The sequence below is a fragment of the Lepisma saccharinum genome, chromosome 10 (genome assembly GCF_977018435.1).
Source record: "Lepisma saccharinum chromosome 10, izLepSacc3.1, whole genome shotgun sequence".
Classification (NCBI taxonomy): Eukaryota; Metazoa; Arthropoda; class Insecta; order Zygentoma; family Lepismatidae; genus Lepisma; species Lepisma saccharinum.
In genome coordinates this window covers 11,582,374-11,817,062 of record NC_139238.1, presented here as the reverse complement: position 1 = coordinate 11,817,062, position 234,689 = coordinate 11,582,374, and the positions used below count along the sequence as shown (strand labels likewise).

Sequence of the window (234,689 nt, the reverse complement as noted above, 5' to 3'; positions counted from 1 at the left end):
AGTACTCTCTATTTGCCCCTACTTTGGCACAGTGGTCCCACCCAACCCGTTACATGTCGAAATCTTGAGTCAGTTTTTACTTTTCAAGACCCCTTTTATGACCAAGCAGATACTCCAAACTTAATTATCCCACTTGAAATTCCTCCCGTCCGTCTAGATACATTTAATGTTGCATGTCAAACTCTTAATCCATTAAAGTTAGATGATGTTAACACCTCATCTCGCTTTGTTCAAACTAATCCTGTTAAAGTAAAAAGAGTTAAAGGAGTTACGGTGAAAACACAAAACGTAGATGTGTCTCGAACCGACGACCCCCAGCCCCACTCTGAACCAATTGTCCCTTTCATTCAAAACATGTTTTACGACGACATATAATCAAGCTGCCTTTCCACGCACTCCCCTAGCCGTTATGCAACCGAGTTCGTACTAGCCTGGGGCGCCGAGCAAACATCTCCTTTTTTATTTTCCTCCGGCTCTGTCTCGATGAAATCCAGGTACATCAAGAACCAAAAGTTCATGAAAGGTACTCTCTTCCTCTTCCTATTTGCTCCTTGGCACCGCCTCCCTCGTTACCAGTCCTAAGTCTCTATCGTCGTGTTCCCCGCAGAGAAAGAACACGTTCCTGTTATTGGTCATCACTCACGGAGGGCTCCGCCCATCCAGAACGGCCGCCATATATCTTCCCTTCCCTTCCTTTCCCCCCCCCCTCCCCCTCAGATCACACATCCAGCAGAGATGAACGATGTCTTTAGCTAGACTCTTCGAGTTCCTGCTTTATGCTGAATTGCATTTCCCTCGCAGTTACCACTTCGGTGCGCAGTTTCTACTCCACATTCGAGTTAGCGGAAGACACATATCTTATTTCAGTCTCGGAGAGAGATAATTTGATGACACCTTTCTTTGTTGTGGATGAACTTTACACTCAGCTGGCTTCGGCAATGAAATTCCTAGTCTCCAAACGAGGTGTGAATAATAGCCTCTTCAAGGGCGCTTATTTATGCGATTTTTTTTTCTCGTCCCTTCAGAATTTTCAAAAGTTTCCCAAATGAACTTTAATTACCTCTTACAGATTAATTTCATGTTAATCTTCGTAAAGTAGGTAATAGCGAGTAATTGTGCTTATATTTTAATCTCCCACACGTCATAGACTTTAGTTGAAGTAATATCATACGAAATCCTATAATTTTCTCCCGGCCCGGCGTCATGATGTTCATTTACGGTTCCGTTTCAATTTTTTTTCCTAAGGCGACCATAAAAAGTAGTTTTGTTTACCTTATTAGGCTAAAACCTCAAAAGAGTGGATTAAGACGCTTACAGTTGTCATGGGTCAAGTGTAATCTCTTACGCGGCGAGCATTTATGCTAAGTGACAAAGAAAATACACGGCAGGCTATAGCATGACGTAGAGAAGTTTTTCCTCTTTTCTGTTTAACGCAATGCCTTATATTTTTTTTCCTTTATTCTCAGAACCGTAAATTTACTTCACAGATAGCCAATAAATGTTTTCTAAATCAATAACCCAGATTAGTTTCAGTTTTAAATTTACATTTTTTTACCTCAGAGAGACAAATGCGCCCCCCCCCCCTATTTTGCCAACGGTTTTAATACCAACCCAGGCAACCTCCTAGGGTCACACCCGGGATGTTTATGGTTTGCTTTGAGCAATTTTAATTTGATTTTTTTGTTAGTATTCTATACCGTTTTTTTTTTCATTTTTTTAGTTTATTTAGATCACTTTGTTCACGTCACAAACATTTTTTTTTCTCTCCCTTCCAGATACCAAGCATGGCTGACATCGCGCAATTTTATTGGAGGTGTCTTTTTCTATTCCTGACAACCCTTCCCACCTTTCAATATATAGTTGCAAATGAAAATGAGGATATTTTTGTAAGTGGGTTGGGTTTATTTTACGAACAACAAGGTCTTATGGTTCACAGTTCCGATTACATATATACAACTGCCAATATTCACATTGATATTAACATTCGGACTGATAACCACTCAGGCTGTGTTAAGTGGTCAGCTATCCAAAATGATACCCATGATCGTATTCAACAATACTTACGCGAAATTTCACTTTACCTCCCTTGTCGTTTTAAAACCAGCGATAGCCGGCCGAATTGCCATGGGGTGTGGAAAAATGTATCTGGGAGCACTCGAGGGAAAAGATCGATTTTTTTTTAATTTAATGAATTTATTTTCGGCAGGCCTCTCCATTTATAACTCCTTTTCAATTCATCACCTTAGCTCTTCTGTTCAAGCTCTAAAACATAATCAAGATCAGATTCAGGCAGAATTACAGGAAATGAAAAAAGACGAAATCCAGACTTTCCGAGTTGTTAATAACATTTTGGTAATCTTCAAACGTTCTCTTATTGCTCTTAAAGCGTATTTAGTTTCGAAATTTTGTGACATCTATACGGAAGAAAGGCACCTAATGGCACTTTTGCACGCTTCAGAATTATTTACCCGTATTGATTTTATGGTAACCGATCTATCGATGAATAAACTGTCCTATCATATGATTTCTCCCGATTGGCTCCGTGTTCTTCTCAGTCTTCATTCTGACTTTAAGGACACCCTGTATATGACGGATCTTGGTCTCTTTTACGCTTTAACCAATGTCTACCTTGTCAATTATGACTTATCCACTCATTCTTTTCATATTTTGTTAGAAACTCCGAATTTACCCCGTAATGCTATTTCTCCCGTTTATCGGACTATAAATGTTGGCACTTTTGTTGATAATAAATGGTTCCGGGTTAAGGTTCCCCAATTATCATATAAAATGGAACATAATGGTCAAACCCAAATCGTGGAAATTCTTGATAGTCATTGTAAATTTAATTCCTTCATTTACGTTTGTATTCATACTGAACTTTCAATTCACGATAATATAAAATGTTTAACAAATATTCTATTTCATAATTCCACTATTTCCTGCTCCACAGAAATAAAATCCAACGTCGGGGGCCACCTCACGAAAGTTCGCACTCGAACAGGAGTGATAGTTTCCGGCACAGGCAAATTCCTCCAATCACAAACTTTAAACGGCAATTTAAATACACACAAAACAATAACAGTGTCTGAAGGAACATCCTTTTTCTGTAATTATAAGAATTTTGATCAATTGATTTTTGATGATGAAATCATCCACACTCGTAGAGTTTTAGATACAGAAATAGCTATTCGAGCAATTTCTCCACCTTTTAATACCTCTGTAAATTTTTCAAATGTAATTCTTCCTGATTGGACTGACTTTCGACTGGCCATGGAGAAATTAAATCAGTCAATCGCGAACGAACCCAAATTTCATGAAATATTTTTGTCCCATTTTCCCGTTACTATTATCCTATTACTAATTTGGAACTTCATTTTAACTGTCTATTTATGCTATACGTCAGGCGTATGCAAGCGCAAACCAACCTTGACTAGTGAGCGTTAACAATGCGTCACTATGTCGCCTTGATTTATTCATCCATTTTATGTATCTTTCGTAATTAATGATCTTAACGTCATTAGAGCCATGTCATTTACTCTTTTATTATATCTTCGTGATCCCGAATTTACTTGTGGCTAGGTCCGTTTTAACAGCTGTGACGTTACCAAATTTTGGGTTAATTATTTTTTTTCGTCAGTTCCTCATTTTTACAATGCTTTGACACTTCTGACATGATATTAATGGATTTCGTCGGGTTAACTTTCTGATACCAGGGGATATATTTTACACCATCTACATATTACTTTTATATATTTATCAATATTTAAACCTAGATATTTTCGTTCATTTTATTGTATAATGATGATGTCCCAACAAAGGGCATTTAGTGCCATGTCATAACTTTAGTTTTATATTGCACATTATTTTATATTTTGGGAGAAGCCAGGGGCTATATATATATAATTTAGTCAATATATACATATATTACTTTTGATGAAGTCAGATTTTTCATTTTAATGGTGTTCCTGTGTTAAGGCGTCAAATGACATTTTCCGCCTTTTATTTATTTAGCCTTCATTCAAACTTTGTTTTATAATCTATATCACTTATTGGACAGTTTATTTTATTTTAGTTTCCTTATCTTTACTCATGATTTTCACTTGCCTATAGAAGACGATTCCTTTACACATTTTTATATATTTTTCAATATTGAATGACTGTGAGCAATGTAGTTTATTCCTATGTCCAACCTGTTTCCTCCCCTGTTCGGGAATTCCAAGAGTTCAAGGAATTTCGAAAAGTCCAGTGATTTTTTGAGGCCGGAAGAAGAACGCATTCCTGAAGGCTTTGGAGCTCACCAGCCTCCTTTGGGTTTCAGCGGTGTATGTCACGTAGCAGCACCGAAAACCCTATTCCAAGTGACATCCCAGGATCAGAAGAGCGTCAGAAACATAAGAAGAAATGTCATCTTACAGAGCAAACCCCCCCCCCCACGACTCTAACCCCCTTAAGAAGAAGCATGAACATCTTTCATGTACATCGTCCCCTTTTGCTCTGTAAGGCCAGGCAATCAATGTCCTTCACCCCATATTGGAACTTTCCGGGTACAGTCAACGACCCAAATGTGTTGAGACCCAGCCCTGTGGATCAGCAACCTGCCAGGCCACCTGTGACGTTTCATCCTACCAGTGGCCATAATTACTGTATGCAATGGCGTCTGCTGTGAACTTTCGGGGGCCTATCCTAACATCCCCCCAGTGTTCGCCATTGGACAAGGCATATTTTTGGGGCTTGGAACCGCTACTTGGAGTGGTTTCCCATGGACTACCCTGTGTCCGCCCGCCCCACGGCCCACGTCTTTTCATCTGACCTTTGCTGACCAGTATTCCGAAACTTTCCACACCGGGATTCGAATCCGGTCCCCCAGTGAAAATGATCGGTCAAGGACCATGTAAGTCACAGAACAGTGCTTCGTACCCCAGGACTCCGGGGTTGGAATGTATTTGGATTGCCCTGCCGTCTCATTTCTCAGGTCATGGTGTGCACACATAGTGTGCTAAGAACGTCAGTGGCAAGTGCAAACATAACCTTCATCTATTTTTTAATCTTCGTGTGGTTGTGCGCAGTCCAGTGGAGTTTGGTGTTTCCCACGGTCCTTTGCTCTCGCCTCGAACTGTCATCCTGATGAGGCGGAAGATTGCGAGCATGCGGCATTAAAGTTTCTCACGGATTACGTTCTGTGCTTATTTAGCACTTGTTCAGAAGCAAGTCGCATGTACCGCGTTACGATGCAGTGTGTTGAACTTTCCGCTGACTCCACGGACCTGCGAACAACACTTTATATCGCATGTTGACCAACCGTCAGCATTGTTGATTACGAAAGACTCTTCCAGCGTGTGGCTAATGTAAACATAGGACTTTATTTCAGCATTCAAGCTTGAGCTTAATTCTGTTTCATTTAATTTTCGGTGAAGGGTCTCCGACATTTTTTTTATTATTTTATTTTATGTAACCTTTTTTTCATGTAATAAACAAAAACCTTTTAAATTTTGGTGAATGGCAGAAGGTTCAATTTAAACTTTTCATGACTACAATTTCAATTTTAGAAATTGTCTTGCAAGAGGGGGTGTCGTACCATACCCCGTTCGATTAAGAAATATTGACCCTGGCAGACCTTGTCAGCTCCTGCTCAGAATGTGTAGAATAAGCATTCTACAGGAAATGGTAAGAACACTGGCCTTTGGTAAGAGGTGACGAGAGGCCAAGCGAGTGTTTAAATACGTGCGCATGAGAGCGACACGAGGTCTTTTAATCTGGAATCATCGGAGAAGCAGGAGCTACTGGTCTTATTTCTAAACCGAACAGGGTAAGCTAGTCTACACCCATTCTGCCATTTGCATTGCTCACTTCAGTCTAGAAACGAATCATGAGTCTATTTTAATGTATAGTTAGATATTTGTACCTGCCCGTTCAGGGCTGTCTCTACCATCAACTAGTTCTAATAGTACATCCCTATTTAAGATCCCAGAGTTAGAGGAACGTTACGATATGAACACGCGTTCTCTTGCCCAAATAAATACATCCGTATTTATGACTGTCACAGGCCAATATATTAGTATATTTAAATAAAACACTACTAAAACGAGAGTCAGAGAGAGCCTGAGCACATATTTGTAATTTAATCATTATATATTCCATATTTGAAAAAGAAAAGAAAAAGAAAGAATGCATAACATTATTGTCTGCACATAACACGTTCCCATTTCATAAATAATAAAACTACATCCCATATTATACATACACACATATTGTACAACGTGTAAAAGGTTGTGTAAATACAGAGAACATAAGTACTGCAGAAAATTTTACCCTGTGTTCTTTAGAGGATTTACAAAAAAATATATGAGAAACCAATCCCCTATCTGTCCTATAGGAGATAGACTGGGGGACCTGAAAGCCTGGGCTTTCAACCATTGCAGCGGGGGGCGTGGGAGCAAGGGAAGTAGAGGTCGAAATCTTCCTTTTCCTTGGGCCGGCCGTTTCTACCTGGAAACTGGCCTGGCTGAAGAAGAGCGAGCTAGGGTATCCAGCCTGCTTTGCCCGCGGAGAACACCGATGGACGAGAAGTGCGTGGAAAAGAAGGTGTTGCATATGAGCTGTGGTGGCTTTAACAAGACAATAAATATTGTGATTTGAATATAATTCGAGATGTGAGATTTATTGATCTATCTCTGCTAGACTAGCTACTCCTCAGTGCACGTCACTGGTACAAATCACCCTGTTTGTGCTATTTCCACGTGCAATAATAATAGAAGATAATAGCCTTGAATAAAGTGATCATCGCTTCCCAAAAAACAAGTTGCGGCAGCACAAGCGCGGATCTACGGTGAGGGCGAAAGGAGCGATCGCCCCTTCCAACTGCTATGTTTTTGGATGTACTATTATGCCTAATAGTATTCAAGACTCATTCGTTCTGTATTTTTATTACCACGTTTAACAGGCTCGAGAAGTCCATTATGTTCATGATAGGCTAATTGGCAACTGGGCCTACAATTCAAATTTGGATCAGAACGAGTCTACAAGGTGCCTTAAAAGGGAATCAGACTTGAGACCACTGCAGAGAATACGTTTTCATTTCTTTCGTTATTCTCTTTACTCCTCATATCTGACCTTCAATTTACCGTGGCAATGGGAGGAATTATGATAACAACAGAGGCGTAACAAAGGAGGGGCAAAGGGGCCTCGCGTCCCATGGGCTTATTATTTTCTTTTAAAAATGTAATAAATAAAGGTGAGAAAAATACATGTTAAGGACTAATTTTTGTGGGTGGTAAAACTACAACATTATGTATTTAACCGGTTATAATTTTCTAGTGGAACGTTACAATTTGAATGAATGTGTCAACTATTTAGTATTTTTAATAAACAGGGTGGTAGCCGTCTGATTTTAGAATATTCAGGAAGCCAAACAACAACAGTAAAACGTTCTCTTACAAAGGTAGATAAGCATAAACACAATTTTTGACTTCTTAAAAATGAGCGGTTTGAGAACATCAAAAAACATTATAGCTACACAGCAGAAACAACAGAAAAACTTCACGTATTTGGTGAAATGTCTTTCGAAATATGACCAATTACGACAATAACATTTCAGACGTACACAAATAAATGAGATTCACTAAAGTTATCCACGTTCTGAAATTCAAAATGAGCTGATACTGGCAAAGAGCAACGATGTCAAAATGGGTATATTAAAAAAGAAAAAGTAAAGTTGGCCAAGTACAAAGATTTAGGGGAAGGGTCCCAAGCCCCGGACACTAATGAAAAAAACAGCTGGTCTGGAAAACCATTACATTTTAATAGATGATGAACAACATAGTGAAGGACAATAGTATACCACACAGTTATACTACCTTGTGCACCCAGAAACTATGAACAGAGAGGTACAGCACACATGAAATTGGATGTTCGGTAATGTCTCGAATACGAAACTGGGGAGGTAGCCCCGGACAGTTTATTTGTTTGTTTGTTGCTATCCTCATGTCTGAATACATACGTCAAAATAGTAGTAGGGGTTGCTGGGATGAATTTCTGCACATGCCTCATGAGCCCAGCCCTTGCAGGTGGCACACTGAATCCAATCTTCTTCGAATTTCTCTCCACAGATTAAACACGTTGTCCTACAGCCTGAAGTTGCCTGTTCCATACTTGTGCGCTCCTCGTAATCTAAACGTCGTCCCTTATAATTTAGCGCAGTATTTTGTTTCCTAAATTCCTGCGCGTGTTTTGTTTGTCCAAAAGTTGATTTTTATATGGAGTGGAAGTAAGTACTTCACTTCTCTGGGATTTACGTTTTCTCGAAACAAGTCTTCGCATCGATGCAACTGGAAGTGGTGAAAGTTTCTGAAGAATAGACGAAACATTTTAGTTGATTCGCCTTGGCTCACATCCCGTCCTGCTGCAGGCTGAACACCAGAGTTGGAAGCTTGGGAGGTAGTCTGAACACCAGAGGTGGAAGCTTGGGAGGTAGTCTGAACACCAGAGGTGGAAGCTTGGGAGGTAGTCTGACCACGAGAGGTGGAAGCTTTGGGGTTAGCGCTTTCTTCATAGCGTTCTCGCCCAAGGCACCTCTGTTTGTAGTTCGTGACATCGTACCAGCAAATAATTTAAAACTATTTTACGATTTGTTCGTATGCTCATTTGGTTTTATATAAACAATAACAATTAGGCCTACATAGGACACTATAATGCCATTCTAAGAACATTCAGTGCTGTCCGGGGCTAGGTGCCAAACGTGTGTCCGGGGCTAGGGGCGACGTATGTACCCACAAACAATGCTACTAACTGTTTCCATAGGAATAAATTTCACCTTTGCAGCATACATCAACACACAACACATCCCTACCTTACTATTTACCATAATGATAACGTAAATTACTTACCAGTAAGTTCACTACGAACAATGACAATTCGTTTCCCGCCACAACAAATTTTCCACTTTCGGCAAAAAAGCACACTCCTACTTATTGCAACGCTCCACTCGGAGTGAAAGCCACATGCTTCTTACTATGGCGTGTACGCTGTTAGTCGCTACTACCGATAACAGACAGCTTCTGCCAACTGTCGCGAATAGGTAGAAATAGGTGGTGTCCGCGGCTGAGTGCCGTCCGGGGCTAGGGATCCTTCCCCTACTAACTTCACGTTCAGTTTCAATATTTACTTTCTTTAGGCTCGAAACTTATTCTTTTACATTCTGTAGTTTGTAAATGAAAGTGACCTAACACAAAACAGCACAACAATGTTTAACATTCAACAGTTATTGATCATTGTTGAAGCTCGTTACAGTAGCTATGAAACTACACCCAAAACTTGAAGGCCCAACACGTAGGGCTATAAGAATTCTATTGAACTTTTACTTAAGGTAAAAGGTACCGGATATCCATTCAAGTGGAGAGATGCTGGCAGCTGCAGGTTAGTACGTAAGTTTTTGAATTTTATTTTCAGTCGCTTTTCTGTAATTTCTGGCTAATAGCGGCGATGCGAATTTAATGATGATGTGATTAAATTAAAGGACACTTCCAAGGACACCCATGCCCAGATCGAGATTCGAACCCGGGAACTTCGGTGGCAAGATCGAAAGTCGGCCACTTAACACACTGTCACCGAACCGGCGTGTTTATGTTATTAATGCTACATTGATTTGGCTTATTTTACTTCGCTTTTCTGCCACTTTAGGCCACTCGCGAATATGAAGATGACGGGACAGTCACAAAGAACATTCGAACCAGGGACCCGTATTAATGCTATATATGTTCAAAGGTGTTTGTCTGTAAAATAGATAAACCCTGTGGCCAGCAGGTCTGAGTGTCAAAGCCTACCAACCAGATTTCAGTTAGATGGGGCTTAGTGAACTCATAGAATCCCATCACCGCTGCTGTAGGCTATACAACTTGATAGATTAGATTGCAGAATGAATGCTAGTTATTCTCTTTATCTGCTATTTTATCTACTAGTTATATCCTGTGTGTTATATTATGTGCTAACAAAATATAACACACAGGATTTTCCTGAAGTAACTTGGATTCTTGCTGTATCACGATTATGCCTTGTTTCCATATTAAACACGCTATAGTTTCTGACCAAGGCAGTTTTTTTTAAACATACTTTTTAAAATAATCATAAGTACTTTACATGTTACATTTTCACCCTATATCTCATGAATTCCTGTTATTCGGATGGCAAGAAAAACTGTAGGATCTCTCCCGATAAGGTTTTTCCCTACCGTTTGGTAGGAGACCTCGTGGAAGTTCCACCTAGGACAATGGGTCTGCCTCTGCGTTGGTGGCCCTATACTAGGTGTGATAGTACATGAGGTTTTCCGAGCTGTTCGAGTTTGTCAGCTCTGGAATATTTCTTGGTCGGGAAGGTTCTACTTTTACTCAGCATCCACTGTTGTTATGCTGGGGTGAACTTGACCAGCTTTCCACAGTACAATTACAGTAATGACAGTAATTCCTGAGATTTTTCCATGTCTCTTCAGGAAATGTAGGTATGTAATGAAGTAAGTCTTCATAGCCAGTATGTAGGTGTTGAAATAGTATGTTATACCACTAATGGTTCTTCCTTTTGGGTCTGCGAAGTAATTCCTTAAGCTTGTAGGTTAGGTTGAGTGATAGGTATTTCAAGTGCTTTATGCAATTTTCATTACCTTAGATTTGTGCATGACAGAATTTGCACACTCAAAAGGAAGAATGGTGTATTACAAGAGATCGCTGTGAACATGAAAGCGAGATCTTGTTATACACAGATGCAATCGACATTTATATCGACTGTATTTGCAAGCGATATATCAAGTCGATTGCAGTTGGTTCTCCGGCGCAAGGTTGTAAGGTACAAATGGCCTTGCATCCCTCTTCCAACTGAAAGAAAGAGGCCCTCACAGTTGGTAGAGACGTTGATGGCGTTGTGAGGCTTCAAACTGACATCTACCTGTACCGACGTTGGTTGGCCCCATCTTTTCAGGACCATGAGAGACATAGATTGTCCACGAACCATATCAGATGGAAAGCACAAAAGATGTATAACTTCACGGCCTCAAAATCAACAACGCAAGGATCCATTCTAGGTCCCGAATTGTGGAATCTAAACTTGGAGCCATCTCTCAAAAAATTAGGAAATATTTCGGAGATCAAAAGCACAATAGACTTTGCAGATCACGTAAAAATTGTTAATTCAAGAACAGAGTTGGAAAGGAAGTCCAGTTTTACGATAAACTATTTCGAGGAGTTGTGTGATACGGTGAAATTGACGATTGCCACCCAGGAGACCCATTTTATAATCCTAAAGGGTAAGTTGAATGGTAACAAACACCCACAGATAAAACTCACAGAAAAATCTTAGAAGTAAAGGAAGCTAAATATCTAGATGTGAAATTACGAGAAATGCAACGATGACATGGATTACGTAACTTCAAAAGCTGCGCCTGTAATAAATAAATTGGTAGCAATGGGTTCGAACACATTCAGACTCCCTATGTCGCTTACAAACCCACACACATTCATAATCTACAACGCGATAGTTTCTTTCGACGGACCAATCTGAGAAGACTACCTAAAATATACAACATATGTAACAAAAATAACATCATCACAAATGAAGACCAAATAATCAAACACAGAACCGCCATATACTGGTGCAAGGAAGGCCAAGAAGAGAATTGACAAATTATTTGGTAGGTAGATATGCCCCTACCATTGCAGAACTAGTTCCCAGATCATCCAGGACTGGAAGGAAGAATGGACTAACAGTGCAATTGTAGGTTCAGTGAGGTACCCGACTCTGAAATCTGCCCCTCCCAAGGGTAATTTCTGGATTCGCCACTTCCGCAGCAGGATTGATTCCATTTATTCATCCATACTTAACACCACCTTCATAAATGGCCGAGATTGTGAATCATAATCTCTATATTCCTTCATGGCATGTTGCAACGTGCAGAAGGTGCTCTTGCTTTTAATACTAAAGTACATATTTAGTCCCACACCGTGGCCGTTCGGTCTAAGACGTCGGGCTTTGGCTCCAGCTACGGGACGTGTAGGTTCGTGAAGCGTAACAACTTTCCTTCTGAGGTTCCGGACTGTGTATGGGACTAATGGCCACCCAGCATTGTGAGAAAATTGGGGAGATACGAATGAGTAGCGTAATCCGGTCATGGAATCTTACAAAAATGACTGGGGGTTCGTCGTGCTGACCACATGTCACCTCGTAACAGATTCGATGATCTCCCGCCTCGGGAGGTAGAAGTGAGGTCGGCAGTCGGTAGGTAGGCCTTAGCTCTCTCTCTCTCTCTCTCTTTGAGAAGGAGAGAGAGTGTGTTAGTACATATTTGGATACATGACGCGAGAATACAGACACATTATGAAATTTGTTTGACTGAAATCAACCATGCTACAGAAATTCTTTTCACGTAGATTTAATAGCCAGCCTCCGTGGCAGAGTGGTTAGCACATCGCGCTACGACGCCAGGGGTCCCAGGTTCGAATCCCGGCCTGGGTATGTAACGTAGATTTAATATTTCATATTTGTGTTGCTTGATTGAATTGGTGAACTTAAAGATTGATTGATTTAGTTTATTTTACTTCGCGTTTTGTGCCTCTTGGCTAATTTGCGAAGATGGGGATGAGTGATGAAATGATGAAATTGATGAATGGACATTCACAAACAACCAAGCCCGACCGGGATTCGAACCTAGGACCCTTGGCATAGCAGCGCGATGTGCTAACCACTCGGCCACAGGGTCGGGCTGGTGGACTTAAAGTCCATTTTATGCACAGTAAGGCTAATTGGGACTGGACCTACAGTTTAAAGTGGGATCCGAACCACTGTGCCATGTGCCTCCACCGGGTATCGAACCCGGGACCCCTTCACTACAAGCAACGGCGCTACTACTACGCCATCGGAAGGCCATATTTGTGTTGCTTCATAAACATTATTTTCTAATTGCGCACTGCTATTATTATTAATAAAACATTTTATGTGTCTGTTGGATATTGTATGGCATTTAATTAGGAAAAGCAACGGATAATTTAATATTTATATAAAGTTAATTAATGTATTAAGTACGTATGTTCTTACAACAAATGTAACTATTACAGAATATGAAAGGAAGCCAGTGCCAAAATGAAATGTAAGTTTTTTTTAATTCATCGCATTAGTATTTACCTTAAAATATTGTTACGAATAAAATCTAAAAATAAAAATCCTCAAACTCAGGTGGATAAAAGACCAAATTATAATTTTCAGCTTGCATTTACCATCCATTCAATTAGAAGTATCATTCGATCGAAAAGCAATCTCTGACTGTTGGCTGATAAGTGCGACGTGCCTAAAATACAGGAAGGCGTAACAGCATGTTCGTTCCATAACTTTTGTTTTGAATTTGTATTGCTCTTGCTTTGTTTTACGTATAATTTTCCACTTGGCTAATCGCAACGATGAAAATGCATGGTGAGTAGATGAAATGGATGAAGATATGATCACAAATACCTGTGGATAGAACAAAGAGCACAAACCCTACAGAGTAATACACTCATCATTGGCCCACATGCCAGAGCCTAGTTATCCCGCAAGAATGAAGTTCCTAGGATATATTACCTGGAAGAAAAATTGTTATTTGAATGTTTCCCGACAAGCCATCGTTTTCTTCTCCATCATCTAATTCATTCACCGGCTCGGTAGCCGAGGATGTTAAGTTGTCGACTTTCGATTTCGCGTCCGATGTTCCCCGGTTCAGTCCCAGCATGGGGGATAATGTTCTCTGCGAGTGTCCATCCATCAATTTGAACTAATCATCACTCATCCTGTTCGTCGCGATTAGCCAAAAGTGGAAGAAAAGCGACGCTAAATAACAAAAACACAAATACAAATTTATCCTCATCGTTACGATCAGCTTGGAGAATCTGAAAAGTAACGTAAAAATATTAAAGGGAAATTCTAGGATATTCAGGAATAAGTCATATCAGAATTAGGGATGGCCAAACGGATCCGGGTCCGAAAGTTTCGGATCTAAGCCCTGCGTCAGGTCAACCTTGCAGCAGGTTTTAGCATATGTAGATCCAAACGTGCGCGCAAGAATATAGTTCCACTGAGACGGGTTCTATTCCGACACAACTGCATACTTGCAAGAAAACAGTTATTTAATTTGTAATATACAGACAAAATAATACATTGATTAGCAGGTATGGACTTAATTGGTTGCAATCACTGTGCAGACGAACTTAGAACCGCAGATTCGCCAACTCGAATCTGTAATGCGTTGAAGAGACATTGAAACTTTAGAGCGAGTCGAGCGAGACTGAATGCGTTGCAGAGCGCGTGAAATCGCTGATACCAGTGTTGCACCTCCCACTATTTTAACCCTATGTTTATTGTAGAGCGGCGAGAATGGCTGAATCTCCTGTTCAGCGCGCGGTTTTACCCGAATGTTATTTTGGGCTTCATCCGAAAGGAAATGTTCTTCAAAGTCAAGCAAGTTGTTTTAAATGCATAATCCTCCTTGCGGCAACAAGATCAAAGTAAAACAGGGCGTGAGGTGATTTGCCGTCAATGTGCACACGAATTGTATCACGGGTGTTGAATGATTTGCGGTTTGAGTTTAGCAAGAGGAAACGATTGTTTGTTGTTTGACGACAAAAGAATCTCCGCGGTATTAAAATATATCGCAGTGAGAAGAAACATGTTTATTATTTGGACGAGACGTCCTTCAACTCGGTGGGTGGGGGAAGGGGTAATAAAACATGGAAGGATACCACCATGCAAAACCACCGCCAGGGCTGAAGAAACCGACGATGAGGGGAAGGGGGAGGCTTATTGTTTCACCCACTGGCGGCAATGAAAGCTTTGTTGAAGGCGCATATTTACTGTTCCGCGCAAAGAAAGGGAAGGGTGATTATCAGCAAGAAATGGACAGACCAAGATTTGAATCCTGGTTTAGTGAAGTGATTCATAAATTGAAACCAGAGTAATAGCGACAGACAATGCACCTGATTGTATATATCACCAATAACAAATCATGCTTTTTTGGTGGTACAACTTGAAGTGCGTGTGTCTTACAGTAACGGATGTATTGCGAACGAAGCAACCAAGTTTTTCATAAATCTATTTCTTTCTAAACCAAAAACAATAATTTGTCATTAAATTCAAGAGGAGCCTATCGTTGTTTACTTTTATCTTTGTTTATTTTTATTTTTGCGTGCTCGAAATATACACACATGATCTCATGTTTAGAAGTTGTTTCGCTCTTATATTAATGACACATTTATTAAATAATATATGCGCAGAAAGTACTTTTAAAATGTTATGTTTCAGGAGACAAAGAGAAGCAAAAATACAATCCACTTGACATGCATGCGGGTTTTGATGTGTTGTGCGGTTGGCAATACTGTAGATTTTCTCAGTGTCTCCGATGTAAGCAGCTCGGCGGTTGAGGAAAGACTGGTACGGAAGATTCTGAGCTCAGTTCTCGCGCGGATTGATACATAAAACCTGCTGCAAGGTTAACCTGACGCTTGGCTTAGATCCGGATCCAAAAGTTTCGGATCTAGATCCGGGATCCGAAAGTTTTGGATCTACATCCGGATCCGAAAGTTCCGGATCCGAAAATCCGGATCCGAGAGTTTCGTATCTGAATCCCATCCCAATATAATATTACCACACCTTAAAAGGTATTATGATCTTCGATTACAAAGAATTTTTTCATTAGTTAATCCTACAATATTTTTTTTCAAGTGTTGTTCCTAAAATACTTTGCTACGCATCGGCGAACACACTCGTGCACAAAAATAATCTTACTTGTTTAACATAAAATGTCAGAGGTGATTTTGTAAATGCCATTGAAACGAATATGTATTCATTCGAATGTATTGGAAATGGAAACACACATAAATGTGAGACATTTCATTCCAGGATGAAACATTTAACACATATTACAAGATATAAATGTTATACAAAAATTATACAATTTTTCTACAGTTACAGTTTTACAAATTAAAATAAAACATTATAATATATGTAGTGTTATATAATTTCAAAGTGTAATACTAACAAGGAACGATATCTAAGTGTCCCCCTCAGATTTCCATGAAACTTGGCAGGTGTGTGTATAAACGGACCCAAAGGAAGAAATACGTGTTTTTTTTTCTGTTTTGGCTAAAAAACTGTTTTAGGGGGCAACCCCCCCCCCTCAAATGTCAAGATGAGGACAAATTGAAGTGGGTATCTGACCCCTGTGCTCCCCTCCGATTTCCATGAAACGTGGTAGGTGTATAGAGGGGCCCAAAGGAAGAAATACGTATGTGTTTTTTTTGTTTCAGCTTAAAACTGTTTTACGGGGCAAAATTCCCCCCAAAAATCAAGATGAGGACAAATTGAAGTAAGGATCTGACCCCTGTGTCCCCCTCCGATTTTCATGAAACTTCGCAGGTGTATAGAGGGGCCCAAAGGAAGAAATACGTGCTTTTTTGTTTCGGTTAAAAAACTGTTTTAGGGGGCAAAACCCGCATCAAATGTCAAGATGAGGACAAATTGACGTGGGAATCATCTGACCCCTGTGTCCCCCTCCGATTTCCATGAAATTTGGCAGGTGTATAGAGAGGCCCTATGCCCCATGTTTCTTCCTTTGCCATATTTACGTGGTTTCGGGGTCAGATCCCCACTTCAATTTCTCCTCATCTTGACATTTGAGGGGGGGGGGGGTTGTCCTCTAAAACCGTTTTTTAGCTGAAACACAAAAACATGTACTTCTTCCTTTGGGCCCCTCCATACACCTGCCAAATTTCATGGAAATCGGAGTGGCACACAGGGGTCAGATCCCCGCGTCAATTTGTATTCATCTTGACCTTTGAGGGGGATTTTGCCCCCTAAAACAGTTTTTTTTTTTTAGCTGAAACACAAAAACACGTATTTCTTCCTTTGGGCCCCTCTATACACCTGCCAAGTTTCATGGAAATCAGAGGGGGAGACTTAGACCTAGCTTGTAAGTGTATTAATTAATTACAAATCGCACACGCGCGCACATGTGTGAGTGTGTTTATATATATATATATATATATATATATATATATATATATATATATATATATATACACACACACACACACATACTTAGGTATATGTATATTAGCAGGTAACAATATGTTATAAACACATTCTTACTTTCCAAAGAAGCGCATGTGGGATGGCAAAATGGATCCGGATCCGAAAGTTCTGGATCCGAATCCGAAAGTTCTGGATCCGGGTCCGAAAGTACCGGATCTGAAAATTCCGGATCCGGATATGGCCATCCCTAATCAGAATATGCCCGAACAAGATCTTTCCTCAGAATTAGAACGCCACAATATTTAAAATAAATGCCATAGGTTAGCTGGAGAGAAAAGCCGGCAGTGGACTACGGGGACAAGATATTACGCAAATAATGTCTGAAAAATAAACTATGCCTTGTTTTGGAATAAATGTATTCTCCTATCATGTATTTCATCTCTTGTTGACAAATGAAATTAACAGTTTTGGTGTATAATATCAAAAGATTTATGGAAAAACAGCATTTCATGGGCCATCTACTACATTCTTCACAATGCTTTCTTCCGCACGTGTCCTCTTGGTGACGTCACAAGCACTAGCCAATACCGTGCAAGTCGCGGAGTGGCCTCCTCTGAGTCAAAGGCACCAAAATGATGAAAATAGGCACTTAAAAAAAGCACCATAAACTAATTAAAGGCACATAAAAGGCACCCTAAAATTAAAAAAAGACATTAAAATAGGCAATGGATGTGAAATTATTTAAATTTTCTTCTTACAATGCACAATTATACTGTATTAGCACTTCAGTTAATACATAAAAGTGCGCTAGCGATTAACATACTATAATAATCTTTTGATCGAAATTCACATTTGCGGGGAATCGTCTGTTAAAGTAATTCTTACAAAAAGAGCTTGTGCTAATGACTGCGAATTTGAACAAATGATGAATAAACAATTTGCACCATTGTAACAAAAAATATTTAAAACAATGTTCCAATTCAGAGCATCAAATCTGGCGAATTTCAGATTTCAGTCAGTACATCAACAAAGCCTTACATCTTTCAATATAGGGAAAGCCAAATGCACGTAAGATAAAGCTGAAGTATGCAAGAATTGCGATTAAGCAAAATAGGCATTTTGCTATGCCAAAATAAATTTTATTTTTAGTATTTTTATTACGATCTATCGGAGGGTCTGTAGTAAAAGCGGCTCTGGAGGCCGAAACATGCCTGCTAACTAAAACCTACATTTATCCGTCTTATTCTTCAGCTTGATGGAAATGGGGACAATGTTAACCTTCATCCGCTCGCGCACGCGGCAGATTGCTGTATTTAAAAAAATAAAAAAAAATAAAAATAAAAACGCGACTTGTCCCCCACGATCGCGGGGGGGGGGGGGGATGTATTCTCTAATTAGGCATTGTTCTGCAAGGTGTCAAGCGAATCGCATTTTTCCGATGCACGGTACGGGTTAACTACAGTGGTAAAATGTGATCTGTCTATTTCGAACGGCAGATTGCAGTCCGCGAGCAAAAGTGTGAACTTTTCTTCGATCGCTTGATAAAAAATGTAAATAAATATTTCCGTTTTAAACATGTATTTTTCACACATTTCTTTTTATTTCTCCCCCCGCATCTCCCATCTCCCCCTCCCCATCACTCATTCTTTTTTAATTATTTTTGTGATATTAGTATGATGTTGTCATTTCATTATAGGTTTCGTATTCTGATACCTATACCTATTTCGTACCATTTTTTATTTTTATGACAAATTGCTTTTTATCACAATCACAATGGGTGATGATGGTTGTTCACAATATTGTCAGGGATACAAATATATTTATAGATAAAAAAAAAAAAGTAGAACGAGAAGCCCTATTCTATTTATTGCAACACATGCATGGAGTGTTCCAATCCTGATGAAGAATGTACAGATACGGAATAGATCTCAATTAAGAGTACTTTTCCTTCCAAAATGCATTTTTTCCTTAGTGCCAAGTGAAGCGATTTTTCCTAGTCATCTTTCGAAGTTTTTTCTAGTTTTTTTTTGTGCCAAAGTGAATTTGTATACTTCTACTTTAAACTGTTTTGGAGTTTATACCAGGTGCGTAAAAAAAATGTACACACACTTTGAATTGGCATAGAAAATTTATTTTCCAACCTACAAGGTTAAATTTCTGGGAAAAGAAAGGCTACAGTCCAATTTGAAAAATAAGTGTACTTTCTGGTCAAACTGAATGTTCCAAATGGTGGTTAAAATAAATGTTCAAAATTCAGATTCAGATGTTATACGGTACTGGGTTAGCAAGGAAGGGGATAACACGTAGTTGTGCGTTTCTGATGGAAGTGAACATGGCACTGCTTCGGTCGTTATATGTTTGGGCACTTGGGGGTCAAATGTATAAAGTCAGTCATATGCTTGGGGGACATCACTGAGAAAGTGCACAAGAACAATGTAGCTGATCCTTGAGGTAAGACAAAGAAAGAGCATTCAGCATGCATGCAGAGTATAATTTGCAGTGCATTTCATACCTTAAAGATAGTTGAAGGGTTTGGTGACAGGTATCCCTCACATGCTTAAGTATGTTACAGAAAATTACACACCTGGCCCAGGGTTAACTACTGCAGATGCTGCTGTGCAGAGGAATGGAAAAAAGGTTCAACAACAAGGAACAACAACAACTCCACCTTAAATCCCTTGTTTAACACACTATCCCAGGGTGGGTGATCTAAGGTCGGAATTTTTCCGGCCTTGTCCTCACATAAACTGGCTCTGGGGCTCACCCAGCCTCAAATGAATGGGTACCTGGGAGGTAAAGGCAATTGCAGCATGGTGCTGATCACACACCCTACATCCCCTAAATGTTCCTTCATGGCACAGTGCTATATGCACAGGGAAGTTTACCTCACATTTGCTTCGGTAATAATTCATACATAAAACAAAATAATGAATATTCATTTTATTGAATCATAACTGCTTGATAGCTCACAACAATACAATAATTTACAGCTTCTACAATTGTTCAATTACCTCATATTCTGCAGTCATATTTCGGGTCTGGTGCGGAGCACATCCAGCTGCTAACAATCACTAAAACTAATTCTTAAGAGCTCTAAGCCTAGTGCTCTAACCTACAATTCTGCTTAGTTCTAATAATGCATATGTGGTTAGGTTAGGAATGGCAGGTATAGAGCTCTTAGCAATTAGTTTTACTGACTTAGCATCTGGATGTGCCCCGCACCAGACCAATCGTATTTCTATCGCATTAAAGCTTCTCAACAAAATATTGCATGCTATGTGATGTACAATTGGCATTTCTGATTAAGCATAAGTCACACTGAAAGACATTGAGATCACAATAAGAGTATATATATAAAAATAACTATGTACATGTTTCGGTATAGTAAAAAATATACAAAGTATGTATGTATTTTGTACAAAAAAAGAACATCACTTCAACATACACTAAGTATTGGCCCACAATATACATAAAATTAGATCTATTTTTATCAGTCCTTGCATTTCATTTTATGAATATCAGACCTTTTCTACTCTGAAAGAATTCTATAGATGCACCTATTAATTCATGATTGTAATAATACTGGGGTACTAGGTTATGGACCTCAAATAATGAAAAATTTATCGTTTATAATTTGAGGACCATTTTTCCAAAAAACGAATCAAGTGATGCTGCTTGTTTTGATATCCTGGGAAAATTTTGTTAATTCCTGAAACAAATACTACCAATGAATAAAATATTGATGTATCCTTTAAACTGGCCTTCAGTGAATTAGATTTTAAGTACAATTCATGTTCAGGGCACAACAATATATTTTTTTTCTCGAACGTTGAGATAAGAGGAACATATTTGTAGAGTATTGAACAATATAAATAAATTAAATTAAGAGACTGTTCAAGACCAAGTTCAATTTGCGTAACTCTGTCTATGTGAAATAATTCAAGTATTAAAAAAATTGTCAACAACCAATAATGTACAATCTATACAGCTATCTACAAGTTGCAAACAATAAGTTCGATCACTGGCCTTAATTCCATAATAAAATTCTGTTATAATTTTGAAGTTATGCACTAATGATTTTTGAAAATTCAGTAACTGACTTGAAATATAATCAATTTGAATATTTGTAATATAATTCAAGAACTGGCAGATATTGTTTTTTTTCCTTTTATTGATAAATCTGAACATGATTGAGATTGAACTTGGCCTTAAATACTGAATTGAATTCCCTTACATTGTTCAAAGCTACATACATACACAAATTTTACCCTTACTGGCCAGACTAGCAATGCACGTTTCACATTCATCCTTTAATATAAAAGACTGTTGCATTGAACAGTCTTGAAAGAAAAAGATCTTTTACTCCATTAGAAGAAACTTACAGAGGCTGCAAGTTCTCTTGTCTAGTACCAACTCTCATCTCTACATTTCCATTCCTGGGGTTTTCAAAGGCATAATTCCTGAGATTTTAAAAAGCCAACCTAACTGGCATTTCTTCTGTAATAGTTTTGTGCTCGACTTTAGAAGTTACTACAGCAGTGTCACCTATATGTCAAATGAGGACTGCTACGAATAATGCACTTCTAATCGATTTTCATCTTCCTAACGATTGCTGTGAAGAAAAAATCTAATACTGTCCCTAGATACTACACAGCATACAGCCAGCTAACGTTAAACTACAGTTTCATCCTTCGCTTACTACACAATCAACACATACTAGATCTTCTTTCCTCCAGGTTTGCAACGCTACATTTGAGACTCGGACGACAATTTCTCATATGCTGAAATATGATTCACACCAACATTTGCGTATATCGGTTCCAAAGAGCTGTTTGAAGATTTTCCTGCAAAAGAAAGGTATGATGGAATCAAGGAAGTTTGCTTGTTTCATTAATTTACAGCTATGATTAAAGAAAAGGAAAAAGCTAGGTAAATGTATACTGTTTTTCTTGTATGTACATATTGCTTGCATTCTAGAATTATTTCTCTTGTAGTTTACGGTTATTACAAGCATAAAAACACAGTTTTTGTTGTGACATTTCAGGAGAACACACGCTCCCTTCATCAGACATTTATTTTTAGTTTGACTAAAGACACAGTTATAACAATGGTTAAGAATTTTTTTTAAATAAAAAAGAGAATCCGTTACACAATGGATATTGTCAATGTTACATTGTTGTAATATAGCAACATAACTGAAAAAAAAAACAGTCTGTTTTATTTTTATTTCAGATAAAAATTTTGATCACATTATTTTTATTAAAAAAATATGATCCCAAATATCATCAGGCAATTCAAAATCATCATTGCTTTCACAGAGTTTCTTGGTGTTTTCTGTTACATTAAATTTTAAAGATGATGGCTTACTCAACTTATGAAAAAGAAAACTCCATAGTGGGTCTATGTATAACAAAAACACCATTCAGTGTTAAAAATGCATATGAAGTGAAACAAACTAAAAAAATATAGTTTGGAATAATGAGTATCATATTGCAAGTTTTGATGTTGAAAATTTATATCCTAGTGTCCCAATAGAAGGTGCCACAGATGCATTACACAGCTGGCTTATTGAGATGAAGGTTAACCCAGTAGAAGCATGGGAAATGGTTCGATGGTTTACTGTATGTGCAAATAACAATTACTTCATATTTCATGCCAAAATTTATCAGCAAAGTAATGGTCTATCAATGGGAAACCCAGTATCCGGAATCATCTCCATCATTTTCCTTCATTACATAGAATCTCCAATTGTTAATCAGATAGGTGCAGATATCTACTCTACATCAGATATGTAGATGATGTGCTAATTATTGCTAAAAATGAGAACAACATCATGGATGTATTTAAATTGTTAAATGAATCACACCCTCGAACAAAATTCACTTGTGAACCCATGAATAACAATGTAATTTATTTTCTTGATCTGAAAATTAAGACAACTGACACAACAATTGAAACATCAGTCCATAGGAAAAAAAACTAGCAGGGGAAAAATGCATCCATACCAATTCAGAACATTCTCATATAGCAATGGATAATAATATTTTTAATTTTTTTCCTGAGAGCACAAAGATTATGTTCTAATAATAAGGATATCAAAAATGAAGAAGAAAGGCTTTTTAATATAGCAAAAGAAAATGGCTTTCACCAGTGGCGTGCGGTGACATTTAAACTAGGGTACGCAACAAGTGGCCAACCGAAATGAATTATGGGGGCCAGAACCCCCCCCCCCCTGGCCATCATGTTATTCAGAAAATAACTTTTTTCTAGAATTTTATAATGGGAAATTTCTCATCCTTGTATCAATATCCAAATGTAACGAGGTAAAATATATGTATGATATTTTATATTCGCAAATATATTCTGATAGTAGCTACGTAGAGTCCAACAATTCAACTTTGATTATTTCCTTCATGCAGTGCGATGAACATTGAACGGGAAGGAAATGGCTCAATAAGGCCAACAATAAAGTTTCACGGTTTTTCTACTCAGTCAATCACTCTGTAGAGATATTTTTTCTTCTTCTCAAAAATCAAAATGACTAATATACTGCTTACCATCCTTCACAACTCCTGCCTGAAACAATTTTTCCAAATCAGGAACAGACCTTCCATTTCGGATTGTTTACACTTTTTTCGTAAATTCCGAAAATCCCTTCTCCAGTATGTCATCAATAACTCCCGGTCCCCCTATTTTATCACTTCACAGCACCGACAAACAATAGAGATCCTGTAATGTAAATAATATGAACGAAACACTCGCTGCAAATTTCACACGACAGAAGAAAGCAAAAGTCAACCTCCCACAGTATGTTGTGTCCGGTCCGCTATGCCCGAAAACCACGCGTTCTTGTGGACGAATGAATCGGAGTTGCCAGTCGACAAAGTATTTTGTAGAAGGGAGATAATTAAGGACAAGTAGAAAATATGTCAGCATACATCCCAGAACACTTCAAAAGCTAAACTACCGTACATCACTTTGCAATGTCTGGCGGAAGAAGGGGGGGCTCATTCTAATCCCATTGTAAGCATTGTGTTTTATTATGTTTTTCTTTTATCATTCATTCATATCGTTGGGTCAACAATCAACACCCATGCTATGGAACTCAAAGGAAATGTTGATCCCGAAAGGAGATAAACAGATACTCTCATACTCTGAGAATTGTGCGAAACTTGCAAATTGTTCACATATTTTCCCCTCGACACAGTGACAGTCCATTCTGGTCCTCACCTCCCTATACGAAAAAAAAACTTGCTACCTCACATAAATATTTTACATGTGATAGTTTACGTGTATATTAAATATGATCTTCCACCACTACATATTCTTGCCCCCCTGTCTGATTCCTGTATCACTTTTTATAATGTATTTTTATTGCAACCCAACAGTGATCTATCTACGCGTGGCTGCTAAATGCTAGTAAGCTAAGCATTCCAGAAAAAAATATGTTGACTACTGTCAACACTGCATACGCTGTCAAAATCTTGGGTACCCTCGATGCTTAGAACCTGGAAAGAAGTGGGAGAGAGGGTAAGCGTGGGCAGACCCAAACACGTGGTCGGGCTGATATAAGCCAATGGGGTTACCTTCTGAATTTCTAGGGTACCAAGCAGAAGAAACAGCGTCTTTCTGCGGAAATCAGCAGGAACGTGGATCGGGTGGGTGTCGGTCACAATCGGGATCATTCGGGACTGCCTTCAGGAAGGCAGCAGCGTGTTCGTGCGGAAATCGGAATTTCTTGCAGTTGAACTGCTTTCGGAGCGATAATTGTTGAATTTTCATGTTCGGGGAAGACGAAAAAATGTTTATTTTTTCTTACTGTGTTGTGGGTACGCAGTGAGTACCTTGCGTATCCTGAATGCACGCCGCTGGCTTTCACACTAACAGAATAAATAAAAACACAAGTCGCAAGAAAACTAAAGGAAAAGAAATACAGACATAGATGAGAAATCTGTTAAAAAGAAACTTGTTACATTCCATTCCACAAGGGATTCTCACATAAAATTGCAACAATTTTTAGAAGATTTAATTTCAAAATTCTTTTTAGATCACCAAGAAGTTTGGGATGTACATTTAATGAATAGAAAATGAGAAAATCTCTACCAGATGTGGAAACCACAAGAATATATAATATAAGTTGTTCATGCACAAAGGATTATCTAGGACAAACCGTAAGGAAAATGGCAATAAGATGGCACAAACACGATTTAGACTTTATAAATCTAAACCCAAGAACAGGTTTGTCAGCTCACATCATTGAAGAGAAACATTTGATTAAAAAGAGAAGGGTTATAAAAAGAGTAATGGGAAACTAACTAACTCTCTAGCCTTCTTAAACCCGAAGGTTCATGGCTGCACAAACATAGGCCTTCCATCTGTCCCTATCTTGAGCAAGATCTATATACTCTTTTCCATCCCTACCAATTTCCTTTAATGCGAAACATAGATATAAATATTTGGGAAGCTTCGTTCATTGCAGAACAACACTGGAATAAATTAAATAATGAAAATGGTAACATAGACCCACTATGGAGTTTTCTTTTTCATAAGTGGAGTAAGCCACCATCTTTAAAATTTAATGTAACAGAAAACATCAAGAAACTCTGTGAAAGCAATGATCATTTTGAATTGCCTGATGATATTTGGGATTCATAATATATTTTTTTAATAAAAATAATGTAAATACGGAGAAATGAAAGGTCACTGAAATTAATCAAAAAAGAAAAACAGCTTCGTGGATAAAAGTGAGTACTAGTTTCTCCATATTTATACAGGGTGTTTCATAAGTTCGTTTACAACTGTTGGGAGGTGATTGTACGAGTGAAAATAAGGTGGAAAGTTCATGTAACGAAATTCCGGAAACTGCTTTGTTGCCGAGTTATTGACGTTTGAAAACGTGGGAAAATGATTTTCCGAAGTGAATAATGGCAAAACTGGTGGAGAGAAGTCGTTGGTGTTGGGCGGTCCACTAAGAAATTGGGTACGCTCTTGTCAAAAAATCACGCGGCAATGTTGTGCAATGGCGGCGCAAGGGATTCCCCAAAGGACGCAAATGAAGATGTTGACGGGAGTGGGGTGGGTGTGCATTCTGCGTGAGCTGGTATCGACGAAAATTGGCATGTGTTGAATGGCACCAAAAAACAAAGAAAATTTCCTGAGCGAAGGGCACCATGACGTAAAAACGAAAAAAATGAACTGTCATAGGTTCCATACCCTGAAGGGCAGATGGGTGTCCGTGTGATCTGACGTTAAGTACCACATTTCCCGCTAGGGGTGCCAACAGTGTAGGTTTCCTCATGAAGGAGTGCACGTGTCTGTGCCATTCGTGCTTCAGGTGCTGTGCCAGCAGCAGGTTGTTAAACATTCACGGTTGAATGGAAAGGCGTGAGGTTCTTGGACAGTAGTGTTGGGCAAACATTTGACCTAGCAGTGTTACGTGTTAATTCTTAGCCACAGCCCATCGTGTTCTGTGAAGTGTACTAGTGTTAACGGCCATAAACACTTGTAGCCCGGTGTAAGGGATGGCTGCATACACGACCCAAGAACTGGTGGACATGCATCTGATTTATGGGGAGGCTGGAGGTAATAGCCGTGCTGCAAGGCATCTGTATGGGGCACGTTTTCCAAATAGGGTGTTACCATCGCACACCTTATTTCAAACTGTAGACATTCGACTTCGGGAAACAGGATCAGTGTTGCCACCTCGTCGAGAAGTTGGACGACCGTGAAGTGTGCGAACACGACGGTTTGTGGAAGATGTGCTAACTGCAGTGATGGATCATCCAGGCACCAGTACGCGCGTACTAGCCCACAAACGAAACACCTCCCATGTGAATGTGTGGCGAGTCCTGGCAGAAGAGGGGATGCACCCGTACAAATTGAAGAAAGTGCAAGACCTTTTACCTCGGGACTTTGGCCCACGGGAGGACTTTTGCCAATGGTTTGTTCATCAAATTGAAACTATCCCCAATTTTCAGAATACGGTACTATGGACTGATGAGGCTATCTTCACGAAAACTGGTGTGTTCAATAGTAAAAACAGTCATTTGTGGGAACATGAAAATCCACATGCACTGCTAGTGGCACATCATCAGCAGAGATTTGCAATGAATGTGTGGTGTGGGATACTGCATGACCATTTGATTGGACCGTACATTCTCCCTGTTCACCTATGTGGACCTACTTATCAAGCATTTCTCAGTGAGGTTTTGCCTGAACTACTCGAGGACGTGCGTTGGCACCGAGACAAAGACTGTGGTTTCAGCATAACTGTGCACCCCCACATTTCGATCGGAATGTGTGCCATTTCCTTAATACCGTATTCCACAACCAGTGCATTGCTTGCCTGTGCCATAGCCACCTCGATCGCCTGATATTACGCCCCTGGATTTCTTCCTCTGGGGAGAGATGAAAGGCCTCGTTTACGAAACACCTGTCGTGTCAGCCGAGGACCTCGTTGCTCGTATCAATGTAGCTGCAGCATCGATAGCAGAAACGCCAGGGTTGTTGGGTCACACTAGACAATTCTTTATTAAAAAGAAAAAAACCTTTTCTAAAAACACTAAAAATTGCTTGCTTACGATTAGAGAGTAGTCCAAATGTTGATTATAGCAATGTTTCGGAGAAACTACTTTCCCCTTCTTCAGACTTTTCTTGGCATTGGTATCACTTATTATTAAAAAAAAACAAGGATTGGTTAAAAGGTGCATGTGGATTAAAAAGTGATTGTTGAATGTAGTCTAAGCCTTAATGAAAACTTCCATATTATGTATCCCTTCCATTAAGCAGCCCCGAAGGTGCAATATAAAAAGTCTACTCCCAAACTGTTAAAATGTCTCACCAACCGATGTCCATAGTGGTAACTGGTTATCGGCAGAATGCAGGAAGCTGTCGACGTATTCAGTTTCCATTTTCCTCCCCCCCCCCCCCCCATTACTATCGAAGCCTAAGTCATATCAACACGAAGTCTCGTGTTTGCTGTGTAGCCCAGAAAACCTCTGGTGTAACATGGAATCCAATTCTGTTTTTCTTTTTGCCTTCTTCCCATCTTTTAAACATTCTAATCCAGATATCGTCAACATTGCAGTCTTCCCTGTTTAATTTTTGATGTCTATCCTTACAAATGTAAGCAGCCTCGTAAACATTTCTACTTATTGGTTTATAATCTCTTCTAATAACCTTCCTCTTTTTTATTTCATGTGAATTTTCTAAAACATGTTCCGAGAGGCCCATTCTGGGTACACCTTCAATATCTTTGTCATGTTCTTTCCACCTTATACCCATATTCCTACCAGTTGTACCGATGTATTCTTTGTTACAACTACAACTTATACTATAAACACCCTTCTCTTCCTCTACTTTTTTTTCTTTTCCGACCCTTCCCTCTTATACTCAGTAAAATGTTTCTTGATGCTACGGGGAGCTCATTCCACATTTTATGCCATACTCTTTAGTTGTTTTCTCGATTTTTTCGGAAATTCCTTTATGATACGGAATACCCGCATACCTATATTCCTTATCTTCATCCCTTTTCCCCTCCTTTCCTTTTTCACTACATCCTTCATTTTTCCCTTCCCTTTCCTCCTTATCACAAATTTTATATGTCATTTTCACCATACCCATTCCTTTCTCCTATCCTCATTACCCATTTTTCATCTTTTATTAGCTCTTTTTTGTGGTTACAGAATCTTTTTGCCCTAATGTAAAAGTTAAGGAAGACTTTACTTTTTTGTTCTTTCTGCATGTTCAGAGTCTTTATTTATGTACAATTCTCCTGCTAGGGCCTTATGAAAAACACCCATCCTGAGTCCCTCTTTTGTCTTTGTATTATTAAGATCCAAAAAATGAATTTTGTTTTCGTCCATATCCTCCCTAGTAAACCTAATTCGTTCTTCTTGCTCTTCCAGTATCTGAAACATGGAGTTTAACCCTTTTTCGTCCCCAATTACTAGCGTATCATCGACATACCTCCTGAAATATTTAATTTCCCTTTCACTTGTTCGATGGCTGTTTTCTCAACATAGTGTAAAAATATGCTCGATGCTATCCCAGAGACCGGGTCCCCATAGCCAATCCCTCTTTCTGTACATAGATCTTCCCATTGAAACAAAAGCAGTTATAATTGGTAACAATATGTAAGATGGTTCCACCAGTTACCACTATGGACATCGGTCGGTCAAACATTATAACAGTTTGGGAGTAGACTTTTTATGTTGCACCTTCGGGGCTGCTTAATGGGAGGGATACATAATATGAAGTTTTCATTAAGGCTTAGACTACATTCAACAATCACTTTTAATCCACATGCACCTTTTAACCAATCTTTTTTTTATATATATATAATAAGTGACGCGGCATGATACCAATGCCAAGAAAAGCCCGAAGAAGGGGAAAGTAGTTACTGCGAAACATTGCTATAATCAACATTGGACTACTCGCTAATCGTACGTAAGCAATTTTTAGTGTTTTTAGAAAAAGTTTTTTTCTTTTTAATAAAAACATTATTTCGTTAATACATGAACCAGGTTATGTTTTCATATTCTAACATTTAAAACAAAGAATGGTTATACAGTTTTAAAAAATTCCAAAACTAGAGTATTATGCTAGAGATCATACAAACTTTATGAATAAAATTTCCCTCTATGGAAACTAAGTGTAGGTAACTTTGAAAACTTTTTCTTGAACGAATGGCTAATAAAATGCTAATGCGTTAACTATAATTTCTTCATTTTTAGGTTAATTAAAACGAAAGTAATGGATGATGAATTAATAGCTATGATATGAATCCAAGATTCCCCACTGAGGGTTTATATACTAACCACACTAGTTCTTAATCTGATATAGCTTTTTTTTAAAATTCAACATCACATTAAAAAGGGTTTTACTTCATTGGAAGAGCTACGCTTATCTTAAGTTCTTACAAAACCTTATCTTCTTAGTGTTACCAGACATCCTCTTTTTCCTGGACATGTCCTACATGTTACCCTTATGTCCAGCATCTGGGAGGAATTTGAAAAATATCATAAATGTCCTACATTTTGAACGTCACATAACATGAATTAGGAAAATATGAATTTCAGCTGAAGAGAGAAATCATGCAACTTACAAGTCTATGGACTGCACTCCCAAATTCAATAGTAATATTTATGTAGATTCAGTCATTGTCCAAATATAAAAAAAATATATGTATATTTTGATTGTAAAGCAGCGAGGTATACAGAACTAAGTTATTAAACTAAAAGCCACTCCACCCCAAATGAAATTTCAGGAACCATTTCAAGTTATGTTAATTGCTCAATAGTTGTTTGCCATGTTGCAAATGCAAATGCAAATGTTGAAAAAGTACTTTCATTAATATCAGCACAACAGACTGTTGAGAAAGAAATTTTCATAGTCTCTCTAAAAGGTTTGGTACTGATTCAGTATAATTTCAAAGAGTTTCATAAGTTTATTTCGACTACATCTGAAATTGTCTCCTCTGGGAATTACGAGTGAAAACATGTGTAGTAAGCAGTGTATTGTTTAGTATTGATAGCATATTGGTTACGTGCGTGTTACTAACTATCTATAAACAAAAATACGTTAGAGTATTCAAAATGGTCTACTTACGCAAGTGAGTATGTATTCTTACGTGGACGACGTTTCGGAAGCTTTACTGCTTCCTTCCTCAGGTTGTCGTTTTCAGCTCGGAATATCAAGCCATGTCAGAGAAGTGTCATGTAAGGATACTGGGTGAAAGGTTCGGGTTAAAAACACTTCATAGTGCTTGACCTATACAGAATTAAAACCACTTTGCTAAAAACCCCTTAAAACTCATAATAAAACATGTAAAAACCACCGCTACGGTAAACTGGAGTGGCCGTTGAGAGACTAAACTCCCTGTCAAAGAGAAGCGAGCGGGCAGATGGCGCCGCGCAGCAGAGTGGTACTTCCCCTCCCACGAGAGATCCTTCCCCTCTCTTTTTCTTCCCCTCGTCACCATTCCAAGGAGAATTCCCGTTCCACCTCGGCTGCTTTCCTTACTTCCGATGTGACATGGAAGCCCATCGGGGCCCTTTTATTATTCAAATTTTCCCACTTTTTAAAAAAGCTAATCCATACGTCATCTAAATTGCCCTCGTCCCGGTTCAGTTTATTTCTGTGTCCCGCGCATATCAATGCCGTTTCGTACACGTTCCTATCCAATTTACTATTACTTTTTTTGATAACCTCTCTTTTTATTATTCTATGCCCACTGTTTATTATATGCTCTGCAAGCCCCGTTTTCGGATCCCTTTCTTTGATGTTCTTATCATGTTCGCCCCATCTAATACGCATGCTCCGGCCGGTTTGTCCAATATATTCCATCCCACAATTGCATTCAATCCTATACACCCCTTTTTGTTCATCAGGGTTATCTCGAATTTTTACCCCCCTCTTATAATCCGTGAAATGCTTTTCAATATTTCTAGGTGCTCTCGTCCCGCATTTCACACCATACTTTTTCACTGTTTTTTCAATTTTCTCAGTGAGCCCTTTACAGTACGGTATCCCAACATAGTTAACTTTACTATCCAACCCTCCCTCCTCTTTTTCCTCCTTTTCTAATCTGCTATCAAAATCGGGGTTCCCCTTTGAAATATTCTTCCTTGCTCTCCTAGCTAACACGTTCATTTCATATTCGGAAAATCCATTCTTCATTCCTACCTCTATTATCCACGATATTTCCTTTTCTTTTTGTACGGCATTATTGCATAACCTCTCAGCCCTTATGAAAAAGTTTAAATAAACATTCGATTTGACCCTACTTGAATGTTCCGATGCCTTATTAATATAAAGACTGCCTGCCAGGGGTTTGTGAAACACCCCTGTCTTTATCCCCTTTTCAGTTTTGGTAATACTTAGGTCCAGGTAGTTGATTTTACCTTCCACCGAATTCTCCCTAGTGAAGCTTATTCTGTCCTCTTGTTTTCCTAACTCCACAAAAACAGTGTTAAGATCTTTTTCTTTTCCAACTACAAGGATATCGTCCACATACCTACAGTAATATTTTATGTCTACTCCCACCCTTTCCATAACCGCTTTTTCTAAGTAATGCAAGAAAATGTTTGCCGCAAAACCCGATATCGGGTTGCCCATCGCTAACCCTTCTTTCTGTCGAAAAATCTTATCGTTTACGCGGAAATAATTGTACCCGGTTACAAGAAAAAACCACCTGACATATTCCCATGCTACCAATATATCCACGCCATGGTCTAGTAGCCATCTTTGAAGGCAGTCACCGGCTTTCTCTCTCGGTACACTAGGGTACAAATTTGTTACATCAAAGCTGCTAATTTGGTCATCCCTCCCGATTTCTAAATTTTCAATTGACTTTTTTACCTCAAAGGAGTTTTTAACGCTATACTGGGTGTTAACATTAATCTTCTTCATTCTTTTAATTAATTCCTTTGCCAACCCATACCCTGGGTGTTCATAGGTGGGGATTATTGGTCTAAGTGGGATCAGTGCCTTGTGCGTTTTTGGAATGCCGAATGCTGTGGGGATATTCCCCTCCTTCACTTCTTTAATGAGCTTCTTCTTTTCCCCGCTGCCTAAGGTTATGCTGGTTTCTATCCCACGTCTAATCTCATTTCTAATTTTACTAATTGGGTTCCCATTAACCATTTCGAAATCATTATTTAGAAAGCATTCTTCTAACCTACTTTGATATAAAAAAAAAAAAAAAAAAAGTAGAATTGCAACATAAAATGTTAGGGAAATGCATAAGGGAGGCTTACGGGCAGTTGGATAGACTGAACTATGAATGTTATAATTTACATTTGGAGTTAGGGAAAAAACTCGACGATTTGACATGGAGGCGCATCGAAGAGCGGCATTTTAGAACCATCGAAAATGCAAAAATTAAAGATTTAGAAACCATAAGGAGAAAAACTGTAAAATTAGGCATCGGTAAGCAGACTAATAAAACTAAAATATGTGAGGGTAATATCGATAGTATGGGCGAAAACTTTTTAAATCTGACAAAATTAAACCCCCCAAAAGCTTTGGGTGATATGTTGAGCAGGGGGCATAAATTCGCTGTAAAGAACGAACGGTTTGTGAAAGAGGAGGTTGTTATCGCCACGGAGAAAATTATCGGGAAGTTAGACGAGAAAGAGGATAAGTCCAAAGTCAGGCAGGGTGTACGTGAGATTATTGATGAACACATGTTGAGTCAAATTAGAAGAGGGTGTGTTTCCAGGGGTGGGAATAGAACGCAAAAAGAGAAAAATGAACGGAGAATTAGGGATGATTTAAACACTGTGAAAAAATGGGCCAAAGATAATAATGTGTATCTCATTCGATCTGACAAAGAAAATAAGATGGTAGTAATAGAAAAAGGCGTATATCAAAGTAGGTTAGAAGAATGCTTTCTAAATAATGATTTCGAAATGGTTAATGGGAACCCAATTAGTAAAATTAGAAATGAGATTAGACGTGGGATAGAAACCAGCATAACCTTAGGCAGCGGGGAAAAGAAGAAGCTCATTAAAGAAGTGAAGGAGGGAAATATCCCCACAGCATTCGGCATTCCAAAAACGCACAAGGCACTGATCCCACTTAGACCAATAATCCCCACCTATGAACACCCAGGGTATGGGTTGGCAAAGGAATTAATTAAAAGAATGAAGAAGATTAATGTTAACACCCAGTATAGCGTTAAAAACTCCTTTGAGGTAAAAAAGTCAATTGAAAATTTAGAAATCGGGAGGGATGACCAAATTAGCAGCTTTGATGTAACAAATTTGTACCCTAGTGTACCGAGAGAGAAAGCCGGTGACTGCCTTCAAAGATGGCTACTAGACCATGGCATGAATATATTGGTAGCATGGGAATATGTCAGGTGGTTTTTTCTTGTAACCGGGTACAATTATTTCCGCGTAAACGATAAGATTTTTCGACAGAAAGAAGGGTTAGCGATGGGCAACCCGATATCGGGTTTTGCGGCAAACATTTTCTTGCATTACTTAGAAAAAGCGGTTATGGAAAGGGTGGGAGTAGACATAAAATATTACTGTAGGTATGTGGACGATATCCTTGTAGTTGGAAAAGAAAAAGATCTTAACACTGTTTTTGTGGAGTTAGGAAAACAAGAGGACAGAATAAGCTTCACTAGGGAGAATTCGGTGGAAGGTAAAATCAACTACCTGGACCTAAGTATTACCAAAACTGAAAAGGGGATAAAGACAGGGGTGTTTCACAAACCCCTGGCAGGCAGTCTTTATATTAATAAGGCATCGGAACATTCAAGTAGGGTCAAATCGAATGTTTATTTAAACTTTTTCATAAGGGCTGAGAGGTTATGCAATAATGCCGTAGAAAAAGAAAAGGAAATATCGTGGATAATAGAGGTAGGAATGAAGAATGGATTTTCCGAATATGAAATGAACGTGTTAGCTAGGAGAGCAAGGAAGAATATTTCAAAGGGGAACCCCGATTTTGATAGCAGATTAGAAAAGGAGGAAAAAGAGGAGGGAGGGTTGGATAGTAAAGTTAACTATGTTGGGATACCGTACTGTAAAGGGCTCACTGAGAAAATTGAAAAAACAGTGAAAAAGTATGGTGTGAAATGCGGGACGAGAGCACCTAGAAATATTGAAAAGCATTTCACGGATTATAAGAGGGGGGTAAAAATTCGAGATAACCCTGATGAACAAAAAGGGGTGTATAGGATTGAATGCAATTGTGGGATGGAATATATTGGACAAACCGGCCGGAGCATGCGTATTAGATGGGGCGAACATGATAAGAACATCAAAGAAAGGGATCCGAAAACGGGGCTTGCAGAGCATATAATAAACAGTGGGCATAGAATAATAAAAAGAGAGGTTATCAAAAAAGTAATAGTAAATTGGATAGGAACGTGTACGAAACGGCATTGATATGCGCGGGACACAGAAATAAACTGAACCGGGACGAGGGCAATTTAGATGACGTATGGATTAGCTTTTTTAAAAAGTGGGAAAATTTGAATAATAAAAGGGCCCCGATGGGCTTCCATGTCACATCGGAAGTAAGGAAAGCAGCCGAGGTGGAACGGGAATTCTCCTTGGAATGGTGACGAGGGGAAGAAAAAGAGAGGGGAAGGATCTCTCGTGGGAGGGGAAGTACCACTCCGCTGCGCGGCGCCATCTGCCCGCTCGCTTCTCCTTGACAGGGAGTTTAGTCTCTCAACGGCCACTCCAGTTTACCGTAGCGGTGGTTTTTACATGTTTTATTATGAGTTTTAAGGGGTTTTTAGCAAAGTGGTTTTAATTCTGTATAGGTCAAGCACTATGAAGTGTTTTTAACCCGAACCTTTCACCCAGTATCCTTACATGACACTTCTCTGACATGGCTTGATATTCCGAGCTGAAAACGACAACCTGAGGAAGGAAGCAGTAAAGCTTCCGAAACGTCGTCCACGTAAGAATACATACTCACTTGCGTAAGTAGACCATTTTGAATACTCTAACGTATTTTTGTTTATATTGATAGCAAGTTCGGAAATTTTGCATTTAAAAAAACTAAAAATGTGCAAATTTTACGCAACTTTCTAATGGGTTCTAGTAATGACGATTGTTTACTGATAATTTTTCATGTCCTACATTTTGACATAAAGTCCTACATTTCAAGACTGCATGTCCTAATTTTCCCTTGTAGTGATCTGTTAACCCTATACCTTCTGCGCCTCTTATTAATTAAATTGTCAAAGATGAAACATTTATACTCTAACAAAAACATTCCATAATATCCAAGAAATAGTTACACTGGATACTTTTGTTGAAATACGACAATTTTTTCATGTTTCATGTTTCTGTGAATGTGAAATTACTGAGAAAGAATTACCAGGTCTCAAAAATGAAGGATCCTCCAAAGCATCTTTGACACACTTGTATATGTACTGATATTGACTCTGCAAGAGAAAATAAAATTGTTACTAACAATGCAGTGCAGCATGTATAATGCTTATCTACAAAAAAATACCACAACAAGCAACTTCTATTTTTCCATTATTGTGTATGGAGCTTGCAACAAAATATGTTTAGAAACAAAGAATTTAAAAAACTCGAACCTGAGACCTCGGGCTGTGTAGCACGTTGCACAGACTATTCTGCCAAAGAGGTCGGCAGATTTTAAATATCAAATAATATAACTCCATGTTCTGGTGATTAGGAAAACTGAACGTGTGTACATGAATTCAAAAGCCTCTATGAGGTTTTAAGCTTGAATTACTTATGATGCATTAGCACATACAAATATTCTTACCTCAGTTTGTACCATGTTCATCCTCTGTGCTCGTAAATTAAGTACCGTTCCAAAAATATCTACTTTTTTGTTCTCCTTTATGTGCTGGAGGAGAATATCTATAGCGATGAAGGTGCCAGTTCGACCAACCCCAGCACTGCAAAAATGAAAAGAATAAGAAAAATTGATATGCAAACTCAATAATCAGCAAGTTCCAAGTTAGATGATGGCAGTGGCTGCTGAAAGTAATAGAACAATAACACGTCAGATTCAAGGATAAAATAATTATATACTGTCTTATTATGATCTCTCAGACAAGCCAACAGCAAGGGGTAGTCAGGCTACGGGGTTGAGGCCTAGGGCACCACTAAAACATTTTTTTAAAGGACAACAAAAGTCAGTATATATGATGGAGAAATTTATACTTGGCACAGATAAAGGGAGAAGGAAAGCATACAGGGTGTTACATGATCCTTCCCAATGAAGATTTTTGAGTGATGAAGTGGCCCTTAGACACTTTCTTTTGGGATCAGCATCTGAAAATCTGCCACAATTTAAAAATAAGATAGTTATGTATTACACATTATTCTAAGTAAACTTTATATTTACAAAAACTCTACATGATGTTCCCTGTTCAATCAAGTCATGAAAATCCAACTGATATCTTAATATTTTTTTCTCTCCTTTTACTTGTAGCTAACATGCTGCTGTTTCCCATAGCAGAAATAATTCATTTTTAAAGATGATCTTCCGGCACTAAGACATAATATTCTTAAATATGCTAAACTTTTCTTTAATAAGAAATGCACACTATGAATCTTTAAATGTAACCAATATTATTTTATTGAATTTTGCTTTTGTTTCCTCATTTCAAAATTTGTAGGATGTAAATATCACAAGCCGTGGCATAAGAAGAATATATCAAAGGATGCACATAAGAAAGATGTCTGTGGTTGGTAGTGTGGTGTGATGGGGGGAGGGTGGGGAGGGGTGCCTAGGGTGCAAAAATATCTAGCTACAGGGATGCTCTCAGAATGGAATCCGATATGCTGTAGAACAATTGTATTTACTGCAATTATAAACTTAGGTGATTGTTTCTGAAATCCTCTTACAAACACTTTGTGTTTGAATGTACAGACAGTTAGAGATGGAATGTTGTGTGCAAGTATTGTACCTGTTCAAACATGGATGGGCCTAAATTTAAGCAGAAGGTAGCTCTTGCCAAATTTCATTTGACACTGGATAAGGAAAAATAAGCTAAACAAGTACAATGGTCCTACATAAATTTTAGACTGTAGCATAAACTTTCAGCCACATTTAAGACCAGATGTGAAAACCACAGGAATATATAATATAAGTTGTTCATATTCAAAGGATTATGTAGGACAAACATCAAGGAAAATGGCAATAAGATCGCATGGACATGATTTGGACATTATAAATTTAAATGCACAGAGGTAAAGCGACAAGGTTTGTCAGCTCACGTCATCGAGAAGCATATGATTAAAAAGAGAAGGGTTTTGAAAAGAGTGACGGGAAACATAGATTTGAATGTCTGGGAAGCTTCGTTCATTGTGGAAGAACACTGGAATAAAGTAAATAATGAAAATTGTAACATAGACCCACTATGGAGTTTTCTTTTTCACAAGTGGAGTAGGCCACCATCTTTAAAATTCAGTAACTGAAAGCATCAAGTGATCTGTAAAAGTGATTATTTTGAAATGCATGATGATATTTGGAATTTATATTTTTTTTAAAAAAAATGTAATAAAACAGTTTCATCTTAAATAATAATACAACAGACTGCTTGTTTCACAGTTAAGTTGCTACATTCCAACAATGTAACAATGACAAGATCCATTGTATAACTGATTCTTTTTAAAGAGTTATAACCATTGTTATAACTTGAATCAAACTAAAAATAAATGTCTGATGAAGAAAGCATGTGTTCTCCTGAAAAGTCACAACAAAAAACTGTTTTTATGCTTGTAACAACAGTAGATTACAAGAGAAATAATACATTTAATAATGTAGAATAAACTTTCAGCCACATTTAATGCTGTACAATAAACTTTCAGCCACATTTAATACAATTTAATATTGGAGGAAGAACATAAAATTGAGGGGCGGGAAGTCCTTAGGGAGGGGAATAAATTATTTAGAAGAAATGTATACGAAGCATCATTTATATGTAGGAATAGAGAAAATAAACTTAATAGAGAAGATGGTAACATTGATGAACTCTGGATAGGAATGCTGAAAAAATGGGAAAAGCGGGAATATGAGAAAATGGGATTCAAGGTTACCCCAGACGTAGAGCGTGAAGCTCGAATCGTATGCTATTTCACTTTAGATATGACGTAATGCGGAAGGGCAAAAGGAGGTGGGGGGGGGGAGATCTAACTTGCTAACGACCACATTCATTCGCAAGGATAGGCAAATGGCCGGAGGGATTCATTTTTAATAAGTTGTAACAGAGGGGTTCTAATTGATTTTAATAGTAGGGAAATTTTACAGAGTGATTTTTTAAAAAGAAAACAGGTCAGTTGTGATGGAATCCCAATATTTTACCCTATCCATGTAAACCTAATCCTTGCCATTGACGAAGCTTCGTGGGTAATCGTGAAGCCGATACACCGACCTGAAGAAGGGACAGTGGTCCCTGAAACGTTGTCAATTACTCAACACATACTCACTGAATGTAAGTAAAAATAAGTTACATTTTATTTTATTTATAGTACATCAAGTGAGTAAGTCGCACATAGCCTGAAAAATGAACATTTAATACATTATGTTGAATAAACTTTCAGCCACATTTAATATTGTAAGAATGAACTTTCAGCCACATTTAATACTGTAAGAATGAATTTTCAGTCACATTTAATACTGGAGAATAAACTTTCAGTGACATTACTGGAGAATAAACTTTCAGTCACATTTAATTGTAGTAAATTTGTTCACTCACCTGCAATGAACAAGAATATGATTTCCTGTCATTGACACCTGATACCTCATTAGCTGACAGAATTGGATCATTAAATCTGTGGTTACGGGACATCCAAAATCTGACCACTCACGGAAATGGAAATGAGTTACTGTTTTCTGCTTATCCTCCTAGACAGAGAGAGAGAAAATAATATCTGTGATGATCAAATAAATTGCAAGCAAAATGCATTCATATACGAATTTACAATTTGAGAAAGTAAACTCAAGATTAAGCAGCTTCAAATAGTTTAACACACATTTATGAAACAGTTGGGCTGAAAAGTTCGTAGGCTAACATAGTAAAAAATATTTTTTTGACAAAATTCGATTTTATTATTCAATATAGTTGCCTTTGAGGGCGATACAACGATTATAGCGATCATACAATTTTTCGATGCCATTTTTATAGTACGATTTCTCTTTAGCCTCAAAATAGGCCTCAGTTTCGGCGATTACCTCTTCATCAGTGCTAAATTTCTTTCCAGCGAGCATTCTTTTAAGGTCTGCACACAGGAAAAAGTAACTGGGGGCCAGATCTGGAGAATATGGTGGATGGGGAAGCAATTCGTAGTCTAATTCATATAATTTTAGTCTAATTCATATAATTTTGCCATCGTTTTCATTGATTTGTGACACTGTGCATTGTCTTGATGAAACAGCACTCTTTCCTTCTTCAAATGGGGCCGTTTTTTCGTGATTTCATCCTTTAAACGCTCCAACAACGCTATGTAATAATCGCTGTTGATGGTCTGGCCCTTTTTGAGGTAATCGATGAATATAATACCATGCGCATCCCAGAATACTGATGCCATAACCTTGCCAGCCGACTGTTGCGTCTTTCCACGCTTTGGATTCGGTTCATCACGTGCAGTCCACTCGGCTGACTGTCGATTGGACTCTGGAGTGTAGTTATGGAGCCATGTTTCATCCATTGTAATATATCGACGGAAAAATTCGTGTTTATTACGGTTGAATATCGCTAAACATTGCTCCGAATCATCAAAACGTTGTTGCTTTTGATTGATTGTGAGCACGCGCGGCACCCATTTTGCACACAGCTTTCACATGTTCAAATATTCATGCACAATATGTCCAACACATTCCTTTGATATTTTTAAAGTCTCAGCTATCTCGATCAACTTCACTTTACGATCATTTAAAATTATTTTGTGGACTTTTTTGATGTTTTCATCGGTAACAGCCTCTTTGGGGCGTCCACTGCGTGCATCGTCTTCGATGCTCATTTCGCCTCGTTTAAATTTAGCAAACCACTTCTCAACGGTTGATTTTCCTGGTGCAGAGTCCGAATAATGTTTATCAAGCCAAGCCTTGGCTTCAACAGTATTTTTTTTCGCCAAAAAACAATGCTTTATTAACACACGAAATTCTTTTTTATCCATTTTTTCACAATAAGAAAAGCTGCTTCACTCACAATGCTATATCTCACGAACTAATTATCCGGCAGCTGTGAAATTTATACACGTATCTTTTGAAGGTTAGTACTAAGTAAAAATTACATGGATTTAATTCTAGTAACGCCATCTATGAGTCAGCCTATGAACTTTTCAGCCCAACTGTTATATAACTGTTATATATTCACACACACTTCTGGCACATATTTGATGTTTTTTGTATAATATTTCAATTATAAATAGAGAGGGATGATATGAAATTTTTGACAGTACCAATAACCAATGATCTACTAATCCTGTATAAAAATGGAAAGTGTTCCATGAAGAATCTGAATTGTTCATGCATCTTCATCATCTTCATTAATCATGTAACTAAGCAACACATTATATATAATAATGGCAAACTACTTAAGATTTCCACTTCATTGGCATGATTAAAACACTATTTTTATCAAGGAAACTATTTCTATTTGTTACATGGTGAAGGTAGGTAAAGTTCCCACTGCATGCAACACCATGTCATACAGGCACATTTAGTGGATGTAAGGGTAGAGCCCCATATATTCTCGATCTTGGCCATTTTGGAGTTGATGTGATCCTCATCATGCTCCGGCTATCTTTAACCCCCAGGGTTGCTCCCAGGTACCCATTGATTTGAGGCTTTGTGAGTGCCAGAGCCGCTTCTATGTGGGGATAAGGCAGGAAAAATTCCGACCTTAGATCACTCGCACTGTAAATCGAACCTGTGTCTCCTGCATGGCAGTCAGATGGTTGCAATATGCAGGTACTATTTTGAAGTTTGATCCCTCACATCCTGGTCTTGCCTACATGGCGGCCCCATGAAGATCATATTTAGTTCAAAAAAAGTTGTTTTCTTCTTCTACTTGATAGATGAAAATATGTATTTTTATTTCAACAATAGGCTTAGCCTAATATATGCTGAACAAAACGAGCTAATATTTTTAACTCTAGCATTCGTAGTTAGAGATAAGAATCTTCATTTAAAACCTTGCATAATTTTAAGCTTCCCACTGAAAACATGCTCGGCACTGGGGCTATTCAACTGAAAGGCTGGAGTTTGATGATTACAATACAAATACAGGAGCATTGGAGATTGATTTTTAAATAGATCAAGCATCTCACTGCCTCTGAGATAGACAGATGCAGCGAATATGGTTGTGAGATGAATACACTCATGCACACACGCACACACACACACACATTACAGGATACTCTTGGTTACATTTTTACCTTTTTCACATAAAGAGTTCTGTGAGTATATACTGGATAATTAAGCTCTGTTGCACATTTTATTGTGAACTCTCCAATATCGAGTGTGTTTCTGTGAGCAGGGAAATATGGATGACATTTTCTCTGAAAAACAAAGAGAAAAAAATTAGTAATTTTCATACTGAAATGTGGTACAATAATTATTATATATGTTGGTGTAATAAAAGAACACGTACAGTTTATACAGTTTATTCCGAGAAGTTTTATTGTGCTTCTCACTCGGACGAACACAAGTGCTACAAAAAAAAAAAAATATTCGAGAACCAAAACAGTAGAACATCGATAGTGCAGCTTTGCACAGACTACAACCTATGTAGTATATTAACTCTTGATCTCTCGTTTATACACTTTATATGTTTATTGACAAAAACACCCTACATATAACCCCCCTTTTTTTCAATGAATAATAAAGTGTGTATCATCATAATTACTCACTCATCATATTCATTAAGTTACAATTCCTTCTTAACTTTATACCTGTTTGTGGTTTTGTTAATGTATCTGCAATCATGTCGTCTGAAGCACAGTACTTAAATGTTACTTCACCTTTATAATACAGATCACGAACAAAATGATATTTTACATCAATATGTTTAGTTCTCAAACTAACCCTTTCATTTTTAATTAGTTTGATACAACTTTGATTATCTTCATTTATGATAATTGGATAATCACATTTTTTATCCATATCATTTAACACATATTTTATCCATTTTGCTTCCTTACATGCTTCTGCAATTGCCACATACTCAGATTCAGTGGAAGATAATGAAACATAAGATTGTTTTCTACAAGCCCAGCTTATCATACCTCCCTTATACATAAATACATAACCACTGTTTGATTTTCTAGTTGACACATCCCCAGCCCAATCAGCATCTGCGTAACCTAACAAATAATCATTTTCAAATTCAAATTTGTTTCCTAATTTTAACTTATATGATTGAGTTCCCTTTAAATAACGAAAAATTCTTTTAACTTCAATCCAATCAGCTTTAGTAGGACAACTGACCTTCTGACTCAAAATTGACACACTTGCCGATATGTCTGGTCTAGTATTTATACTTATGTACAATAATGCTCCAATAGCTTGCCTGTATTGCTCATTACTTGGTAATGGTTCAGAAGTTTCTGCATATTTAATGTATCCAGGATCCATTGGAATTTTTGATGACTTTGCATCTTCCAATCCAAATTGTTTGATTAACTTTCCTATGTAATTACTTTGATGAAGAGCAAAAATTCCATCCTTACTTCTCTCAACTTGAATTCCCAGATAATAATTAATATCACCAAGACAATTAATCTGAAATTTCTTTGACATTAACACTGCTACATCATTAATTAAATCAACATTTGTACATGCAATAACAAGATCATCTACATACATTAGAATATAGATCATATTCCCATCAACTGATTTTGTATAAAGACACGGATCTGCCTCACCTCTTTTGAAACCATTGTTAACCAAAAATTCATCAATTTTATTATACCATGATCTTGCGGCTTGTTTTAACCCATATATGCTTTTCTTCAATCTGCATACATATTCTTCTTTTCCAGGTTGATGATATCCCTCAGGTTGTTTCATGTATATTTCTTCATCTAAATCACCATACAAAAATGCTGTCTTTACATCAAAATGCTTGACTGCCATGTTCATTTGTCCTGCAACTGTTAAAAGAACTCTGAATGTTGCTTGTTTTCCAACTGGTGCAAACACTTGATCGTAATCATCACCATAGATTTGTGAATATCCTTGAGCAACTAGTCTGGCTTTGTAACGAGTAACTTTTCCTTGTGCATCTTCTTTAATGGTATACACCCATTTACTACTAATTACATTTCTTCCATTTACTGGTTGAACTAGTTCCCAAGTTTTATTTTCTTTTAATGAGTTCATTTCTTCATTCATTGCCATCTCCCATTTATTATTATCAGGTCCTGTAACTGCCTCTTCAAAAGATGTTGGTAACTTTCTTTCCACAATGACCTTTTGTAGATATCTAGCTGGTAATTGTCCTTTTGTTGTACGAGTAGATTTTCTGATAACATCTGGTGTCCTTTTCTTTACTTTGATATCTGTATGTTCATCAGTTTTTGAATCACAAATTAGTTCTGAATCACTCTTCACTTCCTTTTTACCAAAATGTGAATGCATTTCTGGTTCCTCTCCAAGAATGTCCACGGATAATTCACAATCAGTATTATGATTAGATTCAGATTTTTGGATAGGTTTCAAAGTTGAAATTACATGACTTGAGTTTTCAATAAATTTACAGTCTCTGCTTATGTAAATCTTATCAGATGTCATATCTAGTAACCTATATCCTTTATATCCTTCATATCCAACTAAGACAAGTTTCTTTCCTTTAACGTCCATCTTGTGTCGATGACTTAGAATCATAGCATATCCAACACTGCCAAACACTTTCACATGACCCATGTATGGTTGCTTTCCGTACCATTTTTCATATGGAGTAGTCTCTAATATCTTTGTGGGTAACCTGTTCTGTAAGTAATTTGCTGTATTTATAGCTTCACCCCAGTACTTCTTGTGCATGCCAGCATCAATTATCATGCAACGAGCCATTTCAACTAAGCTTCTGTTTTTCCTTTCCGCAACGCCGTTCTGTTGTGGGGTATATGGTACTGTAGTTTGATGTTCTATTCCTTCCCTTTTGAAGAAATCTTTCAATTGTAATGACATATACTCTCCTCCATTATCAGTCCTGATTACTTTAGGTTTTCTTTTAAATTTGTTTTTTACATACTGTACAAATTCCTGTAACTTATCTTCAACTTCACTCTTTTTCTTCATTAGATATACCATAGTAAACCTACTAAAATCATCTATAAATGTAAGTATATATTTGTTCCCACTAGGAGTTTCAACGTCCATCGGACCACATACATCTGAATGCACTATATCTAATAATTCCTTTGATTTTTCAGTTTTCAATTTTGGAAATGATTTACGAGAAATTTTACCTTGAATACATTCCTCACAAACTTTAGTTACATTACATGCATCAATATCAACACCTTTAACTAAATTTCCTTTACCAAGATTTTTAACAATTGTTGCATCTCTGTGTCCTAACCTACGATGCCAAAGATGAATACATTTCCTGTCATTTTCATGACTTACTTTGTGCAATTGATTTACAGATTCTACATTTGAAATAGTATTCAACTTATATAAATTATTTGTCAGATCTGCTGATGCAACAGTTTTTCCATCTTTACTAATGATACATGTGTTATTGTGAAATTCAACATTTAAACCTTTTTCAGTAAGACATTTCACTGATAGTAAACTACCATGCAACTCAGGTACATACAACACAGATTTTACTAATACATTCTGTATACCTTTATCATGTATACATTGTATTACACCTTCACCCATTCCTTGTGATTTCAAACAACTTCCATCTGCAAGGTATATTTCATTTGCTATACTTGGATTAAATGTGGCAAAAAATTCCTTGTCACTGGTCATATGACATGTGGCTGCTGAATCAATGTACCATTTGTCTCTACCTGTACCTTTTTCACTTGCTTCAAAACACAGAAAATGAACATTATCACAATCAGAACCACTTTCATCATATCTTTTTTCACTTTCTTCAACATTACTCACCTGGTTTGCTTTATACACAATTTTCCTTTTATGTGCCTTGTACTTAAAACAATCACGTTTAAAGTGACCTGGCTTTTTACAAAAAAAACAGACACTTTTCACATTATCGGATTTCACTTTAAGAGCACTTTCTGAATAAACACCACTGTCAGTTTTGGCTTCCTTTCTTCTCTTATATTCATGTATGAGCTTCCCTTTCACCATTTCTAAAGTTAGGTCTTCTTCCGGTCTCGTCTCCAGTGCAGTAATTAGCGTCTCGTAACTGTCCGGCAGGCTACACAACAACATTGCTACTTGCAAATGTTCCGCTAAATTTTCACCAAAAGCTGCAAGTTGATCCACAATATCCAACATTGCATTAATGTGCTGCTCCATGTCGCCATTTTCACTAAGCTGTAAGCGGCACAATTTCTTCAATAAATACACTTTAGTTGTGAGACTTGATTTTTCATGATACCGTTTCAAAGAATCCCAATATCCTTTCGCTGTTTCCTGCTTTCTTACATGAACGAGTTGATCATCTTCCAGCAAAAGTCCAATGGTGGCCCTAGCTTTTCCGTCTTTTTTCTTCCATTCCTCGTCCGGTTCTTTTGGCTGCACACCCGTCACTACATCCAACAATTCTTCCTTTAGAAGTAGTAACTCCAATTTGTACTTCCACGTTTGATAGTTCCTGTTATTTAACTTCTGTATAGTCGATTTCACCGACTCCATTTTCACAGTCCGTATTCAAACATGAACAGCCGCACTTCCTCGTTTTCCTTATTACAACTGCATTAGACGTGTTCTGGGTGTTCTGGGCCCATAACCTATGTTGGTGTAATAAAAGAACACGTACAGTTTATACAGTTTATTCCGAGAAGTTTTATTGTGCTTCTCACTCGGACGAACACAAGTGCTACAAAAAAAAAAAAATATTCGAGAACCAAAACAGTAGAACATCGATAGTGCAGCTTTGCACAGACTACAACCTATGTAGTATATTAACTCTTGATCTCTCGTTTATACACTTTATATGTTTATTGACAAAAACACCCTACAATATACTGTATTTTCCAGCGTACCAGACACACCTCATTTATGTACACATTTTTGAGGAAAACGTTTTATCACTGAATGTTATAACTAATTTACAGTATTTCAAAAATAAAGTAATTTGTAAGTCTACTTTAAACAAATAACTTACCTAATCTAACTACGAAAGAATACATTTTAATCTTCTTCGTCACACACTGCAATAAGCAAGAAAGAAATCGTCTAACTCAATGGAGAAAATTTCCAGAAATGGAGTTAATCACAAACTGAGTATAGGCATAAAAGATACATCCTGTTTTTCAGACCTACTTTTAAAGGACAAAAAATGCATCTTATATGTCGGCAAATATGGTAATTCATCATTTTACTGTGGTAAGAAAATATCCCCTTCCCCCCTCCCCAATACCTTTATCATCTATTAATTACGAAGGTAATTTTTCTATATTTTCTATATCAAAGTAAACTGATGTCTTTGCAAAGTAACTTAGTTAAAGTGATTTTTTTAAAAAAAATATGACTCGCTTCCAGTTACATTCTCAAAAAGTAACTTAGTTACAGTATTTTTTTTTTTTTTTAAATATAACTCACTTCCAGTTACTTTATTCTGGTTTATCTACAACTCTTAGAGAACATCTTTCATGTATGAACTGCAAATGGGACGTTTCCTTTTCTGTACTACTGATCTTTTAACAGGCAAGAAAATTCATAGCAAATCCTAAGGAAGCTTTCAGACTGAAACGACATGTATCACTTTGAAATGAGCCCTCAGAAATAAGTGCAATGTTTCGTACTAGAACTGAACCTGTCACTTAATGACAATTGTCATTTACATATTGCTTGGACAATAGTGTACATCGTGTCAGCTCTGTCTGTTGGCCTTGCATGAACAGTGAATGCTTGTAATGGGAGCCCTTATCACTTCTTTGTGAAACCCCATGTGTCACTTCAGTCTGAAAGCTCCCTCAGACTTCACACAAAATCTGCTCCTTGTAACAAATTTATATATGACTACAAAAATTTTAGTTATATTCTTAGCAAACTATAATTTGGTTCACTGCTGTTGATACATGGCACAAAGTAGTAACCATTTAGTCACTCGTTACTTGAAAAAGAAACACAGCTATAGGGCGACCACAAGGAAAAAAAAAAAACAGCTTTCCCTTCTTCCGCTCAGCTCGGCCCATAAGGAAGTATGGTCCACCCTCCCCCTCACCTTGTCGTGGGAGTACGGTGCACAGGAGTCGCAAGTCTGTGCAGGTTGTTTTGCTTGTGGTTCCAGTATACTCATTTCAAAAGTAACTGTGTTATAAGTACCTTGTTACTTTCAAACACTGTAAACTAATACAGTAAAACCTCATTAATCTGGACTAATGGGGGATAAGTTGACCGGTTTAACGAAAGTCCGGACTAACTGAAATAACCTAAAAGAACAGTAGAAAGTGCATTAGAACTCCGTTTATAGCAACAAAACACATTTATTATGGTGTATTTAAAGGGCATAGGCCTAAATACACTATACAGTACAGTACAAAGTTTGCGGGAAACAGAATTTCATCAGTGGTTGACTGCCTTTTCTTTGGGAAGTTCTCTTGTTGACTTCTAGCCACCTTTAAAACCTTGCATTCTGCTTTTTTTGGGGGGTGGGGGTGGGGGGGTTTTGCCTGTCCGGATTAAGCAAAGTCCAGCTTATTGGGGTCTGGATTAACGAGTTTTTACTGTACCTAGGAAGTAAGTTGCAGGTGTGTCACTTGCAAAGAGTCAACACACTACAATTGCATGTTATAAAAGTTTATGCGCTGTTACGGTTTTCATTTAGTTCATCCATTCTTTGATACATAAAAAATAGTAGTTTTGAAGTTTAAGATAGTAAAATTATGTGGGTAGATTATGATTTCAAAACACATGCTCTTTACATGAAAAATTGATTTTTTCTAAAAAATTGTATGCAAGTTTGTTCTACGAACTTGGTCTTCCCTGTATTAAATTCAAGACTCAAGATACTTAACATCAACAGTCCTTTGCAACATTTTATTGCTGTGTTGCTTTGTATTCTGATTTTAACAGAGGTAAAATTATGCACTTTTCTGCACTCTTGCAAATTAGGTTAACTTGTTCTTCTATACAACCTAACTGCCAAAACTCTACCATTGCTTCTATTATAAAGATGATGTTTTACATTAACGTACCTTTTCCTTCTCTACAAATTGCGTTACCATGACAACCAACAGTATATCATGTTCCCAGATCATTCTCCAAAAGTCTTCTATTGTTTCCTCCTTAGGACCTTGACTAGCAACATACTCTACTTCTCCACTGTAACCCTGTAATAGAGAATTATATATAATGCATTTGTTAAAAACACACATATACACAGTGTGTCCCATAATTTTCTGGACTGATGTGTTGGTGGATTTACATATTGCATGATTTGTAAAAACACCCCTTCTCCAATTACCTCTTGCTGTTAAATTTGAACGTTGGGGAAGGATCCTGTTAAAAGTTACAGTAACACAAGCGACACTAGCCTAGGTTACCATGTCGGAAATGATCAGAAAAACCAAAGGGTTCAACATTGCCCAGACGTCATTAGGACTGCGGACAGGGATTCCAATTTCCTGAAAAGTATCGTGACCGATGACAAAACGTGGTGTTTCCAATATGAGCCATTAACAAAGCACCAGAGTTCAGTGTGGAAGAGCCAAGGGTCCCCAAAACCCAAGAATGTTCGCCTGTAGAAGTCCCATGGGTATCACGACGATGCTCATCATGTTCTTTGACTCCATGGGTATCATTCATAGAAAATTTGTTGCCAATGGACAGGCAGTTACGGGGGTTTTGAAGCATCTTTGGGTACGAATTCGATGGGTATGCACACCATACTGACAACAGGGCACATGATCCCTTTTGATTGACAATGCACCAAGACACCGGTCTGTGGTTTTCCACCAGTTTTGGCCTCCAAGGGGATTGGTCTGCCTGATCATCCTTCCTATTCTCCTGATCTGTCTCCTCCTGACTACTTCCTCTTTCCAAAATTGAAATTGCGGCTGAAAGGGAGCCGGTTTGATGCTGTTTCAGAAGATCGAAGACATTCGACACTATTCCCGTCAAAGACTTTCACAAGTGTTCTGACAAGCTGTATGAATGTTGCATGCAGTGTATTAAAGCACAAGGAATGTATTTCGAATAATATACACCCAAGAGTGTCATTGCGTGTGTGGTTCCTGTCTTCTCATCTTAGTTCGGAAAATTATGGAACACACTATGTGTGTATACAGTGAGGAAAAAGTCAGGTCACATAGAATTGTTGTTGTTTTAAGTCCATTTTATGAACAGATAGACTAATCGAGACTGAACGTACAGTTTAAAGTGGGATCTGAAGCACTGTGTGTCTCCAATGCAAACCCTCAAGTTATAGGAAAATAAATATGTGAATACAAACATACACATGATTGATATAAAGGGTGATCCAAATGTGTGGAGACACCCGAATAAAAGTTGAATGACATACTAAACTACAAAACTAAACTCTGTGGCAGAACAGCCCTCAAAGGGCCAAGACCTGCCAGAGCAGCTTTTTCATTGGGTGACACGTGGAAAGTGCATCGGACCCCATTGCCGCTGTTTTTCTAGCTTTCGTAACCGGAGGCGACTACTTCTTGAAGTAGCTTCCCAATTGTCCTCACGACGCTGGGTCAAAGCCGAAATTTTGGGGGCACCCACAAGGAATTGATCCCGGGACCACTTTCAACAAAGGCAAGAGCACTAACCACTTGGCTACACAGGAGCCCTGAATGACATACTATTCCGCAAAACTAACATTGTAGGTTTGTAATTGGGGTGGGGGAAAATGTTATAGGACATATGGCGATGACGGCTGCCATATTGAATTCAACTTCAGAATTTTAAATGGGAAGGGGGTGATATGATATATCAAATCAGGCTAGAATTTCATGAGAAATGCAATGGTGAAGGTTTTTTCGGCATATCTTTAACCAGTAAAAAGTTAAGACTGAATTCTTGTACCAAATTGCTCCTTTTCGAGGTGTCAGAAATAAGCATTAAAATGAGTTTAGCACATCAGTAACATATAGAGATCAAAGTGACATCTAGGGTGAGGAGTTCGCATGCCATTGCACACGATTTTAATCGGATACATCCACAAAGAGCTGTGCATTATGAATGGTTGTCGCAAACAATTACAGTGTGACACTTCCATTGAATGAAAAGTCCTTCACAGTGACTAGGCTAATGTTTATGTTCATAAGGAAGTTAATAAACAGAATATGCGACTCTTGTGATCCAATAACTAACTTTGAACAGAAACTGTCTCACAACATTCTCATGGTGTTCTGGTGTTCTGCCCTACTGAAAAAATTCTGTAAAAAGTATCTTCTTCTGTAAGCAAGGATGAAAAATCTGTTCACTTAACAAATCCAAGTAGCCCTAAGCATTTAAGGTTCCGTCAATGAAAATACACTAACCAATAGTGTTCCACACAGCACGCCACACCATTAACTACCAGCACTAACCATTTGGCTGTGATCTGTCCAAAATGAGTTAACAGATAAAAAGCATTGAATATTCTGTTTATGAACTTCCTTATGAACATGAAAATTGGCCTAGTCACTGAAGGACTTCTCATTCAATGGAAGTGTCACACTCTAATTGTTTGAGAAAACCATTCATAATGCGCAACTCTTCGTGGATGTATCTAACTAAAATCATATGCAATGGCATGCGAATTTCTCTCCCTTGACGTCACTTTGATCTCAATGTGTTACTGACGTGCTAAACTCATTTTAATGATTTTCTCTGACACCTCGAAGAGGAGCAAATTGGTACAGTCACGGACACTGCTGGGTTGTAACGATTCCATATAAAGTCCATGTATTCATTACAAGCCAGCAGTGTCCATGACTGTACAAGAATTCAGTTATAACTTTTTACTGGTTAAAGATACGTCAAAAAAACTTCAAACATTGCATTTCTCCTGAAATTCTAGCCTGATTTGATATATCATATCACACCCTTCCCATTTAAACTTTTGAAGTTGAATTCAAGATGGCAGCAGTCATCATCATATGCGCTATAACATTTTCCCCCACCCCTATTACAAACCTACAATGTTAGTTTTCCAGAATAGTATATCATTCAACTTTTATTAGGGCGTTTCCACATTTTTGGACCATCCTGTATAAATGTTATAGTAAATGTTCAATATGTGCACTATCTGCTTCAATGCATGCTTTAATTTGATGCTGCCAGTTGCCTAAGATATCTGCTTGTGTGGTGGGTGCAATTTGGGTAATGGCACATTCCTTCGAGTTAGTCCAGGTTCTTAATTTTCTTAGCATACACGATGGCTTTTGCATGTCCCCACAAGTAAAAATCTAGGGGTATTAGGTCTGGCGACCATGGTGGTCATTCAAAAATGAACATGAACAATATCACCTATGTAGCCAGCCAGTCTGCCTGCATTATCCTTTCAACAGTTTCATGTCATCACTTATCCTCATCTTTGCAATTAGCCAAAACTGGCAAAAAAAAAAGCAAAGTAAAATAAAAAAAATCAATCAATCGTCACAGGAATGATTCAATTTCAAATTGAAGCAAGGTTTTTTTCTTTAAGGCAACACAGTTTAGGAGGGAAATGCCTTGCTTCAGCATTCCAGGAAAAAATCCTTCAGATATCTATGTCTGCAAATAATATATATGTCACATATTTCTGCAAGAGTACCTCATATTGTAAATGTCAAGTTTTGCCTGCTTGAACACTTTCTTTGTTAGTACATACTAAAGTTATTCTTAGAAAACAAAATAGCGTGATGAAAGCTTTGTAATTCTCATACTAACCCTGATGAAGGAAGCATTTATATAATCAGACGTTGGATCATCATCAAATATTTTCAATTTGACACGTGTTGAATCATCTGAAAGAACGGAACAAAAGAATGTATTAAGTATGCATTAGGTATCTGAAAATTGAAAAAGCTAACAATGAAATTTAATTCCTGATCACTTCCATTTATATTTGAAAACGGAAGCAACACAATGAAAAACTTAATCACTTAATTAGTTTTCTAAGTTAGATTCATTTGCATACAGGAATGACTCAAGATAATATATAAGGGCTTTCCTTAAGTCCTTCCCACATTTAAATTCACTATAACTTTGTATAACGAACAGATATATAAAGTTTGTACTGCACAGCAGTCTTTTAAGTTTTACCTAGCAAAACTGTACAATGATAGGATCACGTGACTGTGAACAATCAGGTGATTCTAAGATGGCGTCAGTGTGTTTTGTGGTATACAGAGCTGAAATCATGTGTTCTGTTACGTGAATTCCAAACTTACGACTGGGATAGCCCAAAATTGAATGTGTGGTGCACTGTGTTGACGGATCATCTAATCGGGCCTTTCTTCTCAGAGAAAGATATTGTGATGGATGCTACTGACCTCAACATGCTGCAGACGTTCTTCCTTCCCCAGCTGATTGCACTTGGTATCAAGGATAACGTGCACTTCCAGCAAGACAGGACACCTCCTCATTTTGCTCTTGTAGTCAGAAACTTCCTGGATCAAGAATTCGGAGGCAGGTGCAGATTAACCACATCATGGCCTGCAAGGTTGCCAGATCTGACTCCGTGTGACTTCTGGCTGTGGGGATATGTCAAGATGGAAGTGTACGTGGAAAAACCAAGAGATCTGGATGACCTCAAATAAAAAATATCTGCAGTCATCATGGGGCATTTCGGATGAGCAGCGCCAGAAAGCCATTCTGGGTTTCAGTACGAGATTGCAGGGATGCATTGACGTGAATCATGCCCTGTTGGAGGTGGGGGCAATGAGGATGACAGATATGCAATGTCGCCAGGTAAAATTTTAAAGACTTCTGTGAAGTACAAACTTTATTTCAGGGAAGGACTTTAGGAAAACCCTACATATTTTGGAGTGTGGATGCACTGTCATGAGAGATCTTGATAAAGATATACATAGTATCCTAGAATTTCCCATACCCCTAGATTATATTACATAGTACATATTACTGCTGTGCGTTCTTGTTCGTGCACACACACACATGTCCCTAACCCTTCCCTAGCACGGTAACTATGTATACTCACATTGTCTATGGCAGAATTTCATATTCAAATTCGAGCAAGCCATCCATATGACCTTCAGAGCAGGGATGCCAACCGCGAAAATGAAATCATTCCCAAGCAACCGAATTCCAGCAAGTTTTCAATATGGTCACAACAGGATACATGCAAGCAGGGGTACAGGGACTTCTCTGACACACTGTACAAATAGCAACTTTTATGTAAGGAAAACTCTCCTTGAAACACAAAGATGGTGAACATTTCTTAGTTTTTCACACTCATGCAAAATAAATATTCAAGTTTGCTTGAATTACTTACAAGGAAGAACGTTGACGTAACGATTCTTGACTTTATTTTGTGGAAGACTAGCAATTTCTGTTGAGCCTGCAGCATCTGCACTGAAGCTCCCGATAAGATGGAATTCACTGCAGAGGCGATTGGGATTCTGCAGCAGCACGTCACAGTGAGAAGAGAAACGGCTTAGTGGAATAGGAGCAGGGCGGCGAGGCTGGGACATGATGGGCAGCTTCGGAGGCCTACAACAATAATATTTATGTCAGCATGCAGTGTGAAAATTACCATCTGAATATTTTTGATGATTTACTGCATGTAATAACAGTAAATGTTCTTTAAAAATATGCTGAACCACTGCTTATGGTTTAACAAAACAATACAATTTTAACAACAGGCGTTAGCAATATGGATCACAACTAGGGCTGAGCCAATACCACTTTGAACCAATACCTATACTTGAAAATTGTAATACAGTAAAACCTCGTTAATCTGGACCCCGATAAGCTGGACTTCGCTTAATCCGGACAGGCAAAAGGTGCAAAGAAAAAAAAAGCAGAATGCAAGGTTTTAAATGTGGCTAGAAGTCAACAAGAGAACTTCCCAAAGAAAAGGCAGTCAACCACTTATGAAATTCTGTTTCCCGCAGACTTTGTACTGTACTGTATAGTGTTTAGGCCTATGCTCTTTAAATACACCATAATAAACATGTTTTGTTGCTATAAGCGGAGTATTAATGCACTTTCTACTGTTCTTTTAGGTTATTTCAGTTAATCCAGACTTTTGTGAAACCGGTCAACTTATCCCCCCCATTAGTCTGGATTAACGAGGTTTTACTGTAATTTTAAAGCTGTTGAAAATATTATTCAATATTAGTGTTTAAGTATTCTTCTCCAATTGCATGCAACACTTTACCAAGAACTTTCCTTTGAAATATTCAAGAATTACATCAGAATATTAGAAGACATGTTACGTAATCACAATATCCATTTTATTAGCATAAAATTAGTGCAAATTATAAAGTAAGTTTAGCAAAATTTCTAGGATAATTAGACTGCAAAAGTGTTGTGCCACAAAGACCAAAATGCCAGAAAGTATCGCATAAATTCCAACCGATACTTTCTGATACAGATACATCAGTATCGGCTCAGCCCTAATCACAACCTTACAATGTGCACTGACTAGCCATTCATTTGCCTTGAGAAGGTTCTAGGAGACTTGGAGGAAATGTCGCCTCTAAGAGGAAGAAGAAAAAACCCACTTAAATATACATTAATGTATTATTTTCTTTGTAATAAGAGTAGCAATATGAAAGTAGCTCCATACACCTTTTACTTTCTCTCTCTTCTGCTTATATAACACACACAAACAAATTTTATGTGTGCGGCAGATTAATCAGTACTCTTTCAGTATCTGTCCATATAGACATACCAGCGGTAATTTCACCCATCAGATATACCTATCAATAGCCTGTAATTTAGAGCAAAATTATGCCAATTTGTAACTATTTTTTATGGATGTAAACATGTAATTCATGTGTCATAGTTTTGTAAAGTAAATGTCTAAATACACAGTTCTTTTCCAAAGGCAAAACACTTTGCAATCAAACAATCTTTAATCTAATTCAACAAACTATGTAATATAATTTGCAAGGGCTTTTCTTCCTCTATTAGGTCTGGTGATGCAAACATGAGTTTGATTATAACCAGCGACATTAAACAATGTACTGCATACAAATAATGAATTATGTTACATGCTTGGATGAGCTGCAAGGGTGGCCTGCAGTAAATGTTACTGGAATAGATAATCCAGTATTATTACAAAATATTAATTTACAGTGCCTGGGCACGAGAGTTCTTTGCGAGTGTCCATTCATCAATTTTCTCATATCATCACTCATCTTTGCAAATTTGCCAAAAGTGGCACAAAAAGCGAAGCAAAATAAAGCAAATAAATCTTCATCAATTTCACCACTCACCCTCATCTTCACGATTAACCAAAAGTGGCAGAAAAGCCAAGTAAAATAAACCAAATCAATCATTCACTGTACCAATTGATTGAAGATTTGAAAGCATGATGTCAATTTGAGTTCCTCCCCGGAGTAAAGGATCAGAACAATTGTTCATCAGTGGTTGGATACATCGTGTCGTAACTAGACGTCGGATTTTAGGTTTTTAATCTATTTTTTTCCTTTGCAGGTAAATAAGAAATAACAAGTTATATCGGCGTTTCATAAAAAAACAAAACCTGACTAAGTTTTATAGTGCCTGAAATAATCTATTTTGCTTATTAGAACCTATTTTAGGTTTAAGTGCCTAAATTAAACCTTTCGTTAGGTTTTTATATTTTTTTTTTGGTTTTACAGCATTTTTATATCTCACAGAGGTATTTACTAGGTTTGGTGGCAAAATAATTCAATGACTGGTGTGTTTGAAACATGTTTTCTGTCTATTTCCCTCTCTCCAAGCATATGATGTTTATCAAAGCTTTAAACAAAACAAAAATGTCTGACGTCACTGTTACCTGCAGACAGTGGCAGAGAAAGGGTAAAGTTCCCCCCCCCCTTTACCTTTTACCCCTGCACTATAGACTTTTAATACTAAGCCTTGCCTACTAAGATAAAGTAAACTGTCCTTGTCACTCCTCCTTCCCATTCTCAGTTTGGCACCCAATCGTCTCTACTGCCTGCACAGTCCCAAGTGCAAACTTCTGATTTGTGTGGCCTTGCTCACTTTCGTGCCAATTTTGTCTTGTTTCACGCCTTGAGAAGTAATATTTCAGCATTCAAATTAGCACTACTGACTATGTTTCTGTTGAAAGATAATTTTCAGCACATGAAATGGTCCTCACAGACAAAAGGTGGAGTTTGAGTGTGGATAACGCAAAAAGATTCATGGTGGTCACTAGGACCATGATAAAATTCAAGTTTAATTCCTGGTTTTCAAGGTGAACTTCCCAAAAATTCAAGGATACAAGCAGATGTTTTCTCTATTCCAACCTTACGTATTACAGACTCTCACCCTCCCTTCCATACAAAAAAAATATTGACAATATAAAGGGTTTGTATGATACCAATGTAAAAAAAAATTGCCTAATCAACTTCAAGATATATTATTTTGTAATAATCTTCAGTTTGTCAGACAGATTGTTCTGTAAAAGACACTAACAAAGTAAACGGATTGAGAAAATTCTGTTTTATTTTCTGTGTAGCTTTCTTTTTCATCCTGAAAAAAATGTATGAAACAAAAGCTAAACTGACAGAAACTTGCCTCAGGGAATCTATAAACTTGTATAAATTTAATGGCATATGGAATAAAAAAGTTGCAATTCTTCACGTCTACGGAGAAAAAATGGAATAGAGAAAACATCCGCTTGTACCTTATTTCATGTCTTGCCAAATTCATGAATAATTTCCAGAGCCAATAATTCACGGCATAATTTCCGGTGCCAATAATTCACGTGTAATTCCCGTAATTCAAGGAATTCCAAGTGAGTAGCCACCCTAAAAATGTGCAGCAAATTATACATACGTAACTAATTTTTCACTCATATCAACAACTAACTTTTTCTAACAGCACAAGTGCAGTATTATAATAATTTGTAGATAATTTTAAAAATGATATAATGAAATGAAAATATGTTTAGAAAATTAACATTTGGTTATTACGGTTCTTGTGAATTTTTGTTTTTAACGATTGTATCTAATCAGCATTTTTCAGGAATTTTGTACCAAATTAAGTCTTTTTGCAACCTATTTCAGGATTTTTCGAGCCTAATTTAAGGTTTTTAGAGCCTAATTTAAGGTTTTTAGAACCTAATTTAAGGTTTTTAGAACCTATTTTCAGAATTTTAGAGCCTATTTAGGAACCTAAAAGCACATTTTTTAGAATCCAAAAATCCGAGGTCTAGTCATAACACAACCCTTTATGAGCTTGGTTTCCTTAGTTGCCACATTGATTTTAGCACTGAAAAGTCCTTACACAAATACTTTTCCATATAATAACTAGTAAATATCTTGCTCCCAGGAATGTTACCCCAAATCATTGAACACTGGTGACAAAGTGAGCTTCAACTAAATTAATGTGTTTCTAATTAAACTAAATTTTCACACAATTTAGCCTCATTTATGTCTTACCATGTGACTCTTCCTCTTCTAACAAGGAGTAACATTATTGACAGCATTCCTACGAGTATAACAGCTACAATAATACCAATTACCACTCCAACAGCAATTGCACTTTCTGTAATAAAAAAAAAAGATAAAGGAAATCATTAATCTATACTCTTCTTTTCTATATCTAATGACTCCAAAATTCCTTTTCAATTCCAATTCAAAATTGTATTTAAAAAATAATTATATTTATGATGAACAATCAACATTTTATTAACATAACCCATGGCTCTACAGAACTAGAAGGGCCTTGACCTATCCCCCGACTGCCAGTCTCCCTCCCACAATCCTAACTAGAGGTGTGGATATCTTCAAACGGTAATGAGGTGACGTAGGATTAGCACATCAAACCCTCAGCCGTTATACAAGCAGAGCTGCCCATAGGAGGGATTATGGTGCAGGTTGCACCATCAAAATTTGGGGGGGGGGATTTTTTCCCTTCAAATAATATAAAATTCAACATTTATATAATTTTCCAAAATATATATAAAAAGTTTACACCTTAAATACACCATATTTAATCCATAGATGAAGAAAAGAAAGTGTTTAAGGGTGTTATCGAAGGAAGAAGGGTGGAAGAAATATTCACCTCCAAAATATTAGGCCTTATTTCACACGTGGGTTCTTGTGTGAAGACTGAGAATTAATTTTTTTGGGGAGGCAGTATCCACTCTTCAATATCAACAGTAAGTCTAAAATTGGCTTGGAAATTAAGGTGGTAGGATTCAGTATTAAATTTAAAGGGGGGAGATAGGAAGCTTTTGATAATGTGTTAAATCTTAGGTTCTCAAGGAATTTCTGTACTGGAGAGAGAGTTCGAACATTAAATTTTGAAGACTGTATTTAGCGACATTTAGACTCCGAACGTGCCAAAAGTGAAGCTCGAAAATGCTAATTAATAATCTTGGGATCCTAAGAAAGTATTGGCACCCCATTAAATTAATATTCTTGAAAGCCTGCAAAGAGGTGGATATAAAAATGTTCTTGCTCGGAATAATGTATTGCAAGAATGTGTGTTTCTTTGGCGCTTTGCCGAGGTGAATGTGAAGTTTTATACTATAGGCACGTTACAAGACATAAGCAATATTCTCGATATTCATTAATAACATCACTTAATGCTTAGTGTTGGTATACTGCTTAATTTAAAGCGGGTGCATCATTTGGAACAAAAATACACTATATAGCCAAAAGTCACCAGACAACCCAGTGCTGTTCATTCCAAAGATTCCAGCCAGGTAACTAATAAGATGCCACTTCGCTATTATTACAACATTTACTCTTCGGGGACGCTTTCCACTAAGTTCTGGTATATTGCTGGTGGATTTCTTCCCCATTCGTCCTGTAGCCATTGTGAATAGTTCATGGGTGGTTTTCGGTCGAGTGGATCTGGCACGCAACCGACACTCCAGTTCATCCCAAATATGTTCTATGGGGTTCCAGTCGGGGCCTTGAACGGACCAGCTAAGCACATCCACCTCATTGTCCTCAAACCACGATCCAATGGACCCTGCTTTATGGGCAGGGGCATTATCGTGCTAATAGAGAAAAGGACCCATTCCAAACTGTTGCCACAGTATGAGCAGCATGCTATTGGCTAAAATGCCCTCATGAACACCACTGTTCATGTTGCCATTGACCAAAACAAATGACCCGAGCCCAAACTAGGAAAACCAGCCCCAGACTATGACATTACCACCATGTTCACCTGGGTGTCCGGTGACTTTTGGCTACATAGTGTACATAGAATCCGCATTCCTAACTTCACGTCACAGAAAAATTTTACTTTAACAAGTTAAATTTGCACTGAAGATAAAATCCACGTAATTATTGTTATGGGTTACTAAAATAATTATATCTACCCCAAGAAAACAGGGGGGGGGGGTTCTTTGGAAGAGGCACCATGTTATATTATCATCCTGAGCTTTACTTTGTAGGGATTACTATATGGTTTGAGTGCGCGAATAATATAATTAGGGGGGGATGCATGACATGATTTTGGGGGGGGGGGGATTGTACCATTGACCTTGGGGGGATGGGCACCCCTGTATACAAGATTTCCCATAACTGGTTACACAAATCTCACTCCTAGCTCTCAATTTTCCACCAGTCCTATACACATGCTGAAAACTCCGAGATTGAACCCAGGCATACTCAAACTCATGCCTTCCTGCAGTCTGAGTCCAAAGCACAGCACCTTAGACCGCATGTCCACAGAGGAGGACAACAACATTTTATTGTCCATTAAATAAAACTGAAATCTTCATCTACGAGTATAATTATTTTAATCCCATTAATTTCAACAAATGACTAAACTATTCACAAATAAATTATTTGTAGAAATTACAAGAATTTGTTAAAACTAACTACATTAAAAATAATTATATTCACAGATCAAGTTTTCAGTCCTATTTAATACAAATAATAATAATTGTATTGCTATAATCTGTCCCGCACTGTGTCCGTGTGGTCTAAGACGTCATGCTTTGAGCTCCGGCAACATTTCTATGAGATTTCGGCCTGTGTATGGGACCAGCAGCCATTTCCGCACCAAACACTGAGAGGAAATTGGGGAGCTACATATTACATGACCCGGTCACGGAAACCTACAACAACGACTGGGGGTTCATCATGCTGACTACACATCAACCCGCCCACCTTGAGGCCAGCAGTCTGAAGGTAGGACCTGGCCCTCAAGGTCTGTTGCACTATGGGTTAATTTTAAATTGCTATAATCTGCTCTCAAATAATTTATTCATTGTTCCATGCAATTCTTTCATGAGCTAGTAGAGGGCATAAAAAGCAACTGCTATGGAAAGAAATGCATGAATCAGTGAATAAGTTAGTGTCAGTACATTATCTTCCTCCACAGAACTTGCCAATCTATCTTTAGAGCAGGCGCGGTTCTACCCTTAGGTCACACGGTCACGTGCCCGTCCACCAATTATGTATTTAAAAATAACAATTTAGACTTGTTTGCAACGCTTGTATTTTATTCTCTTTGCCACACGGAGTTTTCCTCTGAGCGGAGATGGCTACAATGGGTTGGACGAAACTTGGCAACATAGCAAGGGTCACGTTCTGGCTGTGGACTTCCTGCTTTAACATTGTCCCTACATTCTAATCTGCGAGAGAGGTAGAGGGGGTAACAGGCATTTACATTGTGAATGGTCACAATATCGCTGAGACCCAACACTTGGGGTGCTGTTTTTAGATTTCCTGTTAGATGGTGGCTGGATCCACTTACCGTATCTTAACGAACAAAAGGGATGGGAGGGAACGTTGGAAGAAGGAGGTAGAACCGCGGGACGTCTGTTGTCGAGGTTCGATGTGCTTTGAAAAGCTTGTGTAAATTGTTGTGATTTAGTGAGTTCTTTACTGAAGTGTTACCGTGAGCGTGAAAATAAAGCGAAATGAATCAGGTGAGATACTTATAAAGTAACATTTTAAATCACCCAGACCAATTGTTGGACAAAAAATTAGGCCCCGCAAGACCAAAGCTTTGCCTAAATCAAGTGTTCAAAGATAAAAACAGAACACAACAGAAAATTTAATAAAAGTGGGTATGGATATGATGGTGTCCTCCAGCTAATTCCCTTCTCTGTTTTCCGTGCATTTTATTCAAAGGAGAAGACATGAAAAAACAAGTAATGTCAATTTTTTTCGATTTTGAGGTTTACAGCTCATTCTGTTTGTTGGAACTTGTACTAAACAACTGTACAAAAACCACTGGAATGAAATTAGAAATGTGCGTGTAAGAGATGATAGAATATTTGAGGTACTGTGAAAGAACATAGGAAAGATTAGTATTAAAATGTCGTTTTCTCCAAAAACTGGTCTTGTGACATTCCTTGTTCTTTCCCTTGCCCTTCATATGGACTAAAAGTTGGGCAATAATTGAATTGTTGTTTTAAGTCCACTTTATGCACAGTAAGACTAATTGCGACTGGACCTACAGTTTAAAGTGGGATCCGAAGCACTATGTTCATCCACCGGGTGTCGAACCCAGGACCCCTTGATTACAAGGCGATGACTACTTTCGTATTGATATGAGTCTCACTGTCTTCGGGAAAACAGATATCAAAGTGCAACTTTATGATCGTTGTCGAGTTTTAAGACATAATGAGCTTGTGTACAATTTATATATATTCATGGATTATCGATGCGATTAAATTTTGTGAGGAATTTGAATCAGCTTTGGGTAGTCAGGACAAAACAGAGGACTCATTAATTGCTCCGCGACCCTCGATTACCTATGTTTTGAAAGCCCATTTAGAAAGTGGTTCAAGTGTGTCTTCAAAGGTACATGAAAGATAATTCAAAATGAACTTTTAGCTACGATTTTGTCTGTTTGCAGGAAGCAAATTTTATCATATTCAACCCATACTTTGATAGTGCCCTACCTCTTGCAAACCTCACAAACCGCAACTGTTTTAGAGATAATGTTTATTGATATAATGGTATGCCCTAGATGACCCACTGGAATTTAACAAAATCATACTAATACTGTATAATACAACTCTCGAAAACTCTTGTTGAAAAAATACAACTTTCAACCCAACACTGCAGACTCAAATTACTATCAGTCAGCCCCCGTGGCGAAGTGGTTAGCACATCGTGCTACGATGCCAGGGATCCCGGGTTCGAATCCTGGCTTGGGCATGGATGTTTGCGAGTGTCCATTCATCAATTTCATTATAATTCATAATAAAGCAAATCAATCAATCAAATTACTATCTGATGTTACATACCTGTTTCAAATATGACAGGGTCAGAATCTTGGTACCCATTGGCTGTGAATGCCCTGATTTTCACGCTGTAAGAAGTGCCTGGTCTGAGAGCTCCATTGCAATATATTTCTTTTGAATGGAGACATTTTCCATCATGGCCAAGCACGTAGGAGACAGATCCCTCTGCAGCTCTTTTTACTCTATTTTGGACAGACACTCCCTTCTCTTGTTTATCTGGAAGAAAAAGCAGTGAAAGTAAGTAAATAAAGACTATGTATACCTATAATCAGACAATTAGCATTAGGATACTTACGGTATTGCTTATTGGTTGGTTTGAACTTAAGTTTTTGTCAGTAGATTAGTGAAAATTCTGAAGTGAAATAATGATTAATTTCACTTTTTGCTACTTTTGCCCCCCCCGCAAGGAAGAAGAAGAAGGAGAAAGAAGAACTAAGCGAGAGAGAGAAACAAAGAAAGGAGACTTATTCCTAGTTGTCTTAACACGTTGACTGCCACAATATAAAAAAAGAAAAAAATCCTGGGAATATGATGTTTTATTACGAGAATATAATAAAAACGTTGAAATCAATATGTTTCTTGATGATTAGATGAGAAATTGTTATTTTGAATTATTTCATGTGCGCATGTCACATGCAACTTACACAGTGCAAGAATCAATTATTATGTTGCATGCCATGTGAGTTACACTTGGCTCAATGGCATATTCATTGTTGTTTTTTTCAAGCATTGTTATTGTTTATTCTGAGCATTGAGTCTTGTTATTTGTAGCATGACTTTGCCGTATACTATTGTATCAATATCGTTCAAAAAGCTGGTCAGCAATAATTCAAGGGCAAATGCACAATCTGATTAACTTGAAAAGAGTTCACGAGTGAAAATGTTTTTTGCAACTTACACAGCGCAAGAATCAATTATTATGTGTCATGCCATGTGAGTTATACTTGGCTCAATGGCATATTCATTGTTTTTTTTTTTTTGTTTTTGCAAGCATTGTTATTGTTAATTCTGAGCATTAAGTCTTTTGTTATTTGTAGCATGACTTTGCCGTATACTATTGTATCAATATCGTTCAAAAAGCTGGTCAGCAATAATTCAAGGGCAAATGCACAATCTGAATAACTTGAAAAGAGTTCACGAGTGAAAATGCTCTTTGGTTTACTTGTCAGAATACTATTACACTCTTCACACTCTCTGTCACACACACTCTCACTTACTCCACTTCCTCCCTCATAGAGAAGGGGAGAAATTGTGAGAGGGGGAAGGTGAAGACCTTTTGGTGGGAAGAAAGATTAGCAGGAAAAAAGGGATTGGCATGCAACCTTTATTGGATACTACATTATCTAATTCTTCTTGTTCTAACATGAAGTTTTTTGAGAGACCACCTTGTTTCTAGACCTCACAGAAACAACTTACTTTTATTGCCCATCAAGGGGTGAAACAGACTATGAAGTTGTGTACTGTTTTTATAAATAGTTCATCTATGACAAGTAAAGAGGTGCTACATCAAAACATACTTCTACAGTAGAGTACTGCATGAAACCACTTTCGCTCGCTCGAACTCGTTGAGTCTTCCACGCTCGAGCGTTTACCCTGGAATATAATTATAATTCCACAATAATTGTAGTAAAATATCTATCCTGCCAGTTTCAGCCCACAATCATCTATTTCATGTTCAAATTTCACTGTATTAGTTAGACTAAACTACATTTTAACATAACTATGTTCACTTAAGTTTAAATTTCACTGAAACTTTCACTTCACGACCCATATTTGAGAACCCACTGCCACAGACAAATTACGGTTATACGTGTACTACTGGGCTTTGAGCGTATACAGTTAGTTTTGTCCGTTCGAGCATTATTCGCTTGAGCAAAGAAGCTCTAAATTTGTTAGTGGAATATCGATAACAGAACAGGTTCCTCTGAATTGAATAAAGAACCGCCAATTTTTTTTTTTGAGTTTCAAGATCATAACTAATACTACTCAAGCTAAATTAACAGTGATAATAATAATAGGGTGAAGTATTTGATGCTCGAACAAAATTCTCTCACAGCAGAACTCTATTCTAGAACAAGAAATACGAGGCAAATGCTAATTACAAATTAAGCTAATGCAAATTTATTTTTGTTACAAATTAAGTTAATGCAAATTTATTTTTGTTACAAATTAAGTTAATGCAAATTTATTTTTGTTACCACATCAAACTTCCATTCAAGAATAATAACAAACCTGCAAATGGCTCCCAACGCACAGGTGTCGCCTGGTAAGGCATGATTTTCTCTCCATTTGACACGTTGAACCAAGAAAGGGCATCTGGCCACTCATTCATGCTGTCGAGGTATCCGTTCTGAACCGGTTCCTGGTAATCTGCCTCTGCCACTATCAAGGCAAAATACAGAACGTCACCCATGTCAGCCGAAAACCAGTCCTTGCTGATGTGTACTTCCGCCATCTCAGTTGGCTCCTCTGTGGCAGACGGGTCAGGATCAAATATCTTCACTACAGACTCCTTGCTTGGTTTAGGTGGTACTGAGAAACAAATGAAAACACACATGCGAGAGACTTACAAATAATATTAATTAATTTAATTGGCAATTAGAGAGATTTTACCACTAAAGAAACAATTGTTATATTAACTGTATGCCTACATGGACCATTGGCAAAGATTTAAATGCAAAAGACTTGCACAAGATTTGCAAGAGACTTACAAATAATATTAATTAAATTAATTAGCAATTTAAAAGATTTACCACTAAAGAAACAATTGTTGTATTAACTGTAACATAACGTATAGGGGGTGTGGAGTTAGGGTACCACACTTTCTTGATCATGACTGAAGGTGGGGGTAAAGTGTGGCAAAGATTAAAATGCAAGAGGGTTGCATGAGACAAGTCCATGAGAAAGATCTAACCAATTATATTTTTAAACTTTAAGAAAATTAATGTTAAGTTCCTTGAAATAAGTACATGCGCATATTTTCTGCTACTCTCTATTGAATACTAGGGATCAGACCATGGGCGTATATATAGCTCACGTACAGGGGGGGGGGTGTTCAACTTTTGGTTCAATTAGGGTTCCTATATTTCATAAGTGAAAATCCGGGACACTACTGACCGGTAGCTTGTTAGGGAGCGGGAGGGAGGGGGGACAGGACCCGATAAAGTTGCATGTATGTACAACATAATAGTCATTTACATCACATCGAACCTGGGACCCCTTGATTACAAAGGCAACGACGCTACCACTGTGCCATCGGGGAGACCCTTAATTTCCAAAGATCGGGATGAGTGATGACATGATGAAATTGATGAATGGACACCCACAAATGCCCATGCCCATTCCAGGTTTCGAACTCGGGACCCACGATGTGCTAACCACGGGGGCTGCTCCTTTGAGAAGACTCAAGGGGAAAAAATTATAACTGATTTGACAGTCTCAATATCGCAGAAATTCCACAGAAATGGGCAATAGCCAGGGTTAAAATGTACAAAAATTGCTTTAGGACACTTCTCTGAAATCATCAATCTATCTCACCCCCTTAATTCTACCACCCATTACATCAGCACCATCCTATTCTTCACCATTCTTTTTTCTATATCCACACCCACTCAACCGAGAGAGAGTAGAAGTACCAATAGTTGAAGCTAACCCAGATGCAGTTACAATCTCCAATAGGGACAAGTTTCCCATTCTGATCTAAAGTTTCGAAAATGGTTTATCGACTTTCGACAGTTGGGAAATTTGAATTTATCAAAAAATTAGAACCTGAGGAATACTTAAATCTTGAATGGTAACAAACCATATCGGGAACTTCTAATGAAATTATAATGTTCACGCTATAAGTTCACAAGCAGCTGCTTCGGGCAGAAATTACATGTGGCATTATAGAATTTGTGAAATGTCAGGAGTTTTCTGAGTATTTTCCAGAGAAATTCCGAAACTATCAGGAAATTGCAGACATTTGCTTTGCAGTCCCATCTGGTGTGTGGAATTAATTTATTTCCCATCCGCATCCCGTTCTATACGCTTGTAATTTATGGGAACAAAATAAGTCTGAAGAAAGTTTTACGAACAATTCTCCGTGCACAGTGGATAGAACAGGTAATCTGGTAATTTTTCCGAACCTAAGGGGAGGGGGGGGGGTTTGGACCTGTTGAACCCCCCTTAAATATGCCCATGGATCAGACCAATTAATCACTACTCTATTGGTATTGACAATTAATGGAATACGTATATTGCTTTATTGGGAAACTGCTTATGATTTCACCTATATATTTTATATTTCCATATGGGTTCCATGTTTGTTTGCGTTTTGAGTCCACTTTATGCACAGATAGGCTAATTGGGACTGGACCTACAGTTTAGCGTGAGTGCCTCCACTGGGTATCGAACCTTGGATCCCTTGACTTATATGGATTCCTATAATTGAATGGTTAGTGTTCTTTCCTTTTGTGAAAGTGCCAGTGGCAGCACCAGAGGAGGGGGGGGGACACACCCTCCTGGTCAACAAACCAGCAAGCATGAGAGAAATACACAACCCAGATATGCATTTCTTGTACGGTATTTAATGCTACATTATACGTGACTGCCTCCTCTCAGAAAAAATCCTACCTCCATCTCCCAATCATTTTTTCCCTCTGGTGCCATCACTAATGAGAACATCTAGGTTCGAACCTCTGTTGCTAGCCTAAAATCTTGGCATAATTTCTGATGTGTGCGACTTTCTCACTTTTATATAGATTAATTCGTATTCTCAATAAATTAATCAAAAATACAAAACTTTGGTACTTACGTGTAGTGAGTATCTATTATTTCATACGATGTTTCGAGAACAATTGTTCCCTTCTTCAGATTTTTTTTTTCTCGGCTACCAGCAATGTGTCTTAGCCACGTCAAATCATCTCAAACATCAGGAAAGAAGGAAACTACAATTTAGGTGAGGGTGGAATTCGGAAAACATTTCTACAACATTCACTACCCCCATATTCCCTCGTTTGTTTAAAACCATCACTGTAAAAACTTTTCTTGTATAAACCCTATATACAATTAAAATGTTAAAAAGACTCCTGCCTGTTACACTTCCCCGTGCTGACTGTTGGTCTCTTCCTCGCTGTTTAAACAAACGAGGGAATATGGGGGTAGTGAATGTTGTACAAATGTTTTCCGAACTCCGCCCTCACCTAAATTGTACCGTTTCCTTCTTTCCTGACATTTGAGATGATTTGACGTAGCTATGACATATTTCCGGTAGCCGAGAAGAAGAACCTGAAGAAGGGAAGTGGTTGTTCCCGAAACGTCCTATGAAATAATAGATACTCACTACACGTAAGTACAAAAGTTTCGTATTTTTGATTAATTTATTGAGAATATGAATTAATCTAAAAATCTTGGTATTGGTCAGTGGCGTTATAGAAATTGCCCGAAAATTTTAAGTTCTCAGACTACTGTTTTCGTTTTACTTGCATGTCAGCTTGATGTTTCCATTTATATTACATGTAATTAATATATAATAAATATATGCAATAAATAAGAATTATTGCAGTAAACCAGGTCAACTTTTCGGAATATGCCACTGGTATTGGTCAAATATCGAACGAAAAGTTAAAGGGTACTTGAAAAGAATAGAAGTAATAAATTACAGTGCAAACGAAGGCCTGCTACATACCATGGCATGATTTTTTTAATATTTCTGTACATATTTTGCATTCTGAGTGCACAATTACAACCATTTTGTTGTTGTTATTGTGAATTAAGTGAAATTCATATATTCTGTTTCAAAACATATCCTCCATACATGCTTATAGTAATTCATTAAGGAGTTGAATAAACTGTTCAAGCAATTCAGAAAATATTCGAAATTTTATGTATCAGATTTGTACAGCCAGCCTCTGTAGGATAACATGCTGCAATGCTAGAGATCCCAGGTTCAAACCCTGATCAAGGCATGGAGGGTTTCATTGCCTTTATCCCATTATAGATTTTATCTGTTCATCCCCATAGTTGCGATTAATCTAAGAAGTAGTAAAGTGACACAAAATACCCAAAATAGAAAATTAATACATTTGTGCACTATTGGGTAACAATAGTTAAAATTTTATATCAGTTCATCCTTATTGGAATGTGCTGAATATGTTGCTTTTCTACTTCTCCATACTTTTATCCAGGCAGTGGTACCCTGGGAGGAGCCAAGGCCTGGTAAACTCATGCCTGCCTATGCTAAAATAGTTATGATTCAAACCTAAGACCTTAGATTCTAAGCAACAGCTCAGTCATGCAGGCTGGCCAGCACACACAAGATAATTCATATGCATTACTTACTGCCAGAGGGGGTGGTGCCTGACGTAGACTTGAAGTCTCCAACTTGATCAACACCTTTAACAACTGCAGCTACAGACATATTATATGTATAAACTGCGGAAAGGTTTGTGAATGTGTATTTGTACTCATCGCCTTCTGGATTTGATGGAGTTTCCCAGTGAAATGATTCTGGTAGATACGGATCTCGTGTTCCATTGTAGTAACCAACAAAGTGATCAAGTTCTCCTGTCAGACGGCAGGGGACTTTCCATACGAGTGTGGCTGATGTGTAATTAATGATGTCAAGTTTCATCCCATAAACTGGTCCCGGAGCTGCAAATATAGAACTTGAATAAGTAAATTAATAGAATAAAAGATGCGTACACCAGTCGCATCAGGGTTAAGTATATTAAAGGTCTTTTAAAAACTTCTTCCGTCATGTGCCGGCAACATTCTTGTTCAAAATGCACAAAACAATTAAACAGCATGATACGAGACACTTTAAAAGTTTGCCCAAGCTTTAGACTCCATCTTGGAGTCATCAGCAGGGCTGGTCGAGAGACAGTGCAGATGATGTGGTCGAGGTTCTGATGCATCGTCTGCATCTTCTGCACTGTCTCTTGACCGACCCTGATAATGACTCAGATTGAGTCAAAAGCTTGGACAAACTTTTAAAGTGTCTCGTATCATACTGTTTCATTGTTTTGTGTGTGTGTTTTTTTTTAACAAGTATATTAAAGTAATCAGGAAGATTTCACACAATGAAGCAACAAGCAACACATGTTACCTGAGAATTTCGCCAATCGAACAAAGGATCGTGTACCCTAGCTTGTTGTTATAGTGTGAAACACTGCTGTTGATTGGTTAATTCCCAAGTGATATGTCATGTGTCACTTACCACTTTGGTTTGAAATCTCCGGAAGAGTTTATTCAAGTTTGATCTGTTACATGCAAAATAAAAATATAAAAGGTATTTACTGCATTCTGTTTCCGAACTTTTGACATGTTGGTCCCGTTTCCACAGGAACTTTGGAAAACTTAAAAGAATGAGGCTGAGCTGATGTTGATTCCAACGTATTGGAATTATTAAATGATACCAGCAGACATTTTCCAGCATTTTGTTCTTTCACAGGGTCTGCAGAAATGCCACACTATACTTTCCAAATCATGGAAATTATGCAAAATTTGAAGTTTCCATTTATTTTGCACCAGTATTGTGTGGGAAAACTGTATTCTGATATTATGTAAGAGGAATTTCAATATTCAGATGTAATTCTTGAATATTTTGAAGCAAAAGTCTGATAAATTGATGCTTAAAATTGGAATGCAATACTTACACACTAATAGTAATCAATATTTTTATTATTACAATTTACAACCGTTAAATTGGTAAGAATCGGAATGAGTATCGGCATTGGCCGGTATCGGCTTAGCCCTATTTTTATTGAATTTTTATAATTATTTTAGATTTACTAAATGCATTTGGCTACTTCGTGATCATGCAGTTTTTTCTACTTACCACTTGGACCAGTTTCCACCACTTTCACTTCACTCTGTGTTCCAAAGCCAGCTTCTGTTTCAGCCTCTAGAACAACAGTGTAACTGGTGTATGGACTGGCCAGTGTGAAATTCCAAACAGAAAAACTACCTTCAACTGGTATACTGAAAGAATTCACTTCACACCTTCCAGTCTCTGCACATTCAGTTATTTCAGGTGGCTCGCAGCTTAGATTCAGCACATAACTTTTGAGGATGCCCGGAATGCATTTTGGTCTTTCCCAATGAATGGTCATGTATGTACTTCCAATGTCTGAAACATTCACATTATGTGGGGGAGATGGCACTGAAAAGAAGAAGATAATGAGGTGTTAGCTAAATTTAGTTACTATATTAATATGGTTTATTCTTGGATGAATATGAACTTCCAATTAATACCAAAAATGTATGAGGAAAGTAACTAAATGTAAGTAGATACATTTACAGATGCTAATATTTTTAATCAATAAAATTACAGTGTTTCAGGAAGGACTTGAATGGTTTGTGCATATTTCTCAAAACAAATTAAAAAAAAATCCACAAACTGCACTCATGAACACAATAAAATACTGACTTTTACATGGAATTACATGAAGAATTGGCATACACAGGAGATCTACTATGTAGAATTTTCAGCGAAAAATGCAGGCTCGACCAGGACTCAAATCTGGGTCTGGCATATTGTGCCTTACTGAGCTACCGGGCCAGCTGGCTTCGCCTGATTTTTCGCTGTCGCTGTTTTACCTGTGTGGAATCGACTCTGCTAGTGCTACCGGGATCTGCTGCCTTTGAAACACTGTAGACGTTGACGTTGCCTGGTTCCTCCCAGGTAGCATTAGCAGAGAAGATTCTACACAGGTAATATAGTGACAGTTAAAAATCAGGCGAAGTCAGGCTGACTTGGTAGCTCAGTGGTAGAGCAATGGTACGGTATGCCAAAGACACAGGTTTGAGTCCTAGTTGAGCCTGCATTTCTCACTCAAAATTCTATGTAGTGGTGACCTTTACTGACAATTTTTCACTCCTGCTAATGTTGCCCTATGCCACAAGGAGCAAGAGAGAGTGATTTATAATATATATGCTATGTAAAGTTAATAAAGTAAATATAAACTAACCACTTTGCATTGTTGTTACATTTACTCTCCCACTCATATTGCTGTATCCGGCACCAGTATATGCTCTCACATAAACAGAATAGCTGCTATAAGGAGAAGCTAAATCAAAGTTGTATGTCGTCTCAGTTGTGTTGTAGTTAAGTAGAAGTTGACCACTTTCACAATTGGAGCATGGATCGTAAATGCATTCCACAAACACCTCGTAGTCTCCAAACTTCCCAGGTATGTATGCTGGTTTGGCCCAATTTATTGCAAAGCTGGTCTTTGTGACATCATTAGTTTGCAAATTTTCAGGTGGTGTAGGAACTGCAAGTACAAAAAAAAATGCATATGTATTATGTTTTACAGTGATTGATGAAATGCACAAAGTTTACATCTATGTTGCTACTTTAAATAAATAAATGAGGACCCAACTCATTGTATCTAACCAAATTCCCCTGACTCTTCCATGTAAATGTAAATTAATTAGTATTTCACTGGGGGTAAAAATTCTAGGAAAACAAAAAGCAGTTAATGCTTTCATATTTCACCACTTAATCAGCACTTACCTGGATTAGTTTGAAAACTCAGGGAAATTAACCAATGACTGAAAAAGTCATGGAAAAGGTCAGGAAATTTCATATTATTTTAAAAACCTTTAAATGTTGAAAAATTTTAAGTGTGGTTCTTTTACCCACACCAAATGTGGATCTTTCATAATAATTTAAAATCTTATTTAGATACAAGTGTTGGATCTAAATAAGATTGTAAATTATTATGCTTGTAAGGAAATAAGAAATACAGAAAGAAAATGATGTTCGTTCAACTGAAGCCATTGATTTCATATTTTTCAGTTAAAAAGTACACTGTAGATGGAGTTAAAGCAAAGAATATTAACAGAATTGTTTGGAAATTTATTTGGAATTACAGATAAAGAGTCAGAGAATTTGGTTCGACATAAAGAATCCAAAAATTAAATCCCAAGTAACCACAACCGTTGGGTCAACTGCACTTTTTACATGGGATTGGGTTTACTTTGGTTGGCAAATTGAAGTTGATCTTATGTTGGGCCAACGGTTGTTGCCAACACTTTTGCAACTAAATTTCTCCTGTTAAGACAACTTGAAGAGTATGCTGTAAATTCTAGTGTAAAATAAGTGACACGCAGTGATCAGAACGCTACATTTTAAAAGTAGCTTCGCTACAGCTACAGCTACTCTTCCAAAATGTAGCTTCGCTACAGCTACATTTACTAAAAAGTAGCTCGCTACGCTACTCCTGTTCGCTACTCACTACTTCACTACTTTTTTCGCTACTTCTGCTAAGAAAATTAAAAACAACCACATGGATATTCAAAAGAAGCCCCTAGTATGATAGTTGTACTTACTGGAAAATAGATTCTGTTATTTATCATCATGATTCCAGTCATTCGATAATTTTGATAGCAGTGTTTCTTCAGTTACTTATTTTACTATAATGTTTGAGAATAATATATATATTCAAGAGGCACATCAGTTCAAATTTGATATATGAATATTGCAATTAGGGTGTTACCCAAATTAATGAATACAACTATACACAAATAAAATTTGGTAGGATTACGTATCTATATTCACATATCAACATATTTCTTCTTGAGAACAAATATTTCATTATTTAATAGACTGATATGAAGGCAGCATTCTGAACATGCATACATATTGGGGGGTAAACTATGCTTTATAACATATTGAAGGGTAATCTATGCTTTATAATGATAATTTTTCTTATTAAATATCCATGCTGCTCTCATGGAATGTTAATGAAAATGGGGTCTTACACGTGTGCGTGTTGTTCTCATTGTCATATCACAAATATTTATGTGGCTGACTACTTTTTAAATATGTATTGAAATTTATCATATGTATTGAAATTAACTATAACGTGTTGTGCAAAATGGGAATAAGATAAAAATGTGATATTTATCAATTCTATCTTCTTAGCACTTAAATGGAATGCTAGTTGGGGGGGGGGGGGATTTACCTTGGGGATAGCTGGTGTATGCTTCTTAGATGAGAAACAGGTGGAGCGATGCTTTACGTAAGTTTTCATGTTTGGATTGCTTCCCTGAAGACACAGTGGAAATTCTGTCGCCTTGTAATCCAATGGCCCCAGGTTCGATCCAGTCTCGATCAGCTTATCTATGCATACAATTGGACTCAAAATAAATACTAGGAAAGACTCCTAGTTGGGAGGATGGAATCCTCCTGCTCCTCCACTCCCATCACTGCTCATCATCATTCTTCATTGTTCCTCATTCTCACAATTAGCCGAAAGTGGCAGAAAGTTACTATAGATAAGATAATAACTAAAACCATTCATCCTCATTGCCATGATTAGCAAAAGTTACAGAAAAGCGACGCAAAAGTAGGAAAAATACATAAATTTGAAAACTATGTATATTAACTAAAGAAAATTGTCATTTCTGCAAAGAAGTCAATAACCCGTATGTACTCTTTACAATATGATAAAATGTATTGAGGAAACTGACACTGACATGTAAACCCGAGTGTTCTAAACATATTGTAATTTTAAAATTTGTTAACAAATATAGTCACAAAATTAAATGTAATTCCAGAAAGTGAATGTCTATCATTCTTGTAACAATAATTTCTTGCTGCTGACATCATCATATACTGACAATGATCGATGCTATTAACGTATTGAGCTATTGATTGCTGGCACTAATGCTTTGTCAGTGTACTGGAAAATGGATCGCTTGTTTTTGCACTGCAAGTTGTGTTTTACACAGTAATTATTGATATTTTGCTGTCTCTTACACCATGGATATCCACAGGATTTGTTCCGGGGGTGACACAAACGAGGCATTTTTTCCAGCGGTGCAGCAAGCGAGACATGTCTCTACCCAAAATAGCAATGCAACTAAAAAAACGTAGCTGTTAGCCTGAGTAAATTTATATATGTCTGTTAGTTATCTGGATATAAGAAATATTCAGATATTAATGAAATAAATTACGCAAATATTTATAATGCATGATATTAAGATATTTATAATCTAGATTATACGTATTTCCATGTAATAGACTGTCTTATTAATCTCCTGCAAAAATAAGCGTTATTGTCGATTTTTTTTACGCTATTGCCACATTCAAAATTTACCTCAAAATGCAGAAAAATAATGTAGCTGTAGCGAATTTTTCGCTACAACTACAGCAATTTTGTAGCTTCGGTACCGCTACAACTACAATTTTCAAAATGTAGCATCGCTACAGCTACAAATTTTGTAGCTAGCTACAGTAACGACGCTACAAGTAGCGTGCTACTTCCGACCACTGGTGACACGTAACAGTGTTTCCTTTCGAATATTACAGTCACAACACATAGTGGAAATATAATATTTTGTTAAGTAGAAGCTATTCTTAACTTGTAGTCACTCACCATGGATGAAAGATGTGTTGGGAGGAATTGCTTATTGTTTGTTTAGCTGTAGTAGAACAAGAACATTCTTACAGGCATTCTTTTGAAGGTGGTTAAAGATCCATGTATGTAAAATAAACAATGTTATGTGCAGACGAAATTACATGAAAGGTGAAAAACTAAGTAACTACTAGAAAGTTTTTTGTTTTACCACTTGAAGGTCCCTTGAAACTATACCATATGAATAAGAAAGTGCTGTGTATTTTCTTTTTATTATTTTACACAAATAATTTGTACTAGAGTTTGTATTTGGCCTTACAATAAATTATATATATCAGAACACAAACCTATCTACAATTTAGTTTTCAGGATGTTGGCCCAATATAAAAACTACATGTTGGGCCAACATTGGAACCACATCCAAAATTACCATTGCCCAACGGTATGTTCTTACCTTTGGCCAACCATTTTCAGTATGGTTGACCCAATACTGGGCCAACCACTTTTGGTTACTTGGGATTAGACTTCCAAAATCGAAAACTACTACTTTTTTCTTTTTGGTTAAGTCATCAGCTCAATTCACCAAAAAAGCACACACTACCTTAGATTACCTACCAGCTTCAGCAGTTTCGAACTTGACTGGATCGCTTTCATCAGAATATCCACCTTCATTGTGAATCATGGCCACACACGTGTAATTTCTGTAAGGGAAAAGCCTTTCCATTTGAAATTCCACAGTGTTATCTTCATCATGAACACCAGACACAACAAGATGTAGGCCTTCCTCCTTCTCCGATCTACAAGTGATGTTATAGTGTCTAATTGTGCAGTCATTGTTGCTTAGATCTGGTAGTTCCCATTGCACAAGAGCAGATGTCGCAGTTATATTTCTAGCATTGCCATTCATCAGTGGTGGCGTTACTGTACATGAAAATATTGCAACAAAATTAGTATGAGAATTTCACATGATAAAATAATGTAAACTGGATATAATGGGTGTGGCATAATTTCTTTTTTCGTTGTGAGAGTTTTTGTAATGGCATTGGCAACGTTAATTGATTGTCATTTGCATCACCAGTGTATGCCATTTACAGACATGGATCGCTGGTGCAGAGCTCAGTGTGCTGTAGCTGTGAAGGCATTATATAAAAATGGTGACTCAATTGCCACTATTTTAACCCTTGAACAGAAATACAGGTATTTACTTCATAATTAGAAACATCCGGTCTGAGACACCTTATTTTTTAATATTTGTTATTACGTTTTTTTAAAGATTTTTTGGACAATAAAAAGGGCAAAATTATGGTTAATAACTCAAATTTATTTGAAACTAAAATTAAATGGCAACAAAACTAAGAAAATGTATTATGTAAATCACTTCCAATCTTGGCATTGAATACGTAATGCAAAACACCCAGTCTGCATGTTTTCAAACAACAATAAGTCTCTCGTAACAAACAGTCACAAACTGAGCAGTAACATGTGCAGAGTGTAGGAAAGTGGTTGATAAGGTACTGTAAAGGGGGGAGAGACAGCTCAATCAGTGTTGCCACACTGTAGAACTACAAAACACTTAAGTGCTCACAGACCGATGTTTGTGTTTAAGGGTTAATCTTAAGAGACATGAATTTGAATTTTATTTTCTTCCGTTGACCCTTGATTAAAAGGGCATGGAAAACGTCAAGATACATAATGAAATAATATAGTTTAGTACATCATAACAAAAAAGAAGAAACATTGTGTAGTACATTACATCACTACACCAAAGTAAAAATTGAAAAATACACTTCATTACACTACAATAAAAATAAAAACACATTATCATTGTTGCATGATTGAAATAAGAATACAATTAAAATACATATTGTTTAGTACATTGGCCTTGTATTGTCTTGTTCCATGAATTCTTTGATACTGTAGAGAGCTCTCTCTGTCAGATATTTTTTTATTTTTTGTATTTGTTTATCTTTTGGAGATATCAGTTTTATGTCATGAGGCAGCTGGTTGTAGAATATTTTCCCAGCATTCATTGGTGATTGTTTTGAGATATTGAGTCTGTGTTGGTTCTGGTAATAATTATCTTTCCCCCTTGTATTGTGGTTGCGTAATTGGTTATTTTTAGTCATGCTTCCAGTATTTAGAACAAACATTATAGCCTTATAGATGTATAGGGAGTATATTGTCATTATTTGTTTCTCCCTGAATAATTCTTTGCAAGATTCCCTACAGCCTAGTTTGTACATTATTCTAAGTGCTCTCTTTTGAAGTCTCAGTATACTGACAGTATTATTATAAAATGATCCACCCCAAGCTATTATGCCATATTCAACATAGGGGTAAATTAGACCATAATATATGCATTTGTTAATTTCTGTTAAATTATATTCAGCCATTTGTTTTAGCAGGTATAGATTAGATGATAGTTTACTGCACATGTTGTTAATTTGTTCTTCCCACGTTAATTTTTGATCTAGTGTTATTCCCAAAATCTTTACTGAAGATACAGTTTCTATGAGCACATTGTCTATGCATAGTGTTTGTGACTCAAAATCCATGTTTTGGATTGTATTGAATATCATAAATTTTGTTTTATTGTTGTTTATTATTAATCCGTGTGAAGTTAAGTATTGTGCCAGTTGGTTTATGGTGATAAAAGTGTTTATTTCAAGCTTCCTAAGGTCGATACCTCTGGCAAGAACGGTTGTGTCATCTGCATAGGTGACAATTTTTGTGTTTGGGTATTCTGGTACATTGTTTATGTACAAAATAGAGAGCAGAGGCCCCATGATTGATCCTTGGGGTACCCCCATTAACACTTTCCTACTTTGTGATTTAAAGTTAGTGACTATACCATGCATGTTGTAGCTTATTTGAGTAATTTGCATTCTGTCATGTAGATAAGATTGGATAAGTTCATAAGCTATCCCTCTTATTCCTATATTGCTTAGTTTGACCATAAGCAAGTCATGTTTTATCCTATCGAATGCCTTGGAAAGATCTAGATATATAGTGGTTGCAGCTTCGTGTTTCTCTAATGTTTCGGTTACATAATCGATTAACTGTGCTAGAGCTGTGTTTATTGATTTCCCTTTCTGGAATCCATGTTGGTTTCTGTTTATTATGTTATATTTGTTACAAAAATTTTTAATATAATTTGATAACATTTTTTCCAGTATCTTTGAAAAAGCAGATGTTAGGGAGATAGGTCTGTAGTTCTCAATGTCTGTTGCAGCTCCTTTTTTGAATATGGGTATCACTGTGCTGTTTTTTAGAACTTTGGGGAATGTACCATCTCTTATTGAATTGTTGACTGCATACAGCAGGTGTTCTAAAATATATTCTGAGCAGGATTTAATAAGTTCAGCTGACCATTCATCAGGTCCTTGAGATTTTATGTTTTTTAAAACCTTGTATGACTTCTTTTTAGCTCATTAGCACTTACTTCTGGGATATATATATACTGTTTGGCCGATCTTTGTCCATTGGGATCTCTAGTGTTTTGTCATTATTTTCATTCTCTCTGTTTGTGTTGGTTAAGTTTATAAAATATTCGTTGAATAAGTTATTGGATTGATTTGTTGTTTTAAGTCCACTTTATGCACAGTAAGGCTAATCGGGACTGGACCTACAGTTTAAAGTGGGATCCGAACCACTATGTGCCTCCACCGGGAATCGAACCCGGGACCCCTTGATTACAAGGTGACGACGCTACCACTGCGCCATCGGGGAGGCCCTGTTGAATAAGTTACATATGATATTCGGGTCAATTACTTCAGTGTCATCCTTAATGACTTTTATGTTTGCTTTATCATTGATTGTGTTTGATACATGGTGATTGTTTATAATTTTCCAAATGGCTTTTTGTTTATTAACAGACTTTTTTATTTGTTTACTGAAAATATTTGATTTTTGTTTCTTTATGGCTTTCTTGAATAGTTTTTTTTACATTTTTGTACTTTTCCTGGTGCTTAGTGTCTTTTGTAATTTTAAATTTTTCATATTCTATTTTCATATTACTTTTCAAAAGTATGATTTCTTCTGTTAGTGGCACTTTCATCTTATTAGGGTATATTCTTTTTGTTGTTTTGGGACAAGCTACATTTAAATAATATGTTCAAGCTACATTTAAATAATATGTAAAGTGGCTTATTAGCAATTCCCAGATATCATTTCTGTCAGCTAGTTGGTAAAGGTCTATCCAATTTTCCTGATGTAAGAGGTATTTAAGATAATCTATATTTTGCTCACATATATCCCTACATTCTATTGTGTAACTTTTTGAGTATTCTAACCTTTTCCCTTGTATTGTAATTTTTTGAGACATGTGGTCAGAGATAAGCAAGCGTATGTAGAACTTCAGCTTTAATGTGATTTGATTGTGTCAAATACATGGTCAATTAGGGTTTCTGTACTTTCTGTTATTCGAGTTGGTTCTTGAATTATTTGAGTTAGGTTGTTTGACTTCAAGGTATCCAAGTATTGAGCACTGTTTGTGTCTTGTTTTAGAAGATCTACAATTATATCTCCAACTATTAATAGTTTGTCATGTTTTTTTGTCAGATGGTTTAGCATGTTGTCCAAAGCATTTACAAAGAGATTTATGTCACTGTTTGGTGATCTGTATACTGCTATAATCTTAAACGTATCTAATCCTATATTAAGCTCTACACCACTAACTTCTAGTATATTTTCCATGCAGTATTTGTCAAGGTTTAACACTTTTTTGATATTTTGTACACTATTTTTTTATGAAGATCGCAGTGCCACCACTTTTTTTAATTGACCTGTGGTAAACTGCATGTAGATTGTAACCTGTAATTGCGCATAATTTATAATTTTCAGACCTGAGACCATGTTCAGTAACTACGAATATATCTGGTGTGCACTCACTTAGCATTATTTCCAGTTGGTCAATTTTGTTGGAAATGCTCTGTACATTGTTATGGAGAACTGTAATCGTTCCTTCTTGGTTTCGCAGGCTGTTTTTAATGGGGATTTGGTTATCATATGTATGCTTATCACTTACCATAAAAAATCGTTCTTCAGTTTACTGGGTGTACACTTCTTCCGTTGAGATGACTGTACACTTGGAGCACTCACTTTTTCACTACACTTTTCACTGCTATCTTCGGTGTCATAACTGATTATAACACAATCTCTGTTTTCAGATTGTACTTCTAACTGTTACATGTTGATACTGTATTCGCAATTTCCTCACGGGAGGGGTGGGGGGTTGAACTTAGATTGGTATGACACTGATACTCAACACTATTTACGCATTTAGCACTGTGATCACTACAGTCATCTTCATTTCTTGTAATTTCAGCATGTAAGGTATGAGTACTCTGTTTCCAGGGTACTGGGATATTGCAGCTGTTTGTTTGGCCTTGATTTGTGAGATCCATGATTTTCTGGCTGATGTAGTTTTTTTTCCTATTTTGTTGAGATGTAGTCCGTGATGTGTGTAGAGTTTTCGATCTATGGAGTGTGGATCCAAAATGTTGACATTTTTGTAGGATTTACAGACTTTTCTTACCTTTCTGTTTACATTTTTAATTTCTAAGTTTACACAGAAGTTTTCGATCAAGTCATATCGGTGGGGAATGTCGGCAACAATAATGTTTGTGTGCGTTACTTTTGGTAAGGTATTTAATAGATTTTGAATGATAGCTTCACCATTATTTCTTGAAACGTCATTTGTGCCGCCAATTATGACAACATGATCTTTCGTACCTAATTCTTTTACTTCCTTGACTATTGTTCCTATTAAGTCTTCCATCTTTGCATTAGGTTTAACTGTGCCATTGCAAATGGTGTTAGGCATGTTTTGGTTTATTCTTGGGGCTAGCTCATGTCCATGACCATCGGCAAAAATGAGTATTTTGCTCCTTCCCGAAAGTTTGTTCTTTAGGTCTGTTTCTTTAAGGTTCGACTTTTCTGCATTGCTGGTTTTTGTGTTTAAAATTGTGGTTTTCCAAGCAAAGTGTTTCTTTGTTTTCTCCCGAATTATCTTACTTCTGTGTTTGGTTTGCAATGTTTTTACGTTTGGAATTGAATCTGATGAAAGGACCAATGCATATGTTTGGGGGCTTACTTCTGCATCCATTAGCACTTCATACGGGTTTTAATGGGAGAAAGTAGTTAATGCATTTCTTCTCTCTTTCCTTTTAACAGTTCTAATTTCTAATTTACCTTCTTCGAGAATTCTTATAATCTCACTTTTTGTTTGCAGTTCAAATTGTAGTTTTTCTAATTCCCACTTAACTTTTTCGGTTTTTGCGGTTTGACCAAGTGTCAACGATGAAATGGTGCTCACCTGCAGGACTTAATATTCAACACGTGACTGTGACTGTGCATATTTAGCAAATGGATATGTATAATGGTGTAGTTGATGTGTTTGTATTTTTGTCTAATAACGTAGTACTAGTTTCGAAGTAAAAAAAAAAAAAAAAAAAAACCTTTTATGCCATGCCCTTTACTTTTCAAATCAAATCAAATAATTCTATCTACGTTTTCAAATTGCATTTTAAATCATATTACAATCAATGCAAATTACTATGACTGAGCAGGTATCACTTTTAACTCGTAGACATATCAAACTCTCAGATTCCTACCGCGTTACCACAACACCCCCTATACGCCTTCATGGCATGGTGCTAAGCACAGGGGAACACTTTACCTTTTTTACCAGATTCCTACCAATACAGATACCTGCAAATTGTAACAGTTCGAGATAGTTTAATTGCTTTTAATTTTAAAATGTAAGCATTTCAATCTTATATTGTTTTAAAATATAAAATTCCATAATGCTGGAAAAGTATCTGCTAGTATCAGTAAATAAAATCCAACAATATTTTTCAAATTCCAATAACAATACATCGGCATTAGCCCAGCCTCAATTTATGATATGATATGATATGATTATATGTTTAAATCATACAAAAATGTATTTTTTCTTACCTGCTGCAAGTGTTTCCAACTGTACTTCCTTATTCTCTCCTTCTTGACCCAAAGGGGTTTTTGCAACCACAGAAATGTTGTAGATACTGCAAGCAGAAAGGTGTTCGATTTCATACGCAGTTTCAGACACTTCACGAGAGGTTTCATTATCCCCATCAACCATCCAGGAAACTTTGTATTTGGAAACACATGACTGTCCTAATTTTGGAGCTGTCCATTTTAGTTCTAAAGAATATGGATGTGATGTGTGATCTAATCTGTCAGGTGGTCCAGGTTCTGTAAAATAGATTTTTAGTAGCTGTTTTATAGGAATTTTTTTCTCAACACACATCTAAATCATCAGAAAGGATGTATGAATTTAACTATCTATGGACAGATTCAATAAATGCACAACATTTAGATAAAAAAACGACCGCCATAGAAAAGGTACAAAAAATATAAGACAAAAAAATAAACTTCCAATGGAATCCAATTAAACTGAAAATAAGGTAAACAAATTATCAATTAATTCTACAATTGAGAACATTTAGTTCCAATAAATACAAACTTACAACTTGAATATTAATATTAAGTTAATAAAATTTCTTGATTCACTTGTCGAGGAAAGAGTAATGAAGCAACATACAGGCTTCAAATATGGAAAAATATATGATTTGTAAATTCACATATTTGAGGATTGTGTTCATTAAATTATGAATTATTACTTTAATTTGCGTCACTACTGATGCATAAACATCAAAATTCTCCATTTCTTTCATCTAGGATACAGGATGATTATTATGAAACACACAATTATTTATAATCTCAACCCTTACCTTCTTCACTAGTTTTCTCCTGGATCCACGAAAGTTTCCCCTCCAGTCCACTTCTACCTTTTGTGAGAACTGATACATTGTATTCAGTGCAAGCTTGCAAATTTTCAAGCTGATAACCAGTTTGTTCTGTATCCAAACTGTGTGAATTGATGAAAGAGCCATCACTGTTATAAAGAGAAATCACATATCCCTCCAAACAGGGGCTGTTTTCCTCCGGAGGTTCCCACGTAGGCATCAGGGAATGTGGCTGTATATCTTGAACTGTCAGATTTTCTACTTGGCCAGGTGCTGTAAAAAGAACAAGCATTTCAAAATTGTGGTTATATTAAAAGCATAAATTGAGCAGAGAAAGTACAGATTCTTTCTTCAGTGAGTAAGTGGGTGAGGTAATGAGTGACTGAAGTGAGTGTACAAGTAATTAAGCAGGTGAGGGAACCAGTCAACAGTCAGCAGTTGGGTCAACGAGTCGGGAAGTTGAGTCAACGAGTCGAAAGTCGAGTCAACGAGTTGGAAGTCGAGTCAACGAGTCGGAAGTCGAGTCAACGAGTCAGAAGTAGAGTCAACGAGTCAGAAGTCGAGTCAACGAGTCAGAAGTCGAGTCAACGAGTCAGAAGTCGAGTCAAAGAGTCAGAAGTCGAGTCAAAGAGTCAGAAGTCGAGTCAAAGAGTCAGAAGTCGAGTCAAAGAGTCAGAAGTCGAGTCAAAGAGTCAGAAGTCGAGTCAAAGAGTCAGAAGTCGAGTCAAAGAGTCAGAAGTCGAGTCAAAGAGTCAGAAGTCGAGTCAAAGAGTCAGAAGTCGAGTCAAAGAGTCAGAAGTCGAGTCAAAGAGTCAGCAGCTGAGTCAAAGAGTCAGCAGCTGAGTCAAAGAGTCAGCAGCTGAGTCAAAGAGTCAGCAGTCAGCAAGTAAGTGAACAAATCAGTAGATGAATGAACAATGTATTTGTATCTCCTTATTTTACATGTTTTCTCACTCTATTACTTTGCCTTTTGATACAAACACAAAATTTACCATGTAGAATTTATTCCTTTAAAACTATACAGTCGCAACCAGACTGAGTCATGCCATGCCAACTGATATACTAGCTCGAGTCCTTGCTTCAACTGTTTTACTTATGTAGCATTTTTTACTGGGTAAAAAAAAAAATCTACATATTTCAACCTGTGTGTACCAAAAGTACTATTAAGCTGTGCTATGGGTTACGTTGCAACCTGTTGCAGTATCAATGGTTGAAATCATTGCCACACAGGCAAGTAAAATCAAAAATTAGGAGGGGGGAGGATCAGGGCTGGCTGTTGCTTAGTGGTGGCTTCTCTACCTCTTAGGCTAATCATGACAATGAGGATAAATGACGATTGGGTGAAATTGATGAAAAGACACTCGCAAAGGAAAATTTATCACCATGCCTTGGCTAACATAGAGCAATCAATGGCAAAATCATTAGTCTATCACTGAATAATAATAATAATAATAATAATTCCTTTATTTAGAGGGAGAGGTTCAGCCGTAGGCTGCTCTGCCACCTAACCCTTGTCATGAGCTACATAAGAAAATATAAGTATATATAATATAATATGATAATATATGAGTACAGATGGAAAGCTTGATTACACTAAAGAGAAATTAAAAAATTCACATTACCTACAATTATGAATATTCTCATTTCAGTAATATTAGTCAAAAGATAATATAAATGTGAAAGAACAAGAGAAAAAAATACAAATGTGAAAAGAAAAATATAAATGTGAATGTTAACATAAGGTTGCATTTAAGTAAATAATAATAATAATTTGAAGATATTAATAAAATTCCAATAGTTACAGTTATAGAATATGAATGTTTTGTAGTTTGTTGAGTGCCAGTTCACTTCTAGTATGTGCTACTATTCTGCTGCTGTTCCTGTAGAAGCATTTCTTTCAATTCAATTTTGAAACTCTTATTGAATATTATGAATTTAACATTTGTAGGTAGATCATTCCATGCTTTCGGGGCAGATATAGAAAAAGATGAGGTATATAGCGTAGTCGAATGGTGAGGAATGTCAAGTTTGTTGTGACGACGTGTTCCATGTCTGAATTGTGTTGGGATTACATAATTTTTCAAATAAGTACGCGGGTTTACGTTCAGTTTGCAGATCATGAATGAAAGATAGATAGTGCAGTAACCTCCTGTTGACCATTGTTAAAATATTATATCTGTTTAAGATGGGAAGGATGAGACCGCATTTATCCAGGCCAAAAGTACATCTGATGCATGCATTTTGTGCGATTTGAATTTTTCTGCTGAGTTTTTTCGCAAGTTTGGACCCATACACAGTGTCACAATAATCAAATAGTGGAAAAATTAAAGATTGAACTAGTCTAAGTTTACATTCTGCAGGTAGTTGATCTTGGAAACTGTAGAGATTTCTCACAATAAAATATTCTTTTTAATATTGTGCATTGATGTGGTCCGTCCAGTCCAACGTATCGTTAACAATCAAGCCAAGATTTTTTGCTGAATTTTTACATGGAATGGTTGCATTATTAATTTTAAGTTCCATTGGCTCAACAATAGAATGTTTTTGCGATTGTTTCGTTCCAATTAGCATATAAAGTGATTTTTCAGGGTTTATCTTAAGTCCATTTGATGTACACCATGTGTAAATATTATTTAAATCGGTGTTGAGTGAGGAAATACTACTTTCTAGCACTGGATGTCTAGTCGAAAAATACAGTTGTGTATCATCTGCATAGAAATGTGGTGTGAAAAATTTTATAACTTTATTTAAGTCTGTGGTGTAGAGGGTGAAAAGGAGAGGCCCTAAAATTGATCCCTGTGGAACCCCTGCTTTCAAAACTACAGCTTCGGAGATCTGCGAGGGTGAATTTTGAAGGAATGTTCTCAGTTTTCTATTAAGTAAATAGGATTCAAACCACCTTACGGCTACAGAGTCAAATTTATAGTATTTGAGTTTAGATATTAACAAATCGTGTTGGACTGTGTTGAAAGCTTTACTAAAATCCAGTAATACGAGAAGTGTAGAACAACGGTTGTCAATTTCGCAAAGAATATCATCTGTAACTTTTGTTCAAGCTGTTGCTGTGCTATGCCGGGCACGGAACCCAGACTGAACTGTAGGTAACATGTTGTTTGCGTCAACATAACATATTAGTTGTGAAAATACAATTTTTCTAGTACTTTAGAGAGTACTAGCAATAGGCTTATGGGCCTAGAACTGATCTCTTTTTTCTTTTGAAGAGGCAAGACTCGCGCTTCTTTCCATGTTTCTGGAAACATGCCTTTAGACAAAGAATAATTGATTATATGAGTTAATGGAGTCAGTACATATGGTAGTGCAATCTTTAACATCTTAGTGTTTATGCAGTCTGCTCCAACACTGTTTGATTTATGTTATGTATACTGCTTTGTGCACATCAATTTGTTCGTACGTTTCAATTTCCTCAGAGCGTTGTCTCGAATATGCATTAATAACTTGACATTAGGAGTTATCAACGGAACGTGCTTCCTCTTAACTCGGGCGGTTTTCATAGGTGCATTGCAATCAAATAAACATACAATATTGGAGCTAAAAAAGTCTACTTGTTCATCAATGGTATCAACTGATTGCAGTGTTTCCCACTGAACGTTTGTTATGTCTTCGGTAAAATTGTCTATATCGAAAGAGGAGAAGCTTCTGTAAGGCAAATATTTTCTCTCATTAGCGGGTTTCTCATAAACAAAGTCGATGTAAGTTACACACTGATCTGATTTACCGATAGACACTGTGACGTTGGTTGCATGCATTCTGGTAACATCATCTATTACTATAATATCTAAAAGAGTTTCGCTAATTTCAGTTATGCACGTTGGTTTTGTTAAAACTTGTGTTAGCCAGAAGGAAGATATTATGGATTTTAGAAACCGCGTTTCTGATTTACAGTAGAGCGTCGATTATCCGAACGTCGGTCAACCGAACGACCGCTTAACCGAACTGTGTACTCGCTCGCACCTGTTACTCTCCCACCCTACTGTCCATCATCCCCCTCACTCCCAAACCAAGTTTCCCACAGTAGTCGCCGCACTGAGCCACCGCTGGCAGAACATTGCTTCTAATGGGGCCTTCATAAGGCGCTGCTGACCGGCCAAGCCGCCAGTCGCTGTGTTTCAACAATCAGCACACTTCTGTCGGTGTATGTATTGTTCATGCAAAATGCGTATGTAATATGTACATATTTTTGTTTAATAAACTGTACCACATACTATATATTCCTACTAAAGTTGCCTTTGTACGTTACTTTGTAATACATACTTAAAGAGATGCCTGTTTTTATGAATAAATTTACTGTACAGTACTTCTTTTTGGCAAATAAACATGTACAGTTCGATTATCCGAACAAACCAGTTTTCCGAACACCCATGTCCCCCAATTACTTCGGATAATCGACGCTCTACTGTATTTGGTTGTAATCTCAATTTAAATCAGTGAGCAACAAGAATCTATCGACGGACAGGTATATTTCAGATATCACCTCCTCGAGTATCAACAGTTTAGAGTACGCTACATTGCGTGGCCGATAAACAGTGCACATGCCAGTCACACATTTTTGTAATATAATATGAAACTTAGCATTTCGACATCATCGGTGTTCACTCCGATCTCTATTTTCTGTATCTTTAACCCATATTTGTAATACACAAGAATTCCACCTCCCCTCTTGTTACTTCTACTTTGTGTGATTACTTCGTAGCCCGGCAAGCTAAATGCAGACCGTGGTGTGGAATCGCTTATCTAACCTTCCGTGATTACACATACGTCTAAATCCAACTTACGTATTACATAATTTAATTTGTCCAATTTCGGAAGCAATGACCTCACGTTAGCGACTCCCATGTGGAAGAAAGACATTTGGCAATGTCTGCTCTGGCGATGGGTCAGTGTCGCCTGGAGGGTTGAGCGACAAGAGGGGTGCCTTGTTTACAGTTTTGGAATTGCAAGGAATGCAGGTTGTCTTCATGCTATTCAGTCAGTGCTACCAACTATTGAGTGCAAAACAAAAAAAGATTGACAAGTTAGCAAAGACTTACCTCTGCCAAGAGCCTATAGCAGATGCGACACCATACCAAACGTAGTTTTACGAATTTCTAGCATCACTGACATAACACTTAACACTATGATCACCAATTTAAACGATTTCAAACACACACTCATAATACAAATAACTAAGGAATCAAATGAGGATGGTCATCACGGATATATACTTTGATTATACACTAAGTTTGTGGAAGGGAAAAAAATAGTAATAAAAATAAAAAATATAGAATGATAAAAATAAAATAAATATTAAAAAGTATTTCAATGTTAACCTGTTACTAATGTTAAAGTGGCTACGGAGTCCAAGCAGTCTTGTTTATGGGTCTAGTCACTTGAGGTATAAGGCTCAGGGGTCAATCGGGATAGTTCCTTCATTCTTGTAACAGTAAGTTTCATGCCGGTAGCGGTGCGCACCACGATCCTGCCATCTTCGGTGTAGCACGCGTGGTGCCTGAACTTCTCTTTTGCTGCCCGCAGCATCTCCTGTCGCACTGGAGTAAGCGACTCTGATGTATATTCACGACCCGGCTTCTTTTAGCTGTTTCTTCGCGGACCACACTGAGTGCCTGGTTTTGTAGGTTGCAAATTTAACAATAATGCAGCATTTTCCTTCCTGCATGGCCTCGGTCGTGCTACGGTTTGGTTTTCCCAAACAGTGGCACCTCGCAATCTGGTCACTCTTGATGTCGACGTGCATCTTATTTCGGAATAAGTCCAGGACCTCATCCACGTTCTCCTGGACGTTCTCCTGCACTCTGTGAATAAGGAGACACTCATGGCTTGAATATTATTCCAAATCGTCCAGCCTATCTTCTTGTGATTCTATCTTATCCAGTAAATAATGGAAGTCGTCTTTTTGCACTCTGAAACTTTCCTCCAACCGTGCCTCCAATTTACTCAGCTCGTCTTTGAGTTTCTTCATTCCTTCAGAATCGTACGTAGCACTTAGGTCCCTGCTTCTCGACTGAGTTTCATTATCAATTTTTCATTTGAAACTGTCCAGCTCAGCACGCACCTGCTTATCGAAGCTTTCCAGCCGGTCGCCGAGTTCCTTGGCCACAGCACGAGACATCTTGGGTTGGTATGCGTGAAGCACAGTGGTTATGGCTTGAGACTAGCGTCAGATAATTATTCCAGTATTTTCTGTTAATTAACGTTGAAGTTGCACTTGCACACGTCAGTCCTGAACCTTGACCCTACCTCCTCCTTGTGTGAAGATAAGAATCAGCCAGCAGCCCAATGTCCAGCAGAATTTTACAATCTTCTCTGGAGCCGATCAGCACGTCCTTAGCACACTTAAGCCATATTCCATCAGCCATTGAGGCATCAGGTAAGTGAACAAGTTTGTGAGTGAATAAATACTAGACTAGTATTCCTTGACCAAATTCAGAGGAAAGTATTCAGAGCATATGGTGGAGGTGACTGGTTGTAGGGAGAGTCAAAATGTCAACTAAATCAGAAGAGTTTCTCTATCTAGGAAAGCAACATAACATAGGGAGTGTTTGTTGCTTTTGTGATATAAGTTAACCTGTGTTATTTCCAAATTATGAAAATGTTTGTAATATTATATTTTATCCTTACTTTAAAAATGGATATGGACCAAAAAAAGAGAGAGAGAGAGAGAGATTGAGAGAGAGAGAGAGAGAGAGAGAGAGAGAGAGACAGAGAGAGAGAGAGAGAGAGAGACAGAGAGAGAAAGAGAGAATTATGGGGTAAGCAGAATATATCTTGAGATAAAGAACCTTATGAGAACCAAATACAATGCTTCAACCTTGATTTTACTCTGCAGATGAGTATTTTAAAACTATTGAAATAATTATGAAATTCATAGAATTGACTGATTATCACATAAAACAATTGTTTTTCTAAAAACTGAAAATATTTATAGGCAGTGCTTTTTATATGGGATGAAAAGTTACAGTACTCTACAAGTTGGTTTGTTATTGTTATTATGCCGGTGCATTATTATGGTCATTATAAGAATTACTAAAAAATACTAGGGCTGAGTATCGGTTGATATTTTTGCACAGATACTAGCCGATACTATTGTTTTTGAGTCGCTAGAAGACCGTTCAAAACCAAAATTTGTTCCTTTTCAAAGGTTCGTTCACCTTTTACAACTTACCTATGGTTCATAATTGGGAAAAGAGAGACGCGGTAGTATATAAATATGGAGAAACTAATACTCACTTTTATTTACCTATGGTTTTGATAAAAAAAATAGTTGTGCATTTGTTAAATGAACCTGTACTCAAGTTTCCACGAACAGCAAGTATATGACACAAAGATCCGTACGCAGATAAGACTCGCGGACAAGTATCTTGCAAATCAAGTGTAACGTGAAATTACCCCCATAGGAGTTCGCTGCTTATGTTTAGTTCTCTTCAAAGTGTACCAGGCTTTGTTCGTACAGATACGGTCTCGTGGAACAATAACTCCAATGAGGTCCCGAAAGCCAACGATGCGCCAGCGGATAATCTTTCCACTTTCTTTGGTGTTTTCAGACATCTCTGTTTAAAAACATCCCGCAGTCAAAAAGGCCATCGCCCATGAAAGTGGTGGACATATCTCACACACAGTACATAGCATATTCCTGGAAATTCAGATACCTGGGCTAATCCCCATTGTCCTCTCCAAATTTAGACTTTTGTTTGTCCTGACCTACATAACTGGGTTTCAACAGATGTGTTTCGGCACAGGGAATGGGGCAAGGGAATAATTTTCTTTGAACGACAGTTGATGGCAGTTTCATTCTGGGAAGTGAAGTGATGGGTTTTGATTGTCCTCCATGGCAACTATGCATTTATTTTTTTTAGAAATCATTTGTATACATATCGAAATCAAAGTCACGTCGGAATATCACTGTACTGAAGTCAATCGCCTGATATACAAGCAAGAGACTGGTAAGTTTCTATTCTGTCCTCAAATTTCGTTTATTAATTTTTATTCTTTCTCTTTGTTATAACAACATAATAATAACCCATGGCACGGCAGCCCTTGAAGGGCCTTGGCCTATCTCCCGACTGCAAGTCTCCCTCTCACAATACTACCTAGAGGAGAGGAGATCTTCAACCTGTAATGGGGTGACATGGGGTCAGCACGTCGAACCCTCAGCCATTATAGGAGATATCCGAGACCAGGTTACACTACTCACTTGTAGCTCCCCAATTTCCTCATGATGGTGGGTTGCCACCGGTCCTACACACAGGCCGAGAACCCAGAGACTGAACCCAGGCAGACTCGAACCCCTGCCATCCCACAGTTGGTGTCCAAAGCACAGCACCTTAGACTGCAGCGCCACAGAGGAGGATGTTCTCTTTGTTAAAGGACAAAAAAAAAGAACTAGATTGGTTTTACGTTACAGCTTTAACGTTAGTTTTAGACGTCGTGTCCGGGGCTGGTAAATCGCCAATTATTCATGTGTTTACAGATGATTTAATGTTAGTTTTGGAAGAGTAATCCCTTAGTTTTAGGGGAGGTTGAAGATGTGGTTTCATTTTTCAACATGGGGAGAGCGAGACGACAATGACACTATTGCCTTGCTCTTAGTATCACTTAATATTTCTCAAATTTTTTAACATCTGATTGATTGTCACTGATCTAAAAAAAACTGTAAAGTTGAAATGCATCTTTGCAACAGAGTATCGTTTTGTGGGTTAATTTATTCATCGCCCCTTGTCGGAAATGTATACATATAAAATGTAATAATAATAATAATAATTACACACACATACATAAATTTTTGTATGTGTATGTAATATAGCCTTTGTTATTTTAAATTGGAATTATACAAGTATCGGTATCGGTGAGAGTATCGGCATCGATTCAAAGTGGTATCGGCTCAGCCCTAGAAAATACTGGCATGCCATTGCATACCACCAGGTATGCGGAAAACATCACAGAAAATTACAAAATTCCTAAAGTAATACTCGCTTACCTGCTGCAAGTGTATTAATCAGCATTGTCTTTCTCATCCCTTCTTGTCCAGAAGGTGTTACTGCAGTCACACTCACTTCATATGTACTGCAAGGAGCGAGATTCTTTACTTCATACTGAGTTGCAGACACTTCAACTGAAGAGATCCCCCATGAAACATTATATGCAGCAACACAAGAGCGGCCTTCGTCCACTGTAGGGGCAGTCCAATTCAGTTGAATAAAATAAGGGCCCGGTGAGTAGCTTACATCTGGTGGCCCTGGTACTGTAAGAGACAAAAACCAACAATTATGAAATAAAAATACTAAACAATAATGAAACAAACATATATTTTGGCAATGTAGGGGCGGGATTGCATGGTATACAGCTGATTGCATTACTCATGCTCCCACTGCTCACTTGCAGTTGAAAATTCTACAACAGTGCCACAGATGTTTTTCTCTTGGTTACAATGTAGCTGCAATACACAGAGATGAATATCCACATTATACTATGTAACTAAAACTAAACTAAACTAAAGAAAACTCCATGGTACAGATTGGCTTTTCCATTGGGCGACGAGTGATCAGAGCATCCAGGCCCATAATCATAATCTTTGTTCATCTGTTGACCCATTATGCATGGGTATGTATTTCGTCAGATACATGAAAATATAATATAAGATATGGTATACATGCTATTACAGTATAAGAACAAAAATTTTTACACAATCATAATCATGCTGCACATATGTGATAAAGAAGTTTACATAAATTGTACACATTATATTCACAATATTAAAAACAATGATGAACATATGAGGGTCGCTATTTATATTTTGAGCCTAACAATGAAAAAACAGGAATTTGGCATTGAAAACTGCTTTATTGTTTTTCGAAGTATTCTCCTTTATGGTCAATACACTTTTGCATTCGTTTGAACCATTTGTCAAAGCAGTTTTTCAAATCTTCTTGGGACACCTCCATAATATGGTTTTTGAACGCATCAACGGCGTCTTCCGCAGACTAAAATCGTTGTCCACGCAATTTATTCTTGACATTCGGGATCAAGAAGAAGTCATTGGGTGCCAAATCAGGACTGTACGGTGGATGACCCATCAATTCGATTTTTTGACTGTTCATAAAGTCTGTTGTTAGACAAGATGTGTGACAGCTGGCACTGTCTTCATGAAGAATGATCCGACGGCATTTGTTTGTTTTCCGTATTTGACCGAAGACCTCTGGCAAACAAATTGTTGTGTACCATTCAGAGTTGACCGTTCTACGTTCCTCTAAAGGCACAGTTGCCACATGACCAGTTTTCCCGAAAAAAACAGGCGACCATTGGTTTCTATGTGCTTCGAGCGAAAACAACTTTTGTTGGATTGGGTTCATCTTGAAACACCCATACAGTCAACTGCTGTTTACGTTCCGGCTCATATGCATATATCCATGATTCATCACCTGTTACAATCTTATATAAGTCTTTTGAAGCACCACAATTGTATTTATTGAGCATTTGTTTGCACCAATTGACGCGAGCATCTTTTTGAGTTTTTGTCAAATTGTGTGGGATCCAAAGAGAACATACCTTTCTCACAGCTAAATGATCATGTAATATTTTATATATGCTGGTGGAACTAATGGCTATGGTTGCCTCAATCTCACAGTATGTCACATGACGATCTTGCAGTATTAGGTTTTGCACAGCATCAATGTTTTCTTGAACAACAACCGATTTTGGATGACCTTCGCGAATCTCATCGGTGAGCGAATGGCGGCCACAATTGAATTCATTATACCAGCGTTTCACAGTGGCAAAGGATGGGGCTTCATCGCCAAATGTGGAAGTAAGTTGATCGATGCACTCTTGTCTTGATAATCCACGTCGAAAATCGTAAAAAATCATCGCACGAAAATGTTCACGAGTTAATTCCATTTTATTGTTGTCGCGCAATCTCCAAGGCAACATAAACAACACAAATGAAGCTATTGACAAAACATTTGAAGTACGTTATGGTCAATAATGCCAGATGATTCCATGCAAACGTCAAATCGCGCCTAACTTCAATCAGTGTTGCCAAGGCTCAAAATATAAATAGTGACCCTCGTATATACTTGTAGAAACCCGGAGTGGTTTTCAAACTCCCCCCTAACCTCCAAAACATCCTGATCCACAACAGTCCATCTCCACACAACCAACACACCCTGCCCACAAATTCAACCACCCTAGGTGCAAAATTTGCCCCATTGTTATCACCTCTAACACCCTCCAGATGCACAAGGCCACTGGCAAATTTGCGCTACACCCCAAAGGATGTACATACTTGATCTACATCCTCACCTGCAACATCTGTGGTGATGTCTACCTGGGGGAAACAACAACTGGCCTCAACCTCCGTGCCTCCACCCACAAGTTGAACTTCACTGTCGCCGTCCATACCAACCAACACAATATCCCTTTCAACGACTGCTTCCGGGTAGCGATCATCCATCTCTTACCCCAACCAACCAACACCTCAGTTCGCAAAAGATGGGAGAGGGCTTATATATCAGCCATGAGTAGAACCACTCCCCCTGGCCTGAACAAGGCCACTCAGGGCTAGACTGCAAAATTGACCCTTGTGTTTTACAGTTTTAGCTGGTTTCCTTGAACCTAATCAATGTTATAAACACACAGTATTGCTAGGTCGAACTTTGTTTTCAACGGGAATATATATGCGAATTTCCACTAGGACTCAACTTTTTTAAAATCATGTTTACATTCGTATTTTTTCATGTTTTCATTCAAAGGGACTTTATAGAAAAAGGCAGGGCCATGGTTGCGGTAGGGGTGGTAGGTCAATTACCCCAGGAGTAGAGCCCGGAATCAGGGGGGGGGGGCAATTAATGCTACTTTTTTCCCACTTCCCATTGTTTCCTCACTTTAAATTTTACATTTCTGGAATCCTTGATTCACACCCTTCCCAACGATGTATCAAACAGATTTCTATTAAGAAGGGTCGATTCGAAATCCTTACCCCCCTCAGTAACTTCCCCTTTCCTCCTCCCCCCTCCCACCCTACTCTGCCCATCCACTCACAGTTTCGACGAGTCTGGTGATGGAACAGTGTATTTTCCATTATACGCACTACTTCTTCTACGATCCAGACTTGGCAACTCTGCCAAATCTCCAACTTTCGGTTCCATCTTTTCTCTTATGCTGAAGATGCAACGATAAGTTTGCGAAAATTCTAAATTTTTCACTGTCTGGTGAGTGTTTCCTTTCTCCTTCTTTGCTTTTTATTTAGCCCTCTTGGCCCTCTTTTCTTTTATATATAATTTATAGTCCAATAATGTCATACAGAGCTCTGTGAGGTATTTTTTGATTAGCTGCATTTTTCTCTATAAGGAAGTGGTATTTTTTAGCCAAGAGGGAAGGTTGTTGTGGAATTTTATACCTGCAGAATGTGGTGATCTGTCTCAGAGTTAATCTGTTAGTCTGGATATGGAAGTTTTTTCTTTGTCTTGTGTTATGTCTATGAGTTTCTTAGTTTCTAAATTGTGTTTTGTCATTAAGTACATAGATAATATATTTATAAACCTACAGCAAAGATAAAGTCATAATTTTGTTTTCGCGAAAGGCAATTCTGCATGTGGATCTGGAAGGTATTTTGCACATAAGTCTAACAGTCCTTTTCTGTAGTGTGAACACTCTTTTTGTATGCATCTGAGCTGCTGCTCTCCAAGCAGTAATACAGTATCCTAATCGCTGTTGTTCTCTGGGTTTTGAGACCAGAGCCCGTCACATCTTTTGAAGTAGCTCCCCAATTGTCCTCACAACACTGGGTCAATGCCAAAATTTTATGGCTCCCATTGAGAATCAAACCCCTGGCCATGGGCATCAGGAGGGAGGTCAAACCAGTCTGTTGACCATCCTCTGGAAATTGGCATAATTTGTTTCAAGTTGTAGAAAACTTGTTATTTTAATAGTTAACAACAAAAATGTTCAAATAACCGAAGTAAAAATATGTTAGATCGAAAATAATTAGTGTAAAATACAGAAACCAAAGAATCTATCAATCTAAAGAATAAATGGTTCCACCATTTCCAAAATTATAGTTTTTTGTGAGAGAACAAATAACAAATTTTATATCTTAAACATCCCCCTCCCCCTAACTTTAAAACTTTTCCTTGAACAGGAATGTAAAAGTTAATAGCAAAATAGAATAACTATGCATTTCAGTACACTGACCAGATGAAATGTAAAAACATAAAGGAAAAACAATTGTGTTTAATATTCACTCAAAAATCTTCACAAGGATATAACAATAATAATAACAAAAATTTGTAATAAAATTGTTTCTATATTAGTTTATAATAATTACTATTGTGATAAATTATAACCATGGTAATATAATAATTGTTATTATCTTTACTAATCAAGTTTTATGAATGTCCTGACGTCCTACAAACATTTGTGACAACTCCCATGCTTGACCACTCACACCAAAGGTGAGAATGCCAAGCATTTGGCTACGCAGGAGTTCCTGTAACACTTTCATAATTTATTGTTATTATTATTATCACAAGAGGAAATTTTGTGGTGCAGAGCATCAAACAAAGGTTGCACAAGCACCTCTTCACAATCCGCCAATAGTGCCTGCGTGTGCAAACATTATGTTAAAGTTTTTATGATGGTGATCCTTACCTTCTTCACTGGTCGTTTCTGTGACCCAAGCTAGCTTCCCTTCCAAACCATTACTTCCTTTGGTGAGAAGCGTTATATTGTATTCCGTGCAACCATGTAAGCCATCCAGAGTGTGACTTGTTTGATCCGCATTCAGTGGACTCGAATCTAATAAATTCCCATCACTTTTAAATATGGAAATCAAGTATCCTTTCAAACACTGGCTGTTCTCTGCCGGTAGTTCCCACTGAACTGTCATGGACTGTGACTCAACACTTTCAACTGTCAAATTTTTGGCCTCTCCAGGTGCTGCAACGAGAATGATAATTGTTAAATTATAGGAAATTATCAGAAAATCGATTTATTAAACTTAACTCCACTTCTGGTTATCATATTATACTCAAATCAGAAAATATATTTGCAGTTGGGACAATTACTGTCATGCAGTGTAACAATAACAGAATAAAACTTGTTCTGCATACAATAGAATATAAAGTTCAGAAAAAAATCTTGGATTCAGCCTTTCAAAATCTGAATTTAAGATATTAAAATTAATGCCTTCAATATGAATATAACGGCATAGAATAAAATCAATAATATGGGTTATTAAATATTTAGAATGAACATGTATAAATTATACATTAGTACAGTTGCTCCCAAAGTGTGCACTGCAGCACTCTAGGGTGCAGTGGCTGCATAGGCATAGTTTTGCCTGTCCGCTTGTTGGGGCTAACTTTATCCATTACAAAAATCATCACAGGCATTCTCCCTGAGAGACAGGTAACCGCACATCATTTTATCCAAAAGAAATGGAATTGTTAAAAAGTAATAAATACGCTATCATAGATGGTTGCAAATTTATTAAATAACAATTTCTTCTTTAGAATAAAAAAGGTATAATTTTAATGTGGTAATATTTATGGGTAATCCTCTGTTCATGGTACCGAGCAAATTATAATACTGCAAGGCATTTAAAAGCATAATCTACATAGGTAATGGAATAGTAATTATTTAAATTTCATTTATTTCTATGCAACGAAACTTCGCATTTTCCTAATTTTACTACAACTGAGAACCACTTGTGACTATATTCGTGAATAAAACTTTAAGATGAACTTAGAGAGGAGAGAGGGAATGAACTTAGTTGGTTTGACATCTTATTAATCTTATAAATGTTTGCAAAGAGATCCCCAGAATATACAGTTAGTAGGCTGTAATTAGTTTCCATTCATTTAAACCTCACATGCAGGTCTTCTTTTTTACCAATATACTATGCATGCTTATAATTGGATGTTTTTTTTGCTTAATTAAGGCCACCTGCAAGATTTTTCTCACGGAGGAAAGGTGTGTGATGCTTTTCCCCAGTTTAGAGAATTCTTATATAGCATCCTCACCACTACGATAATTTGCATTGGCACTTAATCTGCTGTCTTTCACGGCACCCCCTCATCCATGCTTTCATGCTACAATTTCAAAATTTGAATTGTATGAAGTTTTTCCACATATCTCCAACCCCTCTGCAGGTGCTTAATATCTAATCAAACAGAAACCAATGCCATTCTAAGTTCAGTTAATTCACATTATAGTCCAGTACCGCCTATTGGCTAATCAGAAACCAAATAAGAATGAACAGCAACGTATGGGAGCTATTCACCCGACGTTTACATTTCTGTGCTTCCTTGGTGTGGGCGGGAACTTTACTTCCGATTTTCAATAGAGTAACATGGAGTTCAAAGGTGTAAAGGCAGTGTCTTAAGAAAAGGTGACAATCAATGTGTGGCTCTTGGTTATAACACGAGGTTGAGAACAAATATTTTTTCTCTGGTATATATGCATGGTTTTCAGACTGATCCGGTACGGAAAAATCTGTGAATTCAGGCAGTAAAGTGAAAAGACTGGACACAAGTACGAGGGAATGGGCTCTATAGTCGACACTACATCACCGGAGTAATTCAAATGAAAATATTTTACGTGTCGCACATGTGTTGACTATATCTAAAAATTGAAACTGTTTATAATCATCAAGAATTCCAAAAATTATAATTTAATGTAATCAATGTAAACTTTATTAGTAAGTTTACTAACTTCTAAAGTCTTTTCTTGAATGACACTTGCAAAAGTTAATAATAAACTACAATAACTGCACATTTCAATATTGTTACTGTTGTGCTGGATATGCACTCGAATAACATTAATAAATAAATAAATAATAAATTTAGAATAAAATTTGTTTATTTCATTAGTTTAGTAATTATTTATTGTATAAAATGTATAACAGTTGTAATTTTTATTATTATTATTTCTACTATTCTACTTCTATTACTGGTCTTTGTAAGACTCTAGTTTACGTCCTTTTCCTAAGGAATACGTGTCATATATTGTTAGAAAGGTTATTTTATAAGGAATTCAACAAAGTAAATCCCAAGCCGAGAAAAAATTTCCTGGAGGAGAAAATCGAGAAAAACCGATGTTGTCCGGATATGCGTGATTGAACGTACTGAGGACATTTTTCGATGATGAAGCACATATTTAGGGGTGAAATGAGTGCTAATGGAACCTAACCTAAAAGGCCTAACCTAACCTCGTAGGCATTCCCGTGAATGGTTAGTGACAACGTGTAAAAAGAAAAACTTACTTACCCTACGGATGCCAGAGCGCTGGCTGTCTGCTAGCACGGTTTTGTAAACGGGCAAGAAGGACGTAAACTAGAGTCTAGCCCTGGTCTTTACCCCCTACAAAAATTTCTGACCATGCTCTCTCTAAGCCATATGATAAAATTAAAGGGGCTGTGTTTGTCTATATAATGTCAGAAAATTATATATTTTACTGTTGGAAAATTGAAGTATTTCAATGTTTATAATTTATGTAAGCTTTATTTCAACCTGCAGAAACTGTTGGAAGAAGATCAACATTGTCTTGGAAAAGATTACTATTTTTCCGTAAATCTTCATCCAAACGATCTGGGAAATTGCCAATCTTTTCTAAGTACCTTTGTTTCTCTATATCACTCAAAAATGTCAAGTGATACATTTTGCATCCGATCTTTTATAAGAAAATAAGCTCTGTGACAATCTTTATTCCACTTGTTTACATTGGAAAATTGCCCACATCAGAAGTTGTTTCCCCACCATTTACAATCGAATTGTCTGATTATTTCTTGTTTACTCAGGAATAACCCCCATAAGTTTTGCTAACATTTGATGACGATTGACTTATAAAATGAAATGCTTAACGAAATCATGTGTATTATTATGTGAGATACATATGGGACTCTGAAATCAAGTGCACTAAACTGGAACACTAAGTATTATGACGCTTTCAGATCTTAAGAAATGTCTATTGAAGAAGTGAATTAAGGAAACAAAGAATGACGGACTATCACAAAATTGAGAACCTCGCAAGTTACTGAATTATCGCAAAAGGTGCGCTATTCTTTGTCTCTATGTAGGCTTAAGGATAAATTAATTTTTTTATTAAAAGAATTACCATTTGTGCCTGAAAACAAGGTCTAAATGAAACAAAATATTTAAAAAAGAACATGCACTAATAAATGATAGCATGATGGATGCAGAAAGTTGCTATCTATCGGTGAAATGTTATTTAATTATCCCAAAAACTAGACTTTTAAATGAGGATCCTCGACCAAATAAGTTTTAGCCATATATAACCCTGGGCAAGTGACTTCAAAACACATTCGAAGTAGGTTTGATCACTTTGCCTATGCATTCTTTACATTTCTTTCTGAAATTCATAGTTTAAGCTTGTTTGCTCGATGCCTGACTTTTACTATTAATAAACTATTAAAAGGAATGATCATTCTGTCATCTGGGCTTTAATTTCACAAACAATATGAGCACATCATCAAATAATGATTTTCCAATAATTTCCAATCTCCAAAAGATGATTAAGATTTCTTGCTGTTATTCAACCAGCATAAGCACGTGTCCGTCCTTCCACGATAGTCTTCCTGTGGATTACTTGAAACAACAAATAAGCTTCTTCTTACTTCCAGAAGAATGAATCTATCTAGAGACTCCAAGAGATACCCGATATTCCTAGAGCAGCATCCCTAGTAGAAGTGATCCACGAGATTCACCCGTCACCAGGAGAGTTGAACACAACTTTCAATTGCATCACCTTCGTGCAATGAAAAGTCCAAATAAACCTGGCACATCTGCATACATATTGGTGATGCGGTGCAACGCACCCAAAAGACTTGGAAAAGAGTGATTTCGTCAATGAACTGCAGTGATCACCACTTAATAAAACAATTACGAAAGATTGAATTGCTTCTGCAGGATCGCGACACATTCACGTGACATTTAGGCATACATCTTTAAATGTCCCCCATGCAATACAAATCCACAGAAACTAAATTCATGTAACAGTCCAGTCCCCGAAAACCTAACTGTGCCACACAAAGCCTTGATCGTGACCTTGACGTGGTCATCTGACAAAGTGGAGCCTGGGCCACTCATAATCTTACCTGGCAATTTTTTGTATATAGAGGTCCTTGTGACCGACAGATGTGGTGGAGCCTAGGCCACCAAGAATAATCCTCCTAGGCAACCATTTATGTGACCTAACAGACTACACGCTACCTGGCAGCCTCCAAAACGTAGGTAAATCTTTTTTTAAAAAATAACAGTGGTTAAAAGTAAAAAAAAAATAGAGTGAATAAATCACCACTGATTAGCTACAAAGAAGAATTAATACTTTATATTATTGACTACCAAAGCATGAGTGTTTCATTATTTATAATATGTATTTCATATTGGTCTGAACATGTAACAGATTTGATTCAGTTTAATTACTAGATCATGAATATGATTATCCCATGTTAAACCTGAATTTATGCACAATAATAGGAATTGTGCGCTTCTAACTTGTGTTACATTGGATTTGTTACTATTGACTTGAAAGTTGTGGTATTTTTTGTTAAGGTTCAAAATGCATGATATTGATTTATTCATTTGTGCTTCATATGTTGTTTTCTTATAATCATTATGTTAATTTTTCAGCTATATTATTAATTTGAAATTGTAATGCTTCTGGATTTTTATAGCTTAGAAATATAATCACACTCATCTGCATATAGAAATGTGTGTGATGGTATCACTGACAAATTTAAATATCAGTATAATGGTAGTATAACATTTTCTCACTATTGGTTAAAGTTTCGTAACAGTCTATTCCTAATGAAACCTTGGTGAATAGTATGGAGTTAGATGGAAATACTAATACAGGGTGTCCAGCTTAAACATCCAATAAAAGAAAAATTCATAACTTGAGATCAATTTGAGATATTTCTACAGAGTTTAGTTCTACAAAAAGCGTAACTCGAAATGTTTATTTACATAACTAGTATGTTTCAATATGTGCACCATTTGTGGCACGACAGATGTCTAATCTGTATTATATATCTCTCCATGTGTTCAGCATTGCAGGCATAACATTGTTGATAGCTGCATGAATGCGATGGTGCAGATCAAAAACTGGTGTTTGATACACTTTGATTTTCCCCAAAGGAAAAAAATCAAGTGCCGTAATGTCTGGGCTTCTAGGGGGTCAAGAAATTGGATGGCTACCCCTACCAATCCAATGCCCAGGAAATTCACGGTCCAAAAAATCTCTGACAATTCCTGTGTAATGACATGGCACGCCATCATGCTGGAATAAAACGTCACAAGGAAGTTGTGGCACAACATACAACTCCAACATATCCAGTGGCCTCCTCGATGACACAGTGGTTGCGTCGTCGCCTTGTAATCAAGGGGTCCCAGGTTTGATACCCGGTGGAGGCACATAGTGGTTCGGATTCCACTTTAAACTGTAGGTCCAGTCCCGATTAGCCTTACTGTGCATAAAGTGGACTTAAAACACAAAGTCAAACAAACAAACAAACTCCAACATATCCAGGTAATTTGCTCCATTAACAGTACGCTCCATAAAGAAGTATGGCCCTATAACCCTGTACTTCAACAATGCACACCAGACCATGGGCGTCCGGAAGGGGGGGCAAGGGGGGGCCGTGGCCCACCCCTGGAAAACGAAAGTCAACCAAAAATTACATATTTCACACATATAATTTAATTTCAGCCACAATAATGTGTGTTACTTATTGCACGAACATGATAAATTCAAATTTAAGCAAATGTTTTTTGAAGGATGAACACTATTATTGGGGAAAATGTGCCATGTTGGCCCTCCCTAGAAAAAAATACCTTCCTTGCCCCTCCCTGGAAAAAATCCTGCGGACGCCCATGCACCAGACATTTATTTTTGGAGGGTCACGTTCATGTTCTCTCACTACACGGGTGGTTCTGTTTCCCAGATGTGACAGTTGTGTTTATTCACCTTCCTGGAAGTGTGGAACGTACACTCAACTGAAAAACAAAGTGAATCGAGGTATGCCTAATCTTCATCAATTTTAGCAAGAATTTCTTCTGTGAATGCTTTCCGCAGTGGCTTGTCCTGAGGTTTGAGTTTCTGACAAAGCTGCAATTTGTATGCCTGTAGGCGCAACCGTTTATGGAGAACATCACGTACTGTCGACTTGGGTACCTGTAATTTACTACTTGCTTATCAGACGGACTTCCTATGGCTTTGTTGGAAGGATGTGTAGAATTCTTCAACACTAGACTCTGAAACTGCACGCTTTGTATGGTGGCCCAACATTGACTGCACGCTGCCAGTTTCCCCAAAGGCATTTGTCCCATCTCATAATAGCTTTAAACATGGGAACATTGTCAGTTGGTCGTAATTTGATATTCATGCCGAAAACGACGTTGTACAAGTGTTACAGACTTCAGCTCGGCGAAAGCAAGCACACAGAAAACCTGTTTTGGAGTCCACATTGCTACTGGCGCGTTTATGCTTGCCGCAAACAACACATTGGCGTGATTTTGCAAACAATGTGGTTATGCGCATGCATATGTGTGGAGCAACCACACAGAAAAAAAAAATTGATTTACTCTATTTGTAGAACTAAACTCTGTAGAAATATCTCAATTACATCTCAAGGTATGAATTTTTCTTTCATTTGACGTTTAAGCCAGACACACTGTACTATGATATAGTATAATGGAAACTGCCACCTTGCAAGAAAGGGGATCTGATTCTGGTGGAGGCACGTGGCACAGTGGTTCAGATGTCACTTTAAACTGTGGGTCCAGTCCTGATTAGTCTATCTGAGGACAGACTAGACAAATTATCAACGAAAACAATGTTATCTAAACCTCAATACATGGCAATCCTTGGTTATAGTGTGACTTACCCACATCTTTTGTATTTTGAACAGCAGACTGTGAATCTCCCTTTGTACCATTTAGTGTAAGTGCGGTTACTCTCGCTGAATACTTGGTGCAGGCAAACAAACCACTTATAATGAACTTCGTGTCAGTTGTGCTGTAACTAGCAGATGGTTGGATTTCCTTTGGATTTACCGGATTGATTTGAGGCGTAATTTGTTCGGGCATCTCGAAAATCTCCACAAGGTACTGATGCACGCACAAAACATTTTCCTCAGGCGGATCCCATGATAAATTCAAGAAGTTTGGCCCAACTTCCGTGAAAAATAGGTTTCTTGGTTTTCCAGGGGCTAGACAAAATATACAGAAATGTTAGTATATTTGTGCATAATTCAAACTGAAATACAGTACTCAAAATAATTGTTGCATATTATTAAGACATGATACATATATATATCATCCGTATTCGTGATAACCATTTTGTGTTCCTGACTTGCAGAATCAATCCCAAGTAACCAAAAGTTGTTGGACCAACGTTGGGCCAACCGTACGAAAATGGTTGGCCAACGGTTGGCCCAACGCAAAAACATACCGTTGGCCAACGATTTTGGCCGTGGTTCCAACATTGGGCCAACATGTGGTTTTTACGTTAGGCCAACGTATGGTTTTACTACGTTGGCCCAACGTACTGGAAACTAAAGAATGGATAGGTTTGTTTTCTGATATATACATAATTTAATGTGAGGCCAAATGTAAACAATAGTTCAAGTTATTCATGAAAAAGAAAAAAATATACAGCACTCTCTCAGTCACATGCTATCATTGTTTTCAAGGCAACATACCTTCAAGTGATAGGTAGCACAAAAACTTTCTAGAGTTACTAAGGTTTCCAACTTTCATTGAATTTAGTCTTCTTAACCACCTTCACAATAATACCTGTAAGAATGTTCTTTTTCTATTACAGCAAAAGAGACAAACATTAAGCAATTGCCAACACATCTTTCATCCACGTCAACTGACAAAGGACTGGTGAGTGACTGCAAGTTAAAAATAGCTTCTACTTTCATATGGCCAAATAAGACTATCTGAAACTCTGAGTAAATGAATACATATTATATTTCCAGTATGTGATGTGACTGAAATATTCGAAAAGAGACACTGTTACATGTCACTTATTTTACACTCTAGAATTTTCATCATTCTCCTGAAAGTTGTCTTAGCATTAAAAAAGTTGTTTATAGAAACTGATTTTGACTCACGTTTCCATGGTTGGGCAAAGGTTGGCAACCACCGTTGGCCCAACGTAAAACCAACGTCAATTTGCCAAACAACGTAAATCCAACCTTTCCCACGTAAAAACTGACGTTGGCCCAACAGTGGTGGTTACTTGTGATGGCAAACCATGGCCAGCTTATTCGCCCCACCTCAACAGCATTGAAAATGCAGGGGCACTTTTGAAGATAGCTGTCACAGATTCTCCAAAAGCTACAGGAATGGGAGTGTATCCTTCAGGGTAGACTGGACAACCTGGTGCAAAGCATGCCACATCGTGTGGAGAGGTGCATACGTGCTTGGGGAGGATGCATTGGCTCCTGAAGCAGGGGTTGTTAAAGGTCCAGGAATTTTAAATAAATTCGGTAAGAATAAATGGGTTCTGGACTGTAAATAACATTTTTATCTTTAAAGTATTTCAATTTTGTCCTGGAACCTTTCTTCCAGATCAATTTAAATATGATCCAAGCTTGGTATTGAAATAAAACAATATGCAACTTGGACTGAATGTAAATTGTGCTAGAAAAAATAATCTGGTCTGGTTTTAGAACTCATTAGAATCCTGTTGTGCTTGCGGACACTCATCATGCACCTTGGATGTTTCGGTTCACTTTGTAACAGCGCTACTACACACTTTCCCCTCCCTCTTGTTTCATGTAAAACACTTCACCTTTGCTTTCAAATAAAGGTTTTTGCTTTCTACCTCATTTCCTTCAAGACCTACATGCCATTCCATTCTGTATATATGAAATTATGCAACATTTTCTTTTTGAATTGTAATTTATGGCACCCAGATGACTTATTGAAAACTCGTGTAATTTTGTGTTATTCAGGGATCAAACCTGAGTCTTTCGGATTCCATGCCAATGCTCTACCATTGAGCTACCAAGCATCTCTCTGGTCCACCATAGTTTAGATGTAAGTAGTATTTGAATATACTCATAACTTACATTTGTTTTAAAATTTAGTCATGTTAGGACTTTTTATTTAGGTATGAATCATTAAAATAAATTAACTACACAATTTAATGGATAAAGTAGGAAACTGTAATAAAATATGAACATGAAATATAAAAAAAAAAAAACAGTAATACCACTCGGTTATTTCAAAGTTTGCATTCCATCAAACAAAAATTATATTGAAACATATATTCAAAATTTCTTCTTCTTTCATTATTTGGATTTGCCACTGTTCTCTTTTGCAATATCCCATCTGTTCACCAAAAATTTTCCCATTAAGCAATTATAAGCACACTATCTTCACTGAATTTACATGTGCCAAATTTCTACTAAAGTCACATTCAACTTTCCAAAGAGTATAACCATGGCTTTCTCTGACCTCTAAGGTGAATACCTATATTATTATACAATATGTTATTGGAGAATTCATTGAATTATATATCACTTTCATTTGATTAAAGTTATATGTATACGTATGTATATGTGTACTTTATTATATAGTATATACCGGGTGTTCCATGTAAGACCAGCCTGCATGCATTTCCATGCAGAACAGGTGAGCAGGTTTTTACGTGGGACACCATATATGTAAACTAAGGTAAAGTTATTATTGCATATTGCAACATGCAGGAGGTGTGGAAGTAATTTAACAATGTTGTCATTTTATTGAAACAACTTTTTAATTCTTTACATTTTGCTGTTACCTGCGGTAACACTGGTCAAATGCACGCCATGCCGCTGCCTCCTAGTGATAGTATTGAAATAAAGAGGGATTTTTTTTTATTGGTGAGGATTCTGGTATAAATAGTTCGGATATAGTATAATTTATTTATTGACAAGAGGGTGGCAGAAGAGGTTATTCAATTATATATGGATAAGTATGTTAATCAGGTATTATCCTCTGATGTTATTCTTAGGATTCATGATATGTGGTTAATTGAAGAAAAAGCTATAATTATTCATAATGATGTTTGAAGTGGGCACATGAAGAGTGCGCCAGTTGTGACGAAGAAGGTGAGGAGTTTGAGTGTGAATTTTGCAACTAGGCCTACACCTAATCCCTTATTGATAGACTATTGATTACGAATTACTATTTACTTTATCTTGTAAAGATTTCATACTTAAGATAATACTTAAAAAACATAATACTTATTCTTAATGTGTATTACTTCAGCTTGTGTTGATTAAATACACACTCTGAATCAATGTGATTTGTTCATTTACCTAAGCAGGTAAAATGGGAAGGGGCTGGCCATTTTACCCAACCTAGGCAGGCAAAGTGGCCACTTCGTACGATTTTTAAAAAAGTAACGTGCACATTTCTAAACAACAAGAATTAAAAAAAAAATAGAAATTGGAAGTAAAGTTATTATACTTACTATTGGTCTATGTTTCTATAACTTCGCTGATTAAAAAGGTATGATAAGAAGTCATCAAACCTTAGAGTGGCCACTTTACCCTTCCTTCCCCTATTGGTGTAATTAAAAGTGGAACTTGTAGGTTGAGGTTTATTGGACTAATTATAATTAGTGCTGCTGTTAAAATTATTGATGATGCTAATGCTTGAATTAAGAAAAACTTAAGTTATGCTTCTGTATTTCGTTGATTATTTGGTGTGGAAATTAATGGAATAAATTATATTAACACAAAGATGCAAGAAAATGTGAGATAAGTTTGAGAGACTTTCATAAGCCAAAAACAGTTAAAAGTTCATTGTCTTACCACCTTCCTTTGTTGGTACTTTTATTTCTGCAGGGGTTCCCGCACTGTTCTCTTTGGTTATGCCAACTATTTGCATCACGTACGTCCCACATGCTTGAAGTCCAATGATAACAACTGAGGTGTTATTCGACACTTTGGAAACGCTTGGTTTCTGAGGTTGATCTTCAAGCCAGTATGATATGTTGTACGAATCAATACATTCTGCACCAACCTGGGGCTTCTCCCATTGTAATACGACACTGGAAGGATCATTTCCATTTGCCTGTGACGTGAAATTCCGTACTTGGCCTGGATCTGAAAAGTACAAGAAAGAGATCAAATTAATGGGGCAAGTAGTAAGGAGGTGCCTGTGGAGTCACTCCAGTGACAAGGTGGAGCCAGGGAGGTGACCATGAGCCCTCAAGGAAATGTTCCTCGCACATTCTTAAAATACATTAATTATGCCATCATTATATAAAATCAGCATAATTTGAAAAATATTATTAGCATATACCAGGTTGCCATAATTAAATTTTTGAATTTGAAATTAAACTTTGGGTGCGTCAGCACTAAGGCTATTTTGCACCCGTCACATTATACGGGGTCCAGCCCCTTATCCTTACACATAACAACTCTAACGTTGCATAACTAAAATCATAAAATATTCTGACTCGTTAAAAGCTGAGGCTGTAAAGGAGCACTCGGCACAAATAAGGACAAACCACAGGACAACACAAACAAAATTATACTGGCCATGGGGCCAGTCGCCAGAGCCTCGTTAGTCTGCAGTCCAGGGTGTACTATGTGGAAGTGAGGTTGACTATTGGGTGCACTACGTTGAAGGAGCACCCCTTACACCCCGTCATAATTCAAGTTTCCCTACTTGAACATCGGGTGAAACATGGTATAAAGGATATGGAAACTACGGAGAAGCAAAAGCTGATGAAAAACATAGTTCAAGTTTTCACCACCAGGTGGAAATGTAGCGCTTAGAATTAAATGTCCCCTACTCAGAGCCCTCTGGAGCCCATTTCAAGCAAGGGGCTGCAGTGAAACATAGCATAGAGACTATGGAGACCCATGAGGAAGTGAATGCTGATGGAAAAGTTAATTCAAATTTTCACCACCAGGTGGAAATGTGGCACTTAGAATTAAATTTCCTTTACTCTGAGCCCTCTGGAACATGTTCAAAGCAAGGGATTGCAGTGAAACTTGGTATAGAGACTATGAGGAAGTGAATGCTGATGGAAAAGTTATTTCAAATATTTTCACCACCAGTGGTTTGGTTTGATTTGATTTGGTGTTTTAAGTGCACTTTTTGCACAGTAAGACTAATCGGGACTGGACCTACAGTTTATAGTGGGATCCAAACCACTATATGCCTCCACCAGGTATCAAACCCAGGACACCTTGATTACAAGGCAATGATGCTACCACTGCGCCATCGGGGAGGCCCTCACCACCAGTGGAAATGTAGCACTGAAATGTGGTGCACATCTTGCTGTTGAATCATTGTTCACACTGTCTTACGTTTCCAAAGGGTCATTCATGTTGAACATTCATAACTGTTGAAGTTCAACGAAAATGTTGCAACAAAAATTTGAAATAAGATGAAGTTTCACAAGGAAAAGTGTGCCTTCCTAAATCTGTTAAGTAAACACAGTGGACACCCAATTTTACGTTTTTCGGATGACTAAAATGCAGGAAAACATAAAATCTTGGAAAAAATAGTTTTATTTGCACCATGAGGACTGAATGCATAAAGTGGGAAAATGAAAAACTAAATATGCTGACCAAGGCAGTAATTTATTTTATTAAAAACATAAACTAACGTAACGTTTCAACCTTCTAGCAAGGTCTTCTTCAGACTCTGTATCAAGTACAAAAGTAACCAGATACAACAAGAAGGGTAATATATATACACACAAACATTACTCCCTCCAGACTATTTAGAAAGTTGTTTGGATGACTTTCACTTTCCAACTTTACTTTCACCTAAAAGGCTAAACACAATTACTTCCATATAGAATGTGGTTGGACTTTTTAATCTCATGCTCTTTTCCCTTCATTTTTCTTCCTTCTCCTCTCCTCTTTTTCTCTTGTCCTTTCCACTCTTTCCAACATATTCTTCCATTCTTTGTTTAACTTCAGTCCCCCATTCCAGTTCATTGTGTCTTCTTCGCCTTTCTTCTCTATTTCCTTGGCTTCCTTCCATTTTCTCACTAGCATTCTCTTCTCCCTTCCTATTTGCTTAGCCTCATCCCACTCTATGTCATGTCCTGTTTCTCTCGTGTGTTTAAATATTGCATTTCTCTCTCTCTTAAGTCGTACATCATCCCTATGTTGTTTCAACCTGTCTTTCAGCCTTTTTTTCGTTTCTCCTATGTACACACTCTGACATTCTTTACATTTTACTTCGTAGATAATCCCTTCTTCTTCCTCTTCTCTGTTTTCCTTTTTCTTGTTAGCATTCCTCGCTATTCCTAAGATGCTTCTCCCTCCCTTCCTGTAAGTTTTAATTCCTGCTTTCCTAAGCACTTTGCATATCTTTTCTGTGGTCTTCCCCATACTCCTTATTCCAAACCTTCTCTCCTCTTTTTCTTTCTCTTCCAATTCTCCCCTGCCAGTTTTCTTACTTCTTCTGTTTATGTCCAGTCTATCCTGCTTCTCATAGCCATTCTTTTCGAGCTGTTTCCATAGGCTATTTATTTTGCCTTCTTTTTCACATTCTTTCATGCATATTTTCTTGATTCTGTCCTCCATATTCTTTATAAAATTTATTTTATTTTTAATAAATTTTATAAAGAATATGGAGGACAGAATCAAGAAAATATGCATGAAAGAATGTGAAAAAGAAGGCAAAATAAATAGCCTATGGAAACAGCTCGAAAAGAATGGCTATGAGAAGCAGGATAGACTGGACATAAACAGAAGAAGTAAGAAAACTGGCAGGGGAGAATTGGAAGAGAAAGAAAAAGAGGAGAGAAGGTTTGGAATAAGGAGTATGGGGAAGACCACAGAAAAGATATGCAAAGTGCTTAGGAAAGCAGGAATTAAAACTTACAGGAAGGGAGGGAGAAGCATCTTAGGAATAGCGAGGAATGCTAACAAGAAAAAGGAAAACAGAGAAGAGGAAGAAGAAGGGATTATCTACGAAGTAAAATGTAAAGAATGTCAGAGTGTGTACATAGGAGAAACGAAAAAAAGGCTGAAAGACAGGTTGAAACAACATAGGGATGATGTACGACTTAAGAGAGAGAGAAATGCAATATTTAAACACACGAGAGAAACAGGACATGACATAGAGTGGGATGAGGCTAAGCAAATAGGAAGGGAGAAGAGAATGCTAGTGAGAAAATGGAAGGAAGCCAAGGAAATAGAGAAGAAAGGCGAAGAAGACACAATGAACTGGAATGGGGGACTGAAGTTAAACAAAGAATGGAAGAATATGTTGGAAAGAGTGGAAAGGACAAGAGAAAAAGAGGAGAGGAGAAGGAAGAAAAATGAAGGGAAAAGAGCATGAGATTAAAAAGTCCAACCACATTCTATATGGAAGTAATTGTGTTTAGCCTTTTAGGTGAAAGTAAAGTTGGAAAGTGAAAGTCATCCAAACAACTTTCTAAATAGTCTGGAGGGAGTAATGTTTGTGTGTATATATATTACCCTTCTTGTTGTATCTGGTTACTTTTGTACTTGATACAGAGTCTGAAGAAGACCTTGCTAGAAGGTTGAAACGTTACGTTAGTTTATGTTTTTAATAAAATAAATTACTGCCTTGGTCAGCATATTTAGTTTTTCATAATCATGGAAACAAGGCTTAATGGAGTTATAAGTGGGAAAATATGTAATCCAGGAACGTAGAATTGAGGTTCCACTGCAAAGGAGATAATGAACATGAATTTCCTTCATAAGTGTTTCTAAGATATGCATTTTATATGTAAACTTGTTCAAAGGGCTACGTATAAATATTAAAAGTTGAAACTAATCACTTTCTTAATAAAGCTGGCACAGTGATTTATCCACATCCCCACAAAACCCCATCAAAACTTCAACAACCCCTCAAACCAGGGGTTCCCAAACTTTTCCGTTTTGCGGCACCCTTAGTGTTTCAATATTGTTCCACAGTTCCCAAGGCCCAAGTCAGAATGTAGGCCTATCTAACACTTGCAATGATCAGTGTGGTTAGGTTCCTTGCCTGAAGTTAAAAATTTAAACAATATTTCAAATTCACAAACATTTCATGTGTAAAAAGTACTAAATAAGCACATATTTGGAACAATCATATCTAAAACTGTGTGTGTCGACTAACAAATAAATTTAATTTCAGTGAAAATTTTGGAACATTTCATGGTGCCCCTGTAAGGCAGTCACGGTGCCCCAGGGTGGCATGGTGCACACTTTGGGAACCACTGTATTAAACTTTTTCACAAATGCTCAAATTTTGGTCATTTTGGTTCCAAATTTTCCCTTACACCCCTAAATACAAACCTACACCACCCGGATGGAAAATTCTGGATAAACGTAAGGAGTAAGATATACTTTATTTAATTTAGAAGAAAAGTTTAAAAAAAAAATAGACTACAATTCACCACTTACCTATTTCTAGAGTCCTTGTAATCACCCACTTCGGTTGTCCAAATTTTCCTTTCCTCGTTACAGGCTTCATGGATATATTATACTCACCACAAGGGCTCAAATTTTCTATGGAGAATTTGATGATAGGTTGTGTTGCAGTGGTATTGACAGCCTTGTTGGTGGCTTGGCTCTGGCTTATGTTGACTTTATTGTCAAACTCTCCACTTTTATATGAAATCTGATAGTAGTTGACACAGCGAACATGCCATTCTGTGACGTTCCACTCAACTACAACAGACGTTGCAGTTCTCAGGGTGACAATTATGTTCGGAGTCTCTGGAATCTCTGTAGAAGGAAAAAAATATATTTCAATCCCATTTCGTTAAAGAAAAAAAATTACACACATATGATATCTGTATATTCAATAAAAAGTTTTCACTTGAATCTTAACTTTGAAATCTATATGAAGAGCAGTGTTTGGTTTGATTGATCAATTGGTTTAAAATATTTTGGGTGCGTCGGCACATACAGCCATGTTGCACCCTTCAGTGTATGTAGGGAAAAACTCGTACATTAAAATTAAAAAAGGGTTTGAAAAGAGCCCCTTGAGAAAGGATAAAAATGCAAGTTTTAAAGGGACTTGCATGGGACAAATAGAATGCATTAAAAAAGGTAGGGATGGTCTAAAAATGAAAAGACCTGCTCTTCTCAAAAAGCTAAAGGCATTGTTACTTGTAATGCACTCAGAAGCAAGTTGCCTTTTTTAGGAATTATAATTGTAACTCGTTACTTTCAAAAGTAACTAACTGTAACAGTTACTTTCTTGCAATGGAAGTAACATTATCAACTGCTATTTTTACAGTTACTTCATGACACAAAGTGTTGACTTGAACATTTGTATAGTGCTGGAGAAAAGCTAAATGTGGCAACTCTATTTTTAAATATGTATAATGCAATCTTTCAGTTGTTGCAAAAGATTTAAACACCTCCACTTCACTTTGCCACCCCCCCCCCCCCCAGGCTTCCTTACCTTCATTGCTTGGAACTTTCATCAGCTTGAAAATGCTTAATTTTTTTTTTTTTAGTATAAAGTTGTTTTAACAATGATAAAATCCCTTTGCACTATATTTCTAAGTGGAAATATTAAAGTCCCCCCTGCCCCCTTTCCCCATGTGCACTATGCAACCTTCATGGACATCTGTAAAAGGGAGAGGGCGCAAGAGCAGTGACGTGCATCCCTGGAAAATTTCAACTTAAAATTATGTGTTTTACACATATAATTTCATTTCAGTCACAGTAATTATGAGAAGCGCATTGCAGGGCCATAACTTCAAACTGAATGCGTGTTTTCTGTGGGGACAAAGCTATTATGGGGGGAAATATGCCTCAATAACCCCTCTGGAAAAAATTACCTTCCTTGCCTCTACCTGGAGAAAAAACCTGCGGATGTGCATGGCTACCATAGTTAAAAGTTAACATCGCAATAATAATATTATTACACTGCTAAAGTTAATTATTTATAATCTCACAGTTTATGAGTGCATACACCACACATATAATAAAATAGCATACAAAATACCTGAGCAAGGATCTGCTGTCACTGTGTCCATTGTTGTTGTTTGATGTTCATTGGGTGAAGAACTGCTGGTGCCTCCTTCTGTCCCACAGTCATCGCATTCTGTTGTATTGCCATCCTCTGCTGCTGAAGAATTTCCACTGAAAAACTAATGGAAGAAGAGTATAGTCACTCGAACTTCTGATTCATCATTCTGTTGTAGAAAATTATTTTAATTTAGATTTTTGTTATATAGTATCACATTTCTGCCACTTTTGTCTAATTTCAATGATGAGGATGAGTGATGATATGATGAAATTGATGAAGGGACACTCGCCATGAACACCCATGCCCAGCCGACTTCCATGATGGAGTGGTTAGCACAGAATGCTACGATACCAGGCATCCTGGATTTTGAATCCAAGCCTGAGCAAGGATGTTCTTTGTGAGTGTCCCTTCATCAATTTCATCACTCATCCTCATCTTTGCAATTAGCCAAAAGTGGCAGAAAAGCAAAGTCGAATCCAGGACCCCTGGTGTGGAGGCATGACGTACTATCGACTCCACCATAGAGGTCGGCTATATAGAAAATTAAAAGTAAGCCTATTTTATGTGGCAACAATCCAGTAGTTTAAGCATAGGTGGCATGCTTAAGGGTTGGGAGGAATACCCCTTTTGATTCTGCATGTGAAAAGCAAAATATATGGCTGGCTACTAAAATCGTAAATGTAATTCCCTCGACTTCTAGTCATTCTGACCCAGCCATATACAGAGCATTCGCTACAAGACTCTGCGTCAGTGCTTGTCTTTCCCGGCGAACGGGGTCCGCGACAGTCTTTAGAGTCGGCTATTAAAATTACAGTTTTCATATTGTGTACTAACCTTGACTACAGAAGGTGTTGAAAATGATGTCCCTCTGCTGCAACACATTCCTGGCATCTCCGAAGGAAATTGGCATTTACACATGCAAGTTCGTCTACTGTAATTCTCCCGATTTCTTGTACAATACTCTCTTTTAACTCACGGATGGTTCGGATTGTCTTTGTATACTTTATTTTTTAGATTTACCCATAAATAAAAATCGCAGGCTGACAAATCGGGGGACCTAGAGGGTTTTTGAAACACCCGTTTCTTGTGAGAGGCGGCGGATAGATTTCTGAGGAGACTGTTCTAACCTTTGTCCTATTTCATCGAGTTTTTCCTCAGTAAGTACACGTGGGTTTTTCTTTCCACTTTTATTCAGAATTGACCCTCTTGCTATAAACGTTTTTATGAGGTTTAATGTCGTGGTCCTATGTGGAACGGGACCAGCAGGAAATTTCGTTGCAAAACTTCATCGCACTTCTCCACAATTCCTCTTTCCGAAGTAACACTCGACAAGATAAATCCTTTGTTGTAATGTAAACTTTTTTGGTGCCATATTAAGCCACAATCTTCAACACACGGACACAACACAACTTCCCAGGGAGCATTATACTGGCGTCAGTCTGCAACGTCAACAGAAAAGGAAAAAAGAGCGAAGGCAGGGAGAGCGAAAAAAAAACAGACTGTAGCGTGCGACTGTTGTGGACCCCGTTCACCGGGAAAGAAAATCGCTGATGCCGGGCCGCTTGCCACCGAGTCTCGTAGCGAATGTCAGGAAATGCTCTGTACATGCATGCAATATATCATATGCTTGAGCATGTGTAAATGTGAGTAAAGGCAACATCTCTGTTTCTGAGAATTCCTGTTCTTTTTTTTTTCCATTTTGAACAAAATGTGACTAAATGATTTATATTGGAACAGGCACTACCTGAGTGGAAAGGTTATGAGTCTTCTTATTCGCATGAGCTGGAAGTCCTTCAAAAGGTTAAGGACTTTGAAGGTGCTCAGTTTAGTTCATACAAACCATTGCTAAAATTCCAACCAAAAAAGTTATCTGTACATTCTTGATGAGAGTCTTCAAATCAGTGCCGTTAACCAAAAAACATGGGAGAATATGCCACTGCTTCAAATTGAAATGGAGTAGAATACTGAGAACTTACTTAATTTAATTTCATTCTTGTTTTATAGCATTGCTTTTCTGCAACTTTTTGGTTAATCATAACAATGAAGATGAGTGATGATATAATGAAACTGATTAGGGGATATACACAAAGAACACCCTTGCCCAGGCCAAGATTCAAACCCAAGATCCCTGCCATCGTAGCATGCTGTGTAACAACTCCCCAACAGAGGTTGGCTGAGAATTTAACTCTTCCTTAAAAAACAATTCAAGTACACACTCCTCTGAACATTGTTCTATCATTGTATTTTCATACAGGGTTCTAGGATATCCCGTAAAATATGGAAACATCCTGTTTTTCATTAAGGTGTCACTTTGACCCAACAAAAGTCTGAAGAAAATTTTTTTTCTTCCAAGATTTTAATCGTATTGTTTGAAATTATTGAGTCAACCTAGTCTTATTCAAAAGATTTCTTCTACATTATTTTATCTTCTATCTTCCTTTGTAGCAGGGAAGTATACTGTGGTGTAAAAAAAAAGTTAATTGAGAGTTAAAAAATTGTGTTGCAGCAAAATTTGTTCAATCACCTCCACATACTGAAAAAAAAAAAAAGCTTTTATCTCCCATTGCATAACATTATATCAATTGTTTCATTTCTCTTTACATACAGAATAGTATGCATAGTATCATTGTAAACATTGGTTTAGCTTCATATAATGTGCCAACTTCCATGGCAGAGTGCTTAGACCAGCATGCTACGATGCCAGGGGTCCCAGGTTCGAATACCAGACTAGGCATAGGCGTCCTTTGTGAGTGTCCCTTCCTCATATCGTCACTCATCCTTATCTTTGCAATTAGCCAAAAGTGACAGAGAAGCAAAGTGAAATAAACTAAATTAATCAGTCAAACCTTTTATGCTGTGTTTATTTTTATAAAATTGTTCTGTATTATTTTTGAAACATCTGAAATTCTCCAGGTTAATATGAAGAATGAGGATGAATGATGATGAGATAGAACTGATCGCGGGATAAACACAACAAATGTATGCCAGCATCATGGGTGGGACTCATTCTCGGAACTGTCAAGGGTGAGATCACTGAATTAAGCACTCAATGCCCTTGCAGATTCTGAACTATTAGTATTGCTGAATTCTTTCATACAGAAATTATGAATAGCAACTTACATGAATTAATGGAAATGCAAAGTCAGTGTCACCTCCAAAGGCTGCATACACAAAAGTCAGCAGCAAGAAAATTGCCAACTTCATTATGGTTGAAACCAATAACCAAGGCATACACCTTAAAAGAAAAGAAACAAATTATTAAATTATTACACTGTATTATTATACCATACACTTTTTAAGAAAACAAGATTAACCAATTCAACAGATTTAGTAATGAAATAAATGTCACCTGGTCTTTTGATACATGCTTGCTTGTGACTCTCGATGGCAAAACTGCTGAAGTTCTGAGTTTGAGTAACAGTGTTTCTGTGTGTTTGTTCTTTAAATATTTCATCTATCATTAATCATTATTGTGATGAACCCTATGAAAATTTCGTCTACTGTTTTCAGTAGATCAATCAGTGTTTTGAAATGTCAACTGTGTTTAGATTTTCAAATAGAAATTAAAAATTGATAATCAGGAGGAATGAAAAATTACATTTACAGCTACCATGTTGATGAAAATCAAAATGTGTGTCTGGGAACTAAAATCAAAATGTGTGTCTGGGAACTAAAATCAAAATGTGTGTCTGGGAACTAAAATCAAAATGTGTGTCTGGGAACTAAAATCAAAATGTGTGTCTGGGAACTAAAATCAAAATGTGTGTCTGGGAACTAAGATCAAAATGTGTGTCTGGGAACTAAGATCAAAATGTGTGTCTGGGAACTAAGATCAAAATGTGTGTCTGGGAACTAAGATCAAAATGTGTGTCTGGGAACTAAGATCAAAATGTGTCTCTGGGAACTAAAATCAAAATGTGTCTCTGGGAACTAAAATCAAAATGTGTCTCTGGGAACTAAAATCGTGTGTGAGTGAGGAGTGAAAACAATACACCTCTCAGAGGACTAAAGTCTCCTTGCCTATGTTAAAAGTTCAGGCTGTAAATGGCCACTCAACACACACAAGGTAAAAATACAAAAGAACACACAACCCTTCAGAAGATTATACCCACCTTGGGGTCAGATGCCAGGGTGTAACTACATTGTAGTGAGGATAACTTTTGGGTACTTTCTGTGCAGATCACCCCTTACACTCCACATACCATATCAAATATTGTACTGAAGAGAATAGTTTCAATTCCAGTTCCTCTGCTGTACACAAGACCTACTAAAGGTGTACAGTAGAAAACCATTTGGTTTCAGTAGATTTCTGAGAACACAGCAATTATTGATAACAGTAGATTTTGTCTAGTGAAAACAGGAGAAATTTCAAGCAGGGAGAGGTTGTGGTGGTTGTTTCATAGTGCTACAGCCCTGGGTGTGCTTGGGCTCTTCTCACAATCTTACTCCACTTATCTGTTTTCTCCCATCATTTTCCTATCCTTGTCCGTTTTAAATCCTGGCAGTGGATAGATATATCCACCAAGATTCTGAACACTCAAACAGAATTAAGAATAATCTATACATGAACTTCTACATTCGGGCCGGGAGGCTCTGTAGTTGTAGGAAGGAAAGAGAGAAAGAAGAAAATTGGATAATAAAGGTGGTGTTAAGAAATGGTTTTAAAGTAGAGGAAATGAGGAGAATAAAGAAAGGGGGCAGTCGGCATCCCATATGTAAAAGGGGTGTCCGAAAAATTTGATAAGATTCTAAAAGACTCCAGGTTAAAAGAGCTCCCAGAAATACAGAGGAGTACTTTACTGAATACAAAAAAGATGGAAAGGGGTGAAAAGAGGTCAGAGATGAGAAGGGCATGTGTAGGATAACTTGCTCTTGTAGTAAAGCATATATTGGACAAACCGGAAGAAGCATGGGAACTCGCTGGGATGAGCATGACAAGGATATAAAGGAACAATCACCGAAGACCGGGCTTTCCGAGCATGTTCTAGAATTAAAACATAAGGTTAGAAAAGGGAAGTGATAAAAAGAGTTCATAAACAACCTGATAGGAACGTTCACGAGGCAGCAAATATTTGTGTTGATAGGGGGAAAAACTAAATAGGGATGAGGGTAACTTGGATGAGGTATGGATAAAAATGTTTAAACGATGGGGAAAAAAACAGTGAAGAGTCTGTTCAATTCCTTGTCACGCCGGAAGTGACTCGCGCTGCTTCAGAATCTGTGGAGTTCACATTAGAAGGGATGTAGCACTTGTACGCTACAGTAGTCAGTCATTCGGTATGGTAGTATGGGTTCAGCGTTCTTTTAGAATTCTCTCTTAGCCTACATGGCTCTTTTAACATCATGTAATTTTAAAGTCTATATCCCAATACCCTTTTTTACCTAATCCTGGATTTATTTTTACATGTATGACGAAGTATTTTATATACTGAAAAGAAATACCTGAAGAAGCGAAGCGTAGCTTCGCGAAACGCCATCTGCAAGGAGTGTTACGACTATTATGCTCACTCACGTAAGTTTTTTATACTTTTTATACTGTGAATTTAAATCCTCTTTCAAATCTTGCATCCATCTTCTGCTTTGCCTTGTTGATTGATTGGGTTCATTTTACTTCGCTTTTCTGCTACTTTTAGCTAATCGCAAAGGTGATGATGAATGGTGATAGGATGATAGATACAACACGAGCACCACAGAGGATTATACTGGCTGTGAGGATAGGCGCCGATTTCTTCCAATATTTGGGGGGGGAGCAAAGCTAAGCAAACCATAAATACAGACATTTTCCATTTGCAGGGGGGGGCACGTTTTTTCACACACACAAAAACATATATACCAGTGTACATAAAATTTTATTAGCTGGACAAAAAATAACTACATTTTGATTATATAATTACAGAACACAATATGTAACTTTTGATTACCACTAAATAGATTAAATAGATTGATTGAGAATTTGACTGACTTTTTCTGTTTATAATACTTATTTCCACTATTCTGTTTGGGAGTTTAATACAAAAAAGAAATTGACCAGGCTGAGAACAGTGTTTTCGTTTGTGAAACATTTAAATAGTCCACAAGCCATTCTGTTTCCCTCTTTCAAAAGCAGAGAGAACAAGTCCATATTACTGCATTATCCATAAAATTGGAGACACATTGGCATCTTGTTGGGCAAAAAGGTTTAATATTGAATCATCACAGAAATAATATGTTGTTCCAAAATGAAACATTGTTGAAAGTTATACATTGGGCCCCTTATAGGGTGGGGGGAAGGGATATTTGTGGGGGCCCAAGTAAAGTTTGGGGGGAGGCCTGGGCCCTCCCAGCCAACCCCGTTTTGGCGCCCCTGGCTGTTAGGACAGAAAAGCCTCTCTAGTCTGCAAAATGCAGTCCAGGGTGTACTATGTGGAAGGGAGGATGACAATTGGGTGTCTGGAAAGGGTCACCCCTTATTCCCTTCACCATGTATTATCACAGAGTAGTACTTCAGCTGAACTCTTTTTTTAGTAATGAGTTCCATATCTTTATTACTAGTGAGATGAAAATTGGGAACAGTGGAGGAGTTGCGGACCTGATTACAATGGGCATGGATTTTTTCCAGGGAGGGGCAAGCAAGGTAATTTTTTCCCAGGTGGGGCAAAGGACACATATTTTCCTCCAAAATAGTGATGCCCTCTCAAAACACACTATTTCAGTCTGAAATTATCATGTTTCTTCAACGAATTTATAATAATTAACATAAATTACTGTGATTGAAATGAAATTATGTGTGAAATATATAATTTTTAGGTACACATTTATTTTCCAGGGGGGGGTGTGGAACCCCCTTGCCCTTCCCCTTCCATTCATGTGAATGCTTTAGAAGAACTTCAAAGCATATGTAAATTTTCAGATTTTGAAATGGCACAGTAGGTTTTTGAAAGGATAGGCAATTTTGAAAACAGCTGTCCTGGCATCAACCAAAGGTCCAGCTTATGGCTAGAGCTGGTGCATGCATATCTGTGCCATTTTTTTTCCAAATGTTTAAAAGTGCTCAGTAACATACTTGAACCTTAACAAAACAGAAGACAATGATACTAGAAGTGCTCCCAGCAGAAAAATAAATCAATGAGCAATATTTAATAGATATCATATTAATAATACTGTTACATAAGACATAGGATATGCTTATTGAATTAATCTTTCTGCAAATTGTATGGTAATACCTTCAATATGCTTATCAGTATACTTATGACAATGGCAGAGGCAACCAAACAATTTCAATACCAATACAGAGATAGAAAAAAATGAGATAAAATGTAAATGTTGATAAAAACTTACTGTCTATATTTTCTGTTGGCATTTGTGAATGAAAACTTGTGCTTTACTTTTAACAACCTTCACTAGCATAGAAAGGAACATTTTCAAAATGAGAAATGTAAAATTTTATCCATGCCACTGCATATTAAAAAAAAAGATAAGTTACTAAATGTTATTGATTGATCGATTTGATTTACTTTACTTTGCTTTTCTGACACTTTTGACTGATTGCAAAGATCAGTATGAGTGATGATACTGATGAAGGAACACTCAAAGAACACCCATGCCCAGGCCAGGATTCAAACCAGAGACCCTTAGCAGCATAGTGAAGTGCCCAGACCTCTACTCCGCGGTGGCAGGCTTATTAAATGTTATTTTTAGTCATACACATGTATGTCAGATTCAAAGATCTGTTAAGTAGGGAGATTGCAATTTCCAATAGTTTTATGTACGTGTGTGCATATGTGTGTGTGTGTGGTTCTAACAATCTTATCAATGCTGTTAAAAGTAGTACTTTCCTTTCATTTTTATTTTTAATAATTTTCATTTTCTGTCACTCTATTTTAATAGATTCCAGTCCCTCCAGAGACTGGCATTCTGGACAGTTGTCACTTTGACCAGTCAATGATTTATTCATGCACACATACACACGCACACACATCTGCCAATTTTCTCCAATACCCCCAAAATCTGTCAGGAAAGCACAACTTATAGCCATGTTGTCACTAAATTTGCCCTTATTCCCCCTACAAACAAGTCCCCCTCCCCTAAATAGATTTGTTTAGATAAACACCTGTGGCCAATCCTTCCTAATATCACACAGTGCACATGTTCACCAAGCATCTGATAATTTCACCCATTCATCTTCCTGAGTGCATGAAGTGCAACATACAGATAGTGTTTGTTATCATACTTTTTTAAAAAATAACAATAATATCTAAACTGTGCAACTAGTCAGAATATGATAAGCTTTACATTATCAGATATTTGTGGACTGACATATATTTACTTGCCTTAACAATTGGAATCATACTTTAACCCGAGAATAAAGAATACACAAGGTGGCATATGGTTCAACTAAAAATTAATGAATTATGGCCAGAGCCTTGGAAATGGGAACTTTAAACTTCACAGAAAATCTCCACTGCAGAAAACATGGCAAAATATGATTACTGTAAAATTTTTGAGTCTGTATCCGTATGCTTCGGCACGTATGGGCATTTTGCATCCTTAAGTACACGAGGAATTTAGAAATGTTAAAAGTGCAAGTTGTAAAGGAACCTGCACAGGCCAAATACACCACAAAAAAGGTAAGGATAGTCTAAAAACTTCCTCATAAACAGTGTAAAGGGCCCGCTCTTCTAAAAAATCTAAAAGCATTTGCTAAAACGATGTCATCATCTCCCAACATGGGTGACAAAATCGTTGAGAAGGTTAAAACGCTTGAGGAAATTAAAATCTGCACATTCGAGAAGAATATGATGAACACTTAAAATGAGGTTGCATACACGATACAGCGGAGGGTTCAGTCCTTGCAGCAGATCACGGGTGAAACGCCTGTGTCCAATTCGAAGTCGAGTTAAAATGGCCTCTCACCGACGGGAGGGACGGGATGCGCTTTTTCTTTTTCCAGTCAACTTGTGAATGCGAGTTCATTTCTTGCTCTCTGATTGGCTGTTGGAAAGTTACGGTGCTCTGATTGTGAGAATATCTTATTTGCGCTGTACGTTACATTAGGTTAGGTTAGAGTCGATTAGAAAGCAGCAAATTTGCGCTGAAAATAAGATATTCTCACAATCAGAGCACCGTAACTTTCCAACAGCCAATCAGAGAGCAAGAAATGAACCCGCATTCACAAGTTGACTGAAAAAAAAATCGCGGACGGGATAAGGAACGCCACAAACAATGGTGTGCTTGATAGCGCGTCGCACTCTCCTTGTCACGTGTCAACAAAGGTACAACTGCACATATTCTGTATGTCCCTGGCTGGCAGAAGGTGGCCGAGAACATCGCCATCTGCATCGACAAATTTGGCGGCAGCATCGGCTGCTTCGTTCCCCTTTATGCCCACGTGACAGCAGGACCGAACTTCAGCTCTCGCAGCTAAGGACACGAGCCCATTGAAGGATGCGCTGCACTAAAAGATACCTAGAAGGCGTAACTGCTACTCTAATCGCCGCCACTGATTAACATAAATTACTGACAAATGAAATTAAAAGTAGCTGAAATTTTTGCTCCAGTGTGAGGAAGAACAAGTAGGCGGAAAATAAACCGTTTATCAACAATGCAATAAAGAACATGAAAAGAAAACATAACTCGCATTAAGTTATAGGCAATTATCGAAAATCACAAACAGACCACTTGAAGAAACAAAAGAAGAAAAATTCATAACAATGCTGACGAGAGGAAAAAAACGGCCGCTGATCTTCATTGAGGCTGCCGTGAGTACAGAAAAGTATGTATATCGGCATCTCTGTCAGTGCTTGTCTGTTGCATACAATAATCACTGTCTTACTTCTAACATTCGGCGGTCAATATGACGACATGACATAATATGACACTCTAAGGGTTAGTGTTTTCAGTTGAACGTAGGGGTTGCTGAAGGGGGTGCGGAAGAAAATTAAGGGGTGCGCAAGCTCCCGCTCGCGCCCTCTGGCTCCGCCCCTGTACTTCGGTCCTGTATCTTTACGCTTCCATATAAGTGAAATGCGTTTATGCATTGGCATTTCCTGCCGTTCGTTGGTTTCTCGCTACCGATGATTCATGTAAACGTATCAACTGATCATATTGGCCAGAATGAGCCATGTGCACGCAGATGCAAAAAGAAAAAACAATAAGATTGTAACAGGTGACGAATCATGGATATATGCATATATATCTTTGCATTTTTGTTCTTTCTAAAAAAATAGTAGTTGTTGAGAAAATTAAGGGGTGCGCAAGCTCCCGCTCGCGCCCTCTGGCTCCGCCCCTGTACTTCGGTCCTGTATCTTTACGCTTCCATATAAGTGAAATGCGTTTATGCATTGGCATTTCCTGCCGTTCGTTGGTTTCTCGCTACCGATGATTCATGTAAACGTATCAACTGATCATATTGGCCAGAATGAGCCATGTGCACGCAGATGCAAAAAGAAAAAACAATAAGATTGTAACAGGTGACGAATCATGGATATATGCATATATCTCTTTGCATTTTTGTTCTTTCTAAAAAAATAGTAGTTGTTGAGTGTTCCTGTAAGGACGGCAAAGATAATTATTATCTCCTTGTTTTGTAAAGAAGTGGAGAGTAAACAGAAGTGAGGGAAGGAAATAGAAAGTTATTTTCTTGAGACAATACGCCCAACGCACACACTTAAAACACAATTTTAATAGTGGTTGTTGGCTCTAAAATGTGCAAGAAGTTTATATACGTGTTCATATACAAATGAATATACTTGTACTACATGCATTTGCATCGCAATATACATTTATAAAGAAAACCGTCTAAAATATGCTAACACTCTTAGGTCTTGTTTCCATGTTTAATAAAACACTAAAACCAAGGCAAATTTTAATTATAAAACATACACTATAAAGGTGGCGTTGCGTTTGAAGTTGGTTCAGAGTCTGAAGACAATAAATTTTGTCTTGGTCAGCATTTTAGTGTTTTACTAAAATATGCATTTGCATATGGAAAATGCATAACTATCCGGCCTATAATAATATTGTATTTGTAACAAAATTTGTGTTCATTAGTTTATAATAGTTATTTTATAATAATCTTAAGCATAATAATAATTATATTTATTAGTTTATAATAGTTTTTATTTTATAATAATGGTCATCATAAGCATAACAATTATTTATTATTTCTACCATTAAAATTTTATTAATTGCTTGACACCCCTACAAAAAATTACTGTCTGAAAATCCAAAGCGCACAGCTTGGGAAAAGTTTCACAAATCCTGATTTTTTTTTCTCTCTTCATAACTCCATTTGGTAGTTCACCCCCCTCCCCCTTCTCCCTAGACACAGATCCCTACTTCCTGTCCCCTTCCATCCTTGACGCAAGTTGTTTTTATCAAACCTCGGACGTGCATGTGACGCATGCATTGTGTTCCAGACAAGCATCTAAACTCTTGTTTTCAACGCTGCCACATGCCAACGTTTTCTTGAGATAAGCTTCTACCGCCGAGTTAAAATTAGTCCATTTGTTTCTTACGTGTGTTCACAAACAACTTCATTTATACACTGCATGAGTGTATTTTACAAGCGAATTAGCTTTATGGAGGTAATCCTGGGAGTCGGCAGAAATTTTTGTTAGGGGGAAGGGGGGGGGGGGTCAGGTCACTGATACAGATCCTAATTTTAATAGCCGAAAAAAATTATTATCATGGTTATAATTGTTATTATACAATAAGAACGAATACAAATCAATAAAAATTTAGCAATTTTATTCTAAACCATAGGCGTGAGAAATTTATTGGAGGTGCCTTAAGGAAAGTTTACATTGCCTATCTGGTCAATGTTAACCTGCTCCTTTTCCACAGAAAGTATGGAATTTTAACATTATAGTCTACGAGTATTCGTTACCACTTTAACACAGGTTTTTCTATTCATTGTGTCTATATTTCTCGTACTTAAATAGTTAAAGTAAACAATCAAAGCAAACATAAATTTGCCGTTATGAAATCACTATTATTATCAGTTTGTAAATTGCACAAAGCTCCTCCATAAACAGCTTTGTATTTCTTTTTCTTGTGGGCGTGGTTGTGATTGCTACTTCAATCACCTTGTTATGTATAAGTGTAAATAAACAAATAAGGATCATGAGTTGAAGAAAGTTGCACATGAAACCTCCCTGATTTCAAATTACAATTGTGAGAAAACTATTCGACACAGAGGCTTGCGGTTTGCGGTATCATGTAGATCAACTCAAAAAGATTTCATTATGACAACAGCACAAGAGAGCGCAGTGCGCGGATGTGGTATGCTGAAACGAAGTCGCCAATTTCAATCCAAAGACATTTCAGACGTGCGTTTGAACGGGAGCAACGAAATGTAAAGACAATTAAGTTCCTAGGCACTGGGAGTGTTAACCGACAGTCAGGTAGTGGGACAGTGAGATTGAGCATCAGCTAGACATTTTGAGGTTACGAAAGGAACCCACGCAGAAGTGTACTAAAAAAACAACTTTTTAAGTTGCTTTACATGATGCCGCAAACCGCAAGGCTCTATGTCGAATAGTTTCCTCACAATTGTAATTTGAAATCAGGGAGGTTTCATGTGGACACCCTATATTAGCGATCGAGGCTGCTCCTGAGGGGGATAAGTGCGGACCGATTTGTGGACGAATTTTGTGCCATTTATAAAGTGAAAAAACATCCACTAAAGAAGTAGTTCCAAAACTTTTTCGTTTCACGGCTCCCTTACTGCTTCAAGATTATTCCACTGCGACCAAGTCAGAATGTAGGCCCATCTAACACTTGCAATGCTCAGTTAGTGTGATAAGGTTGCTTTCCTTCAGTTAAAATATAAACACATATTTTAAATTCACTAACATGTTATGTGTAAAAAGTACTAAAACTATGTGTAGACTAACAAGTAAGTGTCGTTTCAGTGAAAATATTGGAATATATCTCGGCGCCCCTGTAAAAAAAACACAGCGCCCCAGGGCGCCACGGCGTACACTTTGGGAACCACTGCAGTAAAGAATATCACTTTGTTTGGGGAGAAAGAGAGGGGGAAGGCATCTGAAATGAAACTAAATTCATTACTTTAACAAATATTATTATCATTATTTTAATTGTAGTTTCCAAATTTTTAAATTTTTTTGAGGACACATTAGGAGGTATACATGCACTCCTGGTACCCCCCCCCCGTGCGTACACCGGGGTTCCAAACCTATTATTATTATCATTATATTATTATATCCTTGGGGAGACTTCTATTCGTTCAACTAAATGAGTGAATATCTAGCACAACTGTTCTTTTACATTTAATTTCAAATGTTATTGTTGTTATTGATTTGGTGTTTTAAGTAAGTAAGGCTAATCGGGACTGGACCTACAGTTTAAAGTAGGATCCGAACCACTGTGCCAAGTGCCGCCACCGGGTATCGAACCCGTGACCCCTTGATTACAAATCGACGACGTTATTTCAAATGTAAATTCACCTTGTCAACAATTTTCGACGCCGTGCCGATGAAAAAATTCAACTGATACCTACTTCGAACGACGACTGTCACTCCAAGAAAAATCCCCTATGGAAGAGCTTAAGGGTCGCAACACCCAACACTATTCTAACCTAATTTAGGAATTCATAGTAATTACGTAGCTAAAATACATCTACACAAAGTTCGTGACAAACATTTCGTGACTACGTGACTTATGTCCTGCAGACGCCCAATACGTGCACAAGGAAATATCTTTGACTGATAGTTTTGTAACTGAAAAGTGCCAAGGAAATTACATCACACGTATTGTTAGCTACGTGGCGTTATCGTCTTAGCCTATTTGTGCAATGGCTAAGCTATTGCTGAAAGTGTAAGGTGGGATGCATAAGTATTACCAGGCAAATTGTAGATCAATAATTTTATTGTTTTTTCTCTTACATTCTATGTAATTTCAGGGATCGGAAATGTACTGATGCTTGGGCAGCGGTGCTGTTTTATTTAATTTCTTAGGGAGTTTTCAGACCGAAGCGACACGTTTCGCTTTGGAACGAACTTTCAGGGGGGAAATGCAATCTCTCGAACTGAAGCGACACGGCAAGATGAACCTCAAGCTAAATGTGTTGCCTGTCGCTTCGGTGTGAATCCCCCCTTAGGGAGATTTCACACCGAAGTGACAAGCGATAGCGGCACGGAGAATTCACACCGAAGCTGCAAGCGACAAGCGACACGAGCCTATTCGGTCTGAAGCAAAACATTCACTGCGCTTACGCGAACAACAGAAGGAGGCGACACGGTGCACGGTAGTGAGAAAACAGCCCAGTCCGAGTCGGTTCGAAAGGCTGCATTGATTACTAAGGGTTCGCATGTCGCTTGGGTGTGAAATCTTCCTTAGACACAGACTAAAGCAACACGCGACGCATGTCGCTTGGGAACGAGCCAATCAACAGCAACGTTTCACACCGTGGCAGCATGACAGGCCGCACAAGACTGGTTTTAATTGGTGAAATCCTCAAGCGACAGGTGACGCGTTGGTAGTTATTTGCTTGAGAAATTAACTCAGTTATAGTTACTAGTTTCGGAAATTAACTCAGTTATGGTTATTAGCTTCGAAAATTACATCAGTTATACTTATCTATTTCAAATATAACCTCAATTATTGGGAACATTAAATATGTTACCCGTCTTCGCCTAAGGGGTTCCGGGTTCGATACCCGGTTCGGATTAAACTGTAGGTCCAGTCCCGATTAGCCTTACTGTGCATAAAGTGGACTTAAAACAACAAATTAAATCAAAATCAAATCGTAATGTTACCGTTCGTTTAGAAAGTAATCAGTTAACTTTTAGAGTTACTTTATCGAGTCCCATGGCCGCTATTTCTAGCTTTCTATACCGCAATCTGCTTGTATTGCCTTCATACAGTTCCCGAATTGTAATCACTATGCTGGGTATTTACTTCTCAGTAAGCTGTAGCCTACCCTATTTAGCCATGCTATCGTGTGTGAGGGGGCGCTATGAGAACAATACAAATAGAACAACACCCAGTCAGTTTTTAACTTCGCCTTCGCAAAACAAACCTTTTTGCATTGAGCTGGTACCGCTTGAGCCTGTACGAGATTAGCAATATCCTTTCTTGATTATATCGTTTACACTTAGAGTTCTGTGAAATCGCTAAAATGTTTCGTTCGCGTGGGCTCTAAGGTATTTTATTTATTTCACTATTTTCCTCTTGTCCTTGCTTTTATTCTTTATCCGTCTCTACTTTCATCTCTTAACCTTCAATAATTCTTTCTCCTCTTTCTTTTTCATTTAATCTCTTACACTCCTTCAATATTTTTTTTCTCGCTCCCATTTAATCTACTGTCCTTCAGTCTATACCATCCTGTTACTCATTACTAGGGCTCGTAAGTTGAGGAAAAATCCTTTTTTCCCTAGTGTCCGAAGACGAGGCCCAACATAATATATGTTCATGTTGGGTCATTGTAGGCCAGAAAAAGGTGGGTTTTATTTGTCCTTTTTTGCCTTTTTCGGCGTTTCTAGGCTTGGTCCTTTTTTAGCCTTTTTTTAGGTCTTAACGGCTTTTTTTTTTTCTTTTTTTTGCAACTTCACCTTCTTTCGACTACGTTTTTACTGCCCATTCTCAATTCGAATCATCATCAGTTCATCACCTCTTAAACATCCTTTCTGTTGTAAAGAAATAAAAAAAGAAAGAAACACATTTGAACCATCCCTGAAACGAGAGAAAAACATTTTTGGACTGAAATAAGATGCATTTCATTTATATAGTTTTTTCGCGCTGTGTTCCATACCACCAGAATTTTGTATTTTTTTATTCATTTAACATGTAATTAAAACTGAAGTTATTAATTACTACCTCTGTCCCATAATTATTGTCCGGTACATTTTTGTTTGTTGTGTCAAATAATAATTGTCCGATATTCAAACTGTTACATTTGTGTATACAGAAGAAGAACATGAAACACGGGAATGAGTCGTACAACTTGACTCCTCAAGGATCAATACAAATTGTGCTTTCCATCTGCCTCTTCGTCTGTCATTCCTGTACTACCATTTTGGCATACCGGACTATAATTATGGGACAGAGGGAGTAATTTGGATCACATTTATACGTCCTTTTTTTCGTTTTTAGGTCCTTTTTCTGAAATTTTTAGGTTTTTATAGGTCTTTTTTTTTGGCAATTTATAGGTCCTCAACTTCCGAGCCCCACTCATTACTTCTTTCTCCTGTCCTATCATCTCTTACTCTCCTTCACTCTTTCCCTATCTCCTCTCTTCTATTTCTCCTTTCAATTTCCTACTCTCCTTCTTTTCGTCTTCTACCCTCCATTCCTTCTTTCTCCTTATCTTACTCATTACTTCTTTCTCTTTCCTCTTATATCAAACTCTCCTTCATTCTTTCCATCTTCTCTTAGTCATTATTTATTTATTCTATTTCTCCTTTTCGAATCACCCTTGCTAATCACTTCCTTCTCCTATTCTATATTTCTCTCCCCTTTTCATCTTCAACTTCCCATTTTTCCTTTCTCCTTTCACTCATTACTTCTCTCTCCTCGTCTCTTACTCATTACTTCGTTCTGTCTTCTCTCTCTCTCACACACACTTTTCATTTACTACTCCATCCTTTCCTTCTACTCCTCTAACTGATTACTTCTTTCTCCTTGTCTATTTCTCTCTCACGACTCCTCCTCGCTTTCATTCTTTCTTTCTCCTTTTATTCATTATTTCCTTCTCCGATTCTACATCTCCCAAGCATTTCCGTCTAAATTAAATACTAATAAGTTTCGTGAAAATTTGTGAAAACCTCCACCCTACATGGCACGAGAAATCCCAAAGGCAAAAAATGTCCAACGGGTCCACCTCTACGTGTTCCACCTTCCACAGGTGTTTCTTCAATTTGACAAATGACAAGCAGGTGCTTGCATTAACAACTGCGTTTCCTCCAGCTGCTATGCAGAACACAAGTCATGAATAGATAAGAGCTGCAAAAAAATATATCCTTAATAGGCAATTTAACAGATCATAATGATACCAATTAACACAGTTTGAAGATTTTTCTGTGTCAAGAACAAGTGTAGATGACGGCTGGCTGAAAATGTCTTGTGCAATACTTAAAAACAAAATCAGGTGCGAGTTCTGCAAGTGTTGACCGAAAACTCGATTATATGCCGTCTCTGGGGGGGTCTGGAAACATGTACTCCGCAAATTGTCCACGACTATTTTCGTTGTGATTTGACTGATATTTCATTGATTTTTCTCTTGGATCCTACGTGTTTTTAAGAAACTGATTTTAATGTATGCTGGTACAGAGATTGTCAACAGCTTGTTTGGTGTTTTGTTTAAATTATTAAAGCTCTCATTATGTAATAAAAAAAACTAGTGACTGACAATTTGTTTGGTATTACTTATGCATTCCACTGTACGTGTAATTTATACAGAGCAATTTTGATGCACTCATTTTAACGTTCTGTAAAATTAATTAGAAAAGTTTTTACTTTCACTAAGCAGAATTAAAGACTATGATGCGCACCCACTTATTGTATCATTTTAAGTGTTTGATATGTTTAATATGTTAATTGTCTATTATGACGTAATTTGTTTTGTTCAATTGGGTAGTCTGTTCTGGTTATGGACTAACCTTAAAACATTTGATTGCGGATTGTGAGGTGAGAGATATTATTATGAATGTTGGGGGATAATGGAAGTGATTTTGGAAATGTGAATGTGTTAATTTGTGTAGTGAAGAAGTATTATGATCTTAATACAATTTTGTTTGTAATAAGAAGTTTAATTGTGAGTGCAAGTGTTATATATTAACATTAACTGACATCTAAATATATTTTTGGTGTGCGAGTGTTAGCAAGGTTTACGTTAACATATCCTTATCTGATTTCCCACTACTTGAGGGCTTCAAAGTAGGCTGATAAGTCTCATGATCGCCGTTGAGGAATAAACGTAAGTTGATCCTTTGAGAATATTCCGGGGAACGTAACAACTAATTACAGAAAGTGATACAAAATTCTACAAAATAAATCTAATAATATCGGTTAATACACATTGCACGCGGGGGATGCTATTCCCCAGTTAAGAAAATTTTCTAAAGCATCCTCCAGCTAGGTTATTTTGCATAAGCATCAACCCACTACACACACACACACACAAATACAGTGGCGGATCCAGAAGTTACAGTTGGGAGGGTACGAATTTCAGTCGGGCACCTCACCTCACCGAGAATAAATTCTAATCTCCACTATATAAACAATATATGGTTCTTTCAGCACGAACCAACTATGTTCTTGAGATTAGCGCATATTTTTTTTTATTTGTTTATTATTTTCGCAAAAATAGGAGTCCAGGGCTAGAATAGATGGTTATTATTGTATGTCGTTATCATCATAAAGCCTCCCATTGTCACGGTAAACTGGACGATGAATTCAATTATCCTTTATTGAAGGGCGATGGTTCAGCCTGTGGCTGTTCTGTCACCTAAGATAGAGGAGTAAAATGAATAAATAAACAAACAAACCCCCATTCTCTGCAGTGGCCATTTTTAGGTATTTTAAAGTGTGTTTGGGATCCAAATTTATAAATTAAAGGGTCACTTCCGATTAGCCAATAAAATAATATATCATGAGCAAAAAGTGGGCCTAAATTCAACTTTAAATTTTTTTCTCCTCGAGCCTGTTAAACTTGATGATAAAAAACAGAACAGTTGAGTCTTGAAAAATATATTAGGTTGGTAGAGGCAATCGCCCATATCGCCCTTCCCGTTGATCCGCGTCTGCCCACATACTGCATTGTCTCCATGTTGATCCATACAAGCAACCCCCCGCCAGCTAGGAATTTCCACATCGAATACCGCTACATGTGGGATTTAAATGAAGTCCCATTAGTATCGAAGTGCGCCAAGAAACACCTCACCTATAGACGTCGACTCAAAAAGCTTTCAAAGAACATAATCGTTATGAAGATAAAAAAAAAATGAGTTCTCATCTTTTGCACAATGTATGCATCATTCTCAATAACTACTAAAATAATACATAGAATGTTCGAAATGCACTAAATAACGCTGGAAGACGTCGTTTAGGACCATACGGGGCATTTCGTCCTCATTAGAATATAGAACATCACCACAATTAGCTTCTAGAAACTGAGGAAAACAAAGAAACCGACATTCAAGATATGTCAGAGGAAGTGACGCAATTTCCACTTCCGTGTTGGAGCTCGTTATAGTATTGAACAGAAGGGCTACTTCCTTCCTATTAGAGACTACAATTCTTTACAATTTCAATGCGATGTGCAAACCTTAATAATAAAAACAAGTAAACCCCTTATCAGATTAAAGGAAGGAGTGATAGCCGCCCCTTCAGAGGCAACCTGTGCGTTGAAATAAATGTGCATATTTCTTCATGTGTGCCTCTTAGGTAATATACAAACTTATTCTTAATCATTTGGTTATGTATTCTAATATGAGTGCTGGTTATTGAATGAAAACAGTTATGAATTGTTGCTGGAAGGTGGGTAGATTGTAAAAATGTAAGACAGAGCTACAGGGTTACGTGATGCCATTTCTTTGTTCAGTAATATCACAATTATTGCTGACCTCCGTGGCGTGGGGTTAGCACATTGCGCTACGACGCCTGGGTTCCCGAGTTCGAATCCTAGCCTGGGCACAGGTGCTCTTTTGTGAGGATTACAGCCCTGCCATTCATCATCATCTTCGCGATTAGCCAAAAGTGGCAGAAAAGAGACGTAAAAAAACAAATCAATCAAATCACAATTATTGCATAGATTTCAATGTTTTTTTGTTTTTTTTTACCATGAACATGATGATTTAGGAACATGAAGATCTCTGACCACTTTACAGGCCATGGACCGATCAAGGGAGGAAGGGTGACCCTCCCCCCTCTCTTTCCCGAGACACCTATCAAACCAGCAACAAGTCTGCAATTACCGCGAGAGTTGTACCCCCTTTGATGTTTATCATATTATTCGCCCCCTACCCATGCCCTCCGTGAACATATGAGAACATGGTGGATATAGGAACTACTAAAAACGAGGGCTGAGCCGATGTTTCGATGCGAGTTGGATTTTATTCACAGATACCAGCCGAAACTTTTCGGGCATTTTGGTTGTTCACGGAGTCCACAAAAATGTAGCGCGACTCTTTCGCGCTTTAATTATCCTGAAAATTATGCAAAATTCGAAATTTCCATTTATTTTGTACTTAAATAAGAGGAATTTTAATATTCTGATTTAACTCTTGGTTATATGGAAGGAAAACTCTGAATAATTAATGCTTATAATTGGAACGGAATACTCACCCACGAATATTTATGAATATTTTAAACGATATTATTTTCAAGTTCTACTAAAAACGTTATCCCACCCTACCAGAGAAGGTTGTTAATCCGCCATTGTACCCTACCCCCCCCCAAAAAAAAAAAAAACAAAGTACATGCAGGATTACAACAGTGCATAAAATACTGTTTCTAAGAGTTCTAAGCTTTGATAATTACAGTGAGTCACAACACTCATACCAAACAGTCTTTATGTACTAAAGAACAAAAGAAAAGCATTAGTAATCCCAATATGCAAGCATAATAACTTCGATACCTGAATGTGATTAACAAAAGAATGCTAGAATGACCTGGTGCTATGCATAGAACCTATTGTTCCGTGCACATTCTTGGAATGTTTCATTTCCATGCAGTATCACATTACCTAACTTACGCCTAAGCACCTGTGTACATATGAATAGATAACAACGTCAGAACAAAGGCTTTAATACTAAGGGTATGTCACAGTGTAAACATTACTACAAAGCCTAGCAATTAAAAGTTTATGCTGGAAAAGTCCCTGCTATTCTTTATAGTTGGTGAATAATGGGGTAAATTTGCACAGCTTATCTCAAAGAATTTAATACTGGTAAGGGCGTTCGGATATTTTATACGATGCGACTTCCCGTTTTATTCGAAGTTAAGAAATCTTCAGTAATCCTACATGTAGCGAGCTGACTCAGACAAGGAAATGCACTTAAAAAATCCTCAACCAACAATGTTCAAGTGTTTATAAGGGGCGTGGGCTCCCCGATGGCGCAATGGTAACGTCATCGCCTTGTAATCAAGGGGTTCTGGTTTCGATACAAAGTTATAGCATACAGTGGTTCGGTCATGATTGGCCTTTCTGAAACGTTTAAGAGGAGACTATGTTTTCATTAACCTTGGATTATGTTTCCATTAAAATGGATGAAATTAATTAACTTGATTAAAAAATTGTCATACATGTTAGAATTGTCGCGCTTAACAACAAGAGTCTTTATAGTCCGCTGCCAATTGTTGCGTGCGGGAAACAGTAACATTGTTGAGACTTTCGCATGGGATGTACTCGATAATTGCAAATCTCAAGTGAAGATTGGTTTCCATAACAAAACTCAAGACCTTCTCAAAGTCACCAACCGAGCTAGCAAAGGTTCTGTTAAAAGAATATGAGTATGTAATACTCATATGTAAAGAATGTGTAATATTAATAATAATCGAGTATCTAACCAATTTCAAGAATTCTGCTAGATGTTTATTTATATGAAGATATTCAACATCATTTTTAGGACAAGTTGTTCAAATTAAAATTTGTATCAAATTTATAAACTCAAAAAAAAAAAAAAGGATAGCAACGTGCCCCTATTTAAGAAACCAATTTTGTCGACTATTGATTACTTTGTATATAAACTTGTGGTAGCTTGCTTTGTAGCTTGTCAAAGTCAGTTGTATATGTAAGCTTGAATCAAGGATGAAGCTTTCCGTGAAAGGCTTGGTGAAAACTTGCTGTAACTTTAACGCATGGTAACTACCTGTTGATTCAAGCCTGATGCAAACTTGCAGCAACCTTATTCACTTTACATAAAAAGCTTGTTTCAAGCTTGAAGCAATTCAGGGAAATTCGGACCGAAATTTTAGCCAAAAAGAAAAAGGGAATTTCGATGAAAAATATTACAATTTCAGGGAAATTTTAAGACTTCTGACTTTACATTATAACAGTTTATGTTAAGTTCCAATTTCATATTCACATCTTTATTTTCTCTGATCCTTCTCATTTCTGCTCCCTGGAATATAAGCCTGTATCTATTTATATTTCTCTTTTAAGTTTATTGTACATCGCTTTTCTGTATCTTCGCATAATTGTAACGGTGAGAATTAACGATTTCGTATCAATCCCTAGGATTGTATGTTTATTTTATTAAGTTCTCTGAACGCTTCATGTTGACCAGGGCATTCACTTGTTTTTCTCAGTTGTCTCAAGCCTCTTAGGCATGTTTACAATGCATTGTGTTGTGCCATGCAAACCTCCTGAGCATTCAGGAACAGGTAACACTTCTGGTTTTAGAGTCAGCGGTTTGCATGGTAGCAATTATGATAATCACACGATTCGGCGATTCGGCATCGAGGAAGAGCTCGATGGCCAGGGAATATAGAGGTGAGACAAGCTGGGAGGTGACTGACTTTGGGGATTGAGTGGAGAGAGAGAAGGTGGTCAGCAAGGCAGTAGGTGAAGAGTAGAACGACGTTCTGGTCGACAAATAGGAGAGAAGCTTACAGAGGACTTCGCTATTTTCATTCAGCTAAAGACTTCAGATAGACAGGTAATTATCCTACACCCAGCCATGATACAGGTTCAACGGTTCGCAAAACCCAACGAGTGACCATTGTCTTTTCAGTAGTTTAATTCCTTTGTGTAATTTGTACCTTTCGCATGCCAAGCGATAACTCGTCATGCTAATGACGAGTGGTCTCATCAAGAGGATGAATGATGAGTAGTTTACATCACCCCATCGATTAACTGGTTCAGATCCCTTCATTCTATAGAATGACACGATTTAATGGATTCCTGACAATGATTTAAACCTGGGTCATCTGACCAGAAAGCGATGAAGCTGACATGTTGTATGTGAAAAATTTGTGTAACATTTTTTATTCATACGAACATGGACCAACGGAAATTTTACTACTGCTACTACTACCACTGCTAATAATAATAATAATTATTATTATTATTATTATTGTATTTGTTTAGGTGAAGGGAAAAATAGTCCAAAAAGGGAAATTTTGCCCCTTGGAAAGATAAATTGCCTCCTCAGATTGTGGCAACACTGTCTGGGAGGGGTTCCTCGTCCATATTGCCGCCAACGAGTAGAATCAACGAAGAGTTTGTAGTCGACTCCGTAATTGTTTCACTCATTATTTTTTTTTAAAAAAAAAAAAGCTTCAGTATTAAAATAGTACCAAGGAGACAGACAATAGTCCTAAATTCTTCCAATATAACTCAAAAACCTAGATAACTTAAGTTCCACTTTCGAACTTGTTCATTACGTAAGGAGTCGCGTTGTAGAGAAGGTGTTATGGGGTTCGATGTGCGACAGGAGTCAACAAGTAAAAGTTACTTGTGCACCACGTTGTCTTCGGTTCAAGGTCTCTGAACTCGCGCGAAATTAAAAGGTCAGCATTTGGGTACTTGCGGCTGGCTGAAGCGGTTTCCGGCCTGAAGCAAATTAAATGCAAAGTTGTAACTAAAGGCCGAATCACACTGAGCTACATTTCCTACTGGATTGCCCTTTGTTGACGCTGGACTGGCTGCCAGACTGATTTTGGTGCCTACATTGTGTTGTAATTGCAACTTTCTTCTCTGCTCGATTCTACGCGATATCAATCAGCGAGAAGGTTTGGTCAAGTGGGCATTAAAAAGCTGCTTTTGTGTTGTTTTTTTGGCGCTATAGAAATGAGGTGCATACGTGTTTATTAATATTTTTCACTGGATGAATCCTGAGAATCTCGTGTATGAATACATACAGAGTTCATAAAAAAGCATGTTAAGTTTACGTTCATTTGGACATGTTTCGTTCCAATTTCTAGCCCATCGCATCATTTTTCTTCTTCAACATTTATTTTATTATTTATTTAGTTTCAGCATTTAAGTTATGCACCAGTTACAGTTTTTACATTTCATAATTTTACAATTTTATAAATCTATAATAAAAGTCAATATTTTCTCTAATATATTATTTCGTAGTTAGAGGATTCTTCAGAAGTGTTGACAAGGCGTATGGCCCATCATATCCTGTTTCTTTTAGTTCTCTTAAGAAATAATCACGCGTAGTAACATTGAAACATAATATGATCAGATGTTCCTTCAGTTGCACCACACTGACAACATGGGGATGTTACAATCTTCCTAGTGTATATGTCTTTTGAGGCAGGGGTGTAATTTAGCAGACATCTAATAAGGGTTGTTGAAGAATATCTTCAAAGTTTAATATATTCATACCACAGTTCTTTAGGTATATGTGGTTGAACTGAGTAGTATTTTCCCCAAAAAGTTTTCCCTGTAATTGACCATTGTTTCTGCCAACTTTCCAATAATTCTCTTTTAGCGTATAGGTGGGTTTCATGTGAAGTCAGGATGTTCACAGCCGCCATGTTTACGGCCAATTTTATTTGTCGTTTGCAAGGAAATATCCACCAGGTAGCGTTCATTACATCTGCACCAACTGCGCGTTTGTTTTAAATCACGTATGTCTGTGTTAGTATCTCCTGCCTGACCGCTTGCATTCCGCATGCTTACAAGAAACTGGCCTCAATCATGGCTGCTCGAAGCCACAATGCAACAGTTTGTGTCTTAGGTGAAACACACAGTAGAATTGGAATTAGATAAGAGCTGACAATAGACCTTTTAATTGACATTAATGGGTTTTTTATTCATTTTCGAGGGGTGACGCTATTGTTAATTAATCTAGCGCCACGTGGCGACACGTGTCGGGGGTGGAGGAGGAGATGAGTCATCGATGACTCATGCACACGTGTGAGTTTGAAATTAATGGTTTTCCATTAGTGCACAAAAGATACTATTATGTATTCCGTTTTTGACCTAAGCTAACCTTTTGTTGTATATTATATATGCGTTTCTGCCGGATATGAGTCACAGATGATTTATACAGACGTTGGAGTTTGGAATTAATGGTTTCTCCATTAAGGTACAAAAGACACTATTATGGAGTTCGTTTTCGGACTATTCTAACACTATTGTTGTATATTATATATGCGTTTCTGCCGGATATGAGTCATGGGTGCTTTATGCACACGTGGGAACTTGGAATTAATGGTTTTTCCATTAATGTACAAAAGACATTTTCGGCCATTTTGGCGTCGGTGGTGAGTTATATTTGGTATAATTAAGGATCCGGATTTACCCGTATTCAACCGGTGCCGACGCGTTCGATCGGAGGTAGAAGATATTATAACACATGTTCGCTTTAAAGGCGAAGAAATTGAACGATGTATCCTATATGCAAACGAAGAATGCGAGCAGAAGATATGTTATTAATATTAACCTGTTACGGAAGAACCTGTTATGTGGTTGCATTCATCGGCACCCCCAAACCGCGCGCGTTCATGGATACGCGTGGGGGAAAAAAGGGTCGCCATTGTTACGGCCCCCTTCGCTTGGTCTTCTTCCGAAGTTGAATGGAAGTCAAGTGTCGCCAAATTTTTACACACGAGTATTGATTTTCTTTTAGGTTCCAATTTTATTTGGTGGAAGTAATCTACGCGGTATTTCTGCCGTCTTTTGTAACATTGCAAAGACTATTTGACCAAAACCGTAACGAATTTGGCTGAACTAGGAACATTCAGTTCCAGTATCTACAAGTTAAAGTGGATGGCAGCCACTATTTGCTCTTATTTCTGGGTTGCGAACCACGGCCCATTTGATTATTGGGTTATAAACATCAGGATTCACGTAAAATTGACCAGATGTTTTTACTGTTAGAGACAATATTTCGCATTTTTTGTGTATTTTTACTCAGAAAACGCTATTTGAACGAATCAAGCAAGAGTTCGCATGGCAATTTAGACACACAAACTGTGTTTCTTCAACTTTAGCTGAAATTTAGGTTTATTTTTTACTCTAATATCACAATTTCTTCTATTCAGACAACATTTTTTATTAAATTTTGGACTCACAAAGACATTTTTCAACTTTTAACTTGTTATTTTAAAAGTTTATTTCCATTTTTTACTCTAATATCACAATTTCTTCTATTCAGGCAACATTTTTTATTAAATTTTGGACTCACAAAGACATTTTTCAACTTTTAACTTGCTATTTTAAAAGTTTATTTCCATTTTTACTCTAATATCACAATTTCATCTATTCTGGCAGGAGTGTTTATTGCAATTTTGACTTGCAAAGATAATTTTTTCAACTTCTTTTATTATTTTTTCTATTTATTGCCTTTTGTATCTTATATTTTTAATTCTTAACTTTGAGTTTTGTTCTTTATTTAAAAAATTTCTCTAATCACTAAGGAAGAAGTACTTTTAAGTAAAACTGTACCCACAAACTTTATTATTACTATTATTATTAGTATTATTATTATTATTGTTGTTGTTTTTGTTTTGATGTAGTTGTTGAATCTTGTTGTTGTTGTTAGGGTTTATTGACTTCCACTACGCTATTTTTGGTTTGCTTCGTAGGAAAGTTTGTTTATTTTAGAGTTTCCTCGGTATTTTCTTACTGTTAGGGTAGGTAAAGTTTCTTAAATATATGAGTAGGGTTCCATATATTCTTGTTCTTGCATGTTTTTCATATGATGTGATCTCAACAACTCTCCAAGTGCTTTTACTGCATGTTTCCATTTTTATTGAGGCTTAGTGATTCCTAGAGCCACTTTATGCATGAGAGAAAGCTTGAAAATTTCGATCTCAGATAGCCGTCAACCTTATGTCAGAGTATTTTCGAGTATATTTTAGACTTATTATGGGGCAGTAGAATATCACGGCTTGCTTATTTTTTAAGTATGTTGCGCAGTTATTGTATTTTTGCTTTTGCTTTCTAGATAAACTGTATGAAATGTTTAATATTTGTACTTTTTTTTTGCACTTATAAGAGGCCAAACTTTTACTGTAACTAAAATTATTATGTCTCTAGGCACTGAAACCCCTTTACCAAGAGTACTATAACTGCATGTTTATTAATATTGTTTCTTTCATCCCTCAAATATAACAATTTAACAATATAATGACTAATCACAGGACAAGTCGATGTTAGCAGATGACTACGTGGCTCTTAAGTCCACCTGCCAAACTTTTCTTACCATGCTATTTACCCTTATAGTCTTTTATTCGGGGTACGTTTCAAGTACTATTGAATTTTTGAGTGTTTGATTAACACCAGGGGTTATTTGTATCTGTTATGCTTTATTATTTGAGGCTTCTTTTTTTATTCTACAATCACTATATGTCCCTGAGAACTAAATTTCCACTGACTGAAGCTTAAAGCTTACGCTCTGCAGCATGTTGAATGGTTAAGCACTGGTCAATATGAATTTTACAGAGGCTAGTAGGAGGCATAGGAACACATGCCAGAGCATTATTAGCGTGCAACCAGTTACACAGCCAATATTTGCTATTTCAAGTAACTACATGTACCAGAACATTTTACAGCCCAACACTAACTAGACTTCAATTTATACTATATTAGGGGCTAAATGTAGCAAGAACACTGATTGTACATATTTTTGAGAATCCAACTATATCAGGATTTTTTCTATGTAAGTATATTTTTATTGATTACTAACTTTAACAGACCAATCAGGAAGACAACAAAATTCACTAAACTTAGTACTATAGTGTAGGTGATTGCATGAAAAGTAGAAATTATAACATCCACAAGATTTCGCTTTTTTTGCTTTTGTGACTAATCGTGACGCTGAGGATGAATGGATGGCCAAAAATCTTAAGGACTGGATGTATTTTACCACTACAGACGCCTATGTAGAAACACTAGAGTACTGTTAGCTTTCAAAATTGAGGATATACTGTACTGTTTCTTAAATATTTTGTACTTGGCACGTTACAGTTATATCCATTTCAGGACAAATATTGCTAAAACTCTCAAATTTACTGGTACAAGTTGATATTTCTGCTATCAGAGGAATTAACAACCCTATTTTACAAACAAATGGTATTGTTTACACTTTATTTACTTCAATCTGAGACTAATATTTTACAGTAATTGAATCATTCAGCCCTAGTCAATACTTTACTGCATCAGAAAGTTTGTTATTAATCTAATAAGTATGCTATTTTGGGATATTCTAATGCAAACGTTGTTTAATTCACTGGTTATAATGCTAACTTTTGCACAAATTCGATATATTCACTACCTTCAAACCAAACAATTGTACTTATTTAGTGCATTTCATTTATATTTCTTGTAATTAACTTATGTTTCTTATAATTAACAAACTAAACTAATTACTTTGGCATGTTAAAAACCTTATTTTTTACTATTTCCTATTCTATCAGGTTCTATATTGCTGTTTTTATCAATTATGTAAGACCACACTCTGGTAAATGCCTATATATTCTCTTTTATACACACGCACGCACGCTACACACACACACACACACACACACACACACACATTTACACACTTATACGAACATACATCTGACGTTTTTCAATATTTTGCTATGAAGTTTGCATCCACGCTATTCAAACAAGGGCAGGCAATGTAGTATTTATGAGTATTAGTAATCCCAAAGTGGTGTTTTTTGTGTCCAAGTTCAGATGAGAGTCTGCTATGTGCCTTTTGCAGGGGATTGCATGTGAAGTGTATGCATATTGAGCATTATTGAGTGTGTAGGCTTCCAAGTTTTGCTGTTATTTTCCTAAAATTCTGCGAGACTGTAGAGAGTTCTCCCTTTTCAACCAGTCTTCTTTCATTGATTGGATACTTTTTGGGAACTTAGCAGTTTTTTATGTTATGAAGCAGATTGTTGTAGAATATTTTGCATGGTCTTTTGTGATATTGAGTGCCTGCTGTAACGGAAGTAAGTATCTTTCCTTCTTGTGTTGATGTTCTCGTGTAGGTTTCCTATTTTCGGTCAAGTTGCAGTAGGGAACTTAACAGTTTTTTATGTTATGAAGCAGATTGTTGTAGAATATTTTGCATGGTCTTTTGTGATATTGAGTGGGTGCTGTAATGGTAGTAAGTATCTTTCCTTTTTGTGTTGATGTTCTTGTGTAGGTTTCCTATTTTCTGTCAAGTTGCAGTACTTAGAATAATCGCTATTGTCTTATTGATCTACGAAGCTCCTTTGAATAATCATTTGCAGGTGACCCTATACTCCACGCTGTACTTTGTTCTGGGAGCTATCTTTTGAAGCCTTGGCATTCTGCTAGTACAGTATTATTATCGTAGAGGTAAATTAGTTCGTGAAAATATGTATTTTTCTGATTAACTATAGTCGCTTAGTTGTTCTAGCAGGTATAAGTAGTTACTGCTGATGTTGTTAATTTTCTATTCGCAGGGGCTATGTATGATGTAGCGTATTTGTGTTGGCTGTCCCTTTTATTCCTATGTTGTTGAGTTTCTCCATAAGCATGTCCTGTTTTACTCTATTCTATGCCTTGTTGCTGCTAGATATCTGAGGTATGTTGCTGGTTCATATCTGAGGTAGCTTGTTTGACTATCTATTATTTTTGCTATGGCTGTGGCTATTGATGTCCCTTTCTGAATTCCATGTTGGTTTCTGTTTATCCTTGTTGCTGCTTGTTATCTGAGTTAGGTTGTTTGACTTCAGGACTATCCTTTTTTAACTTTATTGTTGATTGCTGTTTTGTTTATTTCCTTATTTGTTTTTATTTGTTTACTGAATCTATTTGTCCAAATAGATTCAGTAAACAAATAAAAACAAATAAGGAAATAAACAAAACAGCAATCAACAATAAAGTTAAAAAAGGATAGTCCTGAAGTCAAACAACCTAACTCAGATAACAAGCAGCAACAAGGATAAACAGAAACCAACATGGAATTCAGAAAGGGACATCAATAGCCACAGCCATAGCAAAAATAATAGATAGTCAAACAAGCTACCTCAGATATGAACCAGCAACATACCTCAGATATCTAGCAGCAACAAGGCATAGAATAGAGTAAAACAGGACATGCTTATGGAGAAACTCAACAACATAGGAATAAAAGGGACAGCCAACACAAATACGCTACATCATACATAGCCCCTGCGAATAGAAAATTAACAACATCAGCAGTAACTACTTATACCTGCTAGAACAACTAAGCGACTATAGTTAATCAGAAAAATACATATTTTCACGAACTAATTTACCTCTACGATAATAATACTGTACTAGCAGAATGCCAAGGCTTCAAAAGATAGCTCCCAGAACAAAGTACAGCGTGGAGTATAGGGTCACCTGCAAATGATTATTCAAAGGAGCTTCGTAGATCAATAAGACAATAGCGATTATTCTAAGTACTGCAACTTGACAGAAAATAGGAAACCTACACAAGAACATCAACACAAAAAGGAAAGATACTTACTACCATTACAGCACCCACTCAATATCACAAAAGACCATGCAAAATATTCTACAACAATCTGCTTCATAACATAAAAAACTGTTAAGTTCCCTACTGCAACTTGACCGAAAATAGGAAACCTACACGAGAACATCAACACAAGAAGGAAAGATACTTACTTCCGTTACAGCAGGCACTCAATATCACAAAAGACCATGCAAAATATTCTACAACAATCTGCTTCATAACATAAAAAACTGCTAAGTTCCCAAAAAGTATCCAATCAATGAAAGAAGACTGGTTGAAAAGGGAGAACTCTCTACAGTCTCGCAGAATTTTAGGAAAATAACAGCAAAACTTGGAAGCCTACACACTCAATAATGCTCAATATGCATACACTTCACATGCAATCCCCTGCAAAAGGCACATAGCAGACTCTCATCTGAACTTGGACACAAAAAACACCACTTTGGGATTACTAATACTCATAAATACTACATTGCCTGCCCTTGTTTGAATAGCGTGGATGCAAACTTCATAGCAAAATATTGAAAAACGTCAGATGTATGTTCGTATAAGTGTGTAAATGTGTGTGTGTGTGTGTGTGTGTGTGTGTGTGTGTAGCGTGCGTGCGTGTGTATAAAAGAGAATATATAGGCATTTACCAGAGTGTGGTCTTACATAATTGATAAAAACAGCAATATAGAACCTGATAGAATAGGAAATAGTAAAAAATAAGGTTTTTAACATGCCAAAGTAATTAGTTTAGTTTGTTAATTATAAGAAACATAAGTTAATTACAAGAAATATAAATGAAATGCACTAAATAAGTACAATTGTTTGGTTTGAAGGTAGTGAATATATCGAATTTGTGCAAAAGTTAGCATTATAACCAGTGAATTAAACAACGTTTGCATTAGAATATCCCAAAATAGCATACTTATTAGATTAATAACAAACTTTCTGATGCAGTAAAGTATTGACTAGGGCTGAATGATTCAATTACTGTAAAATATTAGTCTCAGATTGAAGTAAATAAAGTGTAAACAATACCATTTGTTTGTAAAATAGGGTTGTTAATTCCTCTGATAGCAGAAATATCAACTTGTACCAGTAAATTTGAGAGTTTTAGCAATATTTGTCCTGAAATGGATATAACTGTAACGTGCCAAGTACAAAATATTTAAGAAACAGTACAGTATATCCTCAATTTTGAAAGCTAACAGTACTCTAGTGTTTCTACATAGGCGTCTGTAGTGGTAAAATACATCCAGTCCTTAAGATTTTTGGCCATCCATTCATCCTCAGCGTCACGATTAGTCACAAAAGCAAAAAAAGCGAAATCTTGTGGATGTTATAATTTCTACTTTTCATGCAATCACCTACACTATAGTACTAAGTTTAGTGAATTTTGTTGTCTTCCTGATTGGTCTGTTAAAGTTAGTAATCAATAAAAATATACTTACATAGAAAAAATCCTGATATAGTTGGATTCTCAAAAATATGTACAATCAGTGTTCTTGCTACATTTAGCCCCTAATATAGTATAAATTGAAGTCTAGTTAGTGTTGGGCTGTAAAATGTTCTGGTACATGTAGTTACTTGAAATAGCAAATATTGGCTGTGTAACTGGTTGCACGCTAATAATGCTCTGGCATGTGTTCCTATGCCTCCTACTAGCCTCTGTAAAATTCATATTGACCAGTGCTTAACCATTCAACATGCTGCAGAGCGTAAGCTTTAAGCTTCAGTCAGTGGAAATTTAGTTCTCAGGGACATATAGTGATTGTAGAATAAAAAAAGAAGCCTCAAATAATAAAGCATAACAGATACAAATAACCCCTGGTGTTAATCAAACACTCAAAAATTCAATAGTACTTGAAACGTACCCCGAATAAAAGACTATAAGGGTAAATAGCATGGTAAGAAAAGTTTGGCAGGTGGACTTAAGAGCCACGTAGTCATCTGCTAACATCGACTTGTCCTGTGATTAGTCATTATATTGTTAAATTGTTATATTTGAGGGATGAAAGAAACAATATTAATAAACATGCAGTTATAGTACTCTTGGTAAAGGGGTTTCAGTGCCTAGAGACATAATAATTTTAGTTACAGTAAAAGTTTGGCCTCTTATAAGTGCAAAAAAAAAGTACAAATATTAAACATTTCATACAGTTTATCTAGAAAGCAAAAGCAAAAATACAATAACTGCGCAACATACTTAAAAAATAAGCAAGCCGTGATATTCTACTGCCCCATAATAAGTCTAAAATATACTCGAAAATACTCTGACATAAGGTTGACGGCTATCTGAGATCGAAATTTTCAAGCTTTCTCTCATGCATAAAGTGGCTCTAGGAATCACTAAGCCTCAATAAAAATGGAAACATGCAGTAAAAGCACTTGGAGAGTTGTTGAGATCACATCATATGAAAAACATGCAAGAACAAGAATATATGGAACCCTACTCATATATTTAAGAAACTTTACCTACCCTAACAGTAAGAAAATACCGAGGAAACTCTAAAATAAACAAACTTTCCTACGAAGCAAACCAAAAATAGCGTAGTGGAAGTCAATAAACCCTAACAACAACAACAAGATTCAACAACTACATCAAAACAAAAACAACAACAATAATAATAATAATACTAATAATAATAGTAATAATAAAGTTTGTGGGTACAGTTTTACTTAAAAGTACTTCTTCCTTAGTGATTAGAGAAATTTTTTAAATAAAGAACAAAACTCAAAGTTAAGAATTAAAAATATAAGATACAAAAGGCAATAAATAGAAAAAATAATAAAAGAAGTTGAAAAAATTATCTTTGCAAGTCAAAATTGCAATAAACACTCCTGCCAGAATAGATGAAATTGTGATATTAGAGTAAAAATGGAAATAAACTTTTAAAATAGCAAGTTAAAAGTTGAAAAATGTCTTTGTGAGTCCAAAATTTAATAAAAAATGTTGCCTGAATAGAAGAAATTGTGATATTAGAGTAAAAAATGGAAATAAACTTTTAAAATAACAAGTTAAAAGTTGAAAAATGTCTTTGTGAGTCCAAAATTTAATAAAAAATGTTGTCTGAATAGAAGAAATTGTGATATTAGAGTAAAAAATAAACCTAAATTTCAGCTAAAGTTGAAGAAACACAGTTTGTGTGTCTAAATTGCCATGCGAACTCTTGCTTGATTCGTTCAAATAGCGTTTTCTGAGTAAAAATACACAAAAAATGCGAAATATTGTCTCTAACAGTAAAAACATCTGGTCAATTTTACGTGAATCCTGATGTTTATAACCCAATAATCAAATGGGCCGTGGTTCGCAACCCAGAAATAAGAGCAAATAGTGGCTGCCATCCACTTTAACTTGTAGATACTGGAACTGAATGTTCCTAGTTCAGCCAAATTCGTTACGGTTTTGGTCAAATAGTCTTTGCAATGTTACAAAAGACGGCAGAAATACCGCGTAGATTACTTCCACCAAATAAAATTGGAACCTAAAAGAAAATCAATACTCGTGTGTAAAAATTTGGCGACACTTGACTTCCATTCAACTTCGGAAGAAGACCAAGCGAAGGGGGCCGTAACAATGGCGACCCTTTTTTCCCCCACGCGTATCCATGAACGCGCGCGGTTTGGGGGTGCCGATGAATGCAACCACATAACAGGTTCTTCCGTAACAGGTTAATATTAATAACATATCTTCTGCTCGCATTCTTCGTTTGCATATAGGATACATCGTTCAATTTCTTCGCCTTTAAAGCGAACATGTGTTATAATATCTTCTACCTCCGATCGAACGCGTCGGCACCGGTTGAATACGGGTAAATCCGGATCCTTAATTATACCAAATATAACTCACCACCGACGCCAAAATGGCCGAAAATGTCTTTTGTACATTAATGGAAAAACCATTAATTCCAAGTTCCCACGTGTGCATAAAGCACCCATGACTCATATCCGGCAGAAACGCATATATAATATACAACAATAGTGTTAGAATAGTCCGAAAACGAACTCCATAATAGTGTCTTTTGTACCTTAATGGAGAAACCATTAATTCCAAACTCCAACGTCTGTATAAATCATCTGTGACTCATATCCGGCAGAAACGCATATATAATATACAACAAAAGGTTAGCTTAGGTCAAAAACGGAATACATAATAGTATCTTTTGTGCACTAATGGAAAACCATTAATTTCAAACTCACACGTGTGCATGAGTCATCGATGACTCATCTCCTCCTCCACCCCCGACACGTGTCGCCACGTGGCGCTAGATTAATTAACAATAGCGTCACCCCTCGAAAATGAATAAAAAACCCATTAATGTCAATTAAAAGGTCTATTGTCAGCTCTTATCTAATTCCAATTCTACTACACACTAATGCTTTTGCAAAAAAAATTATTCGAAGTGATCGATTAATCGATCGTTCGTTCAACTGCGTACTTAGCTAATGAATCTTTATAAAGTCGCTCGTTGATCTTTTCAGCTTGTCTGCTGTACGCAGTGCCTTGTGGGAACAAAAGTCTACCAACAAACGAGGAGGCTACGATGAAATTTTGCCATACAAAATAGTCAACGTTTTACGAGTGCATAACTTTCAATTGTTCGCTGCCAGGATGGTTGCATTTAGTAATCACGACAACCAGCACTGTGATAACGACACTTCCTCGTCTGTCATGTTGAAAAAAATATCAATGGAAGTGGCAATGCAAATGCAAGGATAGAGGAAGTAATAGATTTCCTCTTCATCAAGCAACGCACGCTGCCTATTGCCAGTGTAGAGTTTTGTATATCTCTAAAATTGCATAAAGCATTATACAAATATATCATTTCCACTCAAAAGTACAAAATTAGTTGGGTTTCTAAGCAAGTGTTGAATTTGATTTTTACTTATTTCGTATGTCTGTACAATTTTGTATTCTATCTATGTTAACTTATGCATATTGTATATTTGTGTTGTATAAATTAGTATAAAGTCACAATAAAGTGCTGTAAATAGGAGACCTACACTTCAGTACTGCAAAGTCAAATTCCAAGCATTGCATTACGGGAAAATGTAAGATAGATATATTAATAACGTATCAACAAATACGTTTCAATTTTCATGCACAATTAGCACATAAAAAAAAATTTTAAAAGTCCACATTTCTAACATTTTGGAACACTGTTACTATGACTCAAATATCGATAAACTATAATATCAGAGAAGAACTATAACTAACTAACTAACTCTCTAGCCTTCTTAAACCCGAAGGTTCATGGCTGCAGCAACACAGGCCTTCCATCTGTTCCTATCTTGAGCAAGTTCTATATACTCTTTTCCATCCCTACCGATTTCCTTTAGGTCCATCTCAACGTTATCCCTCCATCTTCGTCTTGGCCTTCCTACAGGTCTCTTACCATCTGGTTTCCCAACAAGAATCCTGTAAACTCCTCTTTCCTCTCCCATTCGTGCCACATGGCCTGCCCACCTAAGTCTTCTTGATTTAATTATTCTAATAATATCTGGACATGAGTACAAATTATGTAGTTCTAAATTATGTAACCTTCTCCACTCACCTGTCTCCTCATCCCTTTTAGGTCCAAAGATTTTCCTAAGGATTTTATTTTCAAATACTCTCAATTTATGTTCCTCTTTCAATGTAAGGGACCAAGTTTCACACCCATATAATACTACAGGCAAAATTACTGTTTTGTATATTTTAACTTTTAGTTTCTTAGATATTAAACGAGAAGACAAAAGTTTATGAAGAGAGAAGTAACATGCATTTCCTGAATTAAGCCTACTTTTTATTTCCTCTTTAATAGAATTTTCATTTGTTAATATTACTCCTAAGTATTTGAATTTGGAAACTGGTTCAAACGAGTTGTTATCAATAATTAGATTTTGATTATTACCTAACACTTGGTTTCGGCCTGTAAGCATATATTTAGTTTTGTCTTTGTTAACTTCCAAACCTATCTCTTTAGCAGTTTTGAAAAATATTTTAGCATTATTCTTAATTGTATTCACATCATCCCCCAGTAAGTCTACATCATCTGCATATGCTAACAACTGAGTCACACCATTTAATTTTAGTCCTTCTTTAGTTTCTTTTACCTTCCTTACAGCATATTCTAAGGCAAAATTAAAGAGCAATGGAGATAATGCATCTCCTTGTTTTAACCCATCATGAATTGTAAATTTGTCAGACATATTATTACCCACACGAATTTTACTTTCTGTTTCACTGGTGCATATTTTTATCATACTAACAAGCTTCTTAGGTATTCCAAACTCTACTAATATATTATATAATTTATCTCTTTTGACCGAATCATATGCTTTTTTGAAATCAATGAATAGCTGATGGACATTTTGATTATATTCCCACTTTTTTTCAAGTGTCTGTCTGATGTGAAAAATTTGATCTGTAGTTGATCTGTTACGTTTAAATCCACATTGATAATCCCCTATAATTTCATTAGCATATGGGGTTAGTCTTGTTAAAATAATGTTAGACAATATTTTGTATGTTGTTGAGAGTAGAGAAATTCCACGGTAATTATTGCAGTTCATTTTATCACCTTTTTTAAACACAGGAACAATTATGGATTCTTTCCACTGTTGAGGGATTTCTTCTTTATTCCATATTAAACAAATTAATTTATGAATTTCACATATTAATGAATTTCCACCATATTTAATTAACTCAGCTGGTATTAAATCAATGCCAGGTGCTTTGTTATTCTTTAGCCTTTTAATAGCATCTTTAACTTCAGTCAAGTTAGGTTCTGGAACTAAAGGTTCTGCTGTGTGGACTTCATTTACTTCTGATTTATCTCCTACATGGACATTTAAAAGGTCATTAAAGTAGTTCTTCCATCTATTTAGAATATCGCATGGGTCAGCTAGAAAATCACCGTCTTTATCTTTTATCAAGTTTACTTTAGGTTGCCACCCCTTTCTAAATTCATTTACACCTTTATATAAATCTCTGATATTTCTATTTTTGCTGTTTGTTTCAATTTCGTCAATTTTGCTTTTCAAGTAATCTAGGCATACTAGTATAATTGACGTTCGTACACATAGAGGTGCTGACTGTGCCAGTGACCATTATTTAGTAATTGCTAAATTAAGAGAAAGACTCTCAGTGATAAATCATAAGCAACAAAATCTAAAAGTTATAAAATTTGATACAGGAAAGTTTGTTGATGAGAGAATTAAGAAAGATTACCAAATTAAACTGTCAAATAGATTTGATGTTTTGCAGGATTTAAATGATGATGAAAATATAAATGAAACAGACGTAAATAAGAATTGGGAGCACATACGTAATGCAATAGAATCAGCAGCTAAAGAAAGTATAGGATACCATAAACCAAAAAAAAGTAAGCCGTGGTTTGATAATGAATGTCATAATCTAATAGAAATAAGAAATCAGGCTAGACTTAGATGGTTAAATAACTCGGATGATACAAATCTAAGCAATTATAATAGAATAAAGCGAGAAGTTAACCGCACGTTTAGAAGTAAAAAAAGAGAAGAACTATGCCGATTGTAAATCTATTTTATCCATAAATCGACCAAATTCTGAGCGTTTTAAGTATGAAGTGCAAGTGGAGGTAAATTTCGTGTTTTGGCAATGTTGTGTGCATATCACCGGATATATATATATGTGTGTGTGTGGGGGGGGTGATGTGTGTGTGTGTGTGTGTGTGTGTGTGTGTGTGTGTGTAACCAGTTATCTTCAGTATTCAGAAAATGGATTATCACTTTCCCCGGGTCAATTGTACCATTGAAATGTTTATAATAACAAGAAAATGTTGACATTGATAAAACAACGCCATACAAATGAAGTCAGCAAAGCTTTATGAAGAGCTCTAAATTAATCGCTACTATATTGTACAGTGAGATGCAGAGGTATTGCTCGGCAAATTGCCCATGGCTATTGTCATTAATTCTTCTCTTCCATCCTACGTGACTAAGGAATGCTAGTGCAGAGATTTTCAAGAGTTTTGTTTCAATGCTTGAAGCTCTCATCGCGTAAAACGAAAACTTGGTAACGACCAATGTGCTTGGTAATACTTATGCATCCAACTATACAATGTGACCAGCTCCAAACTTCACTGTTTCAATTTGTTTACATTAAAAAAAAACTATGCTAGACGTGATGTGTATTTCTTTTTGGAAAAAAGAAAACCTCGCCATTTATACACTTATTCAGTCTTCGATAACTGTCTGGCAGACGTCAAATTTCTATTCCGGTTCTTTTGCGTAGCGTTTCTACCTCTTTGGTTAATCGCGACGGTGAGAAGAATGATGAATTGATTAATTGCATGATGGGACTAGCGCAATGATACGTTCATATCCGATCAGGGTTCGAACTGGAACCTCTGGCTTCGTAACGCGTTACGTTTTCATCACTTCGCCACAGACGCTGACTTGCTAGTAGTATTATACATTGTATTACGATACCCTCAACCTCTGCAAGCAACTGTTCGTCGAGTGCTCTTTCTCACACTTAAAGAGACTTAAAATAAATCATCTATGTCGCAAGATCGTCTGACAAATCTGTTCTTGTCTGACTTTACTCAGCACATGCACTAAGAAGCTGTGATTCACGAATTTGTTGTGTACATTTTTAAATAATTGCTTCTTTAAACCTTGAATTAGCAATCGCTACAATTTTTCGCATCATGCTTCACAGCAGATCTTCACAATTTAGCAAAATGGTTGAGGAAGTGTGGAGTTACTACAGTAGCCAAAAAGGTGCCGTAAAACACTCCTGAGTTCAGTATGAATGTATTATTCTTAATAACAATGTAGTTAATTGATGGTACAGTATATTCCAGTGCAGTAGCGATGATTGGGTGCCGAAACTAAAAGGGGGTGGACAAATATTGTGTATTTTCACATGGTAGACAAGGCTTAGCATTAAGAGGCCATAGTGAGGGGGGGAAATGTGGAAAAAAAGTTGGGGGTAACTGCTCCTTCAGGACCCTCCTAATCACTGTCACTGTTCCAGTGTTTCTCAACCCCCCGAGGGCCCTGGCATAAATTATACCGGGCAGAGTGAGATACCCCAGAAACAGTTTTTCTCCGACCTCATTAATTAAAATCAAATTACACAATAAGTTTTCCCAATCAGTATTAATTGGAAGTTTTCGGTGTTCAAAATGCAATATGACGATGAAATCAGCCCATATCAAATTAATTTTTGTTGACCTGAGGGAAACTATAATATGTCATTAGATTCAGTGGTTGACAACTAACTAACTCGCCCTCTAGCCTTCTTAAACCCGAAGGTTCATGGCTGCAGCAACACAGGCCTTCCATCTGTCCCTATCCTGAGCAAGATCTATATACTCTTTTCCATCCCTACCAATTTCCTTTAGGACCATCTCAACATTATCTCTCCATCTTCGTCTTCCTACTGGTCTCTTACTTAACTTCCAATTAAAAAGATTATAATAAAATAAAGTAAATCAGGTTTCCCAACAAGAATCCTGTAAACTCCTCTTTCCTCTCCCATTCGTGCCACATGGCCTGCCCACCTAAGTCTTCTTGATTTAATCACTCTAATAATATCTGGACATGAATACAAATTAAGTACTTCTAAATTATGTAACCTTCTCCACTCACCTGTCTCCTCATTTCTTTTAGGCTCAAATAATTTCCTAAGGATCTTATTTTCAAATACTCTCAATTTATGTTCCTCTTTCAATGTAAGGGACCAAGTGGTTGGCAACAAATTGTCACATATATCAACAAGCCCAGACATAACCCAACTATTGCTCTTTGTGGTTATGCCATTATTAATATTTAGTTTATTTAATATCAATTAATGTATACAGCTAAAAAAATACGAAGACTTTTACAAGTAAAATTGTTGGAATCTGGGCATCGACTTTTAAAAAAGAACTTACCGGGCCACGGTTTCACAAAGATTGAGAAGCGCTGGTATATTCATTTCGAAACAAGACGCAGCAAAGTTTTCTTCTGCCATGGGGCGCCAAGTATCTAAATTCGTCCCTAACCATGGATCAATTGTTAAAAGTTGTGTACAGTGGGATCCGTGCAAATTGAGTATTACCGTGCAAATTGTCCATCACCATGTTCGTGCACTTTATTTGACCCAATAAGAGCTTCAAGAATTAAAAGAAAACTCAAAACAAGCTTTTGACAACTTCTGCACCAGCATACATAAACATCCATCGCTTAAAGACACACAGGATGTAAGAGAAAAATTCATGATAATAGTCATGGACAATTTGCCGAGCAATACTAGTGGATCCCACTGTACAGTGGGATCCATGAGTATTATCGTGCAAATTGTCCATGGCTATTTTCATTAATTTTTCTCTTACATCCTGTGGGTTTTTAAGGGATGAATTTTTATGTATGCTGGTGCAGAAATTGTCAACAGCTTGTTTTGAGTTTTCTTTTAATTCTTGAAGCTCTCATTGGGTCAAATAAAGTGCACGAACATGGTGATGGACAATTTGCACGGTAATATTCATAGATCCCACTGTACTAACACTTACTCTTGTTGTAAAGTAAACCAGAATCTAGTGGCACGAGTTCTGTAACACCTGTCCATGCTACATGAACTGGGTATACGCCAAATCCAATCGAAAATAACAAGCAACAACTGCTGTGTTTTATCATAACAGGCCGACATGTTCTACAATTTCTACAAGTTCGCCAATCTTATAGGTCTTGGGGTATGAAATGAAAGATATATTCAAGTTGAAACCTGCGTAGGTGTCTATTGCTTGATTTCACATGGTGTTTCTTAGTCCGTGAACATTATCTTCACCCGTTTCTGTGTGCAATACTCAAAAACTTTCGATGATAAATCAAAATAGTACGTACCTTTCCAGAGGAATTAGCTTTCGGGCCTCCCCGATGGTGTAGTGGTAATACGGTCCACTAGATTCGTTCCCAGTGGAGGTACAGTCAATTGGGTTGTTACAGTCCAGAAGTGTCCATGACTGTACATTGCATAGAGGTTTGGATCTCAAATTAAAATGCAGGTCCAGTTCCGATTAGCGCATGTGTCGCCCCAGTCGAATCTGGTCATGCTTCTACGAGTATTTGTAAAGCAGGAGCTAAACATCTGCGCGTGCTAGATTATGCATACATTATCTGTGACTTGCACGAGATTCGAATGTTCTGGAATTAATCTGCAATTCCTAAAGATAACAAAATTACTTATTATATAATCGTTTTAGGCATTGAAAAATATCTTAGAAAGGTATGTAATTTACAACTTTAATAACTTTATGTAAATATTGTAAAATTCTAAGGTATCAGTTCGTTATATCGGAGACACTTTAAAATCTGATATATTGCGTTTCGTATGGTTCGTACTTACCAATTGTGTATTGCGGAACATATTTGAAGGTGCCATTAAGGTTTTCAGACGATTAGAAACATTTTTTACACTAAAATAAGCCATTTCTCGAAGTGTTACGGAACGCACATCATGGTGCGAGCCCCACAAACCATTCAAGGATAGCCCCAAAAACAATTTGGGATCGTATAACCATCAACAAATAGCCCCAAAAACCATTCCCGGATAGCCCCATGAACCATTCACAGAAGGTTAGGTTAGGTTCAGTTTGGTTAGGTTAGGCAAACAGTTAGAAAACGGCGTGGTTACGTTTTCGCTTAAATTGAAGCAAAGGCAATTGATTTCCGGCTGAAATAGATTGATAGATGAAAGAAAATACCTCGAAGAACTTTACAATGCTACAGAAACTGATTTCCGTAAGTAGTTTCTCCTGTAAATTTGAAGAAAAGTGTCTCCGATATAACAAACTGTTACCAATTCTAAATTGCATGATGTAATTATGGAAATCCATGGATACATGTAAATATCGATTTAAGTTTCCTTGTTATTTTGTAAACAACCGTCCAGTATAAAAGAGGACCAGATTTTTGTATATTTCGGCTCTTTTACCCGATTGCTGGTATCAAGTCTACCTCGTAGGGTCGTACCTACCCGGTCCCTTGTCGAACGCTGCTTAGGATTGGGTCAGTTTCTCATAAACCTGCTGCTCATGCGCTGGGTTCTTGCGATACTAAGCATCCGTGAATAATCTTGGAAGGGTTGCCCGTTATAGATTTGTACTCAGATCTGCATCAGTTAACTTGAATCCAAGATTGCCAGTGAATAAGTTTATTTGCAGTGACGTGCGGTAACGTCGACACTTGGAGTAGCAATCAGTGGGGTGCCCAAGGGGGGGGTTGATGGGGTCAACACCCCCATTTAGGGCCCAGTATTCTAAGAAAAAGAACGTCAAAGGCGGGAAAAGATTGCAAATTGAGTAATGACTATTAAAAAGGTAGTATGTAACTCCTTTTCAAAAATCAAAAAAGATTGATTTTACTACTAGCCAGAAATCCCGGGTTCGAATCCCGGACTGTCCACGGGCGTTTTTTGTGTGTCCCTTTATCAATTTTATCGCATCATCATCGCGATTAGCCAAAAGTGGCAGAAAAGAGAAGTAAAATAAACAATCAATGATTTGATTTAATTTTTGTTACTTAGCGTCGCTTTTAGCCAGATTTGATTAATCACGATGATGATGATACGATAAAATTGATGAAGGGACACACACAAAGAACACGCATGCCCAGGTCGGGGTTCGAACCCGGAACCCGTACTGTCGTAGCGCTCTGAGATACCACTCCCCCACGGACGTCTGCCGACAACAAAGAAGAGAGAAAGCGCAAACTATTCGGTTACGTGGGTATCAATCGGTAAAGCAAACTGAATTTTCCCTCATTGGTATTTTTCAATTGGATTTTTGAAACACCATCTTTGCACATTACTAATGTTCTTTGAAAAAAAAATCCATTGCTTGATTTCCCTAATTCCTGCATCTCATTATGTCATGTCGTTACTGAAGGATCAGTGTTCGAGCCCTGGCGTGTGCATGAGTGTTTCTCTTGTATCCACCCTTCACCCGTTTAATTGAATCTACGTTCATAGTCAAGGCAGAAATTAGGCAAAGTTATGGAAGAGCAACGTTAAAAAAATACAAATACTTTTTTCCCAGTGCATCTGCAGGGTACTGCAAAATCAGGAGTCCAGAGTTCTCTCCTCACTATTGTCCCTCATGACATCCATAAGCTCATTAGCTACTTATCGCGATTAAATCTATACAGCTAGAAAAAAGTGATGGGAGGTGGCAAATATTCGACATTTTAAAGGGGGATAAACTGGTAACAAAATAAATCTTTTTTGAAGTTTCTCCAATAATATTCTTTAGTTTCTTAAGTTCTGGGGCACATTTCTCATTCTAAATTATTTCATTATTCACTGCACAGGAACACATAGGAACAAGAATTCGTGATCGTCATGGGTTCGAATCCCGGCCTGGTCATGGATGTTTATTGTGAGATCCCTTCATCAATTTCGTCAAATCATCACTCATCCTCAATTCCGCGATAACCAAATGTGGCAGAAAAGCGAAGTAAAATAAACCAAACCGACAATAATAATAACGCGTGTTCTCTTGCCCAAATAAATACATCCGTATTTATGACCGTTTAGCTAACCCGTTTTTTTATTATTGGAGGCCAAGAGATTAGTATATTTAAATAAAACACTACTAAGACGAGAGAGAGAGCGTGACTAAATATTTGTCATATCTTCCGTATTTGAAAAAAATAAAAAGAAACCATAACATTTCCAAGTATTTTTGTCTGCGCATAATACGTTCCCATTTCATAAACAAGAAAACTATATTTTATCATCCCACATTATAGATACATATTATACAACGTATATAAATACAGAGAACATAAGTACTGCAGACATTATCCCCCGAGTTCTTTAGAGCGTTTACAAAGGAATCGAAGGGAAACCAATCCCCTATCTGTCTTATAGGAGATAGACTGGAGGACCTGAAAGCACGGGCTTTCAACCATTGGAGCGGGGACGAGGGGCAAGGGAGGAAGAGGCAGAAATCTTCCCTTTTCCTTTTGGCGGCCGATTCTACCTGGAACTGGTCAGGCGGAGGAAGACCCAGCTAGTTCAGTCTTGCCGGCTGATCTCACCGAGGGACAAGAAGCGCTTGAAAAAATAAGTGTTGCATGTAAACTCTGGCTTCAACAAGACAATAAATATTGTGATTTGAAAATAATTAGAGACGTGAGATTGATTTATCTATCTCTGCTAAACTAGCTACTCCTCAGTGCACGTCACTGTTTGCAATTGTGTCTAGAAAGATAAATATCAAACCATAACCTTTGATTTCCAACTAATAAAGAAAGGTATAAATCGGACCCCAGTGACCAGTCAGGGCCTGTTATCTGTTTACCCAAAAAGCTAACTGAGAAGTCCGATTTGGGTAACTTAGTAGTAACAATTCCAAGGTCCGAGAGGACCAGTGTAGGTGCGTGTCACGCATGTGAGTATAAAATGGACTTAATCAAATGTTTTTGAACGAGACTTTCGAAGTTTTTAAAAATCTAAGTTTCTTTAGTAAAAAAATCGAAAAAATGATTATACCCAGTGTATGCCAGGCTATAGGGCTATCCACGAGTAAACAAACATATCGAACGGCACAATCGATTGTGGAACTGTAGCACAACAACTTCCGGTTCACGGCGGACGTGTAATTCAAGCGCGTACTTGTGGCCTTTCTTCTCGTTTTGTATACCGGATGAAATGGATCATATAAAAGCACTTGACGACGAGGAGAATAAGAGATATCAGGGCAAAGTAGACGCCTTTGCATATCAATTGGATGAGCAACTAGGAAGTAAAGCGCCATTATTCCAGGATGAGATTCATTTGATGATCGTCGTTGCATTGGCGATATTTGTAGCCTACATATTTAATAGAAAGTAATTTTCCTACAGAGCGAGAGCGCTTAAAGCATGTAAATCTTTGGATGCATACATTTATGTTTTAAGTAAAAAAGGGCGAGTCAGACGGATGCAGTAATGCACACTTGCTGGTTTCGTTCCCATTTGAACGCAGAAATACAAAACGCTCATTGTTTTTTTTTAAGTCAATTTTCTGCTATTTGTGTTAAACATGACGATGAATATGAATAATAAACTGGAAAAATTAATGATGGGACAAACACAATGAGACACCATTGCCTGACCATGGTGTTCAAACCTAGGACCTCTTCTCTATCAATGTTGAAAATATTTCCATTGCAAAAGACGAAAATTAATAATATCACCCGCACTTAATTTTCTGGTTACACAAAAAAATATTTCTCCTGGTTGCACAAAAATTTATTTCCTCTGGTTACACACACACACACACACACAAAATCTGGTTACACAAAAATTTAATGTGTTCTTCAAGAACGTAACGTGTAACCTATCTGACTATGACAGAGCATCTTTTGAAAAGAAAAGTAATATTTTTGCTCATATCACTAAAACAGAGAGAAAATCGAGATTTCAATGATTTCTCTTCTACCTTTAATGAAGTGCAAGGGGTGCGGGACACAAATTTTTTGGTTAGGAAGGAAACGGGACGGGGTATTTTTAAAGTCCTGACGTTCAAAACGGGAAAAATAATGTTATTTTCCGACTAAATTGGGAGATTATAAGAGCGGAAAATATTCAACATTACCAGATACTAAAAAAAATGTTAATTATACACACAATTTCACCCTCAGGTGATGATTAATTTTGCATTTCTGGAATAAAAACTGCTAATTTCAATAAATTTCGGACATTTAGTACAAAAAAATATGTAGGGAATAAACTACTTTTAAACTATCATTTTTTCCGAAGTCAGGATCGGAACGAGATTTTTTTTTTTTTCAGGTCCCGACTTTTTGGGTTCCTGCACATCCGTTGTCATTACTGCGGAGTCTACTCTTGCTAATGGGCTTCCAATTTTCACGCCTGACAGCTTGAATGCAAAAATTTTGGCGCCTAGATCTCTAGGAAATGGATGAAGAAAGATTATTTAGCCCTGATCGTAGTTTACATCCTCCTTGTCCACACCCAATCGTTCCTTTCATACATGACACAAACTCAGTTCCCTTTAGCGGCATGTTGTGAGCCTACGAACCGGAAGTTGTTGTGCTACAAGTATGGCGTCCGCACGAAGGCACTTGCTTCCGGTGGAAAGCCCCTATAGTGGGATGTCAGTTTGACATATAGTGTATTCATGATTATCGTGCCGCTCGAATGCATGGACATGTAATTGATGAAGGAACACTCGCAAGAACACCCATGCCCCTGCCTGGACCCCTGGCGCTGTAGCGCGCTGTGCTAACCACTACGCCACGGAAGTCACCCCAGATTAAAGAGAGAGTACGGTGAGGAAACACTGTCGAATGTTATTGTGTACAAGTGGTTAAGTGCGATTAAAAATCATCGGGAATTCATGCAGAATGAACGCATGAACGTGAGCGAAAAAAAGGCAAAAAACGAAGTTCTTTTGTGAAAACTTATTACATGAAAAGTACTCAAAGACGTCGCACAACGAACGTTATTATTACTCAACACTCCTCGAAGGTTCAGATAAGTTACAAGGAACATGACAAAACGGGTGCAAACGTCAAAGTCATTTCTCCACGATAACGCCTCTCCGCACACATCAAGAAACTGAAACTGAACCTTCTTCTATATCCACTGTACAGTCCGGACCGTCCTACTTTGACATCTTCGACCCTATAGAGGAATATCAGAGCGGGAAAAGGTTTGGAAGCAATGTGATAAAGGCAGTTCGAGAGTGGATACATATGATTGATTGATTTGGTTTATTTTACTTCGCTTTACTGCCACTTCTGGCTAATAGCGAAGATGAGGAATGATATGTTGACATTGATGAAGACACACTCACAAAGAACAACCATGCCCAGGCCGGGATTTGAACCCTGGAGTTCACCAAAATTATTCCTCTTAGTGGAAAACAGGTAAATTAGGTTGAAAAGTAGCACCATCAGTTTCGGCATTTGCATCACATTATTCTATTTACAAATTACAATTCCACAAAGGTTGGATGAATGTGTGAATAAAAAATCTGGTCGATTTTGTCTTATGTCCAGTGTAATACAGGGTGATTATAAAGTTTCGATCCATTTTTTTAAAAAAAACACCAGATTTCTTCTTTCCTTTGTATGTGGTATGAAAGATGCTGACTACTGAAGAGAGAATAGCTGAGGTGTGTGGACGTTTGCGGGGATTAAGCTTCAAAAAGGTCCATATAACGTTCGAAAGGAAATTCCACACACCACCTCCAACCAGGGCTAATATCAGGCTACTGGTTCAAACATTCAAGCGAACAGGTACTGCACACGATGCTAAACGTTCAGAAAGGCCCAGCGTAGCAGCCGAAACCGTGCAACGGATAGAAGATGACATCACCAGAAGCCCAAAAGCATCAACAAGAAGTCTAACCTGGGAGCTGTCTTTACCACAACCGACCGTGTGGAAGATACTCCATTACACCCAAAAAAGGCCATACCACCTTCAGCTGGTGCACAAGCTAGAAAGGGAGGTCGAAGCTGGTTGCAAAACAATGTGTGCAGAGCTGTTATAGGCAGTGGAGGATGAAAATTTGATCATCCCTCTTCAGCACCTACGCCAATGTATCCAGCACGTTGTGTCCAACATGACACCGGCAAGGGTCTCAAAGGTGTTTGGTGAAACGGTGAGACATTGGGATTCATGTGTAAACATGCAGAGTGCTCATGTGAAAATATGCTCGGGTGACACGTTCATGGATTTTCTTCTGTACACCACTTAACATGTCCAATATTTTTTTTCTTTCAATCTTGATTATGTGTTACCAAGTACGATGGAGTTCACTCAATATATTTGTTTTCATCTCAAGCCTCTTTTTCTAAAAAATGGATCGAGACTTTATAATCACCCTGTACAAAAGTAAAGTTAAATTATGCTATGTTGGTAGCCTACATACTCCGTACCCTAATTGGCTTCAGTGTATTTCTTGCTGTACACCCCACCCCCTTCTTGTCTGAAAGTAAATCTGGAACGATAGTCTTATCTATCGCAATATTTGGTTTGCATTGCAATTAACTTTTGCAAAAACACTTCCCATTTCCTCTGATAAGATAATGTGATGCTTTATCTGATAAAACACAACATTACTATGTCTTATGATGTTTTACGTCGATCCTTATGCCGTTTTAAGTGCTTATTCCTGATATTAAGCGATTACATGTGACAATAGGCAAATCTGCTATAACATTGGGTAAATGTCGCTGAGTTGACGAGCTGTATCTTTATGGGTGGCCTTGGCTACTCCGCGCAGAGTGAGGGAGATACATTTCCATAGTTGCCACCAACTCGGCGTGCGGGTTATGTGTAATGTAAGAGGAGAATGACTCTCATTGGCTAAGGCAGCCTGTAGCTCCTCCCCTTAGGGCCTTGCTACTGCGCTACCGGGCTTGTACGAGTTCACTCGCAAAGATACAGCTCACCAACTCTAGTCAACTACAAAATATTTAAACATACTCTACAATACACACACAGGCATGTGGATTATCGGCAGTGTGGGAAATAATGGGGGAACAGAGGGGATCCCTCCCAGCAAGCTTTGCCTTAGAAATCACCCCCACCAAAAATTTCCGGGGGGAGAGTTTTTGTTAAAACAACAAAAAATAAACAATTTGTATTTACTTCAAATATACTTTGCTAACGAAAATATCGAAAACACACACAAAGTAGTGTGGTTGTGAATGTTGAATACTTTCTCTCTCTCTCTCAAGATATCATTAAGAGATCTACACCAATAACAATACACGCACAATAAAAGAAACAAGAATGAAAGACAAATATAACTATGAAATCTAATTGATGTATATTAATAGAAAGCACAAACTAAAGAAAACTTACACATATTAAAAATATTTCAACTATTTCGTAATTTATTGACATCTGTAACCACTTAGTAAAGGAATTATATCGCTACTTTATAAATATCCGATAAAAAAGTAGCACATTATAATTCCTCTATATACGTATTTCATAATAATATTAATAATGTATTTGAGATTGTTTAGTAATTTAATTTTACATTTAATAACATAAATATGTATATCATTACATATTTATTTATTTGTGCATGTGTGTGTAGATTCAGATCTTGCTTCAATTGTTATCGATGGTATCACGAAACCTATCTATGGCTAAAGAACTATCACTTTCACCAGAAGCTATCTTGTGCTTTGTCGTCTTTGATAACATCATAGCACATAATTGTTAAGCCGACTCGGTGAACGTTAAGTTTATTGATTGACTGATTGATTGATTTGGTGTTTTAAGTCCACTTTATGCACAATATGACTAATCAGGACTGGGCCTACAGTTGAAAGTGGGATCGGAACCACTATGTGCCTTCAGTGGGTATCGAACCCGGGACCCCTTGATTACAAGACGACGACGCTACCACTGCGCCATCGGGGAGGCCTTTTAATTTCGCGACTGAAGTTCTCTACTTCGGGTTTCGACCTGAACATGGGTGTTCCTTTGAAGTTCATGAATTTCATTCAAACATCACTACTAGCTATAATCCTCATCGTCGCGATTAACCAAAAATCTTACATATTTGAGGAAAAATACATAATCGGAGCATACAATTTCATTGTAGATTTTCAAAGTTTCAAAGGCTAAGATGTTAGTAGTTTGTAAATTGAATTAGTGGAAATAGTGTTGACAGTTCTATTAGAAAACTGGCACGTTAATCTTTCAGCAAGTAACATCTACACACATATATTGGCTTAATGAATAGTCTATGGAAAGTAGCTACTGGGAGATGGCAGTTGAAGATACGAACCCACTTCACTTAAAAATAATTTATCAAAATAAAATAAGTGAAACCATAAGCTTGTAAGTACAATAAGGAACGGGAATACCGAGCGGTTAATTGTATTGTATTGTATTATAAATGAAAATTAATCATACGGGGAGTCTGGCCCCTTTAATCATCTTCTTTGATGTGTCCCAAACCAAGGATATAATTAGCCTGTGTGTTTGGGAGGGGGTTGGGAGGATTGGATGAAGGTAAATAAGTTATCTACATGCACATAAATTATATATTGTTCTCTATATAATAATACTATTCATTATATAATGCACATATAGTTTATATGCCATATATAGGTAATATTTTAATATGATGTAGTAATTTTAATATACGAGTCATTCCATGCCAAATCAACACAGATATATGCAATTTCCAACCTGACCATCTCAGATTTTCATGAAATTTGGGGAGTTGAAACTATGCATGGAACTTAGTAACTATGAAAATTTTTAGTCTCGTGCGTCTTGTAATTGTTAAATTATTCAAGGTCAAAGTTTGCAGAAATTGCCCTTTTTGAGCCCGCTTAGCTATACTAAATGTGCTGTAACTCCACCACTATTTTGCCTAGAAAGCTCAAATAAAGCTTATTGTACAGGGAATTGAACAAGCTTTCCAGTGATATATAACAAGCCCACCTTTGGATAAAAATATAATTTTGTCACGTGACCTTGACTTTTGACCTTGAATATCTCAAAACATGTCATCACCAAAAATCGTGAAAAAAATATATTTGGTCCCTCATGCCATACTTTAAAACATATCAAAAAATCATTCTGGGACTGCCATGGGATCAGAAGATACAAAATAATATGTTTAACTATGTGACTGATAAAAGCCTCATTACATGAACGATGATGAGTCAAAAGTCCTTTAACACCCCCTACAAAATGTAAAGGAGTTATCCTGGTCATGAAAGAAATATGTTAGGCACAGGGAGATCTTTAGCTGTGTGTGTCAAGCGGAGGTCCGGCATATTGTTGACCGCCATATTGAATTCAACGCAAACATTTCAAAGGAAAGTGGGTGATGTGATATATCAAATCAGGCTAGAATTTCACGAGAAATGAAGCAGCGAAGGTTTTTCCAACTTATTTTTAGGCAGCAAAACGTTATACGCATATATTTCACTTACGATATATGCATATTATAGTGTTGTCAATATTCCTGTGAGCACACTCGTTGACGTCTCTCACACTCGCATAGAACATTTGGCAATGTAGCAGGTGCAACAACATCGCAAGCAGCAACTATGCCTTCTCTCAGATGGTCAATATCAGGGACTCTAGTGCATGCACCATTCTCTTCAAATGTTTCTGAAGGTAAAAGTCCGCGTAAGATGTTAGATCTGGGGAATGTGCAGGCCTTTTAATAGATCCCCATCTGCCCATCAATCTACCTAAAAATTTACCATGAAGAATGTTCACATAGTGTGGTAACACACTGTAATGTTTCAAAACTCTGGAAAAGTGCCATAGCCCGTAAGCAAGGATGAAAAACCTGTTCACTTAAAACATCCAAGAAGCCCTCACCATTTAAGGTTCCGTTGTTGAATATAGACCAACCATTCCAGTTCTCCATACACTATACCACATCATTAGCTTACCAGCAACAACCATTCGGCTGGGATCTGTCTACTGTAGATTATCAAATCACAGGTATTGCGTATAATATTTATTAACTTTACCGCGAACATAAAAATTAGCATCGTCACTGAAGAATTTTTCATTCCAAAGGAAGTGTCACGTAATTGTTTGAGATACTTTTCCCAATATTCTCCACTATTCAAGTATTTGGTGAGTGTTGCTGATTAAAATCATATGGTGCGTATACTTCTTTCTGTCCCAAGATGTCAGCGTGATCTCGAAGAGTTCCTAACACGTTAGGAGCATTCTTAATACTTTGTTTTTAATACCTCGAGAAGGAGAAAATGATTACAAGCATGCAGTAATATTTTTTTGCAGGTTAAATATACTTTGGAAAAACCTTCGCCGCTTCATTTCTCGTGGAATTCTATAACTTGATTTGATATTTCACATCACCCACTTTCCTTTGAAATGTTTGCGTTGCAGCACATTTAGTATAGCTAAGCGGGCTCAAAAAGGGCAGTTTCTGCTAAATTTGACCTTGAATAATTTAACAATTACAAGACAAACGAAACTAAAAATTTTCATAGTTACTAAGATCCATGCATAGTTTCAACTCCCCAAATTTCATGAAAATCGGAGATGGTCAGGTTATAGGCTGTGTTGATTTCGCATGGAATGACTCATACATAAGCCACGAAAAAAATTGGAGAGACGTGGAAGTATCAAGGAAGGCAGTGCTCCCCTCCTAACAACGTCCCTGTCTCTACGAAATTCCTTGCAGTAATCGTTGCCGAGCTATTTCCTTAGAAAACTATAAATTATCTTGAATTCTTAAATTGTTGTTTTAAGTCCACTTTATGCACAGAAAGGCTAATCGGGACTGGACCTACAGTTTAAAGCGGGATACGAACCACTGTGCCAAGTGCCTCCAGTGGGTATCGAAACCCGACCCCTTAATTACACTATAAATTCTCCAAGCCAGAATAGTCTTCTCCCTCATCCACGATACCGGAAGAAGTCCCTCGTCCGATATAGTACAGGTAGCCCTCCCTCGTCCAGGAAACTATTTTGCATCTAAGTAACTAACTAGATCAGCTTCGATAGCAGCCTTCCTATTTCTATAAGTGCGACTCACCTTGCACAGAAGTGATGTAATGGAAACCGTAGATTCGGCTATCCACTTCATAAACAAACCCCCAGAGAACCATGATCATTGAAACACGCTCGTCCGTATGTTTCGAAGGCAGATATAATTGAGGGGGTATCGTTCATGGCAGCGACACTGACCACATTTTCTATTAGTAATATCAGCGGGCGGAATGACAATCACACGTCAGGAACGCGATTGTTCACCCGACACGTTCCGTATAGTCTTTTAATTTCTTTCTGGGAGGAGACGGGAGTTACTGATCGATGAAAGGGAAGGTAAATGCACCGGCGTTATTGTTCACTCTCTGCAAGTCATTCTGTACAGGTTAACGTTCAACAAGTGGTCAAGAGCACGCACGCGTCGATATTTCTCCGAATCAAACACGATAACATTCAGAGTGCACACAATTTCGTGGCATTACTTTATTTAAATTGATTCTTCTTTCTAACTAAGAATGGATCCCACTCATTTTCACAAATCAATTTTATAAATTTGATTTCCAGATTATTCTATGACGCTTTAGGATGTCAATAGAAAGTATCAAGTATTAAACTGCACGTCTTATTCAAAATAATTAATAAAATTAAAATAAACATGGGCGTAGTTGGGAAATTTCACAAGGGGATGGGGGGGAGACAGGCTGATGATAAAGCTTGAACAGTTTCAATGATAACAATGGAATAATTATTATGTTATAATAAAACAACTATTATAGATTGATTGATTGATTTGCTTTATTTTACTTCGCTTTTTGTGCCACGTTTTGGCTAATTTGCGAAGATGGGGATGAGTGATGAAATTGATGAATGGACACTTACAAACATCCATGCCCATGCCGGGATTCGAACCCGGGACCACTAGCGTCGTAGCGCGATGTGCTAACCACTCCGCCACGGGGGCCGGCAAAACAACTATTATAAACTGATAAAAAAATAAACCCATGTTATTCAAAATTGCAGGCAGACTTATCTACTGGATCCACTACATTTAATTGAGTTAGTGTACTAAATTTGTTATTCATTTTTACACATCTCATTCAAGAAAAGGCGTTAAATGTTAAATAGTTATACGACGCACTGTTTTAGAAGCGGTATCGGGCGGAGCTACGGAGAGCGCTAATTGGCGACCAGCCAATTTCAGGAGTGCAACGTTGTACAGTTAGGAAACAGCGGTGCGCAAGTTAACGCACTGTTCTGTAATTTTTTTGTGCGCAAGAAGTTTTCATAAAAGTCGCCACTTTAAGGTTCATCATAAGATGGGGCACAACATTCTGAACCCTTGGTAAAGCTATGGGTATTAAATTCGGCTGCATATGCACAATGACCCTTTATTGGCGTGGGCGTTCACGAACATTGCCAGTCAGTTAAGTCAGTTTGAGTTCAGCGTTTTCGCAACAAGGCCGGTGTAAGATAATTTTACTCGTACGCCACGAAGAACAGTTGTGAGAGGATTCAATACAGCCCTTATTGATTGATTTTATTAATTTTACTTCGATTTTCTGCCACTTATGGCTAATCGCGAAGATGAGGTTGGGTGATGATATGATGAAATTGATGAAGGGACACTTACAAACACCTATGCCGGGATTCGAACCTGGGACCCCTGGCGACGTAGCGCGCTGTGCAATACAGCCCTTATGTTCGATAGTTGTGCAACAGTGTGTGTTCCGTGAGTGATATTTAATAATGTCGCGCCAGCCCCCATGGAGGAGTGGATAGCATATCGCGCTACGACACGCAAAGGGTCCCTGATTCGAATCCTGGCCTGGACATGGTGTTTATGAATGTCCATTCAATTTCATTATATCATCACTCTTTCCCATCTTCGCAATTAGCCAAAAGTAACAGAAAAGCGAAGTAAAATAAAGCAAATCAAATTAATAATTTCGCTCTCGAAACCTAGTACGTACCAGTAGTACAGGCACCAAGGGTAAAATATTACGTTCACAAGACAGAAATATTAGTTTTAACGTGCATTCTTACTTCAAGGAATTGGCGTCGGAAGAAGTGCGTGCTCAAACAGTGTTTTCTCAGACTCGAGAACTTACGGCTAAAGCGTGTGGTGCATGTGTGCATACTGTGCAGCGTATTATAAAACAGGGTAAAGTTTCTACCACAGAAATCGGTGAACCCCTATTCAAATCTCCTGGGAAACATGCCAGAAAACAGAAACGAGAGCGATAATGATGACCTCTAAAAGAAATACGTACCTTCAAACTTCTTACAGGTACGAGTTTCTTTTATATGCTGCAGTGATATGATATAATCCTGTGTAGAATTCTTCACTATATATTTCATTGTACTCAAATATCACGTGCATGCATTATACCCATAAAAAGCTGAATATTGGACACAGTGAACTATCTGTGTTTCCCTTCCGCTAGCAGTTGGTTCGGCAACAGCGCGACAGCACTGTCTGCGTATTGGCTGAACTTACGTTCTTTCTAAAAGCGTACGCCGTATAGTGAGAAACTTAAATCAATCAAAGTTTATGTTGTGAGACCTTTCACAGGGGTAACGTTGTCGCATTGTAATCAAGGGATCCCGAGTTTGATGTGGAGGGATATTGTGCCTCAGATTCCACTTCAAAACTGTATCTTCAGTCCTGATTAGCCTATCTTTGCACAAAGTGGACTTAAAACCAACTTTGTAACCTCTCATAAAAAATCTCATATTTGGATGTTTGAAGATTGTGGAATCATTGATTCTTTAGATTAAATGGACAGAACAGGAAAGTCTAGCCTAGTTCCTGAATCAAAACATTCAATTTTTCTACCTATTGTATTTGCTTTAACTGCGGGTATTCTGCTTGAATATTGAGTAACTGAATTTTCTTTCTCTTATTAACTACAAAATTAACAAGCATTTTACTACTTTTTTGTAAATTGAAATTAACGATGCCAATACACAGGAGGGGCGGTGGACGAATAGGTTCGACCTTCGCTCCCCTCCCAATGGCCATGAAAATAAACCATAAAACAGTTATGTAGAATATCTCCCATCAAGAAGCTGCTTCAAGAAGAAACGTGGAATTTCTTCATTCCCAATTCCTGGCAAGTACAAACATTTAATTTTCCACGAGTTTTTAGGTTTTTTATGTATTTTCAAAATTCGATAACATACTCGTAGGACAATTTCCCGGACTTTTCCAAGATTTCTAATGTCTGGGCATGGGCGCCGGCAGAATTTTTGTAGGGGGTCAAGATTGATTTGGTGGGTTTTTTTAAGTCCACTTTATGCACTGTAAGGCTAATCGGTACTGGACCTACAGTTTAAAGTGGGATCCGAACCACTATGTGCCTCCACCAGGTATCGAACCCAGTACTCCTTGATTACAAGGCGACGACGCTACCACTGCGCCATCGGGGAGGCACTGTAGGGGTCAAGAAATGAATTAAACTTGAATAGTAGAAATAACAACAATAATAATGATTATGTTTGTTTATTATAAAATTACAACTATCATAAACTATCAGAACAAATTTTATTCCAAATTTATTATTACTATCATTATTATTATATCCTAGGGGATACTTTTCTATTCTATCCACAACTATCTATCCAAACTGTTTTTTGTTATTTCCTTTTGACAATTCACAGAGTTTGTGTACAGAAATATATAGTTACTCTACTTCGTTATTAACTTTTAATATTTAAAAGTTAGGAGGAAATTTTAGCCATAGTGTTTTTTGTGTGCTCTCTCACATAAAAGTGTATATTTTGGAATTTTGAAAACTTTGAAAACTTCTATTCTTTGGTTTAAATGGCACAAGTTCAAAATATATACTTCATCCTCTATTTTAATTTTACTCTCATGTTTTTCGATTTAACGAATTTTTTACTTAGTTCCTCTGTTCGAATAAGACTGAACTTCATTTCTGTTATTAACAATAAAAGTAATAAAAAAAACATTCTGCTTCGACACCCCCCCCCCTTCCCGACGCCCATGTGTCTGGTGGAACCCTGCCAACTTTCTGGAGCAATATACAGTATTTCCACTCGAATCGGAACAGAAACCACTTGATTACAAGGCGAGGCACTAGGTTATTGCGTAGGTCTTAAATTTAGGGAAACGCTGCTTCTAAATTTAAAATATATGGAAAATCCAATATTTTTTTTCCTTTGCATATTTTACGTGCACTCACACCAACAGAATAAAAACTGTAGTGTATTTCAAATAGGAGAAGGCACCAAAGTGAAAAGAACAAGCAAGCTCTTGCAAAGGACCACGTTGGGCGCCACAAAATGCAATGCAACGCCCCACGTTGCGGCGCCACAAAATGCAATGCAACGTGCCACCACTCGTAACTCCAGGGTATGGAGATCCGAATTGGCAACACACCGCGCTCCTTGCTCCGTCTGGTCAGTTGGGAGCACCAGTTCTCACCCAGGGATCGGGATTAAGACGATCCACCCTTCCTTCAGGAAGGAAACCACCGAATTGCGACACGTGACAGTAAATAAAATTCCAAATACTTTATATTAAAAATATCCATAATCTTTAATCACGAATCGCGCGCGTACATACTGATTCGCACAAGTTAAAAGTTATAATTTGTTGGGTCATGCACGCTCGTAAGCAGTGACAAGCAATTTATTTAACACGAAAGTCCGCGCACGGCCTTCACAGTTAATAGCAAGACCTCAACTGCTACCTCAAGCCCGAGGCGCAACATAACAGATTGTTCTAACTTACAATACAAACTCATAACATAAAATAACACAAGAAAAACTGGTTACTTATACAACACATCAATGTTAATTAGCGACAGTAAGCTAAAGTTCAGGTTGGCAACAATTAAAAATGCCAACGTGGAAGTTTTTACATCGCCAAGAACACGAAGCGTGGTTCCCCCACTCCTAACATAAACAGTCAATAGGAATACAATATTTTATTGAAAACGAGGGAGATATACTTTGCTATAATATTACAATGTTAAACTATATAGAAATAACTAAACTGATTTTATCAAATAAATCATATTTGCTCTTGCACATAAAAATGATTAAATAAAGATTTAGTTTATAACGAAGACAAATTACTTCAATCTTGTACATTGTTGAACAAAAATCGATATTAAGAAGAGATGTATTTAACTTGTGCTTAAACAATGAAAACGTTGCATATATTAGTATTTGGGATATAGCCTATAAATTCTGAATAAATGTTGCAAAAATACGCGAATAATATTATAACATAAGATAAATCGTGAATATATACATGTGTTTGGGATAGATTAGTGAATGTATTATTATTTGTGTTATCAATGTGTGAAAATTTGTATATTTTAAGTATTCATTATACTTGTCGCCACTAGGTGGCAGGACAGTGCAGACTCTGCTTCGGAGACTGTGCAGGGCGTGGTACTTATCGGGAAATACCCGCACTGAACGAGAGAACAGCGAGAGACATTTGCTACACGGTGGTCGACTCCATTCCAATGTAGTCCAGTGTCAGTGTACATTAAATAGTGTATATAATCAGTCCAGTGTTTAAATAAGAAACGCAACATTTTATGGTCATCTCCGGGCCGGATTAGTTTACCAAGTGAACAATCTCTGTGAGATATGACGTGTTACGCATCACAACAAACGTCTCAACTCGCCCGCCATGGAAAGAACGAGTGCTTTCGCGCGGTATCGAAGTGACTTTGTATGCAGTGTTCCAGTTACAGATGTGTACTGACATTCGTACTTACGTCAATATATGGTTGCATGTTATGTGCTCAATCGTAGAACTTTCTGTGTCACAGTACTTGTTTCGTATTACGTGTAATTTTCGATCACAACCGTTACGCGTGTGGTTTGAACAGACATTCCGTATCGTTATCGTGCGTACGTCGAATGTTTTGTTATAAGACCGAATTATACACGGTTGTATTCAGTGGACAATAAGTTATCTGTTACGATAACTCATCACGGGACTGAGTATCATAAATTTGGACAGTTTCGAGCATCCACTACAGTATCCTGCTATCGGCTGAAGTGACGTCATCGCCAACACCCAGGGAAGCTTCAGATCAAGGTCAGTAGTTAGATAGGCTCGCACCATATTTTGTTTACTCTTTCCTCACGTACTATTTCCTACACATCTTGCCCTCTTTCCTTCGCGATGGATGAAGAAGAGAAAAGAGTGTTGATACGCAAGAGAGCTGGATTTAGGGGCCAGTTAACACGAACACAAGCATTTGTCAATGCCTTTGAAGATACGGGGGAAGTTCAAGAAGTAAGGGTCCGTTTACAGAATTTAACACCTTTGTGGGAAAAATATGATGAAGTTCAAACACGTTTAGAAGTAGAAGATATAAACGAAAATCATGAACCTCACAGGGAGGATTTTGAAGAAGTTTACTACAAGGTACGGGGTAAAATGGAATCCATTATAGAGAAACATAAACAAGCCCAAGCTGCACCTACAGATGGATCGGATGTTGTAAACAATGCTTCATCATTAGGCACCAAACACATCAAATTACCCACGGTATCTTTACCCACGTTTCACGGTAATTATCAGGATTGGTTAGCATATTCAGATGCATTTCAGGCTATGGTTCACACAAATGACAATATTCCTAAAATACAGAAATTCCACTACTTACGTTCATCATTAGAATCTGAAGCAAGAACACTTATAGATACTTTGCCCATGACTGATTCAAATTACGATATTGCATGGCAATTGTTGAAGGATAGGTATGAAAATAAACGACTGATAGCAGCAAGTCATGTCAATAACATCTTGCATGTGAACGCAATTAACAAGGAAAATGCCACAGAATTACGTCAGTTCATCAATGACGTCACCAGTAACTTAAATGCTCTTCGAGCCCTTGAATTACAAACACCGTTAGAAGATGTTATTTTGATACATCATTTTTTGGCTCAACTTGATTCTCACACAAGAAGGGAATGGGAATTAAGCCATACCGATCAGTCGTTCCCTACACTAAAGGAACTGTTCACCTTTCTAGAACAAAAATGTCAAGCTTTGGAATCAATGAAGTCTGTTCACGTAAACAAAAATGTCAATGAACACAAGGTTAGCCCTAAACAGAAACACATCCGTCAGTCAAATTCTTACCTGACAACTACAAATACACAATGCTATTTCTGTAAATTAGCACATTCCTTATATTCATGCAAGTCTTTTGCAGGCGCAAGTCTGAAGCAGAAACAAGAGTGTGTGCGCAACAACAAACTTTGTTATAATTGTCTCAGATCGAATCATAATTTTAGGAACTGTACTTCAGGTAATTGTAGACGCTGTGGATTGAAACACAATTCACTGTTGCATCCAGACGAAGGCGGTAAACGAGGAGGTCCTCTAAGGCAAGACCAACCAAGGAATGACTCACCAGACACGAGGAATGAAGCGGCAAGGACAACTTCAGTACAATCTTCATACTGCACATTTAAGAGTAAACCAAGATCACACGTTCTGCTATCAACAGCTTTAGTAGAAGTCATCGATTCTAGGGGACAGCCACATACATGTAGAGCTCTCCTGGACAGTGGGTCTCAGTCAAATTTCATCAAGGAAGATCTTGTTCAGAGACTACAGTTGCGAAAGCAGAAAAATCATATTCCAATCAGAGGAATCAATAATGTTTCATCGGAAGCCAAGCACAGTGTAGACATTCAGCTGCGCTCAAGAGTGTCAGACTTCCAGACTTCACTTACTTGTCTGATACTCCCACGCATCACAGGGAACGTACCTTCTCAAGTTATTCATCATGAACATTGGAAGCTACCAACCGACATTGAGTTAGCAGATCCAGATTTCTACAAACCAGAAGGGATAGATCTACTAATTGGATCGGAACTTTACTTGCACTTACTTCTTCCTGAAAGACAAACGAGAGATGAAAACTATCCAGTTCTTCAAAATACTGAATTAGGTTGGATTTTAGCTGGTCGGATGGAACAGCCTGTACAACCTAGTACACCCACAGTAGCATGTTTTGTGCGCATGGAGGATAATTTGGATTCTCAATTACGGCGTTTTTTCGAGTTGGAGGAAATGTACTTGAAACCAAAAACAGCTGAAGAAGTAGCTTGTGAAAACCACTTCAATCAACACACCACCAGAGATGAAACAGGGCGTTTCATTGTTCGTCTCCCATTTCGATCAGATCATACAGAGCTAGGACATTCATACAAGCAGGCATTATTCAGATTACATCAGTTAGAGAAGAGGTTTCAACAACAACCAGAGTTGAAAGAGGAGTATAGCAGAATACTCGAGGAGTATGAAATGTTGGGACACATGAAGCCAGTACAACCAGATCCAAATGAAGCTGATGACGTGTCATACTATTTACCACATCATCCAGTATTCAAACCTAGCAGCAGCAGCACGAAAACCAGAATTGTTTTTGATGCATCAGCAAAAACAAGAAATGGAGTCTCATTAAACGATATACTGATGGTCGGTCCAACCACACATGACGATCTTCAGTCTATAGCTCTTCGCTTCAGAACGCACAAGGTTGTATTTACGGCAGACGCCGAGAAGATGTTCAGACAAATCCTGATTCATCCAGATGACACTAAGTTTCAACGCATACTTTGGAGAAAATCTACAGATATGCCAGTACAAACGTTCGAGCTCACAAGAGTCACATTTGGTTTGGCATCATCACCGTTTTTGGCGACCAAAACATTGCAGCAGTTAGCTGAAGAGGAAGCAACCAAGTTTCCGAATGCATCCAAAGTTTTACAACGAGATGTTTACGTTGATGACCTTCTCACTGGAGCTAACAGTATTGAAGAAGCTAGACAATTGCAAGGAGAACTAATCGATTTACTGAATTCAGCAGGATTCACTTTGAAGAAATGGTGTTCTAATCATCCAGAACTTCTTGAAGCAGTACCAGCTACTCATAGAGAAATGCAACTACCATTTCAGTTTGACAAGGGAGCAAACGTTACAGCTTTAGGCCTCACATGGGATCCAGTCACCGATAAATTGCAAGCAAATAACAAGGAGATAGTGTCATGTTATGAAGACAACATCACTAAACGACAAGTAGCTTCTATTGTCGCATCAATCTTTGATCCTTTGGGACTAGTGAGTCCAATAGTAATTTCTTACAAGATATTTCTACAACAATTATGGTTCCATAACATGGAATGGGACGATAAGTTACCAGATCAACTCAACATGGAGTGGAAACGTTTGTTTCAATAGTTACCAAACATTAATCAGATACAAGTTAACAGATTTGTGCTAGTTCAAGGAAAAGTGGTTGACATTCAACTCCACGGATTTTCAGATGCATCGCAAGTTGCATATGGCTGTTGTTTGTATCTTAGATCAACAAATGAAAATGGTGAAACCACTGTACATTTACTTTGTTCACGTTCGCGTGTGGCACCTATAAGAAGGATCACTCTTCCTCGTCTTGAATTGTGCGCTGCTTTGTTGCTGGCGAAACTAACACACAAGGTGTTACAACTACTACAATTGGAAGTCAGTAGAATCAATCTATGGACCGATTTGAAGATCGTACTGGCATGGCTTGCATCACCTGCAAGACGATGGAAACCTTTGTAGCGAATAGAGTTTTACAAATTCAAGAATGTACTAAGCCTCAGTACTGGAAACATGTAGTGTCAGCACAGAACCCCGCAGATTTAATCAGCAGAGGGACAAATGTAGACTCACTACACACCTCTCAAATGTGGTTTCATGGCCCTGATTGGCTATCACTTCCAGCAACAGCATGGCCTTCGAGTCCAACATCGTCAAGGGATGATGATTTCGAACTCGACGAACTTGAAGAACAAAGAACAACTACAGTAAGTCTAGTCACAAATGCACCAACAATAGAATTTATCAGCAGATTTTCGTCGTTATTGAAACTTCAAAGAGTGATTGCATATTGTTTGAGATTTCTACACAATGCGAGGAACAAACAAGAGAAACACATAGGATCATTGTCAGCAAGTGACTTAAGATCAGCATTGCATACTTGCATTAGAAGCGTGCAACACGAAGTTTATGGCAAGGAAATACGAGAATTGTCTTCTAATAGTCAGGTGTCAAAGGATAGTCAACTTTCAGACTTGCATCCTTTCCTAGATGACAAACAAGTACTCAGAGTTGGAGGAAGACTTAGGCACTCACAGCTACTATATGATAGCAAACATCAAATCATATTGCCACCGAAACATCATTTAACTGAATTGATCATTCTTTCAGAACACCACAGGCTATTACATGCAGGACCGCAACTCCTTATATCTTCATTACGACAGGAGTACTGGATACCAAGAGCCAGACAAGTGGTCAGAGCTATTCTGCACAAGTGCCTCATTTGTTTCAAATTAAGAGCATCTATTTCCAACCAACTCATGGGACAATTACCACCATCCAGAATACAGTCCACTAGACCATTTCTAAACACTGGAGTTGATTACGCTGGACCAGTTATCATCAAGCCGTCAATCACCAGAAGCAAATCAAGGTTGAAAGCATATGTAGCAGTATTTGTATGCTTTGCCACCAAGGCTATACACCTAGAATTGGTCGGAGATCTCAGCACCAAATCATTCATTGCTGCTTTGCGAAGATTTACGGCACGCAGAGGAAAATGTCTGAACTTGTACAGCGACAACGGAAGAAATTTCGTAGGTGCCAATCGTGAGTTACAAGACTTGAAGAATTTATTCCAATCATCAGACTTCAACAAGTCTTTAGAAGACCATGCAGCTCAGGAAGGATTCAAATGGCATTTTCTACCACCCAATAGCCCAAATATGGCTGGACTTTGTGAAGCAGGAGTGAAGTCCATGAAGCATCACCTGAGGAGAATCGTAGGGAACTCTGCTCTCACTTTCGAAGAACTTGAAACACTCTTAGTTCAAATTGAAGCCTGTCTTAACTCCAGGCCCCTCACAGTATTGTCACATGACCCTACAGATCCCAGTTTTATAACCCCTGGCCATTTCCTTATTGGTGCACCCCTAACTAGTTTTCCTGAGCCTAGTCTAACTAACATCAAAGAATCCAGTTTATCCAGATGGCAGATATTGCAGCAGATGTACCAACAACTATGGGACCGTTGGTCAAAGGACTACTTGCATTCCCTGCAGCAGAGGACCAAGTGGAACACCCAAAGGAAGAATTTGGAACCAGGAACAGTGGTTTTAGTGAAGGAAGATCACCTACCTCCACTTACATGGAAACTTGCTATAGTTGAACAAGTGCATCCTGGTGCGGATGGACTAGTGCGTGTTGCAACTGTTCGCACTTCATCTTCAACCTATAAACGTCCAGTTAACAAACTAGTGCCTCTTCCAATAGATCATTAGTTGTACTTTTGTTGATCGACTCGATCAAGAGGGGGGACTATGTTTGGGATAGATTAGTGAATGTATTATTATTTGTGTTATCAATGTGTGAAAATTTGTATATTTTAAGTATTCATTATACTTGTCGCCACTAGGTGGCAGGACAGTGCAGACTCTGCTTCGGAGACTGTGCAGGGCGTGGTACTTATCGGGAAATACCCGCACTGAACGAGAGAACAGCGAGAGACATTTGCTACACGGTGGTCGACTCCATTCCAATGTAGTCCAGTGTCAGTGTACATTAAATAGTGTATATAATCAGTCCAGTGTTTAAATAAGAAACGCAACAACATGAATTATAAAAACAATTAAGTATAAATAATTTAATCGAAGTTCTTAACTTGAAAGTATACGAATAAGATAAATGCCAATATACAACTTAAATCTGCCTAACATGGCGGTCGTTACACTCTCAAGTCCGCCCCTGTCTCTACTCGTTTCTAGCCTCGAGAACGCAATTCTTAGCTTATCAGCTGTAAAATCAATCAACTGTCAAATGAAATGTCACCGAGGAACACTAAATCTCTGGAAATGGCAGTTGAAGCATTATCTTCATTTCTCTACTGATGGATTCACGAAGGTTATCTTGCGCCTCATGCGCAAGTTTCCTATAGACGCCAATTCGCGAAATGATGATTGCGTCAACAAGGCCGAAAATGTTTTCTTCCAAGGATGAGAAATGAAAACTAATCTTGTTTTGAATTCTTTGCTACCGATTAATAGTTGAAGTGTGCTTTCAACGAAAGTTCGACAGGAAAAGGGGACGAAGAGAGTAGAGAAAAGTGGAAGGGATACTGATAGAAATGAACAGAGAGAATGAGGCAGAAAGAAGAAAAGGATAGAATGGGACAACGAGAGAGAGGAAGATAGTGACAGAAAGGGACAAAGAGAGCAAATGAGAGAAAGAAAGGAACAAAAAGAAGATAGAGATAGGGACAAAGAGAGAGAGGAAGAGAGATAAAGATAGAAGAAAAGGGACAAAGAATCAATAGAGAAGGGAACAAAGAGGAAAGAGAGAGAAAGGAAAAAGAAGAAGGAAGATAAAAAGGGGCAAAAAGAGGGGGAGAGAAAAAGGGACAAAGAGGAATATAGAGAATGGAGCAAAGGGAGAGGAAGAGATAAAGAAAGAGTGAGGAAGAGAAAGAGAAAAACTGACGGAAGAGAAAGTGATAGACCTATGGAGAAGGGAGAAAGCAAAGGAGACAGCAAGAGCCATTCAGACAGATAATATCAATGCAAGTTGTTTACAAAACTAGTAAAATTCCATGCAATTACTAGCAAACTACAGCTTCAAGGTGTGACAAAGTTTCCGGACTGGGGCTATAACACTCCCCACAGAAAACTGAGAAAATAAAATATTTGTGTTTTCTTTTACAAAGTGATCCCTCATGGCACTAACATACCTATACCTAATACATCTGAGATACAGCATCAAAACTTTTACAATGGTCCTATTTTAGAATGTTGTGTAGAGCCTTTGTCACAATCCTCCGAATGTATTTTAACGGTGTTGAAACGTCTCCAATTAATGGCAATTTTAAACTTTGAAAACAACATTAAATCGACAGGGGCTAGATCTTGGAAATAAAGTGGATCAGTAATTTTAATAACCTGTTTTGTAGCTAGAAACGGCCAAAAATGATTACGTTGTGATATGGGACATTGTAATGCAAAGAGGATCCAGTCGCCCACATTTCTGTACTGGGGTTTAACCCGTGGGATTAGTTTGAAATGAAGAGTAAAAACTTCTATGTATTAGGCAGCGTTGGTGGTAGTGTCAGGAGACACAAATTCTTGATGAATAATGCCTGCTAAATAAAATAAAAATGTGACTCACTTTCAAGTTTTGCAGGCGAACTTCTCTTGGTTTTGGGGAATCATTTGAGCATTTTGACATTAGGTTTCAGAATAGACAATTGTTATTTTTTATACGTTTCTGTTGAAGTTTCCCAGAGTTTTTACAGCATAACAAGATTATCCACATGTTGCTCTATTCTAAAATCTAATTAACAAAAACAAGTTGGATTAGAAAAACAGCTCTTATGTCAAACCAAACAATGCTACTATTTCACGTACTCTGTGATCTATGAAATAATGGTTGCACAATCAATTTTACTGTCAACCTCAAAACTCCTCCGGGAACTTTATTGTCGCACCTTAATTCGCGTTTACACCGGGGTTGCTAACACATGTTACCAACAAATGTTGGTAACATTTCGAAAAACGCTTGTGAATTTGTTAACAACATCTCATGTCAGTAACAGATTTCCCGTGTTGGCCACAAATTTTGTTATCCAGAAGAAGTAGGTAAAGATCAAAGAATGTTAGCAACATTTGTTACCAACACACAGTGGCGGCGATTGGGTTCCAAAACTAGGGGGCAAGGGCAATTTACTTTCCCTTGGCACATATAAGGTTTAGCATAGAACGGGGACAAAAGTGGCAAAAATTGAAGGGAGGGGGTTTCCGCACCCCTAATCGCCGCCACTGCACATGTTAACAGAGCCTTTTCGATGTTAGCAACATTTCCCCCGCTCCTCCTCCCGCCACCATCACGCCAGTGACAGCCAGTCAGCGAGTGCGAGAGCGTTTCGTGAGAAGTGTGCTTTGTTTTGTAATTTATTTATCATTGAAAATCTTGTGAGTGAGATGGAGTGGTCAAAGGATCGAGTGCTGAACTTAGTTAATTGTTCCGCGAGAACCCTGTCCTATGGGACCAAACTTGTTCACAATTTAAAGGCAAAAACCAACAGTTCACTTCCGCTATAATAAGCTCTTGCTTGCAGAGTAGGTCTAACCCGGAATCTTCTTGGACTTCTCTGTGGCGCCAAAATGACACATGCTGCCGCAGCGAGTACAACTTCCTCCACACTCGACATCTTCCAGCCAAAGTGTTAACAAAAGTTAACAAAAATAAAGTCGAACTAGTGCTCTGGTTACCAACATTTGTTGACAACATCTGTTGTTAACCGTGTTGGTAACAAAAAGTTACGCGGTGTAAACGCGGCTTTAGACATAAAATATCATTTCGTATAAGTGTGCCAGAATGACAGTAAATTGGGTTCGACAACTTTCGATATCTTTCTGTATTCCCTTCCACATATTCAGTTTGATCCAAGCTGAGCAAGAAAGGGACTTACAAATGTTACAAACTAATAGAATCAACATTCATACGATTAACATTAGGTTGACTTCAGTATTAAATATTCAACACTTTCACAGCATCCAACAAGAAAACCCCGGACGATGACGTCAAAGAATTTTTGCATAAGCTACTAAAAAGGCTATTAGATTGTCATTATCGACCAGGCTCACAGTTTACAAGTCAAATTAACACTCGTTTGTTGCCTCAAGTGGAAAACACCTGGTAATTAAAAATGCAAGCAATGGCAGTTGTCACAGGCTCTTGTCAAGTGAATTCTTATACAACTGTTCAAGTACCCAAGTACAAAGGTTTCAATGGAATAAAAGACTGGGATGTAATAAACTTGTTTCGTAATTGTTGGTCTCTTTTGTACTGTGGCATTTACGACAAATATGTTGCACGAATGGAGTAGATGAATTTGCTTCAGAAAGAATGCAAAAATGCTCTGAGAGTTGAGTTTAGCTGCAGGAAATAACTTTGCCAATGTCTATTTGGTACTGCCACACCTATGTATACACGTGGCTAAATAGTAGCGTGAAAATCTTCAACAAATAATAACTTTTGTATTGTAACGACCCATCCACAGATATTTTTTTGTTGAGGCTGGGTAAACACAAGAAAGGGACAAGTAACAAACTGCGATTTTCTGTTGTTTTCACTTAACGGGAAAAGTGACAATTTCGCACCTGTTGTGCATTTATTTCAATATCGTCCGAATGGGCAATGCTACTGAAGAAAAACGCCGGGGTTGAAGAGAGTATGAATTTCTCCACATGTTGCAAGTGAAAGAGTTTCTTAAAGTTGATTATTAAGCTAGATACGATGTTTGAAAAATATGATGAATAAGAATTTTCAGAAACCCATGTATTCCCTGTGGGAAATCAACTTTAACTTCAAGTTATGGCTAATAAAATGTAAGTTTCGACTTTTCCGCCTGTCAATTACTACTTCAATCTGTCCTTTTTCCGTTGATATATTTTTCTATGCCATCGGAAGTTTGATATTCCCAAGAGAACAAATCAAATAATACTTCCATAAGCGCAATGCCTCCTACGGCCATCCTGGCAGTGTTGCCAAACCTGATGCGCATAAAAGAGCTAAATTTCACCGTAAATGGAGTACAAACGTTCAACGAACTAGATTTACAAAACTGGATGAAGTGCCTCCTAGGGTAATTTTAGGTGTCAAAAGAGTGGGGGTGGGGAGCGCTGTTATGACCGTTAGCTTTAAAGTTATCGCAATTTATTCTTAGTTCTTCACCGTCTGGATCCGGCGGCATCACCCATCTCAATAATCTACAGATGGTCGTATGAAATGAAAAGTAAAGGATTCCCGGATAACAATATTACGTCCTCTTCACGTCAGCCAAAGCGCTATACCAGGTTTCGATACCCGGTGGAGACACAAGTGGTTCGGATTCCACTTTAAACTGTAGATCCAGTCCCGATTAGCCTTACTGTGCATAAACTGGACTTAAAACAATAAATCAATCAAACCAAGGCGGTATAAAAAAAGTAGCTGGGTAGGTAAGAGGGGATGAGGCGACGAAGGAAGGATAACAATATCACGTGCAAAATGTATACTTATGGCAAAAGTTGTCTATGTAAGCCGGAGCCAGTGATGGCACCATAGTAGGGCAGGAAGGCGTGCGCCCCAGTTCACAGCCAAACGAGTGAACGAAAGAGCCAGACCTGGCTCAAAAAGACCTAAGTTGGCAACAGTGCAGAGAGGACGGCATAGGTAACGATTCAAAACAGTGACGATCCAACATATGTATCATGTCCGTAATGTTTCATATTAAAAGGATTAGCATACGTAGCCTATAAAACTGTAAAAACTGTAAAGCTGTAAAATTGCATATGTTGACCTAATTGCTCTTTCCCGAACAGCCTAGAAATAATACATGATGTAAGTATTTTCGACATCACTTTTCTCGTTCAATTATATTTCCAATGTTGAATTTCTAAGATTATCATCACTAAGCCAGTGTTGCCAACCGTACAGTTCTGGTATTTCATGTTTCGCTAAATGTACTGCCGTGGAAAACACGTTAGGTATGACGAAAAAAATTGCATTGATACGTCATTATTGCGCTCCGATACCACAGCTGTAATTTTGGTATTGTGGGTGACCATAAAAAATCTCACCCATTTCAGAAAATTAGTCATTAATGAAGTTCCTTGAACAGAATGAATTTCTAATAAACTGATTTTTTAATATTTTTTAGACTAAGAAACAATTGTTCAAAACACACACAAGCTGAAACAACCAGCAAAAAATAAAGCCTTCAAAATATACCAAATCGTGTTCTACAATTTGAAATCGCTTACTTTCTTACATTAAATGCAAGATTGACCTTCCTTCCGGCCCTAACTCAAGAAAGGGCCGATCCTCAAACTTCATATTTGGAGACAGGAAGAAGCCATCCCCTTGGTTGGAATTTTTGTTAGATCTATCACCGCCACTGGCGTGGCGAAAGCATTTCCTGTTCGATCGCTCATCGCCAGTGGTGTGCAAATAACAACCCCGGATGTTTTACAGGTTACCTTTTTATATCTACCAGGCGCAACAGAGACGACACGATTCTCGAAATTTGATTTGTGTTCAATTGTATGTCACGTATCGAGACGCTACTGTACAGATCCTGGGAGAGCAGGCGGGCTCTTTAGTAATGCACATCCATACTATAAAAAAAACGCACGGGGGCGGCGATGAAATTGATGAAGGGACACTTACAAACACCTATGCCCGGGCCGGGATTCGAACCCGGGACCCCTGGTGTAAGCTCGTTGTGAAATACAGCCCTTATGTTCGATAGTTGTGCAATGGTGTGCGTGTTGTGTGAGTGTTATTTAATAATGTCGCGCCGGCCCCCATGGAGGAGTGGATAGCATATCGCGCTACGAAGCCAGGGGTCCCGGGTTCGAATCCTGGCCTGGATGTTTATGAACGTCCATTCATCAATTTCATTATATCATCACTCATTCCCATATTCGCAATTAGCCAAAAGTAACAGAAAAGCGAAGTAAAATAAAGCAAATCAAATTAATAATTTCGCTCTCGAAACCTATAGTACTAGTAGTACAGGCACCAAGGGTAAAATATTACGTTCACAAGACAGAAATTTTATCTTTAAATTGTATTCTTACTTCAAGGAATTGGCGTCGGAAGAAGTGCGTGCTGAAACAGTGTTTTCTCAGAGTCGAGAACTTACGGCTAAACCGTGTGGTGTATGTGTGCATACTGTGTTGCGTATTATAAAACAGGGTAAAATATCTACCACAGATATCGGTGAACCCCTGTTCAAATCTCCTGGGAAACATGCCAGAAAACAGAAACGAGAGCAGTTCCTCTACAATAAATACGTACCTTCAAACTTCTTTCAGGTACGAGTTTCTCTTATATGCTGCAGTGATATGATATAATTCTGTGTAGAATTCTTCACTATATATTTCATTGTACTCAAATGCCACGTGCATGCATTATATATAAAAAGCTGAATATGGGACACAGCGAATTCTCCGTTTCCCTCCCGCTAGCAGTTGGTTTGGCAACAGCGCGACAGCTCTGACTGCGTATTGGCTGAACTCATGTTCCTTCAAAAGCGTACGCCGTATATTGCTGGTGGCACCATGCTTTCTGGCGTGAATGAGCCACATGAAATAACGCTATTCCGGGAATCTCTGGAGCATAAGGGTGAGAAAAGTGAGTGGGCGGAGCGAAACAGCACTGTCTGCCTGCCTTAGCTGAGACCATGGACGGAAGTGCGCATGCGCTAACTGGACGTGTTCATTGGCAAAATAGGGGCGACGCCATTTTGGTCTGGAATTGGATTCCGTGAAAAATGTCTGTTGTGGAAACAACAATGAAGTTTCAAACGTAGTAACATCGCCGCCAAAATAAGTAGAGACGTTTACAAATTATGTAAGGTTACATAATGAAAAAATATATCCATCCATATACTATATAAGCAAACAGATCATATCCGGAAAGTCTTCTTTACGTCACATTATCAGATAAACTTGTTTGTAAACCAGTAACATTATTTTGGATCACTCAAATTAAATTGATCTCCTTAGTAAATATTATAATTAGCACAAAAGTACACAGCATTAATCAGGATAGTATTCACTAATAATAGTATTATTATACATAATATTATAAATATAATAAAGAAAATGTAGGAACTGAATGGTATGTGGCATTGTGTATTATATCGAGGGCATTTGTAGAAGTGCAACAGACCAAAGCGTCACAATTTTATTTGTTTCCACTTCGAAACTGTTTGTTGCGAATTGTAACACGACACAGCAAGCAGTCATAAACACAACAAACGAACCCATGTAAGCAAAAGCCACAGGGTGGTTTGGTGAGTGTTCTACCTGCTTCCCCTCTCGCGTTCGGAATCGTACTTTCCAGCTAGTTTCGTTTCCCTTGGCCGGACTGTACCCGCTGTTGCAAAGGCTGGGATCTGCAGTCCCTTCCCCCTTCCACGCAATCCCGTTCTCTCTTACGTGGACGTTGGTCGAACCCTCTCGAGTCACTACTTGCGCAGAAACTTGCTTTCGTTCACTCGCTCCAAATATTTCCGGGACAGAGTATAGATTTCCTCCATGTTGCACATGTAACTTTAAAACATTCAGATTGTCAATAATATTATGCAATAAGTCGCCAAAAAAAAAAAAAAAAGTACAATGCAAGTTTGGACAGTTGAGAGGAGTGGCCCCAAAACGCTCTCCCCTTGGATCCAGACCTGCTGCAGAGGAAAAATTTGCAACTCGCTACACCTGTAAAGCTAGTCTCTTATCAAAAGCGTAATTACTAGTAATAACAATCGCTTTGCATGCGATCCTAGTCAAGGCCAATGACAAATGCCAATGCTACGTGCAAGACCTGGCTGCGCGGGCTCAAGTACACTATTCGCCGGCCTCCGTGCTGGAATGGTTAGCACACTGCGCTACCACGCCAGAGTTGAATACTGACCTGGACATACGTGTTATTTGGGAGCGTCCCTTCACCAATTTCATCATACCATCACTCATCCTCATCTTCGCGATTAGCCAAAAGTGGCAGAAGAGCGAAGTAAAATAAACCAAAATGAATGAATCGAGTACACTATTCGTTTGGGCTACTCAGTTCTAATAGTGGCGTTCAACGAAGCTGGTTGTTAATGACGTGGGCGACGCCAAAAATAAATTGATCCGATCAGCAGAAGGCAAATATTTCAAAGTGTGGTTCCATAGGTGAGGGGAAAATTAGAAAAAAAAAAAAAACACGTTCAAAAGTGGTATACCCCAAGTCCTGAACGTAGCAGCAGTTCGGCATCTTTGACATAACCCCAGAGGAAGCTGACCGGAACCGTATCTGGTTTCGAGCCACCACCTGTTTTTCGGCAAAGCGCTGTTGTCACTTTTACCTGCAGAGTTTAGACATCCTTTCATTCACTGTGACGTTTTACTCCCAAGGTCTTCATATTGCATAGAAAAATAGCAAAACACAATAACACAACCTAACAAAGATAAGAGAACCGCAACCTCGTGTTCAAAAATCTCTATGAAACTGAATTAGCAACATCTCATTTAGTCCACGTGGACTTGATGAGAGCTGTCATTTCTTGGACGAACGCTATTGGTGGGAAAGGTTTCAGGGGAGGATTTGCTGGACTCCACGTGGACCTGATATATGGTTGTAAGGGGGAAAACTGATCTTTCGGAACTTTCTTTGAAGTAAAGTGAGGTTTCTTTGGGGACCAGCACTATATATACCCTATGTCTTCTAAGTATCACCAGTTCGGCATCTTTGACACAAGCCCAGAGGAAGCCAACCGGAACAGAATCTGGTTTCGAGCCACCACCTGTTTTTCGGCAAAGCGCTGTTGTCGCTTTTGCCTGCAGTGTTTAGACATCCATTCATTCACTACGAAGTTTTACTCCCATGGTCTTTATTATTAAAAAAAAAAAGTAGCACAGCACAATAACACAACCTAGCAAAGATAAAGAATCGCAACTTCGCGTTCAAAAATCTCTAAAGGAACAGAATTAGCAACATCTCATTTAGTCCACGTGGAGTTGACGAGAGCTGTCATTTCTTGGACGGACACTATTGGTGGAAAAGGTTTCAGGGGAGGATTTACTGGACTCCACGTGGACCTGATATATGGTTGTAAGGGGGAAACTTTCGGAACTTTCTTTGAAGTGAAGTGAGGTTACCTTGGTGACCAGAACTTTATATGTCCCGATTCCAACCTCACTTTATTTCAAAGAAAGTTCCGAAAGATTAGTTTTCCCTCTAACAACCACGTGTCAGGTCCACGTGGAGTCCAGTAAATCGTCCCTTGAAACCTTTCCCACCAATAGCGTTCGTCCAAGAAATGACAGCTCTCGTCAACTCCACGTGGACTAAATGATATGTTGCTAATTCAGTTTCTTTAGAGATTTCTTAACGTGAAGTTGCGTTATCTTTGCTAGGTTGTGTTATCGTATTGTGCTACTTTTTTATACAATATAAAGATCTTGGGAGTATAACATCGCAGTGAATGAATGGATGTCTAAACACTGCAGGCAAAAGTGACAACATCGCTTTACAGAAAAACAGGTGGTGGCTCGAAACCAGATACGGTTCCGGTCAGATTCCTCTGGGGTTGTGTCAAAGATGCCGAACTGGCACTACGTTCAGGACTTCAGCTTTACCTTGTTCACGGATTCAGCGAGCAGACAAAGACAAAAAAGAACGAAACGAGAGAAATCCTATTAAAAAAAAGAAGCTCGAGAGATACTGAGGCAGAAATAAGTGGGGAGAGAGAGAGATAAATAAGAGAGGTTTGAGAGAGGCGATGAGTCAGTGAGTGAGAACATAAGAAATGCTTCACACAAAACGGAAGAGAAATGGTAGTTAAGAAAAATCAACAAGAGAGAAACAGAAAAATTAGGTAAATCGTTCATGGATTTGTTTTAATTTACTTCTCTCTTTTTTCAAATTTTGGCTAATCATGAAGATGGGGATGAATGGCGATAACATGATGGAGGAAGGAACAATCAACAACACACATGAACGACACAACACGACAGAGGCTGTGAGTCCAGACGCAAGAGCCCCGCTAGCCTACAAATTGCAATAAGAAAATGTACACGAAGAAACGTAGAAATTGGGAAAAGGAATACTAACACGTACACAAAATAAATTATTTTACATGTAATAAATACAGGGTGGCCCAAAACAACGTAACCGGACACAAAAGGTAACTGTTCTACATTTCGGTTCCTTTTTTTGGGCCACCCTGTATTTCCATGCTCAGGTGGTGTCAAACTCCTTGTCCCCTTCCCTTTTGGGAGCCCATGGGAAAGTGCACCCCGCCCCTCAAATAAAAAGAGTTTATACGTCACTGACTACAAGAAACCTTTAATTTTCCAATCGTGTTACAGGTTGAAGAAATATACGCGAACAAGGTGATGATCTTGGACTTTGCTTTAATTTTCAAGTATATCAAATTCCTCTAAAAATAATCAAAATACATACAAGGTCTACGTTGCTTAAAAAGTAGACTGTTGCACACTATGGCACGTAGCGATAACATTTTTATGTTATGTTCAGAACTGTTTGGGAGCTTCCTTTTTCTAAAAAAGAAAAAAATGTCCCTTGTATGAAGCAAAAGCTTAGAACGTAAGATAAAACAACGGACAAAAAAAGCTCAATCTGTAATTTTTAAAAAAAAACGAATCCGTTATTCTGATACAACATCCTACAAGAGTGTATGCCTCAGCTCTGAAATCTTCAGTGAAATCCCGTGGGAGGGGGGAGGCAGGGGGGAATTCCCCCAACCAAACAATCTTGTTCTGAAATTCCCCCCACCTAACTTTTCCGGGGGGAGAGTTTTGTTCTAACAACAAACATAAACAATTAGTTTTGAAGTCAAATATACTTTACTGGAATAATACAAGAAACTTACAACACAGAGCCTCATCTCTAAGAACACTGAACCCAGCAATCCACAGAACACAGAAATTAGTCCGGCTTGTTATTTCTTCTCCATTTCTCATCGCCTTTCGTCAGCTACCGCAAAGTATATAAATATGTAAATAAGACACGTAATAACATGTAGATGTGAATTTTATGTATGAAACTATTATCTTCTTAATGTCTCTTCATTTTTGCCGCTAGCTACGCAAATCATTCTTCATAGCATCAGTATATTAAAATCTTCAATTTGGAGTCGAAATAATATATTGTATATTTTATAATATAATTTAATTATTTAATTGACAAATATTTAATGGAAATTAAATTATATATAAGTGTGTGTGTGTGTGTGTGTGTGTGTGTGTGTGTGTGTGCCTCTTCCCCCCCCACAATTTGCAGTGATTTCGCAGCCTGCTTTACACTTCAGCTATTGTCACTATTGGAACACAGCCCACTTTACCAAATAAATGGGTTCACAGTGTGTGCCAACTTCAAGTCTACAAAAAAAAAACAATTTGTTGTAAGGCAAAATGGGTTACTAGTCTTTATCATCACCTAAATTCTATTTTTTTTTTTTGTAACGAACACAGGAAACGTATATTGAAAGCTTCGTCGATAAGCTCGATATGTGACGTGAAGGGAAATACCCTGAAAAAAGCTAAAACACGCCTGCGGGACTTATCACAATGTTCATAGTTTCACAAAGTAAATAATTTATAACCATTTTTAAAACCACGGAGCCCTTTTACCCAAAGACCAGGCCGCGGAGTCCCAACATTTCTTCCTTGCCCGTCAGAGCTAAATTGTACTTTTACAGACATTGTAATTTGGGAATTATGTTTCTGAGAAGTATTAGTTTTACGTTTTTATTGTTTCTGATGCTCCAAAAAATTATTTCACAATGTGGTATCAAATAAAATTCCGTTTTAATTACTGGCCTCAATGTGACTAGTGCGCTTGTTTCTTCTTTCAAATTTCTTACATGGATGAGAGTCGCAGTCTCATGCCCGGCTCTGCGTTAAATCTGTTGATTTTGTGGAAAGGTACGTTAAGAAAGCAGTCTCGCACAGATACGTACTGACAACGTTATCGGCTCTTTGCGAGATAGACATGGGAATTGTTTCTTGACACTGCAAAACTCGGCCAACTGTGGTTTATCAGATGAATAAGATTTTTCATAAACACGTGCAGTCAGGCTGCGAGGCTTGTCCGAAACATCCGCAGTGAAAGGAGATTCCTTTGGTGGGAGTTTCAATGTTAATCTTGAGTCACCGATCCATGACAAATGTTCAACACTACTTACTGTTGGGGACATTGAAAAATATCGTTTGGGCGATATCAACAAGACGATATATCACGATATTTTGACGATATATATCATTTCGGCGATATATCGTCACGATATTTTGGCGATATATATCGTGTCGGCGATATATCGCCGATATCACGACACGATAAAAATATCGTATCGTCTGTGACGATATGTCGCGATATCAATTTTCTGATATCGTCCATCCCTAAACACTACCACAAATGTGCAGACTCTCCCCGCATAAACTGAAAAGACGGTAATAAAATAGAGTAAATGTCGTTAGGCGCGTATCTAGAAATATATTTCGGGGAGGGTAGGGTCCGAACCAAGGGTCTCAAAATAATAATAATAATGTTCAAACTAAAATAATTATATTAATTAATTTAAATATTCAAATTAATTAATATTATATTTTTATTACATGAATAGGTAAAATGACAAAGATTAGTGATACAACAGCACATATTCATTATTTAGCTTACGTGTAGTTAAGGTTAAAGTTATGGATGTTACGTTACAAGTAGTAATACATCTTGCATACATTTTCATTGGTTCTATCATTCAAAGACGTAGGTAGTATGATCACAATATAATCCTTGCCTTCCAATGAGTTTGGACGAAATAAATAACCCTAGATTAACCAAATATATTTTCATTATTTAATTTTAGTTTTTATTATTTAGTTAAGTCTCTCTGGGGAGTCCGAACCCCCTGGACCTTTTCCCTCCCTAAATACGCCCTTGAATGTCGTGGTGCAATCCTGTGATTTAAATTCCAACCATCAAACAAGAGCGTCAAGGAAACGTTGCTTCGCGGCAGTTTTTTTTATTTCATAAGCGGCATCACATTGCACTTCAAAAGCGCAGCGGCGACCTCACACTTTCGGCATCGGCTCTGGGGCGATTTTGCAAGTATGAAGGTGTGACGAGGAATTTTTCATGCAAAAAGTCACGGAGTCCTTGCGGAGCACACTGAAAATCGCTGCCGTAAGACATCCAAGAGAAAGAAAAAGTTCGAATACACGAACAAATAGTCCACTAAAAAAATATAATTATTACCAAAACCCGTTACCCAAATGCCTGTGGACCTTACTAGCCAGTCGAGTAGTTAGTAGATGCATTATTGAGCATCAGTGCTGATTACAAATATTTTTTTTTTCAAAGGCAGTGTATGAAACTTATAAAATATGCAAATGGGATGAAACAGATAACTCGTAATTACTCGAATTTGATTTCACTATTAACCGATAAATCACCGAGGTTGGTATGAACACGGTTTTCTAGTTCGATATTATAGTTACATGAACATAGTAGTACAATCAGCAACTATCTACCGCCCAAGTACTGTTGATTTTCAAGGCGTGATTAGTATGTTTTACACACTTTTTTCAATTCCATTAACTTAATCGCGGCTGTAAAAAATAATTAAGTGGACGGAAGAATTCAAAACTCGAACACCAGTTTCCACATGGCAGCTGAAGGCTTTAATATGGAACTGCCATTCCCACTGCAAAGTATGCAAAACACACACAAACAGGATGACAGGCGGAAAGAACTATATGAATAATCTACGTCAAATTTGTGCAACAATGATCACTAATTTTGTACTTAAATGCTAACAATAATGAACAAATACTTAAGCTAAAATAATCGTAACCTTCACCCATTATTAATCGAAGTAATTTGTTTCCTTAATCCACCATGGTTAAGTTGGGGGTCCGAACATGCACAAAAGATATTTTGTTGTGGTTATAAAGAACGGGGCGCTTAAAAAAAAAAGCAGAGGGCAACATTCAATTCCTTGTCGTTACAGGAAAAAAAGGTAACTTTAGTGTTCAGGAACACTTCTAATCCTAAGGGTTTCTGCTAAGAGTACTTTTCATTACACCTCCTCTGCAAAATCACACATTCAAACATTTTGAAGTAGCTGTTCCATTTTTGAGAAGTCGAATGAACAATATTGAGCTCGATGGTTTAGCAAACAGTAGGATATTGCACTCTCGATTTCCGTGTGTAAACACTGCACAGAGCTCAGCTGAATTTCCATTGTCGCGTGAAGATATTGCTTGCTTGTACGTAAACCAAAAACAGGTGGGGGGGAATAGACAAACAGTAAGATATTACAACTTAAATACTCACCGAAATCGACCACCTAATCGAGAAACAGCTAGGCAACTTCACAATAGAAGCACACAAACGAGCCTTGCGTCATAACCGAAAAACCAAACAAAAATGTACAAGGGCAAACACAACTTCACAGCACTCGAACAAAACGACCAACGCACTAGACTGACAATCGCAGACTAAAGAAATAAAAGTACTGTGTCGGTTGGTGGCGCTCGGAAAGCCGGCTGCCTTATCAACCCCGTGAGTCACGTGTTTTGCATAGAGCTGAGGAAGCGATAAGAAGGCAAAGAGGAACGTGGAACGACTTCAATTTTCACTTGTCCCTTTCGGACATTCACAGGACGGTCTAAAAGTGGGGGCGGCATCTACGCCCACGCTGTTCGTGTGCAAAAGTGCCACATTCCACACGCATGCAACGACAATTGAATAGGATAACCTCATCGCCTTGGGCCATTTGACAACTTATTGCAGTGTTATTCTTCATGCCTCAACAAGTGATGAATGGATCAAAGAAAGAGGCGGTGTGAACGTTTAGCCAACAATCTGAATGCACACGTTTTTTCTCTCTCCCTTAATAAATACTTGCGTTCAATGACTGTTCTATCGATTTATGTTCGCCGTTAATGTTTTTTAAACTCAAAGAATAGTGTAAAACATAGGCCTCCCCGACGGCGCAGTGGTAGCGTCGTCGTCTTGTAATCAAGGGGTCCCGGGTTCGATACCCGGTGGAGGCACATAGTGGTTAGGATCCCACTTTAAACTGTAAGTCCAGTCCCTATTAGCCTTTCTGTGCATAAAGTGGACTTAAAACACCAAATCAATCGTGTAAAATAAAATTACCACCACACTTTTTGCTTCCATCGCTTAATTCAATTCAGTTTCAATTGTTTCATTACAATACAATAACAGTCGAACTTATAATAGAGCCGCGGTGGTTTAGTCGGTCGTGCGTCTGACTGCCACGCGGGAGATCCGGGTTCGACCCAGTATTACAAACATATATGTATAACCAATGGCACTTTAAAAATAAAGTGTTGTTGGAGGATTAACACGATTTGAGTAAACACTTGAGATGCAAGTATTCGTCGTCGCATTGTAAACAAGTCCCGGGTTCGATATCCAATAGATGGTGGTTCGGATCCCACTTTAATTAAACTGTAGGTCCAGTCACGATCAAGGGCGCCGACTTTCCAAAATTTCTGTGGGTGCATATCAATGGCGGATAGATCTGTAATTATCAAGTATTGTATACTTTAAACAACTTACATGCACAATGATTGCAAGAGGCAATGATATTATCAACACGTTACTAAAAGAAAGTACCACATTCATACAAATTAAAATGAAAAAATCTGCATAAATGCAAATAATTTTAATTGTATTGCAGAATGAACTATGCAAGGATTTTGTTGTGAACAGAAACTACAAAATGACTAACTTTATGTACCAAATAATAATAATAATAATAATAATCATCATGACATGTTAACTTTCAATATAAAACACATTCCTTCTTACGTCATTTTCACTTATGAATTTGTTTGCAATTTTGGTAATGTCAATATTTTTAGTCATTTCTTTATGAACATGCAAAATTGCCAAATATTTTTTGGGTCATTGTTGACCGCAAGATCGTTTCAATCGTCTAATGACCGCTCAGAGGTACAAGAAGTAACAGGTATAGTAAAAATCACCCGTACAAACTTCACAAATTCTGTGAGCATTTCACGCATGGGACCACTGTTTTCTCTACTTGAAATATTTGTAATGTCTGACAAGTTGGCCACTTTTTCTTTGTTCGTTCTGCACACATCTAGAAACATGTCCCTGTCCAATGTTAGCTTGTCTTTATCAAAGTCTGTCCCATCTCAATGTTTTAATTGCTTATTATTTTTTGATAATAGCAAGTGAGAAATATTTATTTTATTTTGTTTTTATCAAACTAAAAATCTTGTGGGTGCGGCGCACCCACAAGATTATTTATGTGGGTGCTCGAGCCCCGGAGCACCCACGTAGTCGGCGCGCATGGTCACGATTAGCCTTTCTGTGCATATGTAGAAGCCCAAAGAAGAAGAAAAGGCTCATGAAATCCAGTATGATGGGCGTACCCAGGGGAGGAGCCATGGGGGCCATGGCCGACCGTCCTCTCGAGCAATGAAATTTTTTAATGTGAACTTATAAAATGCTACGAAAATAATATCGATGGTTTCTCAAAATTTCAATCTTGTCCTTGCATAAATGAATGTGTTTGTTGTGTAGAGAGGCAGTCTCCAGAAATCTGCAGTCTGCGATATTGGGTACCGGTACTTCTAGTTTTATAATCATTGATGCAAGGCTACCAGCAGGGGCGGCGATTGGAGGGGCATGGGGGCACTTGCCCCCCTACTATTTCCACTTTTGATCCTGCACTGTGGCCTATTGATGCCAAGCTTTGTCTACCCACACCCGGTGGAGGCACATAATACGTCGGATCCCACTTTAAACTGTAGGTCCAGTCCCAATATATATAACCAGATCCCGCTACGATCCTTCGTACCGGGCTATGGGTTTCACATTTAAAATTCTTTATTGTAATAATAATTACTAATTCGTATAATTTAATTTATCGTGGCTGTTCAATGGTTCTGGTATAAGAAAATAAAGGAAATTTGAAAACAATTATAATTTGTGAAACTCTGAACTATCTGAATACTTTTGATCAGCATCGGGGATTGGTTACCAAAACTGGAGAAGGGGAGGGGCAATGACAGTTACTTGCTCTTGGTTTTGATTGATTGAGTTTGTGTTTTAAGTACTTTATGATCAGTAAGGCTAATCGGGACTGGACCTACAGTTTAAAGTGGGATCCGAACCACTATGTGCCTCCACCGAGTATCGAACCCGGGACCTCTTGATTACAAGGCGACGACGCTACCACTGCACCACCAAGGAGGCTCTTTGCTCTTGGTACACAAGCATTAAGAGGCCATTGTACTGTTTACATATACGTTACATACAAACAGTGATTTGACCCCTCCCTCAAAAAAAAAAAAATGCGTAGTGGCTACACAGTGGTGTAGGAGGAGAAGCTGGTAAGAGCTTTGATTGATTGACTTGGTTTATTTGACTTTGCTTTTCTGCCACTTTGGCTAATCGTGAAGATAACAATGAGTGACTATAATATGATGTAACTGATGAAGGAAACTCACCAGAGGCGTCTCGTGAACGCATGCGGCGCATGATGCGCATGCGTCAATTGTGGGGAAAATAACACCTTGCTCTGCGACGACATTAATGAGCATGTCTACATTCTAATTTCTTCATATAGGAGAAGTATTTATTTACACGAGAGCGCTCAACTAAGCTTATATTACATTTCTTGGATCTGAAGTGACGCATGCGTCAATTGTGGGACAAGAATTATTACTTTCTTTCACTTCAGATCCAAGAAATGTAATATAAGCTTAGTTGAGCGCTCTCGTGTAAAATAAATACTTCTCCTATATGAAGAAATTAGGGTGGCCGCTGCGGTTCAGTCGGTAACGCGTCAAGGTCCCGGGTTCGATCCCCGGCCGGTTCAAATCCGGGAACTTTTCTAACGTTGGAAGCGGCCCCGGCGCCCACCCAGCGTCCAATGACAAGGGTACCTGGGTGAAACCCTGGGTGGTAAAGGCGGTCAGGGGCGTGATGCTGATCACATCACCCCCACTCATGACCGGATCAAGAAAGTGTGGGGCGTTACCCCCACACCCCGTACACGCCTTCATGGCGTGGTGCTAAGCACAGGGGAACACTTTGCTTTACTTTTTATATGAACAAATTAGAATGTAGAAATGCTCATGAATGTCGTCGCAGAGCAAGCTGTCCATTTTCCCACAATTGACGCATGCGCAGCATGCACCGCATGCGTTCACGAGACTCCTCTGGAACTCGCAAACACCCATGCCCAGGCTAGGATTCGAACTCGGAACCCCTAGCATTGTGGCGGGCTGTGCTAACCACTCCGCCATAGTGGCCGGCTTGGTAAGAGCTCCATCGCTCTGTAGCCCGCCCATATGTAAAAAAATAAAACAAATCGTTTATTTGATAGACGGTAGGGTAAATCCCCGACGCCGTGTAATTAGCGGAGTGTTTAGCACAGCGCGAGGGGTGGCGGGTTCGAATCCTGGGTAAAACTTTCACGATTGCGTTTGGTTGGTTGGTCGATTTGGTGCTTTACGTTCACTTTATGCACAGTAAGGCTAATCGGGACTGGACTTACAGTTTAAAGTGGGATCCGAACCACCATGTGCCTCCATCACTATTGTGTTTGTCCTGTTGAGAAACTGAAGGTAAAAATGAGAAAAAGAAAGTACGAAGAATTAAAATATGACATAGTCGCTTTGTAATCAAGAGGTAACATGTTCGATCGCCGGTGGAGGCTCACGGTAGGTAGCCTATATGTATATAAAGTATATTCAAAACAAACCAATAAAGTTCAGGCCTCCCCGATGGCGCAGTGGTTGCGTCGTCGTCTTGTAATCAAGGGGTCCCGGGTTCTATTCCCGGTGGAGACACACAGTGGTTCGGATTCCACTAAACAAAAATTTTGGTCCAGTCCCAATTAGCCTTACTGTGCATAAAGTGGACATAAAACACCAAATCATTCCAATAAGGTTCAGTATATTCGTATTTCAGCAGGACATTGGAATTTAAAAGTAGATCCAAAAATTCAGTATTAAATGTAGAAATAAGGGCAGAACTTGATTTTTTCATATTCTGCAATAAATGGTTCTACGAGAAAGTTTCTCAAATTTCAAAACTTAGATTTTCGCGTGAAATGGCGCACATCATAAAGATAGTCACCATAATTTACCTTGTAAAAATATCAGAATAATATATATTTCATAAATTTCTAAAATAAATTAATGAAAGCAGTTGGGGCAAATATCGCTCATACAGTGTATTGAGTAAGTATAATATCCCCAAGTATATTGATTTGAACTAACTAAAAAAACTAACTCTCTAGCCTTCTTAAACCCGAAGGTTCATGGCTGCAGCAACACAAGCCTTCCATCTGTCCCTATCTTGAGCAAGATCTATATACTCTTTTCCATACCTACCGATTGCCTTTAGGTCAATCTCAACGTTGTCCCTCCATCTTAGTCTTGGCCTTCCTACAGGTCTCTTACCATCAGGTTTCCCAACAAGAATCTTGTAAACTCCTCTTTCCTCTCCCATTCGTACCACATGGCCTGCCCACCTAAGTCCTCTTGATTTAATTTGTTTTGTTTTTTAATCCATTTTATGCACAGATAGGATAATCGGGACTGGATCTACAATTTAAAGTGGAATCCTAACGACTATGTGCCTCCACTGGGTTTCGAACCCGAGACCCCTGGTTTATGCGACGATGTTATCACTACGCCTTTGGGAGGCCCATGATGGGATATTATTATAATCATATGGAGGGAGAGGGCGCATATTTTCTCCAATTAGAAAAGTACAGGCACCAGCAATAAAAATGGGACACCTAGATCCTGAAATATTCGCTTCCCTGCAACTGCAAGATGTTGTGCGTGTTGCCTAACTCTACGGCGATTTTTATAGCCAAATGGTTGATTGCCCGGCGTTGTCCGGGTGTTTATTTATCCCAATCTTGTATTAGACAGGAAAATAATGAATTCTAACTATAGTGTAAAATGTAACTAATTTTAAATGTGATCGTGAATGTCACCAATTAGCTTAGCGACTTCGAAAACTATGGATTCGACACTAATCTAGGTCATTTGTGGCATTTTATTTTTCACCCCCTCTCACCCCCCATGCCGATAGCTGATGAACTTGGAGTTGAACCGCATTGGGAGTGTCACGAAAACTGTGGATTCCATTCGCAACACAGCCTGAATGTTAGACAACCGGAGAGACACTATTGTTGTGCGGATTGCATAGAGTCACGGATGTCTGTCTGTGCGGAATTTAATATCGGTGGTTCTCGATTACTTTTTCATGTGCCAGGGGTGTCTTACCCCCACAGTATTTATTTCCAGGTTGCAAGTGATACATGTACCAAGTTTGGTTGAAATTGCTCCAGGCGTTCGAGAGTTATGCCGGAACAAACAAATATACACACCCACACACACACACACACATATATATTTTTTTTTTCAATGGCAACTTCTACCACCGCCCATCTGATGAAAACAGGAGATTTTCATCTTTCCATTGTCATGTTCTCTCTCTTTCATTTCTTGGTTTTTTCTTCTCACATTTCTTCCTCCTTCCTTAGTTTATCATCTTTTTTTGCTCTGTTTACATTTTCATTTTTCTTCAACTAATTTTACCGTTCTTCTTTCACTCTCGTCATGTCTTTTAATCGCCATTTTCTCATCAAAGTAGTCCCTTCTATCTCTTTTTTTCATGTATCTTACTTTCTACAAGACCTGCCCGATAACGTAGTTGTCACGTCGTTGCCTTGTAATCAAGAAATCCCTGATTCGATACCCGCTGGAAGCACACAATGATTTCGGATCCCACTTAAAACTGTGGGTTCATTGCCCATTAGCTTCATTTGCTTTCATATTTCCTTATTTCTAATTCTTTCTTACCTGGTAGACACACTTTGCACAGTTCGTCTGTGCATAAAGCAAACTTAAAACAACAATTCAATCAATCAACCATTCTGTCCTATATTTTTCTTTATTATCTCCCACAGTTTATTCCCTTCTCATATTTCATTCTTCAACTTCTTCCTGCATTTTTCTCTTCCTACTTCTTCTTGACATGTTCACCCTCTTTGATATACCGCTCTTGTTTTCTATATTTCTATTGTTCTCCCTGTTTCTCTCTCTTGTTGTTCGTTTGTTTGAGTTTGTCTTCAAGTCAACATCATGTACAGAAGGCCTAATCGGGACGGGACCTGCAGTTTAAAGTGGCATCCGAACCACGTTGTGCCTCCACCGGGTATCGAACCCGGGAGTCCTTGATTACCAAAGCTCTTTTTCAGTCTTACGGCGGGCGCTCCATATGCTGGCAAGGGAAATGGGGAAGCGACCAATCCAGCGCGATAAGAAACGCAGCAGCCTGTAGAACAAGGTGTGCGTAGTACTTCCTCTCCTCGACGTAACTCTCGGCGGCACCGCTGTTGTCTGGTTGGTCTGCTGCGTATTCCCCTATACAGGGCGATTCGACATAGAGCGACCACAAGGAAATGAGCCTTCGGCCAAAAATCTCCGCGCACCTTCCCCTCCGTAGGTTCAACTCAGGCTCTCTTGCATGTGGTTCCACTATCAAGGTTGTTAAACGTCCGGGAACCCATAAATTTTAATGGGTTCTATTGGGTTCCGCTGCAGGACCGGAACATTTTTTCTCGCACAATTTAAATTCGGTCCAAGTTGCGTATTCTTCCCTTGAAAAAAAGGTTACAGGACCGTATTTTATTTGTTCCCGAAAAAAGGTTCCTGAACGGAATTTAAATTCATTCTGGAAAAAAGGTTCCTGGACCGAATTTAAATTCATCCGGAAAAAAGGTTCCTGGACCGAATTTAAATTCATCCGGAAAAAAGGTTCCTGGACCGAATTTAAATTCATCCGGAAAAAAGGTTCCTGGACCGAATTTAAATTCATCCGGAAAAAAGGTTCCTGGACCGAATTTAAATTCATCCGGAAAAAGGTTCCTGGACCGAATTTAAATTCATCCGGAAAAAAGGTTCCTGGACATAATTTAAATTCATCCGGAAAAAAGGTTCCTGGACCGAATTTAAATTCATCCGGAAAAAGGTTCCTGGACCGAATTTAAATTCATCCGGAAAAAAGGTTCCTGGACCGAATTTAAATTCATCCGGAAAAAAGTTCCTGGACCGAATTTAAATTCATCCGGAAAAAGGTTCCTGACCGAATTTAAATTCATCCTGAAAAAAGATTCCTGGACCGAATTTAAATTCATCCTGAAAAAGATTCCTGGATCGAATTTAAATTCATCCGGAAAAAAGATTCCTGGACCGAATTTAAATTCATCCAGAAGAAATGTTCCTGGACCGTATTTAAATTCATTAAAAAAAGGTTCCTGGACCGAATTGAAATACTTTACAGATAAAAAGGTTCCTTACGGACCAGAACCCATTTGCGCTTGCTGATTTTCTCTCCTGGACCGGAATTGAATTCATTTAAAATTCCTAGACCTTTAACAACCGTGTCCACTATACCACTACGCAACGCAACTGGTAAGGCCCTCTTGTCCTTCGTTTATCGATTTCTTATCTAAATCTGTCTTTATTTTAGATTTCTTGTGCTTGCCACATCAGGAAAACGTAGCAAAATGCAGAACTTATTGTTAAAATTCCTGAATCCGATTCGAACACTGATCCTAATAGAAAAAACACTAAGTGTACGTAGATGATATGTTCTAAAAAAAAAAAAACAGCTAATTTTAAGTTTCTAGTTCTATCAGTTCCTGGAAGGCCAGGAGGCGACAGTGACGGAAGGTCACAACCACAATGATGCTGTTTGCAGCTTTGCTGATTTACCTTCAAAGAAAGTGAAAACACATTCTGCAAGCTCTTTCCTTAAGTACCCAAAATGTTTACTTAGCCTCTAGAAGCGTGGAAATTGGCCCTAGCCGCGCTGAGTGACGGAACGTTCTTGGCCAACTTAGCTGAATCCATTATGACGTGTATCAGTCCATTCAATGGAGCCTTTCAGTCTCTGATCATCATATGCATGTGGTCACACGTCCTCCAGTTGTGGATCATTTCCTGCGTTCCATATTTAGCACTGTGTCCCTCCTTGTCCGTTGGCTTTTCAACGACGACGTAGGAACTCGCTGACTGACACTTCAGGACAAATTGTGCGGAAGGCCATTAACAGAAGTGTTATTTGTACATCACGTTCGGGCCTAGCTAAGTATGAGCATTCGCAGGTAGTTCAGAGATTAATGGCATTTTCCTTGTACTGAATGCGTTTGTTGGCGATAATGCTTAGGTGTGAGGCAGGCACTATCTATGAATACGTTTCGAGGGGTTCCAAAACAAGTGTCTCAAAATAATAATAATAATAATGTTTAAACAAAAATAATAATTATATTAAATTAATTAAAATTGTATTAATTAAAATATTCAAACTAATTACTATATTTTTATTACATGTGTAGGTAAAAGGACGATTTAAGAATAGTGATATAACAGTACATATTTATTATCTACCTTACGTGCAGTTATGGTCGGCAAAATTTGTACAAAAAAACTGTTCTTGCAACGAAATTAATGTCAAATAGATAAAGAATTGAATATTTATTAAATATATAAAAACGGTTGTTAAGTTCCTGGTGTATTTTATGAATCTTACGTTATAAGTAGTAATAAATCTTGCATAAATCTACTTTGCCACTGCCACAATATAATCCTTGCCTTCCAATAAGTTTGGCGGAAATTAGTGAACATCGATTCAAGAAGAAGTATATTTTCATTATTTATTTTAAGTTATTTTATTATTTCATTATTTAATATTTGTAATTAGTAAGTCTCTCGCGGCGAGGTCCAGATCCCCTGGACCCCCTTAAATACGTCCTTGGTGTGAGGGTAAAGTCGTATCCCCACTATGCCGGTACTCTCTGCTTTGCCGAAATTGATGGACGTCCCTACATCACTGCGCTATGGGGACGTACATCCAGCGGCGTGTCCAGGGTGGGAGTCATAACACCCTTAAGCTCTAAATCACACACACACAGCGCTGTATATAAAATAAAATCCAGTCGGCAGAAATTCCATTAACTTGCCATGAAGCATCTAGATCTACGTATAAATTATATGTAGGCTACAGTTTCCCTTTAAATAACAAAAAAATAGCAACCAGAGGAGAATTTTAAATATCTAGAAGCAGAAGGGGGAAGTTCGAAGGTAGGTTTCATCAATATACGAGGTGCATTCAAGTTGTAAGGTCTCCCTAAGTTTTTTCATGAATATAAGCAGTTATAAACGTGAGAGTTGTTTGAGAAGAAGCATCCAATATTGAAGGTTGATGACACGAGATGGCAGCACGGTCGGTCGTAGTGGCGTTGTCTGACTGTATGAAATGTTAAAAATAATTAATAAAAAAAAAACAGTTGTCCTTGATATTCACTCATCTGGTGGAACGAATAGAACAGTCATCCCAAGAATATAATATTATTATTATTAATAATAATAGCAACAATAAAATTTGAAAAATAATTTATTTTAATAGTTTAGTTTATAAGAGTTTATTTTATAATAATATTTACAAGCATGATAATTATTATTATTCTCATTTCTACAGGTTTTACAAACGTCTACCCAGAAAAAAATTCTGGCGATTCCCATGCTAGTTTCCTCTCAGATAATAGACCTTGAGGGGGGGGGGAGGGGGTCGCGAATTCACTGCAACGCCGTAGACCTGTGCTGGACATCACGGTATGCAGTGGACCCTTTGGGGGTTGTTTTTTCACTTGATTTCTTACTTTCCAGAACGATAGGGTACTTCCTATCTTAACCAAAAACATTCTCAAAACAAAGAGTGGTTCGAACAGAACACGACACCCAGAATTCTTACACTTGTTATGGATTCTATGCATGACTCATCTCGTCTCGCGCGTAAGGTATCTACAACAATAATAACGCTTGTATGCCTGTTCGATGGCCTTCGTGCTGGTCTCTTTACGTAACTGTCGAGTTTTAAAAACAGGTTAAGAAATACGACCTTTGCAGGTGTCTTCGTAGGGACTATACGTGTATGTACAGCGTGCTGTACGATCATATGGAGAAACAGACTTACCTTTCCTTCTAAACAACTTTGAAATATTCTATACTTTTATCCTAGGGCGTTTCCGTTGGCGTCGTTGCCATGTAATCAAGAGGTTCCGGGTTCGATCCTCGGTGTAGGTCAGAACCTGAGGTGAAAATGTTAGCTGCCGGAATGTTTGGTTGAGCCTTGGGGTTAGCTAGGATGCTCCTATGATTTAACATGGTGACAGGGTGTCCCCGATTGCGCAGTCGCCTTGTAATCAAGGGGTCCCGGGTTCGATACTCGGTGGAGGCACATATTGGTTCGGATTCCATTTTAAACTGTAGGTCCAGTCCCGATTACGTCATCTGGGTATAATGTACACTCAAAACAATACTAAAAAAACTCAAACTTTTACTCTAGATTAATAACATTCATATTAAGTGAAGATATCTATGTAGTTATTAATTACATAATTTTATCTTAATTTCAAGTCTTCTTTTGCACATAAAGACATTAAGAAACAATTTGTTTCTTGGTATTGTAATTATGCATACCGCTTATTGTACTTGTCTGGGTTAATCGCGTCGTCGACGAGTTGAATAGTTAATACAAGCATCCATTCATACTCAGCGACGTTTGTGTTAATCCGGTTCACAATCATATGACAGAATTACATAATGACAGGAAAATAATGAACTACGTATAAATACTCTAATGAAACTGCAAATATGTGGAAAATATCACGTTTCTTGTTGCTTTTATCATAACGAAACGATTTTATTTTCCTTGCGATTCATTATGTAATGCTACTTTAAAAATGTCGACACTTGATTTCGACAAGGTTTCAACCACTCCTATCCTACACTGTTCTAAACGTGTACATTAAATTGTACTCACATGATCCTTCGAACCATCTAGGTGGTTCTTTAAATGCAGTAATAAATCAGTTCATTGGGAAACGCGGACACTGTTTCAAGCTTCCCAGCTGGCAAATCGCAGGTACATACGAGTTTATGATGACACATGCAATCAACTACGTCATCTTACACCTCCATCACGTCAGTTCTTCGTACACTCCCCCTCTTTACATGCCTACGCACAATTTGGCAACGTTGCGTTTGCATCGTTATGCTACTCATAAATAAAGACGCTGATCTCCGTGGCGGAGTGGTTATCATAGCGCGCTACGACATCACAGGCCCCGAGTTCGAATCCTGGCCTGGGCATCAATGTTCTTCGTGATATCCCTTCACTAATTTCATCGTATCATCTCTCATTCTTATCTTCGCGGCACTGGCGTGAGCAGAACCTCTGATTAGGGGGGGGGGGGCAAAAGCATTGATAAAAGTTCAGTCGGGAAAGAAAACTCAGTTTATTTCATTGTTTTGAGTTTTCAATGCATTGATTTGTATATATACACACACACACACACATAACGAATAAATAAATCAATTGTCTCTGAAATGTGCCGCGCTCCTCCAAACAATTGTGTTCATGCATTTAAGACAAAACTGTTTAGCAGTAAGTATACTTAGTAGGTATAACTTCTCTCTCTCGTAATTTACAATGCATTACAGAAAACAACCAAATTGCGAGCGATGCGAGCAAGAACATTTTTAGATCAAATTTTTGCAAAATCTGAAAACAATATTGATTTTATATGACAATAAATATCATGGGGCGCCATGGCATTCTCTTTTACATTTTTTTTTTCGTTTAGATCGTTCAGCGTCCAGGGCCTACTCCCGCCGCCCGCTAGCTAGAAATATTAATATACAATTTTATATCGAGGGGAGCAATTGCCCTTCTGTGACCCCCTGCAGCTGCTCTTTGCCGTTTGGAAGAAATAATGCAAGAAAGACGTGAAAACTAATTCCATCTTGAGTATCCTTTTGTTCTGCTACTCTTTGGGACAATTCACACCGAAGAAACACGCGACACGCAACACGCAACACGAAACACGTGTCGCTTGGAAGCCAACACTCGGTAATCAATGCAACCTTTCGAACCGAAGGGACACGGCAAGATGCACGTGTCGCGTGTCGCTTACGTGCCTCTCGGACTGTGCCGTTTTCTCAATACCGTGCATCGTGTTGTTGTTCGCGCATGCGCAGCGAATGCTTCATTTCAACGAGCTGTATTTAGACTCTAGAAGAGAGCACAAGCGGCATTATGTTTGAACCTCTAAATTGTTGATATAATATTGTATCGATCTGTACAATGTTTAAACAATGATTTAAGATTTAAACACATCGTTCATTTCGCTTTATCAAGTTTTTTTATGCAGTTATCTATCGGCTGTAATTTGCCTTCAACATCGTGAAAAGAGGCCGTGTTTTGGCCATTTACCTGACTGCTTTTATTTGAAAAAGTCAGCTTATGAGGTACTTTAGTCCAAAATATATTAGTCAACATGGTAAAGTACTCTAGTGCATTGTTTTTCAACCGCCGGGCCGCGACCCTATGCCGTGCCCTCGTATCAACTATACTGAGCACCGAAATGTTCTGCTGAAACTGGTTGACAAGTATCATAATCCCAATATCATATTTGAGTTGTGAGTTTTCGTTTTTTAAGTCCATTTTATGCACAAATAGACTAATCAGAACTGGATCTGCCCGGTGCCTCCCCGGTTATCGAACCCGGGATCACTTAATTACAAGGAGACGACGTTACCACTTTGTCTTCCATATTTTTATATTTGTCAACAATCCTACACACGTAATCAAACTATTATTACTCTTATGATTATGCTAGAATTTATTTATCAATACTTAATTTCATAGGTACATGTTAATTCATGCATAAAATCTTAAATACTGTAAAGATTTACGAGGAAAATTCTTCGGCCAAGGGCATTACTTAAAAAAAATACCGTGACATGGTTTCACGAAGGTTGAGAACCATTTCTCTAGTGTTTAGGTATTCGCTTTATTCAGGCTGAAAAGTCTAGCGTATACAGTTTGAGGTCAGTGCATATTATTTCTCAGTTTTCTCGTGTACAACTTGCCTCTCCCAAGTTTCAATAACTTGCACAAATTTTACAACGCAATTTACATGCCACAATGTCTCTTGTTACGTTATTTTCGGGTGACTAATAAACTGATTAATGCAATTATATCGGTACCATCATGCAAACTGAGCAAAGAAACCAGTGTCGCTTGCCGCGTGCATCTTGTCTCTTCGGTTTGAAACACTCGTGTCGCGTGTTGCATGTTGCATGTCGCGTGTTTCTTCGGTGTGAATTCTCCCTTAGATTCTACTAGTCTTGCGTTCTTTTACCTCAATGTTTGTCCCCTTGCCCCCCTAGAATTGATTTCCGTCCAAGGTTGGGAAGGGCCACGCTCATTGATCCCCTGTGGTTGCGCCACCACACCCCCTTCCCGTAGTTGCTTTGAACTTTAATCGGCTTGAAAATACTTTTTCTTAAAAGAGTATAATATCGTTTAATAACAGCGATAAGATTCCTCTACACTAAATTTCTAGGTCCAAGTAGCCTATAATAATGTAAGAACATGAACCTTTGGAAGAGGGAGCAAGGATGGCCAGACCTCCCCTTTAGAAATCGAATGTCAACCTAAAAAATATATATTTCACACGTATAATTTGATTTCAGTCACAGTAATTTACATTAATGTGATAGTTTCAAAATCAAGTGGTGTTTTTTCAGGGGGGGCAACACAATTATATGCCCCATTGAAAAATACCTTGCTTGTCCCTCCATGGAAAAATCTGCGGACGTCCATGATTAGGGAGGGCAATTGCTCCCCTTGCCCCCCCCCCCACCCGTGCGCACGCCTATGATTCGCGATTATAAAAAAAAGTGGCGGAAAAACAAAAGTAAAATGAACCAAATCAACCAATCAGTCAAAAAGAAAAATTGTAGTAACCAGTGCTTGGAAGTAATTCTTGGATTAACGGTAATAGCTGCACTTAGTATAGCTACCTCTTGAAATGAGTTTGTCAGAAAATGAAATTTAAAACTGAAACCTAGATTTTACGTTCCTGGATTTTAAACACACCTCATTATACGAGTACATTCAATCTTCATGGTCACAATGCAGCAAAAATTATCCAAAATTCTTTCCGCATTTAAAAACTTCCCATCCTGATCCCCTGAAAAACAAAAATCGAGGTTCGACTGTAGTTAGCTTCAAGTTTCAACAATAAAAATTAGGGTTGTTGACAAAAATTGAAATAAAATGTTATTGTTCATCTATAAACTCTTGTTGTGAGGAAATGTTTTGCTAATTCACAGACCATTTGCTGAATTCAAAACACACAAACCATGGTTTCATCATGTAAGTGCTACAAGAAATGTAATTGTATTAATTAATAGACTGAGAACGGGCCATTTGTGTACTAGGCAACATTTATCTAAAATTGGAATAAGGAACAATAAGAAATGTGAATGTGGCTGGGAAAGTGCAATTGCACAACATATAATACTGGAATGCTCAAAGTATAATAGAGAGAGAAATATCTTGTATAAAACTTTAAATAATCTAAAGGTTCCAACAAATTTGTTAAGTTTAGTTGTTAATCCAGATGTGCGGATTGGTTATAGTTTGTTATCAATTTTAAGGAAGTGTAACATACAATTGTAAAAGGCAAAGTGTTATTTTTTTTAAAAAAAAATCTAATAACTGTAAAATAGTGGGGAAAGACTGATAATTTTAATGTAAAACAATTGTGTACATGTTATATGTGTATTGTTATAGGCAAAAAGCGGCATAAAAGCTGATAGGTTCCAAATAAAGGAATGAATGAATGAATTCAAGTGTAGAAGTTTATATTGAATTATTTCAAACAAACATATTAGGCTTATTATATTATATTATTATTATTATTATTAGTGAAAATTAATTATTCTTAGGGGTAGTTATTAGTAAAACAGAAGTGTCTGCTTGCACTTCAAAGTTCACTTTATGATCGAATAGGCTGATGGGGATTTGACCTACATTTTAAAGTGGGTTCCGAACCATTGTGCAACATGCCTCCACCGAGGAGGTGACAACCAAGACCGACACAAAAAAGAAGTTCCGGATGTCAATGATTTTGCTGTTTGGAAACTGTGGACGTTTCCTTAATGAATATGACACGGGAAAACCGAAAAATAAAGTTCTACCACACTGTATACAGACCATTCATCTAATAGCAGGGAAAGCAATGACAAGAAGTATGGAATGGATGAAGGAACTGAATCCAAGATCCATTCCTGCATTCGCTTTTAGGAAGTTTTCTTGCCATCGTGGGTGAACTATGTGAAGAACACGGTAAAAGGTTTCGCCAGGAATTAATGACATGGAGCGCTGGTTTAAGGGACGTTGGAAATGGAATACAACAGTGATGGTGGATTACAGTTGGATGTTGATAGTTTCGATTCGCGAGGTGCGCACAAAAATCTGGTTTTTGGAGCTTCGAGGCGAAAAGGTAGAAATGGACATATGTTAAGCATGTTTCACCAATGACATTTCGAACTTATTGAGAAAATTCATGTTCTTTTGGAAGATAAATCTAACCGCTAGCGTACGCAAACAGCGTATGCCCATATGACATCGATATTTGGCATTCATTTTTATATTTTGTGAAAAAGTCTGACTTGATGGGCGAAATGGATTACATATTCGTAATCAGCATCCTCGAATTATGTTAAATCACATCTCATTTCCAAAACAGGTCTCAACAAGTTTCACAAGAGAGCAATGTAATGTAAATTGTTTCTATGTGATTTTATTTGTCTCAATTCCTGATAACTAATACATGGAAGTAATATATTTCCAGTTAGAATTCGCTTATTTATACCTTACGACTATTCAGTATTCCCAAAAATGTATAAAAATAATTTATTTTCGTAAGTGACATTCGTGTGGGTGGCCGCGGTGGCTCAGTCGGTAACGCGTCCAACTACCATGCTATAGGTCCCGGTTTCGATTCTCGGCCGATTCAAATTCGGGAACTTTTCTAACATTGGAAGCGGCCCCGACGCTTACCCAGCGTCGAATGACATGGGTACCTGGGGGAAACCCTGGGGGGTAATCACATCTGTGCTGATCACATCACCTCCACTCACGACCGGATCAAGAAAGTGTGGGGCGTTATTCCCACACACCCCTATACGCCTCATGGCGTGGCGCTAAGCACAGGGGAGCACTTTACCTTATTTTTTTAGTGATATTCGTGTACTGTGTATGAGAACCTAATTTTTTGAAATGACAGACCCGGCAGATGTTTTGCTTATGTATCTACTTTGGATGCAATAATAATAATAATAAATACCATTGTTATTTGGACCTCCCGATGGCGCAGTGGTAACACAGCCGTCTTGTAATCAAGGGATCCCGGGTTCGATACCCGGTGGAGACAAATAGTGGTTCGGATCCCCCTTTAAACTGTAGGCCCAGTCCCGATTAGTCTTTCTGTGCATAAAGTGGTCTTAAAACAAAAAATATTACTTCAATGTGCATTTATTACTATTGTATTTTATAGTAGTGGTAGTACTAGTACTACTCGTGTATATTCAATTGTGGTTGGCGTTCCGGCTATTGACTGAAACCACTTTAAGCACTGAATATACCCATTCCGAAAGACGCATTTTTGGACGGGAAAGACTCATTTTCTTACATCGATACATTCACACATGAAAAGAGAAATATGTATCACTGCTGTGAGAGTCGTATCATACTTGAATCACCGCTGTGCAAACTTGCCTGCAAATAGATCCAAGATAGGGTTGGACTTTAACTGACCTACAGAACACCTCAAGGAATACCGAAACACGTTGAAAGTAATCTTTAGTGAAGAATCTTTTTCTTTTCTAATTCTCTCATCTCTAATTCCTTTCTGTTCTTCCACGGTAAGAGAGAAAATGGAGAACCGGAGAAAGAAACAGCAAGAAAATGAGAGAGAGATAAAATAGAAAGGAAAGAGAGAGAGAGAGAGAGTTGGGTAAGTAAAGGAAGATAAGAAAAGAAGAGAGAGAGAGAATTGGAATAAGTAAAGGAAGATAAGAAAAGAAGACAGAGAGAGTTGGAATAAGTAAAGGAAGATAAGAAAAGAAGACAGAGAGAGTTGGAATAAGTAAAGGAAGATAAAAGAAAAGAGAGAGAGAGTTGGAATAAGTAAAGGAAGATAAGAAAAGAAAGAAGATAGGAAGTTGGGGTACGTAAAGAAACACAAGAAAAAGAGAATAAAGGAAAAATATAAAAGGAGAAATAGAAGTCTAGAGAGAGAGAGGGAGAGAGAGAAAAAAAGAGTCAAGGAAAATATGTTTTCTCATTCTTTCTTGGTTCTTGCTCTCAATTTTGAAAAAGAGAAACGAAGAGAGTGACGAGGGCAGTAAAAATACAGTCAACGAGCCTGGGGTGCTTGCCCACCCCTTGCATTCAAGTCAGCCCCCTCTTTCCGCACGTTCAAATTCGACTGAATGGTAATAACAAAATTTTATATGGAGTCAAGTTGACTGTAGTGCACATTGCAATAAAGTAATAATATGCTCGTGAAACTTAAGTAGCGATATGCATGTCCAATGTGTAATTGGCCTCAGTGTAACTATTCTTCATCAATTTCCATTAAAATCGATTTTAAAGCACTATTATGCAATATTTATTGCTGTATTATACAGTTCGTCCCTTATAACCTATAAATTACTTACGAAATTACTATATTTTTTTAATTTCATTTCTACCTCTTTCATGATTATATTTTACTTATACTACACAGAATCAACATATATTAGATATGTATTAATATTATACTTTTAGTGTGTGGGGCGTACAAATTTGGTATGTAGGTATAAAACTATGTAAAATTAATAATGCAAATGTGAATGCAATCGTACTGCAAACAAGAAATAATAATTATAGCCATAGCAAGAAACTATCACTGTTATCTTGATTATTTTTATATTTTATATATTTCTTGCATTTCCTTCCAACAATTTCATGATCTACTCGATGACGTAGCGGTAACGTTGTAGCCCTGTAGTCGAGTCGTCCCGGTTCGATGTCCGATGAGGGCGCACAAGGGTGCGGTTCCAGTCTCGATTGGCCTATTTGTGCATTAAGTTAATTTAAAACAAGAACTCTTCCGAGAATTTTGGACAGGCTCTTTGTAACACTGACAGATAGCATTAGGAGTTGTTAAGTTGAAAGCTTAAAAATAGGAAAGATAATTTTTGTGGATATTTCAGATGAGATAACTCCTGTCAACATTTAGATCGAAAGACAATGTCTTATCTTTGGCTTTCTCGTATATTCTAACTACATGAATCACAGAAAGGAGATTTCAAGAAGATAATTGTTTACAGATCACAGGCTAAGCTTTTAAACGATTGTGGTATCATGGTCTTACTATGTTATCTTTGCATTGGTGTTATTGTGGCCTATAGCTACGTCTGCACAGATGTGTGTCATTGAAACAGAGGAACGTTGTAAAGAAGAAAGAACAGGGGAGATACAAAAGAAGCGTTATAGAATAAGAAAGGAAAAGAGATTGAAGAAGTTAGACAAGAGAAAGGAATGAAAATGAAAATAAGAGATATAAGGGTAAAGAGAAATAAAGGAGTGATGGAGATAGAGGGGGGGAGGCAGAAAGATAGAGACTTGGGGTAAGTAAAGGAAGACCATAAAAAGAAAGGGCAGAGAAAGGGAGAGAGAGAGAGAGAGAGAAAGAGACAGAGAGAGAGAGAGAGTTGGGGATAAGTAAAGAAAAAATAAGAAAAATAAATGAGAAACAAGGGGAGAGAGAGAGAGAGAGAGAGAGAGAGAGAGAGAGAGAGAGAGAGAGAGAGAGAGAGAGAGAGTTGGGGATAAGTAAAGGAAAAATAAGAAAAAGAAATGAGAGAGAGAGAGAGAGAGTTGGGATAAGTAAAGGAAAAATAAGAAAAAGAAATTAGAGAGAAGGAGGGAGAGGGAGAGAGAGAGAGAGGGAGAGAGAGAGGGAGAGGGAGAGGGAGGGAGAGGGAGAGAGGGAGATATAGAGAGGGAGAAAGAGAAGGAGGGAGAGAGAGGGAGAGAGAGAGGGGGGGAGAGAGAGAGGGAGAGAGAGGGAGAGAGAGGGAGAGGGTTGGGGATAAGTAAAGGAAAAATAAGAAAAATAAAGGAGAGAGAGATGGGGGGAGAGAATTGGGAATAAGTAAAGGAATATAAGAAAAAGAAAAGAAAGAGAGAGTTGGGGTAAGGAAAGGAAAATAAGAAAGAAATAAGATAGAGATAAATAAAGAAGTGATGGATTGATTGATTGATTTTGTGGTTGCACAGACAGGCTAATCAGGACTGGCCCTACATTTTAAAGTGGGATCCGAACCACTGTGCCATGTGCCTCCACCGGGTATCGAACCCGAGACCCGTTGATTACAAGGCAATGACTAGCGCCGGTCCTGAAAGTGCCTCGACTGCTTCAAAATGATAAGCCTCATCCCCATTTAATAAGTTCCAAGGTACTCAGCAGCTTTCTGCCTTTGGTAAACATGATCCGACCCGCTGTTCAAATCTTAACGCTTGCTTCTCTGCAGCAACTTCAGCATTTCCTGTTTGTAGGCAGCAAGGAAGTCGGAGGAGGAAGTTGGGTTCCGTGCTAGCTGATAACTCGTGATGACCTATGAATCATTTCGTGCAATCCTTCAGCGTTCAACCACTCTCACTCACTCACTCTCTCTCTCTCTCTCTCTCTCTCTCTCTCTCCTGTTACTGCTAGCTTCGCGAAGGGCGTCAGTTGTATGTTGTAACATTAATTGTAGCGGACAGATAAAGGACAAATTCTAAGCGAAACGATACAATTGTCACCGCTCTTAGCAGATTCACAGAACGATTGTACGTACAACTCTATTTTAATCGTTAAAAACTGAAAGCGATAATCACGCATTTTTTGGATGTAAGCGAGGGCGCCCTCCAGTCATAGAAATTTTGATTATTGTTGTTGTTGCTATTACTACTATACAAACTACAAAATCCAAGTTGAATTGAAAATACTTTGGCGTTGTATACAAGCTCAGACTCAAGTCTACTATACAGGGTGTTTCCGGGATGATGATACAAACTTTCAGGGATGATGGAGAAGGGCACGTGTATCAATTTGAGATGAGGAATCCTGGTCCGGAAACGACTTAGTCGAAAGTTATAAGCGAAAATCGGTGTATGAAGATGTAATGCTTTTATTACCTGCACAAGTTTCATAAGATGCTACATTCACAACAGTTGTTCAAAGTGGCGTCCCCACTTGATTTCTTCTTGTGCGGTCTTGTGTATGAGACACCTGTCGAGACTGAAGAGGATCTCCTGGCAAGAATTCTCGCTGCCTGTGACATTGTTCGAACGACCCCGGTGATGTTCCAACGAGTACACCAGAACCTTGTGCAACGATGTCATGCCTGCAGCGAAGCTTGGGGACGCTACTTTGAACAACTGTTGTGAATGTAGCAGCTTCTGAAACTTGTGCAAATAATAATAAAAGTATTACATCTTCATACACAGATTTTCGTTTATAACTTTCGAGTAAGTCGTTTCCGGAGCAGGGTTCCTTATCTCAAATTGATACATGTGTCCTTCTCCTTCGTCCCTGAAAGTTTGTATCATCAGCCCGGAAACACCCTGTATAGAAACTGGATTAGCCGTTCTGCCTTCCAATAAACTCCCTGCTGAAAATTTTGTCAAAAATTCAAATGAAAATATGGTATGATGTCAACAAAGGGAAAAGTGTAAACTCCAATCTTCCTTTAAAATGACCCCAGATTACCATATTTTTCTTCGAGTACAATTTTAATAGAGTTAAAATCTCCAAATATACAAAATGTTTCATGTGCATCCTGCTCCTCCTAGAACGAAGCTATGTACAGTGGAATCCATGAGTATTACCGTGCAAATTGTCCATCACCATGTTCGTGCGCTTTATTTGACCCAATAAGAGCTTCAAGAATTAAAAGAAAACTCAAAACAAGCTGTTCTTCGCCGGCATACATAAAAATCCATCGCTTAAAAACATACAGTATGTAAGAGAAAAATTAATGAAAATAGTCATGGACAATTTGCACGGTAATAATCATGGATCCCACTGTACTATCCACCTTTACAATTGCAGCCCCTCCCGGAAAAAGTCCTACTTACGCCAATGCTCTTGGACATGCAATTGCTTTGCATTTTGGTCATGTGCTAAAAACGTCATCTCCTTCGCAGAAAGCTCTGCCAGCCAGTATGCTGCGGTTTCTCTCATCGGTGGAGGTATCTCAGCTGGGGAGTTCGTAGAACAACCACACGGAAAGAGTGAGGAGACTTTGGGCCACGTTAACCCTTCAACGCAATGGGATTCTTTCAAGACCAGTAAAATTTCTTCTTCTTGTTTGTATTGTGTATTGAAGTAGGGAAATTTTCTAACTCGTTTGTTTGTTTTATTTGTTATTTTAAGTCCACTTTATGCACACATAGGTTAATCGGAACTGGACCTACAGTTTAAAGTGGGATCCGAACCACTGTGCAATGTGCCTCCACTGGGAATCGAACCATAGGGACCCTTTGACTTTCTAGCTCGTTGTACAGGCACGTATTTAGAGCTATATTTCGGGAGGGATCAGAATGACGAGCGACTTACACGTAATACTACTACTAATAATAAAATTTATAATCTTGATTTGATTTCTTTTTAAATTAGCGTCGCTTTTACTTTTCGCTAATCGCAACGATGAGGATGAGTGATGATATGATGAAATTGATGAAGGGACAATCACAAAGAATACCCATGCACATTCTGGGGTTCGAACCCAGGACCCCAGGCGTCGTAGCGGGCTGTGCTAACCACTCTATCATGGAAGTCGGCTGGGCATGGGTGTTCATGGTGAGTGTCCCTTCATCAATTTCATCATATCATCACTCATCCTCATCATTGCAATTAGACAAAAGTGGCAGAAATGTGATACTATATAACAAAAATCAAAATTAAATTAAGTTTCTACAACAGAATGATGAATCAGAAGTTCGAGTGACTATACTCTTCTTCCATTAGTTTTTCAGTAGAAATTCTTCAGCAGCAGAGGATGGCAATACAACAGAATGCGATGACTGTGGGACAGATGGAGGCACCAGCAGTTCTTCACCCAATGAACATCAAACAACAACAATCGACACAGTGACAGCAGATCCTTGCTCAGGTATTTTGTATGTTATTTTATTATATATTTGTATGCACTCATAATTTGCGAGATTAAAAATAATTAACTTTATCAGTCTAATAATATTACTATTATTGTGATGTTAACTTTCAACTATTGCCAGGAGTGCCCACAGGGGGGGATTCATATTTGGGGGGGGGGAACAAAATTGTGTACTAATTCTACATATCTTAACACAGAAATGGGGGAGGATCGTTTCTTTGACTTCTGGATTTCTTTAGTTATGGTTATTATGTACAGTTTTTCTACCTACCCGTGGGTGATCGCTGCGATTGAGTTGAAATGAAACACCACCTCTTATGTCTTTAGAATCGGTTTGGAAGGGGGGGGGGGCTTACTGTTTGCATTAATACAAGGTTAGTCAAGCAGACAACCTGTTAAGAATAAGGTTCAGTACACTAACAATGGCAATGAGGCTAGACTACCTAAAGTAAACATATATTGCTTAAATATGTCTGTATTATATTTTTCCGCAAATTCTGTCTGACCAAAATAATTTGAGTAAATAATTCGGCATAAGGAGGGGGTGGACGTTCTACCTTTTGGGGGGGTGCGTCATAGGCCTTGGGGGGGTGGGCACCCCTGACTATGGCAGTCATGCACATGCGCAGGTTTTTTTTCAGGTAGAGGCAAGCAAGGTATTTTTTTCCAGAGGTTAATGAGGCATAATGGAGGTCGGCAACTTAAATAATTAATAGGTTAATACGATTAATATTAATAATAATAATTTTATTTAAGTCAATTAACAGTGGCTAACTGATGGCGTAATAAGCATGTTCTATATTCTTGTGTGCATTTTAATTTGAACGAGATCAAGAGACTCCCTTCGATGGCCGTGTGCACGAACGAAGATCAAATTTTAAACTCGGATCGGGAAAGGATCACTGGAAAATTCCATTGCACGAAGACGGTTCAACACTTGATCGCGATCTAGGAACATCAAAACGAGTTTATCTTCTGAACGGCCATTCGAGACCGTTTTGGTGTGTGATCCTGGTTCACGATACTGACGCTTCGACTGCAGGCAGTTGTTTTTGAATATAAAAAGAGCGGAAAGTGATATCGAGGGGTCGAGGGCGTGCAAACGCTAGAGATGTTGGATGTACAATGCTGATAAATCGAGAAATGTGTAAAGTAAACTAAAAACTGCCAAAATAATAATAATAATTTGTGGTTCTGTGGTGCAAAGTCGAAATGTTACTAAATACTGTACTTTCTATCCCAGAACAGAAAACATGTGCAAGTGCAAGGTAAATTAGAACAGAGCAATGTTACGATATTGCTACATGGTGTTCGAAATATGATTGTATAAATTTACGAAAATACATGTTACTGGCTATTTACACGATATGACAATATAAATATATAAGAATTAAGAAATGAAAAATTCAAATACTTACCACAATACAGTAATAATAATAATAATAATAATAATAATAATAAAATATCTTTATTGAGCGGGCGAGGTTTAGCGTACGCTGTTCTCCCGCGAATGCATTTCGTAAGCCATTGAAGTCCCGTAGAAGAAGGTTCCATGCTTTCTCCTTATCCTTTTGTCTTGTGCCGTCAGTTCTTTTTTAAGATTATTATTTCTTTACACCCTACTACATTCTTGTACTCGTCGACAAGGTTGATCAGTACACTTCTCAAATTCAGATAAGTTTTGCGGCCCGAATTACTTTCTTCTCCTACACGTTGATACTTTAACACATCACACTACTCAGTGGGGTTCTTGATTGTCATTTGTTTTAGCCAACCAATCAGGTATAGCCTTACAAATTAATCTCGGATCATTTGAACGGAATCTCGTGAACGTCGTTTTTCGTTGGTGCAATGCAAATCTTTAAACCAAGTTCATTTAGAGTGGATTAAAATTGATCTCGTTCATCTGAACTTCGAAATAATCGGCGTTGGTGCACGCGGCCACGAGACCGAGAGAGGTTTGCACATTTTCGTTACGAAACCGTGACAAATTCAGTCCCGATTGTCCTTTCTGACCATAAAGCGGATTTGAAACAACCTTTATCAAACTTTAATTTTGGAAAAAAAAAAGGACCAATATTGCAGATTGAATATTTCTATTCATGATCACTTCTCTAAAGGTTCTGAATTGTAATCCTGAGCATGTTTTAGTTACTGCATGTCTTTTCATGTATTTCATCATACTAGTCGTCGGTGTAACTAAAGAAGTATGATGGCGATATTAAATAACAAAAAATTCGGTGGATGCTGGACTAAAAAAATGATGAAAAAAAAAGAGAAACAACCTTGCCTTACCTGGCACTAGATGTACAGTGGGATGCACAAGTATTGCTCGGCAAATTGTCCATGGCTATATTTATCAATGTTTCTCTTTCATTCTGTGTGTTTGTAAAGAATAGATGTTTAAGTATGTTGGTATAAAAGTTGTCAGCAGCTTGGCATTTTGTTTCAATTCTTGACTCTTCATATGGTAAAAATAAAGTGCAGTGATGAACAATTTCCTTGGTAATACTTATGCATTCCACAGCACCGATTCGAAGCTCGATGCTCGTTGGTGTTTTTAAGTCCACTTTATGTAAGGCTAATCGGGACTGGACCAACAGTTTAAAGTGGGATCTGAACCGCTATGTGCCTCAACCGAGTATCGAACCCGGAACCCTTTGATTACAAAGTGACGACGCTACCACTGCGCCATCGGGGAGGCCTTCGATGATCTAAGGATTAGTATATGCAAGATAAAAAATCTGAGGTCAACTTAGCTTTACTGGTTAAGGAATACATGACTACCCTTACAGCTTTGGTTTTAAGGTATCTTTATGTTCATTAGGAAGGCAAGCACATTTCTGCCAAATTCCTTACTTGTAAATATTTTTGTACAAAAACCTAATTTTACTCCACTACAAGGGTATTTTTTCAGCTTTTGCTAAAGATTCATGCTCAATAATTCGGAAGAAAATATCTGACATTTGTCAAAACATCAGCCCGACAATTGCCCAATGTTACAGAGGAAAATTCGCAGAAAAGGGGAAATAGTTTTCGAGTTTTTATCAGTTATCATATTCTGTCACCTCACGCTCGTCAGTCAAGAAACGTCTTCAAAAATTCCACAACAAATACGTAGAAATACAGCTACAATAGAATTCTGGCTATTGTGTTTTCCTTGTCGCGTCAGGCAACTATTTACTTTCTCGGATAACATATCTCCTCTTTCCTGTTCTCATGTGTTACTGAGACAAAAGATTTACAATCTCAACGGCTTGTTATTTGTTTTTACAACACCACACAGCAGCAGCAGCCTCCATTCTCCAGTCCCGATAAGTTCAAAGACTACATTTTTTTCTGTTTTATTGTCTGCAGTCTTCCAAATTCCTGTGATACAAATATCGCAACTACGTTTCGGAAAATAAACTCGTATCTCATTTCCATACTGTCAAGATGGAACAAATAACTTCTAAATTCACACTGTAAATACTAACTGTATTATCAAATTCATTGATACAGGCCCCGGATGGACTATCGACTGGGAATTTTTGCACAGAATGCCTTAAAACTTAATTGCGTAAAGTTGAAGACCTGATTCGAAAGCCAGTTCGGTATCTTTGAGATACCTTCGAGAGGAAGCAGACCGGATGTGCATCTGGTTTTGAGCCAGCGCCCGTGTCCTTTCTGAGAAGCGCTGTTGCCGCTTTTACTTTCAGTGTTTAGACATCCAACGACGTTACACTCCCAACAGGGTTCTTAAAGGTCCAGGAATTTTAAATAAATTCAATTCCGGTCCAGGAGAGAAAACCAGCAAGCGTAAATGGGTTCTGGACCCTAAAGAATCTTTTTATCTGTAAATTATTTCAATTCGGTCCAGGAACCTTTCCTCCGGATCAATTTAACTGCGGTCCAAGAACCTTTCTCACTGATCAATTTAAATACGGTCCAGGAACCTTTTCTCAATGAAACAATACGCAACTTGTACCGAATTTAAATTGTGCGAGAAAAAATGTTCCGGTCCTTGAGCGAAACCCAATAGAATTTATGCTTTCCTGGACCTTTAACAACCCTGACTCCCAAGGTCTCCACATTGCATTAAAAAATAGCACAACACTTCTAAAGAAACTGAAATGGCAACATCTCATTTACTCCACGTGGACTTGACAAGTACTGTTAGTTCCTAAATCGGACGCTATTGGTGGGAAAGGTTTGGGCTCCACGTGGACTTGACACATCGTTGTCAGAGGGGAAACTCATTTTTCGGAACTTCCTTTGAAGTAAAGTGGCGTTCGAATCAGGACTTCAACTATACCTTGTCTGGGGCCTCACTACAGACTAACTTACGTTTATTTCACGCTATTACGTCTTTATTTTAAATAGATCCGTTTTAGTACTTGAGTTACACATCTGTATCTCAAGGCCGATGAGAAGGCATAAAATCAAGTTACTGTCCTCACGATATATCCTTTACCCGGTCGATCTCGATTTCTTGTTACCATTTAAAAACAGTTAAACCGACACTATATGCTATAAACTAGCTTTGCATATACATTTTTCAATCCAATTAATGTTTTCCCTATAATTTTAATAGTATAAGAGGTATTGTTGTTTACTCTATCACTTTGGACATCGCAGCGTCAGCACAGACGCCTAGAATCAGATGGGGGAAGAAGTGCGACTATGAGAAGATACGGTGTAAGAATATAATTGCTATTAAATTTTGCAACTACAAATTAGCCAAAAGAGGAAACAATTTCCATGCTGCTATACTAGATGTCTGTGTACTTTCATGAAGGTGTTAGATCTTCAACGATTATATTTTCCTCAAGGTTCTTGAAAATAATTTTAGAATTTATTGACCATGAACATGTATTTAAAGCCGAAGTTATACAGTGTTCACTGAAGCAGACAATGCTTTGTCTTCCGTTGTACTAAAACTCGCCGTTATTCCCGGAGCACAAGCTTATTTCACAATGCATTTTCGCAGATGCACGTGAATTGGCATGCTACCTTAGATAGAGATAAAAAGCAAATTAAGCACGTGCAAGAAATGCTCGCGCATCACGTAACTATTCACAATTAAACGTTTTTAACATCGAGCTCACGACCTTCAGTCACACCTGGAAAACATTCTTCGATATTGTACAGAGGAAAGAAAGAGATCCGTATCTCTCAATAACAAAATGATTTACACCTTTTGGGATATCTTGAGTAATAAAAGCACACTATCGAAGTATTTTTTATGTTGCGTGACATCCCAATTAATATCCAGCAAGAAGAAATTCGAGGGTCATTTACTGTAAGAATCAGAATTCGAAATAGTCAAGTTGGTTGGAGAGATATAACTTGCAACAAAGAAGTCTGCAAAATACACCACGCACGAAAGAGGTTTCAGTGCCAAATTTATTTATGTAAGGGAGCTTTCAGACCCAAGCGACGCTTGTAATTTGGAAACGAACCTTCAGAAATAAAGGCAACCCTTGGTACTAGAGTGATACGACATAATGCGCATTTCGCTTGCGTGCATCTCAGACTGATCGCGCATGCGCAGTGAATGACTTGTCGCTTGTCACTTTAGGCTAAAAGCTCCCTAACATTACTAATCGTGTTGGCATTTTCTTCTTCATTTTACGCGAATCTTTGATGCTAAAGTAGAGGTTGTTTGGCACTTCGTTTCAATTCTTGAAGTTCTCGTTGTATAAAACAAATAGAATAAACATAGTAATGGACAATTTGCTTGTTAACATTTATATACCCCACTCTACCTGTTAATATACGATGTTAGAACTCCAGAAATTGACAAACTTATTGCCACGTACAATGGGATCCATGAGTATTACCGTGCAAATTGTCCATCAGCATGTTCGTGCACTTTATTTGACCCAATAAGAGCTTCAAGAATTAAAAGAAAACTCAAAACAAGCTGTTGACAACTTCTGCACAAGCATACATAAAAATTCATCGCTTAAAAACACATAGGATGTAAGAGAAAAATTAATGAAAATAGTCGTGGACAATTTGCCGAGCAATACTAGTGGATCCCACTACAAGAATTTTGTTACTTTCGAGACCGATCAGTAAGCGAACCAAACATCTTAGGCGATCGAACTTTCAAAACAGAATAGCTACTTGACTATGCTAACACTTCGAGTTTTGTTTTTTCCTTGGAAGCTCTACAGCCTTGTCAAGAATGCACAAGAGAGAATCTGCAACCTAAAGGCAGCGCAATGACCTTCAGCTACTTCATTGGCTTCCGAACCAAACATTCCCAGGGATCAGGCACGTGGCCAGGGGAAGGGCTCAGGGAGTTAACACTCCCACGAAATCCTACAAATATCTAATTTAACAACATTTTCTTTAGGCGAATACCCATTCAAGAGCATAAGTTGTGAATATCGACATGAAATATTCAGTCATCTTATAGTCTTCGTGTTAGATAATTGCCTGAAATGTTAGATTTCTAAAGCTTCCTTTCCAGGAGCGAACCCGGGGGCGGTGTAAATAAATTGTTAATGTAGTTTTCAGTATCTACGCAGTAGGCCCTTACGGTCGTACCCAGGAATTTGGTGAGGGGAGGGGGGTCCGAAAATGTGGAAAAAAGGGGATCCGGAATGCTGCTGGGAGTCAGGCACGTAGCCAGGGGATGGCTCAGGGGGCTGAAACCCCCTCCGAAATCCTACAAATATCTAATTTAAATAGTGTGTAATTAATTTTACTTCCTTAGTGGGATTAAACATTAGATCGAAAAAAGTTTAGTGTATGTTAGAGAAACCAGGTTATATTTTTATATTCTACCATTTAATCCAAAGAGTAAATAGATCCACAGCTCTCAAAATTTATAGTTTTCTTTTGGCGAGGTCACAGAATATAAACTTTATGAGTAAAATTTGGCCCCAACTTTTAAAGCCTTCTTTTTTAACGTAATGTGTAAAAGTTAATAACAAAATACAATAACTGTGTTCAGTACACTAACTGCACAAAATGTAAGAAAATAATAAACACAGATATTCGGGCCTCCCCCATGCCTTGTAATTAAGGGGTCCCAGGTTCAATACCCGGTGGAGGCACAAGTGGTTCGGACCCCACTTTAAACTGTAGGTCCAGTCCCAATTAGCCTTACTGTGCATAAAGTGGACTTAAAACAGCAACTCAACACGGATATATCATCATACGGTAGCAAAATCTCTCTCCATTTATATAATAATAATAAATTTGGATTAAAATTGGTTTATTTTTAATTACTTATAATGGTTATTATTGTAAAATTACAATTATAACCTTGGTAATAATTATTTAACAGTGGCCTGCCCCCTCTACAAATATTTCTGGCGACCGCTGTGCTGATAAAGGTTGAGCCCCCTCCGAAATAAAATCCTGGCTACGGGCCTGGTTGGGGCATTAGATGTAACCACAAACGCTACAGCAGTATTGCAGCTAAACGTACAATTGTAGAGTTGCAATATTATGATCCAAAGTAAGGAAAAAAAAATCAACTCACCGTTAGACCCCCTTCCCACTCGGTCCCGACAATCGGCAACACAGTCGCTTACAGGCAAAAGTTGTCACACGCTCTACAGCTTGATGCTTATTATTTACATTCAATTCTCACAAGTATTGGAATATTCCGCAAATTATCAAAGTTTTCAAATTTCCTTTAATTTTCTTATACAGCCGTGATAATTATACATTTAAAAATAATAAGTTTATCAATTAAATTAGCAACGATTCTTATTATGAAGAACGAACATGTCTAACCAAAAACAAATCGGGACATTTTGTCATTAATACTGTAGTTCGAAAAAAAGTCGGAACAGGGATTAAAAAGAATAAAAATGCCTGGTAAACTAAAATTACCAAAGATTGCAGACTGCAGAATTCTGAACCCTATCTCCATAAACAACCCATTAATTTTTGCAAGGGCAAAATCGAATATTTTTGCAAAATCTGAAATCGTCAATGTTATTTTCATAGTTTTTTGTAGGTTCACATTAAAATATGTCATAGTTCGAGGCCTACTACGTTGACTATAAGCAAATGTAACCCACGCGTAGAAAACATATGTAGATTTAGTTTACGGCACACCGGGATTTGAAGCAAACACTTTCAGAAGCGATTTCGTGCTTTCTTTTCCTTCCGTAGTTTCTGTTCCGTGTACTTACATTATTGTAGAAGTTATAAATATATTAAAATATGTGCCCGGATTCTGGATTCGAGTCGCAGCTTGGACATGGGTGTTCTTTATGAGAGTGTTCCTTCATCACTTCATCACTCAGAAGTTGATGACAAATCATCTCTTTTTCTGAGCCTTAAAAAACAATTCTAAACCTGATATCTGTCGGTTTCCCTTCAGTTAGAACCCGAAAACATTATTTTTATTTTGCATTTTTCGTCCTTTTTGGCTCTTACGTCATTTTTCAGTTTTTTTTTCCTATTTCATTTTTCTTCATTTTTCCGGCTATTTTTCTCCTGTCCTGTTTGGGGAATTTTAAATTTATCTTTCCTCCAACAAACTTCAAATTCTTTGTGTGAAGCCTACTCTGAGATTCCCTTGGTGGTCTCTATTATCGCTTTAATGTGTGATTTTAAAGTAAAATTAATCACAATATGTACGGGAAACACAAGTGTATTTTCAGATGCTGGCGGAGTATCGTGCAAGATCCACTCTGAAAGACGTTGAATGACTTATACAGAAAAAACGTTCGGTGTATTTTATGTAACCTTGAAGTAAGAATAAAGAAAGCTGCATTTGCACTTACCTAATTGCTTTTGGGCCTTTGAGTCAGTAGTTTAAACCACCAAGCAACGGGTTTTATCGAACTATTCAACTACTCACTTGCCGGCCCCCGTGGTGGAGTGGTTAGCACATCGTGCTACGATTCCAGGGCTCCCGGGTTCGAATCTCGGCCTGGGCATGGATGCTGGACAATGTCCATTCATCAATTTCATCATATCATCACTCATGTCCATTTTCGCAAATTAGCCAAATGTGACACAAAAAGCGAAGTAAAATAAAGCAAATCAATCAATAAATAAATCAACTACACTCTTGAAATGTATGAAAAATCAAGCTTTCATTTTCAGAGCGAAATAAATTTTTAGGTTCTTTTTTTACAATTTTTAGGTCATTAACTTCCGAGCCATACTCATCATCATCGTCGCAACACAATGCGAAATGCAACGCAAAGTAGCAAAAATATAAAAAAGAAATGTTATAAACATTTGCTACAATGTTATGGCAGTATCGGACAACATTTAATGGACGTGCGATAAATAAGAGAAACACAATGGGTGTTTTGAAATCGCAACAACGTCAACCATTTACATCACGCACATAAAAGCACCTATTCCTTCCAATTGCAATACACGACAGACGATGATATAGTTCTACGGTATGTGATAGTAACTATGAATGCATTAAGCTGGTCTTGTTTTACGTCACAAATGACGTAACATGAACTCTATTCTTCGATTCGGATTCCGGAGTGGCACGAGCCATTAATTACACCATCTCGAGCGCGCACTTGGAGGTTCAACAAGGATGTTGCAGACTTCCGTGGTGGAATGGTTAGCATAGCGGGCTACGATGTCAGGGGACACTGGTTCGAATTCCGGCCTGGGCGTTCTTTGTGAGTGTCCCTTCATCAATTTCATCACTCATCTTCGCGATTAGGCAAAAGCGGCAGAAGAAGCGAATCAAAATCAATCAAGTCAATAAATTTAATCAAAAAGGGTTTTGCTTGACTGAACTTGGACGGGCGGAGAAGACGATAGCTTGATGTCTAATATTAAGCTAATCACTCCTCCCCCGAAATGTCTAAAATTAACAAGGGAATGTACACTCACCTCAATTAGTACTCCGGCAGTTTATTTCTTTATACAACATATTTGCAGAAGATAAAATTCAATTTACAGATGTATCAATATACGCTGTATAAAACACACATTAACTTCGTTGACCTTAACTCCTAAGCGGCAGTTTTCCCCACCTCAACTCTATCAATTTAACTCAATTTCTTTACCTTCAGGACTTCAGGACAGACAAAAAACAAACATCCATGTCTTAACCGGGACCCCTGGCGTCGTAGCGCGCTATGCTAACCACTCCGCCACGGAGGCCGGCTCCAACTGCACCGTGAGGGTGGGGAGGTTGATTTAAAAGCAACACCTCTCAACAAGGGAGAAGAAAAATGTGACAATATTTAACAATTCACCCCCAAATGTGCATTTTATTTTGTATGTAGGGTACAAGAAAATATGATTGCCTCAAAATATTATTGTATCTGCCCCATTTTCTTTTACCAGGGACAATGCTTCACTAAGTTGCCGTTTTAGTTTCCCTTGGCGTTTTTGCTGCATAAACCAGCATTTTCGAACGGGGTGACAAGGACATACGAGTGTGTTTTTGGATGATGTAACTTTAGAGACGTTGAGGTACACACTGGACCTGGAGGATACTGGAACGTGTGGCATTGAGGTGTAGATCGACCACGTTGTGACACGCACATTTGTCATTAGTTTTATTTTGCATTTTATTTTTGTTATTTAGCGTCGCTTTTCTTCCATTTTTGGCTAATCCCGACGATGAGGATGAGTTATCGTCAGATTAAATTGATGAAGGGACACTCTTCACAAACAACACCCATGCCGGGATTCAAACCAGGGAACTTCGGTGGCGAGTACGAAAGTCGGTCACCAGCCAAGATTTATATTTTTTTACATACGTACATTTAACTCCCAACAGGTCATCAGTGAAACACTGCTTGTTCCGCGTCGTTTAACAAATGGAATGTCTTTGCACCTTGTGGCTATGTGGAGTATTTTATTTTCATAAGTTGGCAACACTTAAGCAGAAGATCTTAAGTTCTATGATTCCCACTTTTTTATTCTTATTCTTATTATTATTATAGCTACAGCGAAGAATCAGGCGAAGCCAGGGCAGGCTCGGTACGCAGTTGGTGGAGCAATGGTACGGTATGGCAGAGTCCCGGGTTCGAGTCCTGGCCGAGCCTGCACTTTTAGCCGAAATTTCGACTAATGTTAAATCGTCTAATAACAAAACCGCAAATAACGATCTAAAAAAGAAAGCGCGATTTCCATTACGTCTAAAAATTAAATAATCAGCGATCTTCCAAAAGGGTGATGTTGCTCAAACATTGTGTAGTCCTGTGCCCCTCCTCCAAAAGGGAAGGTCGATAGTCCGCCACTGCCTTGGACAATGGAAGATCGTTGTCTTCATTTCTACTCAACTATTATGCGTCATCGATGGCGTAGTGATAATTATGGAACGGAACTTTAGGTAAATAAATGGTTTTTTTTTCTGCGATAAGATAGACCCCCTCGTTTTTGCCAAAATTCTGATCATAGCCTTATATGTCAACTCAGCAAATTTTATTTTACATAAAAACACATATTTTCCAGTTTTTCGTATGTAAATACATATTTTGAGAATTTTCACTTTAAATGCATAAAATCACTCATTGACTTTAGCTACCTGGAAATCCTCGAAGGAAAAATGTATTCTCCGCACCTCTTTCATATATTATGCCCAGAACTTTTAAAAAATTTGTATCTGTTGTAAATGATCTCGACAAAGAAGACGCATATAGAAGTCTACAGACATTCTGCAAGAACTGTTGAAGGATCTCTCCTTAAAAGTTGAATTGGCATGCATCAACAAACCTGTCCTTTCTCTCTAATTCCATACGAAAGCTTGAATCGTCCGCGAATACTTTTGCAGCTTCCGTGGGTGAAGTCCGTACAGTCGAAACGAAACTGAAAGAACTCACTGGATCTAACGCACAAGTGCTAATGTCTAAATGTACAGACATTTTGGGGAAAAACAAGGTTTTCAAACTTTGTATTAAATCGCACGTGTTTTGGAACGTAAAGTAGAGGAAGAGGAAGCTTTGGAAAACTTCAGCGTTAGTGACATTGCGTGCTTGAAATATGCAAGAATTGTTTTTGTGACGTGGAGAGATCTTTCTCACAATATAAGATGCTTTTTAGAGATAATCGTCACAGATTTACAACGGAGAATTTGGAAAAAAAACTATGGTGATCCACTGCAACTCTCCCAAAAAATAGCTCGCTATGAGGTAAGCATTTAGAAACAGATTTCAGGTGTTTAAAATGCATGTAATATTTTGTTTTTGTTACCAAATGTTTTTTTTGTCACATATTTTCCTGTTTTTATCACATATTTTCAACATTTTTGACACATAAAAAAATATATATATTTCCGAGTTTTTTAGCACAAAGTTCCGTTCCCTAGTGATAATGCTGTCGCCTTGCATTGTAAGTAAGGAATCCCGGGTCCGAACGCTGGTGGTCGCACATTGCACTGTGGTTCGTATCTAATAGGGTGACCAACTCTCCCATGTTTCCCAAAACTCCCTCCCATATTAGTCTTTTATCCTCGCGGCTTCCGTATTGGCATTCTATTTCTCCCGTATATTTCATTAACAATCAAGATCGCGAAATTTAAATTCATTCCGATATAATAGGAGTTCGACGAACAGTACAAATCAATTAATTGTGAGTACAGTTGAAATGAATTTTTGAAATTTGCAGGAAAAAAAATGCTTGGTGGACAAATACATGTAGGCCAGGTATAAAGAGCATGCAAATATGTAAATTTTTATTCTGTATTGTGACTTGTATGTACATAAAATGTAAATTATTATTTTGTTTAATATTATCCATTCCATTAACATCTGCCGGAGTGAAGCCGCACCGCTAAATTGCGCAAAATTCGTCGCGAATAAATCTCCCGCAAATGCAATGCCGAAAGTTGGTCACCCTATTCACAAACACCCATTTAAACTATAGGCCCAGTCCCGATTAGCCTTCCTGTGCATAACGTGGACTTAAAATCCAAAGTCAAAACTGGTATGCATTAAATAACCTGCAAAAACAATAGCAAGATGTTATGAAGTTCATGCGCCAGCATAATCCGTGAAATCACCAAACGATTCTAACAGTGTCTCACTTGATTATCAGACAAGAATAATGCAGCAGTCAAGTAAAATAATTCGTGAAATACTCACGTGTTAGAAGAAAACTGGATATTACAGTGGCGTATTTCAGTATCCAATAATCACAATCTCTTTGGAGATTCACTCAAACTATCGTCATTTGTGCAAAGCAAGCACTTGGAAAATCACTAGAAGAAATCTTCACGCGGGTAAAACTGCTGATTACCAACATTTGACACCGGAACACGAGGCACAGATGCACTGTTCTTTTATCAGTTGGTTCCTTCCGAGTGCTTGCCGAGTTGTTTTTGCTCAAATCTCCCCCACCGAGCAGCAGCGCCACACAGGCAGAAGGCTTCTTCTGTCATTCTGGAAAGAAAACGCACACAGTCCATAGCGCTGCTGCATGTTAAAATGACTTCGTTGTCGCGATTCTTGCTCAACGATTCGACGCCCAGCACCAATGACCTTCTACGGCTTAACTAAATTGATCTATTGTCCAACGGAAACCTTTATTTGCTTGCCTACTCAATGGACTCTTGAGAGTTGTAACGACGAAGGTAATTGCAACACCTACCTGTAGTTTGGAAGTTGATAAACAGCGACCGAAATTTTTAGTTCGGAAACACATTCATCTTTTTTAGCTCACTGAAAAACAAATGAGTTTCCTGTTTACATTTTTACAGCAACTAACCGCAATGGAATAAAATATTTAATGGTGATTTTTATCGGTTTTTGCAAGTAGGGAAAGCTTTCAAAAGATTAATCAATAAAATTAAGGTATGATCATGTCCTGCCGCAGAGCTGCCGTTAGGGACACAGGCCCTGGGTGAACAATATACGTGAGGCCCTTATGTTTTGAATTGTGAAAATAGACTTAAATTTCGCGCCAAAAAAGAAAGCTCACAATGTGGATATTATGCCGAGTTTCGCAGTGAACTACTTGATAACTTTTTTGGAAGTTGCGGGTGCGGCCTTCTTTCGGCCCTACGATTGCTCATGGGCGTCCGCAGGATTTTTTCCAGGGAGAGGCAAGCAAGGTATTTTTTCCAGGGGGGGCGGACATATTTTTCCCCATAATGGTGATGCCCCTTCAAAAAACACTATTTCAGTCTTAAATTATCATGTTCTTTCAACCTATTTATAATAATTAACATAAATTACTGTGGCTGAAATCAAATTATGTGTGAAATATATAATTTTTATTTGGATCCCCCTTGGTCCCCCTTCTGGACGTCCATGAGAGTGCTAGAAAAAGTATTTTACCATGATCGCATGCAGTGTGTACTACAGATTAATTTTCTCCACTGACATACATTTTTTTTAACATGACGTTAGTACACGAAAACTGGATCATGCCACCAATAAAGCTGACAGGAATAAATCCGGAGGTTAACCTTCTCGATGATTTGAAGCACTTTTGTTCTTGAGTCGACTATATGCACAGAAAAGCTAATCGGGACTGGATCTTCAATTGAAAGTACGATTTGAACCACTATGTGCGACCACCGGGTGTCGAACCCGTGACAGCTTGATTCCAAGGCGACGACGTTACCACTACGCCATCTGAGAGGCCTTTCAAGCACTGTTGAACGGTATTTTTAAAGATAGTGATATTTCTCGAAAGTACCTTTGCGGTGGTACACGCCAGAGCGAAGCGATATGCGACAGTGGAGGTTCAGACCGAAGTGACAAGCGACACAGACCCCTTTAGTCTATAAAGAAGGATTCACAGCGGATGCGCGAACACACCGAGGCGACACGCAAGCGATAAACGGCACGTGCAGCTTGTCTCGTCAGTCCGAAAGATTGTATTGATTACTGAGGTTCGCTTATGAACGACATGGGCCTCATCCAGTCCATAGAAAAGCGCATGCACTACCAACAGACTGATGCGACAAAGTGTAACTTATCGTGTCACTTCAGTACGGAAATATTATTTGGAGCGAATTTATAATATAGAGAATGTCTCCAATTTCGTTAATATGGCCTTCTAACTAAATATGGCCTTCTAATCACGAATCTGTTGTTAAAATGCGGGGGTCACGTGCGGAAATCGGGAAAAAAGCCGATATAAGGGGATTTTTTTTAGAGCTGTATCGCATTGTTTTACGAACAAAATTTTAACTAAGCTTACCTAACCTAACCTAACCTTACCGGAAATGGTTCGTGGGGCTATCCGTGAATGGTTTGTGGGGCTACCCGTGTATGGTTCGTGGGGCTATCCGTGAATGGTTTGTGGCGCTACCCGTGCATGGTTCGTGGTGCTACCCGGACATAATGTTCAATTTCTACACGTGACACCCGCATTTTAACAACAGATTCGTGATTAGAAGGCCAAAATTAGTTAGTATACCAAATATTAACGAAATTGGAGACATTCTCTATATTGTAAATTCTTATCTATGCATTATTTATATCTGAACGTTGATTTCCAAGTGAAACGTCTCGCTTGTTGCTTCGGTCTGAAATCTACCTAAGAGACAAGCGACACATGTAGCTTAGAAAGGAGCCAAACAACAACAACGTTTCACACCGTAGCGCACAAACCTGCGTACGGTTGGTGAAGTCCTCAAGCGACAAGAGACACGTCTCGCTTTGAAACCAGCCATCAGAAATAAATGCAACCTTCCGAAACGAAACGACAAGAAAATAGTTTTGTATTGAAAAAAACATTAAAAAAGAGAATTTTCCCCCAAAAATTCAATAACATTTTATTTCAATAAATTAACCAAAATGCAATAAATATGTGCTAGAGTTTATAAAAATTACAAATCGGAGCAATCGAACGGGGAACGAACCCAAACTTTCGGTGTTTTAATCTGATACACCACCACCGACACTATCTTTCTCTGGTGAGGTGCACTTGGAAAGCTTCGAGTTGAGTTGAGTTGGTGTTTAAAGTCCACTTTATGCACATTAAGGATAATCGGGACTGGACCTACAGTTTAAAGTGGGATCCGAACCACCTGTGCCTCTGCCGGGTGTTGAACCCGGGACCCCTTGATTACAAGGCGAAGACTGCGCCATCGGAGAGGCCCGGAAAGCTCCGAAACTAACCACTTTTTCTCGATATGGCTGGTTAGTGTGCCCAGTGCTCACTCAGGCATATCAATACTAGGAATTTTTCACTATCCTGAATCTGGAGCGAAAACTGATTACCTAGGCAATTAGGATAGTAAATTTTCCGAATTCGGATTTTAAACTTTCAAGTTGCCAGACGTTTTTGACCCTACACGAACTCCCATCCCAAACTCAAATTTCAAAGCCGTAGGTAGTCTATCCTAGTGAATTTATTATTGGAAATATTAATTCCTGCAATATGTATTTGGTTTATTTTACTTCATATTTCTGTCACTTTTGGATAATCGTGAAGATGTGGGATGATGTGATGAAAAGAGACAACAATGCCCATGCCAGGATATTCGAAACTGGGAAAATTAGTTTTATGTGAGAGGGCACACAACATAACCAGTATGGCTACAATTTCCTCTAACTTTTAAAGCTTCTTTTTGAACGACGTGTGTAAAAGCAAGGTACTATCCAGAGTTTCAGTAACGCTTGAACAGTGAATGACAGACCCAGGGAGGAACAATCGTGCACTGTAAGACAGTGGCAGATTGAATGTGTACAGATATTGAACAGAATCAATCAGAACTGTCACGTGCCAGTTCCGATGACACAATGAAAAACACAAGGAAGAAATGTTTCCCGAAAGCGACGATAGATGGCAGCACGCCATATAAAGAAGAGCATAGTTTATTGTAGAAACTAGGAGCGGAGAAGAGCGATTATATATATTATAGTAAATGCAAAATACATAAAGGAAGAGTATAAAAATTATAGGAGTAAATAAAATGTTGTAAATAGCTAATTAAGATAATTAAGAATATGCTCGTATATGAAACAATTAGGAAAGTTAATAAGGGAGCAAATGAATTCAGAAATGTATCTCTTTTTGATCCTAGTGATCAAAATTTAATTTAAAACCTCTGACGAGGAGAACATCGTCAGCTTTTGTATTTGTCCGTCCCTCGGTGACGCTGTGTCAAAAGCACTTACGGTTGCGCTTCTTATTAGACGCACTGGGCCATAGGCAGCGCTTGCTGTTAGCGATCCTGGGCTATTCCCCTTTTGGTCGTTACATAGGAGGTGGCGCTATTGTCAGTTTAGTCGATCCTACTCTTTCTATAAGTATAGCTTGTGTCGTTTGTATAATGCCAAAGAAACGGGGAAAACGGGCGCATATATGTAATAAATAAGATTATTTTCTAAAATGAAAGAAATAAATTAGAAGAAGGAAAAGAAGAAGAAGCCTTTTCCTAAAATAGAAGAAAGCAAAGAAGAAGAAGCCTTGTCCCAAAATAGAAGGAAGAAAAGAAGAAGAAGCCTTTTCCCAAAATAGAAGGAAGAAAAGAAGAAGAAGATTTCATTTCAATTATAATATATTAAAAGAAGAATATAACCGACGTAAATTTGGAATCAGCATATATATATATTTCAATGTATATACAAGTTTCGCTATATATTTTCTCTGTATTGTGTACAGTTTTCAGAATATAGATCCGCATTTAACTATATCCTCTTGGCTATAAAACGCTTTCTTATTTGGAATTCTCGAATAAAGAACCTATCCCCTGAGATTAAGATATCTGTAGCCGTGGTATAAATAACATTTTAGAAGTGCACTAGAGGGACGTTGCAGAACTGTGAACTGAATGCTTGTTATGAAGCAACCTAGGACTGAGCTTACAAAGGATGTAAAGGTCACTTTCCAGGGTGTCTACTGACCTGGAAAACCTGGAATCTACTTTTGTACCTGGATAACCAGGAAAAAGCCTGGTATTCTACCAGAAACCTGAATTTTTCTCAATGTTACAATTTTCACTCCATATATCCACTTCACTTAGGGGCTTATGTTTTGTGAATACGTGGATGGTGACCACGGGGATACCTGAGCAGAGTCTGTCACTGCAATTTGTTATTTGCCTTACACAGTGTGTGAACATGTATGAGAATATATGCTTTCATTTATAGCTGCTGGTAATATTTTTAAATGTCAAGAAAAGGAAGAAAGTTATACTAGAAAATATTGTACTCAAAGAACTCCAATCTGAACCTATTGTTTTTGTTACTTACAGAATTATTGTACAAGCCCAAAGTGCATTTTGTATGAGTATATATTATGAATAAATTTGCATGGGTATGTGTAAATTTTATAAAAATAAAGTAACTGGCCATTCCCCATCCAAGAAGAATATGCAGTAACATGTAATTATATAAATTAACATATGCTTAGAATATAAGTGGCCGCGGTGGTGGCTCAGTCAGTAACGCGTCTGACTACCATGCTAAAGGTACCGGGTTCGATCCCCGGCCGGTTCAAATCCGGGAACTTTTCTAACGTTGGAAGCGGCCCCGGCGCCCACCCAGCGTCGAATAACATGGGTACCTGGGGGAAACCCTGGGGGGTAAAGGCGGTCAGGGGCGTGATGCTGATCACATCAACCCCACTCACGACCGGATCAAGAAAGTGTGGGGCGTTACCCCCACACCCCTTATACGACTTTATGGCGTGGTGCTAAGCACAGGGGAACACTTTACTTTTTTTTTTTGCTTAGAATATAAATTAATAATTTTTAGAACTTTTGTAGTAAAAACAAAATGTAAAAAATATACTACCAAGAGATATGAATTACACGGCAGTTAAAGGTGAGACATCAGCTTGCTTTTGTTAGTTACTGCAAATTTTTCTCAACTGGCCTTTTGGTAGGGGTTATTAACCTTTAGACTCCCGAGCAGATTTACGAAAATACCCCCGTTCTCGCCCGGGCTTCTCGGCGGGAATTTTAAATTCGAACACTCTTTGGTGGAAAATTGTTATAACTCAGGCACTATAGGAGCAATCTACTTCGGATAAGTTTTGTTCTGCAGCTAAAACATCAGCGCATGCAACCGTGTACAATTCAGAACGCCGGACCGAGGAAGGGGGTTTGGGGGGCACGACCTCTGAATTTC

At 37.8% G+C, this 234,689-nt stretch overlaps 3 protein-coding genes across 4 annotated transcripts; 2 read left to right on the top strand and 1 right to left on the bottom strand.

The window, feature by feature from the left end:
* Window positions 1-19,962: 19,962 nt before the first annotated feature.
* Window positions 19,963-229,059, bottom strand: Ptp52F (Protein tyrosine phosphatase 52F). Of its 2 annotated transcripts, none has more exons than XM_083129556.1 (25): window positions 228,744-229,059; window positions 117,215-117,329; window positions 114,071-114,215; window positions 112,513-112,836; window positions 107,938-108,231; window positions 104,011-104,334; window positions 96,756-97,043; window positions 92,089-92,352; window positions 83,082-83,369; window positions 82,267-82,542; window positions 75,922-76,227; window positions 71,911-72,216; window positions 70,779-71,102; window positions 69,281-69,592; window positions 65,192-65,491; window positions 62,963-63,175; window positions 58,179-58,284; window positions 54,071-54,288; window positions 52,507-52,583; window positions 48,837-48,971; window positions 41,928-42,050; window positions 39,245-39,393; window positions 36,301-36,436; window positions 35,881-35,947; window positions 19,963-21,875 (listed from the first exon to the last, which is right to left on the bottom strand). In XM_083129556.1, the coding sequence occupies exons 2-25, from the start codon at window positions 117,323-117,325 to the stop codon at window positions 21,778-21,780; spliced, it is 5,184 nt and encodes a 1,727-aa protein (XP_082985682.1). In that variant the 5' UTR covers window positions 117,326-117,329; window positions 228,744-229,059; the 3' UTR covers window positions 19,963-21,777. The 2 variants fall into 2 exon arrangements, with proteins under 2 accessions (XP_082985682.1, XP_082985681.1); XM_083129555.1 differs by lacking the exon at window positions 228,744-229,059 and adding an exon at window positions 192,893-193,077.
* LOC145994470 (uncharacterized) lies at window positions 173,099-176,176 on the top strand. Its single transcript, XM_083130605.1, has one exon. The coding sequence runs from the start codon at window positions 173,099-173,101 to the stop codon at window positions 176,174-176,176; it is 3,078 nt and encodes a 1,025-aa protein (XP_082986731.1).
* On the top strand, window positions 176,503-178,302 carry LOC145994469 (uncharacterized). Its single transcript, XM_083130604.1, has one exon. It carries the CDS (start codon window positions 176,503-176,505, stop codon window positions 178,300-178,302), a length of 1,800 nt encoding a protein of 599 aa, XP_082986730.1.
* Window positions 229,060-234,689: the final 5,630 nt, after the last annotated feature.

Coding starts and splice junctions, on each gene's coding strand:
- Ptp52F (XM_083129556.1), bottom strand. CDS start 117,325: ATGCCTTGGTTATTGGTTTCAACCATAATGAAGTTGGCAATTTTCTTG. Junction 92,353..96,755: donor AGAAACGACCAGTGAAGAAG/GTAAGGATCACC, acceptor TGTCTCTTACAG/TACCAGGGCCACCAGATGTA. Junction 76,228..82,266: donor GTTGGAAACACTTGCAGCAG/GTAAGAAAAAAT, acceptor TTTCATGTACAG/TAACGCCACCACTGATGAAT.
- LOC145994470 (XM_083130605.1), top strand. CDS start 173,099: ATGGATGAAGAAGAGAAAAGAGTGTTGATACGCAAGAGAGCTGGATTT.
- LOC145994469 (XM_083130604.1), top strand. CDS start 176,503: ATGGCTTGCATCACCTGCAAGACGATGGAAACCTTTGTAGCGAATAGA.